The 254,237-nt window shown below is 48.1% G+C and overlaps 5 protein-coding genes, 2 long non-coding RNA genes and 2 other non-coding genes across 24 annotated transcripts; 4 read left to right on the top strand and 5 right to left on the bottom strand.

Annotated features, from left to right (window-relative positions):
* Positions 1-7,186: 7,186 nt before the first annotated feature.
* Positions 7,187-16,903, top strand: LOC112583813. The gene is made up of 3 exons (XR_003108056.3): positions 7,187-8,061; positions 12,948-13,051; positions 16,762-16,903. It is a non-coding gene; the product is annotated as an uncharacterized LOC112583813 (long non-coding RNA).
* A 47,282-nt stretch (positions 16,904-64,185) lies between these two features.
* Positions 64,186-64,760, top strand: LOC102406350 (oligosaccharyltransferase complex subunit OSTC-like). Its single transcript, XM_044939640.1, has one exon. It carries the CDS (start codon positions 64,295-64,297, stop codon positions 64,523-64,525), a length of 231 nt encoding a protein of 76 aa, XP_044795575.1. The 5' UTR covers positions 64,186-64,294; the 3' UTR covers positions 64,526-64,760.
* Positions 64,761-74,609: 9,849 nt separating this feature from the next.
* On the bottom strand, positions 74,610-79,717 carry MRPS23 (mitochondrial ribosomal protein S23). Of its 2 annotated transcripts, none has more exons than XM_006080982.4 (5): positions 79,553-79,717; positions 78,579-78,749; positions 75,681-75,758; positions 75,354-75,480; positions 74,610-75,002 (listed from the first exon to the last, which is right to left on the bottom strand). In XM_006080982.4, exons 1-5 carry the CDS (start codon positions 79,594-79,596, stop codon positions 74,898-74,900), a joined length of 525 nt encoding a protein of 174 aa, XP_006081044.4. In that variant the 5' UTR covers positions 79,597-79,717; the 3' UTR covers positions 74,610-74,897. The 2 variants fall into 2 exon arrangements, with proteins under 2 accessions (XP_006081044.4, XP_025137041.3); XM_025281256.3 differs by lacking the exon at positions 79,553-79,717 and adding an exon at positions 78,884-78,969.
* Positions 79,718-89,591: 9,874 nt separating this feature from the next.
* Positions 89,592-178,059, bottom strand: CUEDC1 (CUE domain containing 1). Of its 2 annotated transcripts, none has more exons than XM_025281253.3 (11): positions 177,951-178,059; positions 110,485-111,011; positions 106,396-106,523; positions 101,059-101,185; positions 100,171-100,363; positions 99,008-99,091; positions 97,140-97,211; positions 96,293-96,386; positions 95,151-95,209; positions 93,326-93,396; positions 89,592-91,039 (listed from the first exon to the last, which is right to left on the bottom strand). In XM_025281253.3, the coding sequence occupies exons 2-10, from the start codon at positions 110,803-110,805 to the stop codon at positions 93,329-93,331; spliced, it is 1,146 nt and encodes a 381-aa protein (XP_025137038.2). In that variant the 5' UTR covers positions 110,806-111,011; positions 177,951-178,059; the 3' UTR covers positions 89,592-91,039; positions 93,326-93,328. The 2 variants fall into 2 exon arrangements, with proteins under 2 accessions (XP_025137038.2, XP_006076293.3); XM_006076231.4 differs by lacking the exon at positions 177,951-178,059 and adding an exon at positions 141,013-141,056.
* TRNAE-UUC lies at positions 127,416-127,488 on the top strand. The gene has a single exon. It is a non-coding gene; the product is annotated as a tRNA-Glu (tRNA).
* Positions 149,861-149,932, bottom strand: TRNAG-GCC. The gene has a single exon. It is a non-coding gene; the product is annotated as a tRNA-Gly (tRNA).
* A 16,697-nt stretch (positions 178,060-194,756) lies between the features above and the next one.
* VEZF1 (vascular endothelial zinc finger 1) lies at positions 194,757-210,018 on the bottom strand. Of its 13 annotated transcripts, none has more exons than XM_025281249.3 (9): positions 209,754-209,768; positions 207,514-207,608; positions 207,086-207,193; positions 206,312-206,530; positions 203,692-204,386; positions 202,863-202,926; positions 201,649-201,850; positions 200,341-200,490; positions 194,757-197,100 (listed from the first exon to the last, which is right to left on the bottom strand). In XM_025281249.3, exons 4-9 carry the CDS (start codon positions 206,315-206,317, stop codon positions 196,673-196,675), a joined length of 1,545 nt encoding a protein of 514 aa, XP_025137034.1. In that variant the 5' UTR covers positions 206,318-206,530; positions 207,086-207,193; positions 207,514-207,608; positions 209,754-209,768; the 3' UTR covers positions 194,757-196,672. The 13 variants fall into 13 exon arrangements, with proteins under 13 accessions (XP_025137034.1, XP_025137033.1, XP_044795573.1 ...); XM_025281248.3 differs by lacking the exon at positions 209,754-209,768 and adding an exon at positions 209,116-209,309; XM_044939638.2 differs by lacking the exon at positions 209,754-209,768 and adding an exon at positions 208,713-209,009.
* A 14,793-nt stretch (positions 210,019-224,811) lies between these two features.
* Positions 224,812-228,816, bottom strand: SRSF1 (serine and arginine rich splicing factor 1). 2 transcript variants are annotated; one of them, XR_003108053.2, is made up of 5 exons: positions 228,269-228,816; positions 227,671-227,855; positions 227,135-227,307; positions 226,253-226,932; positions 224,812-225,336 (listed from the first exon to the last, which is right to left on the bottom strand). XR_003108053.2 is itself a non-coding variant. In XM_006076237.3 (4 exons), the coding sequence occupies exons 1-4, from the start codon at positions 228,460-228,462 to the stop codon at positions 226,738-226,740; spliced, it is 747 nt and encodes a 248-aa protein (XP_006076299.1). In that variant the 5' UTR covers positions 228,463-228,816; the 3' UTR covers positions 224,812-226,737. The 2 variants fall into 2 exon arrangements, 1 of the variants encoding a protein (XP_006076299.1); XM_006076237.3 differs by having other exon boundaries at positions 224,812-226,932.
* Positions 228,817-241,169: 12,353 nt separating this feature from the next.
* On the top strand, positions 241,170-244,214 carry LOC123332394. Its single transcript, XR_006549186.2, has 2 exons — positions 241,170-242,431; positions 243,645-244,214. It is a non-coding gene; the product is annotated as an uncharacterized LOC123332394 (long non-coding RNA).
* Positions 244,215-254,237: the final 10,023 nt, after the last annotated feature.

The raw sequence follows: 254,237 nt of genomic DNA, 5'->3' as shown, positions 1-254,237 counted from the left end.
CTGCCTGGGGTGGGGCTGTGGCCAGTCTTTCTTCTCACCCCCACCCCCTACCCCCAGTAGGTGCAGTTCTGCTCCCCTGCTAGGCTGCTGGAAGCCAGGAGAGGTGGGCTTTCATGCTGTGTCCTTGGCTTCCTGTCCTTACAAAGGCTCTTCCCTAACATGCTATTTAGGTTTAGGGCCAAGAAGAAAGAAGAGGAATAACTCAGGCCTAAAATAAGTATATTAGCCATGAGGGGAGAAACTCCCGGCTGGGAGAAGCAAATGAAGAATCTGTAAGCTTTTAGCCTACTGAAATTGTGGCGCTTTCCCTGCATGCTTAATGCAAGCTGACAGCCCACATTGTTCCGGCCAAGACAAGGTAGCGGAGCCCAGGGACTCAGGCACTGGGGCTGAGGAGGGGGTGGAGGCAGGGGGTGAAAAATAAAGAGAGGGAGCCAGCGGGGGGTGACTCTTAATCGGTGGCGGTGGGTGGGGGGGTCCTGGCAGGAGAGCCTGGGAACCGAGGCCCACTGACAGTGGAGACCAGGAGCTCCAGATGGCTTTTTGTCTAGATGCAATAAAAAATGTAATCTGACAGGCCCTGGGATGGGACTCAGGAAACAAAAGTCTGCAGGGCGGGGAAGCGGGAGCAGGAGTGGGCCGGGTTAAAAGGATCAGAGTCTGAGAAAGACAAAAAGAAGCGACTGTCTCTTCAAGCAATTATGGCCTTTGCAAATGACATTTAATTCTAGGGGTGCGCGGCAGGGACAAAGCCAGTTGTTTTCTGGCCTTGGCAAGGGGAGAGGAGGGGAAATGCACTGGACTTTTGGCCTCTGGAGAAAGGTGATCACTTTGCCAATTAACCACGATGTGAGCTCTTTGTATCCACCCCCTCCCCCCAAGTCATTAGGGGGTGATATAAAGATACAGGGCGTCCTGGTGCAGTTTAATTGCTCATAGACGGAGAAGTGATGAGCCCATTGGAGACATCCTGTGCCAGCTGCCGTATTAATGGGGCTTCTCAGAGGGGGACACACCCCCACCTGCTTCACTGGGAACATAGACGCCCAGGGAAACAGTGGCACCTCTGTGGCCTCGGATGGGGCTGTCGCTTTTTATTAAGTAATCTCTGCCTTTCAAATCACTGCATGTTTTCTTCCCGAAGGTCTGGGCTGCTGTGTGGGCCCAGCACACAGCGGGCTGCCAATAAATATTAAACAGTGGCTGCTGGCGACCTTGCCAGATGTCATCTTGGGGGAAAACTTGTCACCCAGACCCCACTCTAGGACTATGGCGTGGTCACCACGATTGGAAAACAGGAAATTTAAGGTCTGAAGTTTTTAGGGGTCTGTGGCAGGAAAATGAGGCAGGAGGGATAATAAATATTATCAAGAACCTATTAGAGGGATGAAAATGCTAATGTTGGAAGGTGTACAGTTCTTATGAAGATATGAGTAAATGGACATTCTCATGAGGAGGCAGGGGGAATAAAGGCTTCTTCAAAAACAATGTATCACTACTGATCAAAATGCTAGCACTCACACCCAGCAATGATGCCTGGAATCCCCCTACAGCAACACGACAGATGTATGCGAGGTGGTAGGCACAGGGTTTTTATGGCAACACTGTTCAAAATAAAGCCTTACTTATCCTTCATTAGAGAAATCATTGATACATCCACACCATGGAACACTGCAGTTGTTTCAAAGTAATGAAGGGACTCTATACCTACCAATGTGGAAAGACCTTTATGACATTATTTGTTGGGAACTACCAAGCGTCCAATGTTCAGGACTCCTTGCTTCCACTGCGGGGGGGCACAGGTTTGATCCCTGTTTGGGGAACTAAGATCCTGCATTCCACAAAGCATGGCCAAAAAAAAAAAAAAGACATTGTTAAGAAAAAAAGAAAAGCTGGTCAGGAATAGTACATAAACATGGTAGCATATATGCTTAAAAAATAAAACAAAACCCTAAGTTTTATTTCCCCCTTGGAAAGTTGGTAAATTCAACGCTCAAGTAAATTAACCCTTCTCAATCAACTAATCATTGGCTGCTCTGGTGGCTCAGAGGGTAAAGCGTCTGCCTGCAAGGCGGGAGATTTCAGTTCGATCCCTGGGTCAGGAAGATCCCCTGGAGAAGGAAATGGCAACCCACTCCAGTACTCTTGCCTGGAGAATCCCGTGGACGGAGTAGCCTGGTGGGCTACAGCCCACGGGGTCGCAAAGAGTCAGACATGACTGAGTGATTTCACTTCACTTCACAATCAACTAATAAACATTTTTGTACTTTCTCAACCATAAGAAACAACACTCTAAATACCGAAATATGGGTGCATGAGCAAATACTCATGGAGAAGGAAATGGCAACCCACTCCAGTGTTCTTGCCTGGAGAATCCCAGGGACGGAGGAGCCTGGTGGGCTGCCGTCTCTGGGGTCGCACAGAGTCGGACACGACTGAAGCGACTTAGCAGCAGCAGCAGAGCAAATACTATGTGTGCAAACCCAGGAGGCAGTTACCTTGGGAGGTTTCAAGCAAAAGGAATGGTGGGGGAAGGATTGCAAAGGAGATCTTCAGCATTCTATTTTTTAATTTTTATAATGCAAATATCTACATTACTTACATAGTTCAAAAATTAAAATATAGATTTGACAAGCATCAATGTTTTTAAAGCATATTTAGAGTCCCACAAGGCCTCTCTCTCAGTTTTTTAACTTCAGGCAAAGTGCCCCACTTCTCCCCTGGGGACTGGGGCTAGTAACAGCACCCATCCCTCAGGGCTGTTGACAGATTAAGTGAGATATACACAGAGACCTCTGCTCCTGACGCATGCTCAGTTCTCCACAGAGAGCGGCAGTTAGTGCCCTTGGCCAGGGGTTTCTCAGGAGTGCTGACAGGAGAGAGTGACAGAGGAGCCCCAATTGCTTCTCAAGCAAAGTCTCAAAAGTCTCCGGGAGCTGGGGACGTTGTCAAGCTGAGCAAAAAGACTTCACTGACTTCCTCTTTGTCTCCTGGCCGAACAGGTCTGGGTCATTCTCTTCAGCACTCCCTTCCCCAACATCTTCCAAACTCAAGGGGCGGAGCAGGAATGAAAGGCTGGGCCCCAGGCCAGTGTTAGTGAGGGGTCCCGTTGGCCTTTGGCAGTGATGAAGCAGGTGACAGCCAGGGCGCCTCCCTTTCCAAGGCCTCTTAGGGCAACATAGGTCCACAGCCCTCCAGGGCTTTCCTGTACCCAAGAGAGTATTATCTTGGAAAAGCCACCACCAGAGCCATCTGCTGAGCAGACAGAAGGAGTCGATGCTCTTAGTTCGTGCTTATTAAAAGTATGTTGAAGGACTGAGCAGAAAATAGAAAGAGCTAAGATTCACTCCAAAGAGAGCAGGTTCTCTGCACAGCAGGCCCCTCAGAACGGCCGGGGAAGAAAGGGGCAGAACATCTGCTGGGATTGCCGCTGTGTTCAGAGACGTTCATCCAGAAAAGGCAGTGGTTCTTCTAGAGAACTCGTGACTCTGAGTCTCTAGACCAGCACTGTTCAAGAGAAGTGCTGTGAAAGCCGTACATGTGATTTAAACATCATTCAGTGGTGATAAAAGAAACTTTCCCATACTGAGACACAGGGAAGTCATTCTGGCTTGTATGTGGGTTAACATGAATTTTATGGTAACTGAAATAGCTTGCTTGTGGGCTATCAAACATACTTTGTACATCTGCTTTAATTCCTAAAGAAAAGGGCACACTGACCAGAAGTAACGAATGACCATGTTAAAAATACAGGTTAAATGCCCCTCTTCCTGGGACGCCCATGTTTGGCCCCCTTTGATGGTAAGATTCTCTTCTCAGGCGCCAAGACCATACTGACTCACTGCGTACGTGCTGGTCTGCTTTTTTGAAACCTTGAAGAAATAAATGTTCCCTTGACTCATTTAATGTTCTTTGTTCTGACGAGATAGAAAACTGTGCTGAAAACCATGCTTCTCTGGAACAGTTTCTCAGACTAATCTGGGAAGTTGCCTTCAGGGCTGTGGTTCTCAGTTTGGCTCAGATAAAAGTCTTTTCTAGTCCTATCACTGATTATTAATTTATTATTTTCATCGATGGTTCAGTTCAGTTCAGTCGCTCAGTCGTATCCGACTCTTTGCAACCCCATGGACTGCAGCACGCCAGGCCTCCCTGTCCATCACCAACTCCCAGAGTTCACTCAAACTCAGGTCCATCGAGTTGGTGATGCCATCCAGCCATCTCATCCTCTGTCGTCCCCTTCTCCTCCTGCCTCCAATCCCTCCCAGCATCAGGGTCTTTTCCAATAAGTCAACTCTTCGTATGAGGTGGCCAAAGTACTGGAGTTTCAGCTTTAGCATCATTCCTTCTAATGAATACCCAGGACTGATCTCCTTTAGGATGGACTGGTTGGATCTCCTTGCTGTCCAGGGGACTCTCAAGAGTCTTCTCCAACACCACAGTTCAAATGCATCAATTCTTCAGCACTCAGCTTTCTTCACAGTCCAACTCTCACATCCATACATGACAACTGGAAAAACCATAGCCTTGACTAGACGGACCTTTGTTGGCAAAGTAATGTCTCTGCTTTTGAATATGCTATCTAGGTTGGTCATAACTTTCCTTCCAAGGAATAAGTCTTTTAATTTCATGGCTGCAATCACCATCTGCAGTGATTTTGGAGCCCCCAAAATAAAGTCTGACACTGTTTCCCCATCTATTTGCCATGAAGTGATGGGACCGGATGCCATGATCTTCGTTTTCTGAATGGTGAGCTTTAAGCCAACTTTTTCACTCTCCACTTTCACTTTCATCAAGAGGCTTTTGAGTTCTTCTTCACTTTCTGCCATAAGGGTGGTGTCATCTGCATATCTGAGGTTATTGATATTTCTCCCGGCAATCTTGATTCCAGCTTGTGCTTCCTCCAGCCCAGCATTTCTCATGATGTACTCTGCATAGAAGTTAAATAAGCAGGGTGACAATATACAGCCTTGATGTACTCCTTTTCCTACTTGGAACCAGTCTGTTGTTCCATGTCCAGTTCTAACTGTTGCTTCCTGACCTGCATATAGGTTTCTCAAGAGGCAGGTCAGGTGGTCTGGTATTCCCAGCTCTTTTCAGAATTTCCCACAGTTTATTGTGATCCACACAGTCAAAGGCTTTGGCATAGTCAATAAAGCAGAAATAGATGTTTTTCTGGAACTCTCTTGCTTTTTCCATGATCCAGCAGATGTTGGCAATTTGATCTCTGGTTCCTATGCCTTTTCTAAAACCAGCTTGAACATCTGGAAGTTCACGGTTCACGTATTGCTGAAGCCTGGCTTGGAGAATTTTGAGCATTAGTTTACTAGCATGTGAGATGAGGGCAATTGTGCAGTAGTTTGAGCATTCTTTGGCATTGCCTTTCTTTGGGATTGGAATGAAACCGGACCTTTTCCAGTCCTGTGGCCACTGCTGAGTTTTCCAAATTTGCTGGCATATTGAGTGCAGCACTTTCACAGCATCATCTTTCAGGATTTGAAATAGCTCTACTGGAATTCCATCACCTCCACTAGCTTTGTTCGTAGTGATGCTTTCTAAAGCCCACTTGACTTCACATTCCAGGATGTCTGGCTCTAGGTCAGTGATCACATCATCGTGATTATCTGGGTCGTGAAGCTCTTTTTTGTACAGTTCTGTGTATTCTTGCCACCTCTTCTTAATAGCTTCTGCTTCTGTTAGGTCCATTCCATTTCTGTCCTTTATTGAGCCCATCTTTGCATGAAATGTTCCCTTGGTATCTCTTGGTATCTCTAATTTTCATCGATGGTAACCATATTAAAAACAGAAGAGGCAGGTGAAATTAATTTTACTAATATATCTTATTTAGCCCAACATGCACTATTTCATCGGAGAAGGCAATGGCACCCCACTCCAGCACTCTTGCCTGGAGAATCCCAGGGACGGGGGAGCCTCGTGAGCTGCCGTCTATGGGGTCGCACAGAGTTGGACACGACTGAAGCGACTTAGCAGCAGCAGCAGCAGCAGCACTGTTTCATTAGGACTTCCCAGGTGGCGCTAGTGGTAAAGAATCTGCCTGCCAAGGCAGGAGACATAAGAGATTCCGGTTCGATCTCTGGGTCGGGAAGATCCCCTGGAGGAGGGCATGGCAGCCCACTCCAGTATTCTTGCCTGGAGAATCCCATGGACAGGGGAGCCTAGTGGGCTACAGACCCTTTGTAGAGTCGCAAAGATCAGGCATGACTAGCACAGCACTATCTCCTCGTATAATCTATAGACAGTGACTACCGTTAACAATACTTCCCTGGTAGCTCAGATGGCAAAGCAGCATCTCCCTACAATGTGGGAGACCCGGGTTCGATCCCTGGGTCAGGAAGATCCCCTGGAGAAGGAAACAGACCCACTCCAGTGTTCATGCCTGGAAAATCCCATGGACCGAGGAGCCTGGTAGGCTATAATCCATGGAGTCGCAAAGAGCTGGACAAGACAGAGCGACTTCTGTGTGTGTGTGTGTGTGTGTGTTAACAATACTGTATTGCATATTTGAAAGTTCCTGACAGAGTAGATCTTAAAAGTTCTCATCACATGAAAAAAAATGTATCACTATGTGTGGTGAGGGATGTTAGCTAGAATTATTGCAGTGATCATTTCCCAATATATGCGTCTATCAAATCATTATGCTGTATACCTGAGACTAATACAAAGTATTTTTTTTTTACTTTTATAAATATTTTTCTTAAAGGTTTTTGATGTGGGCTATTTTTAAAGTCTTTATTGAATTTGTTAAAATACAGCATTTGTTTTATGTTTTGGTTTTCTGGCTGTGAGACATATGGGATCTTAGTTCCCTGACCAGGGATTGAGTCCACACGCCCCACCTGCTCTGGAAGGCACAGTCTTAACCACTAGACTACCAGGCAAGTCCCTACAATGCTAATGTCAGTTATAACTGGAGGAGGACAATTTTTTAGTTTAAAAAAGATTGGGGTATTTTATATTCTTCTTTTTCATACTACGTCTTCAAATGTCTGCTGTGTAATTCCTTCTTAGAGCACATCTCAGCTAGGACTAGGCACCTTTCAAGCTCTGGGTAACTAACGGTTGTGGCTGCCACACTGGACCGCAGAGACCCCAGGCCCATTCAGCTCCACACAAGGGTCTGGCTGCACTCCCAGCATGCGTGCGTGTTGAGGCGGTGGTGAGGGTGTGGGCCAGTAAGCTCCAAAAAGAAATCCGCGTGATTTGGTGGGTGAAAAGGCACTGGCATAAGGGCAGCCAGCCACAGAAGGCTAGCCCAGGGTTGGGTGTGGCCACAGCTTTAGAAGCTGATGCAAATGAGTCACCACGGGCTGCAGCCACACCAGGGGACAGAGAGAGCTGGAAAGGCAGAGAAAAGCAACCCCAGGGGCTTGAGGCTGTGTCAGCCCTAAATAAGGCTTGGCCAGCTCACTGGGCAAGACCAACTTCCAAATGCCAACCAGGGGCTCCTCCTTGAGTCAGAGGACTCAGCCCTGCAAGTCCTTGAGCTTTGCGAGGGAAGGACACTCCTGGGTTTGTGGTTTTTCCTGCATCTAGACCACCAGCTAGAGCATGAGCCTTCATTTGTTCATTCTGAGCCCAAGCAAACACTGCAAGCTTGAGACAGCAATGTAAAGGGAAGCAGCATTGAAGAGAGGCCACCTCAGGAAGCCTAGTACAAATCCCTGCCCTGCCGCTTCCTAGCATCTGACTCAAGGAAAGTTACTCTTGGAGCCCCCAGTTATAAGGGGGAGGCTAGTGGTGCCAAGTCTATTGCCAACCTCAAAGGGAAGTCGTTGCATTGCAGTAAATGGTGTGTGTCAAGCCCTCCACAAAGTGCCTGGCACATAGGAAGTCCTCCCCCAGTGGCTGCTGCATGCAGGCCATCTGAAATTGCCAGCATTATCCACTTGACCTTGAAGCTGTAGGCGGTCAACTGGCCGAGAAACAGGAAGACGAGAGGCCTACGGATGTGCCCACGTTCCCACAGCTGACACCTGGCTTCCCCTCTCCCGCCCAGCACACCTTCCATGACTAGTTACAGGACATCTCTGCGGAGTGTATAAGGTGGGATTCTTCTTGCTTTCTTTTTAGTTTTTCAGTCTTGGTTGTTGCTGTTTGATTTGGCTTCTAACCAAGAGTTAAGGCAGGGCTTTCAGAAGCTGATATCTTCCCATCTCTTCTGTTGCTCAAGGTCACTCTCAGAGGGACCCAGACTGCACAGGAGGGCCTGAAGGGACCCAGGGTGCTGGCGGAGAAGCTCAGAAGCCAAGACTGTACAGAGTGCAGACTCCACAGGGGTGTGGACGGAGGCCTCAGTCAACAGAAAGGCGGGAAGCGGTGCCACAGTGGGGGGTCTACAGGATGCTGGGCTGGGCCGGGCTCCTCAGCACCTTGGTCCAGGAGGCCTTGTGGGCCACGGCTTGTTTTGGGGATCCTGTGAGATTACAGAAGCCCTGCTCTTCCTAACACCCTGTCCAGAGCAGGGCAGGGGCCTCACTTGCAGGAACGGGAAGCAGGCAGGCCACAGGCAGTAAGGCCACTACAGCAGAGCCTGAGGGGCCTGGATGAATGTATCTTCCCCATGAATCTATGTCTGGGAAGCAGCCCAGAAGTCATCTGGTCCAGACACATTGCTTTGTAGGAGATAAAAGCAGGGCAGAAAAAGGATGAGAAATATGCTCAAAGTCACACCGCCAGAGAGCAGCTATTAAAGAAGTTGGTGGGCGGAGGTGCAGAAGGAAGGGGCCAGTCTCGAGGGCCGGGCTTGGGGGTGGGGGGTGGGAGCTGGGGCCTGCTCATGCCACCCGCCCAGGGCAGCAGCCCAAGCCTTTGTCCGGCTCATTCAGGACAGCGGGATTGTCATCAGGATGGACGTCTGACTGGAGATGATTCTAGGGTATCTTACAAGGACCGGAAGGCTAGATCCCACCAGGCAGATTCCAGAGGTCCATCTTCGGTAAAGATAATTCAGTGATTACTTTAGTTACATCACAGTTAACTTTGAAGAAACAATAGTCTCAAGTGTTCACACAACCCCCTTCCTTTGAGAAGGACTCACATCAGCTGGGGAGGATGGGTTCAGACACATCAGACTGCAGCTGGAGGGACTTGCCTGATGGCTCAGCTGTGAAGAATCTGCCTGCCATGCAGGAGACCCAGCTTTGATCCCTGGGTCAGGGAGCTCCCCTGGAGAAGGGAATGGCTCCCCACTCCAATATTCTTGCCTAAAGAATTCCGTGGACAGAGGAGCCTGGTGGGCTACAGTCCGTGGGTTGTGCAAAGAGTCAGACACGACTGAGCAACTAACTGGAGGGACTTGCCTAGAACAGGAGACAGTCTCAGATGTCACAGCTGAGGTGCCCAGGGGCCCAAAGAATCAATAGTGTGTTCCTCCAGGGCTTCAAGAGAAGGAAATGGCAACCCACTCCAGTATTCTTTGCCTAGAGAATCCTGTGGACAGAGGAGCCTGGTGGGCTGCTGTCCATGAGGTCACGTAGAGTCGGACACAACTGAAGCGACTTAGCATGCACGCATGCATTGGAGAAGGAAATTGCAACCCATTCCGCTATTCTTGCCTGGAGAATCCCAGGGACGGAGGAGCCTGGTGGGCTGCCATCTATGGAGTCACACAGAATCAGACACGACTGAAGAGACTTAGCAGCAGCAGCAGCCAGGGCTTCAAGGACAGGACAGGCAGCGGTCTTCAGAGAGAGTCTGAAGGCTGCAGACCTTGGGGTGGGTGCATCTACGGCCTCTTAGGGTTTCTCCTTCCTGCAGAATGTTTGTTGAATGGCTGACTGATACAGTTACTAGAAGACTACTAACCCATTCTTCTCATCCAAGACTCACAGAACCAAGGCCAGGGGCTGCCACCGGGCCGGCAGGTGCTTTCCAGCTTGGAACTTGCCTGGCACTGGGAGCAGGGAAGTGAGGGGGGCAGTGGGACTCCACAGCCTCCCGCCTGGGTCTGTCCTCTCCACCTGAAGGGAGCAGCGGTGGGGAGGGGGATGACTCTGAGCACCCCTCACAGCCGCGCGGTGAGAGGGCTAATTAATGCAGCTCACATGCTCAGAGATCCCTAGATGAGGGCGCTAGCCCAGGGCCACCATTATTAGAGTGATGAGGGCTATCAGTATTTACACTATTGTTATTACGTTTGCTCTCTCAACCCTTAAATCACACTCCATCTCGCGATCGCTTGCATTTTATGTAATTATAGTTTATATAGGTAACAAATGGATATTTCTGCTAGCCTGGGAGAGAGCCTTCTGCATACATTAATTTGCTTGATTAGTTCCCTATTTGGTAGGCTTTGTTTCCTCCAACCCACCCCCACCGCCACCTTTCCTGCTTCAGGAAAAATTAATGAGTTTTAACGCCTGGCAAAAGTGGGCTGCGCCATGGGAATAGTTCCAGTGTACTCTGGGTTTTAAATCCACACATTCAGAGGCTTCCTAAAGGTTAGGCAAAGGTTAACAAACAATTAATATGTTGAATCAGTGTGCTAAATCTGTTTACCCAATCTTTGCAATCTAAAGGCCATTAACCATCAGCCTCAACTTTTAGATTGATCTCTCTCTTTCCTAACCTACCCCCATCCTGTCCCTTGGATGATCTGGCTGCAAAGAAGAAGAAGAAGAAAAAATCTGAATTGAGGGCACTAAATATCTCCGCAAAGTTAGAGGTGTGTTGCTACCTAAGGTTCAAAGCTTTGGGTGTCCTGATAGAAGTGATTCAATGAGCCGACATTTTTGAGAAGAACAATGCAAGTAGGAGGCACTTCTGCCTTTTTAACAAAGAGCAGAATGTGAGTTAGTCTTATAAACAGGCCATGTTGAGTTCACGTGTGGATCTCCTCCCTTGTTTACAGAAAGAAGGAGAAGGGGGACAGCACCCACGTTGGGAGACTAAGGAAAGTGTCCTTCTGTTTTATGCTTTTTGGCCACAAGGCATGTGGGATCTTAGTTGCCAAAGAGGGACTGAATCTGCATCTCCTGCACTGGAAGACAAAGTCTTAACCACTGGACCACCAGGGAAGTCTCTAGGATTCTGTTGTTGATGATAATGATATCCATGACGTCAATGAAGATAATGACCTTATTCAACAAGATTTATCACTAGAATCCAGGGTCCATGAGGAAAGCCACGTATTGTCTATCCCAGCCTGGCCCCTTGAAAACAAGTTGCTCTGCCCACACAGAGCAACTACCTCCAGCCTCGGCTCAACAGAAACACTCTCATGTTGACCCCCTCACTTTTGCCTGTTCCCAGCTTCTCCGCTTGCCAATCACCTTGTCCTGCTATCCAAGTCCCCCTTTTTTAGATGATCACCCCTCACACAGACTACCTGGGGTGCTTTCTTAGACGTGACTTGACATTTGCTCTGGGAATCTAGTCTCCGGGGAGCTGGTGTTGCCAAAGAGCCCCAAAGAGAAACATCCAGAGGACACCGAGTACAGCTCTCCCTGTCAACCACGACCTAGCTGGTCCCTTGATCCCCGCCCCCACCCTTCTTCCACATTAGGGAGGCAGAGGCGGCCCACCAAGCCAGGGAGCAGAAGAGCAGAGAGAACAGAGAAGGAGCTGGTCCCACTCTGCACCCTCCACCCGAGTTTAGGAAGGGGAGAAGTCACCAAACGGACGAGAGTTTGCTATGAGCCTGGACTTGATATTTGACTACATGAAGAAGTGAGACTCTTTGCTCATGCGTAGGAGTAGCCAAAAAGCAAGAGAAAGGGGAAGGGAATTCACAAAGTCGGGGCAGGGGCAGTGGGGGGAGAAGCAAGTTGCTCCCTGCTTGCACCCCACCACACCCACCCAGCTCGTTCCATCACCTGGTAACTATATTTTTTTCCATTTTTTATATTGAACTAGCCTGACTTATATAGCGAGTGAAAAATAAACTCTATGCTTTAAAAAGAAAAGGGCTGTGCCCTCTAAATTTCAAAGTGTTAAGATTGATGAGAATGTGTCCAAGAGGAGCCTGGATGAACCGGGAGAGGAAGGAGATGAGGTATGCTCTTGGGACTGTGGAATTAAGTTTCCCCAAGGTCTTGTGTCTTGATAAGGCAACAGAATTCAGCAAAAACAAGGCAACTGGCAAGCTCTGGGCGTATGCTAGCCACCCTGAACCATAGGATCCAGGTGTGTGTGATCGGAATAGCCAGTATTTTAGAATATTAAAATATTCTTCCAGCATAAACACAGGCTTTCTGGCAAATTCCTTAGAAATGCACACTCAGCCTGCTCCCAGCTTCCTTGGGAGAGAGCTCTCAAGGAGAGAACTCCTAGCAAGACTTCTTCATGGATCCCAAAACACCAGGGTCTTCTGACTGTGAGTCAAAGTCTCCAAGGCCACGTTTCATGTCCAAAGAAAGAAAACAGTTTCATTGTTTAAAGAAATGCCAGGCTGATGATAAGGAGGGAAAGGAAAAAAAAAAAAAAGATGAGCTATTCCATGCCCTTTATGTCATTCAAGTGTTTTATGCATCGATTTTATCCTTAAAAATAGAGGAGGGAATTAGGTTATGTTTGGGGGAAACCACTGAAATCGTCAGATCTGGCTTGACCAGCGGCCGGCCCCCGATGAAGTCTGTGTATTGATCGACGAGGCGGCAGATGGAGGAAAAAGTACTGTGAGCACTGATCAAGGCCACCGGGTCTGCAGAGGTGGCCCATGGCTCTCAGCACACATGTACCCCAGGACCGTTCAAGCAGCCATGGTCCTTGGGAAGAGCAGGCTGGCTCCGAGCCACCAGGGCCTGGTGGATGGAACCCACTCAGCCCCACTCCTGCCCATGAAACAGACATCTCCATGTGCTTGATTGTAGAAGCAGGGTGGGAGTGTGCGCAGTGGACCTCTGCTCCACTTCTCAGCCTGAAAGTTCAATTCAGGAGACAGTCCTCCCTGTTAGATGTGGCTGGTTCAACTTGACCCCCTTCCATCCTAGATTTTCCTCTCTGCCTGGGAGGAGAAGAGGGAGAGTTTCTGCAAAGATGAGGCTTCCCATTCATAAGCAGAAACAAGCATTTCAGCCTCCTGCAGCCCCAGCTGGTAAGTGGACGAGGGTGGGGAGATCACCCACCAAGAGATGGGGAAAGTGCCACCACCCCTAAGCCAAGAACCACTGGTCTGCCGCCAGACCCTGCCTGTCCTGAGAGAGGCAGAGGCTCAGCTTGCCCTCTGTGGCTTCCCCGGCAGAAGGGAGGTGTCCAGGCCCCAGTCGGATGGGGCTGCACTCACCGCTGTCCACCAGCATCCAGCTACTCTTCAGGGGCACGCTCCCAAGCCTGAACCGGGGGGTGCTGGTGTGCCTTTACACTCTCCTTCCCTCTCCCTGGGGCTGGCACCAGGGCAGCCAGCCTCAAGCCTGTAGCCGGCACCGAGGCCTGATGGCAGGAACCCGGGTCCCTCTGACTGTGTAGGAGGCTCCCCTCCAACCGTGGCATCACAGGAAACTCCTATCTTACACGAGCACTCAGTTACCACTGGGTCTACTGGTCAGAGCAGCCAAGCCTCGCTTCTCACCAATACACCCAAGGCGACCACCACCCAAGCCTGCTGCAGGTCTCACCACCTACATCAATCCTGGGAGGACAGGCAAGAGAGAAGTCTCCAGGAGTCAAAAAGCACAGCACAGGGGAGCGTTCTCTCTGAGATGCAACCTAAGCGAGACCAGGGGCAAAGGCTCAAACTCTAAACCCCTCTTCTTTCCGCTCGGTTCTTAATTACAACCCCATTTGCGAGCCGAGCCCTGTCATTCCATCTCCCTTAATGGCTGGTGTCTATTCTGGGCCTCCCTCCACCCTGCTATCTCTTGCAATATTCAGGAGCTCGGGCGATGAAGGGGCCCGGCTGCTCCCTCACTGCCCGCCTTCTCCATCTTTTTAAATATTTCAGTTGCTCCCCATCCTTATTTTTGCACTTCGATTTCCTGCGGTACAGGACATTTATCTTGGTCGCTCAATCAAGTTTTGCCCGACTTCCCTCCCTTATCTTTCCTGCTCCAGGCTGACTGAAAATACCTACATTATCTTTGTAGCCGAGATGCCAACTGGAGGGAAATCTGCAGATGGTCTTGATAGAGATGTCTGGGGAACCCGTTAGAGGACAAGGACACAGTGACCTCTGCAGGGACTTGGTCTCAAGGTCAACCGCCCAGCTCAGGCCTCTCACAGAGGCGTTGGTGAGGACCAGCCCCTCCTCTGTGGTCTGCGTCAGACCAGCCTCCCGCTGGGGCTTTGTCCTCCCTGGAGTGGATTCACAGATGCCCTCAGCCCCCTCCCCTGGTCCCTGATGGCCTTGACCACTGAGTTCCTGAGCCCCAGACACCCCACAGATGACACCAAGCCACCAGTTTTCATATTAATGGGATACGAGCAGATCTCTCCCGATGGGATCCTAAAACCACGATTTGAGAGAGCAGCTCTGCTGTCTGGAATCCTGAGGTTTTTGAACTGAAGAATCTCTGCTATGATGAGGCCAGTGCCCCCCAAGGAGACCAGAGCATGGAGATAATGGCAGATGAAGATCTGTTCTTTTAAAGGTCCCACACCACACCTCTGCGAGGCAGGCCATACTGAACCACCCTAAGACCCCGCAGGTTTGGTGACAGATGGGTTTCGAGTGTTGCTTGCATGATGGGAAAGTGCAAGCATGGGCCTCAGGTGGGCCTCAGGCCGAATCAGCTCAGACTTAACTTCCACCAAATGGTACCCTTTCCTTTGCATGCTGGACGGTGGGAGGGACAGAGGGTGTGGGTCATTGTCAAGCGGTCTTACTGATGGTTGACTGACCCACGTGAATCCAGGACACATAAACAATGGCCCTTTGTTTCAGATTCCTGGGGTACCATCTAACATGTTAGGATCCACAGATAATTTGGTGTCCAGCTCCTCAAAGGACGCAAGGCCTCCAGCCTCAGCTCTTGGCTTTGTGGGGACACCCCTTTCAGAGCTGGTAAGGAAAGCCCTTTCATCCCCCTTGAGGCTCTTCTCCCTTTAGTCCGTTCCCCTCCCCCTCCCTCTGGGTTCCACTTGTGTTCAACCCCTGGCACGTGTTTCAGACCCTGGGGCCCCTGCATTTGATGACGCTGGGACTGGGAGACAGGGTACAAGACACGAGCTTGGATCCTGGCAGACACTCTGCTTAGCAAACCTCTTGTGTGTTACAAGAGCAGCTCTGGTTTCTTCTCTGAGGCTTTAACACCTAGGAACTGCATTTATCTTCCTGTAAGACCTGATCAATGTGGCCTAAACAAGATAGAGATTTATATTTCTCTCATGTCATAAAAAAGAAAATTAAAAAACGAGGCAGGCCAGAGCTGATCTGGTAGATTCCAGGCCCCTTCTAGGCTTCTGTTCCACCACCCTCAGCACCTGGCTTCCCAAGGCAGCTTCACTGCAGCTGCTGCAGGTCCAGGTATCCTGTTGGCATTCTGGGCAGCAGGAAAGAGAGATCTCCAGTTAGATCTCATTGACGACACGAAGCTGTGAGGGAGACTAGAAACTCGTTCGTCAGCTGGACACGTTGTCCAGGACCCTGACACTAAGGAAGAGCGGAATGCAGAGAGAGGAGAGGGTCTCCCACAGCAGTGACCAGAGCTGCGGTCAACAGAGGAGAGGCTGGAATCAGATGCCACAGGCTCAGATGCTTTGCTCCAACTGAAACAGCCTCAGCAAGTTACCTCACCTCTCTTGTCTTTCTCTGTCCTCATGTATGGGGCTTCCCAGGTAGTTCAGAGGTACAGAATCCATCTGCCAATGCAGGAGATGCAGGAGACACAGGTTCAATCCCTGGGTTGGGAAGATCCCTTGGAAAAGCAAACGGCAACTCTCTCTGGTATTCTTGCCTGGAATATCCCATGGACAGAGGAGCCTGGGGGGCTACAGTCTCTGGGGTCCTCATGTACATAATACTATGGGAGTTTCATATACATGCATACATAATATATTATATACATACTATTATATACATATATGTACATATGTATATACATTTATATACATATATATTATATACATACTAATATACATAATATTATATACACATATATACATTATATACATATATTATATACATACTAATATACATAATATTATATACATACATACATAATACATACATACTATGGGAGTAACCATAGTATGTTAGCAATGCTATTATTGTTTCTTCCTGGGAATCCACAGTGCTCTGGTGCATGGGAAGTGCTGGTCATTATTATTCCTCGGCCTGTAGTTATCTTACTGACTCCGGCTGTTACCTTGCCTGGTATGAACCTTGCCTGTCCGACCGCAGAAAAGGATCTGTGCTTGGGGTCTGCTGAGAGTGAGGGGGTAGAGGGAGTAGGGCATCTCTTCATCTTCTCACTCCCAGGGCAGAAGGAACTCAAGGCACCTTGGGACGTCCCTTCACCTGCCTCTCCCTCTTCCCACCAGCAGAGCAGGGAACACAAGGAAGTCACACAGAAGGATTTCTCCTGTTCTATCCACCTCAAGCCTCCCACACAGTCTGAGTCAAGCCTCCAGTCGTGCACAAGCCCATTCTGGGGGCTTGGGGCATCCCCCTGACTCTCGCTCCAGGGAACTTACAGTCTAGAACAGGGCTCAGCAAACTAGAGCCTGTGAGCCAAATCTAGTCTGAAAGCTGTGGCTTTGTTTTTTTTTAATTTTTAACATTTTTTTTTAATGTGGACCATTTTAAAAGTCTTTATTGAATTTGCTCCAACACTGCTTCTGCTGTTTATGTTTGTTCTGATTTTTCAGCCATGAGGCACGTGGGATCTGAGCTCCCAACCAGGAATCAAACCTGTACCCTGCCCTGGAAGGTGAAGTCTTCACCACTGGACCACGTGGAGGTCCCCTGACAGCTGTTTTGATAAATAAAGCTTTATTGGCACACAGCCAACATTGCACCTCATCTTTCATATCATCTGTGGCTGCTTCTGCATTACAACAGAAGAGCTGAGTAGCTGCGGCAGACACACACAGCCCGTAAATCTAAAGTTCTTACTATCTGACCCCTTTCGGAAAAACCTTTCCAATATCTCTCCTACAAGGAGGAAAAGAAACATATTTGTAAAGATACCATCAGGTGTACGTAATCAAATATACATTGAATCCAACGTTTGTAAAGATACAGAAATGGGCCTGGAAAACTCAAAGCCGACAGCTAGAACTCAGCATCGACATGCAGATGAGGGTAAGAGCAGACTGCAGATACGGTCCAAGACAAAGTTGGTCTGATCTGTAACATTTTGTTTTAGGAGGAGAATAGATTTCAGCAGTTAAAAAAGAATACATTGATTGCTGGAAAGGGTGCACCATGTTTAACCCTCAGAGACTCCTAATAAAGTATAAATTAATATAACATTTTTGGAAAGCAATTTGGCAAAATATATCAAGAGCCTTAAACATGCTTGTACTCTTGGCCTCATAATTTCACTTTTGGGAATCCATCCTAAGGCTGTAAATTAAAATGTCAAAACTCTTTATGCACAAATATGTCCATTGTGAGATGACTTACAGTAGCAAAGGCTAGAACCAGTTAGATAGTCCATCATATCACAGTTAAATAAATTATGATGCAGTCATTTGATAGAATATTGTATAGTAACTAAAATGATGTTCACAAAGAGTTTATAAGTAACTTGGAGAAATGTGAAGGGAATGAATAGGACACAAACTTAAGTATAGTTTCATCACAGCTATATTTTTAAAAATTACCATTACCACCTGGGCAGCCCCAAATGTCAGAGATGTTATCTTTGGAGGGGTGGATAACTCATGTCTCTTGTCTTTATGCTCACAAATGTATCTTTTTTCTTACACCATGTTGGATTTTAATAACAGGGAACATGTACACCACCTTAAAGTCCTGGGGCTTTTGAAAGGATCCTTGTGAGCCAGGCAGATCAGAGAGAGGTTCCAGGGGAACGAGAGGAAGAGGTGGGAGTTAACCACCTCATGTCTGTGGAGTCAGAGAGCAGAGGAAAGGAAGAGATTTACACTCTGCTCTGCAAACGGACAGGTCAGAAGTGTGGTCTGTGGACACAGCTCAACCCAATGCCACCTTCCCCTCTGCTGAGGACCAGGGCAGGGGGTGGAAGGGTTGAAGGGTTGGCCTCTTCCCGCTCCAGGAACTCAGTCAAGCTCATCACAAGGCCTCCCTGGGTACCAGCAGAGAGGGAGGCAGAGGATGGATAGGAAGCCTGGGGTGGGGGTGGGGAAGGTCCATTCATTTTCCCTTGAGGGGCATCTGAGGCACAGAGATCCCTGCCTTCTGGATGTTTTTCTCTGACTCAGACCTTCTATCCAGTTTTGAGACCTACCCCTCCAGCAAGGCACCCTCCTCCTGGAGCTGTTTTCTCCTAATGTAACTAAATATGTTCAGGCCTCTCTGTCCTCACTCTAAAAAAAAGACAGGAAGATAATACCAAAGCTGAGTCCTCAGTCCATGCAGGCTTTCAGGAGGGCTCCAAAGGACCAGGCCTTCTTGAAGGCAGGAAATTAGGCACCCATACAGGAAACCCCCCAGAAAACATCTAAACCCGGGTCCCTCCAGCAAATTACAGTCCTCCCACCTTGTAGTCAGACGGAACAGGCCTCCAATCTTGGCTTTCCCTAATTCAGCTTCATGACTTTGGGCTACCCTCTCTGGGCCCCTATTGCTTTGCCTGTAGATTAGGGAGGGACAGAGGTTCCAACAACACAAATAATTTTTTAAGGTGCGCCAGGCAATGGTTGGCATATCGTGTGTGCTCATAAAAGATCATTCTTTAAAAAAAAATTTTAATGTATGTATGTGTTTTTGGCTGTGCTGGATCTCCATCGCTGTGCGGGCTTTTCTCTAGTTGGAGCAAGTGGGGTCTACTCTACAGTCGCTGTTCCAGGGCTCTTGTTGTGGTGACTGCTCTTGTTTCTGAGCACGGGTTCTAGGGCAAGCAGGCTTCAGTAGCAGCGGACTCTGGGCTCCAGAGCACAGGCTCAATTGTTATGGTCACAGGCTTAGTTGCTCCACGGCGTGTGGTATCTTCCCAGATCAGGGATCAAACCCATGTCTCCTGCATTGGCAGAGGGTTCTTTACCATTGAATCCCTGCTGCTGCTGCTAAGTCGCTTCAGTCATGTCTGACTCTGTGCGACCCCAGAGACAGCAGCCCACCAGGCTCCCCCATCCCTGGGATTCTCCAGGCAAGAACACTGGAGCGGGTTGCCATTTCCTTCTCCAATGCATGAAAGTGAAAAGTGAAAGTGAAGTCTCTCAGTCGTGTCCGACTCCTAGCGACCCCATGGACTGCAGCCCACCAGGCTCCTCCGTCCATGGGGTTTTCCAGGCAAAAGTACTGGAGTGGGGTGCCATTGCCTTCTCTGAGTTAAGTTGCTGCTGCTGCTAAGTCGCTTCGGTCGTGTCCAACTCTGTGCGACCCCATAGACGGCAACCCACCAGGCTCCCCCGTCCTTGGGATTCTCCAGGCAAGAACACTGGAGTGGGTTGCCATTTCCTTCTAGGGAAGCCCAAAAGATCATTCTTAATTAGCAAGTTACATTTTCTGGGCACCCTGAAGATATAAGAGGGCAGTGCCGTGAAGTTGGGCACTAACCTATTGTAAAAGGATGGTTAGCCCTGTACTTTTTCCAAAGCAAAAAATAATCATGAATTTGCTTAATTCCCTTGTAGCTCAGATGGTAAAGAATCTGCCTGCAATGCGGGAGACCTCGGTTCAATCCCTGGGTCGGGAAGATCCCCTGGAGGACAGAACTGCAACCGTCTCCAGTATTCTTGCCTAGAGAATTCCACAGACATACCATGGGGTCGCAAAGAGTTGGACACTACTGAGCAACTAACACACACATATCCAATGTACTCAGCTCCAATGTACTTAGCCTTCAAGAAGCAAACTCAAATAATTACAGACATCCACCCCATCTCCCACCTCCTCCCCCAACACGACTCCCCACCCCCACCTCCGCCCCAACACAGCACTTCCTGGGCACAAAGGTCTGAAGCTCCCTCTCTCCCCTGCACCAGGAGAACAATTACCGTCAGAGCCTTTCATCCGGTAATTAATCACGGAGGTACCCGTGACATCTCTGCCACTGTGCTGGATGTGCTGCTCACCGCGTTCCCTGGCCCTGCACCTCCCCTAGGTCATATCTCCTCTCTTTGACTAGACTACAACCCACTCGAGGACAAGGCTGCTTCCTCTACTTTTTCCTCTGTTTCTCTCTTCCGTCGTCAATTGACCCTTACCTGTCGCAAGTTGGATTTTCATGTTTCTCTAGGTCCTGCCCACAGAAAGTGCAGCTCTACTTGGCTGGTGCAGAGTAGAATATTTGTAGCTCAAAACACATCAGGACAGTGCTGTGATGGGCTGCTTCCACAGGGGAAATGCAAGAAATCTGCATTCTCTGATTCTGAGCAGAAGGCGGGGGTGAGGGTGTGGGGGGTACAAAGCCAGTGCTGGTAAATTGAGGGTTCGATGTGTGTCTGGGGTGATGCCAGGACATGGGTTGCTTCTTGCACCCACAGCTGCTTCTGGGGGTCCTATGTCCCACGGAAGCTGGACTTAATCCGTAAGGGTGGGGGCAAAGGGGCCATGCAGTTAAGCCAAATCTGGAATCATTCAGAAAAGGGACCGTCAGGGCTCCTCCTCCCTCTCATCTCTGCTCCCTGGCCTGGGCTTGTGGGTCCCGGAGGGCGCTAAGGAGTGCACCCCCAGCGGGAGCAGCTGTGTCCCCACCTCCCTCCGTGGCTGGGGCACCTCTGGTCAGGGCAGGAGCTGTCAAATACAGCTGACGGCTGCAGGGGCGCCAGGGCTCAGGCGCCCACCACATGGCTTCCTTTCTGATCCAGGCCCTCCCCTGGGCTGGCGTCCCCCCACCACCAGAGCAGCAAATGGTCAGCGGGGTCCTCGGAGAGGCAGCAGAGGGGGACAGGGAAGGGCTAACAGCACCTGCTCCCTGGTCACCTTCCTTCCCTTCTTCAAAGTCACAGGACGGTGCCTCCCTTTCTTTGTTGCTGCTGCTGCTAAGTCACTTCAGTCGTGTCCGACTCTATGTGACCCCAGAGACGGCAGCCCACCAGGCTCCCCCATCCCTGGGATTCTCCAGGCAAGAACACTGGAGTGGGTCGCCATTTCTTTCTCCAATGCATGTAAGTGAAAAGTGAAAGTGAAGTCGCTCAGTCGTGTCTGACTCTTAGCGACCCCATGGACTGCAGCCTACCGGGCTCTTCCGTCCATGGGATTTCCCAGGCAAGAGTACTAGAGTGAGGTGCCACTGCCTTCTCCCCCTTTCTTTGTTGCATTCCTGCAAATAGGGGAGTTCGGACGTCACCCATGCTGGTTGTTGGGAACTTTTAAAGGAACTTGGGAAAGAAAGCGGTTGAGTGCCAGCCAGGCACCACTGAAACCCCACCCCAGGGCGGGCTAGTGTTTAACCCACTAGCTGGATCCCAGGGCAGAGCTGAGGACCTCTGTGTGCTGGTCTCCTCCCCTCCGCCCCCAGTATTTTAACCTTTACACCGCTCAGCCAAGGGCCAGCATCTCCCACCTTTATCCCACCACTGCCCCTTCACCGGGCAGAAGTTTTCCCTCAAATCTCCACAAAGAGGTTCTTCCTGGTCCTGTGACATGGCTAATAGCTGCGGCCGTGAGCTCTGATGGGGGAAGGAGCCGCGGAGGAGGAAAGCCGGGTGGCGAGGGGCGGCGGATGAGGGAGACCTCTTTTCCTCTCCAGCAGCATCTCCAGCTGCCTGGACCAGTGGTCCAGACTCTCGTGACGGGAGAGCGCCCCCTGCTGCCCGAGCCCGGCTGGTGTCGCACAGCCCAGACACCTGCGGCGCATCATCTGGGAGCCGGTCATCCAGGGAGCCGTAGGGCGGGACCTATTGGCAGGAGGCGGACGCCGGCTCACTGTCCCGACGTCCGCCTGGAGTGGCCAAGGACCGGACCAGCCCCATCTAGGCGGCGGTTCTCTAGCATAGCGTGGTTACGTATGGGATCTGGTTCACTGCTTGCCGACCACGGGCACGCGGTTTAACCTCTAAAGTTCCAGTTTCTTCATCAGAAACTGGATGAAGATCCAGTTCTTCTGGATGAAGATCCATATTTCTTCTGAGATCGTTAATAGTAAGTATATCACAGAGATGCTTTAAGGAGAAAATTAATGTAAAACACAGAGTGAGCTTTCAATAACTCTAACTATTATCATCAATTCCGCTGACAACGCTACAACTGTGTGATAGACGAACCGACAAGATCCCATGGACAAAAGCCGGGGGATCTGATTTTTTTCCAAAGCATTTTCATCATTAAATGGATCTGATCTAGCTCCATGGGCATATCTGAGGGAAACAACTTTGCCTAAAGGGGAAATAAATGCCAGAGACATTCACAGAAACATCAACCACAAACAATTACTAAACACATTGATCAATGCTCCAAGCTGTGCAATAAAGAAAAAGGGAAAAAGTCATGTCTGGGGAGACTCTGGCCTGCATTGTCAATTTTTTCCACTTGGCTGGATTATATCCACTAACTACAAATGTGTTGAAACATCTCCCATAGAGGGAGGGAAAAAAAAATCCCTGACTCCACATCCCCCCAGGCTAGCTCCCTCCCCAGCTTTTTCTTTCTTACAGACACATATTTTACTGACTCTGCCTCCTCTCCTTCTGTTAGCTCTTGAACCCACTCAGTCAGGCGTTGTGCCCGCCATTCACTTCGCTTTACCTGCTTGTCCTGGGAGCAGTGACCCTCATACAGCACACCCAGTGGTGGTCCTTCATCAGGCCTCGTCACACTGCCCATTAGCAACATTCCCATGGTGGATGGGCCACCCCTTCCCCCTTGAAACGCTTCCTTCCTCCCACCACCCCCGGTTCTCCTCCTGCCTCCCTGCACAGTTCTCAGTCATCCTTAGCCAGATGCCCATCTTTTCAGCCTCTAAATGTCAGGAGGCCCTGGGCTCAGTGTTTTTATCTACGCTGACTCTCTAGGGGACCACCACCAGCCCCGTGCTTTAACGCCTACCCTCCGGTGATACCCCCATTCATGTTCCCTCTCCCTGAACTCCACACACCAGCAACCTCTTCAGTCTCCACCTGGTGATCCTGTCGTCACCTAATGTGTCACATCCAAATGGAACTTCTGAGCCTCTTTCCTCTCTCTTTCCCTCTCCTCCCTTTTCCATCTGAAGAAATGGCAACTTCACGCTTCTAGATGCTCAAGAGAAACACCGTGACCACGCTTATTGCCTCTGTTTCTTCCATTCCCTACATCAGTCCATCAGCAAATCCAGTCTGTTCTACCTCCAAAATGTATCAAAGTCTGACTGCTTCTTGAATTCTCCGCTGCTACCTCTGGTCCGAGCCATGATGATTTCCTACCTGGCCTCCCAGTTTCCACTCCAAATCTTTCCACATAGCAGCGGACAGAGTCTTTGATAGAAGAAGTGAAGTCATGTCAGTCCTTTGCTGAAAATTCTCCAAAGGTCTCCCTCCTCACCAAGAATAGAATACAGTGGTCTCCAGGGCTGCACACGACCATGCCCCTGGCTTCTCGTCTGAGTCCATCTCCTATCCCTTGTTCACCACACCTGGGCCACACTGGCCTCCTGCTTATTGCTGGAGTGTGATGAGCATGGCTCTGCCTCAGGGCCTTTGCACTTACTGTTCTTGCTCCCTGGTTCTGACCTCAGACCACTTCCCTCGCTCTTTCAATCTCTGCTCACCTTAGCAGAGAGGCCTTCCCCGATGACTCTAAATAAGACAGAAACCCCACCAACTTCTTCCTTCTTACTGTGATGTATTTTCATCGCATTTATAACCACTTGACATATGAATTTGATAGTTATATTTTCTATTTCCTCCAAGCAGATGCTTGCTCCAAGGAGTAAGGACTTCGTTTTGTTCACTGCTGTATCTCCACTTCCTAACACACTGGCCAGCACAGAATCTGCTCAGTAAATACCTGTTGACTGCAGAAATGAGTTCATCCACATGAGGCTCCTCTCCCTGTGATCAAGAAGCAAAAGACCCAAAGTTAACCTCAGCTCTGACTCCAGAGATGGGTTCACAGCCCTGGGTTTTGCCTGTCATCAGTAACCTACTAGACAGGCATTTCTCTTGAACAGGAGCAAAAAGGCCTCAGTCTTCTCAGTCTCAAAAGTATTGATTGGATGAAGCACAAGCTGGAATCAAGATTGCCAGGAGAAACATCAATAACCTCAGATATGCAGATGACACCACTCTTCTGGCAGAAAGCAAAGAAGGTGAAAGTGAAAGAGGAGAGTGAAAAAGTTGGCTTAAAACTCAACATGCATAAAACTAAGACCATGGCATCCGGTCCCATCACTTCATGGCAAATAAATGGGGAAACAATGGAAACAGTGACAGACATTATTTTGGGGGGCTCCAAAATCGCTGCAGATGGTGACTGCAGTCATGGAATTAAAAAACGCTTGCTCCTTGGAAGAAAAGTTATGACCAACCTAGACAGCATATTAAAAAGCAGAGACATTATTTACCAACAAAGGTCCATCTAGTCAAAGCTATGGTTTTTCCAGTAGTCATGTATGGATGTGAGAGTTGGGCTATAAAGAAAGCTGAGCACTGAAGAATTGATGCTTTCGAACTGTGGTGTTGGAGAAGACTCTTGAGAGTCCCTTGGACTACAAGGAGATCCAACCAGTCCATCCTAAAGGAAATCAGTCCTGAATGTTCATTGGAAGGACTGATGCTGAAGCTGAAACTCCAATACTTTGGCCACCTGATGCGAAGAACTGACTCATGGGAAAAGACCCTGATGCTGGGAAAGATTGACGGTGGGAGGAGAAGGGGAATGACAGAGGATGCAATGGTTGGATGTCGTCACCCACTCAATGGACATGAGTTTGAGCAAGGTCCGGGAGTTGATGATGGACAGGGAAGTCGGGCATGCTGCAGTCCATGGGGTTGCAAAGAGTCGGACACAACTGAGCGACTGAACTGAAAATTCTAAGACAATATGTCCTTTTTTCACTTCTGGGTTGACCAGTTAGACTTCTTTTTTTTTCCATTATAAGAACAGAGACAAATTTGTGAGATAATCCACCTCAGATTTTCTTCTGCTATATCACACCTTCAGTCTGTATCATTCACTGTTCCAACAATACAGTCAAAGAAATGAACATTTTGGGTGACACCAACTGGCTTACCTTCTTTGGCTTCAAATGTAAGTTCTTCTTCTTGGCTTTGACCTTATTCTTTCATTCAAGAAATATTTGGCCATATAGACAACTGCATAAAAGATCATTTCCATTAATGGGAAACATTAATATAGGTTTCCCTTCCTTCCTTACAAGGTATAAGGAAGCCCAGAGAAAGATGACTGGAGTGATATATTAATAAAAGGGAGATCAGGGCACTTCCCTGTGGTCCAGTTTCTAACACCCCATGCTTCCAGGGCAGGGGGCCTGGGTCCAATCCCTGGTGGGGAAACCCGCTCTCACATGCTGTGACCAAAGATTCCTCATGCCGCAACTAAGATCCAGCACAGCCAAAGAAATAAATAAAAATAAGAAAAAAATAAACTCATTGAAACACATTTTGAAAGGTAGGTTTGGGTGGAGTGGGGGCTGAAGGCAGCTCATCAATTGGGAAATTAATAGAATAGTCCAGGCAAAACCCAGGCAGAGAGTGGTGGGCAGCGGGCTGCTGCTGGGGGATGGGCTGGACAGAAGAGAGACCCCAGGGGTGATGGGAGGGGAGGGAAAGGCATGGGCCCAGAGAGGCTCTCAGATTTGGGGGTGGGATGACTGCACACCCAGGGAGATCATTTGCCAGCCCTTCCTCCTCTTCCTCCTACACCTTCGAGCTCTATTTAATTGTCTTCAGTGTGCGCACAGACCGAAACGACCAGCCTCATCTCACACCCGTTCTGTGCCTCAGCTTCCTCATCCGTCAGTGAGGGCAACAACAGTCATTTCCACGTAAGATTTTAGTGAAGAATAAACAACTGATTCACATAAAGGACTTTGGACAGGACCTGGGGCTTAATGAGCACTCAGAGAGCGTGAGCATCGCTCACCATCATTCGTTATCATCGCCATCGTCACCGCCAGCAGCAGCAGCATGACCGTCACCATCACTTATTCCCCAGCCTCCTACCCTGAGTCCCTGCGTTCTCGCCTATCCCAAGGAGGCGTCACTGCGTTCTGGGGGCCTTCTCGAGACCAGTGCACAGCCTCACATCTTTTTCCGGCTTCATTTTTCTGGTATTTTCAAGACACCCAAATATCTGCCCTGGAGGAAACTTTTGCGACAAGACGCTCTCTCATTCTCAAAGTGAGCTGATTGAAGATCGAGGCTCGCTCCCTCGGCCCCGAGGCCTTCCCTCCCTCTGCAGCCAGGGCCCCTCTCCTGCTCCCTCGGGCAGAAGCTTCATCCGCCAGGCAGGTGGGCGTGCCAACCGCCTGACGGCTCTGGGGGAAGCCTGCCTGTTCCTCCTTCCGCTCTCTAAACGCTCACAGATGTCCGTCTGCTTTTTTCTGTTGTGTGCCTTCCAAAAGACGGGGGAAGATCAGACACTTGTAAATATTTTAGTCCCGCTTTTTCTCTCTTACTATCAAAAGAAGTAGGAGGTGGTGAGGGGATGTTTTTCTCCTTCCGGGTGGAGTTGAAGTTGGCAAAACCTGAAAACAACTTCATTTCCTCTCCTTGGGGAATAGGATTGGTGAATTAGCTGACCAGGGAATTACAGTGAACTCTTAACCCCTTATTCCTGCTCCATAGACTCTGAGAAGCATTAAAAGAAACTTAAACTAGAGAGTCACCAGCATGGACACAGACTGAAGTAAGGACCGGGCAGGGTCCAGCATGGGCAGTTGGCCTCTGAATTGTTGCAGCAACCTTAGATAAGGGAATCGCCCCCAGGAGGAAAGGACAGAATGACCACTGGCAGCCTAAGATGAGACTGGGAGAAGGCTAAGGACAGGTTACAAGCATGTATGTTAAATACCACAATAGCATTTTCCAGAAAGAACCAGAAGGCTTAAAATAGGCAGAAATATGGTCACAGGTGTCAGAGCCTCCAAAGTTTGTGTCTGAGCAGTAAAATATTTATTCTAGAAGGTGTGGTATGTGGGACAAAGTCACTCCAAATTGAAAGACTCAAATCAGGACTCCTGTGGGAGTGTAAATTCATGCAAAATCTTTGAAAAGCAAATTGGCTAAATGAGTCAAGAGCCATAAAAATACCCATCATCTTTGACTCAGAAATCCCATTTCTGGGGTTGGATCCTAAGGCAATTGCTCCAAAAACAGAAGAAAAAAAAAAAGATGTTTGCTATGGTGTTATTTATAAAAGCAAAAACAAAACAGCAAAAATGGAAGCAGCCCATCTGCCCATTTGTAGGGAAAGAGAAAAATCTTCTGGGGGAACCATCTGGCAGCATGCCTCTTATGACAAGCACATGACCACACGGAGGCATTTTATCACAAGGTTGGAAATGACAGTTACATAGAAAACTGTGTAGACTAGACTTCCAATCACCATCACAAAATGACAGGGACTGTGGACTTAAAAAAAAAAAAAAACCTACTGAAATAAAATAGACAAAAAACATATTTATGCTTGTGACTGGGTGATGGGGCTAGATTTTTTTCCCTCTTTTTTTCCTGTCTTTTTTTTTTCTCCCAAGAGTTTTTAAAGGAGTGTTTCACTTTTAAAATGGAAAATATCATTATTAGCCTTCAAGTTAGAAAACCCATTAAGAGTTGTTGTGTTAATATCTAGATGAAAAGTTTTACAGGGAGGCCATCTTTCCAGAATTCTTTTCATTCTGTTGTTGCTGCTGCTGCTGCTAAGTCGCTTCAGTCGTGTCCAACTCTGCGCGACCCCATAGACGGCAGCCCATCAGGCTCCTCCGTCCCTGGGATTCTCCAGGCAAGAACACTGGAGTGGGTTGCCATTTCCTTCTCCAATGCATGAAAGTGAAAAGTGAAAGTGAAGTCACTCAGTCGTGTCCGACTCTTAGCGACCCCATGGACTGCAGCCTACCAGTCTCCTCCATCCATGGGATTTTCCAGGCAAGAGTACTGGAGTGGGGTGCCATTGCCTTCTCCAATTCCGTTGTTAGTGGTATTAAAATTCTGCTATTCTGAGCATAGTAATGCATCTCTGCTCCCTCAAAATGCCCACATTCCCTTAGCTTCCACCCCAAGCAGAGAAAATATTGGGTGGGACAGAAGCAATTATGGTGTATACAGTGAAATACAGACTTGGTTACACAGGAAGACCCACAGGAAGTTAAGATACAGTCTTCCACTGGGTGATCTGATTTGCCTGAAACATTGCATTCTCCTGGTCAGATCTCCTAGATGATCTGACCTTCCAGCCTTCTGTGTTTGGGGCCAGCATCTTGCAGAATGCAGATAAGGGGGAGGATAGCAGAAATGGAGAAGCAGGAGGGTCTGAGTACAAGAAATCCTTCTCCCCAGGCCTGCAGAAACAGTCTGAGACCTATAGGCTGGGAGTGTCAGGAGCCTGGGCTGGGTCCCCAACACCCAGAAGTCCCCTCCCCGCAGCTGCAGCAGAAAAGAGAAACACAGGCAGGCAGGAAAGTCTGGGACTCACCACCTTGGATCCTAAAGATCCCGAGCTGCTGGCAGGGAATCCCTAGGCAGGTATGAGACAGGGAGCCCCAGCGTACTACATGAGCCCCTGCTCTGAGTTCCTGTTTCAAAGGGCTGAAGCCCTCGGTCAAAGGATCATCAAGTCACCCCGAGTGAGTGAACTCCAGGGACAGGGGATTGCTGCTTAAAGGATACATTTTTTGCCTCCTGCTTGAGATAAACTTCAAGACTTGCCTCTTAATTATGACTGTCCTATTTATGAAAGTGAAAGGGACTTGTTAATAAACGCATAAGGTATCAAACGAAAAGGGTGCCATCCTCAAAAGGCCCTCACTTTGTCAGAATCACCCCTGATCTGCAGCTTCCGCATGACTTGGAGGGTTCTGGGTCTTTGAACTCTCTGACTTTCTCCTCACCCATACCCCTCTCAACCTGAACACCCATCCCACCTCTGTTCACATACCCTTATTTACTTATTTATTATTTTTGTCCGCACTGTGTGCAGGCTTTCTTTAGTTGCGGCAAGCAGGGGGTATTCTCTATTTGCAGTGTACGGGCTTCCCATTGTGGGGGCTGCTTCTGTTGCGGAGCGCTGGTTCTAGGGCGCACAGGCTTCAGGAGTTGCGGCTCGAGGGCTCTAGAGCAAGAGCTCAGTAGTTGTGGCACACAGGCTTGGTTACTCCGCGGCATGTGGAACCTTCCTGGACCAGGAATCAAACCCGTGTCCCTCGCATTGGCAGGTGGATTCTTAACCACTGGGCCACCAGGGAAGTCCCTGGGCATGTACCCTTTGTTCAGCCAAAGAACTGGAATTAAATAAGTAAGTAAAAAGCAAACTTATAAGGAAACATTTCAGAGTATAATCAATCCTATGTACCTTTTCCCCAGATTTAATAATTATCAACTCAGGGCCAAACTTACTTCATCTGCACTCCCAGCATTTCCTCCTTCTCCACCAATCATTTTGAAGCAAATCTCAAATGTGACATTATGTCATCCATGAAGAGTTCATATCTAAAAAATAAAGTCTTCTCAGAACCACGGTCACCACACCACGCTCACCCTAAAAGAGTTAGCAATAATTCTTCAAGATCAAGTACCCAGGCAATGTTTAATTCTTCCTGATTATTTCATACTTTTTTTTCTGTCTTTTTGAGTCAAGATCCAAATATGGTGCCTGCAATTGTGTGATTGATTGTCGTATCTCAAGACAAAAGCTGAATTCCAAATTCTGAAATTACAAAATCCAAATTTAAGACAGGTATCAAAATGAGGGTGTAAACAGGTGCCAGTCATCAAAACCAAGCATTCATCCATGAACTCATTCAACAAATATTCATCAAGGACCTTGGGTGCACCAGGCCTGCGCACTCCGCTAGTACATAACGGTGGATATAACTGCTTCTAAAAACTGCACCACAGAGGAAGTCTGATGAAGAAGGTAGACATTAATCAACTGTTTGTAAATATCACAAGGAAATGTGGTATTTAAAAGGTTGAAAAGTGCTGTGAGGAAAGTTCCTATAGTTACCATAACATGGAGTCTATATAACTCTAAAGGACAGAATTAAGATCAATAGATTAAGTACTGGGAAACCAGATTTGGGCACAGTGGTGGGAAAACATTAAAAATCACTGAGCATGAAAAGAAGCAAGAATATATGACCCATTGGGAAGAGAAAAATCAACTACCAGAAACAGATCCAGAGTGACAAAGATGACAGAATTAATAGAAAGGGTGCCAAAATAGCTAACACCCAATATGTCCAAGAAGGTAGAGGAAAACACGGTCATGGTAAGAATGGACATGGAAAATATTTTTTTTTAAAGGCCCAAATACAATTTTGCCAACATTAAGCAAAAGAAAGCAGGAGTTGCAAAGTATCAAAGTATATTTCATAACAAGAATATTTGCAGGATTAAGAGAAGGGTCATTTTATAATAATAAAGAAGTAAATTCATCAAAAGGACATAATAATCATAAATATTTATACACCGAAAAAGAGAGCTTCAAAATACATGAAGCACAATGTTATTATTCATAGGCAACATAATTGTGTACATGACAATCCAAAAAGATATAGAAAAGAATTAATAAGCAATTTACCAAAGTGACTAGATATAGGATCAATATACAATCTTTTCCATTTTAGCCACTCTGGTGGGTGTATAGTAGTATCACATTGTAGTTTTAATTTGCATTTCCAGGGTGAAATTTTAATATGTTTATTGACTATTTAAGAAATTTCCTGTACAAGTGCTTTGCCCATTTTTCTATTGGGTTGTCTCCTTTTTCTTTATTGATGTATAGGAGTTGTTTATATATTCTGTATATGGGTCCTCTGATAGACATGCACATGGCAAATATTTTCTTCCACTCTCTGTGGCTTGCCTTTGCACTTTTGACCCAGTTGTAAATTTGCTACATTTTTTTGTTTTGCTTTGTGATTCTGGAACTGAACTCTGAAGATGATATTGCTCCTTTGACAGCTGGCTTGATGACATGCTTTGTCAGTGGAAGAGACTGGAGGCTGGTTGCAAGGCTGGAAGAAGAGGAACCTTATGCCCTCTGTAGTTCTGGTTTTGCATGGAGCAGGGAATGGACAGTGTACAGGGGCCCCAGCAGTTAACCACAGCACTGGGCTGCCTTTGTAGTTCAGGGGCAAGTACTCTTCCAGCCCTTTGCTTTTCTGCTGCCAGAGCAGACAGGGTGTTCCATGGCAGTCACGCCCCCTCCTCAGAGGGGAGGAGCTCAGCCCCAGCGGGCTCCCTTTCTAAGTTTTAGCTTGTTTACTTCTCCCTCTGGCTGGGGTAGTAGCTCTTTCCTGTAGTTAACTACTTTTATTATACCTTAGCATTGTCTTTAGCTTTTAAAATAGTGAACCCTCCTTTTCCTTTTCTTTATGTTATATTTTTATATTAAATTTCCCTGTTCATATTGTTCCATAGTTTGTCTCCTGACTGGATTCTGACTTTACTTTCATGATAGCAGCATTGAGTAAATAAAATCTTAACGTGCTTTGACAGCTTTGTCGACAATCAATCGGTCCAACATGTGTTGGTCTAGTTCTGGGCTTTCCCATTATGTTCTATTGATCTATGTAGTTCTGTTTATACCAATACCACCCTCTTGATGATGGAGGCTATATAATAAGTTCTCAAAATCAGATAGTATTAGTTTTCCAGCTTTATTATTTTTCAAGCTTGTTTTGGCTATTTTAGGGTTTTTTTGAATTTTCAGGAAATTTTAGAAACAGCTTGTCAATTTCTATAAAAATGTCTTCTGGGACTTTAATTGGGATCTGTTGAATCTATTGATCACTCTGGGTTGAATTAACATCTTAACAATTTTGAATCTTCTGATCCATGAACTCAGGCTGCCATAACAAAGCACCATCAACTGGGTAGCTTAAACAGCAGAAATTTATAGGGACTTCTCTGGTAGTACAGTGGATTAGAGTCTGCCTGACACCAGAGGACACAGGTTGGATCCCTGGTCCAGAACGATTCCACATGCCGCAGAGCAACGAAGCCCATGCGTCACAACTACTGAGCCTGCACTCTAGAGCCGAGTGTCCTGGAGCTCGTGCTCTGCAACGAGGGAAGTCAGTGCAGCCAGAAGCCCACAGTCCCCAAGTAAGCAGCAGCCCCACTCCCTGCAGTTATCAATACAGGACGCCCGTGCACAGCAACAAAGACCCAGCACGGCCAAATATAAATCAATAAAATAAAAAGAATAAACCCAAAGAGGACTTAATTATTTAAAAAACAGTAACAGAAATTTATTTCTCACTGTTCTAGAGGCTGGGAAGCCCAAGATCAAGGCGGCAGTCAGATAGGCTTCATTCTAGGGCCTTTTCTCTCAGCTTATAGACAGCTGCCATCTGGCTGTGTGCTTACATGACTTCTTTCTGCATGCACCAGAAAAAGAGAAAGAGAGGGCTCTCTGGTGTTGCTTCTCATACGGACACTAATCCTATCAGATCAGGACTGTCTAACCTCACATCTTCATTTAATCTTGACTACTTCCTAGGAGGTTCCATCTGCAAGTACACTCACTTGGTTGGGGAGGAGGTTAGAGCTTCAATATATGGATTTGGGGGAGGGGGGAATAACACTTTGCTGCTGCTGCTGCTGCTAAATCCCTTCAGTTGTTTCCAACTCTGTGCGACCCCATAGACAGCAACCCATCAGGCTCCCCTGTCCCTAGGATTCTCCAGGCAAGAACACTGGAGTGGGTTGCCATTTCCTTCTCCAATGCATGAACGTGAAACGAGAAAGTGAAGTCGCTCAGTCGTGTCCAACTCCTAGTGACCCCATGGACTGCAGCGCACCAGGCTCCTCTGTCCATGGGATTTTCCAGGCAAGAGTACTGGAGTGGGGATACCATTGCCTTCTCCATAGCAAACATCATATTGGAGAAGGAAATGGCAACCCACTCCAGTATTCTTGCCTGCAAAATCCCATGACAAAGGAGCCTAATGGCTGACCTAGACTGGCCTTGGCTTGTTCCAGACTCTTTTTTTTTTTTTTAATTGAAGTATAGGGGACTGGAATGCAAAAGTAGGAAGTCAAGAAACACCTGGAGTAACAGGCAAATTTGGCCTTGGAATATGGAATGAAGCAGAGCAAAGACTAATAGAGTTTTGCCAAGAAAATGCACTGGTCATAACAAACACCCTCTTCCAACAACACAAGAGAAGACTCTATACATGGACATCACCAGATGGTCAACACCGAAATCAGATTGATTCTATTCTTTGCAGCCAAAGATGGAGAAGCTCTTTACAGTCAGCAAAAACAAGACCAGGAGCTGACTGTGGCTCAGACTATGAACTCCTTATTGCCAAATTCAGACTGAAATTGAAGAAAGTAGGGAAAACCACTAGACCATTCAGGTATGACCTAAATCAAATCCCTTATGATTATACAGTGGAAGTGAGAAATAGATTTAAGGGCCTAGATCTGATAGATAGAGTGCCTGATGAACTATGGAATGAGGTTCATGACATTGTACAGGAGACAGGGATCAAGACCATTCCCATAGAAAAGAAATGCAAAAAAGCAAAATGGCTGTCTGGGGAGACCTTACAAATAGCTGTGAAAAGAAGAGAAGCGAAAAGCAAACGAGAAAAGGAAAGATATAAGCATCTGAATGCAGAGTTCCAAAGAATAGCAAGAAGAGATTAAAAAAAGCCTTCTTCAGTGATCAACGCAAAGAAATAGAGGAAAACAACATAATGGGAAAGACTAGGGATCTCTTCAAGAAAATCAGAGATACCAAAGGAACATTTCATGCAAAGATGACCTCGATAAAGGACAGAAATGGTATGGACCTAACAGAAGCAGAAGATATAAGAAGAGATGGCAAGAATACACAGAAGAACTGTACAAAAAAGATCTTCACGACCCAGATAATCACGATGGTGTGATCACTGATCTAGAACCAGACATCCTGGAATGTGAAGTCAAGTGGGCCTTAGAAAGCATCACTACGAACAAAGCTAGTGGAGGTGATGGAATTCCAGTGGAGCTATTCCAAATCCTGAAAGATGATGCTGTGAAAGTGCTGCACTCAATATGCCAGCAAATTTGGAAAACTCAGCAGTGGCCACACGACTGGAAAAGGTCCGGTTTCATTCCAATCCCAAAGAAAGGCAATGCCAAAGAATGCTTAAACCACCGCACAATTGCACTCATCTCACACGCTAGTAAAGTAATGCTCAAAATTCTCCAAGCCAGCCTTCAGCAATATGTGAACCGTGAACTTCCTGATGTTCAAGCTGGTTTTAGAAAAGGCAGAGGAACCAGAGATCAAATTGCCAACATCAGCTGGATCATAGAAAAAGCAAGAGAGTTCCAGAAAAACATCCATTTCTGCTTTATTGACTATGCCAAAGCCTTTGACTGTGTGGATCACAATAAACTGTGGAAAATTCTGAAAGAGATGGGACTACCAGACCACCTGATCTGCCTCTTGAGAAATCTGTATGCAGGCCAGGAAGCAACAGTTAGAACTGGACATGGAACAACAGACTGGTTCCAAATAGGAAAAGGAGTACATCAAGGCTGTATATTGTCACCCTGTTTATTTAACTTCTATGCAGAGTACATCATGAGAAACGCTGGACTGGAAGAAACACAAGCTGGAATCAAGATTGCCAGGAGAAATATCAATAACCTCAGATATGCAGATGACACCACCCTTATGGCAGAAAGTGAAGAGGAACTCAAAAGCCTCTTGATGAAAGTGAAAGTGGAGAGTGAAAAAGTTGGCTTAAAGCTCACCATTCAGAAAACGAAGATCATGGCATCCGGTCCCATCACTTCATGGGAAATAGATGGGGAAACAGTGTCAGACTTTATTTTTCTGGGCTCCAAAATCACTACAGATGGTGACTGCAGCCATGAAATTAAAAGATTCTTACTCCTTGGAAGGAAAGTTATGACCAACCTAGATAGCATATTCAAAAGCAGAGACATTACTTTGCCAACAAAGGTCCGTCTAGTCAAGGCTATGGTTTTTCCTGTGGTCATGTATGGATGTAAGAGTTGGACTGTGAAGAAGGCTGAGCGCCGAAGAATTGATGCTTTTGAACTGTGGTGTTGGAGAAGACTGTTGAGAGTCCCTTGGACTGCAAGGAGATCCAACCAGTCCATTCTGAAGGAGATCAGCCCTGGGATTTCTTTGGAAGGAAGGATGCTAAAGCTGAAACTCCAGTACTTTGGCCACCTCATGCGAAGAGTTGACTCATTGGAAAAGACTCTGATGCTGGGAGGGACTGGGGGCAGGAGGAGAAGGGGACGACAAAGGATGAGATGGCTGGATGGCATCACTGACTCGATGGACGTGAGTCTGAGTGAACTCCGGGAGTTGGTGATGGACAGGGAGGCCTGGCGTGCTGTGATTCATGGGGTCGCAAAGAGTTGGATACGACTGAGCGACTGATCTGATCTGATCTGATCTGATAGTTGATTTCCAATGCTGTGTTTGTTTCAGGTGTACAACAAAGTGATTGACTTCTATCTATATATAAACTGTGTGGGTGTTCTTTTTTCAGATTCATTTCCATTATAGGTTATTATAAAATATTGAATATAGTTCCTTCCGTATGCAGTAGTTCCTTGCTGTTTATTTATTTTATATAGTGAGTGTGTATTTGTTAATCTCAAATCCCTAATTTATTCCTCCCCTCATTTACAGTTTCTTAAGAGTAACTATCATAAATGGGGAAATTTTGTCAAATGCATTTTTCTATTAGAATGATTATATAGTTTTTTCCCCTTTACTCTGTTAATAAGGTTAATTACTTTGTGGTGGTTTAGTTACTAAGTAGTGTCTGACTCTTGTGACCCCATGGACTGTAGCCCACCACGCTCCTCTGTCCGTGGGATTTTCCAGGCAAGAATAGTGAAGTGGTTTGCCATTTCCTTCTTCAGGGTAAATAGCTTGATTGATTTTTAAAATACTAAACCAACCATGAGTCCCTGAGACAAACCCTAAAGGATGATCTGTCCTCTTTTTTATATATTTCTGGATTTGATTTCTTAATGTTTTGTTAAGAATTTTTGCATCAGTATTCATGAGGGATACTGTTCTATGGTTTTCTCTCCTTGTAATGTTTTTTATTTCAGTATCAGGTATATCTTCATGAGTTATGAAGTCTTCTCTATTTTGGGGAAAAATTGTATAAGACTGGTATTATTTCTTCCTTACTGTTTGATATAAATTACCAATTAAGCCATGTGGGCCTTGAATTTTCTTTATAGAAAGGTTCTCAAATTATAACTTTAACTTCTTTAATAGAAATAAGATCACTTGAATTTTCTAGTTCTTTTTTGAGTCAGTTTTGGTCATCTGTACCTTTGAAGAAGTTTGTAAATCTCTCTTTAGTTGTTAAATTTCTTGGTGAAAATCTGTTCATATTATTTCCTTTTATCTTTTATTGTCTCTAGGCTACAGAGTGATGTCGTCTCTTTCCTTCTTGGTATCAGTAATTTGTGTCTTCTTATTTTTCTCTTGATCCTTCTAGCTAGAGGTTTATCACTTTCATTCATTATTTTATGAAATAGCTTTTATTTCCATTTATTTTCTCTATCATTAGATTTTTATTGCACTTATTTCTGCACTCAGCTTTATAATTTCTTCCTTTGACTTACTTGAGTTTATTTTGTTTTTCTTCCTCTTAAAATGTAGACCTGTCATTTATTTTAAACCTTTTTTCTTTGCCAATATAAGCATTTAAAACTCTAAATTTTTCTCTGTTATAGTTGTATTCCAGATAGTCTATGTTGATTTCATTGTCACTCACTTCAAAATATATGTGATTTCTTCTTTGACCTAAAGACTAGCCAATTATTGTTTAATTATCAAATATTGTGGTGATATTTTAGATATCTCTATGTTATTAAGATCTATTTTAATTCCACTGTGGTCAGAGAACATATTCTACATCATGTCAGTCCCTTTAAGGTTACTGATTCTTTTTTATTATCTAGTATATGGTCTATGTTGGTGAAGATCCTTGTGCACTTAAAAGGATGATTTATTCTGCCATTGTTCAGGACAGTGTTCTGCAAGTATCAACTGACAATGGTTGACAGTGTTGTTCAAGTTTCTAGAGCCTTGATGATTTTCTATTCTGTCAACTACTGATCATTGCCAATTATTCGTTCTCACTGTAAGTTTTTGGTTCTTATATTTTGAAACTCTATTAATAGATGACTTCAGATTTTGATTTGTTAATGTCTTCTGTTTATAAACTATGTTTTCCCCACACAATTAGAGCAAAAAACAAAAGACGATAACCAAAAATACTTGCTAACATTTTTTTCATAAATTCTAGTTTTTAAATAAATAGCCATAGAATTGAGTTAAAACAGGGAAGAATAAAAACTCAAACATAACTTCATCTCTAGAGAAGACAAAGCAACATAGCCATTTTTTAACATCTTTCAATACATTTTACAGGAATATGGTAATATCCTCTTACAACCAAATAAACGTGAGTATTTTTTGTATCATTACTATTCAACATTATTTTTAGCGGCCATATAATATTCCATATGGGTGACCTATAATGAAATTAACTTCACATTTACACTAATCTCTTTCATCATATAGCTACCCACTCATTGGAATCTTCTTTCCAACTTTTTTTCCCCTTTATTCTATTGCCTTTCCTCTCAGTTTAGGGTAATATGCAGATTTACCTGAATGAGCTCTCCACCTGCCTCTAAGGTGTGGATATAAATGTTTCACAGCACAGGCCCCAGGTGGAGCCCTGTGGTCTGCCCCTAGAGCTGGTCCTCCAGCTAACAGCCCTTCTTTCCGTACTTTTCTGAAATGTTTGTTGAACCAACTCTGCATCCATCCAAGTGTATTACCATCTTACTCCTGCAACACCATCTAAATACCTTGTTGTAGGAAGCCAATTCACGTCACTGATTGTTTTTGTTAAGGTTGAGCCCTTAAATAACCATTTGTGCAGCATAGTAGGCATCCGTAATGGGCTCCACTGAAACCCTTCCTCTTTCCTTTCAGATTCCTTTCACCCGCTCCACATGCCTGGCTCCCCTCCCCCTGGGTACTTTGCTATTTGCTAACAGCTTGCACTGATGATTTTCAGAGCGTTGACCTTGGGCACTGAAGCTGCTTCACTCTGGGAATTTTACACTTTCCCCTGGGCGGACTCTAGCCATGACTAACTGGCTTGAGAACATAAAAGCCCAGTTTTTTTGATTCAAGGTGGTAAATTCTGAGTTTTCCACGGGATCAGGCTGAGTCTGGGACCTGAAAGCCAACCTTCATTTGGTTTCTTCCCCTTCCTTATCCTGCTTCTTCTGTTCTCTACGGATTTCTTCTGAGAGCAGCCCCTTAAAAAAATCCTTGTGCCCAAATCTGTGGCTCAGGGTTTTCTTTTAGCAGACCCCAAACTAAGACAGCATCCAAATGCCACCCAAAGTACTACTCAAAGTAGGTCCCCCAGAACTCTCACCCACTCTACTAACCTCTCCCTTACAACCCCTAAAAACTGGTGTGCCAAATTTTAAGACAACTTGATTTGTGAATATCTATGCTTGTACTTAAAGAATCACAGGAGGTTTTATTCCCCTGTAGAAGAATTCACAACGGAGTTCTAAATATAGGGAATTCCACTTGTGTGTTTAAAATAAAACTACAAAATTTTACACACCCATCCCCAAAATTGACCTAGAGCAACTTTTCCAGAAATAATGTATCCTATATAAAGCAGTGCCTCATATAGCAACCCAGTAGCTGAGACTTTGAAATCCCTCTCTGTGAAAGTGGCTTTCTCCTGGGGCCCCCTGGTAAGTTTCTGATTCTTTCCCTCAATCCTCTCCCTGTACCCTGAAGGGAGTTGCCATGGTGACCGTGGGCCGGTGACCTCTGGAGTAGCTCCGACTCAGAAGAAAAGGGCTTCTGCTCGCTCACTTGGCTAAGAAGCAGGGAGCTGAGATGCAAATGGCATTCTCCTCGGTCAGTGGGACAGATACTTAACTAGTTTAGCCTCGGAGGCAGGAGGAAAGTGTTCAAACAACTTCAGACGCACCTGATCTGACACTGGGCTCTCCCTGCTGCCCAAGAGTGGAAGCATTAACCGTGTACCTCAGAGCCGAGTTCAGACAGAGGCGTGCACTCCAAGGAGGCCTATCCTTAGGGAGGCGGGTTGGGACTGAATAGCTCTAATTAATTTATCATTGGAGTTCACTAGTACAAAGAGAGGGTCACTACATATGTAAATGATGCTGTTTTTATCCCGGGATCTAAACGCACTTAACCAAAGAAATGAAAGCTATCTCACATTTGTTTAATTAGCTCATTTGAATAGAAGAGAAGCCTAGGAGAGACAAATAGGCCTGAACTCAGAAATCAGCTCGCCTGAATCATGCCTCACCCCATTAAAAGAGATCCTGCTGAACTGTTTCTTTGGTACTTTTTTGAAAAATGTTATTAGTATTTGCAATTACAAAAAGAGTATGTGCTCAATTGTAAGAGGCCTTTCATACCTTTGGTGATGATGATTTTAACAAACACAGTCATTCCCCATTGTCTCCCCCACAGGCTAGGACACTGCTTCTGCTGCTTAGCCTCATGTCATGGGAATTCCTCCAGGTCCACATATATAGAACTGATCTTTCTTCAATGCCCCCATAATAGTCTGAAAGTGAAAGTGAAAGTCACTCAGTCGTGGCAGACTCTTTGCGACCCCATGGACTATACAGTCCATGGAATTCTCCAGGTCAGAATACTGGAGTGGGTAGCCATCCCCTTCTCCAGGGGATCTTTCCAACCCAGGGATCAAACCCAGGTCTCCCGCATTACAAGCAGATTCTTTACCAGCTGAGCCACCAGGGAAGCCCCCGTAATAGGCTATTTATGTACTATTCTGTTCTACAATTTTCTGTAATACTATAATTTATTCAGAGCTTCCCTGGTGGCTCAGCAGTAAAGAATCCACCTGTCAAGCAGGAGACCTGGATTTAATCCCTGGGTGGGGAAGATGCCCTGGAGAAGGGAATAGCTGCCCACTCCAGTATTCTTCCCTGGGAAATCCCATGGACAGAGGAGCCTGATGGGCTTCAGTCCACGGGTTCCCAAGAACACTTAGCAACTAACCCACCACCACCGTAATTTATTCAACATTTATCTACTGATGGACAGTTCTTATTTTATCAGCTTTTGTTACTATAAATATAGTAACACTCTTGTATATAGAGATATATCTATCTGTAGATATATACACATCTTACTGTATATATACAATATTATATATCTTAATATATATAGATATATATACATGTACTGATGTTTTTGTTTCAACAGGACACATTCTCAAAACTGGAATCAAAGGACGTGTTCATTTTCACTTCCAACAGTTACCTTGAGATTGCTTTAGCAATTCACATACCCATTAGCAATGTATGAGAGTCCCTGTTTACCCACGTACTTGACAACATGGGATGTTATCAATCTTTAATTTTTGCCAATCTGATGGGTGAATATGGCATTAATTGTTGCTTTAGTTTGCATTTCCCCAACTATAAGTGAAGTGTCTTTTCAAATGTTTATCAGGAATTTGAGTTCTCTCGTCTGTAAAATGCTTGCTCCTGTCCTTCATCCATTTTTTTTTAAGCTTTGTGTTTTCCTTATCGGGTTGTGTATCAAGCATATTATGTATTGTCTGTCACAGATATTATTGTGGGCCCTTAGATTTGGTGATATTTGATTACTTTCGTCCTTTCCTTGTCAGTGTCACTTGTGAATGTCAGCTTTCACCATTTTCCCAGGCTAATGGGCAACGTGTGGGAATGGGGAAAAGCACGTTGTGAATATAGACCAGGGAGGAGACTCAAGTGACCAGAGGAGTGAGCCTGTGATGAGAGGCTGGGGAACCAAGCTGGACAGCATTAAGCATCTGTAATATTCATATCTGGTAAAGAGATGAGTAGTTTTTCCAGAATTCAGTCAATTTCTGTTTTGCTTTAAATGTTCTTCCTTCTCTTAGAGTAAGATCCTTCCCAGGTGGTGCTAGTGGTAAAGAACCCATCTGCCAATGCAGGAGACATGAGATGCGGGTTCGATCCCTGGGTCGGGAAGATCCCCTGGAGGAGGGCATGGCAACCCACTCCAGTATTCTTGCCTGGAGAATCCCACGGACAGAGGAGCCTGGTGGGCTACATTCCTTAGGCTTGTAGAGTCGGACATGACTGAAGCAACTTATTATGTACACCCATATTCCTTTATCTGGCTCACTTCTATTCAACCTCCAAAACTCCACCCAACATCACCTCTTCTGAAAAGCCTTCCTTGATTCACCCACAAGCTGATGCAGAATTCCTTCATATGTGTGATTCTCTTCTAGCTCTTGTCGGACCATATCACAACCCATCTCCCTCACCCAGGACTCCTTTTGGAACTCTTGTCCACCCTCAGGGTCTGGTACCATTGTGAGTGCCCCATTTGTTCAAAGAATGGCTTGAACGAATTTAGCAAACTATTCTTCAGTACCCTTGATCCAGGTGCTATGGGAGTGACAGAAGAATTATTACATGATACCTGATCTCAGAGTGATTGAAATCTAACTAGAACTTAGATTTCAAAGAAAATTGAGACAACAGCATGTGAAATTGCCATGTAACTGAGCCTATAAATGTTATGGGAGCTCTGACTTGGGGTGGGGGTGCAGGAAACAGGGAGGACTTGGGGCTTGATTTGGATTTTGATGGGTCAGTGAGATTGTAGGGAGTAAGAAAAAAAACAAGAGCAATCTGATACAGCAATGGGCAAAGGTGTAGTTTGGGGAAGGGGACGTGCACATGGTGATTGGGAAACAGTGGGAACACTAAGTGACCAGGACAGAGAGTTTGTGCTGGGAGGAGGAAGAAGACAAGTAGGAGAGTATCTAGCTTCCCAGAAATGAATTTCTGAAGTACTATGAATTGGCATGCTGCCTCCCCCAGTCTCGATGGATGATTCTGACTCTACCATGTACTCTAAAAATGTGTTCACATGTCTCTCTCACTAAATTGAAAGTTCCTAGTTTGGACTGTGGACACCAAAAGATGTCCATGTCCTAGACTTCAGACCTATGAATAAGGTGCATTACCTGGCAAAGGGGAATTGAGGCGGCAGGTGGAATGAAGGTTAAGGTTGCTAATCAGCTGCTCTTAAAACAGGGAGAATAATGTGAATTATTCAAGTGAGCCCAATGTAATCATATGAGTCCTTAAGGGAGGACTTCCCTGGTGGTCCAGCAGCTAACACTCCACACTCCCAACGCAGGGGGCACCCGGGTTCCATCCCTGGTCAGAAAGATTACACATGCCTCAGAGCACCTAAGCCCATGCACCGCAACTACTGAAGCCCACATGCCCTAGAATGCACGCTCTGCAACAAGAGAAGTCACTGCAATGAGGAGCCTGCACATCGCAACTAGAGAAAGCGCATGCACAGCAACAAAAACCCAGACAGCCAAAATAATTTATTTTAAAGTGTTACAGAGAGGCAGAAGAGAAGAGTCAGAAGAGCTGGAACTATGGAAGATGGTCAGCATGATATGAGAAGTATTTGGCTCACTGTTGCTGACTTTGAAGACGGGGGAAGGAGGCAACAAGCCAAGGAGTATGGACAAGCTCTCTGAAACTAGAAAAGGAAACGAAACCAACTCTCTCTAGTGCTTCTGGAAAGAAACACAATCCTGCTGACCTTGATTTTACCCAATGAGGCCCATTCCAGTCTTCCAGCTCTAGAACTGTAAGATGATAAATGTGTATTGTTTAAGCCACTAAGTTGGAGAGGACTTGTTGCAGCAGCAATTGGAAACTAACCCAAGAGGGACCATGTCTTATCCGTATTTTCACGTACACAGAACCTGGCTCTTGTTTCCTGTGATGCCCCAAAATGCTTAATTAATGCACCTGCAGAAAGAATTCCTCCTGACTCAGCATCCCTCCCAAAAAACACAAAGCGAACTGGATCAACACCCCTGGGCTCAAAACCACGTGCTCTGAGTCTGTTTGCGGCTCAGCATGGATTTTGTTTTTGCTATTATAACTAATACCAGAGCAAACATCTTCCTTCCGTGTTGAAACCATTTGCTTATCCTAAGCAAAATTCCTGGGTCAGATGATGGACCTTTTTTTAAAATATTTGTTATTTTAGCTGCAGCATGTGGGGTCTAGCTCTCTGACCAGGGATTGAACCCAGGCCCCTCGCATTGGGAGCTCAGAGTCTTAGACACTGGACTACCAAGGAAGTCCCTAATGGATGTTTTTTATGGCTCTTGACCCATTTAGTCATCTTATGTTCCAGAGAGTTTGAGCTAATTTATATGTCCACTTGTAACTGAGCACCACCCTCTGCCGCAACTGGACCCAGCAGGGCCCTCATGCACAGCCTCCTCTCTGCATATAAACTTGACCCTGATCTGATACCAACTGTTTAAGTCCTGGCCCCTGAGACTCAAGGGGCCTCCCACACTGGGCAGAGATCCTGGCCATTTTGCTATGGCAGCAAGAGAGACTTCTCTGTGCAGCCATGAGAGGCATTCCTTAGGGATGATGCTGGCCCAGGGGGGAGGAACTTGACACATCTCCCTAGCTTATTTTTAGTCAGCAATTAAAACAAGAGGTTTTTTTCTCAAGGGTTACAAGAAATGATCTGCCTGTGTTCGGGAAGCTGGTAATTTTCCAACATCCCCAAGTAGGTGGCCTGGGAATCGTAGTTGACTGATCCAGAGGCGGAAGCTGGGGGAATTCAAGGTCTGGTTCTTTTTTTCCCCTTTGCAACCTACTGGGTGCTGTGTTTGGGGTCTGGTTTTGTTGTTGATTGTGCTACTAGGAGTATCGAGAAAACAGAATTAGTCGTTTTTCCACCTGCTTCCAGCCAACAGGACAGAGACGGGTCTGCAGGCTGAATCTGCCCTTAGGAGTGACTACCTCTTGGCTTTAGGGAAGACAAAATCCTGTGAGCCAAACTTTTAAAAAATTTTTATCTATTTACTTTTGGCAGCACTGGGTCTTCGTTGCTGCACACAGGTTATTCTCTAGTCGCGGTGCATGGGCTTCTCATTGAGGGGGCTTTTCTTGTTGCAGAGCACGGGCCTCAGGGCGTGCAGGCTCAAGAGTTGTGGCTCTCGGGCTTAGTTGCTCCAAGGCACGTGGAGTCTTCCAGGACCAGGGGTCCAACCTGTGTCCCCTGCGTTGGCAGGCGGATTCTTAACCACTGAACCACCAGGGAGGTCCAAACCAAACTTGGCTTGCCTCTGCTTCCTCACTCTAAAGTCTTCATGGGCTTGGGTGTGGGGATGGTGTTTAAGCCTCGAGAGGCTACCAGGAAGGGGTGGGGCTGCCAAGGCCTCCCATGAAGTCTGCAATCAGGGGCTTCTGGGAAGCGCCGCTCTGTCTCGGGCTCTGATGTGGGCAGGCCGCCCGGCAGCTCTCTCCTCCCTTCGCTGTTTGCTCTTTGCCCCCAGTCTGGCCTCTCTGTGTGAAATAGAGCCTATGACAAAGCCTAACTTAGGACAGCAGAGGACTGTCCAAAGTTACCGTGGTTTGACCTGAATGTGCCTGGTGCAAAGAACAGACCTTTCCAGACCTCTGGAGTCTGGATATGTCCATTTTAGTCTTGGCCTCTGGTCAGACTTCCCACATGACTTGGGGCTTCAGGTTGCCTCTCTGTGAAATGGCCAAACAGTACTCCTTCCTGGGGAGCAAGCACATGCCCGGGGAGAAAACATCAACAAATGTTTATAACTCCATCACTGATGTGGCAGCTGAAACAGCTAACAGAGCGAAGCCCGAAGGGGTCCCAGATCCCCCCCTGGGGCCTCTTCCTCCGCTGCCTGCCGCCTATTCTGCACCCCAACTGAGCGGGCCGACCTCCAGCCTCAGGGCAGGCCCCAGGCCTCTTCCCAAGCGGTGAATTTCCTCTGGCACTTTGAGGCTCCCCCAGGAGGATGCATGAGACCGCAGCAGGAAATGAGGAACATATTTTTAAATCAGAAGGGGAAGCGATGTCTTTGTGTCAGATAAGTGGCCTGGATCCAGGGCTGAGAGATGGTGGCCCCTTTCCCCTCGCAGACAGCAGGTGCTCTTCTCGATGTGGTTATGGCAACAAAATAAATGACGGATAATTGCTTTTGTGACAACTTGCCAATTAAATTAGACTCAGCAGAATAACATAATGACAATTTGTTATGCTCCGGTGGGCACTAACATACCAATCATAATTAAATGCTATGACTGAAATAGAATACCGCTCGACACAGGAATATATAACCCCAATTCCCTCTCTGCGAAACATTATACATTGAGGCTTGATTTTAATTTCGGGAAGATAATGGCATGAGTGCATATCCAAGTGGGTTTGTGGAGAGGCTTGCGGTGAGGGGAGATGGGCCTGGCTGGAAAGACTGGACCTGTGAGGAGATGCCCTGGGGGCTGCACTCCAAGGTCAAGAGGGTTGTGCAAACAGTGCTTTGTGGTCTGGAGCCACACCTGGTCGCATCAGCCCAGCTGGGGAGGCCCCAGTGATGATTCTGCAGCGACAGGAACTATGCTGCAGCATCTCCAAACCCTACTCGAGAATGTTCCAGGGGCAGATCCTTGAATGAGAAGCCGAAGCTCACGTTTCGTGATAAAGGAGCATTGAAGGTGTGTCTGGCCTGGATCCAGTACTCTTCACCCATAAAGCATTTTCTCCTGCACAATCCTTAACTAACATGAGGAACCAGCCTCAGACAAGAGGGACTACTGACAATCATAGTTTGTCCTTCCAAACCCAGACTGTCTGCCTTCAAAGCCTCCTCCCCTGTGCTTCCACCATGCTGTCCTCTCCACGCACTTGCGGGCTGCACAAGGAAAGTTAGGTCAACAGCCTGAGGGAAGGAAACTCAGGGGAGAAGGGTCAAAGCTGACCAAGTGGAGGTGGACTATCTGCCCCGCCCACCCAGTCTGTCATATACAGCCCCACCCTCCTTGTCACAGCTGATTGGGCCAGGAGTCGACAGCTGATTCAGCCAATCACCTTCTCCCTCGGGGAACTTCAAAACGGAGCTACTTCAGTTCCACCAAGCGGTCATAAAGGCACACATCAACCTCATTCACTCTGAGCACTGTAACAAAATAGAAACCCGTAGTTTATGAACAACAAAAACTTATTTCTCACAGTTCTGGAGGGAAGTCCAAGATCAAGGTGCCAGTAGATTTGGAGTCTGGTGAGACCCACTTCCTGCTTCATTGCCATCTTCTGCCTCATGGGCCAGAAGGGGCAAAGGCCCTCTCTGGGGTCTCTTTTATGAGGGCACTAATCCCATCCACGGTGGCCCCACCCTCATGACTTGGTCACCTCCCAAAGTTCCTGACTCCAAATAGCATCACTTTGGGGGTTAGGATTGCAACAGATGACTTTTGGGGGACACAGATTTTCAGTCTATACAACACTGATTTTAATAAGAGCTTATTTATATGATAATATACATACAGTACATGCAGCACTTAAAGGTTACAATCCAACTATCAAATATTTGATCTACACTGGATGTTCTGATAGTAATAAGTATTAATTATGTATTCTAATTTTAATATCCTCATTGCTGTATTAACCCCAAACCATTCTGTAAAAGATTGGAGGTGGCTTTTTAAAACCAAATAACAACGATTTTATTTACTTTTTTAAAGATTGTAAGGGGGTCTTGTAGAGATAAAAAGATGGTTGAGGTTTCTCCCTTACTTTCTCAAAAATCTTTACTGAGCTTTCTTTTACCGCAACCATGTAAAAACAAATTATACAATACTGAAAGGCTAAAAATAAAAAACCACCCCAATTAAGCCACTCTTCAAGGATGACCACTGACATCAAGTTAGTATGCATCCTTTCTCCCTGCCTGCACTGTCCTTTGAACGTGAGCATGGACCTGATGTATACTACTTACGGATACGGTGATAAGATATTTGGGATTTTCTTCAAATAACCCATGGGTTGAGGAGGCAAGTGAATGGAATGGAAAAAGATGGAAAAAGAACAACCAAGAGTTGGAAATTGCTGCAAAAATATTTTGGGACTAGAGGGATTCACTACACTCTTTTTTTGTGTGCTTAAAAATTTCTACAATAATAGCTTAAATTTGAAACTATTCTTTTACTTTTTAACTGTTTAAAAAATAGACTCATACTTTATATAATAATTTTCAATTTGCTTTTTCCTGTAACTAACAACTTGTTGTGGACATTACTCCAAATCTGTACAACATAGATCAGCCCTATTCTTTCTAGTAGTTTTCCAGTGTATGGATATTCCACAATTTATCTAGCTTCTCTTATCGTGAAGGATTATTTGCAGTGTTTTTCTATAACGAAGCTAAGTGAACCTACTTAGGCATATATCTTGTCTCTCTTGAAGGAAGATTTCTGTATGATAAATTTCTAAAAGTATAATTTTTGATTCAAAGGGCAAATGTATTTCAATTTAACTGATACTGACAAATGCTTCTTTAAAAATGTTACATCAGCAAAAATCAACAGGTAAGACTATATCAAATGTAAGAGCATATGTGCATCAAAAGAAATGATCAGCAAAGAAAAAAGGCGACCTACAGAATGGGGGGAATATTTTGCAAGCTAAGTATCAAATAAGGGGCTAATATCCAAAATCTATAAAGAACTCATAAAACTCAGCAAAACAAAATACAAGTCAAAGCTAGACTATCACCTCACACCTGTACGAATGGCAACATCAAGAAGACAAAAATAATAATTGTTGACAAGATGTAGGGAAAAGGGAACCCTCGTACAATGTTGGTAGGAATATGAATTCGTTTAGCCACCATGAAAAACAATATAGAGGTTCCTCAAAAAATCAAAAATAGAACTAACATAAGATCTAGCAATCCCACCTCTGAGTACTTATCCAAAAGAAAATAGGTTATTGAAGAGACATAGCACTTCCACATTTACCATGGGAGGGGCTGAGTTTTAGTAAGTTTCAGTTGCAACTATGCATGTGTTTTTATCTTGTCCTATATTGCTAGCATAGAGTACTAGCAATCTGGTTAACTTGTGCCAATTCTGACAGGGAAAATAGACCTTATTTTGCTTTATGATGCCTTCTTTGTTGCTGAGGTTGTGCATTTCTTATGTGCCACATGCATTCCTTCTTCTGTGAATTGCCAGTTTGCAGAGCTTGCTCATTTGTCCACAATATTTGTTCCTCTTTCTTACTGATTTGTAGCAGCTCTTTGTATATGGTAGATGTTAACCATTTGTCTAGTACATGTTTTTAAAACATTTTTTCCATTCTTTAGCTTTTGTTTGTGGTATTTTTCACCTTACAGAAGTTGTTATTCTTCTGTGTAGTCAGAACTGTTGCTCTTTCCCTTTTGTCTGCTGTATTTCATGTCATGTTCAAAAAGGCCCTATATTTTCTTTTCTTCTAGTACTTTAACAGTTTTAAGTTTTATTTTTAGAGTTTTAATTTATGTGGGACTTATTTGGGTTGTGGTACCAGATAGAGAAATAAATTTAAGTTTTCTCTGAAATTCACAACCTACTCCCAACACTATTTAATAATCCATCCTTCTCTCATTGATGTGCAATGCTATCTTTGTCATTTACTTAATAATGATACAAACGCAAGTGGTTTTCCTGAAATCTGTTGTACTTCCCTGGTCTACTTGAAGAGGAACTAAAAAGCCTCTTGATGAAAGTAAAAGAGGAGAGTGAAAAAGTTGGCTTAAAGCTCAACATTCACAAAACTAAGATCATGGCATCTGGTCCCATCACTTCATGGCAAATAGATGGGGAAACAGTGGAAACAGTGTCAGACTTTATTTTGGGGGGTTCCAAAATCACTGCAGATGGTGATTGCAGCCATGAAATTAAAAGACGCTTACTCCTTGGAAGGAAAGTTATGACCAACCTAGACAGTATATTGAAAAGCAGAGACATTACTTTGCCAACAAAGGTCCATCTAGTCAAGGCTATGGTTTTTCCAGTGGTCATGTATGGATGTGAGAGTTGGACTGTGAAGAAAGCTAAGCGCCAAAGAATTGATGCTTTTGAACTGTGGTGTTGGAGAAGACTCTTGAAAGTCCCTTGGACTGCAAGGAGATCCAACCAGTCCATTCTAAAGGAGATCAGTCCTGGGTGTTCTTTGGAAGGACTGATGCTGAAGCTGAAACTCCAGTACTTTGGCCACCTCATGCGAAGAGTTGACTCATTGGAAAAGACCCTGATGCTGGAAGGGATTGGGAGCAGGAGGAGAAGGGGACAACAGAGGATGAGATGGCTGGACGACATCACCGCCTCGATGGACATGGGTTTGAGTGAACTCTGGGAGTTGGTGATGGACAGGGAGGCCTGGCATGCTGTGATTCATGGGGTGGCAAAGAGTCGGACATGACTGCGTGACTGAACTGAACTGAACTGATACCTGTATCATGCTGTTTTAATTATTGTTGCCTTATAATACATGTGATAGCTAGGAAATATCTCACATTCTGATATTTTAAATTTTATTGACTAGCTTCATGCATTTATTCTTCCCAGTGAACTTTATTTTCAAGTTGTTAAGAATAAAAACGACTATTAGATCTGATTAGTTGCCTCAACTATATCGTTGGAAAGGATGGTCCAAGACACTCTGGGTAAAAGAGAAAAGCAAAAATTATCAGTAGATGGCCACACATTCCCAGGATGCCAGGCCTGAAATCCAGCTCAGTATCAGTACCAAGAATGACCCTGCCCCACACCCATGTCCTTCTCCATTCAACCTGCTCTGTATCCAACTCTTGCTCTTTTCTATTGGGCTTCAACTCTGATTTCTACTTGCATATGAATTATGTGTTTCTCTGGCCTTCCAACCAGCTTTTGTTCTCTTGACATGTTGTGGTCATTCTATAACCTGTTCTCTCTCACAGGTGAGTGGTCCCACCTACTGAAGTTGGCCTGTGGGTCAGGATTGGACAATGTCTTCAATGCCATAATTACAGAAGGAAACAGGAACATTCTATTCTTCCCTGCTTTGACTTCATTTCCATAATGCAGAAATCATAGGATTATGACACTGGGCTTAGACAAAGTCATAGAATAATTGGCACGTTAGAAAGGTGCTTTGAAATTTTTTAGCAGTAATTACAAGTAACATTTTCTCCTTGTGTTCACCCTTCCTGTCCTGTGCTGAGAATTAGAAAGGAAGTATTCTAGAATTGTTGTCCATGTTTCCACCATTTCCAGAAAGAGGCTGACTTCATGGTGCCTGGGAAGTTTATTCTGATCGACCTGAAATCTTCACCACTTACTGATATTAGATTTTCAAGAATGTTGGACAGTCTACGACTAGTGCCAAATCTGCACTTGTATGACCTTGAGAGTAACTCCTTAAATTTGGGTCCTCTGTACCTCACTTTCCTCACCCTGGTTTCAGCCCTGGAAGATCCCTGTAGTGGATACTGTAGCCCAGTGCCCAGACCCCCTCAGCACACATCCCTGTTGGGGGGCTGTCAGCTGATGAGGGCTCAAAGCTGGCTCCCTTGCTGGGAATTTCTCTGGCCACAGGGAACTGCCTTGCTCAAAATTACATCCCTTCCGGGGCCAAGGACGGGCAGAGGCAGGAATGTGGAGCCCCGCCTCCTTGTCCCTGAAGCACAGTCCCAGCACCAGAGCCTCTGCTCCCACCACCAGTCAAGAAGCAGATGTTTGGAAGATTCTGGTGGTACCACAGCCCATGCTTTCATGGAAGTCTGCCAGCTTGGAGTGGGAACCAGGGCAGGAAATGGCTCCAATCGGGTTCAGGCAACTCTGCCTCTTGTTCTTTTATGACCCAGCAGGCTCCCTGGAACTGGAGGACCTGTGGTAGGAAATGATGCCACATGGAGTTTCAGGCAAGCCCCAGGAAGAGAATAATATTATAGACCCCCTTGGTTCTGAAGCAAGACAGGCCACCTGCAAGAAGAACTACAGGCAAATGTAAAAGCAGCTCCCAGATGCTACCGAACCTAGGAGATCAAGTTCTGACCAAGTGACACCAAGTGATCAGACAGGCAACCAGAGCTACCCCCTCAAGAGCTTGGTTTCGTCAGATCTACCCAGTCACAGGGGCAGGCAGGCCCAATAGGGATCCGTCGTAAGATGAAAGCGGTACATTCAGGATCAGCGCAAGTGAGCTGCAGGAATAGGTAACTCAGATCCCACATTATGCACCAGTCTTGCCCCAGCCCCAAACCTACGCCTGCACAGGGGCCTGCATGGCCAGCTGACAAAGGAGGAAAAAAACCGAGCCAAGTTCACACATAGATCAGCCCAGTTTACGTTAGTGTGAACCACAGCTGCTGGTTCTCAGCAAAGGTGGAGAAGAATACACTTGACACCCGATGTTCCACTGGGGCATTGCTTGGTGTTATCATACCCAGGTGTAATAATAAATGGCTAAGTACAGCAGCCAAGGCATGAAAACAGCATGGTAACCAAAACACCTCAGAATCCCCTGGAATGAGAGTCTGGGTCATCACCCCAAACAAGCCACTTAGACCAGCAAAGATGCCAGCCAAGGGTAAGAAGAATGTAGTACAGGTGGTGGAGAGTTGGGTATTTGAGTATCAGAGTCTTGAACTCAAAAGCAGTAGCAGGGGCTGCCCGTCATTCCATTAGCCCTTTTCTTGTCTGTTTCCCTTGGAAACAATCTGCAATCCTAGAGAAACCATCAGAGATGGGTCAGCCTTACTATGAGAGGCAAGTGAGTCTGAGCAGCTCAAAGGTTAATCTGTCATAGATACTGTCCACCAAAATCCCACTCTTCAGGGCCACCCACCCATTCCCAGCTACTGTATGGACTGCTTGTGGCTCAGAGCTTCATCCCTCACTGGAAATTTCTTTACCCAAGGTACATCCTCTCCCTGGGATGGCTCTGGCCAGTGACTGGCTGATGCAGGAGAGCAAAGGCCCAGCCTCCTCGCCCTGGAACAACACTGAAGAGCCATCTCATTCACAGAGCTCCCCAGACAATTAGCTGAGACTCTGAGGCAACCACACTGGCGGGCAGTCCAGCCTCCCTTGCCCCCTTACAGGTATATCTCCTGAAAATGCTCCTAACTAAAATTTTGCTTGCAGCTCTCCATCTCAGAGTCTGCTTCCAGGAGACCCAAGCTAAGACATCCCCCAAGTTCTGGCTGAGATATTGGAAAACTGAAATGATGCTGACTTGGTTCTTTGACATAAGGAACTCCGACAGTTTCACAGCAACCTACTGATCAATAGTTAATCCTTGGATCAATTTTCACATTAGTTGTTTGCATCCTGTTCCCTTTCACTGGGATTTCAGGAAATTATCCAAAAAAGGAGAGTGCAGCCTAAGCCATACTTCATTGGTGACTTCCACTCTTGTGCCTTTCCTCCTGATTTGAAATCATATGATTCAGGAAAAATTTAAATAGTAGTAGTAAAATCTTCATCAAGACAAGGTCAAATCCAGGGACCTCTGTCAAGGAACACAACCAAGCTTGTCCTTCAAAAGGGAAGGGAAGGGAGATTAGCATTTAGGATGTCTGCAGGGGACTCTGCCATACAGGAATATTTTTAGTAAATGACAAAGAAAAAGGTAGAATATGGGCTGATTGACTGACTGACAACTCAATTTTTAATCTAGACATCTTTAATAAATTTCTGCAATGCAGGATTATCAATCTTATCTCACCTGGATTTCTACCCTTCACAAGGAGATGGCCTTGATTTTAGAGGCCAGAATAAGTAGCTTCTTTATCAAAAGGTTCTCTGTAAACAGCCAAGTCTGAGCAGCCCTTAGATGGGCCCCAGGACTTAAATCTCATCAACTTTTCGCGGTAAGAGAGTTTTTCTGACTGTTACACATAGGCAATCCATCTCTTTACGTAAAGCCTTCTTGGATTTAAATGCAAGCAAAATGCAAACGCCAGCTTCACCTGGGTAGGTAATGCTATTCTAGGAAGTTAAAGTCACATTGGCAAGTTTCCTGGGTCAGCAGAGTGCAAAGCTCTTTCCACCCAGGATCTCTTTTGACTCTTCAACCCTTTGAAGCAGATACAGTGCTACTATTATCCCCATTTTGCAGATGAGCAAATTGAGGCTCTGAGAAATAAAGTAACTTGCCCACAATTACAAAATGTTGTGTCAGAGCTGAAACCCCAATGCAGTCTGTCCAAGGTAGAGCCATGTTTTTAACTATGATGCAATACTCTGATATCGTATGGGTTTTTAGCAATGACATATAAATGTCATAGCATCATAGCCACTTACATTTTTTAACACTTACATATCAAATGTAACAGTATATTTTCTATGACAATTTAAAAATGTGAAGCAGTATAACCCTTTTATTTGCAAGACAGGGATGTGGTATATTGTCGGTTATCTATTTTCCAGATTTTTCAGTCAATTTGTCTATAAGTATTTCTTACTTCCAAATTAATGAAAATTCAAATTGTATTTTTTAAGTCACAAATAAGAGACAAAGGAAGTTCTACGTTTGACATTCTTTTTTGAAGACAAACTTACTGAGAATAGAACAATGTCTTTTTTAGGTTTTCTGATACCAAGCTAAGTGAGATTTCCATATTGAATTCTGCTGCCCAGAATTTCTTCTTTATGGGGGGCAACATGGGTTGAGGGTGGAATGGGATAGGAGAACGGTGGATAGACAGCTGGTGTATTTGTCCTATAACAACTTCTCTTTTTTCTGCACAAAGGGTTTTTTAATTATGTGTAATACAGGCAAAATTATTTAAGTCAATAAATTTTTAAGAATTTTACATGTTCTGATTCTTTGAACTGCCAATCACCTTAGTTCCTCCAAAGTCATAATCTTCCAGAAAAGATAGCCCTTTCATTGTCAGGCAGTTCACAGTTCTTTTAGTTGGGCTTCTTTGATTTCCAGTGGGACAGAGCACACTTCAAAATCCCCCACCTGTAATCTTCAGGATCCAATCTCCTCAAGCAGTTTACTTTAGGACCATGTTTAGGGGCAGGAGATAGATCCGCCTGGTTCTGAATTTGACACCCTCTAATAACGCGTGTGTATGCACTCAGTCACCCAGTCGTGTTCAACTCTTTGTGACCCCTGGATCGTAGCCTGCTAGGCTCCTCTGTCCATGGAATTTTTCAAGCAAGAACACTAGAGTGGGTTGCCATTTCCTACTCCGAAGGATCTTCCTGACCCAGGAATCAAGCCCACGTCTCTTGCGTCTCCTGCTTTGACAGGCAGATTCTTTACCACTACGCCATTTGGGAAGCCCCTAAAAATGTATTAAGTTCAAATCATATTCACTCCTAAGCCGTCACGCCCTAGAACAGTACCGATCATTGGGTTATGCCAATACCTAAGATAAAGAAAGATTCACTGTTAGGTTTTCATAGTTTACTTGGCAGCTCTGTCTTCTCGTTCTTTCCCATGGATCTAACAGGTAGTTCTATGATGAGTAAAGGAGCTCACACAGTTACTCTATGAGGTGTTTCCAATGATGTAGGTTTATAGAACAACTTCTCTTTTATTGTTGTCTGTTCTCTGAAGGTATCTTAAAGCTTATCTTTTATTTACTTAAATGTAATAAGGAAGAAAATTCATTTATTTTCAGTAGTCTGATGGTTTCAAGATCCAAAATCTTTATAGATCTGTTTCTGCTGGCTGTTTTTGCTGGTTCTCACTCATGGAGTTGGGTTTCCTTGTGTGCCTGGTTCTCATCAACCACAGTCCAGTATTTTAAAAATGATTTATAGGAATAATACGTGGCCCAGTGTCCAGAGATCTGCTTCTGTAATGTGGAGCCATTCCAGTCTGGACCCACCTTAAAGCACCTTCGAGGCTGCGATTTCCTGGACCTGGACAATCTGGGTAATTGGAACCTGGGTTGTAATTCTGCCTGAAGGCTGCTCCACCCTGAGATCACCTCTCCCGAGCAGGTAGCCCTGGGGTTCCCCAAGTGCTGCAGAGAGGGCTGCCTTCTGGCTTCCATTGCTCTCTCTTCCGGGAGCTACAGGATTGTAAGCATCAGTAACCCTCAGGGCCAAGCTGTCTCTGCTTATTCGCCTCTCTTGTTCCTGGTCTACCATTGACCTCTCTGGTTCCTATTCTTCCGTCTCTGTTGACCTAGTCATTCTTAGTCTCCTGTCAGGAATTTAATTTTATCTAAGAAAATTTCAAACAATGTTTTAGGCAGTTTTTTTGGGGCTGCACTGAATCTTCGTTGCAGTGCAAGGGCTATCTCATTGTGTTGCACAGGCTCCAGAACGCGCAGGCTCAGTAGCCGTGGCACATGGGCTCAGTTGCCCCAGGCACGTGGGATCTTAGTTCCCACACCAGGGATTGAACCCACATCCCCCGCATTGGAAGGCAGATTCTCAACCACTGGACCATGAGGGAAGTCCCTATGCAGCTTTTATGGTTTCTCCAGTGGGAGAATTGGGCTAAACAGTTTCACCCACCATTGCTAGGAAGTCTCTCCAACTACGAGCTTTTCAAGAAAATAACAAACTTGAACCAAATTTAAGACCTTACTAACACCAGACATTTGATTTATGTGTCTTAAAATAAAACTTACTTTTTCAACAAACACATCTTGAATTGCACTCACTGAGGTCTGCTGTCCACAGAGCGCTGGTGTAGGGTCCTCAAAGGAAGGGGGTTGGTCGGTCTGGAGGTGGGAGGGGAGATGGTAGAGTCGCCTGCAACGTCAGGCCCTGCCCGTGAGCAGCTGTGCAACCTTGGCTGGTTTCCTCATCTGGAAAATGAGAAGAAGAAGAATGCCTGTCTCACAATGTTGTCGTAGGGATTAAATGAGATTAAATAATACATGCAAAGCCTTTGGCACAATGCTAAGTGTCCGATAAACATGATTATTATTATTATCCCTGAGATGCTAATGTCCTCAGACACATGCACACACATGCTCGCCAGACTGCCCGCTTTTCTCCACACATGCCCACAGATTGAGTCGAGAACCACTGCCTTGGTTAACGATGATTTGAATAAATCAGTCAATTCCAATGGTCTGGTTGCTAAGGACATCATTCTGAAGGCCTTAAAGGCAGGCTGCTTGGATTTTATCTCCCCTTAACTCATTCTGCGGCCCACGAATCAAAAGTATGGCCATAACTCAGATGGGGAAAGGACCTGGGGATCTCCCCCCAAGAAAAAGTGCCCCCCTGTAGCCATGTGGCAAGTTGTGCTGTTGTGATAAAGCTGTTTGGAAATAATCAAAAATTCTCTCAGGAAGCCCAATTATACTTTTACATCAAGAATCAAAATGCTGGTGCTGCAGACTTCAGCCCATCATTCACAAACCTTTTATCCTGTAATTAAGCCAGACCTGCTGCTGGGCTAATTCTTCCCTGAATGCCACCACCCTTTGAGCCAGCCCGTATGTCGGCAGAAGACTTCACTCTGATGATCTATTATACCAATACATCACCGCGGCGAGCTGCCTCCTTAATGACTTATCCATAACACATCATCGGAGTGAGACACACTCGTAATATACTGCTCAATACGTCTGCATTGACCAAGGTGGGGAGCCGCCAACCGCGGCCGAGTTCATGCCCTTACAGGGTCGGTGTCAGCACACGGGGCCCACGCTGGGCTCTCCCTTCCTAAACAAATGTGTATACAGGTGAGAGGGCTTCCACGCCAATAGGCTTGTAGAACCTGAAGCACTAAGACCCTAAGAAATTCCTATAAATCCAGACCAGAAAAGCCCCTCAGTGGGTCACGTGCCTACCCTCCTAAGCCTATCAGATAGGTCGGAAGCATTTTCCTTAAGCTCTTACTTAGTAGAAGGCCAGGGCTATGGCACTGGACACCTCCAGGGGGCGCTGTTCACACGGCAGTCTGTGCAAATGGTGCCTGAGTCACCCCAGGTGGGCAGCCCCCTCAGTAGCCTTGATTAAGAGCAGAGACTCCGGCATCACTGCCTCCTTCGAATCAAGGTTCTTTGATTCTAATGGTCCTATGTCATGGGGTTGCTGTAAGACTGAACAAGATAATGTAGCCAGGGCACCTATGACATAGTGAGCACTCAGTGTTCATATCAGCTGTAACTGATAGCAACCTTTCCAAACGCCGAGAGCCAGGATGCCTCCAGGTCCAGGATCGGGGTAGCTGGCAGCCCTGCATTGTGACCTCCATTCTGTGAGGCCCTAATTCTTATGCATTTAGATCCTGCTTCATTCAAAAGAAAAAAGGAGGGTGAAGGGACAAAAGAACGCTTATAGAAATGGGCATGAGGATAAAAATGAGTAGATGGGGACATTTGGACAAGGGGAAAGGAAGATCAAGCAAAGTGTAAGCGAAGGTAGTACACAAAACACCGTTAGGAGAGGCCCAGGGTGAGAGCGATGGGCACACTCAGCCGCTCAGCACAACTGTTCTAAGAGAACGATGTGGCATCACCCAGAGAGTGAAAGACAAGCACGCCCTACAGCCCAGCAATCCCACTCCTGGGTGTGTACTCAGCTCAGAGGAACTCTTTCTTGCACAAAGAAACATTTACATACTGTTCCCTATGTCCATCGACAGATGAGTGCATAAAGAAGATGTGGTACATATATACACAATGGAATATTACTCAGCCATTAAACGAAGTTGGGTCATTTGTAGAGATGTGGATGGACCTGAGACTGGAGAAAAACAAATATTATATATTAAAGCACATATGTGGAATTTAGAAAAACGTTCCTGATGAATCTATTTCAGGACAAGAGCATGCGGACATGGAGAGGGGGCACGCAAGGGTGGGGGTGAATTGGGAGATTGGGACAGACCTATGTACACTACCTACCAGGCTCCTCCGTCCATGGGATTCTCCAGGCAAGAGTACTGGAGTGCATTGCCATTTCCTTCTCCAGGGGATCGTCCCAACTCAGGGATCAAACCCAGGTATCCCGCATTGCAGGCAGACACTTCACCATCTGAGCCACCTTAGATTCCATATATACACGACCATGTGTAAAATAGGTATTAGTAGTTAGTGGGAAGCTGCTATATGGCACAGGAAGCTCAGCTCGGTGCTCTGTGGTGACTGAGATGGGTGGCATGGGGTAGGGGGTGGGTAGGGGATGGGAAGTAGGTCCAAGCGGGAGAGAATTTACTGTACATATGGCTGATTCACTTCATTGTACAGAGGAAGCTAACGCAATATTGTAAAGCAACTACATCCCAGTTAAAAAAATAACATTCCCTGCCACATCCTGGAGACAAAACAAAAAACTAGAAACAGCTTAAAAGCCCACCAGCAGGTAAATAAATGTATAACTGCCAGCTCTTAAAGAGCACACCCCATGAACCCGGCATATTTTAGATGCTTCACATCTACAACCTTATTTCAAATCTTTTCATCAGCTCTATGAAGTACACGCTATCCTTGGCCTCATTTTATAGCTAAAGAAACTGAGGCACAGAAAATTTAATTTGCTCAAGGTCACAGATCTAGAAAGTGACAGAGCTGGGATTTGAACCCTGGCATTCTGGCTCCAGAGCCATGCTCTTAAACACTACAGCATAATTTCTCTAGTCTTAGAATAGAATGCTGATTTGAGTCGTAGCTGACTGACCTAGTGGTTTTCCCTGCTTTCTTTAAGTTAAACTTGAATTTTGCTATGAGGAGCAGAGAGATGAAACCAGTCAATCTCAAAGGAAATCTACCCTGAATAACTCATTGGAAGGACTGATGCTGAAGCTGAAGCTGAAGCTGAAGCTGAAGCTCCGGTACTTTAGCCACCTGATACAGAGAACTGACTCATTGGAAAAGACCTTGATGCTGGGAAAAATTGAAGGCGGGAAGAGAAGGGGATGACAGAGATGGTTGAATGGCATCACCAATTCAATGGACATGATTTTGGGCAAACTCCAGGAGATGGTGAGGGACAGGGAAGTCTGGGGTCCTGCAGTCCATGGGCTCACAAAGAGTCAGACATGACTTGGCAACTGAACAACCATAATAGAATATTATACAGCAGTGAAAATGGAATTAATTTCATGTGTCAACACTAGTATCAAAATAAGATTTTTGAGTAAAAAGAACAAATTATAGAACAGTATGGGCTTCCCAGGCGGTACTAGTGGTAAAGAACTAACTCGCCTGCCAATGCAGGAGATGTAAGTGACTCGGGTTCAATCCCTGGGTCGGGAAGATCCCCTGGAGGAGGGCGTGGCAACCCACTCCAGTATTCTTGCTTGGAGAATCCCATGGACAGAGGAACTTGGCCGGTTGCAGTCCATACAGTCGAAAAGAGTCAGACACAACTAAAGCGACTTAGCATGCACACACGCACATATATGGTCTATACGGAGTATGAAACCACTAATATGTTTTAAAACATACAAAATAATATTGTGCATTTGTTACAGATGCATACATTGGGAAAGATTTTTTTATTTATTATTTTTTAAGTGGGAAGCATAAATACCTAGTCCAGGAAGCTATTTATCACGGGGTAAGGAATCAGGTCTGAGTACCCAGGGGGCTTCATTTGTGTGCTCATTTTGCTTCTGAAACTGGGGGGTGGGTATGTGAATATTTGTTGTATAGTCTCTGTAATTTTAGCATGCATGAAATATTCCCTAACTATCAAGCAAGTTCCATTGTAAGCCCCTACATCAGAGCTGCACATGACTGATACTTTAACTCTGAATTTCCTCACAGCCAGAGCCAAGGGGAACTAAGATACTAGATTTTCCAAGACCACAAAAGTAAGCCATCCCAGTTGTCCAGAAAAGGCACAGATTTTCTTTGAATCAAGATATGAAAGAAACTTCTCTCGTGGATTTCCAGAGTGGAAAAGATGGTGAATAACATTCCTACAGAATAAAAGGGGAGCATCACTCAATCATCTTCTAGCATCTCCCAAAGCACACTGGTGCTTCATGTCAAAACCAGACTCAGAGGAAGCTGCTCTGTGAGGACCCATCTCCACAGCCTGCATCCGGAACCTTTCCAGAAGAGCAGGTCTCTGAGAAGCAAGAGGGAAGCAGGCAGATTCTGGGGGCTGGTGCCTAGAAGCACGTGAGATAACCTCAACTCTGGGCAGGGCTCTCCTTCAACTCCAGCTCCACCACTAGGACCCCCTACAGCCTTCAAGCTGGAGCAGCTATGACCCTAGCTCGGAAGAATGCGCCCTTTGCCCGGGGCAGCTCATGATCCCTCTGACTTCTCAGACCCTGGGTCCATTCAGCTGCCTGTTGAAACCTTTGGTTCTTTTTCTTATCTTACGAAATATACAGTCAAGGTAGCTGATGCAACAAGAAATAGAGCTGTATGCATCTTATGTAATTGTGATATCGTGATTTGTAATTAGATAAATACATCGGTCTCTGTCCCCAGCTCCTGACACAGCGCTCCCAAAACCTTTGTAATTTCCAGTGGACTAGGAGTGTCTTTTGTTCTAAAGCAGTGGGCTCTTGGATGGTTCCTGGTTGAGGTGCTGGTCACCGGAAAGACAAAGCCACAATCAGAAGCTTGGAATTTTTAGCCCCAACCCCCCATTCTCTTCAGGAGGGAGAAGGGCTGAAAATGGAGTTAATGATTGATCGTACCTACGTGATGAAGCTTCCATAAAATCTCAAAAGTGTGGGGTCCAAAATGCATCCAGGTTTGTAAACACGTAGCAGTACTGGGAGGGAGACATCCTGCAGAGGGCTTGTCCTGTGCATCTCTTCCATCCGGCCGTTAATCTGTGTCCTTTATCACATGTAAACTGGTAAATGTAAGTAAGTGTTCCTCTCAGTTCTGTGAGTTGCTGTAGCAAATTAATCATACCCAAGGAGCTGGTGGTTGGAAGCTCTGATCTACAGCTGGTTGGTGTGAAGTACAGATGATAACCTGGATTTGTGACTGGCATCTGAGGTATGTGCAGGGGAGATGGGGTGGGCAGTCTTAAAAGACTGGGCTCTCAACCTGGGGACCTAATGCTATCTCTCGGCAGACAGGGTCAGAACTGAATTAAACGGTAGGATACTCAGCTGATGTCTCAGAGAATCGTTTGTTGTAGGGGGAAACGGCCACACACTTGCTGTCCAGACGTGTTATCTGTGAGCAGTAAAGGCAACTCACAGGAAGAAATACCCAGGAGGGAAGAACTGGGTTTCTCCTTACATCGTTGCTGTTGTTTAGTCATAAGTTGTGTCCAACTCTTTTGTGACCCCATGGACTGCAGCCTGCCAGGCTCCTCTGTTCATGGGATTCTCCAGGCAAGAATACTGGAGTGGGTTGCCGTGCCCTCCTCCAGGGGATCTTCCTGACCCAGGGATCAAACTTGCGTCTCTTGTGTCTCCTGCATTGGCAGGTGGGTTCTTTACCACTAGCGCCACCTGGGAAGGCCCTGTACTGGTTTCCTGGGGCTGCCATAACAAACCACCACAAATGGAATAGCCTGAAACAAGAAGAATGTATTCTTTCACAATTCTGGGGGCCTGCGGGGCCACGCTCTCCCTGAGGGGCCTAAGGGAGGACCCCTCCTTGCCTCTCCCAGCTTCCGCTGGTTGCAGGCAACCCTCAGCACTCTGGTTTTTGCTCACATCTCTCCAGTTTCTGCCTCTGTCTTCACGCAGCTGTCTTCCCTCTTTGTGTGGGTCTGTTTCCAAATACCTCTCTCCTAAGGATGCCAGCCATTAGATTTGGGGCTCGCTCTAATGCAATATGACCATGCATTCGTTTGTTTACATCTGCAAAGACCTGATTGTCAAATAAGGTGACATTCACAGGCACCGGAAATGAGGACTTCAGCATATCTTTGGGGGACGACACAATTCATCCCAAAGTAGACCCTCAGTCAGTGTTACCGTTAGGGGAACCACTGACTGGAACTGCCTGCCCTGGCCAGGCAAGATAGTAGCCACCTGCCTCTGTTATCTTACAACAGGAGGTCCTGGTAAGGAGCGCAGAACTAACAAGTTATCACCAACCTGAAGAATTCAGGAAAGGCCAAACGGAAAGAGGAGACGCCAGTCCATATGTCCTACCAACCTCCCAGAGTCCTTCTCACTGGAATCCATCTTCACTGAGCGATGTGTGTGCCACAGGAAAGACCCCAAGTCAGAGCGATGGGCCAAAGAAAACCCAGAAACCAATCTCATTGCCATAAACCCTGAGACTGCCAGCCATGTGGCAGAGCGGGCCTCCTGGGTTCCCCCACCCTGCTGCTCTCCGCCAGGGCTCCATAAAGCTTCTTGCTTTGTCAGCATGTGTCTCCTTGGACAATTCATTTCCAAGCGTTAGACAAAGGCCCACTCTCAGGCCCTGGAAGGGGCCCCCTTCCTGCAACATTACTATTCAGAGGAACTAGGTGGAAATACACCACAGGGGAAGCAAGTTAGCTGAACCCTCATCCATTGTAACAGGAAGCTCAGACACTGTGACCGAAGGTGGTAAACAAGAATTGGTGGTATAAACTATGATTTCTGGAAAGGGAATCACCAGGGGCACTAAAACTAGGTGTAGTTAACAGTGGTTGACCCCAGGGATTGACATGGGGTAGGAGGAGGCTAGGAGCCTGTCCAGAGAACTATGGGGAAATGCAAATATGGACTGGGGATTGCATGCGTGCAAGGCAATGTGGGATCTTAGTTCCCTGATCAGGGGTCAAACCCACGCCCTCTCCAAGTCATAACCATTGGACTGCCAAAGAAGTCCCTAAATTACTTTTAATTACCATCTTCTCAGGCCTAACGATGGTATTATTAAAGTCTTGTTTTTCAAAGAAGCAGACTGTCAGTTCAGTTCAGTTCAGTCGCTCAGTCATGTCCAACTCTTTGACCTCATGGATGATGCTGTCCAACTATCTCATCCTTTGTCATCCCCTTCTCTTCCTGCCTTCAATCTTTCCCAGAAACAGGGTTTTTTCCAATGAGTCAGTTCTTTGTATCACGTGGCCAAAGAATTGGAGTTTCAGCTTCAGCATCAGTCCTTCCAATGAATATTCAGGACTGATTTCCTTTAGGATTGACTGGTTGAATCTCCCTGTTGTCCAAGGAGCTCTCAAGAGTCTTCTCCAACACCACAGTTCAAAGGCATCAGTTCTTCGGTGCTCAGCCTTCTTTATGGTCCAACTCTCACATCCATACATGACTACTGGAAAAACCATAGCTTAGACTATATGACCTTTGTTGGCAAAGTAATGTCTCTGCTTTTTAATATGCTGTCTAGGTTGGTCATAACTTTTCTTCCAAAGAGCAAGTGTCTTTTAATTTCATGGCTGCAGTCACTACCCACAGTGATTTTGGAGCCCAAAAAATAAAGTCTGTCACTGTTTCCATTGTATCCCCATCTATTTGTCATGAAATGATGGGACCAGATGCCATGATCTTAGTTTGCTGAATGTTGAGCTTTAAGCCAACTCTTTCACTCTCCTCTTTCACTTTCATCAAGAGGCTCTTTAGTTCTTCACTTTCTGCCATAAGAGTGGTGTCATCTGCATATCTGAGGTTATTGATATTTCTTATGGCAATCTTGATTCCAGCTTGTGCTTTATCCAGTCCAGCATTTCTCATCATGTACTCTGCATATAAGTTAAACAGGAAGGGTGACAATATACAACCTTGATGTACTCCTTTCCCGATTTGGAACCAGTCTGTTGTTCCATGTCTGGTTCTAACTATTGCTTCTTGACCTGCATGCAGATTTCTCAGGAGGCAGGTCAGGTGGTCTGGTGTTCCCATCTCTTGAAGAATTTTCCACTGTTTGTTGTGATCCACACAGTCAAAGGCTTTGGCATAGTCAATAAAGCAGAAGTAAATGTTTTTCTGGAAGTCTCTTGCTCTGCCCTTGGACGTGGGGAATCTCCTCACAGTCACTCCAGCACCGTGCAGAAGCAGACTGTAGCCTTGGGTAAAAGTGGAAGTTGTTCAGCCCTGTCTGACTCTTTGTGACCCCATAGACTATAACCCGCCAGGCTCCTCTGTCCATGGGATTCTCCAGGCAAGAATATTGGAGTGGGCTGCCATTTCCTTCTCCAAGGGATCTTCCTGACCCAGAGAGTGAATCCAGGTCTCCTGCTTTACAGGCAGACTCTTAACCAGCTGAGCCACGAGGAAAGACTCTAGCCTTGGGTGACAGAGGCCATGTCTGGACTTACTTTAAAAATATGTCAGCTGTTTCTGGGTGGCACGTGAAGTTGGAGGCTGAGAGCTTCCCCCACCACCACCAACATGGAGAGTTTGGACCGAGTCCTGTTCTTAGCGCTCGAATGCCTGAACCTGAAGCTGAAGAAGCTGCCCTGGGTGCACACGCCGTCAGCCACGATGGTGTGCACTCTGGTGGTGGTGTCTTACTTCCTCATTACTGGAGGGATGCTTTGTGATGTTATTGTTGAACCTCCAAGTGTTGGTTCAGTGACTGATGAACACGGGCATCAGAGACCAGTCGCTTTCTTGGCCTAAATGAACAGTATGTTATGGAAGGACTTGCATCCAGCTTCCTGTTTGAGTTTTTTCATGGCTAGAGTCTTCATGAGAATGAAGCTGCTGGGGTATCTAATGGTTTAGAGTGTCTTTTGAGAAGAAATCAGCAGGTACTGAATTTTCTCCTGTTAATGAAATTTTAAAGGCTGTACCAGTCCTCGGATATGAAATACGGAAAAGGATAAAAAGTAGCAGAAAAGAAACATCTAGTGAAAAAATAGGAACCATATTAAAGCTTGGACTAGAATGCCTTTTTGGTGTCAGAAACAAGCTTATCAGTATTTTTTTCCTGCTGGCCTTTACTGACGTACCAATGATGTTAAGTGGCATTTTCTTTGTGGGTTTTTTTTTTTTTTCTTAAAGAAAATGTACTTCATTTCTACAGCTATAATACTGAATAAAGTGATTGTTTTTTACAAAGCCCTTGACATTTTTTGGAGGTGACTTTTCTGACCTTCAGAAATTAATGTAAAACCCGGAAGTGAGATCCCATAAGCTGAGGACTCTGGACAGGTGATCAGCTTTATCAATCATGCTTTGCCTTTAAACAGAGTGTGTGACAGTACATCGTTTCAGATATGTACGGAAGACTGTTTCTGGAACAATAAGATACATGAAAAGAGCAGAAATAAATAATTTTTCTATTTAAAAAAATTTTCAAAAAAAATACAGACGAGCAGATATGGCAAAATATTAATGAGTAAAGTCTACATGATGAATATGTGGGGGATCATTGCACTGTTTTCTCTACCTTTGTGAGTGTTTCCATAATCAACATTTAAAAACTGAAAAGATCTTGAGTATGTATTTAGTAAGTCTTGGAGCATGCTTTCTCGCCCCAGCTTTACGGTTCTTCTCAGACCCACAGACCCAAAGACTCTGTCTTTTGAGGTCTTGCAGCTCAACCCTTTATTTTACAAATGGCTGAAAAGGTTAACGACGTCCCAAAGTCACAGCCAATTAGGGGATGAGCTGAGTCTGGGCTAATGCTAAGTCATTTCAGTCGTGTCCGACTCTGTGCGACCCCATAGACGGCAGCCCACCAGGCTCCCCCGTCCCTGGGATTCTCCAGGCAAGAACACTGGAGTGGGTTGCCGTCTCCTTCTCCAATGCATGAAAGTGAAAAGTGAACGCTGGGGTCTCCCAGTTAGGGGATGAGCTGAGTCTGGGCGGGGGTCTCCCAGTTAGGGGATGAGCTGAGTCTGGGCGGGGGTCTCCCAGTTAGGGGATGAGCTGAGTCTGGGCGGGGGTCTCCCAGTTAGGGGATGAGCTGAGTCTGGGCGGGGGTCTCCAGGAGCCGGAGCCTGTGCTGCACCTACCGTCTCCCGTCATCTCCCGCCTCGGTCTGGGGCTTAAAGGAGCTATTTCTAAATGTCGGTAAGCAATGGCGGAACACTCAGTTCTTTTGTGTCGTGATGTGTTGTTAAGGCAGACGTTGCCTGTGGGTCACTGAGTTCTCATACATACGAAATTTTGATTACACCCTGAAAGTTCTATTCTCTTCAACGTGACAGTAAAGTACATTCAAGTCCTTTAGATCTTAAAGTAACCCCCGTGGGCTTTGGCAGCGCGTCTGTCAGTTGAGCAATAAGCATCTGTCATCTGTCTTTCATTAATATTAATTATAAGTGGCCTACAGCTCAGGGGAACAAAGTCCTGTAGATGAGACTTTCCTAAATTCAACCTTCTTGACTTCATAGGTATTCAAAGTGGTGCTTTTCAGAGGTTGGTCTGAATTTGATTTTGATTACTTCAGTAATCAAAAGGGAAGGAATAAACAGGTCCAGTCCTGAGGACATGCTGGATTGGCACTTAAGTTGCCCAGGCCAGGAGACACCGCTGGAAAGCCGTAGGACTGTGGGAAATTCTGGTGCATTTTATCTGCCTGGAACTCAGGTTACCAGATGTTCCTACTCAGCTGGGCTGTCTCCCACAGCCCCTTCCTGCTCTCTCACATCCAAAAGTGGGAAAGTGAGAGAGGGGCCGAGGTTGCCTTCTTAGGATTTAATTTGCTGTTTTTCTGAGGTTAAGCCTCTTATTCTAACTTCAGGGACCCCCACGAGTGGCAGGAGCCGGGTGCGGTGAGATCAGCCAGGCACTGGGCCTGGACCCTCCCTCTGCCCGGTCTGAACTGGAGACCCTGCCTTGCCATGAGAGGTGACAGTCAGCCCAAGGCTGAGGCAGCAGTGACAACACCAGCCCATGGTCCGTTGAATTTTACCCTGGGCGGGGCGGGGGCGGGGGGGGGGGTTGGCTGGAAGCCTCCAGGGGCTGTGCCAGGGCAGGGGGATGGAGCCTGGCAGGAAGCCGGCCCCAGAAGGGGATGAGCTGCAGGAGAGTGCAGAGGCAGGGAGCTGGAGCAGGGTCGTCTCGCCCGCCAGTACTTGGCAGAAGCCAGGGAAACTGGTGAGAGAGCTCAGGACCCCCTCTCCCCACGTTTAATGTGCAAGTAGGTGATCCTGAGCGTGTCTGCAGGGGATTGTGCAAGAGCGGGCCTCCTCAGCAGGACTCCTCAGCAGGAGAGACCACCGGCCTCCTTGCTGCTCTGGACCCTCCAAAGTCCCCGCTTCTGCTCTCCTGGGGGAAGCCTGGCTCTGTGGCCAGGGCCATTTCCATCTCCCCACACCGCTATTTCCTGTCACTGTAGGAGGCTCGAGCGTTTACACCATTCTGTCACATCTGCATCTTGTATGGGTTCTGCCCCCAAAGCATACATGGTGCTGGTACGAGTCTCCCCACGGTATGGATGGGGAAACGTTTATTTGTCCATTCGTTCACTCAACAAACACACTTTCAAGGACCTAGTAGGCTCTCCGGTTTGATTCCTGGGTCAGGAAGATCCCCTGGAGAAGGGAGAGGCTACCCACTCCAGAATTCTTGGGCTCCCCTTGTGGCTCAGCTGGTAAAGAATCCACCTGTAATGCAGGAGACCTGGGTTCGATCCCTGGGTTGGGAAGATCCCCTGGAGAAGGGAAAGGCTACCCACTCTTCTGGCCTGGAGAATTCCATGGACAGTTCAGTCCATGGGGTCACAAAGAGCTGGACATGACTGAGCGCTTTCACTTCTTCACTTCACTAGAACTGAATATTTAGAAGGATTAAGTGACCTGCCCAAAGCCACAGTCACACAGGGAAGCAAGCGCCAGGACTCAAGCACAATTCTTTTGACTGAGACCTCCGGAGGAAAGAGGCCAGAGCTCTTCCTCCAGGCCTCTAGGTCATGACCCCCTGGCTTCCCCCTACAGTCTGGGGTGCAGAGGAGAGAAAGAAAGGAGAAAAGATTACCACAAGGAAGGCAGGGGAGCAACAATGACAAAGGGAAAAAGGGACAGAAGGAATGCCAGTAAGACACCAGTTTCTACACACACACACACACACACAATCTGCTTAAGAAATAACTAAAGAAAAGCAAGTTTTTCAGTGAAACCTACCAGCATTGGGTAAGTTCCAATAATGGACAAGTTCCCAGGATGGTCTTTGGTTTCCTCCTTTGTGTGTTTTGGTTGATTGATTGGCTACTAGGAGGCTGGAAGAAGATAAAGGAGATGGTAACTACTGGGGGAGAGGGTTGAGAAAAGACAAATGATTAAACAAGCATCTGGTGAAAAGGTATGTGACGCCAACGTTTTGTTTCTTCTGCATTTTGGTCTAAAGCACGTTCATTTCCATCCAGTGGGAATCAACAGTTGCTGAAGCTTTCCAAGCAGGGAGAGTGAAGACAGATCCGGTTTGTTGACGCTTGTTTGCTGCATATCACAACTCCAAGAGGTAGCTGTGGGTTTTCCTGTCCTGCAGATAAGGAAACCGAGGCACAAGCTATTTACTCGCTCACTCCCCTCATGTCACAAGACAAAGCAACTGATCAGGGTTTCAATCTCAGGTCTTTCTGGCCACAGGCCTGGGTGTTTTCTGTGGCTCCGCACTGCCCCCTCTGCCTGCACCGTTCTCCCCCTCCATCCTCTGAAGCAAATTCGCAGACTGAGTGGAGAAGGTCAGAGAACCCTGCTGCGGGCAGAGACTCCAGGGGCTCAGCACTGGTTAGGTCCTTCCCCTTCTGCTCCTGTTAGGGTGCAGACTGCGCTGGGTCCACCCACCCCCACTCTGCAGGTCTTAGCATGTGTCCTGTGGCCCTTCCACTCCCATCTCTACTGTACCCCCAGGCACCCCCAGGACCTCAGCTTCCTAAATCTCAGCCAGAACATCATTTTCCAAGGACACTCGCCAACCTTGAAAGGCAAGGTATCCCGAGGCAAGAAAATGAACCGATCGTGGCCCGTCAGCGTGAGAGGGCAGCGCCATCTAGAGGTGCTGGGGCCAACGTCCCAGGCGGTGACATTTTCAAACAATCAATATCTCATTATTAACCATAATCACAACCTGATGTTTGCTTTTGGAGAAATGTTCAGCAGCAAGGGATGCACATGCACTTTTCCGCATGTTTCAAGAGGTCTGAGATCCTAAATGCCACAGTGACTATTAAACAGTGTCCTGCCTGTGAGCAAATAGGAGGGAGTGGAGATTGATTGTGTATCTTTTTCATCTAAGCTGCTCACCCAAAACAAAGCATCCGTTGAAGCCACTGACCTTTCACTAACTGCTGGAAGGAAAATGCTTGATAAATAATAAATGGACCACCACTAGATTTTGCTTAGAACCATCTTTTAATTAAAAGAACTGAGTGACTAGAAGGTCAGGTGACTGACATTTCAGTTCCAGTTCAGGAAAAGCATCAGTCGAGGGTAAAACTATACCCCAAATGTAATTTCATTGTCAGCTAGCATTCAAGGAAAATCCCTTCTCTGTAATCTGCACCGATGGGCTGGGGGTGGACCACGGCAGCGGCATTTGTAGGGGACTCGGCACTTAACTTCCTGCCTCCCTTGCCTTCCCCTAGCAACCTTTTAATTTTCGTGTTGCAGCAATAAACACTTGTCTGGTTCAACCTCTCCACAGAAACTGCTCCAGTGCTGGGCTCATCCAATCAGAGACCCGCTTGCCACACTGAGCGCTACCCTGGGAGTGACAGGAAAGCCATTTCCTGTCTTTGCCACAGGAGGGCAAGTGCCCTTCCTCCATCAGCCAAGGTGACCTCAACCAAGTTGTTCACTGAACCTGCTCAGGCATCTGTCTCGTCGAGCCCCATCAAAAGCTCAGAATGCATGATTAACCCAGCCAGTCAGTCTCCCACCTTTTGGCAGCTCTGGGATGGAGCTCAGGAACAACGCCCAACCTCACAGACACAGAACACACGCACACACACTCGACTCGTATTTCCTCGTTCCCAGCTCCACAGTGCCAGCTTGCTTTCACTCTCAGAGCCACCCTGTCACATAGTGCAGCTCCCAGGTAGTCAGGGAAACGGACGGCCCGGTTCTGAGCCGGGCTTGGTCGGAGCCTAGAAGGACGAACGAGGCTGCACAACGCGAGTGAGCCTCGTCTGGGTGCCCGAGAACAGAGGCGGGCATCAGGGCTGGCCTCAGAGAAAGCCTTATCATCCCACTTGAATCAGATGATAAGATTCTCATCCCACTTTGTTTGAAAAGAAAGAAGCCGGTGAGTGTCTTCTAGTGGCAAGTCGTCATTTATTTTTGTCTATTTGACTGTGTCGGTCTTAGTGGCACGTGGGATCTTCAGTCTTCGCTGCCGTGATCTTCGTTGCAGCATTGGAGGTCTTTACTTGCTGGCATGCAAGATCTTTAGTTGCAGGATGTGAGATCCAGTTCCCTGACCAGGGATCGAACCCAGACCCCCTGCACTGGGAGCATGGAGTCTTAGCCACCGGACCACCAGGGAAGTCCCCAGCCATTATTCATTTGGGGAAAGGGTATCATTCTAAGAAAACCAAGAATTCTTCGGAGGCACAGTTTTTCCTGTAATACCAGTTTCACTATCAGAGAACAGAATGTTGAGTGTTAAACAAATGGTCCCCAATCTTACAATGGTTTGCTTACAATTTTTTAACTTTACAATGGTGTGAAAAATCTGCATGCCGTGGAAACTGTACTTTGATTTTGGAATCTTGATCTTCTCCTAACCTAGTGACAGGTACGTGATACCGTCTCGTGATGCCGTCAGCCGTGCCAGCGCAAGGGTGCACAGCCGATACTCTCACAACCATCCTCTTTTTCACTTTCAGTACAGTATTCAACAAACTGCACGAGATATTCAGCACTTCATTATAAAATAAGCTTTGTCTTAGAGGATTTTGCCCAACTGTAGGTTAATGGAAGTGTTCTGAGCGTGTTTAAGGTAGGCTGGCCTAAATTCTGATGTAGAGGGGTGGTAGGTGTATTAAATGCATTTTAAACTTACGATATTTTCAACTTATGATGTGTTTGTGGGGACTTAACCCCATCATAAGTCAAGGAAGACTACATAAAATTACAAAAAGAGTTGCGCTCGCCTTTTAAGGATACACAGTCAAGATCAGTTCTACCCATAGGACTTCTCTCGTGGTCCAGTTGTTAAGACTTCCCCTTCCAGTGCGGGGGGTGTGGGTTTAATCCCTGGTCAGGGAGCTAAGGTACTAAGATCCCACATGCCTCAAAAATAAATAAAATAAAATAAAATAAAAACAATATTGTTACAAGTTCAATGAAGGCTTTAAAAATGGTCCACCTTAAAAAAATCTTTAAAAGAAAAGTATCAGGTCTACCCAACAAAAGCAAACGAAGAACTGTATAAAACCTGGTGAATGCAGGACCACTGCAACAAGCCTCACTATTTAGACGCAGGAATATGCTGGACCTGTTTCCTTTGCTAACATTCTTACTCCCCAGTCCTAAGCACTCACCTGGTTCAGCTCCCACATCCTGCATCTCCTTCCTCTTCCCTTGAGAGCTCATTCGTTCTCCTGGCTCTAGCCCTTCCCTGTGCTCAGGTTTCCTCCCCATCTCCCAGACCTCCAACCCATATCTCTGTCTGCCACTTGAATGCTGTCCTCTAACTCAGTATGTTGAGAAATGCAGCTCTCTTCCCCACCTTGACCTCTGTTAGTGACGTCACTGTTCTTCCGGTACTCAGGTTGGCAAGCTTAGAGTCTCTGCCTCCAAGTGGGATGACTGCAGAGACGGAAGTCTTTCTGACATGTCTCTTCCTCCCTCCCTCACTGCCCACCCCCCATCCCTTTCTGTATGTCATGTCTGGCCGAATCTTCCTTTGACCTGACGCTGTCTTCACTATGTTACTTCTCTGCTCCAACCTTCTTACACCCACTCAACTCCTCTGTGTAGTTACGGAGGCCACCGTGATCCGATCCCATCCTATCTGTTCAAACCTGTTTTCCACTGCTCCTCAAGAGCGTAATAAAGGTACCCATCACACATATTATAAGTGAGTTTTGTGTTCATTGTCTCAAGTAATTCTCATAGTATTAACACTAACTGGAAGCCAAAGAGGCAAATACCATCCCTATTTCGTAGTCAGAGAGACCATAATGGGCACAAGGTCACACCAGTAAAAACTGCAACAACCGGAACTAGAACCCAGACCTACAGACTCATCTTGTGCAGATTTCACTGTAACCTGGACATACGCCTTCCTTGGCTTCAGCTCAGCAAACCCCCATGGAGGGCCCACTCCTGATTTAATGCTTAAGTGCATACACATAAGGATTTCTGCCCTTGTTCCCGCTCTGAATGGGAAGAGGAGAGCTACCCTGGCATGGAAGACCGGGGTCAACCAAACAGTGGACCTGGGACTGCAGCGAGCACAGCCTGGAAGGGGCTCAACAGGGACTTGAGACCTGATGTGAATTTTAGTAAAGCTTTTGAGCACAGATACCATGTGAAAAGGCCAATGAATGGTTTTTAAAGACCATGGTGGCAGGCAGGTGTTCCTGGCCTAAGAAACAGCAGGCACACTTTCACATCCCTCCCACCCCCGCTTCAAGGCTCCCCAGGCAGTGGTCCTAGACTAGTCCAGGGCTGACCCTCTTCCTGTCTCTCTACACTACACTGTTCATCTTGCTTTGAAAGTCACCTTATCTTCCCAAAAGGATAAGTTTCTTTAAGAAAGAGGTCATAGGCCTTCCCTCCTAGGCCACTGGTTGAGAATCCACCTTGCAATGCAGGGGACATGGTCAGGGAACTAAGATATCACATGCTGCAGACCAACTGAGCCTGCAGGCTGCAGCTAGGGTCAGGGCACCACAATGAAAGATGCTGCGTGACGCAACAAAGATTCCCCACCCCCCCACCCCCAGCCGCGACTTAGACCTGACGCAGCCAAATAAACTCGTCAATTTTTAAAAAGAATGAGATCACACTTCCACTCTCCAAACACTGTAGGGACCTGGTGATGACTTTTGTTCACAATGACCGTGGGAAGAGTTCTGAACACCCCAAGGAAGCCTCACACCTTTGACCTTGTTTTTTTCATTTATTGGCATGCCACGTGGCTTGTGGGATTCCCCAACCAGAGATTGAATCCAGGCCCTTGGCAGTGACAGCCGAGTCCTAATTACTGAATCACCAGGGAATTTTCTTGCTTTTTCTTTTAAAAGATTTTCCACCCTGGCTTCCTCGGACGCCTAAATTTTGGTCACCCACCCCCTCATCCAGGGACTGCCAGTGGGAAGGGAGCAGATGTTCAAGGATCCTTTTGGGGGTTCCGTTCAGGGCAGTGGAACTCCTAGGTTCTCTCTCCAGCTCCAGGTGGGTGGGTGGGGGTGCTGAGCACACTTCCAACTTAGCCCAGCAGCTCATGGACCTCCCCTCAAATCGTGGGACCCAACCTGGCTCTGCGTGAACTGGGGCTTGGCACCACCACCCAGCTGCTCACAATGGCATCCCCTTTGACTGTCTTGATCACTGAGATCCAACCTAAAGGCTTGCTATGCATCCAAAGGATCTGAGACTTTAGTGGAAAACAAGGTACAGAACACTATGCAGAATGTCCCCTTGTACACCTTCAAAATTATTTCTGGAAACAGTTGATGGTGGTGGCCTTACGGAAGGAAAAAGGGGAGGGCCGGGGGATACACTGGGGAGGATACTGGCTTTTCACCACGGGCATTTTGGACCATGGGCATAGTTTTTAACTATGCAACCAATACATTTTAAAAACATTTTCACCATTAGGACAAAGAAACCGCCTTTTAAATCCTAGAAAGGTTTAGAAAGGTAACAAGTCAGCCCCGACTGTTCCTCTGAGAACACAACAGTCTCTTCCCCCTGTTGAAATCCTTCTCGCAAGGCCTGGTATTTGGCACTGTGTTGAGAGGCCATAATTTACTTCCCCAGCTAAATGCAAAGCATTCCCTAAACAAGAGGAATTGTAGAACGAAGACAAAGGTTGGGGGGTGGGTAGGGGAAGTAATATGGCTGAGAGTGGCTCTTGCCTCGTATATGCCTTGACCTTCCATGACCTGACTACAGCGTGCAAGGCGTCTGGGTGGTGGGATGTGGGCCCTGCCCCTAACCTACCAGGAGACAGAAGACACTGCACAAAGAATGGGGGGAAAAGCTACATGGGTTTGAAAGGAAGAAGTTTCTGAAGAAGCTCATTAATTATAGCTGAGGAGTATTTATTCAGTAAAAGATAAGAAAATGAATAAAGCAGGAGAGCTGGCAAAAACTCGTAAGCACAGCTTGACACCAGGGAGGCAGGTGGATGGGGGTGGGGGGTGTCATCCCTCTTGGCAGCTCAGTTACCTACAGAGACATGGTCTGAATTCATTTTTCAGCTACATGTGATCAGTCATTCATTCAGGAAATCTTCCTGAGCAGCCTACTATGTGCAGGTCTATGCTGTCTCCAGCACTCAATTCATGAGATTGCAGTTTTGACCTTACTTCATCATCAGTGACAGGTCCTTGCTCTTACTGCAAAGCACATGTCAGCCTGGCCTCTCAAGCAAAGAGTACAAAGATTATTCACAGACAGAAACAGCTGGCCAGGGAACCACATGTGATATGCAAGTCAAAGTCGGATGGATCCGAGAAAAGAAATGTACCAGAGAATCAAATGTGAACACAAGACTCCAAGCAAACCAACTCAGAGTGAATCCCATTCAAACAATACTTATAAAGGTTTTCTCATGCTATTTACAATTTTAAAGTAAATTTACTTTATAAGCACCGAGGAATTCTTTATTTAATACCACCATAACATAAAAGTTCACACAACTGCTTCTTCAAACCATAATACAGAGCTTTATGACAACCTACAAGTGGGAACCCAAAGAAGGCAAACACCATGCCTCAGAGATCAGGAAACATTTACAAAGTTCAACTGTTAAAAACAGTTCAACATTCCAGTAGTGAATCCAGCTTGGATGGCAGTGTACACAGCATACACGTTCTTCAGGGAGGTGAGAGGCCTTTGGACTCTTCCCCAGGTGACTCCAGACGCTAGGCCTGCGGAACTTCTTTCAGAGGCGGGTTCTCCTCCAACGCAGTTTGGGATTCGATACCCATGGATTCAGATTTCCGGGACACTTGACTACCTTCCTGTTGCTTAAAACACCAGATACAAGTACATCACTCAAACGTTATCACTTTCATTCAACTGGCTGAAAGTATTAATATATGACTAGGCACATTCTATCACTGAGTCAAAAATTCAGCATTACTATCTCAGGTCAAACTCAATTACACACAATAAACACAAAAACTCTCTACAGAACCACAATTTTAAAAGCCCTCATGACAATTCACTTGTTGCATGCAGCAATCCTTACCACAAAATTCTAGTTTACTCAGTCTACCAGGATTTGATCTGGAACCATGGGTGGAGAAAGAAAACCAAGCCTTCTTTTAACCTCCAACAATCAATCCTAGTAAGAGCTGTGATAATAAAATACTCACAGTCCTTGCTTTTTCTACTCGTCTTAAAATGACACCTTCTGCCAACAAAGCTTTCCCTGCTTCCACAAATAACTTCTCTTCATCTGTTTCTCCAAGATTCTGTAGCTCAGTGTACTTCTCCACGAACCTAGAATTCCAAGCAGTCACATCTTTGCTCTGTATACTGAGAGTTGTCAAATCCTGCTGTTACACAGTACCAAGTATTCCCTTAAGAGATCTTCCCATAGGAACATCTTTTTCCTCAAGTGGAATTCAACAAGACTCCTCAACCTGACAACTAAGCTCTAAAACAAGGAAAGGTAACCCAAGACTTGTGGACTGACTTACCGTTGACAGGTAGACTTGAAGTTTGGGTTGAACAGATCAAAAGCTTTTGGACCAGATCCATAGGCTGCATAAAATTTCCTTGAAAATACAAAACAACACAATATAAATCTCCAGTTATAGATCATGGCCAAGAATGGAGTAAAGAATAATTGCTAGACCCTGAGAAATTGAGTATAACATGACTTACAGACCCTGAGCCAAACAGTTTTTGTCTTCAATAAGCAATGTGTGCATATGAATACATGAAATGTTACAGAAAGGTATCCAGAGAAAAGTAGCACTCCCCCTCACCCCTGTACCCCAATCTCCCAGTTCCCCTCCCTGTAAGCAACACTAACCAGTTCCCTGTGTATCCACCCAGGAATGTTCTATCACTATGAGCATATACGTATCTATCATTCCCTGTGCTCAGCCGCATTGTTTAACCCCCAGGACAGTAAACACATCTTGCCTTTTTACTTAATATTTCTCAGAGATCATTTCAATTCACTGCATGTAGATTGCTTTTAGTCCTTTGCTATTTTAGTGTTGCAATGATTACCTTTATCCACATTTCTTGGTGTACTATGGAATAATTTCATAAAAATGGATTATTGGGGCTTTCCTGGTGGCTCAGTGGTAAAGAACCCGCCTGCCAATGCAAGAGACACGGGTTTGGTCCCCAGTCAGGGAAAATCCCACGTGCCATGGAGCAACTAAGTCCATGCACAACTACTGAGCCTGTGCTCTAGAACTTAGGAGCCGCAACTACTGAGCCCATTCGCCACATCTACTGAAGCCTGCACATCTTAGAGCCCATGCTTCCCAACAAGAGAAGCCACTGCATTGAGAAGCCCGTGCACCACAGAGTGTAGCCCCCATTCTCCGCAACCAGAGAAAAGCCTTTGGAGCAATAAAGACCCAGCACAGCCAAAAATAAATAAATTTAAAAATTATTTTTTAAAAATAGTACTGTTGGGTCAAGATACCTTAATTTGTAATCTGACCTTCCAAACTGCCAAAATGCTTTCCAAAGGGGGGGCTGTATCCATTTATACCCAGACAAGGGTATCAATAGGCAGATAGGAGACTGCCTACTCCCCAAACCCTGACCATATTATATTTCCCAACTTTCTGATCTTTATCAGTCTGACCGGTCACATATTGTACTTCACTGTAGTTTTGCTTTTCTTATTAAACAGACTCAGTATCTTTTCATGTTTAAAAGCAAAAGAATTCCCTTTTCTGTGACCTATCCATGTTCTTTGCCCATTTTTTCCTTTTAGTCTTTTTATAGCAACGTAAACAGGAAACTAGCCCTTTGTCATACATGTTGCCAAAGTTCTTCCCAGTATGTCAGCTGATTTTTTATTTTGTTTATGGTAGTTTTTATGTGCAGAAAACTTTAATGCTTTCATTTATGGCTTCTAGATTTGGTGTGTGTTTTTTTTCAACTTAAATAAGTTTATTTAAATATTTACTTATTTGGCTATGCCAGCAATCAGTTATGGCACAAGGGATCTTTATTTACAGCATGTGAACTCTAAGTTGCGACATGTCCCCTGCATCGAGAGCAAGGAGTCTTAGCCACTGGACCATCAGGAAAGCCCTGGCTTCTGGGTTTTTATGTCATGCTTAGGTAGGCTTTTATTAATATCATTGAGATTATTTTTCAATTATCCCATGTTTTCTTCTATTACTTTCATGATTTCGCTTTTTCCATTAAGATTTTGGCTTCCTAGATGTCTCAGTGGTAAAGAATCCACCTGCCAATGCAGGAGACACAGGAGACTCAGGTTCTATCCCTGGGTCAGGAAAATCCCCTGGAGGAAGACATGGCAACCCACTTCAGTATTCCTGCCTGGAGAATCCCATGGACAGAGGAGCCTGGTGGGCTACTGTCCGTGGGGTCGCAAAGAGTCAGATGCAACTGAGCAAGCACACATTGACTACATTTATTTTGTTGTTGTAAGTCCTTAAAATATCAAAAACACCAAAACAAACAAAAAAGCCAAAAAAAAGATAAAGGTTCAAAAAACTACTTAAGTTCACAGTGTTATAATTTGGGCATTACAAGTAACAAGAGGATGCAGTAAAATATTCCATTCTCCAATGACCACCACCCAGTTCCGCTGCTGTGTACACAGAAGAAGCACAAATGATTTTAACATATAAACAACCCTGAAAGCATCCTGACCAAGTGAACGGAATGGACCTGAGCAGAAAAGTACTGGAAAAATATTTAATGCCCTAAAGATCTCTGAAAATTTCCAAACAGAGCCAGAACACACTTGTTCTCCTACCTCAAAGGTGTGTTGGGCAAGGGGGGCAGCGTGGTGTTCCTCAAGTGAAAGGTGGGCACCTGAACCTCAATAAAGAATATGATGACTTTCTAAGTTTTTTTCTTATTCAGGAATAGGGGCAAGAATAAGGGATATGTATTCATTTCAATTAGACACAGTCTCTGATCCTAACATTCCAGATGTTAAAAACTGACATCAGTATTTAAGGGAAAGAGATTTGTCCTGTGAATTCCCAGTCAAGTCGACCTCCTTGAGCCTCATAGTTCTCATGACTAAAACGGAGAGGAGGATACCTATCTTGCAGGGTTAGAGTAAAACCTAAATGAAGTAATGTTTGTTAGGGGCTTAACACAGTGCCAGACACCAAACAGATGCCCAGAAACAGGCAGCTATAACTGCAAAGGCTGGTCAGCTGCTGGGCACCAGGTTCTAATCCGAACTTCTGCTTCTCTGTCCTAGGGGAGGGGCACTGATTCCCTAATCTGGCGAGATGGACAAGACCACCTACACAGGGCAAGCCCTTACTCAATTCCTATGTAAGTGGCTAGAATGCTGGCTAAACCTTTCGTTCTGAAGTTGTGCTGCCTCTGGTCCACCGTATGGGCGCCACACTCACGCTCTAATCTGATCCTCGTGGTAAAAGATGTCCTGGGTGGGAGATTTAGCTTTGCCATATCGCAAGCGAGGCCTTCGGAAGACCGGCTCCCGCAGCGGAGGGAAGGCGTTATATATGTCAAACCAAAGGGGTTTCTCCTTCAACACTCCAGCCCGAATCAGGTCTCGCGTCCTGAAGGAAGAGTAAAGAACAAAGGTCAGTAAGTGACAACAGCCTGTCTGAGCCCCTGATGCAGCCTGAGACACTGGCAGGGTCGTGGAGTCCAGAAGACAACCGGAAGGCGGGCAGAGCAGGGGGTCCCCTACCTGCTAGATGGTAAAATCTTTCCAAACTCCAAACCAACCAAACAGTGCTCAGGGTTAATCCACCTTCTCATGTGCGTTCCACTCCCGTCGCCTCATCCACGTCCAATCAAGGAAAATGCAAAGACTGTTCTGACCAGGCCCAACAGCCCCATCCTCCCTTATTTTTCCCAGAGACCTCCACTTGGAGCTCGGCTGGTAAAGAATCCGCCTGCAATGCAGGAGACCCCGGTTCGAATCCTGGGTCGGGAACATCCCCTGGAGAAGGGATAGGCTACTCATTCCAGTATTCTTGGGCTTCCCTGGTGGTTCCGATGGTAAAGAATCCGCCTGCAATGCGGGAGACCCAGGTTTGATCCCTGGGTTAGGAAGATTCCCTGCAGAAGGGAAAGGCTACGCAACGCACTCCAGTATTCTGGCCTGGAGAATTCCATGGACTGTGTAGCCCAAGGGGTCGCAGACTTTCACTGCACTTTCCACTTGGAGAGCGGAAAGGTGCGATCTTGAACGTGCGAGCTAAGAAATTCGAGGGGTGACGCAGCCAAGCACAATTTTTCCGAAGCAGGACAAAGCACGAGAAAGGCCTGGCCAGGATCAGACCCACCCAAGAAAGGGCGTAAAAGGGGGAGACGCGCTCGCGCCCTCGGCACACCCCCGGCTCCGAGCACGCACCGCGTGAAAATGCTCCCCACGGTTTCCAGCCGGCTCCCCGCCATGCTCGGGGCCTTAGATCCCGCGCTGTGCCTGTACCGGAACCGGAAGCGCCCGCGGCAGGCAAAGTGGGCGAAAGTCGCGGGTCGAGCCACCGATCGCAGTGCCCGGGTTGCGGCTCGAACGGGAGGGCGGGGCCAGGCGGAAGCAAAGGATGGCCGAATCGCCGCACCCTCGGCTACTCGCCAGGCTCAGACGGGAGCACTCGATAGCCGAGCCGCCAGGGCGGGAGAGAGCCAAAGCCGGGCAAAAGCAATACATGACCGATCCAGGAGAGGGCTTATTTGTCGCTTTACCCTTTCTTGCCACCTCTGCTCTTGAAGGAGCCAGGGAAGATGATGGGGAGGGAGTAGGGAAACGCAGCCTAGGTCCTGGGGGAGCCAACAAGGCCAGGAATTCATAAGGCAGAGATCAGAGATCACCAGCTCTAGGCTCAGTCTGCGTCTCATTTTGGTTGGAGTCACATGTGGTGATCCAAGGACGGAAGAGCAGATAACTAAGGAGGGTCTTGGAACGCAGGAACGGAAAAACCAGACCCTTATCGTCCTTCCCTCCCCCATGGTGTAACTATTAATGGAACAGTATAACCTGTCTCCCCTCCTACCCCGTAGGGAGGAGGCATTTGCCCTACTCTTTCCCCCACCCAGTATAGGAGCCTCATCCAATCAGCAAATGACCCCCAAGACCCCAGGCGCACTCCTTGTACCCTGGCTATAAAAGTGGACTAAGGACCCCCCCATTCAAGGTCGGTTCTCCCTTGAATTGGCCCGCTGTTCTAACAGCATCTCCCACTCTAATACGCTTTATTCTTTTTTCATTCTGTCTCATGTCTGGAAATTCTTTTCCAACCCGCGCCGGGACCACGATATCACAGTCTACGCAGAGGGAAACCGAGCCCCGAGGAGGGACGTCACCTGACCAGGGTCACTCTGGAGCCCAATCCTCCTTCCTGCGTCTCCTGCCCTTAAGCGCTCCCCACTAAACCCTTTGGCCCTGAAGCGCCACCTGCATCTGCTGGCTGCAGACAGCTGGTGTTTTCTCCCCGGGAGGCGTCGCTAGCTAGCTGCTCCTTGGAGCTTGAAAAGTGAAAGTGTACGGAACAAACAAATTCCGAGTAGGAAGCTCAAAAATCTGGGGGAAATACACTCTCAGGATAACCTTTTAGCCCAATTATCATACTTTGCGTAAAGGATCCTGTAGAAATTAAAGCACAATTTCACAAGGATAGTTGTGCAAGGGCTGTCGCTGCAGCCGGAGAAGGCAATGGCACCCCACTCCAGTACTCTTGCCTGGAAAATCCCATGGACGGAGGAGCCTGGTAGGCTGCAGTCCATGGGGTCGCGAAGAGTCGGACATGACTGAGCGACTTCACTTTCAGTTTTCACTTCCATGCTTTGGAGAAGGAAATGGCAACCCACTCCAGTGTTCTTGCTTGGAGAATCCCAGGGACGGAGGAGCCTGGTGGGCTGCCGTCTACGGGGTCGCACAGAGTCGGACACGACTGAAGCGACTTAGCAGCAGCAGCAGTCGCTGCAGCATTGTTTGTAATGCACCCTCCCATCCATCGAATGGGAAATGACTGGAAAACTATGCTTCATATAATCTATGGAGTCTTATGCAGCTATTAAAACCAATGAGCTAGATCCACATGTATTGCCCTAGATGATGCCCATGACCTACTGTAAAATGAAAAAGGAACTTGCAGAGAAGCATCTTTAACCTGTTAAAAGGAGAACGTTTTCCAGTGTTTGTGTTTGTATGCAGATAGAAACTATGTGGAAAGGCACCCATGGGCTGTGAAAGTTGATGATCTCCAGTGAGATTGCAGGAGGAGAAGGGAGATTTTTTTTCTTTATGTATCCTTCAGAGTTTGACCTGTAAGAGTCTATATTCATGGGTTTTTTTTTTGTTTGTTTTTTTTTAAGACAGAGGTCTTCTGGGGAGGTGGGGGGCGGCTGTGCTGGGTCTTCACTGGTGTGTGGGCTTTTCTCTGGGTGCAGCTGAGTAGGGGCTACTCAGTGGGCTTCTCATTCTGCGGCATCTCTTGTTGTGGAACACAGGCTCTAGGGCGTTCAGGCTTCAGTCGTTGCAGCTCCTGGGCTCCAGAGCACAGGCTCGGCAGTTGTGGCACACAGGCTTAGTTGCTCCCACGCATGTGGCATCTTCCCAGGCCAGGGATCAAACCCGTTGCTCCTGCATTGGCAGTGGATTCTTTACCACTGAGCCACCAGGGAAGCCCCTGTATTCATTTCTGAACTTTTGAATCTAAGGGAAAATCTCTTGGGGAAGACTCTGATGTGGGGAAAGATTGAAGGCAAAAGGAGAAGAGGGCGGCAGAGGATGAGATGGTTGGATAGCATCACCTATTCAGTAAACATGAACTTAGGCGAACTCCGGGAGATAGTGAGGGACAGGGAGGACTGGCGTGCTGCAGTCCATGGGGTCGCAAAGAGTCAGACATGACTTAGTCAACTGAACAACAACAAATCCAAGGAAATGTTTTGAATCACGTACATACAAGCTGTCTCTCAGGAGTCCATTATCTTTGTCAGCAAGAAAGAGAGTCAAGCTGTCCCAGAATCCTCTTCTGGGAGGCTGGTGAGGTGGAGGAGGGGATTGTCTCATAAGCTGTTACTGTGTCTTTGGTTTATCTCACTGAATCCACACACCTATCCACAAGCGGCTGTTGTTATCCTCATTATAGATGAGAATGTGAGGCCACAGGGGGTTAAGTAACTTGTCTGATAAGTAACAGTCAGAGCTAGGCATCCAGCCCCGCCTGGGCACTTTTTGGGACTCCACAGTGCCCCTTACTAGTGCCTCTGGCTGGAGACTGGTGGGCTGAGAAAGACAGGCAAAACAGGCCCCAGGGGCTGGGGACAGGCTGATCTGAGGCCAGGGGCTGACCCGGCTGCCTCGGGATCCTCTGGAACAGGGAAGAGAGAGCGTAGGTCTGGCCGCTGGGTCGAGCGTGAAGTCCTAGGCAGGTCTGTAAGACCTTGCTCCAGGAAGCGCAAACACGCTCCCAGCTAAATATAGTCTTTCCAGGCTTCAAAACAAGCTTCTAATTCTGGCCAAGTCAGAGCCAGCTGCCAACCCCAACCACAGACACACTTCCCTTCTCCCACTCAGGCCTGCCCCGCGGGCCACCGCCATTACCCAGTTACTGCTGCTCAAGAATGAGAAGGGCTCATTCCAAGTTTAGGGAGGGGAGCCAAAGACCCAAACCGTCTGTGGGGGAGGGATTGCAAGGGGGCAGTTTTCTCTTGAGATCTTCTTAGGGAAGTGCCTTCCTCTTCTGAGCCTTCCAAGTTTCCCCTCCAGCATCCTATTTCATGTTTCTGTGACTGAGAACAGAATATTAATGGGTAGAGTAAGGGTGGGCTTCCCAGGTGGTGCTACTAGGAAAGCCGCTCGCCAATGCAGGAGACATAAGAGATTCAGGTTCAAGCTGATCTCTGGGTCAGGAAGATCCCCTGGAGGAGAAAATGGCAACTCACTCCAGTGTTCTTGCCTGGAGAATCCCATGGACAGAGGAGCCTGGCGGGTCACGGTCCATGGCGTCACAAAGTCAGACACGACTGAAGTGACTTAGCACGCACGCACACAGAGTAGGGAACCATGGAGACATGGCAGCAAGATGGATTGGGAAGCCTCTGAGGCTGCAAGGGGAAGTGTGTACTCCAGTGAGCATTCGCTCTTCACGCAGGAAGAAAGAAGCTAGGGGCGAGCAGAATGGATAGTCAGGGTTTTCTGTCTCCTTACCCAGGCCTCTCAAGGCTGCAAAAAGCTGATGGACCCGTGCCAGACACCACTCCAGAGACCTGGACTATCTCCTCCCATTGTTCAACTCCCTGAGGCCATAGGTCATGTCCTGACAGTCGCACAGATAAGAGAATAGAGCTTGTAAACTCTCCAAAAGGCCATGCTTGCAAGTGTGCTCAGTCACTTCAGTTGTGTCCGACTCTTTGCGCCCCCATGGACCGTAACCCGCCCGGCTCCTCTGCCCACGGGATTCTCCAGTCAAGAGTAGTGGAGTGGGTCGCCATGCCCTCCTCCAGCCAAAAGACCATATTCCTTCCATGATACCACTCAGCCCCATTTTGTCCCACTGTATCACACCATAGATGTGCCCACTAATCCTGGCATCTTGGGGACTTAGGTAACTTTTCAAGACTCTGTTTCCCCAGCTGACATCTGTCAGCTATCTAAGTGGCCTGTTGCCAGATTAAAAGTGATCATTCATGTGAAGCATGAATCACAGTGCCTGGCACACAGCGGGGGCTGGCGAGTCACAAACAAGTCTAGTGGCTGTTACGGCATCACTCTTGCTGTCGTGTCCTGTAATCCACTGATTGCCACCTGAGACTTCGGCCTTTTGATGCTATTTCATAGATCACCTTAATGTTTTTTTCTCTTCTTAAATAATCCATTTGTCCCAGAAACATTTCAGCACCTACCTGACCCAGTGCTGAGTCGTAGAGAAACTGGCTACCCGGAGAGGAAGACAGAAAGGCAAATCCATAATTGATGTCATACGCTGAATAATTTATTGACACTTTGACTGGCTCGGACAAACGGTTTGAACAACAGAAATCTTTTGTCTCACAGTTCTGGAGGCTGGAAGTCAGAGATCAAGGTGTTGGCAGGGTGAGTTTCTGCGGAGGTCTCTCTCCCGGGTTTGGAGACAGCCGTCATCTCCCGTGCTTCACACGCTCTTCCCTTTGTGTGAGTCTGTGTCCTCTGCTATGACCCCATCACACTGGATTCCGGCCCAAACTAATGACTTCATTTTAACTTAAATGCCTCTTTTAAGAGGCTATCTCCAAACACAGTCACATCCTGAGGTACTGGGACCTCCGCATATGAATTTTGGAGGAACCCCATTCAGCCCACACCCCTGAGCGGTAAGTACTTGTACTGATTATTTCCATTTTCCCACCCAGGGCCACACCCTCTCTGTATCCTTCTCACCCTGCTCTGTAGGCCCAGAGGCTGGCTTCTAGGACTGCCTCCTCCAGCCCCTTGCCCTCTGTTCCCAGTTGGGTTCCAGTTGGTATCACCAATGGGTGGCATTCGCGTGGGACAGAGAAGAAGAAGGAGATAGAAGTTGCCCCCCACCCCAGCCGTCGCCCCCTCCCTGTACGGTCCAGGACCATAAAGTCCATAGGGCAGCCTCTTCATGCCCAGCTCTCCCCAGCTTCATCTTTGTCTCCTCCCTTCCCTTTAGACCTCGACACGGCCAACTGTGCCCATCTGTACCAGCTGTAGGGGCCAGGCCACCCTGGTGACTTCCTTACACTCTGCCCACATCTTTGTAATTAGTGCCCAGGAGTTTGTCTGTCTGAAAGTAAGAGCATCTCCAATGGCAGAACAGCTTTGGCAAGTCGATGAAATCCTGAATACTGCTGCTCACCTTTTGTGGGGGTCCAGGGTCAGGGAGCAGTTAGCTGTTGCTTTGAGAGAGGAGGCAAGCAAGAACATACATTCAATCCACAGGACAAGGCCCAGGAAGGTGAAGCACATGGAGGCGGGGGTCCTCAAGGAAGCGACAGGAGGGCCCCCTCTCACCTCCTGGCCCAGACCTTCCCTGATTCGAGGCCCACGCTTCCACTTCCTTTCACAGTCGGCCAGGAAGGTATGTCAGCCCAGCATACACTCCACCGGACTGGACAGATGTGTCCCCGGGGCCTTTGCACTCCCTCAGCTTATCGCTCCCATATGGCCGGCTTGGTGTTGTAACAGTGTCTGCTTCTCTGAGTCTGGGCCTCATTGAAGCAGCAACCAGGACTCTTATCTCTGCCTCCTGACACCCAGCCTGGTGCTGAGCCTAGAGCTGACTCTTCAAAAGAATTTTCTTGTTGAACAGCACCGAGAAATAAAACCAAGATAGGGCAAATGAGGATGCAGTGATCTCAGCACTCCTCGCTGGAGGCCTTCCCTGGGCACACCCATGGGGAGAAAGCTGTAAGCAGTCCTCCACCCCATCACGCCCCGGCTCACTTCCAGTCCTGGCTGTCCTCTGTGCCTCACTGACAGATCCCTTTTACAAACCTCTGGGCCTCAGCTTTGTCATCTGTGAAATGGGCAATATCATAACACCCACCACATAGCCTTGTTGTAAGGAGTCAGAGGGTTAATTCCTGCAAAGTGCTTAAAACCGTGCCTGGTATATAGTAATTGCTCAACAAATAGGAGTAATGATGATAATGACTTCTGACCATTCCATGCCTAAGAGCAATAAATCACAACTTATTCAATCGTGTGTGTGTTAGTTGCTAAGTTGCATCTGACTCTGCAACTGCATGGACTGTAGTCCACCAGGTTCCTCTGTCCATGGGATTCTCCAGGCAAGAATACTAGAGTGGGTTGCCATGCCCTCCTCCAGGGGATCTCCCCAACCCTGGGTCTCCCGCAATGCTGGCAGATTCTTTACCATCTGAGCCACCACGGAGCACACCTAACAATTTCCAAGGCATTTTCACATGGCTGCCCATTCAATGCTTCAGCAAACAGCAGCCTTATCCCCAAGAAGAATCCAGTTAAGGCAAAGGAAAGAGAAGCACTTTATGCCTACCTGCCCTGGGAGGTCTCATGATATCTCCTGTGGTAGCCAAGGAAATAGGAGCCAGTTAGTCCTGACCTCTGGTTATCAAAATTAAAGGGCAGTTGGAATCACGCTATGGGGTTTTCTCAGCAGAAGATGAGACCCTTGAAAGCACACATTTCGGGGCTGGCGTGGGCCCTTCTTATCTTGGGGAAAGCAGAGCCCTCTATCTTTAATGTGCCCCTGAAGCTCCTAGAATTCTTGGAAAATGCAGATTCTGACTCAGTAGGTCTGTAATGACGCCTGAAACTTTGCATTTCTAACAGACTTCCAAGCTGACCCCAAGGCTGCTGGTCTGCAGATAGAATCATAAACTTGTCCAGGTTTGCCCCAGACTTTCCTGGTTTAGCACTGAAAGTTTTATATCGGAGGAAACCACTCAGTCCTGGAAAACTGGAACAGTTGGTCACGGTATCCACAGACCACACTTTGAATGGCAAGGTCAGAGCAAGGCAGGCTCGTGCTGAGCTTGTATTGAGCTCCACCAGTCCTTCCTGCAGAGTCCCTGGAATAATCCTCCTGGACTGATTTTTTTTAAAAATTGTGACTCTATAGAAATGACAGGCAGGGTAGATGCTGGTTTTGTGGGGTCTGAAGCTTATATAACCTTAGTGGCCCTTTTAAGAAAAAAAAAAGTACAAAAATATCTTTGTAAATTTTACCAAACGTAAGACCATGTGAACAGAGTAAACGTCCTCTGTCTGTTTGGCTTGAGGAAAAAACAGGTGCTGAGGTCTCCCTTCTGGGAACGCGGTGGTCTGGCCTTGCAGCGGCCAGCAACCGCCACTTCCAAGAGACAGCCACCAGGTGGCAGTAGAACCCCACAGCCCCCTCAATACCCCAACTCCCCACCACCAGCTCCAGAAACTTCCACACCTTCCTCCAGCTGGCCCAGCGAGCCAGGTCAACAAATATCAGTGTAAGGCTGTGATACTGGGCAAAAGGGGTGCAATGCTTCTCCCTCAGCAGCACATCTGCCGTTTGATGGAAATGCTAAGAGACTGTTGCTGTTACTAAAACCAGACAAAGAATGCTAATAGCTGACTTTCGGGCATGCTGTTGGAAAGGCTTTGAAGCAGGTGGACCTTTCTGCGCTCTCCAAACTGCATTTATGCAAGGGTTCTAAGTCTTACCACCTGTTCCCCCACCCAAGTGTTATCGCTTAGTGTTCAGGCACCAGCTCGGAATTCCGCTGAAAGTGAAAGTGAAATTCACTCAGTTGTGTCTGACTCCTTGCGACCCCATAGAATACAGTCCATGGAATTCTCCAGGCCAGAATACTGGAATGGGTAGCTGTTCCCTTCGCCAGGGGATCTTCCCAAACCATGGATCGAACCCAGGTTGCGGGCAGATTCTTTACCAGCTGGGCCACCAGGGAAGCTGCCTGGGTTCAAATTCAGGTAGTACCACTTACTGAATAAGGACCTGATTATCTCTGTGCTCCCGTTTTCCTGATCTGTGAAATGGAAGTATTAATACTGACTTCATAGCATAGTTGTGTGATAAAATAATGTGAACAAAGCACCCCAGAAAAGTGACCGACATACAGTAAGCACTGATAAGCAGCTCTCAGTATCATCATTTCACATCGTGCCTGTCTTCTTCAAGCCAAGTTCTCCTGTGTTTCCTGCAACCTCAACCCTCCAGCAGGTGCCTCAGTACACTAGAGAGGGGCTTCCCTGGCAGCTCCGTGGTAAAGAATCCGCCTGCAAATGCAGGAGACATGCATTCAATCCCTGGTCTGAGAAGATCCCATGTGCCTTGGAGCAACTAAGTTCGGGTGCCACTCTACTGAGCCTGCGCTCTAGAGCCTGGGAGCCACAACTCCTGAGCCCAGCGTGCCACAACTGCTGAGGCCCGTGCACCCTAGAGCTCATGTTCTGCAATGTGAAGCCCATGCACCGCGACTAGAGAGTAGCTCCCGCTCACGGAAACTAGAGAAAACCCTGCATAACAGTGAAGACCCAGCACAGCCAGAAGTAAACACGTGAGCCTAGAGGGAGGCTGACCCCGCTATGGTCATCAACAGCCTAGTTCTTCTGGGCACAGCACTCCCTAGTCCCGTGAGCTCCTCTCAAGCTGGGACTGAGCCCCGAGGACAGCAAAGCATAAAAAGTGGGAGGGACTCTGGTTGGACCAAAGTCCAGATACTCGGGCTCATTTTTGCAGAAGATAAATCTGCAGGTACCACCTTGCGGACACCAAGAGCCCAGAACCCACAGATGAGCAGAATGGAAAGATAGATGGCTAGGGCAGTCACCTGGCCCAGCCTGACTCTTTTCCTGGGCGCTCTATATACTGTTCAGCCAGGAGGAACTCCTCATGGAGCAGGGCCTGGTAAGCTTTCTTTGCCTTTGTCAGCAAAGTGATGTCTCTGCTTTTTAATATCCTGTCTAGATTTGTCACAACTTTCCTTCCACAGAGCAAGTGTCTTTTAGTTTCCTCTTGGTTTGCTGAGGTCCAGGTTCAACTTCCCAAGTGGCACAGAGGTCAAGAACCCCTCTGCCAATGCAGGAGATGCAAGAGACGAGGGTTTGACCCCTGGGTCAAGAAGATCCCCTGGAGTAGGAAATGGCAACCCGCTCCAGTACTCTTGCCTGGAAAATTCCATGGACAGAGGAGCCTGGCCGGCTACAGTCCACAGAATTACAGAGTAGGACACAGCTGAGCACAGAAACTCCAGGTCTGTCTGGGGCATCAGTGGGTATGTCCATCTAGGAGACCACCTTCATCTACCTGGGCTGTGGGTAGGGCAGGGGTCTGAGCAGACTCTTTTCTTAGGTGAGGCAGGAGGGAGCTGCATTGTTTATCCAGAAGAAAGGCCACTGAACTCCAACACAGCATACGGGGAGACTTGGCCTGGGTGACTCGGAGCCCAGAATCGAGATATGTGTGGTTGAAGCCACAAGGAGGCCCACCGCTCAATACCAGGAAGAACTTTTTAACCTTGAGAACCGCTCTGTCTGAAAAGGGCACCAGCTCCCTCCTTGGGCAATTAGCGCGCCTTGGCCCGGAAGGCAGTAGGGAGAAAGCCAGAGAGATTTGAATTAGAAGATCTCTTCGGGCGCTTTGAAGTCTGAGATTGCACATTCCCGCAGCCCCAGGCGGCCTATACTCTGGCAGCTTTCTGTTTGTTTAGGGAGGTGATCGGCCGGTCGGAGCTTCTGCAACAGACTGTCGGCAAGCGGCTTACCTTCCCAGGCAGACAGGAAAGCAGGCAGCCCAGCAGGCAGGCGAGGCTGTGGTGCGACATGGGTGTCACCGGGCCCCTGGGAGGCCGCGCCCCGGGCCTGCGTGAGCTGCGGGTGCACCAGGCCGGCGGCCCCAGTGCACGGGGTGCCCGAGGGTGCTGGGGGTGCGGGGGAGAAGAGGGTCAGCCCAGGCGCCGTCAAGTCAGAGCACCAAGAGAACACCAAGTCTTTATTACACCAATTCCTACAAAACAGCTCCAGGAAAAAACCCACACGGAAGAGGAGAGACAGAACTAACAAACTCACACACATGGAGTGGGGTTCCCCCTCTATTGTGTGGGGGCTGTGGGGGATTGGTGGGGAGCCGAAGGGCAACCGCACTTCCGCGGGACGGGGAGGCGGCCAGGGTCTCCCCAGGGCACTGCGTGGGGCGCGCCAGGCCTTCTTTATCTCAGGGTGACTTGTGGTCACCCAGCCCCAGCGGGCCTGGCGTCTCCTCTCAACGCCCCAATGCTGTGCAGCTGGGCGGGCTCCCTGTTCCAGCCGGAGCTTCTTACCCGCCCAGGCTTCCCCCAAGTCAGCACACCCCCATCTCCCGGCGGGGGGAGGGGGGGCCTCAGAGGCGGGGCTGGCCGCGCCCCCAGCCCTCCCGCTGGCAGTGGCTGGTGCTGGATCAGGTCCGTAGGTCCCTTGTTCACCTGGCCATTCACCTTGTCACTCTTGGCAAGGGGCACCCAGCACGCCCTTGTGGCCCGGGGCTGCAGGCCGGCTGGCAGCCTCTTCTTCATGCCCCCCAGTCCCACACCTTCCCAAGATTACCAAGGAACTGATCGCTGCCCACTCGGAGGCAGCAGAACTTCTAGTCTGGATGGGGGCTCAGCACCGCTGGACAGGGGCTGCAGGATCCCATCCAGAAAAGGCTTTTTGTCTTCTGCCAGACTGAAGACCCCCCCCGCCCCACCGCTAGAACCCTCCAGCTCCAGGGTGGCCTGTCTCCGGATCCCTCTGAGGACCCTTGCCAGCCCCCAACGGAGGCAGCAAGGAGCCCATGCAGAGCAGGCGGCACACACGGCTCTGCAGGGCCCGTCACCCCTCAGCCAGGGCTCCAGAGACGGCCCAGGGCTCTGTGCAGCGGAGGGGCACGGGCCAGGGCCCCTGGGGGAAGGCTGAAAGGCAGGAGGCCATGGGGATGAAGGGCCCCAGGTGCCCAGAGGGAGCTGGGATGAGGGCGGGGGGTCAGGCCGTGCCTGTGGTCTCTCCTGCAGGACAGGAGGGAGGCAGGGGCTCCACCCTCAGGCCAAGAAGGATCATCCTCCCCTTTTGGGTATTCCCACCTTGCCTGCTTTGTTTTGTTGCGTTTTCTTTTTCTTTTTTTAACAGAAGAGGGGTTAGCTCCTGCATTTCCATCCATTCCCCTTAGAACAGGCCGGTTACAGAGGCGCTGTGGTTGGCTGCTGCCTCCACCCTCCTCCCTTCCTGCAATCACAGCGGGCAACTCGGAAGTTCTGAGTCCCTTGGAAAGTGGCAGTGGCTGGGCTGGACTGTGGCCAGAGAATCACCGGGCCTCAGAACTCAAGCACCATCTGTCCGTCGGCAGCTGGGATGCCTCCGCCGGTCGGATCGTCCCCGGCAAGGAGGAACCGCCGGTATCTGGAGGAGAGAGGGATGGGAGAGGTCTTTTTCAACGGAGCCCCGTGGTCTTCTGTCATCTCTAGTTCCTGGAGAGAGTGTCTGGGGCAGAAGGTTCTAAAGACAGGGGCCCTCTCCTTCCCCCAGGGACTCTGTGTCAGCCTCGGAACTTGGGCTGGGGTCACATGCGCCAATCCAAGGTCCTAGAAACATCCCAACGTGCAAACTAGGGGGGCCTCCGGCCGCTTGAGGTGGAGTGGGGGTCTGGAACGCCTGGTGGATGTGAAGCTTCTGTCTGTAGAGGGCTGAGAACCATGCTAGCTGCCTGACCTCTTCTGTGACCAGACGCAGCAGGAACTCAGCAGAAATACATGGAACTACACCCAGGGCACTTGTAGGGGCAGAAAAGCAAAACGGGGCCGGAACTGGTGGGACCCCACACCAAGCCAAGGAGCCTTTATGCAGAAGACCCATTCAGAGAGCGAGGGAGAGACGGGACTCAAGAGGCATCCTGGTGATGGCTGAGAGGGCAGGGGCAGGGAAGAGCCCACAGCAGTGAGCCAGGTGATAAGAGTCTGCAGGGTGGTGATGAGAGGGATAAAGAAGAGAAGTGGAGGGGGAACGTCAGGAGGAGGGGATCGTCTGGCTTCAGTGAGTGGACAGCCGGGGCCAGGAAGACCATGGTGGGCACAGCGGGGGCTGTGGGACAGATCAGGAGAACCAACACGGAGAGTTAGGCTTTGGAGCCAACCGCACACGAGTGTTGCCATCAGAGGCTGGTGGCACGGCTGGGAGAGTAGGGCATAGGGAGACTTTGAGGGGGGTCAAGGGCAGAGCTGCCAGGAGCACTGGGGGCCCAAAGGCACACAGAGAAGCAACAGCAGAGAGAAAGGGGGCCCAGGATTGCTGGGGCCACAGAAGGCTGCAGGGAGACAATGGGCACAGCGGGCAGAAGACAGCACCAGCAGCGGATTGGTCAAAGGCCCCCAAGCAGGCAGGTGACTGTGAGTCAATCTGGGGGATAGGGGGCAGCCAACCCAGCGGGGCGAAGGAGGGCGCGGCTTCTCTGCAGGTCGGGTGGCTGGAAGCATATTGAGGACTCCTGGCTTTTAAGATGGGAAGCAGGGGGATGTAGGCTTGAGGACGGAGCTAGAAAGGGAAAAGGTGGACCGTTCAGGAGAGAAATAAGTGATGAGCAAGCTCCTGACAGGGAGTGGCTCTGGGCCAGCGGGAAGGATGTGGCAGTAACATTGTGTGGGAGGGGGTCCTTCCCCCTGGTTGGGTTTGTTTGGTTTTTTTTCCCAGCATTCCAGATGACAGAGACGCGTGGCTGCAGTCACACGGGTGAGGAAAGCCTCAGAGCACAGTCGGGGGTGAAGGTGCCTGATGGAGGGTGTAGTGGCAAGTCAACTGGACGTGAAGGCCAGAGGCCCAGGATGAGGACAGAGGGCCCCGTACTCTCCCTGGCTGCGTCCCCCACACTCTGGGACCAGCACAGCATCCGGGGCAGGGTGGGCAGGCAGCCTCGTGACAGGGGGAGGGGTTGGAGGAGGGACCGGGTCCTGAGCTCTGGGGGAGGCGTCGGCAACCTGTCCCTCCCCAGGGATGGTCCTGGGGGCGGCCGGGGCATCCCCTGTTCTCCCCCAGGGGTGGTCCTGGGGGAGGTGTCAGCATCCCCTGTCCCTCCCTGGGGATGGTCCTGGGGGAGGTGTTGGCATCCCCTGGTCCTCCCCTGGGGATGGTCCTGGTGGAGGTGCTGGCATCCCCTGTCCCTCCCCGGGGACAGTCCTGGGGGCGGCGGCATCCCCTGTCCTCCCCGGGGGTGGTCCTGGGGGTGGTGTCGGCATCCCCTGGTGCTGGGACGCACAGGAAAAGAAGAGGAAAACCAGTCTGCAGGCCCAGGGCTCCCACCAGAGAGAGAGCTGCCTTGAGAGGGGCCATCTCCTCATCGCCTCCACCACTGAAGCCCAAGCCGGCATGCGGAGAGGCGGTGTGGCTCCGGCCAGGGTGAAGCCAGAATCTCGGCTTTTCTCACGCTGTTCTTAGAATGCTCTGTGTGTCCTGGACTTTATTCTCAACTGTGCTGTCAACTACTCAAGGTCAAAGCTGGCACAGGCAGGTGTGATTATCTTTTGTCAAATGAATAAATAATGGAGAAAATGCAAACCACGAGCTCCCCTGTCACAACACCCAGGGGAAGAAGCCGGGCCCTGCAGCATCTAGGTGCCTGAGCCTGCCGCCCCCACCCTGCGGAGACAGCCAGGGTGTGTAGCTGGCAGTCCTGGGGAGAGTGGCCCCGGGCCTTACCTCCTACTGCCCTTCCTTGAGCGCCTCCTCCACCTTGGGCACCTCCTGTCGCCTCCCCCGGAAGTCTTCATCTGAAAAGCAGAGGAAAGGACCTCAGCCTCCCCTCTGCACAGCCTTGCTCAGGCACGTCCCCCAGGCTGGAGAGGATGGCTGCTGACCCTGCTCTCTGCACTGCGGTGGCTGAAGCACACGCTGACCCTTGGGGACCTGGGAAGAGGCTACAGACGAGGGGTCAGGACCCCTGCCCGCTGCTCTGTCTCCATCTCTGAGCTCGGAGAACTCAAGTTCTTCCCTCAGTTTCCTCATCTATAAAATGAGATGGGGGACGCAGGACTGTCCTGATGACCTCCAAGGCCCTTCTAGCCCTTGTTTAGGATGTCTCCTGACCACCAAAGGGCCCTCCTTCTCTGGGGCACCAGAACCAGGGCTCAGCTGTGGGCCCAAGGAGGTCTGAGGCAGTGTCTTCTGGCCCACATGCCACTGGGAGGGCCTGAATGGAGGCAGAAAGGCCTCTGGGCCCCAACACCAAGACTGCCCAGAGCATGGTTCTCAAGGCGAGATCCTTCCCCGCAGTTGAGCTTGTCTGTCCCCTCACACCCAAGAGAATATTCCCCAGAAGCATCACCCGGCTCTTTGTGCTCCAGGTAAAGATCTAGGTGGAGATGTGGCTGGGCCCCCTTTCAGAAGTGAAAGGAAAGGAGAGGCAACGTGGGCCACGTTCAGTTCAGTCGCTCAGTCGTGTCCGACTCTGCAACCCCATGGACTGCAGCACGCCAGGCCTCCCTGTCCATCACCAACTCCCGGAGTTCCCCCAAACTCATGTCCATCGAGTAGGTGATGCCATCCAACCATCTCATCCTCTGTCATTCTCTTCCTCGCCTGCCTTCAATCTTTCCCAGCATCAGGGTCTTTTCCAATGAGTCTTCTCCAACACCACAGTTCAAAAGTATCAATTCTTCTGTGCTCAACTTTCTTTATAGTCCAATTCTCACATCCACAGCTTTGACTAGATGGACCTTTGTTGGCAAAGTAATGTCTCTGCTTTTTAATATACTGTCAAGGTTGGTCATAGTTTTTCTTCCAAGGAGCAAGTGTCTTTTAATTTCATGGCTGCAGTCACCATCTGCAGTGATTTTGGAGCCCAAAAAAATAGTCTGTCACTGTTTCCACTGTTTCCCCGTCTATTTGCCATGAAGTAACAGGACCGGATGCCATGATCTTCGTTTTCTGAATGTTGAGTTTTAAGCCAGATTTTTCACTCTTCTCTTTCACTTTCTTCAGGAGGCTTTTTAGTTCTTCTTCGCTTTCTGCCATAAGGGTGGCGTCATCTGCATATCTGAGGTTATTGATATTTCTCCCGGCAATCTTGATCCCAGTTTGTGCTTCCTCTAGCCCAGCGTTTCTCATGATGTACTCTGCATATAAGTTAAATAAGCAGGGTGACAATATACAGCCTTGACGTACTCCTTTCCCAATTTGGAACCAGTCTGTTTTTCCATGTCCAGTTCTAACTGTTGCTTCTTGACCTGCAAAGAGGTTTCTCAGGAGGCAGGTCAGGTGGTCTGGTACTCCCATCTCTTGAAGAATTTTCCAGTTTGTTGTGATCCACACAGTCAAAGGCTTTGGTGTAGTCGATAAAGTGGGACCAAGTTGCGGGGACCGATTTCTTTGGGTCAGCTACCCACCAACCCTGATACGTGTCCCGTAGTTAGGAGTCCCTGCCCTAACAGGTTGGGTTCACCTTTGAAACACCCAGGCCCTACTCTTGGAGGACTACCCATCATGGCAACTCAAAGCTGCAGCCTCCCTGCCCTCCCCACCTTACCGCAAGCATGGCCCTCCACGTCATCCAGGAGGTTGGCTGTTGACGCCGCAGCCCCCAGCCTGCCGGGCCGTTCAGGAAAACTGTCCCAGGGGTCGGTGGGCACTGCTTCGGGGCTCCCAGGCCTTCCCACTCCCTGGCCCTGGCCTTGGCCTTCTACCTCCCAGCCAGAGCTCAGGAGGCCTCCCTCACACCAGCCGTATCCCCTGACAATGCCCCAGTACCTCCCACAGGCTCCTTTTCTGGGGGTCAACTGAGTAGACAGGCCCTGACTCTCTCACCCGGCTCTCATCTCTGGGGACAACTTTCTTTCTGTTCTGCTTTGCTGCTGCGGTGGCTCAGAGGGTAAGGAGTCTGCCTGCAAATGCGGGAGACGCAGGTTCGACCCCTGGGTTGGGAAGATACCCTGGAAAAGGAAATGGCAACCCGCTCCAGTATTCTTGGGCTTCCCTGTTGGCTCAGCTGGTAAAGCATCCGCCTGCAATGCAGGAGACCTGGGTTCGATCCCTGGGTTGGGAAGATCCCCGGAGAAGGGAAAGGCTACCCACCCCAGTATTCTTGCCTGGGAAATCCCATGGACGGAGGAGCCTGGCGGGCTACAGTCCATGGGGTCGCAGAGAGTCACTCACGAATGAGCGACTTCACTTCTTCACTTCACTTGGCTGCTCAGCATCTAATATCCTGGGCCCTGTCTAATGAGCATGGGTGGGAATCTGGGTAAAATTGTGGAAGGCTGTATTTTTACTGGAGGAACTAAGAATGAGAAGGCAGGACCAACATCTGTGAAATGAGAAGGTGGGAAGGTCTGTGGAGCAATTCAACTTAAGAAATCAGGGAAAGGTTTGCTGATTTAGATGGAAGAACCAAGTTTTCTCCCAAGATGACCCCAGAGAAGAAGTTAAAAAGTCGTAGGACAACTTCTGAGCCCACAGCGGGTTGACACTGGCCTGCTCCCCATGCCAGGGGTGGGGGTGGGGGTGTCAGGAAATGGCACCCAGAGATAAGGCTCCCCATGGAGACGGCAGGGGCGCGGGAGGGCCCGTCCCAGTCTTGGAGAGGGCGTGGCCCGAGGGAGCACAGCGCGGGGTTCAGTGCCCTTGGCATCCACCGGCGCCACCGCCCAGTGCCAGGCTGGACAAGGATACGACTGATGCTTCAGCAAGTGTTTCCTCTTTGACTTCCTCATCTTGGTCTTCTCTGAGAAGGCCCTGGCCAGCTCAAACAGCTTCCTCCGGGTGGCTGGGGACAAAGAGACCTGTGAGCCGGCAGTCCCCAGGACCAGGGCAGGCTGGTGGGGGAGTTACTGCAGGGGTAGCTCAGGCCACCGAGAGCGTGAGCAGGGCCTGCTGCCTGCAGCGGAGATCCGGGTGCTCCTCCTGGCCCCGCTGGGACAGACAGCCATGCATCTGGGCTTTCTCTCCGGCCACCTCCCCGTCCCCCTCCATCCACCTCCAGAGCTGGCTCTGGGATGTCCATGACGAATCCGAGACTTTCTCTGAAATGGGACCTGAGAGCATGGCAGCCTCATTCACACGTGGCTATGTGTCTGTGGGGATGGAAGGGGATGTGAAGGCGTGCCCAGGCTGGCGGGACTCCACGGGAAGAGGCCACTGACCCGGCGGGCCTCCCACCCACAGAAAGTGGACCGAGCTTGGCTTCCCTACTCGGTTGGCCCCGGCCAAGCAGTAGCCTCAAAGCACAGAGAATGTGAACTCTAAAGTGGGGTGGGGTGGGGTGGGGAGGTGGTCCCAGTAACAATATTATTTTTCTGCAGACAGCTGGGTCAAGAGGATTTAAAACTTAATTTGTATCCAGACTCAGCTGCACAGGGAAGTGAGGCAGGGAAGCGGAGGGAGCCAGTCAGTGATTAAAATGTCACTTTGGTTCACCAAGAATCAGCGGGCATTAACAATGCCAGGTGGCTCCCTCCCCTCCCAGGAAGCCACAGGCCTGTTTGGGAACAGCTGGGGAGGGGGCGTGGGCCGGACTCACACTTTCCCATGTGTTTCAACTTGTCCCTGAATAAGGCATCTTCAGACACAGCGGGGTTGGCATCGCTGTTTCCTGGAAGGGGGAAGACATCGCTGAGGGCCAGCTGGAGAGGGACAGTGCCCTGGTTGAGGCCCGAGGCGGTGGGTCAGGACTGTCTCCCCAGCACAGGGCCTCGGCCCCACCCTTCCAGGTGAGGAAGGGAGCACAGGCTTCCTCCCTAACCCGGAGGGAGCTTCAGGCAGGGAGTCACTCTAGGCTTCAATGAGCATTTGCTTCCTTCCTCATCCAAGTCTCACTTTCCCCTTTTCTGTAAAAACTATGGGTGGAGGGCCGGCTCCCAACTGTCTGCTCCTCTGACCACTTCGTGTCCCGTGAAGGCTCTTTGGGAGCTTGAAATCAGCTGTGACTGGAGTGTTCACACCATGGAAGCTACCAGATGCTAGGCACCGGGGCCTCCCCAGCACCCCTACAGGCTGTTGAAAGTTCACCTGCACGTGGCCGGCTGGCCTGCATCCTGACGCAGTGTGAGAATTAACACGGCAGTGGAAGGAGGCTCAGGGTACACAGCAGGCCCCCGCCGTGGAGATGCCCTTCTCCCCCGGCCAGGGTCCACCTCTCCATGACTCCCCCAGACACGGAGCTTCTGACTCATTAGACCATCAGCAGGAACGAGAATGGGGCCAGTCCCTAAGTCAGAACCCAGCCGGCCGGCCGGATCTCCCGGATCACTCAGCACCCACCTGGGTCCCTCACGGCCCTCCTAAGGTCCCCACGCTAATCCCGAGTCACCTTGTCCACTAAGTCCCTGTGAGTCATTCTGATCCATCTCAGCCGTCCCGGTGTCTATGGTTAATTCGGGATCAAGGACATGCGGCTGCCGTTAAACCCCCCACTGCACATCTGGTGGGGCCTAAGCTCCCAGCCTGTTGCTTATGAATCAGTTCCACAGGATTTTCTCTCTCCAGGCTGGGATCAACTGAGTCCCCCCTCCTTCTGCCCCCCTCCCCGACTCCACCACTCAATGCAAGATCTGTTTGGGGCAAAAGCTGCACATTCTTCCTCTGAGGCGGGAGGCCCGTGTGCGCATGGCGGGTACCAGCTGACCAGGGCCACTGTACGTACACACACAGAATCCAGATATCAAGAGTGGAACCGGGGCTCTCGAGGGGTCCCCAGCTCCAGCTCCACCCCTATACATGCAGCCCAGTAGCCTGCTGTCCACCCTGGGCCCTCCTTCAGCCGCTTGGGCAATTCCTGCTTCTTACCGTCTTGTATATGAAACTTACAAAATTCTCTTCCTCCAATACTAAGGCAGGGCCTGGCCTGGGGGGAGATATTCCCCAGCTACCGAATGAATGAATGAACCTTCCCCAGATGGACCCTCCCTGTCCCCCAGCCTGTGCTTGCTATAATTAACAAGCATGTCCTCCGCTTTGCTGGTTTGGGCTCCCTGTTTCTTGGAGGCATCTCCTGCACTCCCCACAAGACCATAAGCTCCCCCGGGGCAGTGCCTGGGTCTCTGAGTCCCTTGCCACCCCCGGCACCCGATGGGACATTATGTGGTGTGCTATGTCCTCTTCTTGCCCAGGCTCCAAGCGCCTCTAAGGAGTAGAGCCAGTCTGCAGGCAGGCCCCAAGTGAGGGCCCCAGCAGCCGCCGGGTTGGCAGGAACCAGGGCTGCTGAGCGGAGGGCCCGTCTCACCCCTCAGGGCGTATGCTGATAGGGCAGAACCATCCTCTGCAGCCTGTTCCCCACCCTCTCTCCAAACTCCAAATATGCAGACACCGCTGGGCTATGAGCCCCCTCCACCCTCCCGGCCCCCCCCCCCCCCCCCCCCCCCCTCTCTCGGGAAGGCAAGGGAAGGTTACCTGGGACGGGAGAGGGAAAGTCAAAGTCATTTCCTACGGCCACGCTGCTGGATGTAGATTTCTGGGACTCGTATTTCAGTCGATCTGGAAAAGGCCCACAGTCTGGTCAGGGGAGCTAGCTCCCACCCGGGGCCACCTGAGCTGAGAGGTGGTTGGAGGCCAAACCCTGAGAATCACCCCCCCACCCCCCCCACACACACACATGTGCACACGCAACACCTATGGGTTCTCAAAGAACCAGAACTCTCAAAGACACAGAAAGCACTGCCCTGACAACTGCCTGGAATGTCAGAGTGTCAAAATCAAGAGGCCCCTGAGAAACTGGATCATCCAGCCCTTCATCTAAAAGGAAAGGCCTGGAGACTCCCACCAGCATCTTGACTGCAGAGCTGGGACCAGCCTTCGGCTCCTGTCTCAGGCCAGACTTTCCCCTGCACACCATGCTTCTGACCAAAACACACTGCTAGTCCCACACACCTGTACGCACAACACCCCTCTCCCACAGGCCCGTCGCTGTACACTCCCACAGGCCCGTCGCTGTACACCACCCCCTTCCCACTCTAAAAGGGGAAGGCAGCCAGGCTCGGGGGAGTAGGATCCTTGGCCCAGAGACAACCCCAACACCAGCAAACCCTCCAGAGGCCCTGCTCTAATGTCCTCTGCTCAGAGAGGAATGCACCCTGGCACCCACCTACACAGTCCCTCTACTGCTGGAGCTCCAGTCACACAGGGCAGACACCAGCACCTGGCACAGAGCAGAAATGCGGCGGGGCAAGGAGGGGCAGAGCCCAGAGGGCGCCCCGCTCTCCTGCTAAGTCCTGGTGACTCAGGTCCCTGTGAGCAGAACTCTGCTTCCTATGCGGCACTAATGGTCAAGAACCTGCCTGCCAGTGCAGGAGACATGCGAGACGCGGGTTCCATCCCTGGGTCGGGAAGATCTCCTGGAGGAGGGCATGGCAACTCACTCCAGTATGAATCCCATGGACAGAGGAGCCTGGTGGGCTACAGTCCATGTGGTTGCAAAGAGCACGACCTGACTGAGAGACTAACACTTTCACACTTTCACCTGGACAACTCAGACCTCCAGCTCAGAGCCCCAGGCTAAAGCTGACATGGCCCCGCCTTAGCCCCGAGCTCCTCTGCAGCACCCCCCAGGGCACCACCTCTCTCCAGGGCGAGCAGGAAGTCGCGGTTGCGCTGCAGCTCCTTCATGAACTCCTCGTTCTGCAAGAAGAGCGCAATCCTCTCGTCCTCCAGGTACTGCTTCCAGAGGCTCTCCTGGTCCCGGGGCTCAGGCCCTGCTGCGGGGGGCAGGCTTCCCTCCGTGCTCGCGAGCTTGGAGCCCCTGGAGGTGGCCTGAGGAGGGGAGCAAGCATGTGGACCGCCTACTCACAAGGGCGCGCACTGTGCCAATACCGATGCGCACTGAGGGTACAGGTGTCCTTCCCAGGATGCTGCAGCCACGCCCTGTGGCCAGGACCTCCTCTACCCAGATCGAGTTGTTAGCCAAGACTCAACAGACCAGAACCCTCTGTGCTGAGGAAGCATCAGGGGCTTAAGAACTACCCCCCACCTCCCCAGCTTGGCACCTTGGACCTTCCCACCAGCGTTCCCTTTGTCAAAACCTGAATAGTCCTGAAGAGTGATCTTCAAATAGCTCAGGGTCCCCATACTCATACTTTGCTTGTCCTGGCCATCTCAGAGGAGACTGCTTGCAAGGGCCAGTGTCTGGGGAGAAGCACCCTGGCCCTTTCCCCGGGGAAGGAAGGAAGGAAGGTGCTCTGCCTTTCTGCCACTGAATGATCCCCCACCCCTGCCCCTGCCTACCTCCTGCCAGCCTAGGGTGATGCCGGTCGCCAAAGAGCATCCTCAGGGCGGTCCCCTTCCTGAGTGGAAGGGGAAAACTTACAGGCCTCGATGGGGAAGGAGGCTTTTGGTTCAGCCTTCTTTCCCTACCACCCCAGGGCTTAAACGTCAGGGAGGGTCAGTGACTGGCGTGAACACAGAGACGCAGCACAGGCTAGGAGCGGGGGGACCCCCTCCCTCGTTACCTGTATGCTGTCCAGCTGCTGGGGCAGGATGCGGAGAAAGTCTTCGGGGAGGTTTCCCAACAGTGGGGGGTTCCAGTTCCGGTAACGCCTCTGGCTGGAAGGGGGCACGGAGCCCAGCACGTCGATGCTGGAGGGCGACAAGTGAGGATGAGGAGGGAACAGTCAGGCCCACACATAGGTGTCCCGGCCCATCACCCCGGGATCCTGCTCAGAATGGCACCTGTGCACCCAAGCTTCCAGCTGCCTCCAGCACAGAGGCCCAGACCTCTAGCTCCCCTCTCAGCCAGGCCTTGGCTGACCCCTCGCCTCTGGGCCTGGACGCCTACTGCCCCAGACACTCACTGCTTCCAGCCACCCAGTGTCTGCAAGGTCTCTGGGCCTAGGGGCTTCCCCAGCAGTCCAGGGCTACGACTTCACCTTCCAATGCAAGGGTGCAGGTTCGATCCCTAGTCAGGGAGGTAAGATGCCACATGTATCTTGGCCAAACAAACAAACAAAAGGTCTTTGGGCCTAGAGAGGTCTGCGTTTGTGGAGCTCATGTTGGGTGTTGTGGATCTGGACACGGACGCAGGGGTCACAGCCCTTCAGCCTTCTGTCTCTAGCATCCAGGATAATACGAGCTCCTGGGTGCTGAGTGACAGGTGTGTTCCCAGGGAACAGACACCCAGGGCGGCTGACAGCCCAGCCCTCCCCAATGTCGGTTTGCTGGGATCGGGAGACACGGGGACACCAGGGTCCCTAGAGGGCAAGCAGACCCAGGCTCCAGACCTGGTGGGTGGTCCCGGGGGAGACCGTATCCCCTGTGGGGCTTTCCCCTCATCTGCAAACCGCTGCCGCCCTGCCCAGGTGCATGGGAGCCCCTCACGAGGCTGCCTTGAACAGCAAGCTGGAAAGGCAGGTGGAGGGTGGGACTGGCAGGGGCTGCTCTCCTGGCCGCAGGCAGAGGCCACAGCGGGAGGGGGGATAGGAAGGGGGCCGTGGGCACGTGCCCGCCCTGACCCCCGGCCTCCCGCCCCGCCGTCCCGGCCCGAGGGCGGCCTGGGGCTGGGCCAGGAGCTCCCCACAGCTCCCCGGCGGCCTGCAGCGTGGCAACCGCAGAACACGTGTTCTGCTGAATCAGGGAAATGACACACAGCGACGGCAGGCCAGGGCCGGGGGCGGTGGGGGCCGCTCTCGCGGGGCCGGCTTTGATTTGGTCTCCAGCTCCAGGAATCCCGCCCGCCCACTCACTGGAGGGGAGCTTTTCCGGGCTGCCACTGAGGATGGAAATAACTTCCTTTCCTTTTCTATTTTGGGCGGGTGGCCTGGCGGCCCAGGGGGAAGGGCGGGGGTGGCAGCAGACAGGATAACAAGCTGCTAAGTGCGTGGTGGGAGCGCAGCTCCAGACGGCAGCCAGGGAACCCCGGGCCCCTCTCACAGTTCCAGGGGGCGGGGGGGCCTGCATCACAGCCCGGGACTCCGAATCCCGGGCACATTTTCTGCTCCATCACTCCTCTGCCTCCCGACAGAGTTGGCAACTTCATTTTGCTCCAAGGGCCAGACCATCCCCCACCCCCGACTCCAGCACCCTGGAGCAATCGCCTCCAGTCTCACCACCCTTCCTGTGGCTTCAGGGTCCTCACTGGGCCATGGGTGCCCACCCCAACTCAACCACACCCAGAGTTACCCAGGAAAGCCCTGGAGAGCGCCCCAGAGTTGCAGCTGGCCCCCTGTAAACGTTTGTTACTGAGTACCCAAGTGGGGAGGGGGACAAGGAGCTGGAGGCTGAGGGTCCCTGGATGCTGGGCCCACGGTCCTGGAGGAGGGGGTGGGCCGAGTCCCCTGCCCTGGCTCGGGCTGAAATGAGGTCAGCCCACAGCTGTAAGAACCAGGGGGGGCCCTGAGCACAGGCGGCCCAGGCAACTCCATTGTGGTCAGAAAGGAATGTCAGAAATGAGCTGAGAGGCAAATGAAAACTTTCAAGGCTGTAATTTCAACAGAAGAACAGCAGGTGGCCTGTAAGGAGGGTGCTGGGGCTTCAGAGCTAGTCTCATTCAGGAGAAAGAGGCAAGGACAGGCTGCGGGAAGGAAAGGAGAGGGAAGGCTGGGAAGGCTCTTCTGGCCCAGAGTTTCTGCCTCTGCACCCAGAACTAGAACTCCAAGTGCCAACAGACTCAGACCCCCAGGCTTACCCAAAGAATATGAGAGCCCAGAAGGATTTCAGCAACAAGCCTTCCAAGCAAGATTTCTGGTAAAGGCAAGGAGGCCCAGATGGGGTCAGGCCTGTCACCAGGCACACAGATCATCCTGGTGAAAACTGGGCCTTCCAGCATTCCAGGCAGGCTCCCTGCCTCTCTGCACCCCCAGCAGCTCCCAAACTCTGCTCCACCTTTGGTCTCAAAGGCAGTCCAGTGCCTGGAGGTGGCAGAAAGGATCCAGGCCATTGCTGACCTCCCACCCTCCCCCAACTCAACTCTGATTGCCCCCAGCAGCCAGAAAGAGATGCTTAAAACACTAATACGATCCCGCCACCCTCGTGCTTGAACCCCTGGGTGTAGGATAAGGTCAGAGCTCCTTGGAGGACCCACGAGGGCTTCCTCTGTCTGCCGGCCTCGAAGACTCACCAGGCCTTTTCACACTTCCTGGAGTTCTCTCGGATGGGCCCCCATCTCCTGCCTCCAGGCCTTGCTTTGCGTGTGCTCTTGCCTTTGCCTGGAATGCCCTCCTGTCCTCCGCTTCGGCAGATTACAGCTTGGACCTCAGCTCCTCTAGGCTGCCTTCCCTGCACCCTGCCGTGTCTATACCTGCCCCCAGACTCTGATCTCCTTGGGAGGTCAGGGTAGCAGGGTCCTTGTCTCTGTATCACACACAGTTCAGCACCTGTCTGCTTCAGGTGGCTCCTAAATGCTAGAAATGCACGTCCCGGATGGAGAAACTGCATGAGGCCCTGGGGGTGGGGGGTGGGAATCTGGGCCATCTGGGCCTAGCAGGGCCAGCCCAGAGCAAAGCGGCAGGTGTTCAGAGGTGGGGCCTGCCTCTTCTGAACACCAGCCTCTGGGAGCAGCCTTAACCCTGGTCTCAGTGTTCACCGTTAGAGCTGACTTCAGAGGCCCGCTGTGCAGCTGGGGTGGGACGTCTGCTGACAAGTCTGGTTCATACCTGGGCCTGCGCTAAGTGCCCCCAACACAGCATCTCATTCAACCCTCACCAGAGTGCTGAGATGGGGATGAGTGTTCCCATTTCACAGATGAGGCAAATGGAGCCCAGAGAGGGTAAGCAGTGAGCCAAAGGCACCTCAAGAATCAGAAGTTAGATGGCTGAGGGAGGGGGAGGTGGGGGAACACGGCCTCTGTCTGACTCCACAACTCACAGGCTCTCTTTCCTGGATCCACCCCCAGCCCAGCAAAAGCCTTCCTTTCCAGATCAGGCCCCTGAACCTCAGGCAAGGGCAGTAGCTTGTCCACAGTCACGGGGTGTGAGTGAGGCTTCCGGAGCCTTGGTCTAGTATGGAAGTCTCTTCGTCCCCACCGGGGCTCCTATCATGAGGCTGCATGGCCTCTGCCCTCCTCCATCCACAATACCGGGGGAGGGGGAGAAGGATGCAGCTGGGATATCCATGCCCAGTTTACAGTGGGATACTGTCCCTGATGGGCTAAGTTTTCCCTTCTGAAAAATAGGTAGAACTATTCTGCCTAATAGAAACTGAACTTTTTTTTTTTTTTGCAAAACCATCTTGGAATATTAAGAAAATGTCAAAGGAAAATCATTTAGCCCTGGGCATTGTGACCCAACCTGGGCTGCAAGTCCTACGAAGATTTCACCCAGACTATCCACTTATGCCTCCCTCATTACAGCCTCAGCTCTGCTTCTGTCCCTGACTTCAAACAATACTCCCCACCCCAACAACTTCACAGGCCACTATTCGCTCCCTGAGCTACAATCACAGAGGTTTTTCTCATTAGGGGATGACAGGACACAGCCGGGGATGGCGTTTATTGGCTCTGGAGTCAGAAAGACCTGGGTTCAGGTTCGAGCTCTGTGGTCTTAGGGAAGTTACGAAACCTCTCTGGGGCTCAGTTTCCTCATCTATAAAATGGGGACGACACCAGTGCCTACCTCACAGTTGTTAGATGGTTGGAATGCCATCGTATAGGTAAAGAACCTTGCCATTTCCTGGCATTTGAAGGGTGCTTAATAATGGTAGTTGTTATTGTTAGCTATGCCTGGATGATCACAAAGTTTCCCACCACTACTGCCTAGGACTCCCAAGATCCCCAGAAGGCAAGATCAGTCCCCCCACCCCTCCCCACCCCAGGCCTCAGTCATTCTCAGGACGAGCAGCTCCAGGACAAAGAGAAGCCTGGGCTCCAACAGCCACCTCAAACGCTTGTTGTTGCTATTTAGTCGCTAAGTCATATCCAACTCTGCAACCCCATGGGCTGTAGCCCGCCAGGCTCCTCTGTCCATGGGGTTTTCCAGGCAAGAATACTGCAGTGCGTTGCCATTTCCTTCTCCAGGGGATCTTCCCGACCCAGGGATCGAACCCGAGTCTTCTGCATTGGCAGGCGGATTCTTTACCACCTGAGCCACCAGGGAAAGTGTGTTAGTCGGTCAGTTGTGTCTGACTCTTTGTGACCCCGTGGACTGTAGGCTGCCAGGCTCCTCTGTCCATGGGATTTCCCAGGCAAGGATACCGGAAGCCCCACCTCAAATGCAGAGCCCAGAAAAACAAGCACTTCAGAGACCAGCTTCATGTTAAACTTCTAAATTACAGAGTCCTTGACCTGGAAAAAGTCTCCAGGCAACTAGCAGTCTACTGTTCTGCTTCTGATGATCAAATTACCCTAGAAAAAGAGACTTACTTGCTCATCCCCACAATCTCCCTAGAACCCCAAATCATTGATTATTGATGACTGTCTGGGAGTGAGCGCTGTGTTGCAGAGGATTCTGAGGTTCCGGCTTACCTGAGCTGGCAAGAGCATGGTGATCAGTTAGTGATGTTCGCCATGGGCACAGGAAGCGTCAGTACACCTCCAGCTGTCTGTCATCCCCACTCTGCACCTCCCTCGACTACAGACTCCCAGAAAGTGAAGGCTGAGCCTTGTTTAACTCCGTGTCCTGCCGGATGTTCAGCACAGCCCCAGCCCAGAGTAGGAATGCAGTGGCTGTCTGTTCTTAGAATCCTTAGAGCTTGAAAATTCTCCTTGGGTTCTAGCTAAAGTGTGTTTTGCTGCAGTAGAAGCCTGTTCTGGGTGGAATACGGAGGGAACCAGCCAAGGTGCCCTCTGGGCTTGTTGTACTCAATCCCAACCCTGATCTTCCTCCCCCTTGCCCTGCACTCTGGGGGGAGATTCTTACCGGGGAGGTGGAGTGGGGGGAGCCAGGGGGTAAGGCCTGTCCAACACATGCATGTGGTAGGCAGGTGGGGAGTACACAGGCGGGGGCTCCTCGTCAGAGCTATCGGGTTCCAAGGTCCTTTCCAAAATCTGCATCAGAGACAACAAAGAAAGAAATATTAACAACCCTTCCTTGAACTGAAATAACATGTAGACAAAAAATCAAGCGTGGGCGAGGATGTGTAGTCAGGGAACTTCACTACTGCTGGTGGGAGGGGAAAGTGATACAACCACTGCTCTGCAAAACTGCCTGGCTTCCTGCACCGGCGCTCAGCACACGCGCTACCTCGGAGCCCACGATTCCAACACGCACAGCAGACGCGAATGCACACGTCCCTGGAGGAACGCTCGGAGCCATCCAAGTAAGGCTCAAAACCAGGCAAAACAACCTCACAGGGATCGCAGGTGCAGCAGTGTGACCTCTGGGGATGGGGAAGCTGAGAGGGGGCATAAGGGGGATTCCAGGCTCTGCTGATGCTTCTCGACTCGGGTGCTGATGAACCTTCACTGAGCTGCCCACTTGTGCCTTGTGAAAATGCTTCTGTTCATGTGTTACTCCTAGTAAATAGCTTTAACATCATTCCTATCTTCTCTCAAAGAATTTCCACATCAATTAACTCACCTTAAGCTCAAACAACTTGGCAAAGTAGGTTATGGATCACCCCCATTTTACAGATGAGGAAACTGAGGCACAGGCTGACTGATGAACATGGCAAAAGCTACACACTGTTTCTAGAACTGAATCTCTAACTTGGATGTGGTGTCTATAGCAGGAGTCTCTCCTTCAGACACAATGCCGGCATGCCCAGGTTGGATTCTCAGGGCAGAGAACAGCAAAGTGAGGGCCTAGGCCCTTCCTCATGGACTCCTCTCCTCATCCAGGAGCCAGAGAAAGGGGGCAAGCGAGGCCAAAGGCTGGGCAAAGGCCAGGCTTCCTGCTGCATGGGCTGATCTGAATCCTTCCCCAGCGCAGTCTGGAGCAGCAGGAAGCCACCAACCTAGAAAGCCCAGGTCACACAGTCCCCACCCGAGCCCTTCTCCAGCTCTGTGCCCATCTCACCTCCGAGACCAAAGGACACACGAAGGGCTCGGAGGCTGTCAACTGGCCCGAAATCTGAATCCCAAGTGAGTCTGCAGAAGTCACCACTAAGATGCCTCTGCACGTCCCTGCCCATGCCCAGCCACTCTCGGGCACCCAGTCTCAACAGGGACACCACGGCGGGTGGGAGGGTGGGTGAGCAAGCATGCATGCACACATACACACACTGCCTCATGTTTCAGAAGGCATCTGTGCTCACCACTGTACCACCATCGCACACACACTGTCACACTTTGTACACACCCAGCCAGCCTGACCCAAGGAGGCCTCCTGCTCTGGAATGCACTAATGTTCTTTCCTTTGAGGCGGAAAGTATTTAAACAGATGCTTTTGCAGGAGAAAAAAAAAAGACGGTAGCTGCCTTTCGGGCCACTGCTCTCCTTACCCCGAATTTCCACAAGAAAAGGAGAGCAAGCAAGAGCGAGCACCCTAAGATCCAGTCATGGTCCCTGGCACACCCCGACTCTAAGGGACGGAGCTCCAACCTGGGCCCGCAGGCCAAGCCCACGGCCGCCCCTCGGCGGCCAGCCTGGCCCCACTGAAGCTGCTCTGAGTCAGACAGGTGAGGAGGGGCGCATTCCGAAGGAGCTGTTCCCAGAGGGAGGCTGCTGGGGGTCCCTCTGACTGAGGCCCGCAGCAGTTGCCCCTCAGGCCTCTGCAGCCCGCCGCACAGGAGGGGGCGGTGAGGTCTTTCTCCTCAGCTGCTCCTGCCCCTTAGTGCGGCCTTCAGGGGCTCCAAGAACCAGACGCCCATCAGAGGCTCCTGGAGCAGGATGAAGCGAGAAGGCAGACAGCAGGCCAGGCACACTCCGGAAAGGCTGGGCCCCAGTCTTCGGGGAAAAGTAACCCCAGTCGTGCTTCTGGCCTCCCCCTTCCCCCACAGCCCCACAAGAGCCACAGTGAGGCTGTCCTTCTGGCTCTAAAGGTGCTGAAGTTTCTGGTTCTACGGCCTCCCAGCTTAGCCCCGTGTGGGTGATGGATGCCTGCCAGGTGCTCTGGGGGCCAAGGTCCAGGCCATTTATCTGACGGGAGACATTTCTCTGTGGTGAGGATACCCCCAGGCCAGCCCACCATTCATCAGCCCCCAGAGAGGGGGCTTTTTCCAGTCAGCAGTTATTGTCAGCCCAGCTGCCGCTCATAAATTTTCCGCAGCACTTTCCGCTGGCTCAGGAACTGCCTGCCGACGGGCCCACGCAGAGCTCCAAAGATGAGGGCTGGGGAAACAGCCAAGGGGGCTGCTGAGAAGGGGCTCCATCTGGAAAGCCAGATACTTAGAAAAACAGAAGCACCCACAGTGCAGGCCATCGAGGGCATCAGGGGAGTTTTACAGAGGGTCACGGGGCTGTGGGTGCTGTGAACAAGGGGGGAAACACGATCCTACCTGCCAGACCGTCAGGACAAATGAGACTGTGGAAGGGGTCAGTGTTTGCGGAGAACTTTCCTTCCAGCTCATAACGCAGTATCTGCAGATGCACACACACACACCTCCTCTTGGCTAAGAGCATCCACTGGCTGATCCAAGCAGAGCCAAGGTGTGCTCTCCCAGGAAAAGAGACTACAGAAAGCTGTGCCAAGACAGCAGCGACATCGAGTCATTCAACAAACACTCCTCAAGCGCCTGCTCTGTACGATGACTGTCCTGGGTGCTGTGGGTGACAGAGGGATGAGCCAGATGTCACTGCCCAGAGCTTCTCCTCCGCCCAGGCAGCACCACGATAGGAGGAAGAGCGAGGCGGCGTTGCCCGGCAGGATGACTTTGATTAATGGAGAATGGCCACATGTAGGGCTGTGTTCAGAAGGCCCCTGGGCCACACCAGGGTCTAGGTTTCCCAGTGTAAGCGGGGCAATAACCATGCAACCTCATGAGTATGTGCAGACTTAAAGCAATGATACATCTAAAGCATACAGGATGCTGCCTGGCCCAGGCTGGGACTCAGCGAAGAGCAGAGCTGAATCCAATCAGCTGGGTTGTTCCATCTTGGAACGGACCGTTCTTGGAACCATGGCTATACGTGCCATGTGCCTTTGCAGGCAGTGACCCTCTGCTGAAAGGCTCTGGGTGCCCCTTCTGGGCCCAGGACTGCAGGTCCTACCAAGGGTGGGAGGCCAGATGTGAACTCTTGGAGGGGTCACGGAGGCCTGGCCACACCCAGCAGGTGGGCCAAGGCGGTGGGTGGGTCCCTTCTCCCCCAGCCACCTCCCTGGAGAAAGGAAACAACTGCCTAAGCATCCCTCATGCCTCCGTCAAAGGAACTGAACTCGCAAGTCTGACGGGTCACCTGTCTCCCGTGGTTCCCGCTGCTCTAGAACATTCTCCCTTCTTTCTCAGCCGCAAGGCCTCCTGCTCTCTGCTCACTCAAGGAACCCGACACAAGGCCTGCTGCCAGCTGCTAAGGACTCCTGCTCTATCCCGCCTCTGCACAAGCTGTTCCTTCTGCACACCTTTCCCTCTTCTTTACCCTTCCTCTGGTCAGCCATTTCTTCCTCTCTGCTGCTTCCGTTCTCCCCATCTGAGCTCTCACTCCTGTGGCCTGCCACTGCCGGACACCAGCCTCTAGTTCCCCGGGGACTGTGAACTCTGATGAGGGCAGAAACTCTGCACCGGCCTAAGTGGATGCCCCAAGACTCCAAACTTACAGACCAGACAGCGCCAGCCTGGAGAGGGATTCGGTCTTTTGGGGTGGGACCCACGTGTCTACATTTTGAACAAGCTCCTTGACTCTGATGACCCCTGATCCAGGGGCTAGCAAGTGCCTGGCACAGCCCTAAGAAGGTGCTCAGTGTTTGCTGAACGACTACCTGGTTTTTGCTCAGAAACCAAGGCCACTGGGCTGACTTGGGTACCAGTTTCCCCAGGTGGAACCCAGACAGGAGTATAACTCAAGTCCTCTAAGAGGTTCAGACTAGTTGCTGCAGCTCCTGCTGAAGGATCGATGGGGGCCGCGCCCCTACCTCTGGGGGTATGCTGTCCTCCGAGTCGGAGCTGTCCTCGTAGACGCCGCCCCCGCCCGCCTCCAGGTTCATCTGCAGCAGCTGGTCGATGGTGGCGTCCACGGCGCCGCTGTTGGCGCGCAGCACGCACTCGATGATGTCGTAGTCCATGTTGGGGAACATGGTCGTGAAGTCGTCCATGGCCTGGTTGAACTCGAGGCGGCGCACCTGGCGGGCCGGCCGGCTGTTGTTGAGCTCCTGCGAGGCGGCCGCGCCAGCCCCGGCCCCGCGAGCGCCGGCAGCGCCCCCGCCGCCACTGCTCCGGCGGAACAGGCTGGTCATCTTGCCGAGTCGCTGGGGGAGAATGTTTCCCGCCGGTGCCGAGCCCCTTCCCCCAGGTCCCTGCGCCGTGGCTGCTCGTAAGCTCAGACCCGCGCCGGGCGGGGTCCCCGGGTCAGAAGACTGGGGCGCGGCATCCGTAGGGGGCTGGCGGCTCGGTCATCCACAGCCGGGGAGCATCCTGGGACCGGCTCCACGGACCATCCCACCTGAAACGGAGGGACACAGAGTCAGCTGGAACGCAACCCACTCCAGCTCGGGGTGGTAAACAAGGCGGTTAGGGCCATTCCCCACCCCAGGGCCACGCCCTCGGGAGAACTGCTTCTTTCTGCTTTCTCTCCACCTATGGTAGCTACACAGCTATAGCTCTTTCCTAATTAACAAGGGCTTACATCCTACAGATTTCCCTGCTGGTTAACTCATGACACCACTATGAGGTGGGTGCTTGCTGCTGCTGCTGCTGCTAAGTCACTTCAGTCGTGTCCGATTCTGTGCGACCCCGTAGACGGCAGCCCACAAAGCTCCCTCATCCCTGGGATTCTCCAGGCAGGAACACTGGAGTGGGTTGCCATTTCCTTCTCCAATGCATGAAAGGGAAAAGTGAAAGTGAAGTCGCTCAGTTGTGTCGGACTCTCAGCCAACCCCATGGACTGCAGCCTACCAGGCTCCTCCGTCCATGGGATTTTCCAGGCAAGAGTACTGGAGTGGGGTGCCATTGCCTTCTGTGGAGGTGGGTGCTTGGATCCCCCTTATGCAGATGGGAAAACTGAGGCACAGACCTGAGACAGTGGAGGAGGTGGGGATTTGAAGCCAGGACTGTAGCCCTGAGGGGCTTCCCTGGTGGCTCAGATGGTAAAGAATCTGCCTGCAATGCCAGAGATGGGGGTTCAATCCCCGGATTGGGAAGATCCCCTAGAGAAGGGAATGGCAACCCACTCCAGTATCCTTGCCTGGAGAATCCCATGGACAGAGGACCCTGGTGGATTACAGTCCACGGGGTCGCAAAGAGTCAGACACGACTGAGCGACTCACACATTCACTTTTACTTCTTTCTGTGGCCCCTCTGCCGCTGGTCTCAACCATTACACACACTGCCCAGCACTCGCGGGGACGTGACTGGGGCCCGTGGCTTCTGCACACCCGCTGTGGTCTCCAGCCCTGCTTGCCCTCCAGTCTCTGCTTGCCTCACCTCCCACCCTCAGCGCCCCACCATCCTGCCTCCCATTTTGCGCAGACCTCCACGAAACCTGCGGCAGAACACTCTGCAGCCCATTCAGAACCAGGGTATCAATCACTACCGAGGTCACATTTCTGTTAGTGCCGTCAACTGAGTGTTCAACGTGTCTAAAACCATCAAGTTCTGACTTTTCTCAGGCTTATCCCAGGATGTACAGTAATTTTGCTAATTGTAGGAAAGTGCCAGCTTTATTTTAAGGGACTGTTGCATCAAAGGATATTCCTAAGACTTCTCTAATGTTAGGTCACGATCCTAACAGCTGATGGATAAACGCCAGTGTGAGCAAAACAGTGCAAGGTTCTTCCTTGCCATGATCTCGACAGTTAACTTATGATGGAAAGAAAACTAGACCAGAGGGTGTGGAAGGGGCAGTGGAAGTACCCTCCCTCACCCCAAGGTCAGAAGACCCATCCCTGCCACTGGCTCCTTCCGTCCCTTTAGGTCAGTCCTCTCAGAGGTAAAATGGAACTTCATACTGCCCCCCTAGGCCTTCCAGTGCCACTGTGCTGAGATTTTTATGTCCTTCAGAGCTCAACCTCCTCCAAGGGACGTGGAAATTGTCTGGGTCTCCTGTTCTGGGACTTGCTGGGTGGGTGTCTGCCTAGTCCCAGGGAGGCGGGCTGTATTCAAATCTAGAAGCACATGGGCCCCAGGCAGCCTCCGGACACTGTGTTACAGAACTATCATCGCCTACCCACAGAGAAAACCAGTTAACACTCTATATCTGGGCTTCCCCGGTGGCTCAGTGGTAAAGAATGTGGGTTCGATCCCTGGGTTGGGAAGATCCCCTGGAGGAGGGCATGGCAACCCACTCCAGTGTTTTTGCCTGGAAAATTCCATGGACAGAGGAGCCAGGTGGGTTACAGCCCATGGACTGCAAAGAGTTGGACACAACTGAAGCCACTGAGAACAGCACATACCTACATCTAGATACTTTTCTTCTATGCATATACTACCATATGCATGAATTCATTTTACTCAAATGTGATCAAACCATAAATTCTACTATGCAACTTGTTTTTTTCCACTTAATAATTGATTGTAGCCATCTTCTTATGTCAGAACACAGAGATCTACTTCATGATTTTTAATGCCTGAGTAGGAGTCTGATGACTGGGCTAAGTATGATTTATTATCCAGCCTCCTCCACCCCATCTCTTGCCTAGATGAGCGAGTCACAGCTCAGAGAGGCCAAAGCCATGTCACAAGGAAGTGCAGAGGAGTGACCTCAAATGGCCAGTCCAAGAAATCTGTTATGAGAATGAACACAGGAAGGAAGGCCTCCCACGGCCAGCTCCAGACACCCCAGTGCCTGCAGCCACGCCTCCCATCACCCCTGACACACCAGAAGGTCAGGGGACGCTGCCAAAATATCCTCCAAAGTGGGGCTCCACCCTGGTGGCTGTCTTTGTCCTGGGTTCTGGAAACTGCCCTGAGGCCTCCAACTAGGACGTGAGGGCCAGGAAGCCCCAGAAGCCAGTGCCCTGGGGGCCTGGGTGGCAGACCAGGACTGCCAGTCTGCTGTCATCCCACATGGGGTCAGTGCCTGGTGCTAAGGCCTCTGGAGGAAAGCCACCTTCAGCCTCTCCCTCGAGTACTCTGCAAGAGAGATTGAGGGACCAGTTCTCACATTGCCAAATGGCAGTACCTTGGAGAAAGAGGCCAGGACCTGGAGAAAGAGGCTGGCACCTAGCCCTCTTGACAGATCCCTTGGCCTCTGGGCCTCAGTGTCGGGAAGCCCCCACGAGGCATTCTCGCCCTCCTACCATTTACGCAAGTGCCTCGATTCAGCCAAAGGCTGCACGCCTCCTCTCTGCCACTCCAGCCGCAGGACCTCGTCCACGCGCCCTCTCCTCTCTGTGTCCAGGACCTCGCCTATACGAGTGGGGCTTCCATGAGAATGAAGAGGATAATCCTGAGCACGCTGCCTGGGACGTGGCTAGCTGCGTCACTGTCGTTGCTTCTGCCCCAGAAGGCTGGCGCAGAGCCAGGGGCGGTTGGCATCCTAGCCAAGTGATCCCAGAGCTGATGGGGTAGGGGCTTCTAGGGGAGCCTTCTCCTGCATCTGGGTATCAACCCCCAGAATCCTGTCAGCCCTCAGGAAGGCAATCCCGATCCTCACAGCCCTGGGGGAGGCTTGCTTCCCTGGGCAGCTGGAGACCCCACAGCCCCAGCGCCCACTTCCATTTACCCCCGGTGCAAAGCCTTGAAAAAGAGCATTTCTGCGTGTCTGCCCTGACATGTAAACAAGCTAACAACTCTAAGCCAGCCCCATAGGCTGCTCCACATTACAGATGAAGAGATGAGACCTAAGATCAGAGGAGGTGCCCAAGGCACAGTGAGAGGGGTGGCAAAGCCTCAACTTTTCCATCAAAGGGTGTTTCCATGGATGAGGAGAGGGTGGCTCCAAATCAGTAATGGAAAACACAGGGAAACAGGATGCGATGTGCAGAAATGCCATTTTCACAGGACTCTGCAAGGACCCACGGACTCCCCAGACCAGGATGCCTTTAATTAACAGGCGAGGATGTGAGAGCTCCCGCTTCTCAGGGCACCACCACCGGCCCCTCACCCCTTACTGGGCTCAAATGCAGAAGATGAGGTCAGGACTGAGGCTTGGCCAGTGTGGCTGGCAGCAAGGAGAAGGACTGTCCTCGGGTCAGGGTCATCCATGCTAGGCTGCCGTCTGCAACCAGCACAGCTGAAATGAAAAGCCACTTAAAACACATGGGAAAAATTACGGCAGGAGACAGGGTCACGCGCTCATGCGAGTGCTTTCACATGTAATCTTTCTTTTACAACTTCAGAGACAGATGTTATCATCCCCATCTCATAGCTATGGAAACCAATTCAGAGAAGTCAGGTAACTTGCACAAAGTCACACAGCCAGCATGTAAACAGGCCAAAATTAGGCACCCACTTCCGAAGAGCCCAAAACGCCAAGTCAGGCTTGCAAGTCTAGGAGCCCCGGAGCCTCAGAAAGGCTCAGGAGACTGGGCCCAGCCAGGCTGCCGTTCCACAGAGGAAAGGGGATCCAGACAGCTCTGGAGTGGGTGGTAGGTGGGCAGGGAGGGGGTCTGTTGGCTCCACCCCAGAACCAGCTCTGTGACCTTAAGGAAATCACTCCTCCACCTCTCTGAATCCTGGCTACGGGGCACTGGCAGGGAAACAGAGGGAAATAACCTCTGCTGAAAAAGGAAGTGAGTCAAACCTGCCGAGCCCGTTAGACACCTTGGAGGCCAGCTCAAAAGCTCGCCTGAACTCACAGCTTGTGAGCAACCTGGGGACTAGGAGGCAGAACCCCACACCTGTCCTCCCCCAGGCCCTGGGGAGCCAGGCCGTCCAGCCTCCCCAGAGAGGAACCCAGGCCTGGCAGGGACGGCAGGCAGCCAAGCTTCCCTCCAAGCGTGTGCAGACAGCCAAGGCCTGAGTCACTCCAGGCCTGGCCCAGGGAGGTGGGCCAGCTGCCCGAGAGTCATTCTCCTGACTTCGCCCAAGGTCATCCCAGCGAGTCTCCTGCAGGGCCAGGTAGGGCCCACGTCAGGGAGGGGAGAGTCCAGGAGCCAGAATCCTGGTCCCAGTTCTGCCTGGTCCTGGAAAGGCTGTGTGACTTCGAGAAATCACTTCACTTCTCTAAACCTCAGCTTCCTTGTGTGTCAAAGTTGAGATCACACACATCTACGTGGAAGGGGTGTTGTGATAGAACTTACATGGGTAACTGAACACAGGGAGCACCTGATGAGACAGGATGCTGTGACCTCCAGCCCTGGTCGTGGCCCTTTTCCAGAGCTGCACTTACACCTTGAGTGATCTTATCTAGTCCCACATCATTAAATACTATCTACATGCCAAACTGGAAAAGTCCCTGATGCTGGGAAAGACTGAGGGCAGAAGGAGAAGAGGGCATCAGAGGATGAGAGGGCCGGATGGCATCACCAATGCAATGGACATGAACTTGGGCAAACTCGGAGAGATGATGGGAGACAGGGAGGCCTGGCCTGCTGCAGTGCCCGGGGTCGCAGAGAGTTGGACATGACTGAGCAACTGAATAACAACATGCTGAATATTGCCTCCCAAATTTCTCTTGCCGTGGAGTCTCCCAGGAACACACCCTTCAACCTCACACCTGCATGGCCGACCTGCTGCCTCCACACGGATGTCCAACAGCATCTCCAATATAACTTATCAGGTGGACAGTAAAGAAGGGAAGGAAAGAAGTTGGGAGCGCAGCAACTGTGGGTTCTCATCCCATCTTCCTCCCCCAGCTTATCACAATGGTGGGGATGGGGTGCTTTCTTCATTTCCAAAGCCCGTTCTCTTCCACGTGTGCAGTATTGCCCCACCTCACGGACGAAGCGACCGAGGCCAGGGCAGCCCCGAGACGTAGTTCAGGTACCTGCGCCCCTACCACTTGGCCTGAGGGCCTCCTCCCTGGCACACCAGGCAGATGGCAGGCTGGTCTTCTTTCCAAGCCAACGATGGCTCCGGAGGGCAGGAGATCGACTCCCCTCCAAGACCTGAATTGAAATTCTACTGCCTCCTGGGAGGGCCAGGACTCAACCCCAAAAGGCAGTGGTTGGCACAGGAGGTGCGGGGCTGGGACGCCAGAGGCCCCTGTGGCGAGCACTGTTCTGCATCACCCCCCACCCCCCACCCCCCCACCGAGGGGTCATTCTGTCATTCTGGAGCGACTACCCGAGGCCGGCCGTGCCCCTGCACGCCCCCAGCTCTCTTCTCTGAAAACCCCCAGGGCCGAGGGACAGGCCAGATCTTGTGATCTGTCTGAGCTGCTGTGATTGCAGCCGTCAGAGGGACGCACTGTCCCTTCTTGCCTAATAAGATCTGGGCCCAGCCCAACGGCCCCGCAGTGCCAGGCCACTAGGTGGTGTCCGAGGGCTCAGGCCACAGCTGCTCCCAGGAAAGGAGACACAGAGCGGCTTCTCCCCAGGGACCAGAGGATCGGCTCCACCCCTACTCCCTCATGATTAAAGGGGGCGGGGGGAGCGCCCCGCTGCCCCAGAGGTCTCAGAATACAAGGAGGGTTTCAGGCCAATTTATTATCGAGGTGGGAAACATAAGGCACACATGCCATTCACTTCTACCTGGCATCCGAGGCAGACATCACTAATCCATCGAGGCACTGCCCTCTGCAACCCGCTCGGCCTCAGAAGCCTGTTCATCCCGGCGCTCTGGACAAGCCCCCACCGAGTGATGAGAACTGGCACGCAAGGTACACACTGCTTGCCAGCCGTTCCATTTCCCGTATGAGAAGACCAGGCCCAGGCCTAGTTTGTCTCATTAGGAATCCAGGCTGCAAAGGCCAGCAGGGCCGGAATGAGGTCATATGATCCCTGGGATGCTTGTGTAACCATGGCTAAGTCCTGGGGAAACCTCAAGTGGGTGACGGCTGCGTTCATGAGAGACCGCTGGGCCCAGGGCATCTGTGTCCCCGTGCAATTTTCACCTCGGACGTGGCGGGGGCAGGGTGCAGGGAAGTCTGCCCGAGCTTCTTGGCTTCTGAGCTGGAGAGGCCCCAAAGCGGGAGAAAGGAAAGGGGGGACAAGAGACAGAGAGAGGCTGTCAGGGGCTGTGTGTGTGTGTCTGAATGTGTATGTGTGTATGAGTGCCGGGCACGGGGGGTGGGGGGGGAGGCGGTGCAGGGAGGGGTGGCAGCCCCAACAGAGGCTCCTTGTCCCCCGGCCCCGTACAGGCTTGTTTTCTTCCCAAGCTATTAATGTCATCGCAGCTTCAAAAGCCGGGTGACCTTTAAATGCCGAGCCTCCTGCTCCCGCCCAAGGCGCGGAAACAGCTTAATGGAAACTCAAACGGCCCCAGCTGCTGGGCCCGCAACAAAGCCAGCCTCTTTCCCGAAGCGCGGAGCTGCCGGGGAGCCACACCTGTGCCCACTCCCGGGGGAGGGGGCGTCAGGAAAGGGCAAGGGGGACCCTCGGGCACAGTCATCGGGAAATGGAGGCCCGGCTGGACCTGAGCGGACGAGGTGGGGGAAGGAGGGGAGAGACAGACTCAGTTCTGCCATGCCTGGCTGTGTGACCTCGGGTTAGCCACTTACCTCTCTGGGCCATCCCCCACCATTCAGTCTAATCTAAGCCTGGGGTAGAAAAAAAAAATCTGCCCCCCCAAAAATATCTTTTAAAAATCTATAGGAGGGGCTTCCCTGGTGGTCCAGTGGTTAAGAGTCTGCCTTGAAATGCAGGGGACACTGGTTCCATCTCTGGTCTGGGAAGATCCTACATCGCACCTAAAGCCTGTGCTCCGAAACCAAGGAAGTCATAAGAAGCCCGAGTACCACCGTGAGGAGCGGCCAGACGGCTGCAACTAGAGAAAGCCCGTGCGCAGCAGCGAAGACCCAGAACAGCCAAAAATAACTAACCAAATAAATAAAACTTTAAAGAAATCTCTGCAAGAAAAAAAAATGAGGGTGAGACATTTCAAAGGACTTTAATAAAATCCCTCCCATATGAAAGGATTGGCCCCAGAGCCTCAGTTCTAAGGACACCGTTGTTCATGTTTGTTTCAGAGGCCCAAAGACTGGGCTTGGCCACTGTCAAAGGGCCAAGAAGTCAACTCTGCCTTCCAGTTGAAAAGATTCAAGACGAAGCCCCCTGGGCACGAGTGACATGTCATTTGCTTGGGTCATCTTGGTAGAATGATGGTAGTAATAGCAATGATAACATAGCACTTACCACTTGCTTCTTTATTCACCAACCACTATTCCAAGGGCCTTATGCAAGCCAATGACTTTTCAACCCCTCTACAGCCCTGAAAGGTACATGTTACCAATGCTATTTCTACTTTATAGAGAGAAAAGTGAGGCACAGAGGAGTCGAGGAACTTGCTTAAGGTCACACAGCCGAGTGGCCAAAATGATGTGTGAACCCAGGAGATCTGACTCCAGATCTGACAGTCTCACACCATCAGGCCTGACCGCCCTCTGCATTCCCAAAGCTGTGCACAGGGCCAGGCCACCCCCCCACCCCCCCACCCCCTCTGCCGGCAAAAACTCAGCAAGTGTGAACTGAGTGGAGTCCTCAAGGGGCAGAGTTGCCCCTGGTGCTCCTGTCCAGGGGAGAAGGGAGGAGGAAGGAGTCTGCAGGCAAAGCTTACCAGAGGAGAGAGAACCACGGCAATTTCCTTACATAAACCTTTTTCCCACTCCGCCAAGGTTGTCCGTTGCCTGGGCAACCAAATGCTTTCCATCTCCACCTGAACTGGCCAGGACTATTTCCATAACAGTCCCTCTCTCCATCAACAAACGCCATCAGCTCAGCCAAGACACTAGAGGAGATCCGCCCTCAGTGGACAGAGGGGAGGCTGCTCCCCAGGGCTCCGCCCCGGGGTTGCAGTCTCGGGGAGCCCCTCTGGGCTGGCAGGAATGTGTCTGTGCCTGGGACCAACTGCAGCGGCCCAAGCTGGGAGAAAGGGGCACTGGCAGCCAGCTCAGGTGCAAGGCGGTGAGGCTGGGCTGGCTCCAGGTATGAGCTCACGCTGGCCCGGGGCCAGCTCCTCGGGAAAGAGCTCCCCTTCAGGCAGGAGGAGGCCCCTCCATAGGCTGGGCCTGAGCCCCGAGGCCTGGGCGGGAATGAGAGATGCCTCTGGGCCCCTGGGATCACTGGCCCCTGGGTCAGTGATGCCACACAATTGAGGATCTACACATGCCAAGGAGCCAAGATCGGGGAGGGGCGCTCAGAGCAGCAGAGGGCCCTCTTCCCCACACTAACACACACTTCGCATCCCTCCCCCACTGATCCATGAATTCCATTTCTATGGGATTCGCATAACATATTTAATGGAACACCATAAGGCTTCCCTCATAGCTCAGTCGGTAAAGAATCTGCCTGCAGTGCAGGAGACCCGGGTTTGATTCCTGGGTCAGGAAGATCCCCTGGAGAAGGAAATGGCAACCCACTCCAGAATTCTTGCCTGGAGAATTCCCCTGGACAGAGGAGCCCAGCAGGCTACAGCCCATGGAACTGTGAGAGTCGGATACAGCTTATCGATTAAACCACCACCACCACCATACAATGGTAAACAAAAATGAGGTATCTCTGTGCCCAAGACCTACTGCTTAGGGGAACGAGGCGAGGCACAGATCAGAAAGTGTATTTCTCTGTCCTCTACTGCCTTATGGTGTGTGTGTGTCTGTACATGGGCCTCCCAGGGGCACTAGTGGTAAAGAAAGCGTTACCTGCTTAGTCGTGTCTGACTCTTTGTGACCCCAAGGACTGTAGCCCACCAGGCTCCTTTGTCCATGGGCTTCTCCAGGCAAGCATACTGCAGTGGGGTCCCATTTCCTTCTCCAGGGGATCTTCCTAACTTAGGAATAGAACTCAGGTCTCCTGCATTGCAGGCAGACTCTTTACCATCTGAGCCAGCCCGCCTGCAATGCAGGAGACCCAGGTTTGATCCCGAGTATTCTTGCCTGGAGAATCCCATGGACAGAGGAGCCTAGCGGGCTTCAGTGTCGCAAAGAGTCTGACACGACTGAAGTGACTTAGCACGCACGCATGTCTGTCATATGGAGAGGGTGAGGGAGTGGGCTCCAAAAGAAATCGATAATGTGGGTTTTCACTGGGGAGAATTAGGTCACGAGAGACAGGTCAAGGAAACTTTTCTCTATAAATCCTTTTGCATCTTTCAAATTTTTATTCATGCTCATTGATTTAAAAATAAAATAGGCAGAGGGCTTCCCTGGTGCCTCTGTGTTGAAGAGTCCGCCTGCCGATGCGGGGGCCACAAGTTTGATCCCTGGTCTGTCCAGGAGGATCCCACATCCATGGGACAACTAGGCGCATGCTTCGTAACTACTAAGCCAGTGCTCTCAAGCCCCAGGCTGCAACTACCGAGCCCATGCCCCGCAATCACTAAAGCCTGTTTGCCTAGACCCCGCGCTCCGCAACGAGAGAAACCACTGCAAGGAGAAGCCAACGCGTTGCAACCAGAGAGTCGCCCCCACTCGCCGCAACTAGAGAAAGCCTGCACGCAGAAATGAAGACCCAGCACAGCCATAAATAATAGATAAGTAAAATAAGAAATAACATCAAAGTGATGGCACTGTGGTGATATTGTCTGTTCCTTTTTCATATACGTATTGTCTACAATGGACATGACTTTTTAATAATAGCTATAGTAAATATCTGTGAATACTTACTACTGCCACTTTCTAAGCACGTGGCATGCATGATCTTATCAAAGCCTCACAGTAAAGCAATTATTATACTCATTGTACAGATAAGCTGAGACTGTGTGTGCTGTGCTAAGTCGTTTCAGTCATGTCTGACTCTGCAACCCCATGAACTGCAGCCCACGAGGCTCCTCTGTCCATGGGATTCTCCAGGCAAGAGTAATGGAGGGGGTGGCCATGCCCTCCTCCAGGGGATCTTCCCGACCCAGGGATCAAATTGCCATCTTTTACATCTCCTGTACTGGCAGGCAGGGTCTTTACCACTAATGCTACCTGGGAAGCCCAAATGAAGACCAGGAGAGTTTAAATAACTTATGTGGCGTCAGAGTCAGTGACAGAGCCAAAATGTGAATCCAAACAATCTGTCCCCAGAGTCCATGCTCTTCGGAACCCCCGCCTTACACTGTTCTCTGATTCTAAAAAACTAAACCAAACAAACACTGAATGATGATAGGGAAAACATCTTAAGAAAAAAGCAAACCACAGAGCCTCCAGGGTTTTAAAACTTTTGTAATCCTCCACATCCCAACCCAGTCCTTCCTGCCTGGACTCTCTGGGCAAGCCCCGCCAAGTCCTGCCTTGGTGGGAACCAGGCTGCTCCCACTCGCTCCCCTGAGCCCCGCTTCCAGGTACAGGCACTGCCCACCTCCTGGTGGAGCTGCGGGAAGCAAAGCGTTTCCCTCCCGGGGCAAGGTGATGGCTGATACTGCAGTCACTTCAGAGGTCAGACTGCAGTGTGGGCCCCTTCCCAGGGGCAGCGCAGGGTCGGGTCTAGCCAGGAAGCTCCTCGTGGAGGGAAAACCACACGCTGGGTTTTACTGACGCTGAGTCTGGGTAAGAGCACAGCGGTTCAGGGTAAGCTTCACTCGGGGCCAAGCCCGGCTTCCACCCTGGTCCCCGCTGCCTGGGTGAGCGGCACTGCTCTGAGCCTGTGTCTTCGCGTGTGGACTGGGGACACCTGTACCCCCTGATCCTGTAGGACATCACGCGCCCTCAGTCTCGGGGTACATAAGAGGGTCTGTTTCCAGAGCCTGGCCTAGGAGTCAGACCCGGGGTTGCGATCCTGAATCCAGTCCTGATTGTGGGGACGAGGGGAGCATGCAGCAGAAGGCGGTACTCAGGGTTGGGGTGCTCCGGGAGCCCTGTGTGGAGCCTCTAGCTGCTGCTGGGGGCAGGGTGGGTCTGACGGGGCCTGCCCCCCGGAGAGGGCCTGGGCCGGGCATTGGGGGCCCTTCTCAGAAGTGCGCCTCCGGCAGCCAAGGAATGCAGACCCAGGGCAGGGGAGCAGAGGCCTGGGGAGGGCCCGGCTTCAAAAGAGCAGGCGGCAGCTGCAGGGGGAGGGCCATGGCCCCCTCTGTGGGCGGTGGACACCATCAGAAATTCCAGCGGCTGGGCGGCAGATGGGATTGTTTAGAGCCATTACCAGGCCAGCTCCTCTCCCAGCCGCGGGCGGCCCCCTCCCCTCGCTCCCACCCCCCTCAGCGGGGCGCCCAGAGGCCAGCTGCCGGCTGTCCCTGACCCACGCTGCTCCATGCCACGTACCCGCGGGCCCGCACATGCCCTGCAGAGATGCCAGGATTAGGAAGGCAGGAAGAAAGGCCGTGTTCTCCCTGCCAGACGGGGGGGTGTGTGTGTGTATGTGTGTGTGTGTGTGTGTGTATTGCCCAAGGTCCGAGCTCAGGGGCCACAGAGCTGGGATCTGTGTGTGTGTTGACGGGGGGGGGGTGTATGAGTGTGTTGATGGTGTGTGTGTGTGTGTCTCTGTCTGTCTGTGTGTGTCCATGTTCTCCCTGCCAGACGGGGTGTGTGTGTGTGTGTGTCTGTGTCTGTGTGTGTTGCCCAGGTCCGAGCTCAGCGGCCACAGAGCTGGGATCTGTGTGTGTGTGTCGACAGTGTGTGTGTGTGTGTGTGTGTGTGTGTGTGTTGCCCAAGGTCTGAGCTCAGTGGCCACAGAGCTGTGATCTGAACCCAGATCGTGGCCTCCTGGGTCAGCACTCTCTCCCTGTGTGTGTGTGTGCACCCAGCACACCAACACACAGCTCACATGCCTGAGTGTGCCGCACACACCAGCTCCAGCAAAGCATTCACTGCTGAGAGGGTGCCACAACCGTGGGGCCACACTCCTTTAGATTTCCCCGAACTCCCCCTGCAGCCCAGGCACGCCATCCACTCCCCTCTTCGCCCAACTCGGAAGCTGTGTTTTTCCAGCCACGCTGTCCTACACACACGCTAACAGGCCCTGAGCACACGCACCCTCAGCCTTCCCACGGCCCCACGCTGCAGACCCCTCCCTTCCCCAGGCGGACAGCGGGGCCGGATGAGGCCCTCGTCTCTTCCCCAAGCATGCCCAGCACGGTTTGCACAGCATCAGGTGCACCGATGGTTAGGGGAGAGGTCGGGCTGACCTGCTCTGCAGCCAATCTGGCCAGAATAGGACAGGGAAGTGGCACGCCCTGACGGAGGCAGCGGCTTCCTGGTTCCCTGAAGGACCTGCTCCTGGAAGGGAGTCCAGGCACGGACCTCAGCCTGCTGGGGCTGGGAGTTCTGGTCCTCGCACAGGCAGGGGCAGGGGTCACAGAACCAGCCTTCTTTGCCTCAGAGGGCCTCAGTCTCCAGCTCCAGAAAATGGAGAGAAGCAGTCCCTATTCAGTCTGACCTCACCCATCACTGAAACGTCCCAGAGATGCAAGGACGTGAGTGGGAGTGGGGGGCGGGAGAGGGGTGCCAGAGAAAGGCATCCCTATGCTAGGTACCACTACGATGGCTGCTCTGCAGAAGTGGGTGGCTGCATCCTGGGGACCCTGGGGCTGGAAGGACCTGTCCCCTTTCTGAAGCTGCAGAATTAGAATGCCTGTCCTCAGAGGAAATCCCCAGCAGAAGCCCATTCTATGAAGACATTAGGCAGAGGCCTGCCCTGCCTCCCTCCCCCAGCAATTAGTAATGAGGGAACCTGCCATTTACCGAGTGCTGGGCTGGGTTTCCGTGCCTCATGCTAATCCTCACAGTAATCTAGTCCTGCAGATCATTATCTTCTACCACGATCAGAGCCAGTTTGCAGACAGGGACAAGGAGGAGCGTGTGACCTAAAGGCTGTCCAGGGTCGTACCACATCCAGATGGCATGGCCTTCCAGGAGAGAGACCGTGAGCCTGTCACATCTTCTGACACACCAGTGACTTGCTACCAGCTTTCAAGCCTGGGTTTACCCAGAGCTGTGTGCATCTCCACCTGCTCCCTGCACTGCTGCTGATCTGCTCACACGGCTCTGGGAAGCGCAAAGGTACTTCTCTACCAGTCTAAGAAGCAAATGCTCTTTGCTTTAGAGCAACGTAGCTCAGAGGATGGCGGAGACCACCTTCACCAGAGTCTTCTGAGCGGTTTACGAAAACACATATTCTCCACCTCACTGTTAAATCAGAATTTCTGGGGAGACAGCCTGGGAATCTGAATATTCACAGGATCCCCAGATCATTCTAATGACCAGGAAAGTGTGAAGACCACTCCCTTACAGTTTGGAGCCCTGGATTCTGATCTCAGCTCCATCACGAACCAGCCAAGTGACCTTGCTTTCAGATTCCCGTCTGAAAAATGGGCATGGATCTCCAAGATCCCTTTCATTCTTGGCATCCTCCGTGTCTGCCCTGAGTCTCCAGATGGCCCACAGCTGTTTGAGCTGAGTTTCATGGACTGTTCAGTCCCTGGAGCCACCAAGGCACACTGCGGGGACACATTAAAAAGAACTCCTGTCTGGCTGATTTAGGGAGATCTGCAAAAATACCTTACTTATCTCTGGCTCCAAGCCCTCAACAAATGGCTTTTGGATTATCCAGTGCCACCTCCCTACTCCCCTGAATATCCATTTTCTTCATTCCAGCCTGAGTCAACCAGGATTCTGTAAACATTAGGTCCGCACACCTGGGCTCGATCAACAGTCGTCAAACAAAGGCTCTGCCAAATCACCCCACAAGCCCAAACTTGCAGCCGCTCTGTCCCTCCTGAGGCGCTGAGAGCCGGGGACGCGTGGACCCTTTCTCCCAGCAGAGGATGGGTGTGAGGGCTGGGTGGGAGAGAGGGCGTAGCCAGAATGGCCCCAGCCTACAGGTGGGTTGCGTGTCAGCCAGACTTTGAAGGGTGCGAGGCGACAGTGGGGCAAGTCCAGCAATCGCTGGGACCTTTCAAAAGCAGCTGGACATCCCCTAGTCCCATGGCTCCTCGATGCGCGCTGTGGAAACACCACGAGGTGTTCAGCCAGTGCTCAGGCACTGCTGGCTGGTGGCAGGCACGACTGCGTCAGCCTTCGAGATTTATGAATCCTTGACCAAGGAGCCATGGGGCTTATCAGACCTGCAGCCCACAGACACGGGATGATTTCAGACTCAAGCGACCTCTGTGTAGGGGAACCTGTGTGCATGTGCAACCAGAGAGAAAAGATTGACAGGAAAGGCAAGAGTGAAAAGCCAGCTTCCCCAGTGGGAAACATCTGTGAATTGTAGCCCACGACTGCTGATCCCAGCCCTTAAAAATAGATCATTCTCTCACTCTGAATATGCTGACTGCCCCCACACGACGGTGCTTTCCATGTGCGTGGCACTTGGTGGTCTCCAGGGCTGGGGGAGCCCTCTCCATTCGGCCAGGCTCTAGGCTGGGCCTGTGCCCGAGAGCGGAGGCTCACCTGGCACGGTGCTGGGCACTCCACCTCCACCACATCCTCACCACAACCCTACCAGGTAGGAGGCATTATCCTACAGACAACCTGCCCGAGCCCCACAGCCAGGAAGTGGCGGGGTCAGGATGCTACCCCACAGCCCAGGTTCCCAAGTGCTCACCACACGGTCACCCCACTTGTAATGGGGAGCCTTGCACGGGGCAAAGGGGGAAACGGGCCCCAGAAGGGCTAGGAACGTGGCGTCACCCTGGAGCAAGAGAGAAGCGCTATGTGCACTGGCCGGGAGCGGGGAGACAGAAAACAAGCGGGGGCCCCGCAGCTCCGAGCTGAGCGGGCATGGCCTGCCTGCCACAGGTGCCCCCGCCCGCAGGCATCGAGGGCCGGCGGGGACCCTGCTCTGCTCCGGCTCCCACACCCAGCAGGGCCCCCCTGTCTGGCTCTGGGCTCTTCAAGTTGGGTTTCCATCCCAACCACCCTGGGCAGCGTGAGTGAGTCAGGCCCCGGAGGAGGAAGTGGCCACGCTCAAAACCATTAACATGCAGGGCTGAGCTCTGGGCCTTTGTTCTTGAGCAAGGACTGTAGCATTTCACTTTCAGGAAGGAGCGGGGAGGGTGGGGCAGGCTCAGAATTGCACAACCAGAAGCACAGGCTCAGACACACAGAGGTCCCACGTGGAAAGTCTGCTGAGACGGCCCCGGACCCTGTGGAAAAATACAAGCCGACCCACGGCCCTCAGACACGGCAGGTCCACACAGAGAGCACAGGCTCACTCATTCCTCGGCTTTTTCAATCAGAGAGGCCTTCCAGCAGGGGTGAAAGTGTTAGTCGCTCAGTCGTGTCTGACTCTCTGTGGCCCCATGGACTGCAGCCCGCCAGGCTCCTCCATCCATGGGATCCTCCAGGCAAGAATACTGGAGTGGGTTGCTATGCCCTCCTCCAGGGGATCTTCCCGACCCAGGGATTGAATCCTGGTCTCCTGCATTGCAGGCAGGTTCTTTACCATCTGAGCCACCAGAGAAGCCCTCCATCCAGCAGGGGTACATCGGGGCTTCTAAGGCCGGGAGGACGCAGACAGGCATCAGAGGGGGAGGTGGGGATCTCGGGCCTCTGATCCCAGCACAGCAGGAACCCCAGGTCGGAGGGGGACAATGCCTCCCACATCCAGCTTGGAGGGGCAGCCCCAGCTCGGGGAGACCACCTCCCTATACGCCCCTCTTCCAAAACACACCATCCCTCCTCCAACCACGCGAGTATCTCCCAGAATCCAGGAAAGCACAGCAAACAGCCCTGCAGGGCGCCCCCCACCGTGAATATCCAGGTAAATGTTTCGAGGCGGCAGTTCTTCCCTGCAAGGCACATCTCCGCCACCAGCAGAGTGGGAAAGGCGGCAAAGCGAATCAGTTAACTCTGGGACAGGGAGGACGAAGGCTGGGGAGGAGAGAGGAAGAGAGGAAAGTTAATCAACAGGGAGAAATCTGACTTTAAAAAGGTTAACACGACACAAGGAACTCCCCAGTGGTCCAGTGGTTAGGATGCTGTGCTTTCACTGCTGAGGGCGTGGGTTCAATCCCTAGCTGGGGAACCAAGGTCCCTCAAGCTGAGTGGCCCCCCCAAAAAAATGTAATACAAATAAGAATAAAATGGCTTTCACTGAGCCTCTGCGTCCCTGGAAAAGTACCATTCATCCCTAGATCCTGAGGAACAGACCCCTGCTCCCCTCCCCACCTTGCAGGGGTCAGTCAGAGGCTAAGGGTTTACCCTGCACCCCTCCCGCACCTCATTAGAACTTAACCTCCAGGCCCTCAAGGAAATTGGTAGAAATGAGACCCTTGTCCTTTGTCAATTAGAAAGAAAACAGCCCTCTGGGGAGATGGCCCTCCTCTGGGGGGGGCCCTCTCATGCTCTTAGACAACCCCTGTTCCCTTGGGGGTGGCAGTGAGAAGTGGAAAGGAGCCAGCTTGTTTAGGGAAGCCGCCTGCTCCCTGACGTCTGGCAGGGGCAGGCCACCCACCAGGTCCGGCTCACCCCCCTTAAAGCCCAGTCTGTTTGGAAAGGGCTTTCGGGGACAGGAAGCAATAAACAGAGTCAAGCGGCCAAGATGCAGGGGCTGATTATGCAGTTTATGGATTTTCCAGGCCTCTTTGTACTCTCCCACCAGCTGCCTGGGGCTCTGCAGAAAAAGGTGCCGGCAAAAGGCAGGCTGGCCTCGGCTGGGTCTTGCCAAGTGTGTGAGGGGACTGCATGCCTTGAGGCCCTGCAGGCTGCCCCTCGGAGCCCCAAAGAGAAACCCCGCCCACCCCATGTTACCAGAGCCTGGACACACATACGCAACTCACTTCCACGCAGCTCACTTCTCTGCCCAGTTCTAAGGTACTTCCTCACTTCAGAGGAGGCTGACTCCTGGAATTCCCAGAGGGGAGGATGTGCCTGGCCAGGCTGCAGCTTGAGCAGGGCAGGTGGGTGGCCCTCCTTCACCAAGCAGCTTGCAGCTCAGCTGTTTTAGCTTCCTCGAGTGTAGAGCAACTGAGGAAAAGCCAAGACCGATGGGGAAGGTGATTTGGGGTTGCACAGCCTTCCCAGTGCCAAGGTCAGCTTGCATCTCCCATCTGGTGAGATGGTTGCCTGTGTGTGCAAAGCTGTGAGTGCAGAGGGCTTGTGGGAATTGTCTCTTGATACCCAGGAACTGAACACGACACAAGGTGCCTCGGAAGAATGGAGAGGCAGGCAGCACAGACCTCCAGGGCCAGATGACATGAAAAAACCAAGCAGCAGCGCCAGGTGTCCCCTGCAGTATTTTTGTCGAAGTGTCAGAGTGCATGCTTGTATATTTGAAATGCACAGGGAGGCCACCAAGTGAATACACACCCAGCACTAAGAAGCAGTTGTCTAAGAAGTAGGGTTGCATGAGGGGTTTGCTGACTACTTCATGCATCTCTGCATCCTTTGAAGTTGCTTTTTTTTTTTTTTAACAAACATGCATTGTTTTTATAGTTAAAAATTAAGAATTTTTTTTTGTTTCATTTTTTAAAAAACCACTCATTTATTTCCTTTCAGCGGTGCTGGGTCTTCACTGCTGCACTCTGGCCTTCTCCAGCTGCAGCAAGCAGGGGTTACTCTCGAGATGCAGTGCCTGGGTTTCTCACAGCGGTGGCGTCTCGTACCGCAGAGAATGGGCTCTAGGGCCATGGCCTCAGTAGCTGTGGCTCATGGGCATGTGGGATCTTCCTGGGCCAGGGGTCGAACCCATGTCCCCTGCACTGGCAGGTAGACTCTCAAGCACTGGACCGCCAGGGAAGTCCCCCAAATTAAGAATTTTTTTTTAAAAGATATGTTGCAACATGGAATGTGCAGCTGCTGCAGAAAACGGTTTGGTAGCTCCTCGAAAAGTTAAACCCAGAATTATCATGTGATCCAGCTGTTCTGCTCCCAGGTATTCTCCCCGAAGAACCAAAAGCAGAGATTCAGGAATCTGAATGCCAGTGTTAATAGCAACAGCATTTACAACAGCCCAAAGGCAGAAGCAGCCCCGGTGTCCGTCACCAGATGAATGGATGAACGAAATAGAGACTGTACATACGGAACCATGGAACTCAGCCACAAAAAAGGCATGAAATTCTGATACATGCTATAACATGGATGGACCCTGAAAACGTGATAACATAAGCCAGACACAAAAGGACAAACGCTATATGATTCCACTTTATGAGGTACCTAGAACAGGCAGATTCCTGGAGACAGAAACCAGAAGAGTTCCCCAGGAGCTGAGGAAACAGGAGAATGGAGAGATACTGTTTAATGGGCACAGAGTTTCTGTTTGGGATGATGATCAAGTTCTAGAAATGGACAATGGTGAGGACTACACAATACTGTCCGAATACTGAATGCCACTGAACTGCCACTTAAAGATAGTTAAAATGGTAAATTTTATGTTATGTGCATTTTACTGCAATGACAATAAATAAAGATGCAAATCAGGCAGGACAAGGCACCGGGTTGCAGAAGAGACTGCGAGTCACCAGGCAGAAGGGGGCACTCCTCGGGCTGTGCAGAGAGAGGGCTACCAGCCCAGGAAATCCTGCCTACACAGAGGGGCTCTGTCCCCATCTGCACGGCGTGGGCCAGGGGACAATGACAGCCCTGTTGATGGGAACTGTTCACATGGTCTCCAGAGTCACACATGCCACAGGGCTGGGGGTGGTGCAGAGGTGGCCATGCAGGGATGTTCCGTGGCACATTTGGAATAGTCAAGTTATGATACACTGCTGCTGCTGCTGCTAAGTCGCTTCAGTCATGTCCGACTCTGTGCGACCCCGTAGACAGCAGCCCACCAGGCTCCCCCGTTCCTGGGATTCTTCAGGCAAGAACACTGGAGTGGGTTGCCATTTCCTTCTCCAATGCATGAAAGTGAAAAGTGAAAGTGAAGTCACTCAGTCATGTCCGACTCTTAGTGCACGCTAGGCGGTGGGAAACTGGGGACAAAGTGGGGATAAGGGGACCAGATCAGCTGGTTAAGACCTTGATGCAGCTTCACTCCTCACTCAAAAAATATACCCATATATAAAACTCCAGAGAGATGGTGAAAGACAGCGAAGCCTGGCACACTGCAGTCCATGGGGTCGCAGAGTTGGACACAACTTAGCAACCAAACAGCAACTAAACAAGAAATTAAAAGCTGTTCCTCATCCCCACCTTCTGAAGAAAGACAAAGATCCCTCTTACTTGAGCTGTTCAGAACAGGAAATAAGATCAAAACTGCCCGCGTGGGCTGCCACCTCCACCCTGCCCCCTGCCACCGGTGGCTCACAGGAGCGCTTCTCTACCAGCTGCCGGGCGTCCACTCACACCGAGTTCTTTCTTCCCAAAAGGGAGGGGCAGCGGGGAGCACGGGCAGCCACAGTGGGAGACCAGGGTCTGTGGCCTCTGACCACTGAATCCAGACTCAGGTGCCTGGTTCCTGAGGTCTCACCCCCGCTTACTTCCAGGTGTACAAGGACATGCAGAAGTCACATGTGGGGCACATTTATGGTCAATGGCAGCTCTGCCTCACTTGAGATAAGACTATTTAACCAGCAGACTTTGCCAGAAAAAGATACCGCCTCCAGGCCCTTTCTGAAATGTGTCCTGTGTGCATACGTGTACAGAGACGAAACGGGAGCCAGAGGTTCTGAAACACCTTGGCCTGGCCTCTTAGAGCCTTCTCAGACACCCTCTCCTTCCAGAACTGTACTGCCCAAGAAGGTAGCCACTAGTCACCGTGTGGCAAGATAAATGTACATTATTTAAAATTAAGTAAGGGACTTCCCTGGTGGTCCAGTGGCTAAGACTCCACGTTTCCAATGCAGGGGGCCCAGCTTTGATCCCTGATCAGGGAACTGCAGCCCACAATGCTGCAGCTAAGATTCGTGCGATGCAAGTAAGTCAGGATTTGCATGGCACAAGTGAAAAGATCCCACATGCCACAATTAAGACCCAATGCGGCCACATAAATAAGTAAATTAATTAATTAGAAATTCAGTTCCTCAATCACACTACCACATTTCAAGTGCTGAACGGCCATCACAAGGCACAGCACACACATTAGAACATTTCTAACATCACAGAAGTTCTATCAGACAGTGCTGTTCCAGAACCTAAGAGAAGCAGGAAGCCCTGGTGTCCTGTAACTGGGGGGGCATTGTTACAATTATCTGGGGAGACCAAAGACGGTGAACAATTGATTCCCCGATGGAAAAGCCCTTCCACATCCTCCTGGGAAGGGCAGGTAAGTGCAAAGACCCCTTCTCCTGGGCAGGCAGGGCTAGGGCTAGGCACTAGTCCCTCTCCCTGCTGGTGGCTGCGGCCTCATCCAAGATCAAAACTTTGGCCCGGTTCCCATGGTGAGATCTGACGCCCAGGCAGGGAGAAGCAGGAGTCCGGCAAGGAGCCCAAGTCTGGAATCAGCACCTGCAGGACCCTGGGCTCTCCAGGGCGAAGGGGGCACTTGGCATTAGCCGGGCTCATCCACTGGCCCTTCTCCTGGGTGTGCCATATTGGTGGACCTGGCTCTGCCTCTTTGGGCTTCTTCAGAGCAATGAGAAGGAATCAGAGGTAGAGGGTAGCTGAGGCAGGGGGTATGGATGTGAGAGTTGGACTGTAAAGAAAGCTGAGCACAGAAAAATTGATGTTTTTGAACTGTGATGTTGGAGAAAACTCTTGAGAGTCCCTTGGACTGCAAGGAGATCCAACCAGTCCATCCTAAAGGAGATCAGTCCTGGGTGTTCTTTGGAAGGACTGAAGTTGAAGCTAAAACTCCAATACTTTGGCCACCTAATGCGAAGAGTTGACTCATTGGAAAAGACCCTGATGCTGGGAAAGATTGAAGGCAGGGAGGAGAAGGGGATGATAGAGGATGAGATGGTTGGATGACATCACCGACTCAATGGACATGGGATTGAGCAAGCTCCGGGAGTTGGTGATGGACGGGGAGGCCTGGTGTGCTGCAGTCCATGGGGTCGCATAGAGTCAGACACGACTGAGCGAATGAACTGAATTGAGGCAGGGGGTATGTGTGTGGTAAGGGGAGAGGGAGGGATGGTGCTCATTAAAAGGAAAAAACATCCTTTCCAGGAACCCAAAGGGCGAGGCCAAGGAAATGAACAGAAAGGGATTCTGAAAACACAGAACCTGGGCACTAGAGCCTGTCTCTCTGCACTAACCAGAGAGAGAGAGAAAGAGGTCCAGGCACCTCCCATCCTTGCACATGGCGATGGAAAATGGCTGAGATATCTTCACTTCTGACTAACCAATCTCCTCGAAAATGTCCCCATTTGAGTCAAAGGGGCATCACCGTTCTTTCCCAAGGCTATTTCAGCTTTGGCCCCGAAAGTCAAACAAAATGAGCTGTTGATCTGCAGGTTTTCCTGCAAACTGCAGACTGGGGGCTGGGGCTGGGAGAGGGGTAAGAAGGCAACCCCCGCAGGGTGGGAACAGGTGGACATGAGGCCCAAGGGAGGACCTGTGAACAGGGCTTCTGGAACGAGCTCTGCTGCACGGATTCCTGAACAAGTTCCTTTTTCCTTCCAACCTTTAAAAAAATATAAAACAGAGGACTTTCCTGGTGGTCTGGTGGTTAGGAGTCTGTCCGCCCATGCGGGGGACACTGGCTCAACCCCTGGTCAGGCGGGATCCTACATGCTGCAGGGCAGCTTAAGCCCTGCACCACGGCTACTGAAGCCTGCGTGGCCTCTAGCCCCTGCTGCGCGATGAGCCAAGCCACCATGACGAGAAGTCGCACACCGTGGCCAAGAGCAGCCCCTGCTCACCGCAGCTAGAGAAAGCCCGTGCCGCGCTGGAGACCCAGCACAGCCGAAAATAAACAATCAAGCAGATACAGAGAACTGCACAGAATGCATGTAAGTCTGACGAAGTATCACAAGGCAAACACCTTGCAACTATTCATGTCAAGAAACGAAACTCTGCCAGCCGCTCCAACGCCCGCTCTGCGGACTACAAGCGGCTAGTGCGGTAATCACCTTCTTGCATTTCTTGACCCTCAAAAGTACATGCCTGGACACTATACTTAAGTCCTGCAAGTTGTCTTTAATGTCTATTTTAATCTACAGGTTTCCCCTTCATCCCTTCTTTCTCTGTAATTTATGAGTTGACAAACCCAGGCTGCGTAACTGCAGACTTCCCCACTATCTGAAGTTCATGGAGCAAGCTTCCTTTTCTCCCTGAGCTGGAGTCACTGCTTCCTTACCAGCACCGCCCTGCTCATCTTCTGGCCCTCCTCTCACAATAAAGAGAGACAGCCTCAGAGAATGTCAGGAAATGCTGATGATATTTTGTTAAACAAAGGATGCAGGAGGCAAACTGATACATAGGGTATGCTTTCAGCTACGTAAAGGCAAGATGTGTAGTAAAAAGGAGCAGAAGGAAATATGCCCATGAATCAATAGTCGTCCTGGGTGGTAGTGGAATTCTGTGCCTGCCGTTTCTTTCTTCACTTCAGTTTAGTTCAGTTGCTCAGTCGTGTCCAACTCGTTGTGACCCCATGGACCGCAGCACACCTGGCCTCCCTGTCCATCACCAACTCTCGGAGTTTACCCAAACTCATGACTATTGAGTCGGTGATGCCATCCAGCTATCTCATCCTCTGTCATCCCCTTCTCCTCCCACCTTCAATCTTTCCCAGCATCAGGGTCTTTTCCAATGAGTCACCTCTTCGCATCAGGTGGCCAAAGTATTGGAGTTTCAGCTTCAACATCAGTCCTTCCAATGAACACTCAGGACTGATTTCCTTTAGGATGGACTGGTTGGATCTCCTTGCAGTCCAAGGGACTCTCAAGAGTCTTTTCCAGCATCACAATTCAAAAGCATCAATTCTTCAGTGCTCACCCTTCTTTATGGTCCAACTCTCACATCCATACATGACTACTGGAGAAACCATAGCTTTGACTAGATGGACCTTTGTTGGCAAAGTAATGTCTCTGTTTCTTTCTTACATTTCCATAATTAGCATATAACAACAAGATAGGAGACAGATCACTTTGAAACATTTTAAAGAGTGCTCTGAAAGTGTGGCATGAGATCAAATGTGTCACTCTCCCTTCACAGGACCACCTGACTCTGCTCTCTGCTCCCACAGCCACCATCAATCCAGCTGGGACCCTGAGCATCCCAAGCCTGCCTCCCTTGATGCCTCCTGGCTTCTCTGCCCATGTCCTTCCTGTCTTCTCTCTGTGCCGCCTACAGAAGAACTCATCTAAAACACACCAGGTCGCTTCCCAGCTCCTCGGTCCCTCTTTTTTTCCTGCATCAGCTGTGACCACAGTCGGTGAGCATCGGGGTCACCTGCAGGGCTTCTCAGCGCACACTGGGTTCCACCTCCCATGCGGCTGCCTCAGGGACCACAGGGCAGCCGTCTGCACCTCTCCTCTGTCCTCACAAACAAGGCCTGTCCAGCTTTCAAGACCCGGCTCAGGGTCCTCTTTGCCAGGAGGTGGTCTCTGAAAACTTCAGCCAATATTGATCCCTCTCTGCTCTTCCAGGTCAGCCCTAGCGCTCAGAGCCATCTGGAAGAGGAGAGAGCGCACTGAGTGGCTGTAATGACGGGCAAGGTGGCACTTCATCACTTGCTGTCTCCCTCCATCAGACCAGCTCCTTCGGGCAGACCCAGGGAGGGACATCCCAGGGTCCTGTGCCGCCCAGGGGGCGTTCTGCATGCGCCAGGGGAACTGGGTCTGTTTCATTCATAGGCACCCCAGTGACCTTCACGCACAGGCTGCTAATTATTCCCTCATTCATTCACTGTCAGGCAAAACACACTGAGTGAGGACCTACTGTACACCAGGATACACAAGATTTTTAAAAAAAAATCGCTTTTCTTCACAAAGGCCAAGAATTACAACAGTGTGAGTTAGAACAGAAAGGGCTCTGTGAGGAGCCCTTCCAACTGCAGCCCAGAGACGGCTGCGCAGACCACCTCGGCCGGAGAGGCAGGTGTCGGTGCTGCCAGGAAACACACAGTTGCGGATGCGCCCTTGCACAGCCATGGGGAAGGCTTGGCTGCCCATCACAGGCTCCGTTGTCCCTCAGCTAAGCCGCCCTGGAGTTAGGGCGAGGATTTATGGCAGATATTGTTAGGAGAACAGATGTCCAGGCAGGCGGGCAGAGCAACTGGGAACAATGGTCGTGACTGTGCCAGCCTGAGCCCCTCTGGAGGGAGGCAAGAAGACCCTGCAGCGTCTGAGGCATTAAGTGCCTGAGGAGCAGGCCCCCAGCCGGTTTCTGCAAACACCTGGGGCGCTGGGCCCTTAGGCCCTCTGCCCAGGGGGACACGCACAGGCTAAAGACACTGTGGACTGCAGGGCAGGTTCCAGCTTCTCCATAACCTTGGACGACGTTTCCTTCTTTGTGCCCCAGTTTCACTATCTAATAACACCTTTTTTAACAGTGGTAAAGCTAAGACTCCAGGCTCCCAATGCAGAGGGACTGGGTTTGATCCCTGGTCAAGGAACTAGGTCTTACATGCTGCAACTAAAGACCCCACATGCCACAACTAAGACCGAGCACAGCCAAGTAACTAAGTAAATATTTTAATTAAGTAAATTAATTAAATAACCTTAAGAAAAAAAAATTTTTTTGAGTCTTCCCTGTAGCTCCAGTACTCTTGCCTGGGAGATCCCATGGACGGAGGAGCCTGGTGGGCTGCAGTCCATGGGGTCTCAAAGAGTTGGACACGACTGAGTGACTTCACTTGAACTTTTCACTTTCATGCATTGGAGAGGGCAATGGCAACCCACTCCAGTGTTCTTGCCTGGAGAATCCCAGGGACGGGGGAGCCTGGCGGGCTGCCGTCTATGGGGTTGCACAGAGTTGGACAAGACTGAAGTGACTTAGCAGCAGCAGCGGCTGTAGCTCATACGGGAAAGAATCTGCCTGCTACACAGGAGACCCAGGTTTGATCCCTAGGTTGGGAAGAACCTCTGGAGAAGGGAATGGCAACCCGCTCCAGTCTTCTTGCCTGGAGAATCCCCATGGACAGAGGAGCCTGACAGGCTACAGTCCGTGGGATCACAAAGAGTCGGACACGACTGAGCGACTAACACTATTGCTACTAAGACAATTTTTTTAAAGTAGCAAAGCCAAAAAACAAGATGGTAGAGATCCCTGTTGGAAAAATAAAAGGAGAGATGAAACAATGCCACTCTGTAAAAGCAGGAGGACGTGCAAGGAGGTCGGGCAGGGAGGACCCGTCATGGGTGCCTCGGGGCGGGGAGCCCCGGATGCGCTCAGGGTCCGCGGCGCTGGATTCTCAGTTTGGGGGGGTGGTGTGCAGCAGAATCTCGGGGAGCTTCTGAAAGGCAGAGGTCCCGGGCCCTCCACTGACTAGCTGCACACAATCCTCGTCCACCAAACCCCCAGCAAGTCAGAGAGGCTTGAGGTATTCTGAACCACTCACAGTTAGGAGACACGAGCCCAGAGGTGGGGATAAATCATTCTCTAGAAGAAGAGGAGGGGAGGGGCCTCGGCCCCAGAACAAACCCCAAGGGAGCCTGGAGCCCAGCGGGCACCAAGAAGGACCGTCACAAGTGAAGCACCCTTCCTAGAGGTCTGCTTCTGGAGAGCAGACAACCCCCCCTCCTTCTGCAGGCTGCTCGGACCTTGGACCTTCGGCACCTGCTGTTTCAGCCACACGGGGCCGAGTGCTGGGCCGCCCCTTCGTCCGGCCACCACACTGTCCCAGCACACTTCCCTAGTCCTGCGCACTTAACGCATCGGCCCTAACAGACGCAGCCTGCTCAACTGCAATTTTAGGATTCAGAACACAGGCCTCCTTCTCCAGGAAGCCTTCCCAGATGCGCTCCTTGGCTCACTCCCACATGGCCTGCACCCGGTAGGTGCTCACTGCACCACTGCGATGGCAGCATACTTACATGGTATCACAGTTACCTATGTGCCCACTAGAGCCTTGGTGGCTCAGATGGTAAAGAATCTGCCTGCAGTGCAGGAGACCCGGGTTTGATCCCTGGATCAGAAAGATGCCCTGGAGAAAGGAATGGCAAGCCACTCCAGTATTCTTGCCTGGAGAATTCCATGGACAGAGGAGCCTGGCGGGGTACAGTACATGGGGCCGCAAAGAGTCAGACACGACTGAGTGACTAACCTTTCACTTTCACTTTCAACGTGCCCATTGGTGGCCGTAACAGAGCAGGCTTCTCTTGGTCTTATTCAGCTCTCTGCCCCCAATACCTACTTCAGTGCCCAGCATAAAACAGGCAGCAATATGCACAGGCAAACCTCATTTCCAATGGCACCCCACTCCAGTACTCTTGCCTGGCAAATCCCATGGACGGAGGAGCCTGGTGGGCTGCAGTCCATGGGGTCGCCAGGAGTCGGACACGACTGAGCGACTTCCCTTTCACTTTTCACTCTCATGCACTGGAGAAGGAAATGGCAACCCACTCCAGTGTTCTTGTCTGGAGAATCCCAGGGACAGGGGAGCCTGGTGAGCTGCCGTCTCTGGGGTCGCACAGAGTTGGACAAGACGAAGCGACTTAGCAGCAGCAACAGCACTTTATTTCACTTCACAGATACTGAGGTGTTTCTTCTTTTTACAAATTAAAGGTTGTGGCAACCCTACAACGAGCAAGTCTATTGGCACCATTTCTCCACCAGCATCTACTCATTTTGTGTCTCTGTGTCACATTTTGGTAATTCTCACCATATTTCAAGCTTTTCTGTTATTATTATATTTGTAATGGTGATCAGTGATCTTTGATGTTAATACTTTGGCTGAATGCTCAGATGACGGTTACCATTTTTTTCTGCACTAAAATACTTTTTAATTAAGGCATGTGCATTGTTTTTTTTAAAGACATAATGCTATTATGCACTTAATAGACCACAGTATAATGTAAACATAATTTTTATATGTACTGGGAAACCAAAACACGTGTGTGACTCCCTTTGCCGCAATATTCATTTTACCGTGGCGGTCTGGAAGTGAACCTACAACATCTCTGAGGTCTGCCTGTATATTTATGCAGATCGGGAGAAAGGGAGGGGAGGAAATTTAAAGTCAAACAATGGAAAATTTTTCAAAGCGCTCGGGAAATTAGAGCAAATATTTTCTTAAGCACTGCCTATGTGCCATGGAGAAACCTAAGACACAGGGAGGAAGGGTGCCCACAGTGGCAGAGTTGGGTCAGAACCCAGGCAGTATGGCTCCTCCTCTCAACCCTCTGCCACGATACCGATGGTTCAAAGGAAAGATAGGGTAAAATCTGGGAAAAAAAAAAAAAAAAAGAGCTCCCCTGCAGTCCTTGCTCCTGGGCTAGGGGTTCACAACAACTCCACACGTCACCCTTTGGACAAAGCACAGTTCGAAGCTACCGTCCACAGAAGCAGGGGCAGTTTATGCTGAAGGTCTCCCAGTGAAGTGCCAGGGACCCTTCTGCAGCCTCTGGGAGAGTCTGGGAGTCAGCGGTTCCAGCTGGGAGCTCTAGGAGGCCTAGAACCAGGAACAGGGCCAGTGCCACCCAGGGCCTCTGTGTACCTGCCCCACCTGACCCCTCGGGGCCCAGAGACAGGCTAGTCGGGAAGATGGCTCAGCAGCCCAGGGGGCTTCACTCAGGAGAAGCTGTGGAGAAAAGCAAGAACTCCAGGTGGCTTTAAAGTGGGCAGGAAAGGACTTCCCTGGAGGTCCAGTAGTTAAGACTCTGCTTCAACTGCCAGGGGCTCAGGTTCAATCCCTGGTCAAGAAACTAAGATCCACCCACATGCTTTGGGCACAGCCCCACTTGCCTCAAAAAAAAAGGTAGGCAGGAAAGAAAATATATTAGAATCAACCCGAGTGACTGAAAACGAACCATACGCCAGGCACTTGCAGGGGTGTGTCCCCAAAGGATTTAATTTTCACACCCACCCAGGGAGGCGGCTGTCATTCTCCTTGTCTTACCAACAGGACACTCGGGCCCTGTTCTGCTGGAACACGTGAGAGTGAGGAGGCAACCCTGCCAGATCGGGGCGTTTGACCGAGGCTGAGTGAGAACGTAAGGGTCTCTGGGTAAAGCTGCAAGGATACTTGGTCTTTGTTCTCTTTCTTCAAGACAGAACAAAGAAAATGAGACTTAGACTCCAGAAGAAACTTTCTTGACTGTAAAGAGGGGTCAGACAGAACACTTCCTGGGAGGGACCCCTGAATGGTGCTTCGCTCCAGCAAGCGCCTTTCTGCAGGCAGGAGACTGGACCACCTGGCCTCGGTACCACGAGGCCACTGACATGCTCGGAGGTCTCCTCAGACAACTTGGCTCTAGCTCCAGTCTCATGGGAGGCTCTTGGACAACGTAAATCTGAGGTTAAACTCATCCTTTGCAGGACTTCCCTGGTGGCCCAGTGGTGGAGACTCTGAGCTCCCAATGCAAGGCGCCCAGGGTTCAATCCCTGGTCAGAGAACTAGACCCCACGTGCCACAATGAAGAGCTCGAATGCCACAACTAAGACTCGGCACAGCCAAATAAATAAATACTTATTTCAAAAAACGCTTTGCCAAATTTGACAAACAGATGGGGTAGAAAGTTCTGATACTGAAATGAAGTGTGGAGTTGGCGGTTTTAGTCAGTGAGTATAAAGTTGGCGCGAGTGTGGTACTGATGGATAGAAGCCTCCTGTTTCGCCTGTTGAATAACATAGTTCGTCAAGCCAGCAGTGATCGAGATGACCATGGGAGTGTGGTAGGCAACCCGCTCAGGAAGCCCCATCCTGTGTGGGCACGCCCACTGGGAGGTCTCCGAGGACACAGAGCCCATCTGTTGTTGTTCCCTGGTTGCTCAGGCCAACGCTTTTGCCTTGGCCTGGAACAGAAGTCTCCCCTAGTAGGTCACGATCAGTCCTGGAACGCAGGACACCCTGGGGGCGGGGGGCCGGGGGGCCTGAATCACACACGGGATGTTCAGTCTAGTCTAGAGAGGGGTTCCTGATTCTGAAGTTTCATGTCAAACTACACAACTTACTGGTTCGAATCAAACACAGAATTTACTATTCACCATCGAACAATCATATGACAGTGATTTTGCAGTTTACCTAGATGTGGGGCTTCCTTAAGGGGTCCCAGGACCAAAGGGGTTCAAAACCTCTCCACTCTCTCGCGAGAAACCAAGGCCTGGAAAGATTAAAGCCTTCACCCAAAGTACCTGCCAGCAGGAGCAGCCTTCCCGCCAGCCTCCTGTTCCCAGTGGCCAGTAGCCACCCCCGAGTCGAGGGGGCCCGGGGTGGGGTGCTGGGTGTCCATAAACCACAGCATACATGCTCCACCCAGGACCTCATGACACTCACGGCAACCCCACACAGGTCAGGCCAGACAGGGGTCCCCGACTGGAGGACTGACCCCATGGTCCCTGGGGGAGGAGTCCCCCATTCCAGGAGCTCCAAGCCGCTGCAGGTCCTCCTGCCTGGCCCCCGCCTTTCCCTTTGATCCCAAAGAAGGTGGAGAGCAAAGAAAAATCCCCAGTTGGCATCGATTTGCCCAAAGCAAAAGGAACACAAAGGCTGCGCCTGTTTCCATGGAGACGCGATCAGTGAAGCAAAGGAACAAAACAGAGCAAGAAACACAAACCGTCACCACCTTCCGGGCTTGCGTGATCGATGTCGGTGGGCCAGAGCCCTGACAGGAAGACACTGGAAGAAAGAAGGGTAATCAGAAGATCAGCAGCCAAACCGAGAGTGCTTTCAGCTGCTGCGAGGGACGCGGTGGCCTGCCCCCACCCCACCCCGCCTGCCCCCAAGCCTACAAATTAGCCTGGCCCCCACTCTTGAGAAAGACCCTGAACAACAACAACAAAAAATCCCAACCGAAGTCCAAAGTGAGTCATTATTCACTTTACAAAAGGATTCTTTGCTTGACAAAGAGATTCCTTGAAAGGGCCAGATCCCAAGGTGCACAGGACCATTGCTTTGTTTCTTTATTTACTCCTCTGGGGTGGAGGAGAAGAGACTAAGCTCCAGCTGAAAGTAGGTTTAGACAAGATGACAAAATTCCTGCGGGGAAGGCACAGGGGGTGGAGTCGACTCTGCTTCTAAAACATTTGCCGGGAGAGGCCCTCGGGAAATCCAACCAAGGCAGCTTTCAGACAGAAGGCTTGAGAGCCTGTGGCCCGTCCCCCAGAAAGCGCCCAGCCAGCCGGGGAGACCAGGCAGCAAGGCTTCCAACAGGTCCCCACAGGGTGGACCCCAGAGCCCTCAGGCTGCAGGGAAAGCGGGGAGTAATCAGGGGCGGCCTTTCCCTCTGGGGGAGCAAGAAGGCAGGAAGCCAGCAGGGAGCTCAGCAGGTGGCAGGGCCCCCGCTCTGCCCTTTATCAGGTGACACCCGCGAAGCGCCTCCATGCGTGTGGTGCCATCCCAGGGAGGGGCGCCCTGCCCTTGGAGAGTCTCAACCTGGCCTTCACGCCACCCCATCTTTTGCTTAATTCCTTCGAGGAACAAGTGTAACCACGGCAAGACTATTTCCTGAGCGTGCCCACTGGCCATCGTCTCCTGTACCCCCTCAACCAGCCCATGAGAGAGACGCTGTCGTTGCCCATTTACCCATGTGCAGACAGGCTCAGAGAGGCATGTAACTTGGTCACACGGCTAGTAAGTGACAAAGCCAGGATTCAAAACCAAAGGTCTGCCCAACTTCAAGGTCTCTGAAGGCTAAATGCCTGCCGCATCAGCCCGTTTCACAGACAAAGATGCCAAGGAGAAGAGAATGTAGGTGAGTTGCCCTGAGGCAGGGGACAAGCTCAGAGGACCACTTCTCCTGACAAACCCAAGGCGGGTTTGCTTTGTGATCGCTCCCCTGGGATGGCACCCAGCTTTTCTGGTGGGGTATGTGGACTGCTCTGGGGCCATGAAACCGCTCAGCAGGCCCAGGCTTCAGAGTACCTCTCTGCCACTCAAGACTGTAGCGTCCATGCCCCTGCTAGCTAACTGCGAGGACCTGGGAAGAAACATGCGCCAAGGGCCAGGGTTGTCACCAGGGAGACCCTGGGAGGTTCGGGCTCAGTCCCTGCTCCACCAAAGATTCCCAAAGAGCCACAGGCTTTGAAGTGAGCAATGTAATGTTCACAGAGCCACAACCCAGGGCAGCCTCTCCAGGAGGCATCTGGTCAATGGTCTGCCCACCAAGGTACATCTGGGAAATTTAACTCCCTGACATGGCAGGCCTTCAGGGAATCAATTTCCAGAACCTCCACGCCCCCATGGTATCCTTCCGTATCGATGTGCTGGGAACCATCTGAGCCCACCAGTTCTCTTTTGAGGTAGCCCTCCTCAAGACTACCCAAAAGGCCGGCCCATCCCCACAGCCATGCCAGCTTTACCCTGGCACTTTGACCTGACAGAAGCCATGAAACAAAGGGACAACTCAAGAATGCAGCGCTCCTGGAAGGAGTCTCCTGAGGATGGACACTGAGAAGGGAGCTGGCCTTATCTTACCAAGACCGACTACCATGCATAACCATCTGGTTATTCCAAGATTAGAATTAGGAAGCAAGGAAGCCGACACAGGGATGCCAGCTTAACTCATTTATTTGAATCAATCATGGAGTCAGACTTTTTCTAACACAAAGCATGATTTGGCTCATCGTCTAACAGCAAGATCTGGCCTTGCGAATTAAGAGCTACAGCAGACATTTTCCACAACCGTTGTGAACTGATTTGCCATTCTAGGTTTTCATGAACATATATTTGAAGAATATGACATACAATAAGCCTGGAAATACTCTCTACTTAAAGTTATGAGAAAAAAATGCTTATGTGAATTTTTAAGTGTATAGGGCTTCCCAGGGGGTACAGCGGTAAAAGAATCCACATGCCAGTGCAGGAAACGTAAGAGACTCTGGTTCGATCCCTGGGTTGGGAAGATCCCCTAAAGTAGGAAATGACAACCCACTCCAGGACTCTTACCTGGAGAATTCCATGGACAGAGGGGCGTGGCGGGCTACAGTCCAAGGAGTCACAAAGAGTAGGACATGACTGAACAACTGAACACACACACACATAAGGGATATAGTTTTTTTTTGTTTTATAAATTTTAAATTATAAATTTAAATTATAAATTTTATTTTATATATTTATTTTATATTTTTTTATTTTATAGTATTTTTTTTGTATTCTTTTGACAGCTGTGAGAGCAAAAACAGTTTTAAGCCTGTGTCTTTCCTTCCCTGGAGCCATACTCAGAGGCTATACATTCCACACCACCCACTGGACCATGAGTGTAATCGATTCTCAAGAGAAGGCGGCTGCAAGGGACATGACAAGCATTAGACCTAAAACCTGGGTGTAAGTTTATTTCTGCTACTCCTTAGCTGTGTGGATCTGGTAAAGTTACACACACTCCCTGACATAAAGTTACTCATAAGCTCATGGGAATAATACCATAAGAGACATATTAAAAATCCTGATATGGTGATAATGATAATATTAAATGAATAACAGAGAAATGCACTACACAAATAGCCCCAAATAGTAGCCAACCAGCAAGTGTTTTCTGTTTGGCTTGGACAATGCTATGGTCTTTGTCTCCAGATGATGCTAATAACTGATATTTACTGCGCATCCACTGTGTGCCAGGCACTGGACTAGGTGTTTCACAGGTCCTAGTTCATTTCGTTTTCACATCAGTCTTATGGGTAGCACGTCCTTCTCATCCCCCCAGTTTACAAGCACAGAAAGCTTACATACTTGCCAAGCTCAGCGGGCATTTAGGGTCCAATGTGTGTGCGTGCTACGTCGCTTCAGTTGTGTCTGACTCCTTGTGAAGCTATGGACTGTAGCCTGCCAGGCTCCTCTGTCCATGGGATTCTTCAGGCAAGAATACTGGAGGGGGTTGCCACGTCTCTTTCCTGTGACTCCTGCATTGCAAGTGGATTCTTTACCGCTGAGCCACCAGGAAAGCCCTTAAGGGCCAATGAAAGTGAAAGAAGTGAAAGTGTTAGTCACACAGTTGTGTCTGACCCTTTGCGACTCCATGGACTACAGCCTGCCAGGCTTCTCTGTCCAGAGAATTCTTTAGGCAATACTGGAGTGGGTAGACATTCCCTTCTCCAGGGGATATTCCCAACCCAGGGATCAAACCTGAGTCTCCTGCATTGCAGGCAGACTCTATCATCTGAGCCACCAGGGAAGCCCACAAGGATCAGTGGGTCTGTTCAATTCTAGAGCATGTACTGTCAACTCACCCTATCAAAGGGTGGTCTCCAACTGCCAGTGTCTGCACCAAGACCCTCTAAGAAATGCAGGATCCCAGCCCCTACTCCATAACCTACTGAATCAGAATCTGCGTTCTAGCAAAATCGATGCATGATTCCTACCCCATGCACATCCAAGCTAGAGACACACTGCTCTAAACCATCAGCCCAGCTGATCTACATCCTGGTTTTATCTTGCTGAAGGTAACGTTAGAATATTTGCTTTCTCCACATGCACACACACACAGCTGGCAATTAAAGCAAGCAAGATAGTTAGAGATTACAATAATCTATCAGTAACACGTGCTGAAGAATTGATGCCTTTGAACTGAGCTGTTGGAGAAGACTCTTGAGAGTCCCTTGGACAGCAAGGAGATTCAACCAGTCCATCATAAAGGAAATCAGTCCTGAATATTCATAGGAAGGAGTGATGCTGCGGCTGAAACTCCAATACTGTGGCCACCTGATGCGAAGAGCTGACTCACTGGAAAAGACCGATGCTGGGAAAGATTGAAGGCGGGAGGAGAAGGGGATGAAAGAGGATGAGATGGTTGGATGGCATCACAGACTCAATGGACATGAGTTTGAACAAACTCTGGGAGTTGGTGATGGACAGGGAGGCCTGGCGTGCTGCAGTCCATGGGGTCGCAAAGAGTCGGACAGGACTGAGCGACTGAACTGAACTGAACATATGCAAAATCCATGTTTTAAAAAGGGCTAGGAGGACTCATATCAAAGTGTCATCAGCAGTTACCTCTGAAGAGTGGTGTGAGATGGGGAGAAGAGGTGGTCAAAGGGGGACCATTTGAATTGTTTGAAATTTTTAATGAAAGCAATGGAGTTGTATATCGGTTACATAATTTTCTTAAAAGCATGTTTTAAAACACACTCTGGGGGACTTCCCTGGCAGCCCAGGGGTTAAGCCTTCACCTTCCAATAGGTTCTAACTCTGGTTGGGGAACTGGGATCCCACATGCCTCGTAGCCAAAAAAATAAAGAACTATAACAAAAAACACACACCAGATCACTGGAAATTGATGGTATTTCATGAGCTATGTCTACAGGAGGCAACTGATGGTCCCCTGGAAGGCCAGGAAGGGGGACCCTAGGGAAGTACAATGGAGGAAAAGGAGTGCTAGGCTTGGAATCAAAAGATCCAGATTCAAGGCCAGGCTGTGCCTTGAATTTGCCTCAGGACCTCAGGGCCCCCACTTGGCATCTCTGGGCCCGTGATTTCCCTGCATAAATGGGGGTCCCCCCCACACCCTTCTAGGCTCACAGAGTGACTGCAGGGACCAATCATGCATCAACATGCACCAGAGGCCCATGTGAAGGGCAGGGTGCTGTGTTTCTTGAAAGGAAAAGCCAGGAAAGAAAGCACTGAAACCTTCCCCCTCACTCATTCCATTGCCCAAACACAGACAGTCCATGACTTTATAAGGAAGACACACACAGTAACCTGGATTTAGCGTCCGTGGGAGCCCCAGGCTGATTTTCAAAACCTTATTCGAACTTAAAAGTTAGGTTTGGATGAGGTTCAAAACACAAAAAGAAAGGGCTGTTTCTCATTCTCTCTGCTCCTCGCCAGGTCTCTCTGCAGGCTCAGGGCCGGGGAGGCCGTGTCAGGGTTCCTGCTGGGTCGTGGATGCTCCGCTCTGCCGGGCTCTCCATGCCTTCCCAGCACAGCTCCAGCACCGGCCCCCAGCTGCTCAAGGGCCCAGAGTTTGGCTCTCTCTGGCCGATGCCTTAGTTTCCCCACTTTTATCTTAGAGCTCAGCTTTGCAGAACTGGAAAGAGCAGCGAGTCCCCCCTGGGGGAGGAGGGGTGGAGTTTGGGTCCACAGGGATAAAGGGACTTGTTCCGACCTGCACAGCTAGCTTAAAATAAATAAGGGGGGTCAGGTTCTCTATGACCTTTGGCAACATGCCCTTTTCCTTAAGATTTTCCCATCGTTCTTTTGCAACATGTCTGTCACTGACCTCACCTCCAACCCCTTTCTCTAGGAGACTCACAAATCTGAAGACTAAAAGCTGGTGTGCTTTCCTCAAACTGAACAATCCTGAAACCACACAGTCTGAAGGTCTCACTGAGACTGAGAAGAGAATCCCTGGCCAGATTTTCCAAGAACCAGGCCCTTCAAAACCATTATGAGCTTCAGTTACAGTGAAGTCACTGCAAAAGAAGCCTCCAGGCAGACAGTTCCAGCCACAATACTTACATGACCTAAGGCTCCTAACTTTACCTCTCTGACCCTCAGTTTTCTCAAAGCCTCAGGTTTGGGAAGAAGATTCCAGATAAGAATAAAGCCTTTCATGTGGAGTAGGAGCTCAGTATATAGCAACTCTTAGTGTTACTATCATGATCGTCTCATTCAGGACCATCCATCCCAAAGACAAGGATCTGTCTACATCAGTTCTCCACTCCAACTGCACATCAGAATCACCTAGGAAGTTTTGGGGTTTGTTGTTTTTTTTTTTTTTTTTTTTCCTTTTTTAAAAATGCCAATGCCTAGATCTTATCCTCAGTGATTCTGACTCAGTGGTCTGGACTGGGACCTAGGGAATCAGTTCCTTTTTCACAGCTCTCCAGGTGATTCCAGTGTACACCTGTGGTTGAAAACTGTGCTCTAATCTGTGTTTCTCAACCTTTAACATGCACACGAATCTCCTAAGGGTCTTGCTAAAATGCAAGTTCTAACTCATTAGAGCTTCGATCTGAGGCCTGAAGAGTCTGCGTTGCCATCTAGCCCCCTGGCGACGCCATTGCTACTGGTTCATGGCCTCAGGAGGAACGGCACTCAAAACTCAAGGTCTTGCGCAGATGGCTGGAAAGTTTATAAGATTCTTCTCTGGAAGTCTCAAAGGCAAGCTCTGTCTAGCCAGGCTAGAGCTCACGGCCTCCTGAAAGCAGACAGCCAACTAAATGGCCTCAGACTGGGGCACAAGGACTCAGAACCAGAGCCTGTCCCCAAACGACTCTCTCTTTGGCTTCATGCTGTTGTTTTTTTTGGCGGTGGGAGGTGGGGCAGGGACGGGGGATGCAGACAAGTGTGGCTGCAAAGACACTCAGTTGTGACACCACACCCTGCGTTCACTTGGAGTTGCCTTCTCAACACCGTCTGAGGGGAAAGGCACAAGGACAGGGTCCTAGCTGCCTCCACTCAGATTAGCGGGGTGAAGGGGAGCAGGGCCTGGCTTGGCAGGACGTCCTATCCGGAAGCAGCTGAAAACAATCACAGCTCTGCTGGGCCAGCCTCCTCTGATCAGCCAAGCAGGAAAGCTTCCTGCCTGGAGCTGGCGAGGTAAGTGCACGGTTGAAGGGACTCCAGGGAAACTTGAGCAGGGTAGGGACTGGGCAGACAAGTCCCTCTGGCTTTGAGGTTGGCATATTTTGTGACCCTGAACAACATCGTCAAAATGACACTGACTGGTTGCCAACGACATGCCAGAGAATAATACAGAAATACTATTTGATCCTCCCATCAACTCGGCAAGTCAGGCATCATTACCGTCATTGTACAGATGAGGAAACTGAGGCTCGGTGGATATGTGACAATGGAATTTACAGAGGACAGAGCCAGGACTGGAAGCCAAGATCAGAACTCTTAAATCTCTCGATGCCTCAACTTAACCCCTTCACGAGAAACGGAAAGGGTATAAATCAACAGAACTGAAAGGATGATGCTTATTAGCAGTATAATTATTATCTGTCATTATCCTCATCAGAAGTGTAGTTAAGAGATACTGGGAGAAAAGGCTGGTGTCTGTCCTGCCATTCAGGTGGCTGAGCCCAGGCCCCTGCAGTCTCCAGGCCCTCTGGGGCAGGGTGCATGGCCCCTGATGACACCAGGGTGAGCACAGACCTTCAGAAGAAGGCCCTGGCTATGGGATAGAGCAAGCGTCCAAAAATCCAACAGCTCAAGGAAGGAGACTGAGCTGGGTCACAGCTACCTGCTCCTGGCACCTGGGCCACCAGGCCAGGCCCAAGGCTGGAAATGAAACCCAACTGATAGGCCTTGAGAGCCAGCCTGAACCTGTACCCCAGCCTCACCTCTGTATAAACCACAGAAGGTTCCTGAGCCAGACAGCCTGTTCGAACGAGTGCCCCACTTCAAGGGCTCTGGCACCGAGGGCCGAAGGGGCCATGCTGGGAGCCTCCATCCCACGGGGCCCCAGGCCCCTCCTCCCAGGACCCAGGCAACTCTGGATTCATATTACCCCCATACAACTCCAACAATGGTTCCTGATCGTCATGCTCCACAAAGTCCTGAGGCTTCAGAGGAGCTGGGAGTGGGGGTGGTCAACAGTAGGGAGTACACAAGGAAGCAATGGTATAGTCACTGAAAATATTTTAAAACCACACCATGTCGTTAAAAATGCTCATTCTACAGTGTTACATTAAAAAGCTACATACAAAGCTTTTTAAGTATGTGATCAGTAAGATTACAATTAATTTTAAGAAGCTATACAAATTTAAAAAATAAAAAGAACAGAGGGAAATATAATCAAATGTTATCGGTGTGTGCGTGCCAAGTTGCTTCAGTCGTGTCTGACTCTTTGCGACCCCAGGGACTGTGGCCCGCCAGGCTCCTCTGTCCATGGGGATTCTCTAGGCAAAAATCCTGGAGTAGGTTGCCCTGACCTCCTCCAGGGGCTCTTCCCCACCCAAGGATTGAACACGCATCTCTTATGTCTCCTGCATTGGCAGGCACGTTCTCTGCCACTGGCACCACTGGGAAGCCCAAATCGGTGGCAATATTTACAATATTTAAATTACCAGACCGATCTCTGTTGGAAATTAAGCATTCCCCCCCCTCTTCTTTTTTTTAAATGAGAATACAAACTACACAGGATAAGCAGAGCACTTTTTTTTTTAAAGTTGAAGTACAGCTGATTTACGAGAGGAGCACATTCTGACTGAAGTCCATGTGTCTGAGGGGTCAAGATGAAGCCTTTCTGGGATGGCGCAGCCCTAGCGCGGGCAGCCCACAGCAATGAGACCACACGGGTGTGGCTGCAGTCCAAGGTCCTGGGGCATCGGTGCTCACACGTAGGCCAGCAGGCCAGTGGGGGACCCTTCCCAGGGGGCTTACTTCTCCAGTGTGCATATATGTGTGTTAGTCACTCAGTTGTGCCTGACTGCTCACGACCCCATGGACTATAGCCCACCAGGCTCCTCTGTCCATAGGATTTTCCAGGCGTAAATCCTGGAGTGGGTTGCCATTTCCTTCTCCAGGGGATCTTCCCCATCCAGGGATTGAACCTGGGTCTCCTGCATGGCAGGCAGATTCTTTACCATCTGAGCCATTGGGGAAGCTGGGGAACATAACAAAAAGCCCATTAGCCCTCAAAGTGCTCTAAAGGATTCTGGTGAAAGATGCCTACTGAAACAATCCAGACAGGTGTCCTGCCCCAGGCGAGGGGGCAGAAGGCAGTTGCCACCGAGGGCTCCAGGGTCCCTGGGAGACCCCTGGCCGACGAGGATTCCTGCCTGTGCCACAAAGCCCGCCAGCATGAGGGTGTAAGAGGGACATGCTTTACCATATGGGGCTCAGGAGCCTCCTAGGAAGACTGGCGGGAGGCAGAATGGCAGGTCCCCGAGCCCCACGAAAATGTGAAAGAGGAAAGGCCTTTAAAGTGAAGGGAGGCACCAGCTGTCGTCAAAACAACACCAATTACAGGGGCTGCGAGCAAGGCTCCTCCCCAGGCGGCCAGGTGGTCGGTCACCCAGCCTCCCGGGCTCCAGGCCCGGCCTGAGGCTGCGGCTGCAGGCCGGTCACCAGCTGGGCAGGGCAGCCCCAGTCCAGAAAGCAGCCCATACAGGTCCTGCTGACCGAGAAGTCTCCAGGGTCACAGGGTCGGGTGCTTGTGCTGGTGCCAGGACTAGGGAAGCACCTTCTCTGGAGATTCTAAAGGACGAAGCACCTGGGATAATTGCAACAGTAAAATAGGAGAAAAGTGATGTCCTTGTCCCTTGAAGCTGGGGAGGAGACAGAGTAAGAAGAGAGATCAGAAATGCTGCTTCTCTGGGGCCCCTTACTCACAGCTCACGGCAAGGAGCTCGAGTTCACCATCACTGACGGGGCCCCCTGGATGTCCTCTGCTGCCGGCAACTGAGCCCAGAGACCCTGGGGTGGAGTGAAAAAGGCCCACCCTCAGGAAGCCAAGGAGGCAGGAAGGGCCTGAGTGTCAGACCAGGGTTTTGTCCCTGTTCTGTGACTTCCTAGCCGTGGGGCTGGTGACAAGCCCCTTCCTTTCCCTAAATTAGGTGTAAGAGGTACCCAGCCTTGTTGCTGCATCAAAATGTGTGTGGATTCATGAAAAACATTTCTGTGATGATACTCCTAAAACTATCATATTCTAAACCAATGGAAGATATCTAATGACTAGTGGAGCATCATTATAAAGTGGGGGCATTATGGGGACTTTCCTGGTGGTCCAGTGGCCAAGACTCTGTGCTCCCAATGCAGGGGGCGTGAATTCGACCCCTGATCAGGGAACTGGATCCCATATACCACAACTATAAGATCCTGTGTGCTGCAACTAAGACCCAGCACAGCTTAATAAATAAATAAAATATTATAAAAAATAAATAATAAAGTGGGGGCATTTTGCTCCCCTCTCATGACAACATGCAAATAAGAAGCAAAAACGGACACATCAATCTTTTTTTTCAAACCCTTCACCCACATAGTCTAAAATCAGGACTGGATAGGAACACAGGATGGGGCTCAAACCAGAGGGGAGAGAAAGGGATACACAAAACCAGAGAGACCAGGGAAGAAGCAAGAAGGTTAGAAAGCACATGCCGGTCTCCCGGGAATGAGCCCCGCACCCCTGGGAAAGAGGCCGAGATGAAAGGGAGGAGCAGCTGAGGGAAAACAGGCCGTGAGAACAGGACTTGATTGTTCTCGGGGACAGGCAGGGCGGCCACCCTGCTTTGTGCGTTAATGCAATTAAGGCCCTGTGGGCGGGGGCCCGTGGTTTGGAATCCCTTAGCTCCAGCCCGTCTCGGGGCAGCTGAGCCTGAGTATGGAGCTGGAGCTGGAGGCTGCTTGGCTCAAAGGGCGCAGCGGCCCAGACAGCCAGGGGTGAAGCCCTCATTCCAGGAGACGGGCACTTCTCTCCTCCCCCGGCACCGTCCAGGGAGTTCCCTGAAGCCCAGCCTCGGCCCTGACCCCAGTTAACACTCCCACTAATTGCTGGGGCTGCAGACAGCCTGAAAGCCCAGGGAGCAAAAGAGTCAGAGTTAATTAAGGAGGGAGAAAAAGTCTGCATCTTCATTCTTCCTTCCCTCCTCCCTGCTCCTCTGGGTCTAGTTTCAAGGAAGCTCCTGAGGCAGGGCTCTTGAGCCCGGAGCCAAAACCAACAACGGCACATGGAAATTATTGAACAGGAGCAGCTGGGCCAACAGGGCTTCTAGGAGCCTCCCTCCAAAGCTGTCCAGCTCTCCAAATTTCCCAGAGGTGTGTCGAGAAGCCACTCCCCACCCATCCCAAGGAAAACCTCATGGTCTCTCTGTTTGCTCTCAAACGAGGATGGCACAAGTTCTTGCCACCAAGGGGGGATTCCTCCAGGGGGCAGTGGGCCATTCTGTAGGCCAAACACTAATTACGCAACACAGACATCTGCCAAGTACTACCTCATCTAGTTTCACAACTACCCAGTGAGGTAAGTACTGTTCTTGTCCTGACTTCACAGATGGGGAAACTGAGGTTTAGAGGAGATAATGAACTCACCCAAGCTCAACAAGGCAGCAAGCAGCAGAGGAATGATTCAGACTCCTGCACTCTGACTCCAAAACCTGCCACTTGGATATTCTAGTTCATGAGAAATGAGCCTTGTGGAGCTGCTTAGCCAAGGATCCTTGAGGTTTCCATGAGGTCCATGAACCTCCCCCCCAACCACAGAACATAAAATGCACAACTTAATGTCTTTGGGTGTGAATGCACTTTTCAGGGTAAAGGTGGGTGTCAAAGTTCTCTTTAGATTATAAAAGGGGTCTGGAACCCAAAAAGAGGTTAACAAATGTGGGCCAATGAGGTGATACCTCAAGCAGTGATTTGCTAAGTTGACTCCAGGACACAGATCTTTTAACTTGAGTCCTCTACTTTTTCACTTCACTTCCTTACATGCTAATGAAACAGCCAAGAGAGAAGCTAAATTTCTCCAGAAATAGACGATGTGCTGGCAGTTTAGCTTTAGGCAACTCAGCACTGAAAATCCCCTTGGCCTGCTTGGAAGAGAGTATCCAAGAGACACATTGTGGGGGAGGAGAATGACAGGTGAGCAGACCGGCCCTGCGGATGAAAGGGATTTCCTACCTAGCATTTTTTTACTTCTTTCAGTCGCTGAAAAACAAGTTCCAGCATTGTCCCAAGTCTTGCTTGAGTTCACATAGCGGAAAACACATTACCAGCAGTCTATCAGAAATTCACAGGGGGAAGAAAGTTTCTGTTCCAAACGAATTTGCTACACATGTAAAGACCACTGTCTATCTATTCATAAAAACAATGGTATCCAAGGACTTTCCTGGTAGTCCAGTGGCTAAGACTCCACACTTCTGATGCAGGGGGCCCAGGTTCCATCCTTGGGCTGGGAACTAGATCCCACATGCCGCAGCTAAAAAGATCCTGCATACCACAAATAATGGCCCAGCACAGCCAAATAAAATAAATAAATATTTTTAAAACCAATGGTACCCCTTAACTGGGGCCACTGTCCTCATTTTCAGATGCTCCAAGATAGCAACCAATAACAATGGTGCTGTTGCCCACATTTGACAGCCAATATTATCAAGCATGAGCTCCCCTGGTAGCTCAGCTCGTAAAGAAACCGCCTGCAATGCAGAGACCCTGGTTCAATTCCTGGGTCGGAAAGATCCCCTGGAGAAAGGATAGGCTACCCACTCCAGTATTCTTGGGCTTCCCTGGTGGCTCAGATGGTAAAGAATCTGCCTGCAATGCGGGAGACCTGGGTTCAATCTCTGGTTTGGGAACATTCCCTTGAGGAAGAGATGGCAACCCACTCCAGTATTCTTTGGCTTCACTAGTGGCTCAGACGGTAAAGATTCCACCTGCAGGGCAGAAGACCTGGGTTTGATCCCTGGGTTGAGAAGATTTCCTGGAGGAGGGCATGGCAACTGCAACTCACTCCAGTATTCTTGCCTGGAGAATCCCCAGGAACAGAGGAGCCTGGCGGGCTACAGTCCATGGGGTCACAAAGGTCAGACACGACTGAGCGACTAAGCACAGGACAGCACGTTATCAAGTATGCATTCCATGCTTCACCCACGCTTTCTCATTTAATCCTAACTCCAACCCTATGAGGCATGGGGATTATTATCTCTGACTTACAGACGACAAAATTAAGACTCAGAGAGGTTAAACAGCTGCCCAAAAACACACAGCGAGGAAGTAACAGAACCAGGATTCAAGTCTGTCTGACCCTGAAGATGGGACCTGAGACCAAGATCACTTAAAGCAGATCTGCAACCCAAACTGTTAGTTGTAGGTCTTTGGGGAGATAAGTACAGGAAGAGAGACTAAAGAAGGCTTTAGAGAAGTTCCAGAAGTTTGATAGTTACACACTCAAGCATGTGACGGCAGACTTGAATCTCTGAATAGAGAAAGCGTACAGACCAGCCCCGACATGTCAGACTTGTGATGGTCGTGCTCATTGGGGCACATATCCGTCCCCAGATGAACGAAATAAGCCACCGGTCCTTCACCTCAGTTTGAGAAATACTGTCCTAAAGCCCTCTACAAACACAGCACCTATGCTGCCCAAAAGAGGACACTCTCCCAGGTGCCTCCTCGCAGAACAGTCTTCTAGCAGGCACTCCTCAGGCTCTTACATGCCCACACATCACCTGGGCATCTTGTTAAAATGCAGGCTGATGTGGGCAGTTCAAGTGGGGCCCAAGACTCTCCATTTCTAACCAGGAGGCATGGGTATTGCTGGTCTGGGGACCTGACATCAAGGAGCAAGGTTCTAATTGTACATCACTCAGGAACAGATAAGGTGGAACTGGGAGCTCCACCGGACAAAGCCTGCCAGAACCCAGCAATGGGCCCAAGAACAGGCACACCCTCTGGGGCAGGCTGTGAGAGGGCGGGACGCCCTGCATGGGGCCAGGCTCCTATCATAGGCAACCTCGGAAACACACCTTCCCCACCCTAGCCTGAGCCTGGGACATCAGGGGCCCTTTTCTCCTGAGTTGCAGAAACAAGGCCTCAAAGGCAGAGAAAAGCAGCTCTGAAGCATTTGCTACCTATAACCAGACCAGAGAAGAGGAGGTATTCTGATTAAACTGTGCTTCCTGGGGCTTCCCTGGTGGCTCGGTGGTAAAGAATCCTCATGCTGATGTAGGAGACACGCATTCAATCCCTGGACCAGGAAGATCCCACATTCCGAGGAGCAACTAAGCCCACGGGCCACAACTACTGAGCCTGTGCTCTGGGGCCTGGAAATGGTAACTCCTGAGCCTGAGTGCTGCAATTACTGAAGCCCGCATGCCGCAGAGCCAGGGCTCCACCACAAGCGAAGCCACCACGGTGAGAAGCCTTTGTACGGCAACCAGAGCAAAGCCCACACAGCAACTAAGACCTAGCTCAGCCCATAAATAAACACATAAACTCACAGATGCTGAAAAAGAACATTTCAGGCTTTTTCAGAGAAGTCTATTTCTCTTTGAGGTGTTCTTCCTGTCTTTAAAAAGAAAAGAAATTATGGATTCCCAATTCAATGGAAGACGACTAGTCAGCAGTAAAAGAGAACACACTCACACACTTTATACATACAGCAACATGGATGAATTTCAAGAAGATCACATTAAGCAAAAGAAGCTCACACACACACACGCATACACAGAGACAACTGTGCTTCCTGCCTTGGCTCTGCTCGTCCCACCCTGTGGGTGGATCTTGGACAGTGGCACCCTGGGAGGATCACCACACATGCACTTTTGGGTCACCTCAGAGGGCAGAAATGGCTCCTCAGTGGCCACTCCAGAGGGAAATGGGAAGTTCCCACTTGCTTCAGGTTCCCTGTCCAATTCCCTGGACTGTCCTCCTTATTACCACTCTGCATCTCCTATCTCAACTTATGGCCCAAGGCATACTTATTAACCGGGCAAATCACAATAAAAGGTTCAGATCTCCCACTCATTAGGGATACACTCGTTCATTCAAAAATGTATTTGGACCAACTGCCACGAGCCTGGCCCACGATGGGCTCACCCTTTTCTAAGAGGTAGGGAATAAATGACCAATGGGGCCATGACGCCATTAACTCAGGCAAAGAGCCTGTTCCTGGAGCCAGAGGAAGGCGAGCTTCTGCGCAGCAGCTTTCCCTCACGCATGGACTCAGGGAAAGGCAGTCCCCAGGGTGGGGCTGGGCCCTTGAGGCTGATGGTACCTGACACCAGCTCCTTCACCTCCCTCACAACAGGGCCTGAGGGTTACTGACACGCACAGCAAACACAGCCAGAGGGGCTTGATGTCTGAAGCAAAAGTGCCTGGACAAGACACAACCCACACTGGGGAGAATCAGGCTGAAAAACCAACTCCGGATCTCAGCGGACTCTCTGAAACCACGAACCGCTTTCTTCTTTGCAAACCCAAACCACATTCTCCTACCTCCAAACCCTGCTGTGTGCTACTTCCCTACAAGATGCTCTCACTCCCGTCAGTGCTTGTGACAGCCAAAAACATCTCCAGACACTGCCAATGTCTTCCAGGGGGACAAAACCATCCCCGTTTGTGAACACTGCACTGGGGGATGGCCTGAAACCCTGGCTGTGTGTAAGAAACACCTGGGGAGCTTCTGACTCACCTGTGCCTGGGCCCACCTCACACACATTCTAATTCTGGTCTAAGATTCTACAAGTAAACAAGAATGTCTATCACTTTATAGGCCCTTTATGTTCCTTTAACGTGCTGGTTGGTTCATCCACTAGACGGAATTTCTCCAGAAGCATGAACTACATTTTTTTTTTCCCCTCTCTTCGGAAATTTCTAGACAATGCTCCATGCAGCACCTATTTCATGCTAATCAGAAGAGTTTGGAAAGTTCTTGAGCCTTCTCCATCCCCACTAGATGAAGTAGCACCATCTCTCCCAGATTCAACTGTATATGACAAGAATAATCTACTAACACAATCTTCCAAGCTTCACGAGTGGGAGGGGACAGAGGCGGGGGTCAATGAGAGTCCGGTCTGACTGACTTTGGTCTCAGTCCCCAACCTCTGAAGGAGCCCCCCCTCCATGCTTTTGCTTGGGTGTGAGGACCCTTTGCTAAATGGCCAGGATGCCCGCCTATGTGTACTCAAGTTTATTGACCCTCTCCACCTTTCTTGGCCAGAATGGAAGGCAGGAGGCCAAGGCACAGCCGCAACAGTAGAAAATCCAGTCTACCTGACAGTGCTGCTTCCCTCGGGCTGATCATGACTTGGAATTAAACTCAGGCCTAGCCTTTTTCTGAGACCCAAAGGCAAGAATCTTTCCCCACACCTTGCTTCAAGGGTTCCCCAGGAGGATCTGGAGAACTGATTGACAGTGGTGTGGCCAGTGTTGACGGGATGCAGTCAAGTTCATGTCCTGCCTTCCAAACTCCCCACACCTGAGGCTACCCCTGCAGGACACCTCTTCAGAGAAAGCCAAAGAGCGATAAGGTGTCAAGGAAGAAGATCTGGCTCTTAACCCCTAGCAGCCCGAAGTGGAAATGCATTCGTCACTCACAAGCTGCTTAGAGAGCAGACATGCCATCCTTCCCAATTTTTATACTTGGGCTTCCCTGGTAGGTCAGTCAGTAAAGTATCTGCCGGCAATGCAGGAGACAAGGATTCGATCCCTGGGTGGGGAAGATCCCCTGGAGAAGGGAATGGCAAGCCATTCAGTATTCTTGCCTGAGTAATTCCATGGACAGAAGACCCTGGCGGACTACAGTCCAGGGGGGTCACAAAGAGTCCCATACAGCTAAAGGACTAACACTTTCACTTTCAACACTAAAGACTAAACAAAGGGTGGGAAATCCCAGGGGCCACGCTTCCCCTCAAAACAGCAAAGGCTATTCGAGCTCTCAACATCAGATTTCTCACTAAAATTCACTTGCTAATACATAAGGATGTAAATTGCCATGTGGTTAGATCAGATCAGTCGCTCAGTCGTGTCCGACTCTTTGCGACCCCATGAATCACAGCACGCCAGGCCTCCCTGTCCATCACCAACTCCTGGAGTTCACTCAGACTCACATCCATCGAGTCAGTGATGCCATCCAGCCATCTCATCCTCTGTCGTCCCCTTCTCCTCCTGCCCCCAATCCCTCCCAGCATCAGAGTCTTTTCCAATGAGTCAACTCTTCACATGAGGTGGCCAAAGTACTGGAGTTTCAGCTTTAGCATCATTCCTTCCAAAGAAATCCCAGGGCTGATCTCCTTCAGAATGGACTGGTTGGATCTCCTTGCAGTCCAAGGGACTCTCAAGAGTCTTCTCCAACACCACAGTTCAAAAGCATCAATTCTTCGGCACTCAGGCTTCTTCACAGTCCAACTCTCACATCCATACATGACCACAGGAAAAACCACAGCCTTGACTAGCCAGACCTTTGTTGGCAAAGTAATGTCTCTGCTTTTGAATATGCTATCTAGGTTGGTCATAACTTTCCTTGCAAGGAGTAAGCGTCTTTTAATTTCATGGCTGCGGTCACCATCTGTAGTGATTTTGGAGCCCAGAAAAATAAAGTCTGACACTGTTTCCACGGTTTCCCCATCTATTTCCCATGAAGTGATGGGACCAGATGCCATGATCTTCATTTTCTGAATGTTGAGCTTTAAGCCTACTTTTTCACTCTCCACTTTCACTTTCATCAAGAGACTTTTGAGTTCCTCTTCACTTTCTGCCATAAGGGTGCTGTCATCTGCATATGTGAGGTTATTGATATTTCTCCCGGCAATCTTGATTCCAGCTTGTGTTTCTTCCAGTCCAGCGTTTCTCATGATGTACTCTGCATATAAGTTAAATAAACAGGGTGACAATATACAGCCTTGACGAACTCCTTTTCCTATTTGGAACCAGTCTGTTGTTCCATGTCCAGTTCTAACTGTTGCTTCCTGACCTGCATACAAATTTCTCAAGAGGCAGATCAGGTGGTCTGGTATTCCCATCTCTTTCAGAATTTCCCACAGTTTATTGTGATCCACACAGTCAAAGGCTTTGGCATAGTCAATAAAGCAGAAATAGATGTTTTTCTGGAACTCTCTTGCTTTTTCCATGATCCAGCGGATGTTGGCAATTTGATCTCTGGTTCCTCTGCCTTTTCTAAAACCAGCTTGAACATCAGGTTCACGGTTCACATATTGCTGAAGCCTGGCTTGGAGAATTTTGAGAATTACTTTACTAGCGTGTGAGATGAGTGCAATTGTGTGGTAGTTTGAGCATTCTTTGGCATTGCCTTTCTTTGGGAATTGGAATGAAAACTGACCTTTTCCAGTCCTGTGGCCACTGCTGAGTTTTCCAAATTTGCTGGCATGTTGAGTGCAGCACTTTCACAGCATCGTCTTTCAGGATTTGAAAGAGCTCAACTGGAATTCCATCACCTCCACTAGCTTTGTTCGTAGTGATGCTTTCTAAGGCCCACTTGACTTCACATTCCAGGATGTCTGGCTCTAGGTCAGTGATCACACCATCATGATTATCTGGGTCGTGAAGATCTTTTTTGTACAGTTCTTCTGTGTATTCTTGCCATCTTTTCTTAATATCTTCTGCTTCTGTTAGGTCCATACCATTTTTTTTTTTTTTTTTAGGTCCATACCATTTCTGTCCTTTATCGAGCTCATCTTTGCATGAAATATTCCTTTGGTATCTCTGATTTTCTTGGAGAGATCCCTAGTCTTTCCCATTCTGTTGTTTTCCTCTATTTGCATTGATCGCTGAAGAAGGCTTTCTTATCTCTTCTTGCTATTCTTTGGAACGCTGCATTCAGATGCTTATATCTTTCCTTTTCTCCTTTGCTTTTCACTTCTCTTCTTTTCACAGCTATTTGTAAGGCCTCCCCAGACAGCCATTTTGCTTTTTTGCATTTCTTTTCTATGGGGATGGTCTTGATCCCTGTCTCCTGTACAATGTCACGAACCTCATTCCATAGTTCATCAGGCACTCTATGTATCAGATCTAGGCCCTTAAATCTATTTCTCACTTCCACTGTATAATCATAAGGGATTTGATTTAGGTCATACCTGAATGGTCTAGTGGTTTTCCCTACTTTCTTCAACTTAAGTCTGAATTTGGCAATAAGGAGTTCATGATCTGAGCCACAGTCAGCTCCTGGTCTTGTTTTTGCTGACTGTATAGAGCTTCTCCATCTTTGGCTGCAAAGAATATAACCAATCTGATTTCGGTGTTGACCATCTGGTGATGTCCATGTATAGAGTCTTCTCTTGTGTTGTTGGAAGAGGGTGTTTGTTATGACCAGTGCATTTTCTTGGCAAAACTCTATTAGCCTTTGCCCTGCTTCATTCCGTATTCCAAGGCCAAATTTGCCTGTTACTCCAGGTGTTTCTTGACTTCCTACTTTTGCATTGCAGTCCCCTATAATGAAAAGGACATCTTTTTTGGGTGTTAGTTCTAAAAGGTCTTGTAGGTCTTCATAGAACCGTTCAATTTCAGCTTCTTCAGCGTTACTGGTTGGGGCATAGACTTGGATTACTGTGATATTGAATGGTTTGCCTTGGAAACGAACAGAGATCATTCTGTTGTTTTTGAGATTGCATCCAAGTACTGCATTTCGGACTCTTTTGTTGACCATGATGGCCACTCCATTTCTTCTGAGGGATTCCTGCCCGCAGTAGTAGATATAATGGTCATCTGAGTTAAATTCACCCATTCCAGTCCATTTCAGTTCGTTGAGTGCTAGAATGTCGACATTCACTCTTGCCATCTCCTGTTTGACCACTTTCAATTTGCCTTGATTCATGGACCTGACATTCCAGGTTCCTATGCAATATTGCTCTAAACATCGGACCTTGCTTCTATCACCAGTCACATCCACAGCTGGGTATTGTTTTTACTTTGGCTCCATCCCTTCATTCTGGAGTTATTTCTCCACTGATCTCCAGTAGCATCTACTGGAGTGACTTGGAGAAGGCAATGGCCCCCACTCCAGTACTCTTGCCTGGAAAATCCCATGGACGGAGGACCGTGGTTGGCCGCAGCCCATGGGGTCGCTAGGAGTCGGACATGACTGAGCGACTTCACTTTCACTTTTCACTTTTATGCATTGGAGAAGGAAATGGCAACCCACTCCAGTGTTCTTGCCTGGAGAATCCCAGGGACAGAGGAGCCTGGTGGGCTGCCGTCTATGGGGTCGCACAGAGTCGGACACGACTGAAGCGACTTAGCAGCAGCAGCAGCAGCAATGCGTGACTTAGTATTTTCTCTGATATTCTCTCCTTTGATATTCATTGCCAAAAGGATGAGTGAGTCTTAAAGAGCTGCTTCAGGTGGCACTGGCTAGCTAAAATCTGTCTAGGGCACCAGACTCTTCATTCTAGGAGGCCAGCAAGATAGTGATCCCCGCCACAAGCTTTCTTACCTCCTCTCAGTTACACACAGAAACACACACACACTGTCGCCTGAACACATCCTCCTGCTGAGGTTTCTCTTCATTCACCAGAAGGAGCTGTGGAAACCCGGGCCTTCAGGAGACGAGCCGGGGAGGGAGGGGGCCGCGGGGCGGCACTTCCTCCGCCGCAGGCCGCCCCTCCGCGCGGCCCCTCCCTGCCCGGGCCTGGAGGGCCCCCAGCCGGGAACAAGGCCGCCTTTGAAAGCCCGCGCGGCCGCGGCTGGCCGGGTTGCCATGGCCACGGCGCTCCGGCGGGGAGGCGGCGCGGCGCCCGGACACCCGGCCCGACCCTCCTCGCTGGGCCCCGCCCGTCCCCTGCGCCCCTCAGCCGCCGGGAGCGCGACGCTCCTCCGGTCAGAAGACGCCGTCCTGAGGGGGCGAAAGTGGCGACGGCCCGCCCTGCCTCCCTCCGGCCCTGCCTCCTCGCCCTGGCTCGGGCCGCGGGCCGCGCTGCGTGGCCCTCACAGTCGCTGCGCCGGGACCCGCGGCCTGGGGCTGCCGCGCGGGCGGCGCAGGGACGCAGCCTGAGGGCGCGCGCCGGCCCTCGTTCCCCCGGCCCCCGCGTCCCGAGGAGCCAGCCGGGCGTCTGAATAATTCAGCCCTCAAACTGTCCTGTGGTCTGGGGGTTTCTTCATTTATTTTTTGAAGAGCTCTTCAAATTTTTTTGAAGAGGTGAAACTCCCGTTTCACCACGGGAAGCAGTTTAATCTTAAACCTGGCTCTAGTTTGAGACCCAGGATCCCCCAAGACTGCAGGGAAGGGGCCGCTGAACTTCCTGAACCCAGCCGACCGCCAGCCCAGAAGCGGCTCCGAGGGCCGCGGGCGGGGCGGCGCAGTCTCCAGGGAGGAGCTGAATTGTTGGAAAGCCGCGAGCGTCAGCCCGTAGACTGCCTCTAGTGGTGGGTCCCCAGGCCCCTCCAGCGTCCCACCCGCCCCTTAGGCCTCGTGTTCACTCTGCCTCAAGAGTACCCAGCACACAGTTTTGCCTCGGGTCCCTGGCATCCGGCAGCTTTGGCTTCCCTTAACCATACTAGCTGATATTTTACCGAGCTTTCATCTCATGTAACTGGCACAATAACCTCATAAGGTAGGTACTATAATTATCCACCTGTTACAAGTGAGGACACAAACTGGAGGAGGTTAGGAAATGGCCCCAGGTCACACAGCTAGCAAGGGAATGGTAAGGATGCAGACCCAACCGTCTCATTCCAGACTTCGTTCCTTAATCCCCACCTTACATGGACATCTTCAAAGAGTGGAACTAACTCAGCCCAGGGAAAGTGACATGACTTGCTCATAGTCAGCCCACTGGGACCGTGTCAGGCAAGGACTGCTGCTGCTGCTAAGTTGCTTCAGTCGTGTCCGACTCTGTGCGACCCCATGGACTGCAGCCTACCAGGCTTCTCCGTCCATGGGATTCTCCAGGCAAGAACACTGGAGTGGGAGAGCCATAATGGGGACTAACATCATTTCCACAATCGCAGTTTCAACTACAGAGGTGAAAACACACGCAGAGTACTCCTTCTTTTACAATGTTATGGTCTAACGGCTTACAAACGCAGCTTGACCCAGGCAATGGACCATGCTAGTCCTGTCCACTTCCTTCAGTCTCTGCTCCATGACTTTCCAACAAACAGCTCCCCTGCCTCCAACAAAACTGAAATTCCCTCTCACGGCAATATAATCTCTCCCACCCCTCTTCAGGGCAGTGCACTCTCCAAGACTCCTAACACACCACCCTGCCAGCTCATATTTATGCAGCACTTTATATTAATAGTTCTCAAAGCTCTCTTACAGACATCCAGTCAGCTCAACAACCCTTGAACCAGGTAAGCATCAGCACCTTTTTTGAGGGCTGCCCCATCCACCTTCACAGGGGAAAGGGCCCAAGCCAGGTGGTACTATGTGACCATGTGCTCCTGGCCATCACTGATTGGACCATCAGGAGACAACTGACAGTAAGGGACCAATCAGATTCTTCTCTCAGGAATCTGAATCAAAGGTCTGAAATACAATCCAGTCTGATGTTTCTAGAAGGAAAATGGGTATATCTGGGGGCTGAGGACCCATGACATCTAGCATACATCCACAGAAGCAGTGGCATCCTGCAGTTCCAGGCTAGGGAGGCCAGCGGTATTTCCTGCCCTTGATTCTTACATTCTCCTTGGCTTCAAATAGCTCAAGTTGGTTTCTGTTACTTGCAATCAGTAGAGTCTGAACTAACAGATGGGTTGGATAATTATCCTCCTTTTGCAGATGAAGAAAGAGGCTCACAAAGGTGGAGTGACTAAATGATTATCACAAGATTAAATGTAATAAAGGAGAGGTTAAAATTCCTGCCATGTGACTCCCCTTCGGCCATCTGTTGCCTTCTTCCCTGGATTAAAGAAAGTGGCAGGTATTCCCTGCTTGTTAGTGTTTTTAAAAAAAATATGACTACTGACGATAATTGATGAGGCTGTAGGCACTCTAATAGATTAAAACCAGAGATAAGAAATACAGGCAGCACGCGACTTCTGTGATGGCCCACACTCTGTCTGTGGAGTGTGCTTCTCTCTGAATCTGAATAAATTCCCTTCTTACCTATCAAAAAACAACAACAACAAAAAAACAAAATCCTCTCCTTTGAAACCATGAAGACAACCCTTTACCCTTCTACACTTCCCAGCCTCCTTTACAGTTAGGTTGGAGCCATGTGAGTTCTGACCAATTAAATGTGCATAGAGGTAATAGGTGTCAGTTCCTTGGTAAGGCAGTTAAAAGCCAGGGGCTGGGGAACTGTGATGACCCCATATGTCCAGATGATGACTACAGATGGGAGGAGGAGTGTCTAACCCACGTCAGGCTTCCTATGAGCACAAATGAAACGTAGTTGTGTCAAGCCGCCGCAATGTCAGAGTTTGCTTATTACTGCAGCATAGTGCAGCTACTCTCCCAACTGAAACACATAAAACATTCAACCGGGGCTCTTCAGCACATAACTCTGGTCTGCAGCACGCTTGAATTGTCTAACATTCATTTGTTTAACAAATATTCCTAGAGCCCCAAGACTAGACACTGTAACGGGTACACCCAAGAGCACAGTTCAGTTCAGTTCAGTCGCTCAGTCGTGTCCGACTCTGCGACCCCATGAATCGCAGCACGCCAGGCCTCCCTGTCCATCACCAACTCCCAGAGTTCACCCAGACTTCATGTCCATCGAGTCAGTGATGCCATCCAGCCATTTCATCCTCTGTCATCCCCTTCTCCTCCTGCCCCCAATCCCTCCCAGCATCAGTCTTTTCCAATGAGTCAACTCTTCACAAGAGCACAGTAGTTAAAAAAAAAAAAAAAAAGACCCAATTTCTCTCTTCAAGATGGCCCCTATCTGGTGACCAGGCTTTGGCCCATAGACCAGACTTTGGGACTAAAAGGAGCAGTTCTGCAGGCATGACGGCAGGACCTCCCCCTGGGCCACTGGCTAAACTGCGCCCCAAGAAAAGGTAAGCTGCCAGAAGGCAAAAACAGCTTATCCCAGCAACTCCAGGAGGGTGGCAGCCAAGACTGAGTCCACACCAGGTTTTCACACCCTGGGCTCTACCAACTGCCCCCCTGCCAGCCACGTGGACACATACAGGTGCCTCCCTTGCCCTGGGCACAGAACAGAAGGGAGAAGGCATTGGGGAGGAGCCATCAACAGAGCAGGTGGCTGGTAGAAAAACCGGAGCAATAAAAGACACAGCTCATTTGCCCTCACCTTCCTCTGCAGCCTGAGTATCTCCTCTGGAATTACTCCCCTGCTTAATTTATTCTAGCCCCAGAAGTCCCCAACACCTGAGCTTTCTTCCCCCATCCCTTGTAATTGAGGGCCAACCAGAGAAATCACTCTGACTCTCTGTGTCAAAAGCTAGATGAGAAGAGAAGTGAGGCAGGCAGAGCCATCGCATACAGTTATGTGGGCTGTTCACTACACAGAGGGCCCACCCGCAGGGGCAGTTGGGGTGAATCCAGCCTATGCTCAGCTTACTAGGTTGTGAGCCCTGGAGAAAGGGTCCTTTCTTCTAATCCCCTCAAAGGTATCTGCTGTACGCTGCAGCCCCAGAAGCACCAGAGTGGGGGCTTCTCCACAAGGAGTGAAGAAGTTTGGTAATGGGTCCATGGGAATGTATTGTACTGGCTTCTCTAAGTTTGAGTATATTTGAAACTTTTTATCATAAACTATAAAACAAAGAAAAAAAACACATCCCATACAATAAGTGGCTATTACTTGGACAAGTTACTTAGCCCTCAGCCTCAGTTCCCCCATCTAAAAAGACAATAATCCCTGGCGTATAGGTTTGGTACAGGACTAAATTAAATAACTGAAGTGAAATGCTTGACACGAGTAAATCCTCTTACACATAGGAGCAGCATTAGAACAGTAGGTACTGGGACTTCTGCCTTGCAATGCAGGGGTCGTGGGTTTGATCCCTGGTCTGGGAAGATTCCACATGTCTCGGAGGAACTGAGCCCATGCCCCATAACTAGAGAATCAGTGCACTGCAAGGAAAGACCCCGCAGGCCACAACCAAGACCCAACACAGCCAAATGCCTATTTTCTTTTTTAAAAAGTATCTGCTGCTGATGGCTGGGGAAGGAAGGAAAATGAGGCAAAAGAGGGGCAGTGGGGCCTTGTGGAGAAACACAACCACTCTGCGTAAACTGTGCTATGAGGTCAAAGGAAGTCTGAAAACACAACCATCCTGTCACTATCCCTAAACTGGGTGGCTGGTCTGAGGGAGTCTTCCTGCAATCCCTCCCTCCCAAGTGGACTTCGCCTTCCTCTGGGGACCCCAGACTCAGCTCATGAGCCAAAGGAGAGTCCGCAGAAAGGTCACAGAGAGTAGGTGAGAGAAGGATGTGCCCCCCAGCTTCCTCACAAACTCAGAGACAAAGAGGGTGACTCCAGGACCTGGAAGCTTCCTTTCCTAGTTCTAGAAGAAAACAAGAGGTCCCCCAAAATGTACCAGGGGAACCAGGTACTAACACAGGGAGGACCTCGCCCCACCCCCTTCAAGGGGTGGAGTCAGAGTAGCCATTCACATCCCTAAAGATCAAAAATTCTTTTTGCGTTGTCCAGTTGTATGGGATGAATTTTTATGTTAGTATCCTCAAAATTATCACTGCTATGTATGAGTTTCACAAGTGGTTTGCCATCTAAAAATGTGTGAGTGTACACTCAGTCACGTCTGACTCTTTGCGACCTCATGGACCATAGCCCCCCAGGCTCCTCTGTCCACGGAATTCCCCAGGCAAGAATACTGGAGTGGGTAGCCATCTCCTCCTCCGGGGATCTTCCCGACCCAGGGATCAAACCCAGGTCTCCCACACTGGCAGGTGGATTCTTTATTATTCAGCCACCTGGGAAGCCCCATTGAAAACTGATGCACACCCAACCCCCAATCCATTTCTCTCATAAGGCCTATTCCTTCCCCAGAGCCTCTCAGGGCTGGAGAGGGCTGGAAGTGGCAGTGCCACAAAGCCAGCAGCCCTTCCCAAAACCCCCGGGGGCCCCCACCCTTGGCTCGAGCCACCAAGACCTTTGTGTCGGCCCAGCTCTGCCCTGGGAGACCCACACAGAAGGCCACTGGTTTCCGTCAAATACCATCACACCCACTCGCACCCGCTCTCTTTTCCAAGATGAAAGCTAATAGGATGATCCATTCTCTTATTAAGACAACTCATGAGAAGAAAGTCACCAAGTTCTCAATTCTGTCTCCTTTGAGCACAAGCCACTCCATGGGTCACCACCATAGAGGTTCACAGAAATACAAAAACAAAGAACTTCCACTAACAAGCCCCTCCTTCACCTTGCCTTTCATGTCTCAAGAATTTGCTATCCGTATCTATGGCAGTTTTCTCAGTGTCTGAAGCTGTCACGGCTGAGGGCTGGAATGGAAAGACAGGCTTCCAAATAAAATGTGATAGGAGAGCAAAGAGACATGGGGCCCTTAAATCCACAGTGCAGCCCCTCACACCAGAGAGCAAAAAGCCACCGAGAAAATGTCCTTCTGTCTCTGCCGGTGCTCTTCGGCTCTGTCCCAAACTTAGAAACAGCTGTTTCCCTATAACTCCAAAAAAAGCTCTCATATGCTCCATCTCCTCATTCTTTCCAACACTGTGATCTGTACACTTAATCTACCTCCAGGCTCAGCTTATCCCTCCTTCGGCTCATCAAACCACAAGAGGAACAGTGGAAAAGTAAGAAGTACTACACGACAACAAAGCCATCTTAGAAACACCGTCTACAGAATCAGCAGCCTGGCTTTCAGGGTTTAGACCCCAGTTCCTCAATTACCTGACTGTGTGCCCTTGGGCACGTTGACTTACCCTCTGAGTCTCCATCCCCTCATCTGGAAAGTGGTAAATACTGCTGTACACATATGGGCTGAGTAAATAAATGTATCCTCTTAAAATGCAGAGAGAGGTGACTGGCATGCGATAAGTAGGTAACCAAAGTGTAATTATTGTTAGACTATCACAGCCAACTAATCGGAGAAGGCAATGGCACCCCACTCCAGTACTCTTGCCTGGAAAATCCCATGGACCGAGGAGCCTGGTAGGCTGCAGTCCATTGGGTCGCTAAGAGTCGGACATGACTGAGCGACTTCACTTTCACTTTTCACTTTCATGCATTGGAGAAGGAAATGGCAACCCACTCCAGTGTTCTTGCCTGGAGAATCCCAGGGACAGCAGAGCCTGGTGGGCTGCCGTCTATGGGGTTGCACAGAGTTGGACACGACTGAAGCGACTTAGCAGCAGCAGCCAACTAATGCAATGCATGTGTGCATGCTAAGTTGCTTCAGTCGTTCCAACTCTATGCGACCCTATGGACTGTAGCCCACCAGGCTCCTCTGTTCATGGGGATTCGCCAGGCAAGAATACTGGAGTGGGTTGCCATGCCCTTCTCCAGGGGATCTTCCCAACCCAGGGATGGAACCTGTGTCTCTTACATCTCCTGTATTGGCAAGCAGGTTCTTTACCACAAGCGCCACCTGGGAAGCCCCATCTAGTGCAATCTAGTGCAATAGGGACTATTATTACCAGCTCTGGTTAACAGATGTGTTCAAAACCCATTTGTTGTTGTGGGTACAATAACAGATTAAACTCAAGAAAAGTACAAACTAAGAAATTAAGTGATCTGCTCAGAATGACAGTCCATACACAGCAGAGCTCAGACTGGATCTCTCATCTTGGACTCTGAATCACATACTCACAAATTTCACACTCTAACAAGCTCTCTCCCTCAGGCACGGAAATTTAAGAAGTCCCGTGGATCAGCATCAAAAACAGATTTCAATTCTGTAAGCCCCAGAGAGTGGCAATATCTCAAGGGAATGTTGCAGGATTTGCCAAACAAAATTAATTTCCATTTGTTTTCATATTCCAAGAAAATATACCAAAGCGGCCTTATGCCACCGCATCAAAAGTGTCAAAAGACCCCTCAAGGCCAAGGATGACACCCTCCTCAACAATATTTCAGCCTCCCTTGGGAGGCTCCCAGGCTGTCAGCAATTTGCAAAAAAGGTCAGTGCAAATCATTTGGGAAGGCATTTGTGCTGGCCTGGCCTAAGACATGTGGACTTCTGCCAAGCCCACAGTTTTTAAAAACATGCACTGTCTTCACCCTTGATAAACAGCAGCCAGGCTACAGAAATATTTCCATTACACCCAAAAGCCTGCTTGCCATCACAACTCATTGAAATGGATGTTTCCAATTTGAGGAGAGTTCAACAAAAACATTGAAGAACACCCCAACCTTCCAGCAGAGGTAACCATTCTGGGATTTAGGAAACCTCTAAACACTATAAAGGGTGTTTGTGGACACAGATTATTTGTTAAACACATGCCCTCATGCCCACAGTCTAACTATATCTAATACATGGATTGAGCCCATTTCTTCCAGCTCTTTTATGAATGTTTATGCATTAGATTTCTACACAAGTACTTTCACCAATGCTCTTTGTGTGTTTCAAGACTGTGATGAAATCATTGCATGGCTATGCTGGAGAAAACTAGTATTATAAAGAGTTTAGCACTCTAGCCCTGGCTCTAACAGCAACTAGCCACTGATGATGATATGATTTCATGAAATAAGGATAATAACAAATGTTAGTAGTAGCTAACATTTATTGAGAACTTAACGATTTGCCAAGCACTGTGCTAAGGCTTAACGAGTATTTGATCCTCACTAGCAACAATTAGCCGGAGAAGGCAATGGCACCCCACTCCAGTACTCTTGCCTGTAAAGTCCCATGGATGGAGGAGCCTGGTGGGCTGCAGTCATGGGGTCGCTAAGAGTCAGACACGACTGAGAGACTTCACTTTCACTTTCCACTTTCATGCACTGGAGAAGGAAATGGCAACCCACTCCAGTGTTCTTGCCTGGAGAATCCCAGGGACGGGGGAGCCTGGTGGCTGCTGTCTATGGGGTCGCACAGAGTCCGACACAACTGAAGTGACTTAGCAGCAGCAGCAACAATTAGCAGAGAAGGCAATGGCACCTCACTCCAGTACTCTTGCCTGGAAAATCCCATGGATGGAGGAGCCTGGTAGGCTGCAGTCCATGGGGTCGCTAAGAGTCGGACATGACTGAGTGACTTCACTTTCACTTTTCACTTTCATGCACTGGAGAAGGAAATGGCAACCCACTCCAGTGTTCTTGCCTAGAGAATCCCAGGGATGGGGGAGCCTGGTGGGCTGCCGTCTATGCGGTCGCACAGAGTCGGACACGACTGAAGTGACTTAGCAGCAGCAGCAACCATTAGGGGATATTATCACTCCCATTGTATGGTTCAGGAAACTAAGACTCAGAAATTGAGTTAACTTGCCCCAAGAACACAGCAGCAACTAGCAAAGGTGGATTCAAACACAGGCAGTCTGACTCAGAGTTTTTAACTACATACTATAGTTCTTTTTCAAGGTGCTTAATGGCCCAGGAGCACAAATTCCTCTAGGAGCATTCTGGATGATCTTCAAAATCCTTCCTGGCTTTAAAATTCAATGCTTCTCTCTTTTAGCAATAAAATGAATTTATGACTTGGAGGAATAAAATGCAATGGTGCTGTAACACTGCTCGGGTGGGATGAAACATCTGTGTCTGCCGCACCCAGAGCCAGTCAGGGGAGGGAAGGCACTGATTTTCTGAGATAATGATGCCCTGTGAAACCGCCAGACTGGCCGCAAACAGTCTCAACGAGAAACGACAGCTTGAAGGCAGCATCTTAAAGGATGCACCAACTCGCAAAAGTCTGCAGGTTCTCAACTATCAGCTCTCAAACCTTCATTTGTCTTTATTTTTTTAAAAAGGGAAACTCAAATGCAAGAGGACACAAGTTGTAAGGATACGGGTATAAGATGGGGGGCAGGGGTGGTTTGTGGGACACTGACGCCTGGCTTTCCTCCGAGCTCGGCACCTGCTCATGCAAAACCCACTCCATCCAGGTAGTCTGTGTTTTACAGCTTCCCTACGACCTCGCAGCCCTGGCTCAGAAGTCCTGTAACTGTGCAGGCTTTTGCCCTACACACACCTGCTGATACCGTCATAGGCTGCTGCCCGGTCCATAGACACAGAGATGCTCAATGGCTGCCTCCCCTGACTGTATCTCTGATTCATCTTTCTCCTCTCCCTGCTCAGCGCAGGAGTTCCCTGCCCGCCCACCTTGCCACTCGTGGCAGCCAATGGCGAGGCTCTCCCAGCAGCCTCCTCCTCCTCTTGCTGGCTCTAGCTCAGGCTCTCTCTCTCTCAGCTCCTGGTACAGCCTGAAACCGAAACTAATCTCAGACCTGAACAAAGTGAAATCATTTCCTAAGCCTGATCACCCTACATGACCGCAGAGGATCTTCTCATCAGAGCTCCACATTCACAGCGCTGGTTGCGGGGGTGGGACGGGGGAGGGGGGGGGTGAGGGGGTAGGGGATGGTGGGGGGGCAGGGATAAAGAGTTGTGCAGCTGCCTTCTAGAACTCAATGCTTCCTTAATGAATAGGTAAGAAGAAGCAAGAGACCCGCCATAGGGTTTTCTGCTGCTGCTTTTCTTTAATTTGCACAAGTCCATTGAAATTCACCCCAGGAAGTAAACTTCACCACTCAGTATTCTAAATTCATTGTCCAGCACTGGGTCCTGTTTGGCTCCTCCTTAATAGGATTCTCTTCTGAGAGCAAGCCTTGTTCATTTGGTGATCTCTGTAGCCATCTTGCTGAATGCAGCCTAGATAACTAGACCACATGCTTTTCCTAAATTTGAAAAATGCAGCCTTTTTACTTTCAGGCTGGGAACAACAAACTACAACAAACAAAAAAAGGCAAGTCATCATCAATGAACATAATGTCCGCCCTTGATACGGTTTCAAAAGAATTATACACATTGAGAAAAATCCCGAACTGTTTTGTTCGTCATGCTTGCCCCCAGCACACCTTCGGGTGCCTCTCTCTGTCGCTGGGGGCATGGTGTAATGACTCAGTTGCTGGCTTAAGCAACACAGAATTGAAAAGGTAAACGCACTAGCCAAGAAGTGTTTGGTAAAAGAGGAATAACTTTCGGATTGTCTGCTATTTACTCTTCATTCAACCAAGTTTACTGAAGACCCTAGAGGTATGCCCAAGCCTCTTCTAGGTGCTGGGCCAGGAGGGTGAACAGTCACTTAGTCATGTCTGACTCTGCGAGTCCACAGTCTGTAGCCCACCAGGCTCCTCTGTCCATGGAATTCTCCAGGCAGGAATGCTGGAGTGAATAAGATGACCACCAGCTCCCACTGGGCCATTTTCAGAACATTTTTTGAGTAGGAGCTGAAGCTTTTCTCTAGAGCCAACAGCCAGTCAACTGCTTGCGGGTTCCTGCAGCCCTCTTCACAAGGCATGGACTCCATCCGGTAGGGCTGCAGGGTGCCCCCAGAGTGCACCCCCTCTGACAGGGATCAACGCAGGGCAGCACCCAGCTATGGGCAGATGTGGTTTGTGTCTTGGCACATTAATGAATGACCCACTTAAGGAGACAGACATTCTTCAGTCACTTTAATAGGAAAATGAGGGGTTAGGCCAGATCTGAGCGACATTCTAGCTCAAAAATTCCAGCTCGTTTTCCCCTCCCTGTGCTGAGCTGACACAGATCTCAAGGGGCCTCTACTTCATCTTCCTGTCTCCAGATGAAACCTCTTAAACCACAAAGACAAATGGAACTTGCTCCCATTTCTAAAGACCTTCGGGGATGGCCATTCCCCTCTGCTCCTGTGAGTCACTTGTCCTCACATCCTATTTGGAATGTTGTCCTCAGATCTTACTTAAGTCCTTCCTCTGCAGTTTACATTCATTCGCCGCTGGTCCTGCTTCTAAGTATGGAGAGACAAGAGTGAATCACTGTGTTCTGAGCGATAACGCTGACAAGATTTTTATTTTTTCTTCAGCATGTTCACTCAGGCAATAGAGGAGGTGACTATTAAAAACCACAAAGGTACCAAGGGAGCCAACTAAGGCAAGGGTGCTGCAGGATCCATCCAGAAAATTCGATTCTACTGAAGAGTTCACAGAGTGGGAGAGCGATATATACTCTGACCAGATCAAAAGGCTGGGGGCAACAGCCCCTTTAACCTTCACTCAGCTCAAGTGCCCCCTCCCGCAGGAAGCCCTCCCTGTCCAGCTCCTCCTCTGGCTGCCAAAGCATCTGTCTCTTCAGCATTCATTTCAGTGCAGCGTTCGCCATGGCAACTGAAGTTCTAGGCTGACATATTTGTTCCCCCCACCTAGACTACAGGCATCTCTAAGGCAGGGTCATGTCTTAGGGACCTTTGTACCCAGGCTCAGGCTCCAGGAGGGTGTCTGGCACTCAGCCAGTGGTTCTCAGTAAACGGTGCTAGGCTGAACCCTCAGCACATCCCAACGATGCTTGAATGTTGCACTGTCAGCCCTTCACTCGGAGCACGTCACCCCTCCAATCCCACCACCCCACCATCCCCACCTCTCAGCCCTCAGCTCAGTAGGGGTCTCTCTCAGACTTTCTGTAAAGATGTAAGCTCTGTAACCAAGCCTCTTGGGTTCAAATCCTGGCTCTGCCACTCTCCAACCATGCAATCTTGGACGTGGTATTTAACCTCCTTATGTCTCCGTTTCTTCACTGAAATATAGATTTAACCTTTCATAGGATCTTGTGAGGATTAAATGAACTGATACATGAGAAGCACTTGGGAAAGGGTCTGACCCATAGTGAGTGTTCAGTGAGGCTGGAATTATTGTGTCCCAAGCCTACAGCTTCATAGAAACCCCGACCTGCTTCTACTCTGGACTGTCACTGAGCCTACCCACCCCCACACTAGACCCCCTTCCTCCAGAATCAATGTTAACAGTAATCTAAAAAGTCAGCCAACCCTCTCTGCTGATTATGATCCTCCCCGCCGCACCACCCCACCTTCACCAGTTTAGAAGGGAAATTTTCCAAAGAAAAGGGAGGAGAGTTAGTTCCACAGCAGGGTTACAAATGCTGAGTCATTCTGCCCCCAATGATACTTCTCTGTCATCACCCTTGACACTTCAGGCTCATCTCCCCATTGTGTGTTCCCCTCTGCTCAGAACTTAAGCCTCACCCCACTCCATCCCACATCTCCAAAAGCCAGCCTCAGCCTCTACAGTTTTTACCAAAGATCTTCCTTAATAATAAGATGCCTTGGAACGTTAGCACCCAAGTGCAGAAATAAGAAGAATGATAATAATAGTTTCCACTCTAAAAGAAGACTTGCTCTTTGTCTGGCATATTATCTCCTTTCATTTTTTTCTAAAGCTGAGAAACTGAAGCACCTACAGTCATAGAGTAAGATGGAGAGCTCGGAGTGCAACGGGGAAAATGTATGTAACTTTAGATCCTACACGGTAAACCACAAAGCCATTCTAGAAATGGACACGAAGTGGCCAGATTGTCTCCTGGGGGTGGAAGTTAGAGAGATTTGGAGCCTTTTTATCCCACCAGTCATTCCTCAGTGCATTTCACAATTTAAGAAAAGGGAGTTTTTGTGGACAGGCATTGTTACTGTATCTGTCATTTATGACCTGTTTTAAAGATAAGAGCAATAGGGGGATTATTCAGAATCTATTACACTGTTCAGACACATCAGAGGCCCACTGGGAGGCTGAAAGCAGAGGCCATCAGAGAACTGAGTGAGCCCAGCACAATCAGCATCCTCGCCAACCTATGGCGGCCGCGGTGGCGGTAGGCAGACAAGTCCTGGAGCCTCTCGTCACCACCACAGGACCCTTACAGCCCACCCCTACAGAATAACTGTCAAGCCCCAAGTTAGGGACGGCCCGCTGGACCAGAGCACCCCCAGGTCCTTTACAGTTCTCACTTCCTGAAAGTGTAAAAGCCAAAAAAAAAAAAAAAAAAAAACAGAGGCTTCACCTCCTTCCAGGGCACCTTGCATAGTCAAAGCAGATTCTTGCTCCCAAGGCTCTAGAACACTCCGGCCTATCCTGCTCATTGCCAGGATCAGGGGAAATCTATCAAGGCAAAGTACAGATAGGAAACCCTGAAGGAAGAAACAAGTCTAAGTGCTACTATCTGCTCAACACTGTGTCTGTTAGTCAAAGAAAAGTCTCCATGAACTACCATTGTCTGGGTCCACTGGGACCTAAGAGGGCTTCTCAATACCAAGCAAAGAAGCCACAGATGGCAGACCCTGCTAAAGGCTCTTCCAGACCCCCAACAAGGGTGATGCCACCAAGCCTTGGGCAGCAGCCCAGGGCCCAGTGAGCTTTGGTTAAGAAAGAAAAGGCAGGCCTGGTCTCCTTGTGGACACACTGGGGATGGTGACAGCCATTCCTTTTGGCTTGCCCCCTCTTCCCTCGTCCATAAGGATCTAAGGAACCCGACATGAGTTTGAGCAAACTCTGGGAGATAGCGAAGGACAGGGAAGCCTGGCGTACTGCAGTCCATGGGGTCTCAGAGTTGGACCTGACTTAGCGACTGAACAACAAGGAACCTATAATACCTTGATCCTGGCTTTGAACAACTCTGCACAAAGGCCTCCTCAAAAGGAGGAGTGTCCTGGGACTTCCCTGGCGGTCTTGTGGTTAAGACACCATGGAGCGTGGGGTGGATCCCTAGGGATCTAGGATCCCACGTGCTGAGCGGCTCAACCAAAAAGTGAAAGAAAAAAAAAAGAGAAGCATCTTTCACACTTACACTCTCCACTGAAGCATGTTCCACCACCTCAACCCCGCTGCCCCAAGAATGAGCTGGGACTCTTACAGCGCCTGACTCCTATTTTGTTGTGACAGCATCCCTCACCCTAACCCCTTTGTGCTGTGCTTAGTCGCTCAGTCGTGTCTGACTCTTCGTGATCCCATGGACTGTAGCCTACCAGGCTTCTCCATCCAAGGGATTCTCCAGGCAAGTGGGTTGCCATTTCCTGGAGTGGGTTGCCATTTCCTTCTCCAGGGGAGCTTCCCAACCCAGGGATCAAACCCAGATCTCCTGCATTGCAGGCAGACTCTTTACCATCTGAGCCACCAGGGAGGTCAAAGTGAAAATCGCTCAGTTGTGTCCGACCCTTTGCAACCCCATGGACTGTATAGTCCATGGAATTCTCCAGGCCAGAATCCCGGAGGGGGTTACTGATCCCTTCTCCAGGGGATCTTCCCAACCCAGGGATCGAACACAGGTCTCCCATATTGCAGGCAGATTCTTTACCAGTTGAGCCACCAGGGAAGCCCCTAATCCCTATATTTACCTCTAATTCAACAGCTCTGTGGCGTTGGCCTAGTTAGTGCCCAGGAGTGCCCTTCTCACAACAAAGGCAACAAAATCAGCCCCTGGAGAACGGCCACCCCATTGGCCCCCATTCTCTGGCTCGCTGTCAGGAGCTGGGATCCAGTTCAGAGTTTCCAGGTCTCCATGGCCACAAGCCCAAAGTTGCATCGGAAGGTCATGAGAAAAGCCCTCTTGAGAGATCTGCTCTTCACACCCTGGAACTATTCACTGACTCAACACAAAAGAGGAAACTGTTCCAAACCACCTAGGCTGAACCACAGATTCGAGATCTTAACAGGGGTCCCAATTCCAAGGGGCACAGTGACCCTCTGATACTGCATACAAAATGTGTCCCTGCCCACCTGCCTGTGCCAGAGGGAGGAAGAGGGGAGTTAGAGCTTTCACCAGATCCTCAAAGGGGCCCATGATCCCTACCTCTGGCCCCAATCCACACCCCCCCCCACCCCATATTATCATCCCTGGGTCATGCTAGTTGCTCAAGGTCTTTCTCCTATCTAAGGATGTGTCCAGGCCTGAGGCCCCACTCCTGGTCCCTTGCCTCCTGCCCCTTCTAGCTGCAGTAGGTGGACTGGGGAAGGAGTGGGGGTGAGTTCAAAGTCAACTCTCCACACACACCATCCAGCTTCCCGGTGACCTGAGCCAGGTTTCTCTCTCCATCCCAGAGATGCCATCCTCCATGCAAACAGAGGTCCCAAAGACCTCATCGGCCAACAGCAGAGAGGGCCCCATTTCACACTTGATTCCTTGCCGCCAAATCTCATGGTGAGATGACTCCCTCTCTGAGAACTCCTGGCGTCCCTCACCTCCTTCAGGCACACCTGGCCAGCCCCACCCAGGCTGGCAAGACGAGCATGCGTGGCAAGGAAAAGGAACGAGAAGCTCAGGCACCTCCCTGAGTCCTTTCTCCTGGACCGGGTAGCTCAGGGTTCTCAGGACGCCCAGCCAACAGGAGGGCTTACTCCCGGTGCTCAGCAAGCTCCTGCCTGAGCGGTAGGAGGGGAGGGAGGTGGTCCTGTCTCCTAGGTCACCCCTAGGACAGCTGAAAAATTCCCAGTCGTTCCCCCTCACCCTCCACTCTCACCGAAAGGAAGAAAATCTAAAAGCTTCCTCCGCTGACATCAGATTCCTCTCCAGGAATTTCCTTTCAGTGTAAATTTCTTGGAACGAAAACTTCTTTCAAAGGGAAAAGAAACGGACAAGCCCGTGCTAGGTGTAAAACGAACAATGCAAGCCGCAAACGGAGAGGAAAGGATGAATTAGCGCCAACACCACCCCCCTGGAGCTTAGAGCCCGGGGCACCGGGAGCCGGAGGGGCGGGGGCCGAGGGGCGGGGACGGCGCCCGGTGAACTTTCCCTGGCCGAGCCGCGGGAGATGCAGCTCCCGGGGGACCGGGTGGGACCAGAGAAAGCGAAGCCGACCTCGGCAGGGGCAGGAAGCGCACGTCCCCTTTTCCTAAAAGGAGCTCAGGCCCCGGCAGGCGCCCCCCGCCACCACCCCCCAGCCCTCTGCCAGCCGTCGCCAAGCAGCCGGCTCCCCCCGGCCCGGGCCAAGCGGGGAGGGGCGCCCACACAAAAGGGGCAGCGACCGGGGAAGGGGCTCCGGGCGGCGCCGGCTCGCCGAGGCCTGGCCCGCCTTGCCCGCGCCGCCTGCCCGCCCGCCGGCGACCACCCGCCTCCTCGCGCGCTCCCCTCCCGGCCCCCCGGGTCCCCGCGCGCCCCGCGCGCCCGCGGCCCGGGAGACGGCAGCGGCGGCCCAGGAAGGACGCGCAGCCGGACCCGCCGCGCGAGGCTGGGGCGGCGCGGGCTCCCGGCGGCCGCCCCGGGAATCAAACTCGCGCCCGCCCGACCCTCGCGGCGGCGCCTCGGCGAGCGGGCCTGGAAGGTGGGGCCGAGGCGCGCGCGGGCCGGGCGGCGCCGGCGGGAGTGAAGGAGGTCTTACCGAGCAGCCGCGCGCGTCCGCTCCCCGCGGGCCGGAGGGGCCGGAGGGGCCGGGGGCTGGGGGCGGGGCGCGGCCCCGCGGCGGCGGCGGCGGGCCCGGCGCGGCGGCGCGGCCGGGGCGCGGGAGGCGGGGAAAGCGAGGCGCGGCCGGCTTCCTAGCGGCGGGCGGCGCGAAATGCAGCTGTCCCTGCGCGGCCGCCGCGGGGCCACAAGTGGGGCCGCGCGGGGAGGAGCGGGCCTGCGGGCGGGGCGCGGGCCGGGCCGCGGTCCCCAGACCCTCTCCGCGGCCGGCCCCTCGGAGAGGCGAGGGAAGCGGGGTCGGGGGCCGCCAGCGACGCCAATCGCAGAGGCTGAGGGTGGGGGGTTGGAGGGTGGGGGCCGGGCAAAGACGAGGCGGATCCCCGGGGGACCGACCCCCGCGGCAGCCACGGGGACTCCCGGCTGGAGGGCCGGAGGACGCGATCGGGGAGCGTCGGTACCCCAGGCCGCGCGGGGCGTCTTGCGCCTCCCTGCTCCAGGAGCGGCACCAGGAGGGCGCACCCGGGAGAAGGTGGGGCGGGAGACCCGAGACCTCAGCTGGGGGTGGGGGGACCTAAAAGCAGGGCTGCCCAGAGGGTGTGGCCGCGCCTCTGGGGCCTGGGACAGCTGAAGTGGAGAGGAGGGGGCCCCCGGAGTATTAGGGTTCAGGAGAGGAAACAAAAGGTTGAGATCAGAGGAGATCAAGAAATCAAAGTTATTACCCATTCACACCATTGGATACCACTAGCCATCTCCCCACCTCCTCCCCAGCATACCAGGTCACCTCAGGGGTGTCTGAACTTTGAAAAGATCTCCCAGGGAAGAACTTGTTTCATAAACGGGAAATCAGCTTTGGCTCTTATTTTTCCACGTGTTTTAGTTTCACATCCTAATTGGGGGATGGGAGTAGGGCTGGTCAGGTGCCAAGCATCCTGCTGCAAAGAGGCGCTACCTAAGGAAGGGACCTGAAACCCATGAAGGGCAGTTCCAGTTCTGCCCCCGGGGCAGCTTGCCAAGGACCCACAACCTCCTCCTGGACAACCTGCCTTAGAGACCCACTTGCAGATCTTAGAGAACAGCACCCCCACTCCCACCAACCAGGGCTTGCACTCCCCCAGCCTGCTGAGACAGGGCTAGAAGACTCTGTGCTAGCCACAGAGACATCCGAAGGTAAAAACCACAAACCAGAGTGCACCAGACACCCATGTGTCTCCATCATTTGCTTGTCGAGGGTGTTTCTTCAGCAGGTTGGGAACCTGGGAGGGGGAGCAACCTCAGAACCGCACCTTCTGGGGAGGCCTGGTGTTGACTAGCCTGTCGAGTTGAGCTCCAGGGCCAGGTTCCCAGACTCCTCCGAGGACCTCCTCTCTCCCACCCACCTCTCCCCAGGCCCCTTCACGCCGTGGTATATTCGGTTTGGGGGGCCCTTCAAACTCCTAGAGGTGGCCCCTAGACCCCAGGTTAAAGATCCTTAATCTAGATGGCCTGACCCATGCCTCCGTGATGACTCCTGTCTCCTTTCCCAAATGCTCTCCACTAGATTATGTTACACTTGCCCGGAGTGCAGCTCATCTGCCACTTTTCTGCTTACTTGTGAGATCCTGCTGCAGTTCCTCTCCCTGTCGCCTTGGCATTTTGGAGCTGGGAAAATGCATCTGCAAATTTGAAGTTTTGGCTGTTAGGCAAGTGCTGACGGAATCGTTTCATATATTCTTCATATAGTCATCAGATGAAACTGATCACTGTGATGGTCGCTCCTCCTTGAAGAATGCTTCTTAGGCATTGGTAACATACGCTTCCTATCAGGGCTCTCTTTCAGGAGGCTTTTTCTCAGACTGCTTCCCTGCCTCTCACCCGCACTGGGTAACCTCCCTTGCTCCCACCACTGCCTGTGAGCTGAATGTTTCCCAGGATCCCAGGCCAAACCACCCTCCTGGGCTCTAGCCCCACACACCCAACTGCCTATGGAGGCTCCTCACCTGTGGGATCCTCGGACACCCCAAATGCAAGGAGGCAAAAGGCCCAGAGCATTTCCTTCCCATCCCCATTCCATCTGGCATCACAGCGGGAAACCTCAGTGCCCGGTGTCCCTTGCCCTGTGATCTACTGGTTATCAAGTCCTGTTCCTTTCTCCTCACTCTCCTGTGCTGTGCTGTGTGCTCAGTCGCTTCAGTTGTGCCCGACTGTTTGCGATGCTATGGACTGTAGTCCACCAGACTCTGTCCATGGCATTCTCCAGGCAAGAATACCAGGGAGGGTTGCCATGCCCTCCTCCAGGGCATCTTCCCGACCCAGGGATTGAACCTGGGTCTCCTGTGTGGCAGGCGGAGTCTTTAACTCTGAGCCCCCAGGGAAGCCGCCTCCCTCTCCTACACCCTTAGTTTCCCTGCTCAGCCCTGGTTCAGGCCCCTGCATCTCTGCGCATCACAGCACAGGAGAGATCCCTTGGCTTTCAAGCCCTTGCCCTGCTGCCTGCCTCAGGAAACCTACTGGTCCTTTCTCTCTCTCTCTTTCTTTGCTTCATACCTACAAATGCTGCAGAATGTGCCCTGATAAGAAACCCTCACCCCAACCTGCCCTCAGGCCATTGCCCTATTTCTCTCTTGCCCGTTTATCAGTAAACTTCCTCTGAGAGAAACCAACCTTGCATCCCCTCTCTGCTTCCTCAGTCCCTTTACAACCCTCAGAATCCAGCTTCGTTCCCCATCATTCCAGAGTCACCTTTTTCCAGGAGGCACCAGCCAGCTTACACTCATTTCAACCCATGGGCCTCCTCCCCACCCATCTCTTGCTACTGAGGTGCTCTGACCACCTTCTTGAGGTGACTCTTACCCCAAGGCCTCCTTGGTTTTTCTACCAATTCATTCCGTCATTTCTTCAGCTCTGCCTGCCCCAGGGACATTTCTAGGGCACGGTCCTCTCCACTTTTCCATAAATCCCGCCATGTCCAGGGTGCTCTCACGGACACCAAGCCCTGATCACCCCACCTGTTGCTGCGTGACTCTGGGTTGCTTATCTCCCTCTGTGCCTCAGTCTCCTGATGGGTATTTGGAGCTCACAACAGTGCCTACCTCAAAAGACTGAGGGGAGGATCATACAAATTCACACACGTGACGTGCCCAGAACAGTGCCTGGCACCTTAAATGTTCAACGAGTGCTGGTGTCGGTACCCATAAGGAGTGTGTTGGACTTCACGGGCAGTCCAGTGGTTAAGACTCTGAGCTTCCACTGCAAGGGGGGCAGATTCCATCCCTGATCAGGGAACTAAGATCCCACCTGCCCTGTGGCATGGCCCAAAAAATAAATCTAAAATTTTTTTAATTAAAATATAATGTTAGGAAAAAAAGAGTGTGTTGAATGTCCGTTCCTGGGTCTGCCGCCTCTCATGAATTCCTGGTTGGACAGGCTGCCCCACGGCCGCCTCCTCTTCAGCATGGCGGCTCTGGGATCCTTCATCCCTGCCTCTCCTGTGGCAGAGTCTCTGCCCGGAAGAGCGCACCTCCCATTCATCCCAGTTACCACTTCACCTACCGCCTTCCTGCTCCCCCACCTTCACACCCCAGGTGCCTCTGGCACTTCCCTTGAACCCTCTTGCCCTGCATAACAGGTTGCCCCCACGGACTCCTTCTGTCCAGCCTGCCGGCCTCTATAGAGCGCATGGTATTGTGGCTGAGCTCAATGAATGAGCTCCTGGGAGGTCAGTCGTGTCTTCTGTCTCAGGGCCCACATCTTCCAGCCCAAGGCCTGGCTGGTCCCATGAGTGTGTAAATATTTGCCAAAGGACTGACTTGGGACAGGTCGTGAGACCTGCCTGGTGTGCCCTTAATAAAACCAGGTCTTCCCTTCGCTGGTAACTGTTTGTAAGGTCCCAGGGGCCCTGCCTTCCTGTACGGAGACTGTCAGCTTCTCCTCTATAAGGTGATGGGGTGGAGATTGTTCTTGTTTAGTCCCTCAGTGATGTCCAACTCTTTTGTGACCCCATAGACTTCAGCCCGCCAGGCTCCTCTGTCCATGGGATTCTCCAGGCAAGGATACTGGAGTGGGTTGCCATGTCCTTCTCCAGGGGATCTTCCTGACCCAGGGATCAAACCCCCATGTCCTGCATTAGCGGGCAGGTTGTTTACTCAGCCACCAGGGAAGCCCCAGGGGTGGAGATTGGGTGTAGATAAATGGAATTCTGTGCAACCATTAAAATGATTTTTAGTCATTACACTATTAGATGTGGGGTTTGGAGGTGGGAGGGAGGTTCAAGAGGCAGGGACACATGCACACCTAGGCTGCTTCATGTTGATGTATGGCAGAAGCCAACACAATATTGTAAAGCGATTAACTTCTGATTAAAATTTTTTTTAAAGGAGAAAAAAAGAAGATTACATGTCTATGAAACTACTCAAAATATTATATGGGAAAGGTAGGCTACAAAACAGTATATTCAGAATCTGTGGCAGTTCAGTGGTTAAGACAACATGCTTCCACTGCAGGGGGTGCAGGTTCAATCCCTGGTCGGGGAAGTTCCACATGCCTTGTGGTACAGCCAAAAAAGAAAAGAAAAGAAAAAAACAGTATATGCAATATGAGGCTATTTTTTTTTTGCTTTTTGTTTTTCTTTTAGTTAGTTATAGGTCTAACTATATGACAACATGTTAATAATTATTGGATGAGGGTTTATAGATAACTTTTACTGCATTATGAATATTTTCCCAGATTTTCTAAACTTCCTACATTGAACATACATTCCTTTATAATCATATATATATGTAGCCTTCCAGATCATTATGTGTGGGGATTTCCCTGGTGATCCAGTGGTTAAGACTCTGTGCTTCCATTCCTGGGGACATGGGTTTGATCCCTGGTGGACTCTAGCCAGGGAACTTAAATCCCACATGCCAAGAGGTGCAGACCCTCCCCTGCAAATCATTAGGTATGATTGAAAAGAGGAAAGTGAATATAAGTAGCTTTCCTTCATACTTTTGTCTAACTTAGGCTATTTCAATCCAGTTCCATGAGCATTTTTGTTAACTTCCCATATGCCCATACTGAGATCCTAAAGATGAACAATATGTAGCCCCTCTTCACTCCCTCAAATCAAAGGGCAAGGTGGATTTGAAGCAGCTAGCAAAATAATACAAGGCAGAGTGTGACACTAAAATTAAGGTGTAAGTTGAGGACTCTGAGGCTACCCAGGAAGCAAATGGTTAATTCTCATGGAGGACCCGTCAGAGAAGGCCGCTTTGAAGAGCTGGCTTTCGTGCTGTGCCTTGGAGATGAAAAAGGTTTTAACTGAGGATAAGAGTATTCCCCATCCGAGTGGCAGAGCATAAGAAGAGGCACAGAGGTGAGGACATTGAAGCATATTTGAATGTGGGTGAATGTCCATGATGGCCAGAGTGTGGGGTAGGTGATGGATAATGTAGCCAGATGAAGCTGGAAAGGTGAGGAGAGTGTGCAGTGGAAGGCCTGGCACACCACACCAAGGAATCTACAGAGAAGGCACAAGCTTGAATCTAAAAATAGAATATTAACATTCATTTTTATTTTCTTGACAATTCCAAGAGTTGGGATGGTGAGGTCCACCCGTCCTGCACCAGACCAGCTGCTGGGAAAAGCCAGCTTGGAGTTAAGCATTTGCTACAAAACATTCACAGAGGTTAGAGGTTCAATCCCAGCTTGAAGTAGCAGATTCCTTCTTCCTCCTGATCTCCCTCTAAACCCTTAAGTACAGTGTAGCAGCTAAGTGCCCAGACCTTCGTGCCAGTCAGACCAGGGTACTAATAAATTCCTGCTGTATCTGTTTACAAGCTGGGTGACCTTGGGCGAATTACTTAACCTCTCTGAGTCCCTCATCTCTAAAATATCACCTTCCTCCTCACTAGATAAAAAATAATAATAATAAATTTTCTTGAACATTTACAATGTCTGGTCCTGTTTTAAGTACTTTTGCACACTTTAGTTCATTTAGTCTTCAGAAAAACCCCAAGGGGCGGGTGTTATTACCATATCTATTTTACAGATGTGGAAACTGAGACACAGGGAGCTCAGAAGTGTTCCCAGGATCCAACAATAAGTAGACCAACAATCAGCCAAGACATGGCCCCAGCCTGTGTCTCTGGAGCCCATGTACTTCACTGTACTCCTGGAGATAATTACAAAAACTAGGGACTTTCCTGGTGGTCCAGTGGTTAGGAATCTGCCTTCCAGCACTTGAGACCCTGTTTATACTCTAGGAAACTGAGACGCAAAGAGATTAAGTAACTTGCCCAAGTTTCTTCACAGAGCCAGGAGAGGAGCTCAGGTGGTCTGGCTGCAAAGTCTGTTCCTTGTCACTCAGATACACTTCATGAATGATGACAATTTAACTTATTGTCATGCATTTCATTCCAAGGGGGCTTCCCTGGTAGCTCAGCTGGTAAAGAATCTGCCTGCACTGCAGAAGACCTGGGTTCGATTCCTGGGTGGGACGATCCCCTGGAGAAGGTAAAGGCTACCCACTCCAGTTTTCTGGCCTGGAGGATTAGTGAGCTGTGTAGTCCATGGGGTCGCAAAGAGTTGGACACAACTGGGCGACTTTCACTTTCATTCCAAGGAGGCCTGCCTGTGATCAATTTCATCCTGATGTTCAGATCTGATTCTCTCCAGGGATGGAGATCCATGGAGGATGTTGGGGATGGGGCAGGATGCATATGCCTGGGGGCCTTGGGCAGCAGGGCAACAGGCGGAAGAGCCTTTGGGCCTTGCTGTCCTGGGGAGGGCTCCTTTGTGCTTTGGGGAAGGGACCCTTTGGAGCACCAGTAAATGGCCAGGAAAAGGAAGGAGAGGAAGCAGACACTACCTCTAGCCCCTGCGCCAGGCTCTGGGCACTAGGGGAAATGGCAAAAATGTCTTATTCTTCACTGGAAGAGACTCCCTGGATACAGCTGTACATACCACAGCTAGTTCCAGGGTGGTGGGTGGAGGACCCTAAGGGGCTGAGTGATTTGAGATTTCACTCATCAGGTGTCTCTTTAAAAAGGAAGACAGAAACCCCTCCCTGAAGCAGGGCTGAGCCCCTTGGGGCACGAGGACCTATGGCAAGATGGGGTCCTAGGGTCCAGACCTTCAGCTCAGGTCCCAAACTTGAAGCTGTAAGGCCGGCTCCCCTTGGGGCTCAGTTCAGCTCCATTCCCCAGGGAACTGTCACATGGCGGTGGCTGGTCCGAGGACCAGCACAGCTGGCGAGAGGGGCAGAGTGCCACTGCAGGACTGCTTCACCAGAAAGCGGAACTGAGAGTTCAAGGAGCAGCAGGATGCACCATTTTGTTTACTTATGCAGTCATGGATCCTTCCTTTTTTCAAGAGCCTACAGATATGTATATATATATGGGCTTCCTGTGGGGCGCTGGTGGTGAAGAATCCACCTGCCAACGCAGGAGACATAAGAGATGCGGGTTCAGTCCCTGGTTTGGGAAAATCCCCTGGAGGAGGGCATGGCAACCCACTCCAGTATTCTTGCCTAGAGAAGCCCCATGGACAGAGGAGCCTGGTGGGCTACAGTCCACAGGGTCATAAAGAATCGGACACAACTGAAGTGACTTAGCACGCAGGCACAGGTACAAAAAATATACATATATTTACACATTATATGTATATGTATTTTGGGCCCCACTGCATGGCTTGTGGGATCTTAGTTTCTTGACCAGGGATTGAACCCCAGCCACAGCAGTAAACGTGCTGAGTCCTAACCACTGGACTGCCAGGGAATTCCCAACAGCTTATAATTTATTATTATTGTTACTAATATTTATTTTGATGCATAGATTGCTCTGAATTTGGCCATTTGCTGACTCCTGTGTTCTTTTTAAAAAAATATTTGAAAATGGAAGTCGCTCAGTCACGTCTGACTCTTTGTGACCCCATGGACTATAGTCCATGAAATTCTCCAGGCCAGAATCAGTTCAGTTCAGTTCAGTCGCTCAGTTGTGTCCAACTCTTCGTGACCCCATGAATCAAAGCACTCCAGGCCTCCCTGTCCATCACCAACTCCCAGAGTTCACCCAAACTCATGTCCATCGAGTTGGTGATGCCATCCAGCCATCTCATCCTCTGTCGTCCCCTTCTCCTCCTGCCCCCAATCCCTCCCAGCATCAGGGTCTTTTCCAATGAGTCAACTCTCCGCATGAGGTGGCCAAAGTATTGGAGTTTCAGCTTTAGCATCAGTCCTTCCAATGAACACCCAGGACTGATCTACTTTAGAATGGACTGGTTGGATCTCCTTGCTGTCCAGAATAGTGGGTAGCCTATCCCTTCTCCAGGGGATCTTCCCAACCCAGAATGCAGGGTCTGCATTGCAGGGAGATTCTTTACCAACTGAGCTTTGAGGGTACCCCCCAAAAAAAATATCTATTAACTTATATATTTGAATATACTAGGTTTTAGTTATGGCAGGTGGGATCTTCAATCTTAGTTTTGACATGTGGGATCTAGTTCCCTAACCAGGGGTCTAACCTGGGCCCCCTGCGTTGGGAACATGGAGTCTTAGCCACTGGACCACCAGGCAAGTCCTTCCTGTGTTCTTCTGATACATCCCATCTTCTTTGATACATTCCCATCCTGACTTTCTTGCACAGAGATGTTTTCACCATCACTGTAAAGACTGCATCAGACCATCCATCAGTGCTAAATCTAGGGGGACGTGTTGATGATGATGAGGATATTCGAATGGTCTTAAAGTGTTTCTCCACAGACTTCTTATTAGTTGTGAGGGGGAAAACAATAATTATACAATGGAGAAACTAGGCAATGCCTTGACTGAGTGGTCGTCATCTTGGAAGGACAGAGGCTGTCATGTGCCTGCAGATATGATATCCCAAGGAGACGTTGCCTCGGCAGGATTCCAGCTGAGAATGCATAATATCAATGTAATCATGGGGAACATCAGACAAACACAAAATGAAGAATGTCCTATTTTTTTTTTTAAAGCAGGGATCTGTAATTAAAAAAAAAAAAAAGCCATCTATAAAAATGGCCTAGGTTTAAGGAGATTAAAAAGACAGAGCAACTAAATGTAACACCTGACCCTAAACTAGACCTTGTCCTAGGAGTGAGGATGCTGTCAAGGACATAATCAGATCATGACTGAAATATGGATTATAGATTAAATAAATGTATTATATAAGTGTAAATGTATAAAATTTCACAGAAGTACTTGGGGGTAAGGTTCATGATGTATAAAACCATGGAATGGTTCAGAAAAAAAAATTTATAGAGATAGAGCACACACGTGAATAAGCAAGGGATAAAGTGTTAGCAATAGGTGAATCTGGTTAAAGAGTATACAGGTGTCTCTTGTACTATTTTCACCTTTGCAACTTTTGTAAGTTTGGAATTATTTCCAAATAAAAGTTTTTCAAAACTGTTTCAGGTTTACTTTGTGGCTTTTGCTGCCCAAGCCCTGCAATCAACTTTTTCTCCAGTAGAGCCTGGGGATCAAGAATATTTAAGCACATTTTAAAAAAAAGTAACCCATATATTGGGAGAAAATATTTGCAAATAATATGACTGATAAGGGATTAAGCCTCAAAATTTACAGTTTATGACACTTAACAGCATCAAAACAAACAGCCCACTCAAAAAATGGGCAGAAGACCTGAATAGACATTTCTCCAAATGGCCGCACATGAAAAGATGTTCAACATCGCTAATTATTAGAGAAATGCAAATGAAAACTACAGTGAGATATCATCTCACACTGGTCAGAATGGCCATCATCAAAAAGTTCACAAACATCAAGTTCTGGCGAGGATGTGGAGAGAAGGGAACCTTCTTGCACTGTTGGTGGGAATGTAAATTGGTCCAGCTACTATGGAGGTTCCTTAGAAAACTAAACATAGAGCTGTCATATGACTCTGCAGTCCCACTCCTGGGCATATATCTGGAGGAAAAACAGAAAGGATGCAAGCACTCCAGTGTTCATTGCAGTACTGTTTGCAACAGCCAAAACATGAAAGCTACCTAATGTCCATCAACAGAGGGATGAATAAAGAAGATGTGGTACATACATACAATGGAATATTACTCAGCCATTAAAAGAATGAAATAATACCATTTGCAGCAACACGGTTGGACTTAGAGACTGTCATACTGAGTGAAGTAAGTCAGAGGAGAAATATTGTATGACATCCTTTATATGTGGAATCTAAAAAGAAATTATGCAAATGAACTTACAAAACAGAGAACAGGACACAGACTTAGAAAAGCAATTTATGGTTGGGGGAGGGGAGGAATAGTTAGGGAGTTTGGGAAGGTCATGTACACTTTTGTATTCAAAATGGATAACCAATAAGGACCTATTGTATAGCACATGGAACTCTACTCAATGTTTTTTGTCAGTCTGGGTGGGAGGGATGTTTGGGGAATATGTATGGCTGAGTCCCTTCGCTTTTCACCGGAAACCATCAAGCCATTGTGACAGGGCTATGTGTGCCTGCGAGCTGCATCGTTTCAGTCGTGCCCTACTGCGTCTTGAAGTCGTGCTGCGACTCTTAAGGACTGTAGTCCACCAGTCTCCTCAGACCATGGGATTCTTCAGGCAAGAATACTGGAGTGGGTTGCCATGCCCTCCTCCAAGGGATCTTCCCGACCTAGGGATCCAACCCGCATCTCCTGGGTCATCCTGCCTTGCAGGCTGTTTCTTCACCGCTGAACCACCGGGAAAGCCCGTTAATAGGCTATACTCAAATACAAAATAAGAAGTTGAAAAAAACCAACAACAGCAACAAAAAGAAATGAGAAGGAAAAGCACCCCTACCATGTGAACAGCACGACAGAAGGCAGGGAATTGTGAAGTGTAAGTGTAGATGATAGAAAGGGGAAATGCGTCTTCTGAAAAGCTAACCCAACAAACGGCCCCCAGGTAAGCCATAGCCTCCCCCTGGGTGAGACAAACCGCAGCCCCCAGCATCTTCCCGCAAGCCTCTCCCCACTCACCCTCATGTGTGTGATTTAGAAATAGGATACAGCAAGCTGACAGATTCGGCCATCCTTCAAGGGGCCAGCGTTATATTGGGAGGCACATTATAGAACTTGATTTTATCTGTTTACATACAAGGGGGTACAACTTTTGTGCAGAGTGCAGAAAGCGAAGCAGCGTTGGTAACTTCCAGCCCGAGTGGAGCAGCGAGGGGCTCCCTGTGAATGAGCACCCTCCCCCGACCAACCAGAATACAGGGGACATCAGCCAATCCCGACTCGGCAGTGCCCTGGTCGGGGCGGGGCTGACACGCCCAGAGTTGTTTGTTTGCCTCGGCTCCCCACCCGTCCGGCTCTAACCCTAGTCTACCCCAGGGAGGAAATCGCGGAGACGAGGCCGGCAAAGTAGATTTGGCCAAACTGTGGAGGGCATCGGACTTTGTGCACTTTGGGCACTGCAGTAGGTGGACAGACCCAGCCCTGCAAAAGCCACATTTTCCGCGCGCTCTGCAGGACGCCTCTCAGAGCGCTGAGTCCAGGATGCCTTCAGAAGAGCAGGTGGAGTCGATGAGGGCAGGTTCGGGGGCGAGCGAGCAGGTCTGCGAAGGATGTCAGGTTTCTCCCCCACATCCTGCCTGGGTAGGTGGTGGCCCTCCCTTTCCTCTTGGGAAGGAAGGAGGTCAGGCCCGTGCCAGGCTCGCAGCAAGCTATAAGAAGAACAAACTCTTTGTTACGATGGTTCGGTTGCCTAGGGAAACTGTACAGCCAGTTTCTTTGGATATGGTGAGTGCTGGTAAATGCAGTGAGAAGGAACGACTTCTCTGAAGCACGATGCATCATCCCAGAGAGGCACACATCCTGACATTTTTCCAGGTCTCCCAGCCTGGTTATTTCCTCGGTGTAACTGGAGCCCTCCCTGCCACATATTCGGCAGGCTTCAGTTAGCAACAGTTTAGATGTGTCTCCCATCTAACTTTCTCATTCCCTGAGATGAGACTCCAGTTCCCACGCTGGATGCCAACCCTCAAAATCTCAGCGTCTGAGATGGGGAAGTCATGCAGGAAGGCATTCCTGCAGTCGGCTCCTTTGCTCTTTGGGTGAACGCAGTTGGTGCCTCTGAGTGAACTGATGGTGCTGTTACTACATAGGATATAGGACGCCCAGGTGCAGGTGGGGGATATTGAATTTGAGGCTCTTTCCTCTCTATCAGGAGAAGGCGATGGCAACCCACTCCAGTACTCTTGCCTGGAAAATCCCATGGATGGAGGAGCCTGGTAGGCTGCAGTCCATGGGGTCACCAAGAGTCGGACACGACTGAGTGACTTCCCTTTCACTTTTCACTTTCATGCATTGGAGAAGGAAATGGCAACCCACTCCAGTGTTCTTGCCTGGAGAATCCCAGGGATGGGGGAGCCTGGTGGGCTGCCGTCTATGCGGTTGCACAGAGTCGGACACGACTGAAGCGACTTAGCAGCAGCAGCAGCAGCCTCTCTATCAGGCTTTGTACAAAGCACTTTACACGAATTAGATCTTCAAAATCTTTACCATATTGCAACTGTTATCCTCTTTCCTTCACAGCTGAGGAAACTGGGGCCACAGAGGTTACATCTCTTGCCCAAGGTCACATTTCCAACTGGCATAGCCCAGATTTACACCCCAGGCCTGCCAGATTCCAAGCCCCTGCTCTCAACTGCAACCCTGAATTACAGCACCTCCCAAGCTGTCACTTATGACAGGCCTCGCCCTGCTCTGAATCTTCAGGGGGCACTCTTACCTGTGGCTGCTGTTTCCAGGCTTGGTGTTCGGCGCCTTGTGTTTCAGGCTTCCTGAACACTGGGACCCATTGATACACAAGGGCAAGTCGGCAGCAGGGTGCCATGGTCCCACAGATTTGGAACCAGAGGTTTAGGGGGTATGGCAAAATTTCTGGAATATATAGTCCGACTTTAGAACTAGCCTCCCTTCTGTGGAGCTCTGGACTACCTCCACTTTATTTGGATATCTCCCAACTCCTCCTGTTATACCAAGGAGGAATGAACCAAGTGTCTAAATAAAAGTTACAGGGAAGGTTTCGCGGGGAGAAACATTAGATTTGCAGAATATCCAGGGGTTCACGACAGAGCACATGCGTTGGCGGGCTGCTTGTGGGAGGACATTCTAGGCCTAAGGGACAGAATATACAAAGATTCTCCTCCTTCCTCTTTCCACAGCGCCACCCTCTCCCCGGTTTTCTTCCTCAGACCTCCTTGACAGCCACAAAGTTTCTGGTGTTGACACAGTGGCAGGACTTCCCTTGCATGGGGCAGGCCACCCTGGAGTCAAGGCCTGCGCTTCTGAGATGAAGCTCTGGGATTCCAGGAAGGGGGCTCCCTACCTCCTCAGCTGGAAGTGGCTCCCGAGTGCCCACCAAAGGAGGAATTCCCTACAAATCATCTGAATCTTGCCTCTCTCTTCAGCTACGGATTTTGTCCTTTTTTTGACCAAGAAGAGCATGTCTTCTTTTCTGCCCCTTGACTGGAGCTGAGATCGGCACAGCTGGCTTAGCCTCACAGCCTGTCTCAGGCCCTCTAAGGAATCACGTCTGGCCCAAGGCAGATGCATGGAGAGGGAAGGGGCGGGGTGGGGGTGGGAGGGTACACCACAGGAAGCACAGGACATTTTCTCCAAAATCTCTCTCTCTCCCTTCCCTGGGCCTCATTCTAACCTCCAAGTTCCCAGTTTCCCTTCTCTCCCTCACCTCATAAGCAAAGCTGATTTCCCTCTGGCTCTGTTCCCACCACTAACAAAGCTAGGAATTCTTGGCTCGTGAGCAAAGGCCTTGAGGATCCAGGCTCGTTGGAGCGTGATCTCTAGTGGATCTAGGCTGACTCTGTAAGAACTGTGGTGGCTTTGGTGGCCCACAAGGTTGACCAACACTTAGCTTCCCGTTCGTCTCCGAGGCTGGCTCCCCTCTGCACAAGCAGTCTCTGGAACTGGCACGTCTGCTCCCAGCCTGGGACCCGGGCAATGACTGCCAGAGCCGCTGCACAGTCACCAGGAGGGCATGTTCTTTCCCTTCCCCTTGGTCTTCTCATCCTCTCCAGCGGCTGTGCCAAGTCGCTCCCTGGCAGAAGAGAATGGTGTCCTCAAATGTCTAAGTAGCCTACTAATTCTTACCCAGGCTCTTTACAGATGTACTGAGGGGAAAAATGACATTCAGGTGGAAGGGCTGACACAGCCAAATGCAGGTGGACCTCACTTTGAGAAAATTCCATAAACAATGTAAACTTAGAGACACTCCACACAATTCTTCCTGCACGGTGGGCAGAAAGGATTCACTCCAGTAAGTGACTTCAAGTTCTTCTTTGTACTCTTCAAAGAGGTGTTTAAGGGTTGGGAAGGAGGTGGGATATCAAGTTAAAGGTCATCGGGGATGAAGAAAATTCCTGAAGTTATGATGCAAGTCAGAGGTGATACAGAATCTGAAGTGTGAAAATCCATTCCCTTAGCGTGACAGGCAAGGTTTTATAAAGGAAGAGTACTTGACCCTCAGGGTCCAGGGCCAAGATATGGGTCAACTGCCTGTCTTGGGAAGGCGAAAACTGACTAGCCACCCCTTGGGTGAGGTGGTCCCAGCAGACTGCCAACCACACACAGACCCGAAGCAGAGCCCTAACCCTCCCTCCATTTCTTTCTTGGGAACTACGTGGACCTTCGACTGCCTGAAAGTGAGCAGCCAAGAGAAGCTGTAGTCCAGATCAGTGCACAAACTCAGTCAGTATTCAGCCCTGAACCATAACACACTGAGGTCTGGCTCCCCTTTTTTACAGGACGGGAGGGTAGGGGGGGAAGGAGATTATCCAGTAATCTGCCAGGGTCAGATCAGCTGTGGGGGAGATTTATAGGCCCAGATGGGGACAAATCGCCTTCTTTCAGGCTACAGGACTCTTTAAGGAGGAAATGGAAAGAGTGCAGGGCTGAAGGCCAGATTTTATTAGGGTTGGGAGGGGAAAGTTCAATGGTAATTCATGAACACATTGGACTGTCCTTTAGTCCAATGTTACTTGAGGATACTACAGGGAAAACCTCCTGAATCCAAGTCTCTTCAGAGAGGACCAAACTGCAGGACTCCCTGAGAAGAGCAGAAACACCTGGACAGTAAGCACTGTTAACTAGCAACTCAGTGAAATGACACTTCCCATTCCAAACAAAAGCCAACGTAAGCTCCAGCTGTTTTCACTGGGTCAATAAAGAGACTAAAATCGATGATCAGAAGAAGGTTGGAAAGCCTCAATCATATACAAAACAGATGTAGGTATCCAAAGCTTTTTATGAAATGGTGTCAGATGCATCTTGATCTGCTGTCTGGAGATACTGCCACTTGGGAACGTGGCGTTCTCTCTCTTAACAGCCTTCTTGGAGGCAGCCACCAGTTTTTCATCTTTGTATTATGCCCTTTACTGCCCAACAGTGCCTGGCACATTGTTTGTACTCAGTAGACATCTGATGAACCTCGTGGAACACAAGTGATTAGGCAACCCAACCTAAAACCCCTTTCAGATAAAGCAGCTGGGTTTAGAGCATAAGAAAAAAAAAGGTTTTAAAACCATCTTCTCTGGGTTTACTTTACTTCAGCTGACTGGTGGGGAGTAGTTTTCCCGCAGCCAGCCTGGTGCAGCCCCACCCTCTCGGCCCAGGAGTCACTAGTCCTTCCCTCTCTCTGCTGCCCAGTATCAAGATGTGTACACCTGGAGAAGAAGTGCTTCAAAAATTTCTCTATCATCATGGTGAACTGGTGAAGCTTCTGAGGTATTAAGCAATCCATCATAACATTTGTGACTGGTTAACTTTAATTTGTCAAAATAAATCTGCAGTTTTTGCATGTTAGTAATACAGTGCTGGTATTGACAGGAAAAATCATCCAACTGCTTACATAGAAACCTTTGTTTAGGAGCACACCTTAGGAGGGAAATGGATACAATAAAAGGCAAAATGCAGGCCAAGAAGCGAGCCCTAGAGCGTAACAGGCTGGATGTCAGATTTGAGGATTATCTAATACAACTCTTTAGCTGCCAATCTGATAAAGGGGAGGCTCTTAACCAGGTTACAACCAGAAGAGAAAAACAAACTCTCCTTTTTTGTGAGCGATGGCCGTCGTGCCTTCACCACTTGGTTGAATCAGTTCATCAGCATCAAAACTCAACTCAGTTCCAAGACAGGAGAATTTCACAACCGACTTTGGCGCCCCCCACCCCCGCCCCCGCCATCTCAGCCGCCCACTGCCACCTCCATCCTGCCAACTCTCCCTCCCAAAAGAAGACACGACGTGGCTTTACTATTGCAGACAAGCTTGAGTGAATAAAGGATGCATACAAAATAGCATTTTAACTGAAGTCATACAATGAAGTCTCACTCCTGTTTATTATACAATGAATTGATAAAGCAATCATTTCTAGTATATATCTTTTTTTTTTTTTTAAAGAACTAATACTTTCAGGGTTCTGACGACCACACTCTAGCCTGGGGGTAGGGTCCACACCTGCCCCCACTGAGGACTGCTCCTTGGGCCATTGTGGAGGAAGCCGGGCTGTGTCCATCCTGGAGGACTGGATTGCCTGCTCAGTCAGAGAGAGACGACACTGCCCATTAAGCAGAGCCAGAACCCCATCCTGGGGCTGCGTGCCAGGAAACATGGGCTTCCTCCAAATGTGGCCACTATCTGCCCAATCCAGGCCTCAGCAGGGCCGTGCGTGGGCCTTCCCTACACGAGTCCTTCCAGTAGTCCACACATAATGCTCTACATATTAAAAACAAACCACCTTGGTACTGTGGATAGGAACAGTTGTAACAAAGTCATAGCTACATATTTTTCTCTACATTTTGTTTATTGAGACAAACTAATTAAAAGGCACAAACAGAGGGCATGTTTACATGGACATTATAACAAACATATACATTAAAAGTGTAGGAATGTGTTGCCTTCCTGCTAAACAGAAAGTTCCTAAGCTTTTATATATACAAAAGTTGTACAATTTAATGTCCTAAAGTACAAAAGATCATTTATAAAATTATTTTACACTAAGTACTATTTATTTTATTTTTTCACTACGTAGTTCAACCCCCTCGAACTGCTTTGTATAACGACACAGATACCTGTCCCTGATGTAGGAAGTCTGCCTCAGACGCAAGGTATTTTGATGCTTGAACTGACACAGTGGGGCATAAATGGAAGTCATCCAGTTTGATAGTCAGTCCTGCAAACAGTTTGCAAGATTAACACAACTAATGTCCATTTCTCTTAACTGCAAGATTAAAAAAGGGAAAAAACCAAAAACATATTGCAACTTAAAAAAAAAAATCACAGCGTCTTGGTTTTAGTAACTTTTTTTAAAAACACAATGCTTTAAAAACATTAATGTCTGGCATGATGGTGGAGAGTATCTGTTTCCCTAGCTTTTGGTTTCTACTTTATGTACAGAGATAAAAACATCCTGCTAAGAAATAAAAAGCACATGTCTTAACGTGCACAATCATTGCTGGGTTTCTGCAGGGAGTGCAGACAGCTGTCTCCCTGAAAACCCCACAAAGCTGATACAAGTGTTTTCTCAAAGGAAAAAAAAAAGTGATGTCCGTATTTACAAAGTTGAACAAATCTGCACAATACTTGATTAAGAAACGGAAGGTGAAATTAAAAAAAAAAAAAAGATAGACTCTGCTTGTTCTGAAGGGGCATACTACCTAGTTAGTGGTTAGAATAAAAACTGTATACAATTTAATATAAGACATAAACTCTAGTGAGCAACTAACACATCTTTCCCTGTTGAAACATCAACAGGCTCTGATTGGGAGAGAGAGGGGCATATCACATCCCAGTGCCTCCAGCGTCTTCCAATTTAAAGCAAATACACTTTAACTGTTTCGAAGTACTCCGTGACCCCTGAACAGGAGTCCCGCTGGCATCCGTTTGTTAGGAGTCTGCCTGTCCGCACACCTGACTTCTCCTCTGCCAGTTGCGGCCTTTTCTTACCAAAACACAATGTGTATATTTTGTTTTTGTTTTTTTAATTTTTTAAAAAAGTCAACTACAATGCTGTATTTCATCAGGATTAGTATGCTGAGCAATATTTACATCTCCAAATATCAGGTCACAATCCCTATTATATGTTGAAGTTAGAATGATAAATTATCATATGCTTTGCATATCAGAGCTGGTATCACCTTTCCCATAGGGAATGCTGCCTGAAATTAACATATTCCCAAAGGTAAAATGCATATTCTCTGAAATGCATTTTATTATGACAATGCATGTATTTACTCATAAAAACAAACACAGACAATTCTACACTAGCTCTCAATCCATGGATTTAGAACTTCAGGTTAAAATCAGCCATCCACCTTGTTTATATCGGGAGAAGAGCTCTGCTAGTGTTTAGAATAAAATGATTTCTTGGGATTAGAAACAGTAATGCTGTTTTATTTTGAAATGGATTTTGCTTTTTTATGATTGGTTTTAATTCTGACGTTTCATCTTGCCAACTACTATCCTGTTTAAGCAATGCTGTCAGCTAAAAGGAATTTCTGATTAAACTAAAGTGGTCCAATGATAAGTGACATACATACCCTACTTTGAACAATCCCAGCCAAATTGGAGAAAAATGCTACTACACTATTATTAACTAATAAAATCTCCCAATTTCATGGTTTACTTTTTGCTTTAATAAACTAAAAGTAAGTTGCTGGTAAATATTTACTTTATCCCATATTCTGATTTTATAACACTGTTTACCAAGGTGGTGATGTAGGCAAAGCTTGGGGTAAGAAAGGCATGCTCTCTACAGGTCTCATTGCTATATTGAGAGGGGCAGCTAACGTCATAGGCGTGGGCAGGTTCATTGGAGACGTGATGGTGACAGGGTGTGCTATGTTCACCGGGGCGGTGACGGGGGTGGGCAGGTTGACGGGGGTAGTGAGTGTTAAAGGAGAGGTCATGGATAATGGACTGGTTATAGTCACGGGATGCCCGATGTTCATTGGGCTGGTTATGTTAACAGCGCTCGAAACATTGACCGGGCTTCTCATGCTCATCGCAGCTGCCACCGTGACTGGGTTTGACATAGTCCCAGACGACACAGAGGACGTTATACTGAACGGAGCAGTGAGCGTCACCGGTGTGGTAGCAGCCGTGGAGGTTTGGCACAGGCTAGCAGCTTCTGAAATAAGAAGACAAAAGGGCCTTTAGACTCTCAACACAGTGAACACAATTCCGTTTCTAAATCAACTTCTTTTCATTAACAAGGACAAACATTTAATAAGTTAAATTACAGTTTTCTACCCCATGGTCAACTGGAAGGGAGGCTCCTTCTGAGCACAAAATTGGGGGCCAGGAATCCCAGCGTGAGGGCAGTTCTCTTTTCCGACACTGGGCCTTCCACAAGGACTGAGGAAACTGGCTTAGCCTTGGTGCTTTTGGTTCCAAGTTTAGATTTACTTACCTACCTCACAATGATGCTGGAAGATCAGGTAATTTCTGCAAGGCACTCTGCGAGGCAGAGGTATCGAGTAGGGCTAGGTATTATCACTATGCTTCATGCGGCTCCTCTGAGTTCTACAGACTTTCCAGGGAAGAGCCCAGCACCCGCAGGCCAGGCTAGAAGAGCCTGCCTACACAGAGCTGGGCTGCTGGTTACACAACGGATAATCGGGAACACCTTCTTATAAGGCACACTGTAACTAGCAGAGAGAGGTATGTTCTCGATGCTATGTACTCTAAAGCTTTCTCAGAGGTGAAGCCACATTCTGTTAAGGTTTTAAAAATCCATTAGATAGGGATGGAAAAACAAGCTATTTTAATAATCATCTGTTTATTTCAGTCTTAGACAAATCATTTTAAATAACCCTGTTGTTTCTGCTTGCATTTATCAATGATTTTAAGAAAGAACAAGCATCCCTCAGTAGGCTTATGTTCTCCTCCCCTCTCATTTTTCTCTTTCTGAAACTGACACAATCACCTACTTCACCCCTTGTGTCATTTAACTGTACATAAGACAAACCACCGACCATACCGAATGGGACTAGCGAGGCTAGCAGACCCTGCAGTGAGCTGCGGGATCGTGGTCCTTGTCCTCAGCAAAGCCTGAGCACTTCTTAAGGAAAACTTTCCTCTGGGGTGACACCCGCCTACTCCACCCCTCAACCAAAATTCAGCATCATCTGCTGGCATGTCAGCAAAGAGCAGTAAGATGATGGATGGGGGTGCTGTGACTTGGTTGTCGAAATGCATTTGAGACTAAAGATGGAGGTCTGCCCTCATGCCACATGTGCTCAAATCGTCTCAGGTGGACCCTTGAGTGAATGAGCAGCACTTCCTTGATGAGCATGATGTAACCTTGGCGCTGCTCCACACTCCTTATCAAGGATTCTCAAACTTGGCTAATGATCAAAATCATTTACCTAGGGAGCACTTAAAAAAAAAAAAAAAATGCTCCCCAGGAAGTTCAATCTTGACATTTAGACAGAACCTGGGAAATCTATACATCTAAGAAGCTCCTGAAATGATGATCTGATTGTCATCCACGTTTGGAAATTTATTTAAACCCAATATTTAAAAGTGACGTGCTGATTCAAGTTCAGGTTTTCAGGTCAGGAGTCTCTTCTCCCCAAAATGTGACATTTACTAACATGAACACAGAAGATTCTAACACCTGTGGCCATTTCCAAAGAGATTCACGTTACAAATGGGACTATAATAGCATTTTGCTTCATGGAGATCAGAAGATGAGCTAAACAACTGAGTCTTATCATGCAAGCACATTGAAATACAATACCAAACAGAAGAAGAAGAGTGCGGGAAGAAAGAAAGAATGAGGCAGAAGCAGCTCGTCCCTGAGGTGGTGGCAGCACCGCTGAAAGCGCTCTCCTCCCGCTGGAGCCTGGGCTTCCACCCCTCCACCAGCTCCCTGCCTCCCCACCATGCTTCTTTTCAATCTAGCCCTGTCCTTCTCTGTAGCTTAACCACTTTTACTTCTTCTCTGAGTAAAATATCCTTCATAATATGTTTTCAACCCACTATGCAATTACCATGGCATATACACATATATACATTTTTCTCCCCATCCGCCATTCTCCGCTCCTTCTATCACAACACATTTTATCAAAATGACAATATTCATTTGGAAGACAGGAGTAAGCAGCACCAAGTGGAAAGCTTATCTGAACTGCTCCCTTCTTTTCCTCCAATGCCAATGCGTGCTAAGTCACTTCAGTCGTGTCCGACTCTTTACGACCCTATGGACTGTAGCCCGCTAGGCTACTCTCTGTCCACGGGACTCTCCAGGCAAAAAATGTCCTCCTCCAGGGGATGTTCCTGACCCAGGGATTGAACCCGTGTCTCCTGTGTCTCCTACATTACAGGCAGATGCTTCACCTCTGAGCCACCAGGGAAGCCCGCCAATGCCAGCTGATGCATGAAAAAGAATGCTATTCCTTTTATCTTTATCCAAGCACAGGCTGCTCAGAAGGGATCCGAGAGGAAGGGAACAGCTGCAGTACATGAAAGCAGAGGACGGAAGACGCTACACAGCAGAGGGGCTCCACGGAGCCCACGTGCAGGGGCTCCTCAGGAATTTAAAATAAGACACGACAAGGGAGCGGGAGGAGAAAGGAACTGAGGACTCTGTCCTGTGGCCGATGATACTCTGACCAAATGATTTAACTGAAATGGTTGCACAACCAAAGCTACAGCTACTAAGTTAAAAAGCTGTGTTGAAAACTGATACTCCAACTGCTTCTTTATAAGATATATATGAGAGAAAAGCAAACCATTCTCAAAATTTCAGTAACAATTACAGTCAAGTCACTACCAACTGAAGTACATACATGTTAAGCTAACGCCAGCCCCAGTGACAGACTGAAAGAAATTAAGGGTGAGACTGGGAGAAAAGACACTGGCGTTAGAGTCTTAAACACGTACAAAATAATACAATTCAGAAACAACTCTGAAAAGCAGAAAATAGCACAGTTGTAAGAAAACAAACTTATGTACACAGAAGGATAGTTCATCTACCTCTAAGAGGGAGAATATTTTAGAAAGAAAAAAAAAGGAGCCTTTAATGCATGGAGGCTGACATAAAAAGAACATAAAAAGGAACTCTGAGCATACACAGCAAAGTACCAAATGTGGCTCCAAATTTGTAAGGAAAAGTAAATCAAAAGAAAGAACATAAGAAGTACTGAGAATTTTTATTTCCTAGGAAAAAGAAAACTTTATCCAGAAGCTTAGAAGCTTTGCTGCTAGTAACTCAACCAGATACTTCCCAGCATAGAGTATCTCCATAAAGTGTTTCCATAAAGCAGGACTCTCTGAGCTGTGGCTATTTTCCTTTGCTACTTGGCATACACTAGATGCAAACACTTTTCTAGCCACGCTGTGGGCACTGGACATCTCATCTTACCTTTCTTTCTCGCTTTGACAGCTTCTTCCCACAGTCTCAATGTCTCTACCTGCTTCCCTGGCCAGCTTGTCACATGTTGTTGCTGCTGCTGCTGCTGCTGCTGTTGCTGCTGCTGCTTCTGGTTGCTGGTCTCTTCACTCATGCAAGCTACTCCAAAGACAAACCAGAAACACCATATTTTACCCTGAAAAAGTATGGGCTACTTTTCCAAAATCCAAAACTTAGATACCTTGAGTCCTCACGCCTCTATGATCTTTATCATCTGACCCAATCACTTTTTAACTCTAGTACACCTTTTGTGCGGCTATGTCTCTATTGGTCAAAATAGATAAATTAATAAAAAAAAAAAATCCAGAAAGCTAGGGAAAATCAATATAAAAGAATTCTTTGCTACATTAAAAAGCAAGTATCTTTCAAAACTGAACTTGGGTAATATTAGCATGGAATAATTAACGCTCATCAAAATATCTAATATACTTAAGCTATTTACCACAATAATGTACATTAACAAAGTTTGACATGCTAGATAATAAACCCAACATACTTACAAAGACGCAAAAACAAATGACATTAAAACACATTAACGTTCTTTCCTATTCACTTTTGGCCAGCTATTTTGAGACTCTGATGTTTCTGCCACATAAAGCACATATATAACAGAATACAGATTTAGGAAAACACTTTCTTCTGGTGGTTAGGGAGATCTTAAAAGAAAAAGCCTCGGTAAATGCAAGTACTGAATTTCATCCACAGGTCCGTGGAATATTCTATCTTTGGCTCTGAATTTAAGGTAAGCAGAGCATTTAAACATTCCAAGGGATATGATATCCCTTTTCTGTATAGATTTGGGTTTGGAAAGTAAAATTATTAAACACCGCTTTTATCTTTAGGTTGTTGAGGACATGCTATTAATGCAATCAGGAGTTGGGAGGCACTTCTGCAACAATTCTCACACACTACAGCTTTCTATTCAAACTCCGAAAGAGGGGACACACTGAAAAACAGCCGCAGGGAACCTGTGCTCCTCGCACACGGCATTATAGTAGACGCTGCGGGAGCAAAGGCGAAGTCAGTGGAGAGTTTATCAGTGTTGTCTGTACACATGCATGTTAAGCGTATTTCCAACACTAACGTACACTCTCCGCTGATGCGTACTTGTGTACTTTAGTAACAGGAGGAAACAAGATGAATATTAATACAGTCCTGAGAACCCAAGTGAAAATATCTTCAATATATTATGGAAAAAAAACCCCTATACTCCCATTGATCTGCAACAGAACAAGAAATGCGGGCCGAGGCGCTGCCTACTTTTACTGATGCCCTGTTTGCACGTGTTACAGTTGATGCTTTGGCTCTGCCCGTGCGTCTTCAGGTGGCTGGTGATGTACGCTGCGCTCAGGAGCTTCCCACAGATGTTACAGGACACCTTGCCTTCGTGGCGCACCATGTGCGTCCTCAGCCTGTCTTTGGTGGCAAAGGCAGCAGTGCATGTCTGCATGAGGGAGGAAAACTTTTTTTAAATATAGACTATCCTGTTCTTCTCATTTTAAAGTACGTTATATTCTAAGGTATTACCCTACCCAGGTAAGCAAGCGGACTGAATCAGTTGGATTTTAATTGCATGTCTGACGTAAAACTGTACTCATAACAAAACACCTGGTCAATTTTGGACTCGTACATTTTGAGGGAAAGAAAAAATATCAAACGAGTAGTGAAAAGATGTGAGCTGTAAAGCAAGTCAATCTTGGATTTAAATCCAGCTTCCTATCTCACTAAACAGTGTAATACTCAGCAAGCTAGCTAACCTATAATTTACTTCATCTGTAAAACGAAGGTAATACCTACCTCACAAAATTACTGGTGGATTAAGAGCCTGGCCCATGGCCTCATAGCAGGTATTCACTCAATGACACTAGTCTCCTTCCTCCAAATGGATTTTTCTTAGAATTCATATCATTTACTTAATAAAATCAGTTATTAACAAATTTAACTAAAAGGATCACAAAAGGACTTTCTGCGTAAAAACAGAATTACTGACGCCTAACATAGTCATTTCATTAAGATTTTTAAACTTTTCATTACCACAATTTATGTCATTAAAAATGCTCCAATGTGGCAATAGCAGACAAAAATCCAGTAAGTGGTTACATTTGGGAAAACATTCCCATTTTCTTCTATTATAGTTAAAACCACCTCAACCATCAGCCCAGAAATTAATTCATTTCAAATACACAGTGACCTTTGCAAGACAATACATTTTTTTCTTACAACTAAACATTGCTGCCCAAGAAAAAGGAAATGTAGCTTAACAAAAACAACATTTATTTACATTTTTAAATGATCTTGCCTCCCAGAAATAGAAGCTGTCATTTATGTTTTATAAAACTAGAATTCAAAAGGACCACATTTACTCAAGTTAGTGATTTTAAGACTATTCAAGAATGGTGAGATTTGATTGGCTCAGACCTTCTGGATAATGTGCATTAAGTGCTACACTAAGGATAAGTCATTTTAACTCTTACTTGGCATTTGAAGGGTCTTTCTGTTGAATGGACATGTTTTACGTGACAGCTTAAGTGGTCAGGCCTGTGAAAGAGAGAGTTTCAACAGAAGATGTAATGGAACACACATAGAGAAATGCTACTTACTGTGATGTTTACATGCTTGACAGATACGGGTGGGGGGCATTTTAAAGAAAGCTAGCAGAATTACCAACTCCCCCATCCCCCAGTGCAAGCCTCCTTACCTCTCTTACCATAAACAAAAGTCTTAGTCCTTTACTTGTTAATTTTCTCTTCTAGTCAACATCAAATCATTCTAGGTCTTGACTCTTTACAGTTACAGAATACCCAAAATTTACTAACACTTGCCAGGGACAACGGCTATTAATATTAACTTTAAAAAGCCTTTACAAATGAAAATTAGTGAAATGTTAGTAACCACAGAGAAATGGAAAAACACGCTCTCTTAAAAGTTTTAAGAGTATCCAAGGTCATCCCAACTTCCAGGATATGTTTCCTTGATGTGCAGTGAGCCTCATGACCAGTCACCCAACTGAACTGAAAAGCACTGGTTTCGCAGTGATAAGAAGTATTGATGTGCCGAATAAAGGCCTGAGTCCACCAAGGCACTTCTTAAATGAAATAATTAGTTAATCCCTATGTCACACTTGTCAACCACACCTAACTGGAATTAGCCCTGGAGGTATAATACTTTATCTATCACCAATCTCCTCTAATAAGGCAGGCCTGCACATATCTAACCTCACATAAACATTCTAGATCTAGAGATTGTACTGATACCATAATAGGAAAAAAAAAACAACCAAAGAAACAAAGCAAAGCGCACTACCTGGAGAAGCCTTTCCCACACACACTGCAGGTATAGGGCTTGGTGATGCCGCCTTCGTGAGACCTCACGTGGTATGTCATGCGGTCCTTTCTCTTGAAGCGCTGATTGCAAATAGGACACTCGAAGGGCTTTTCGTCCGAATGGGAGAGCTTGTGCCGGTTGAGGTGGTACACGTCTCGGAAGGCCTTCCCACACATCTCACACGCGTGGTTCTTTTTGACAGGCTTACTGGGTTTCTTGACAGACTGGGTCGCGGGCATAGCTGTGCTGCTGGCGCTGCTGCTGGGGTTGGTGCCCGAGGAAGATGTAGTGACTGTGGACAAGATGCCCGCGATGGTTGAGACCAGCGAAGTTCGGCTGCTGTCCCCAGCGATGGTGGAGATGAGGGGAACCACCGTGGTGGGGGTTTTCTTTGGCCGGGACACCAGCTTGATGCCTGTGTGGCAGGACTCGTGGCGCCTCAGGTGATAGCTGTCCCTGAAAGCTTTACTGCAGTAAGTGCACACAAAGGAAGTTTTGGGCTTTTCTTTCTTAATCCCAATGGCATCCTTTAATGTTTCTGGAGCAGCCTGAGGTTTCTGAGTTATCGGTATTGGAAGCAATGGTTTCTGATCAGGGGGCTCCACAGCAGAGCTCAGAAGGGGCAGCAAACTGTTCTGTGCTGCCTGCTGCTGGTGATGGGAGGCTTCATGGGCCTAAAATCAAACATTCACACTTCAGAAACTCGGCCTCTCGCATCGACCCTCAAAATACAACATGCTTCAGACAACAGAGACCAGAAGAAACAATGACCCTGTAAGCTACTCTCTGCGGCAGAGATCCAGCAACTACCTAGCTACTCTCAGAGCTCCCATTACAAAGCATTTAAAATCACTGCACAGACACAAAACTTTTGCAAATAAGTTGCTGACAGTGATCTTGCTTTCAAACAGCTGACTAGACTACACACCACCCTGGTTCATAAGGGACATACCAGCTGACGAAATCAGTTTGCGTCAGTCTGTCAGTACTGAAACCAAGTTTAAATAACTTGTCAAAAAAATTACACTTCAGACTTAGGTCTTTAACAGCACCTTACTGCAGTGATGCACAAGCCACACACTCACACACATACACATACAGACATACTATCATCTACTTGTTTTTTACCTAGGAAAAGACAGGCACTAGTTCTCTGAATATACATGCTAGCTGTTAAGTTTACTTTTGAGGTTTTCACTTAGTTCTACTAAAAGATTTGGCTGAAATGAAACCTGGAAGGTATCTGTGAAGGCAGCCCCCAGCAGACACCTGCCAGTTGTTTTTCAGTTCATTTCACCTCATCCTTCAGCAACACTAGTTCAAACCCTAAACTCAAACTAGTAAGAGAAAACAAGATATAAGTAATTTAAATTCCTTTCATTTTCATCTACTTTTAGTGGTTCTGCTGCTGCTAAGTAGCTTCAGTCGTGTCCGACTCTGTGCGACCCCACAGACGGCAGCCCACCAGGTTCCACCATCCCTGGGATTCTCCAGGCAAGAACACTGGAGTGGGTTGCCATTTCCTTCTCCTCTAGTGGTTTTAAGTCCTGTTAAAGTATCGGATATTTGCTGTTATAAAGTGCTTTCCACTCCTCCAAAACTGGGGGCTGGACACTGTTTGGAAATTTCCTTTAGCTGCACTGAAACCAACATTTCATTGTGGATCAGGTTCTTGGTATTTATGAGTAATTACTCTCTTGGATTTGATTGCTCCAAAATTGTCCATACCTCCATACTGATAGACATTTAGGAAATGATGGGAAAAAAAATCCCTGAAATAGTTCTTCCTAATATGTTGTACTTGATCAACATGAATTTTGAAACTCTTGACAGTAACCCTGAGCCCCTATGCTTGAGTTTTGTAATCCTGAAAGGATATATGCACTCAGAGGTAAGAGTTCCAAATATTTTAAGCATACAACATCTTTGGAAGGGTCCATCCCATCATCTTAGAGACTCCAGACACTTATTTACCCTTCGTACTCTATAATTCCAAGTCCTACAGTTCACTCCATTAAGGAGAAAAAACCATGGAGACAGACAAGACACACTCACTCACACGCACACACACACACACACAGCTCTTCTGATGAATAAGAACATCTACCCCACAGCCCCATATTTACTTGATAGCAGCACAATAGCTAACTAAGCCTAGAACCAGACTCCCCTAAATCATCAGGAGGTATTACTGAGTTACCATTTTCAATTTAATAATTTTGACTGAATCTTCCTTGTGTGCTTACTTATGAGTTCTCTTTCTGGACTTAGTGCTCATACTGAATTACAGTCCACTTTTAATTTAATTTAGGGAGCTCCTATAATTTTCAGGATCTACTCAAGTGACCTCAGTAGACACTTTTACAGATTTTGGACTCTAATCTTACCCCATCTCCAACCTGGCTGTAGGACACCCAAGCTTCCATATAGTATATAAAAGGTTAATAGCTGAAGATAGCTCAAGATATACAATTTCAAAGGCTATCAGATCAGATACTAGGAAACGCAAATCTTCTGGACAAAGCTCAGACTTATAGTGTTCAGAGGCATTTCTCAATCTAAACAGCCGTGAGTTCGAGGGAGTACTAAAAGCACTTACTGCCATTTTACCAATTCAGATGTCTGTGGCAACATAAAGTATTTTTACAGCATTGCTGATGCTCACTCTCACACGAGGCTCTCACCAGGTCCCTGCTTCTCGGGTGAAACTGTAGAATGCCTCGACCACTACGGGAATCACTCTCTGAGGATTCCTAGGGTCCCCACACTTCTATATGAGGCCTTCTAAGAGGGGAACTGGGTTTCCCCAACTTGTTCTCTGGGGAAGAGACAGAGTAAAATAACAACCATGGCCTGCCTTCAGTTAGGTGATTTTTAAAAATATATAACTTCTGCGTAGACTTTTATTTGACTAGCATCATCAAACCAAAATTTATCTCCCATCTCTTTCAATAGCAAAGCTTTTTTTTTTTTTTCAAAACCCTGCCCAAGCTTTCTTATGGGGCTGACAAAAACAAAACAGAAATGTTACTTCATCACCCAGGGTGGTAGGATATGGCACCATGAAATCTCCAGTGCCAGAGGGTAAAAGATTTTGTACTGAAAGAAATTAGCATCAGTGAGTCATATCTTGAATGTCCTGTTAGGAGAATCATCCATCAAACATTTTAACAGCTATGGCTTTCACTTTCCACCAGGTTATCTGGAAAGCAAGCAAGTATTAAAATTGTTTTAAAATATAAATTCAATAGGATGCTCCAGGAAACAACAAGAGAGTCCAACTCTCCATTTCCCCAGTGAAAATTACTTAAAACTGGAACTGAGTAAGTCTATTCATACCTTTCCAGAGAAAAGACTGAAATATTCTCTTTACCCATTCAACTGTCCTCGGCTCTAAATTATCACTGCACACATTGCCAAGCCCAGGATCAAATATTAGCTTTCACACTTCTCCATCAGGTGGAAAAAAAGATTTTAATAGCTGAAAAAAATTAAATAATATAAAATCTAATTAAAAAGTTGATCAATAAATGCTTGGCATTTGCTTTCCCCAGGAAAAGAATAATAAAAGTATTCCAAAAGATTTTTCAACAGTTTTCCAAAAAATCAGTTAGGGGGTTTTCTTTTACATAAAGAACTCTCAATTTTTTCCAATCTCCATTAAGAGAGAGCACGTTTAACACGGTAAATCTAAATCATTCCTCATGTGAAAAATCACTTCAGTGGCCCATTAATCCCATATTTTAAAATGACCATTTGAAAGCTTTTTCTCAAGAGGGCATTTGCCACCTTCACACCAACCTGGATGCAAGCTGGTTATATATCATTTCTTTTCCAATGCATTTTTAAGTTGACTTATCTCATTATCAAGCTCATCAAAGCACGTTAAAACAATACTAGATCAGAATGAGAAAAAGGCCAAGTTAGTGAATTCCATAATTTTGAGTATGCTAAATTTTAAGAAGCCTGAATATAATACAACAATTATTTAAAAAGCAAATTACATTCGAAAGAATACGTCTTCAAACAATAAACCATCTCTACACAATAGGAAACGTTTGAATTATCCAGTTCCCTATATTAACTCCACTGGGATGGGTCCAGGGGCTGGGAGGATTAATTTTGAAAATTCTGCATCCGTTCTTGGTTAGTCACAAAAGGTTTCAAGCACCCAAGATACGCGTTTGGGATTTCGCGAAGTTATTCAAAGAAGGAAAATAACTCAAAGAGGCGGGAAGAACGCACTTTAAAGTGACGAGCTTCCTAGCCTCCGGTTCCGAAGTTTCCCCGTGAGCTCATTACGACTGCCCACCAAGTGCTTCGTTTGCAAACAGAAACGGAGCAGCGAAAAAAAGAAAAAGTTCTCGGTCTTCTAAATAAGGGTCCCCACCTCAAGTGGGCCGACAAGAGGACTGCCAGCATATCGGCCACAGTCACCTTCAAGTTTCTTGCAAAAAATGAAGACCAACACCCCACGAATGACTCATCTGGGGGCTTTGTAAGCGGACTTTGTTTGCTCTCTCCACTTGCCGTCTCCCCCACTTGGCTGGAGGAGACGCTCGAGGTGGGACGAGAGAGAAGCGTGCCCCGGGAGAAGGTGGGGCCTCCCCGCGTCCTGGCCCCCCCGCAACACCCCCCCCCCCACCCTCCCCGGCCGGGGGATTCCCCGGGCTGAATGGGACGGCGGGAGAGCTGGACAGAGGGAGCGGGTGTCAGCTGCCAAGGCTCGGCAGAGGCTTGCGAGAGAAAACACGTAAAGCCAGTGAAAAAGTTTGGGGAGGGGACACACAGTCACAACACCCCCAACTGGGTAAACACGAGGGGGGCGGCGGGAAGGGGGAGTGGCGGGGAGACCAGGGATACCCGCTATTCGCAGGGACGGGGAGGGGGGGTGTCAGAAAGTCAACACACGCACAAAAAGAGAGAGGCGGAAAGAACGGAGAACGAGCGAAAGACAGACCAAGTAGGGGGGACTGAGTGGGACCCGGGGACCCCCTCACCCCACGGCGTGGGCCCCGGCCCGGCGCGCCGCGGCGAAGCGGACCGCGCTCTCCAGCGGCCCGGCGCCCTCCTTTCTCCGGGCCGCGGGCGGTGACAGCGGCCGGCCTCCTCCCTTCCCCTCCGGGGCGGGAGCGAAGGGTGTGTGCGTGTGCGTGTGTGTGCTGGGGGGGCCCGGGGGTCACCCCGAGGCCTGCTTTCTCCCCCGCGCCCCGCGAGGCCGCCTCCTTTCCCCTCAGCAGCCCCGCTCCGCCGGGGCGGGCGGGCGGAAAAACAAAGGGGGATTAAGGCCGGGCCGGAGAGCGGGGCCGGGAGGGAGGGAGGAGGAGCGCCCGCCCGCCCGCCCGCCAGCCCCGGGCCCGGCCCCCCTGTCCCCCCTGTGCCCCCCCGGGGGGGCCCCAGTACCTGGAACAGGAACGCGGTCCAGTTGGCCTCCATGGCTGCGGCGGCCGACCCCCCTCCTCCCCACTCCCCCCGCTCGGGGCGCCTCCTCAGCCGGAGGAGGCGACAACAAAGCGGCGGCGGCGGCGGCGGCGGCAGCGGCAGCGGCGGCTCCTCAACATGGCAGCGCCGAGCGCGGCCACTTCCGGTAACCTCCGGGACGCACCACCGCCGCGGCGAGCGCGGGCGGGGGGGGAGCCCCGAGCCGGCCGCCGCCGCCCCCGGCGGCCCCGACCCCTCCCGCGCGGCCCCGCGGCCGGCTCTCGGCCTCGGAGCTCAGCCAGTGCCCGCCGGCGGTGGGGTCGGGGCCCCCGCGGCGGGGCCGGGGTGGGGCCGGGGGCGGGGATGGGGCGCGGCGTCCCCCCCCGCGGGGGTGTGTGGTGCTGCGGTCCGCGGCCCAGGCAGCCGGAGCAGGGGGAGCCCGGGAGAGAACATGGAGGACGCCAGGGTCTGGCGCGGCCTCGCTGGGCACGGCCGCGCCGGCGGCGGCGACGCGGGCCCGGCGCCCGGCAGCATCGCGTCCCCGGCAGGCCCTCGGCGGAAGACGCGGGCTGCAGCGGTACCGGGGCTCTCCGGTCCCCTTTGCGCAGCACGGCCCCTACCTCCAAGCTGGAGGAAGCCCCTTCGACTTGGAGTGTCTCTCCCGGCTGGTATTTCATCCCAGCGAAACCTCCGCACTCTTGGCGCGACACGCATCTCTGAGTGGCCTTCCAGCTCAAGCAGGGAATCCCACTGGGGTGCAGCCTCAGATCCTCCCTGTGCAGAAGGAAACACTTCCCACGCGCAGAGGTGTCATTACTGGGTTATTCTTGGGTGAAGGGCTGAGCTTCCCCATCCTCCTCCTAACTTCAGATACGACGTGAAATTCTACTTAACACCCCCCTCTCCCGCCCCCAAAATTTTTTTTTAAAGAGAAACTATAGACAAGAAATTGTTTTAGTTCTTTAGTACAGTCTGCTTCTTCCCCCAACCCCCCGCCCCAAACAAAAATCGAACTTCTGGTTGGACAGCGTCAGATGTCACTGAGGTGACCCCAGCCTCTGTTTGCAGTTCCAAGTCTTCCGTGTAGGCGTCACTGCTACTGGAGCTTTGCATGATGATGCCCTGAACGTATTCTATCCATTCCTCACATAGAGGTAGCTATTGGGAATAGCAGAGACAGGCTATTATTAAACAATTGCCTCCAGTCTTGTTAAGTCTCCTGTGGCGGGAAATGAGGGGGCAGGCTCTGTCAGTTTTTGTTTTTTTTTTTTTTATAAATTCTGGTTTAAAAAAAAAAATCCTCAGTCACATTATTTCAAGACTTCAACATCTTTCACAAATGACTCTCTCTTATCTTATCCCCTCCATTTATTCCTCTTAAGTCACATTCTAATCAAGGTCACCATCTCCAGTTTCCCCCATACATACACAATAAAAATAATATGGTTGTGGAATATGATTGGTAAAAGAAACTGAAGAGGCATAGTAATCTGACAGTCTGTGTTTCTTTTCCATCCACTACACATGTATACCCGCTGCCCACTCTCCTCAGTCACCAGAATGCAGGGGCTGGCAAACGTTGGTCTGGTTTCTTTTAGAGCTGATTCCCTACTGGATGTCTTGGGGACGAATGAGAAGTTCTGCAGTTTCAATCAGTGGCAGAGGCAGGTAACACATCAGGGAACCAGTCAGCCTAGGACAAGGAGGGGACAGAAAATGATGAATAGTTTCTGATTACACTCCAGCTAAACTGCTACAGTGGCCCTTTATGTCTGCTAAAAAATGTCCATTAGTCTCTTTTGCAAAGAGAAATAAAATGGTTCAGGAAGCCTAAGCTTATATATACATATAAGATAAGGAAAGAACCAAGATGTAAACCTAAGAAATTAACTAGGTAAACTAAAACCTTTTGGCTCTGACCTGAGACACTGCACATTCTTTTGTTTTCATTCAGTGAATGCAGGTCTCTGCTTCTTTCCTATCTTAACACACTGACTTCAAGGTCTCTGTAATACATCTCTCGTCAGTGTTTCTCCTCCCCTGTACAGCCTCTCCTACTTTGCTGCCTTTCAAACTGCTGAAAATGAAGCTTCAGGATTCTAAGACTAGCACTGGATGAAGACCATTTTTCTAATGACAGTGTTGCTGGACTCTCTTGAACTTCTTTCCCCAGAATCTAGAAAACCCTTTTTAGCAATCCTTCTCAAAAACCTCTGGAGAGGGGGTTCCCCACTGCCACAAAGTAGACGTCAAGTGAAAACCGTCTAGTTCTCATTACGGAAGAGCGGGATTCATAAGTTTCACTTTTCTTGAGGTAAATGGCTCATTTTTCTACCCATGAGATGAAACCAGAATTCCCAATTGCTCCAATTTTTCTTTCCCCTTAAAAAGAAAAATGAACAATCTTTTAAATTCAGATGAAATGTTAAATCTTAGGCTATTTTCCAAAGAAACTATCCAAAAGTTTGGAACGAGTACTCAAAAACAATCAGCTTCAACTGTTTTGAGGAATATAATGAAATTAGGAAGATCAGATTCCATCCTTAGGACAGACAGAATCTTTAACTACAAACAAAATGAACCCCTCTCCTCAAGCCTGCTTCCACAGACCATACTGGGGCCCAATCAAAACATAGCAATGTCTAAAGATAATAAATTCATCTTGATTACTGTAAACAACTTTCAGTGAGTGCATCAGTGGTGTTACCTCCAGATATGATGATTAACTGAAATGCCTGGTGTCTAAGACAAAAGAAAAAAGAAAAGTACATGTGCCTACATCCACCCAAATAAAATTCAGATTCCCTTCCCACCCTGTTCAGGTTCTTTCCCACCTTCTCTGCCCCAGTGTGTATAACGTGTAACTTAATCTTTCAGGGCCTCAATTTCCTCATCTGGAAAATGAGAACGAAGTAAATACCTACCTCACAGATAGGATTGTGGATAAAGGAGAAATGTAGACTAAAGGAGAAATGTGTATAAAAAGCTTAGAACATTCCCTGGAATATAACAGGTGCTAAGAAGGTATTTTTATTGGTGCTACTGAATGGTTCTAGATGAAGTCTGGGGCTGGGAATTCTGCATAAGAGCCCTGAGCCAGTTCTTACTTTCTCTCAGAGTAACAAGTTTTCCCTGGTGCCCCACCCACCCCTCTCTCAAAGAGCCCTAAGGTAAACAGCCAAAAGGCTAATGACACATGACAAAGGAAGAGACCTATTAAGATTAGCATTTCCAAAGACAACTTTTAGCAAACATTAGAAAGTAACACCGAATCAAATCCAAAACTTCATAGAGACCATCTACTTAGGAGCAGCTGCAAATTGGCAGTTAAGAACTAATGCTTCATGCAAGAAAGCTGGAACTAACAGATCTACTAGTAAAAATCAAGACTGCAGTATTTACCAAAAATATCAGCTAGAGAAATGATACCTTTAACAGCCTCAATGCAACTGAAGAGAAAGGACACATACTCTACCAGACCAAACCAAAGGTAACAACCACCCCACCAACACCTCCCGTCTCCACCCCGCACCCCCCCCCTCCCCACACACACACACAGACACAAAAACAAAAACAACCAAGCTTCTCTGAGAAGAAAGCAGAAGTTAATCTGCCCTTCCCACCTCCCCACACTAAGGGCTTTAAGCCAACTGCCTGTGGCCCATGTGGTCAGAGTTGGGTTTGTGTTTCAATTCCACCACCTAAAGTGTCATCACTAGTTATTTCTGTCTTAACTGGTAAGGTGAGGAAGGGGAAACAACAAAGACTTTTCTTCCCCCTAAATACCTATTTAAATCGCTTAACAGCTGGAACATAGTCACGGAGAACAAAGGGACAGGGAACAAATCTACCCATTTCCCTAGTAAGACCTACTGGTAGTTGAGGGTCCTAAAATACTCATTTGTTTCTAAGAGCCATATGCCCCAGATATCCAAAACCTATCCAAAGCCATGGTAACACATTTATCACCTTCACTCTTTCTGAAAGAAGCTGCTACAAACCATGCTTAACCCGTCGTTCCACCCATAAAACATCTGAGTAGAAATACCTTCCATTTTACAACTCCTGAATGGCTGACAGAGGACATACAACAAATAGCAAGCAAAACAGCATAGACACAAGAAGGAAAGAAACTAAGACAGGTCAAAAATACACCATGTAAGAAATTTAATACAACTGGAAAACATACTCTCAGGCACCAGCATTTCTCCTTTGGACACCTGTTCCTCCCTGCCCTCAGATGCCCCAAGCCCAGGGTGATGGCTGAGCTTGAAAAAAGTTGACAGATCATGCAAACTTTGTGGGCCTCAACCAAACTAGAAAGCTTAGTTCAGTGACATCATGCTAATAGTCAAAAACATAAATCCTTACATAAGCAGGCATGCTGGTACAAAGGAAAAGCTCTTTCCAGTGGTATAGCCTCCACCCCAAATATATTCCACTGGTTAAAACAAGGATATAATGACACTACACACATTGAGTTAGCAGTCATCTATCTCCATTACTGAAAAAATGATCCATTTGCAAAAAAAAAAAAATTAAAAAAATGGTGCTTGTCAATGCCTGTCCAGATGCTCTTGTGAACACTGGGGCAGAGCAAGAACATACATACTGAGTAAACGCTCTTTACCCAAATTCCAATAGAAACATCTCAATTTCGTCTTCATCTCAGACTCCATAGTTCAGAATTCAAATAGGATTCTGTTTCTCTTAGTCTTCAAAGAGTTACCATGTTAATACATTGCAGATCTTATATTATGACTCCCTCTTTCTGAATTGGTGCTCCTTCCTCTTCCTTTCATTGGCCTAGATTAAAAAAAAGCCTCATTGGGTCAATTTGATCTTCAGCTGAGGATCCCTCTGTTCTTCACAGTGAAAGAAACAGGAAATAATGACGCAGGTTTTGAGGAACCTATTCAGTATGTTCCCTCAGTGAGGGACATGAGCAGTGGTGACCTAAGACACTGAGGTGGCATCACAAAACCTAGACTAAGCTCTAGGTAGGTTGCTCCACTCTAGACAGCAATACCGAGACGGCAACACAAGGCCAGAACAGCGTTAAGATCTGGCACAAGCTCCAGATGTTTCTTGACTCTGAGAAGTCTCTGAACTATTACAGAAGCTGCCTAAAGTTCTACAGTCAGTCATCTGGCCCAGTATATAAGCAGGTGCAGGGAACCTGGCAAGCTGGTCTTTAAACTATGGCATCACTGACTCGATGGACGTGAGTCTGAGTGCTCCAGGAGTTGGACATGGACAGGGAGGCCTGGCGTGCTGTGATTCATGGGGTCGCAAAGAGTCGGACACGACTGAGTGACTGAACTGAACTGAAACAACAGTTGTAGTCAGCATTTAATCCTTAAGTTGTGTACTAAAACATAAAGCTTGCCTGCTATCCACTAATACTATGTGAAGCATTTCACCCTTGATTTCCTGAACTGTGGCAGCAAGCTCTTTGCTAGACCTGAAGAGGACAATTCCTAGAGAGCAGGATAGATTCTGACTTGGTGAACAATTTACTATGATACACAGGGAAAATGGATCAGATTCAGAGAATCTAGATGTTTCCTCTGAAGTAATTTTAGTCTCCAAAACAAAGCACACAAGGCTCTACTCAACTAGTTGACAGAAGTTAATTAGCCTTTTACCCCTAGGCCTGACCCTGTCCTCTGCAAACTGTTTTACTGACCTCACATTAAGTCCCTCCCCAACTTCCTAGCTCCCAGCTGTTTCCTCTTATTTTTCCAGCTTCCTCGATCCTCACCCACCCCACAACCTCTCATTTCACTTTCTCTCCCCTTTTATTCAGCAGTGAATGCTGACAGCAGATGGCAAGTACTCAATTCAAGCCAGTGAAAATGCGTCCAAAGCATCAGGTAAAAGGCAGTCCCAGAAATAAGAATCCTGGGGGTTGCAATACACACACTCTCTACCTGTCACTGATTTATTCTTTAGATGGGAAAGGAATATGTTTATTCTTCACATATGAAAGAATTATCCTCAGACGAATTAAAACTAAATTAGATAACTAGTTTTGCTTAGTTATGCTTCTCAGGGACAAGAGGATTTTTTTGTTTGCATTAGAATTGATAAATTTTATTCCTAACTTGTCCAGGACCTACACAGTACATTTAGCAAAACTCATGAAGCCTTAGGAAGTCCTCATGTATGTCCTATATGCAAATTCATTTAGCTAAAGATCAGTTACTCTGATCACTTAAGCAAAAGCATATGGAAGGTCCAAGTTCATACAATCTGTGATTAGCTTTCTCCCCACAGAAGAGCTGAAAAAATTGAAAGGAAACCTCGACTACTAGAGGGAGGTTTGGGATTTGTTCCACAGTGATCTTAAAACCACAGGAATTTGGGGATGGAAATGTACCTGAGAAAACAGGAAAGGGAGAGGGAAAAGGCACCCCAAGGCCACAGCTTCAATCAGAAAAGTTTAAGTCTCCCCCATGGTTCTAAGAAGCCTGGTAAACGCCTAGTCCTAGAGATACTGCATGGATGCTATCTAAAGATAATCAGCTCAGCTTCAGCCCAAAATTCAGGCTCTGCTATCTCCAAGCTAGAATGATATATTCTAGGTTTTGAAAGGCTAGACAAGACACCCTAGGTACTAACTTTTCAGTTCATAATGTATTGGACAAAACAAAGACCTCCTAATGTGGATTCTCTCCTCAGAAAAATGGCTCATGTGTAGAACTATGCCATAACGATCATGCTTTTTCAGTAAGCAAATATTTATGAAGCATCTATTTAAGGCCAGGAACTGTACTAGTCAGTCACTGGAATATGTTTAAGAATCTCCTCCAATAGAGAAATCAAAACTTGAAATAATTATAGACTAGTTAAATGTTTATACAAAATGACTCTAAGAGCACTGGGAAGAAAACAAAATATTAAAGGGGCTACTTGTCCTGCTAAAATAGACTTCACTTCATTGGTTCTCACATAACTGACAGCTTTGACACTGGGCTGTCATCTAGGGTTGAATATCACAACTAATGCCTAATAGGCTGTACAGTCAGGACCAAGTATAATGCAGACTGTTACTGCAAACTGAAAGTCATCACACGTTGCTTTTAAAGCTGATAAAGCAATTCAATCTGGTTTTGTGTGTCACATCTGTTTTGCTAATATGAATTTAAGTGTATACTTAGCTAACAAAACAAGTGCATGTTTACATTTACCCATTCTCAGGATCTTTTTCGTGCTACTATCCTCTGAGACTGTAGCTTGGTAAAAGTAGCTAGCCAGGCTCTGGTTGCTGTCTGATCTGCTTTCTGTGGGCCAGTATGACCAGAAGGGGTCAAAAGAGGGCAAGGGCTTCTCTGATGTTGCTGTGCACTGCGCACTGGAAAGCCAGGGAGCTAAGTGCCCCGCTTTGTACTGTTGGGCTCTGGGCGATGGCCACTGTGACAAGATGAACACTTTGAAAACAGCCCCATCAACCTGGCTAAGAACATGGATCAAAGACAGCACCATGGGGCACCCTGGTGGCATCAGGTAGGTATTACAGATAGTGATCTCTTGGGTCAAAGACTTCTCTTTCCCTGCAACCTCTCCACTGGAAAAAGGCCATTTTTAAAAAGCAATATAGTAATAAAATAAACAAGAACTTGTCACTAGAAGACATGGACTCAAGTTCTGTCACTTTAACATCTTCGAGTTCATTTCCTCCAACTCCAAAATAAGGCTAGAAACATTGGAGAATTAAAAGGAGTCAAGGCACTCCAAAAAAACCAGCTACTACTTCCAAGTATTTGTCCTATGTCCTTGCATTTTCCCCTCTAACTTTTCCATTAAGAAGGTAGAAAATGGCACAAACTCTTGAAAAGTCACTACTTTGGAAGTAAGCCCAATCTGACTGGAGGACCACACTACATATAAGATCTAAGCTATGCAGTTCACCTGCTGAGGATTTCATGACCGTATTTATACATCAACAGTAAGGTGAATGTTGTGCACCAAGCACCTTAGAAAAAGTGTCAGAAAGTTATTAATACAGATTTTGGTCTCTAGGAGTTTACCATGTAGCTGGAGGAAATAAAAACATACTTGAAATCAGACAACAGTTTAAGGGCAACATGCAGGTGTACACATTACGTGACACTATGTATGCTGAAGAAAAGCAAAACAGAAATACAATGCAACTAGTGCAAGAATGCTTTAGTCTTTAGCAGATCATGAAGGGAAGAATTTTCAAAGGCAAAGTAATGTGAGTGCTTTTAAGATTTGTGAGTTTGCAGAGTTCGTGGTTTTGAGAACTGCTTATGCTAGGTTGATCCTCTATCAGCCTAAGGATCAGGGTCAGGGTCCTGCAGTAATGTTAAGATTCCCAAACCTGTAATATACTACCCAGTTTCTTCATTCTATATATAAATCTCTTTATGTGTAACTACTAAAAAAGAACCAAAATAATTCAGTCCTAATGAGAAAACTGTAAAACTCAGAGACAGGATTACTAAACTCATAACTAATTTAAGGCTTCTTCTGTAAGAATTATACTTAATGGAAAATCCAGGAGAAAGCAGGGAGACCTGGGTTTGGAAGATCCCTTGGAGAAGGGAAAGGTTACCCACTCCAGTATTCTGGCCTGGAGAATTCCATGGACTGTATAGTCCATGGGGTCACGAAGAGTCAGACACAACTGACTTTCACTTTGGGAGAAAGCAAGAGAGGGAACCCCTCTGCTCCTTTAGGAGACACCACCATCAATTCTAGAGGATCTGTACTGAAGTGTGGCACATCTTGCAAAACAACTTTTTACTTTGCAAGACTGATTTTGGGGACAGCACTTGTTTTTACAATTATACATGGCTTAAACTAGCATTTAAATTAATTGACCCTGGACTATGCAGGTCCACTTGTATGTTTGGTTGCATCTGCAGATGCATTAACTGCAGATACAGAAGACTGACTGTAGTTAGTTTTACACTGTGTGGCAGGTCAGCACCTCGAACATGAATGGTCAACAGTAATTTGCCATTTCCTATTTTCACAGCTGAGAAATTATTTGATGCAATGTTAGGATTACCACTTTCTCCAATAATCTACCCAGTTAACCAATAGTTTGTGGACTAGGTTTCTATACCACTTTGCTTTTAAGGAGTACTAAAGTTCTCTTTGTCAATCAACATTTATTAAACTGTGCCAACTGGAGGTGGGAAACAGATCCAAATAGCGTTTTGAAGAACTCCATCTAGCAAGTAAACATTTGGCTCACTGGGAAATGCCAATACAAAAAATTCTACTGGGTAGAAAAAATTAACATACAAATTTCAACAGTAATAAAACTGTGAGACTAAATGCATCACAGGGAAGAGAGCTATTTTATGGGTTTTGAAGCCTGCTTTTTATAATTTCAGAAATTAAATCTAACTTGGCAGTGATAAGGACTTGAAGCAGCAGGGTGACTGCTAATTAGGGCAGAAGTTTGAAAACATATATATATATATATATGTAAAAACAATCATCATCAGTAAAAAATATTTACCAGATCAACCAGAGCAGGGAAAATGTGATTGAAAATGGTGATAAATTGTAGAGTACATTCCACTGTTTCATACTAGATGAGCAACAGTTTTAGTAAGATGAGACTTGATGGCCAGGATGGAGGTGGCCAGTTAACTGGTTTTTCATTTCTTTAGTAATGATTTTGGGTGTACGGACAAAGATGTCAGCATGGCAAATGAAGTTGGGAGACAAATTCAAATAGCATTTTGAAGTACTCTATCTGGGAAGTAAACAAAACCTTATTCTTGTTCCAGTGACAGACACAAATGCACCGTGGCTAAAAACTGGTTATATTAAGACATAGAACTTGACTTTCACCATGCTACATGTTTACTATGTAGTGTCAGAGAACAAAGGAATCACTTTTAGTAGTGAGCTTGTTAACCAACAAGCACAACTTACTGTCGTGTACACTTGTAGTGTACTGTTAACCAACATTTCACATCTTAAGTTGTGCATGTGCGTGCTCAGTTGCTTCAGTCATGTCCAACCCTTTGTGACCCCATGGACTGCAGCCCGCCAGGCTCCTCAGTCCATGGGATTCTCCAGGAAAGAATACTGGAGTGGGTTGCCATGCCCGCCTGCAGAGGATCTTCCTGACTCAGATTGAACCCACACCTCCTGCATTACAGGTGGATTCTTTACTGCTGAGCCACAGGGGAAGCCCCTTAACACTGTGGATGTCACTTATTTTTTAATTCAATTTAAGAAACAAAATTCTCCAAAAATTGTTAGAAATATCCAGAGATAAAAAGATGGAAAATGTCTTAATGTTACTTAGCTGCTTCTGTAAGTATCAACTGGAGGACTGATTTTCACTTGCAAATAGAAGAACCTGAGTCTATTTACTGGTTACTTACTCAAGATACCCAGAAAGGGAAGTAAAATAATTCAAATTTCTGTTTCTCTAAGCAACTGAATTGAGTAATTATCTTTCGAGTGTCTACGCAGTGCACAGCATTGTGCTATGTACCTGGGAAGAAAGGGGAAACCAGGTTATGACCTGTTAGAAAAGAGACAATAAACCACTCACTGACTAAAGGCACACTGGCTAGTTTTAAGATACGGTAGAAAAGTGCTATGCAGAACAATGAGGAAGGATGAGTAGTGCTTTTTCAGTGACTATCAGGTGACGGACTGTCTTGGTTCTTTAGAAAATAAACTCAGGAATCCGGATGAGGCAGATAAATGGATAGAACATGACATATGCCATACACAAAGTCTGTGCCAACATAGTATGGTGGGTGTTAAGTTTTCAGAGAGATGACTTTTGATACTTGGACAAGGTTATCAACAGCTTTAGATTCAGCCCAAGATTCCAAGTCCTAGTTAAAGGCTGTAGGTTGTTTTGTCAACTGATGTAGTAGTCCATTCATAAGGATTAAACCTTAATAAACGTAACTTGAAAGCTTATCTCCAACTTAAAAAGGCTCTCCTAATACCCTGCACTTCAGGGTACAATTCTGCCATGCCATCTGGCACTTAAAACCACCTTCAAGTTTAGCCTTTTTCTTTCACAAAGGGAATTCCCGATTTTCAGTTGAGCAATTTAGGATTTAGTCTCTTCCCAAGTTAAATGGAGATATCAGAGCTAACATTTCTTGAAATGAGGGATAATTGAGCACACTTTCAATACTCAATCCAATTTGCAGCAAGGCTATCTCACTAGTTAGCAACTACCTTTGGTAGCCTAACTTGCTACATAAAATTTGAGCTTGGTAGGCAAGGTAATCTCTGTGTAAATGTGATTCTCTTCTAGAATACCTTTATTTATCCTCTTTTAGTGTCCTATTCTTCAAAGCAGTTTCTAACATTTGTGTCTGAAGCCAAGTGCTCCCATATTCACTAAGTGGTATCACAAGTGGGCCTAAAAACTTATTTTTAGTGACAAAAAAGCTTGTGTTCTTTACATTTTTGTAATGTAAAGTTGAAGGGAGATGGGAATGACAAATGCTGAAGTGTTAGTTCCTAAAAGAGAAGTCTGTACTGACATTTTGATCACAGGATACTCTGCCTGTTCTGTAGAACAGAAAAATTTAAGTAGCCAACCTGATGAACAGACAGGGTTTTAAGACACTAACAATCACTCAGTCTCAGTTATGTCAAGAAATAAGACTTATCACTCCAGAAAGTGTTTCACACCATATAAACAAAGGTTTCTCAAAGGATACTCATTTTGTATATCACATGACCAATTTCTTGGCTAGAGGGGGGAGAAGGGGGAATGGGTGGCACTCCTGTACCTGATTCCTACACTTCTGGCCTTACTATTACATACTTGGAGATGTACAAGGCAGGCAGAAAAACAAGCAGCTTCACATCTTCAGCATTTTGTCCTAAGTCCCAGAAGCTAGACAGTTTTGTGATTTATACAAGCTTGAAAGTGAAGTCGCTCAGTCGTGTCTGGCTCTTTGTGACCTGGTGGATGGGATTCTCCAGGTAAGAATACTGGAGTGGGTTGCCATTTCCTTCTTCCAGGGGATCTTCCCTACCCAGGGATTGAACCCAGGTCTCCCACATTGCAGGCAGATGCTTTAACCTCTGAGCCACCAAGGAAGCCCTTATACAAGCTTGGTACTCATTATTATTCAAAACCTGAAGGAAAAGGCAAAGGATTTTGACCAACAGATGGAGAGGCAAAGGTAGAGTTACAGGAAAAAAAAACTTAAGACCAAAAAAATTCTAACTTTGGAGCTGAGAGAGGATTAAGTTTCCATCTTGCTGTTACCATTCTTTGCCCTAGGGTATTTCCTGGTTAATTTTGCATCATAGCACCCTCTAGTGGCTATGTGATTTTTTCCTAACATTTACTCAAATATGGGGAGTGGAATAGACCCTGGTAAACAAAATAACATCCCTCCAGACAACTCATTAAACATCTGGCATACCTTTAAAATTGTCTGCTCCAAGTATATTCGGTGAGGATGAGTAAAGCATTCTATAGCTCTTAATAACTACTATCTTTACACTGATAATTCTATCAGCAATTATAAAAAGTTAAAACACTTTAAACTTTTTAAGAAATGAAGATCAAACACCCAGGATCTACTCAACTGTCTCTTCTGTTTTGCGTACCTACATAAATGGCAATCGCCTTATGTTTTCTCTCTTGCCAGTGAGTCACCTATTTCAAAATGTTTGATATTTTTTTCTGCCTAAGAAGCACCAAGAACTTTTGTATAAGAAGAAGATCTTTCTCTCCTTTCATCCCTACAAATCACATTAAAATGCTGTCAGGTATAGCCTTCAAAGCCAGAAGCACCCCCTACCCCAATCTCAAGTATAATCACATGGATAAGCTCTGTTTTAAGTATGCTGTAAGTTCTCGAATCTACATTTTAAGCAAAAGTTTTTGCCAGGATTACTATTTATTCAACAATCAGGAGACAAAATGAACACCTTTCCTTATAATCTCCCTTTACTTCATGCCAATCCCACCCTTTCCTACAGGATCAGATTCTTATTAAAAAAAAAATAGGTACTGGGAAAAATTACCCCCAAATAGAGTATTCCACTGTATACAATGGAATGGCAGAGTATTTATTTCCTTCAATGGAGAAAATTACAAGTCCACTAGAGCAACAGAATATAAAAAAATGTGTCATACCTTTTCTGGTGGCTGCTTCAGCCTAAAGAGATGTGGAACTAACAGCTTAATAAAGAAATCAGAATAACTGGGTTTGTTTTCACTCACACGCCCAAACTACACAGAAGCCTTCGCTCCGTGTTTTCTGTAACAGTTCTACAACCCTTTATCCAAACTCTCTGGGGCAGATGTATTTGAAATTCAGAGCATTTTGCATTTTATAAAGGTTTCATATATAGACCCTTTACCACATTAACACTCAGTACAACCTGTGGCAACTGACGTTAGTATTTCTTGGTCACACCAAGTACAAAACAAACGCACTGATTCTGGTCATACTTTACATTCGATTTGCTAAACATCAAAAGATTTTGGAGTTCTGGGATAAAAGATTGTGAACCTGTTTTCTGTCTTTGCATTCTTCATACTGTGATAGAAATAGGTTAAACCAAAGAATGGTTATAACAGAACTTCAGTCTAATCGAGTTTCTTTCTTTTTAATACTATTTTTATGGTAAATACAGACATGTAACTTGTGATTTCATTACAACGTCATGTACAAAGTAAGCAAAAAAGCACACAAATAATTCTTCACAGAAACTTGGAAAAAAAAAAAAAAGGCCCTTAACAAGCAAGATATATTTCAAAGACAAAACTGAGAAAGTTAAAATCTAGAATTATATTCAAGTTAAAGCACTACAGTGAGTAGATACATTAACATTCCAAACTATAAAATTTATGGGGAAAAAAACATTTTAAATGAAGGAAATCTGTTCACATTCCAAACAGCATTTTAAAAAAATTACTAAACTTAAATTTTAAAAATAAAATTCAGATCCCAAACAATTAGGAATCAGAAAATGGGTTTCTTACCTTCTGTTTCCAGGATGTAGGCTGAACAGCAAGGTGGGTTACTCAATCTGATGTTATGAGAAATAATTCTTAGACACTTAAACTTCTCCTTGATTAGAAAATAAATTATAAGCTCCCTACAACATCTAAGGGGACATAAATACGGAGAAAAGCGCAAAATCCAAGACTGCATTTTTAATCCCAGAAGTATGACTTTCTTCTAAGAGTTGCTAATATAAGTAGAGATTTAAAGTCCATTTCCTAAGACTCTTACATTTAGCTGTCTAGTCTACTCTTACTGAACTGGAAAACCCGGCCCCTTTCATACACAGGTTAAATCCTCTCTAATCTTATACAGCCTACATACCAGGCAAGTAGTATTTTCCATCTCACTTCAATCTGGTTGGGACTACTAAAACTCCTAAAGTAGAGCTCATCTTTCAACTTAGCTTAAATGCACTCAACTTTTGAGTGAGGGCAATTTTCATCTTGGTCCTGTTTCCAAAATAATGAAAACAAATGAATTCAGGGCCCGCTAAAGTCTAGCTCTTTACAAAATCATTTACTCTTGTAATGTCTTACAAAAAAACTTGAACTTTTTGGCCAACTCAGATGAAACAACCTAGTTTTACATATTGTCTACTCTTGAACACTGTATTTTGAATTCCTACATTAAAACTAGTTACTCCCTTAATGGATCTATACAAAGTGCTCTAAAAAATGGAATCCTAATCTTGACTTTAATATCCCTTCTCTTCCTCCAGACATTCCACAAGGTTCATTTAAATCTATTAGCTGGGTGACCTTATGCAAATCTTTAGGTTGTCTCCACTACCAAGATTTCTAGTGTCTCCTAGGTTTGAAATCACATCACCTGAATAGCAGTCTTAAATTCTGCTTCCAATTATAATTAACACTCCAGGGAAATCTTATGATTTAGCTATCTTCTAGGTGCACAAAAAGTGGCCTAATGATTGTGACTAGCTATCAGGAAATCAGAAGAAAAAAGATCAGGAATACTAAGTAAAAACCCCCTTCTTCTCCCAACTCTAAGTGAAAATTTAGCACCAAAGGGCTCCCAAGTAAAGATACAAAAACTAGTGGGTGACAAGATGTCATCACTGCTTTGGTATGTTTTGGATAGTAACTTTATGGTTAAGAAGAGTTCCAAGGCAAAATTCTAAAGAATGCCCAGCTTTTTATTAGCAATGATTCACTCAAATAAAGTTAAATCTTCCAGTGTGCTATTCACATTTCAAACAGTAAATGTAATTTATGTTAAGAATTATAATCTGTGCTGAATTTTAATACTTACCGATTTTTGAGATGAATTATTTTCATTGAGAAACTCAAAGGCTAATAATACCAACATTCGCTAGTCATTACCTGATTTTACACAAAACTCTATGCTAATTACCAAAAATAAGCAGTATCCATAGTCATTTTTAACCAAAGCTTTGCAGCTTATCCTCCAGAAACTAAATCACCCTTAATTTACCACATTACATACACAACTATCTTATTCTCACTTATCTTCCCCTGAAGACTTTTACAATGAACAGTAAGAGATAACTAATACCATTTATTAGCAAATTCCTTTCAAGAACCTTTAATTTACTAACACAAACACAAAAATCAGAATCTTATCAATTTTAAGTATTAACTGAGACTATAGTCACCCAGTAAAAAAATCTTACAAGAGGAAAAAGGACAACCATGCATAGTTTTTTAAAAAATGTTTATTTTTTTCAAAGAAAAACGGCAACAGCCAATTGGAAACCTACTTATTCTTCAACTCCAATTTTGTTTTCTTTAAATTTAGAAGTGACTTACTGATTTACTATTTTAAACAAACCCCCCCTTTCCCCTTTAAATGTTTACCATCTACTCGTGCTGAATCCTTCCAAGGAGATTGCTCCAGCGTATATCTCCAGGTCCTCGCTTTGCTCCTTTTACCAAAAATGCAAAACACAATTCCATCGTGCATCTTAAGGGCTCCAATCGTCAAAAATAGGAAAAAAAAAATCTTTGGAATAGCCAATTAAGTTGAATAAAAAAAAAAAAAAAAAAAAAATCCACACGTATGCGGTTTGGTTGGGGCAGGAATCCACTCCTATGTTCCTGGTAATCTGATCCCGCTCCATGAATCCTTGTAATTCATCCTCCCTATCCTATCCACATTATGATTTGAATCCAATGATCCAGCTCCAAGGATTGGGATCCAGTGAGCCCTCTCCAATCCAAACCTTTATAACCAGCAAAACCAAAAAAGAGGAGGCAAAATGTTAGATACTGTAATCAAAAAAGGTTTCTGGGGAATGATGAGTTATGTCTGTCATCAGTTTAACAGATGTACATCAATAACTATCAAATTCCCCAAAACAAGTTTCTGAATGGTGTTCTGATAAATTTTAGAAACTTAATCATCATAGAGACTAATTGGAAGAAGCATTTTATATTTACAGTTCAACTGATAATGCCAACACTTGTTACTGTACAGCGTATTACAGGTTTTGTGGTTGCAAAAAGTTAAGTAGTTGAAAAGTTTACTGGTACTGCTACCCCCCTAAGTCTAAACTAAATCTAACGCTCCCATTTGTAATTTAATTTGTAAATTAAAAGTATTTTAAACATGAGTCAATTACGAATACTAGTTTAAAGGGGAAGGTGAGACTTAAAATTATTCCCAACTAGATTATCTACACCAGTATGTTGGAACTCTATATTTTGCTTTCATTTTGTCTTTAAAAAATGAAGTAGCAACGCTATATCAGTCACACAGAGGACATGCAGATTTAGCAGTATTGATATTATACTCTATCTGGTTGGAATTAAAGACACCCTGTACCCACATGTACACCAACAGCAGGTCACACATTAACAGTTGTAACTAAGCATTATGACAAATTAGCCAGTTCTTCCCACATTAGTCCCTATTAAAACAAAAAAGGGAAGGGAGCAAAATAGTTACAAAATGGGCAATGTAATTTTGCCACAATTGCCAAGGTTTAAAGAGCAAAGCAATTGTAGCTAAAGGTAACTGCATAAGATGCTTACAAGTGTTTTATGGTAGATGTATACATAATCAATTTAAACCCTTGCCTTTTAGTATAAGGTCAATACTGCCAATTTCATCTGTGACAATAGCACTTGGAGTCATACCATTGCCTCCATTATTGATCTGATCCTCCTCAATCCTCCTTTTGACAATCCTAAAATGATTGAAATGTGCTCCACAATCCTTAATCCAAAGCATTCTTAATCCATCTCTTCAGATATGTCTACAGAAAGACACATGAAAAGCAAGATAAACATAAGAACTTCCCCAGGTAAGATAACCACAAACACCCCCAACATCCCAGTTCACACAAACCAGAGCAGAATAGACATTTACACAATATCACAGTCTGAAGAGCATGGAGAGTTAACTAAATTTAAACAATCCTGGCTATGACATCACTTAAAATACAATTTATCGACATGAGGGGAATGTAGATGTTAGGAGCAAGGGGTATTACACAAGAATGCAATTCAACACTTTAGCCCATTCTGAACAAAACAGTTTGAATTAAAAAATGAAAAGATTGTACTGAATAAAGGAAAACTGTATACAACATGGGTTCTACAAAAAAGTGTCACCAATCATCTTATGTACGAGAGCGAGATCTGCTATGACGGGGAGAATAGCGTGGTGATCCTCTGCTTCTCCTTGGGGAATAACTTCGACTCCTGCTGTTGCTTCTGCTACGGCTTCTGCTACGACTACGGCTTCGAGATCGAGATCTTCCATAACTTGGACTTCTGGGCCCATCAACTTTAACCCGGATGTAGGCAGTTTCTCCCTATTGAATAGACAGAACTTTCGATTGAAAGATCTAAGCTTTCACCTGTCTTCAGGCATGCTGAATGAATACAACGTATTTAAACCAGAGGCACTTTACTGGGTTTACTTGGACACCCTTGCCTGAATCTTACCTTCAAATTCCACAGTTAAGACCACTGTATCCAATTCTGGCCAATAAAAAGAATAAGTGTATAACCTACCTCATGAGATCTAAACTTAGTGTTATCCAGTTTTCGAACTGCATAGGTCATATCTTCTTTCCGTACAAACTCCACGACACCAGTGCCATCTCGGTAAACATCAGCATAACATACATCACCTGCTTCACGCATGTGATCCTTTAAATCCTGCCAGCTTCCACTTGGAGGCAGTCCTGAAAAAGATTTTTTTCAACAATTATTCTAGTATTTCACATTAAAGTTAAGATTTACATTAGAACCAAAACTACTTTAAAATTAATGATTAGTTTTAACATCCTAGGTTAAAGATTCAAAATTCTAGAATTAAAAGCCGAAAATTATTTGTAAAGTAACGATCTTCATATTCTAGGCATTGCAATCTAATTCGCCAAATCTCAAATACAGTTATTCCTGGTTACTGAATTCATCCATGCGACTAAAATAATTTAAGACCTAGCATGAAAACTAGCATTTGTCAAACTGGTCATGCAAGGAAAAGTTTAAAGTGTGGTATCTGTCCAAAAGTGACACCAACCCGCACGGAACGGTCAACTCACCAGAGACAACCACTCTGTTTTCAGAACGCCTGGATGGGGGGCCATAGCGGCCCCGGGGAGCCCCGCCACCTCCACCCCCGCCGCCGCCTCGGCCTGTACCACGGCCGCTTCGAGGAAACTCCACCCGCAGACGATATCCATCGTAATCATAGCCGTCGCGACCGTACACCGCGTCTTCCGCATCCCTGCGTGATTACAGAAAGCCGAAGGGTAAGAAAAAGGACCGGGAGGGGTGGCTAACTCCGTCGGGGAGCTCACAGAAGCCCGCACATGCGCACCGGGGGTGGAAGAGCCCACATGCGCTGCATAATAGGAACGGCCCCTCCCCCACCCAGAAGCACGCCAGGCTCCCGACCACTACAGCAGCCCTCAGCGCCTCAGTTTCCCGCTCCGAGCCCGCGAGCCGGCTCTGGAGACGCCCGGGGGACCCAGCCACCAGAGAAGCCTCACCGCCTCGGCTCCTCGCTTCACTCGTGCACGGGCGATTCGTCTTGCTCCCAACCTCAGAGCCCACGTCCCCATTCTCTCTAAGGCCTTGGAGCATTCCCCAACTACTCCAACCTATATCCTCAACGCCGCAAGTCCCTGGCCGCCTCACCGCGGGTCCTCGAACTCAACGAAGGCGAAGGGCGGTCCTCCGCGGCGATTCTTCAGGTCGATGTCGCGGATAGCACCGTATTTGTAGAACACGTCCTCAATGTCCTTGGTTCGGATGTCTGGAGGTAAGTTCCCTACGTAGATGCGGCAGTCGTTGTTCCCTGCCGGGCCACGAATCACACCACCTCCCGACATGGCGGCGACGAAAAGCGCGGACTCGAGAACAGGCCTTCCCACCAAGCCTAGCGAACGGCAGAGCGAGCCCGCCGCGACACCACGTCTCCCGCGGCCCCTCCAAAATGGCGCCTTTATCAGCTCGGCGCACGGATATGGGGGGGAGGGAGGAAGAGAAGCGGGAGGAAGCAGCTATTCGAGCTCACTGCGCACGCGCAAGAGCGTAACGGGTGTGCTGCGAAAGGGACGCTGGCACACGCGCGACGTCACCCTCCGCGCGAAGGGAAAAAAGTTCCCGCGTTCCCGTTGTGTCGAGAGCTTTGCAAAGGGACTGACCAGCCGTGTGGTAAAGATTTAGGGCAGGGCACTTGTAAAAGAGGGTTAGTAATCTTGTCGAGTCCTAAAGAATAATCAATTTCCCCAGGAATAAGTCTCTTAAAGCAAAGGCGCTTTGGAAGGATTTTATGAAACCTAGCCTATAGCTTTATCCCACCATGCTCTGCGGTGTTAACGGCCTTGGGCGGGAAAGACGCCCCCGGGGGCGGAGTCAAAGGGGGAGGGACCGGGCGGTTGCTCCGGAAACGGGGGCGTCTTAGGAGACTGCGCCCAGTTCGGGACTCGGCGTTGTCTGTGATTCTGTGCTGAGGCAAGCCGTCACTTTGTGTTTCCGCCCCGTCTCCTGTGAACCTGTGCGCTGCCTCGAGGAGTGTGTAATATAGGGGAACCGAGCTTAGATTCCTCAGGTTCTACATCAAGTACCCTTCTACCTTCGGTTCAGCACCGAGCTTTGTATATATTTAATAACCACATTCAACACTGCTTGTGTTAGTGGCGGCGATTCCTGCTCTGACTAATCGGTGGTGGTACCAACTGGGACCCAGATCTCTGTTTCTTTTTTTCACCGCCTATTACTAGGCCCAACGCATCGGAAAGGTGCATTGAAGGTTGCAGAATGAATTGTGCCTGTTACTTCTCCATCCCTTTTCAAAGAACGAGAAAAAACACGCGCGCCTGCCTGTGTGTATGCAGAATCCTGAAGTTCCTTCCTTTTTTGAACTCATTAGCAGGCCTCTCAAGTAATATGAATGAGCCCAATGAACTTGTGAGAACTACTCGGGCCGCTGAAGACCACAGTTGCTGCTCTGGACTGATCTGCTAGTGTACTGGTCCAGGGAGATTAGAACTTCCTACATTTTTTCCTATAAAGACATCTATCTGAAATCTGGATTTGTATATGAAATGCTGGGACCTAAAATTATTAGTGATGAATTCAAATCTGCAAATCAAATCTGCAGTCATAATATGCTAAAACAGATCTGCATCCTAAGTGTAAGGATGATTTTCTTCCGTTTATGTATTTATTTGTAACAGTCCCTCTCCTCAGGGATGTAAGGCAGTTTATAAAGATACTATAAAACATTATTAAAACTAGGTGGAGAAATCTAGGTGCCTTTGAAATTTTTAAAAAAAGATTGTTTAGAAGACATGTTTTTAGTTCTATAAGTTGATTGAATATATTTTAGTAAATGTTTCTCAGTAATTCCAAAATACAAATTTAATTTGCTCTTCAACAGATCCATGGAGGATCTTTGGTAGTCCTTAAAAATCTCTGTGATAGTTTACAAAATTTTGTGTATGTGTGTGTGTACTTTTTTGTCCTTTAAATCATCCTTCATTAACATATTTTATCTATTGCCTTATTTTTTAAATACTTATCTGTTTTTAGTTGGTTGATGATTGGTTTATAATATTGGTTTGATTTCAGTCATACATAAACATGAATTAACCATAGGTGTATATTTGTCTCCTCCCTCTTGAATCTCCCTCCTACCCAGTCCCACCCCTCTAGGTTATTACAGAGTCCTGGTTTGAGTTCCCTGGGTCTTATAGCAAATTCCCATTGGCTCTCAATTTACATATGTTAGTATATATTCATCCACGCTACTCTCTCCATTTATTTCACCCTCTCCCTCATCTCCTCACCCTTGTCCATAAGTTTGTTCTCTATGTCTGCGTCTCCATAGCTGCTCTGCAAACAGATTTATCAGTACCGTCCTTCTAGATTCCATGTATATGTGTTAATATACAATATTTGTTTTTCTCTTTCTTAGTTACTTAACTCTGTATAATAGGTTCTAGGTTCATCCACCTCATTAAAACTGACTCAAATGCCTTCACTGACATATTTTTAAACTGGGCTTGTAATTTAGAAAGAGAAGACCCTGGGAATTCCCTGGTAGTCCAGTGGTTAGGACTCTAGCTTCCACTGCAGGGGCCACTGGATTCATCCCTGATTGGGAAATTAAGATCCCAGATGCCAAGGCGTGACCAAAAAAGAGAGCGAGAAAACCCTGATAATTTTTAAAATGAGAAGCTGACCAAAAGGGACACTGTTTCAACAGATGTACTCAATAGTTATTTACTGAACACAGTTTCTTTCTAACTTTATCCATCCATTTATGATTATACAGGTTGATTTTCTGTTGATTAATGTTAAATCAGTAATAACTGCAGTGATTTAAACATAGGTGCTTTTAATTTCAGGTATTTTAATTCCAGAAAATAAGAAAGACACAAATTTAATTTGATTTGTTCTCTTCCAGTTTGGTGGCTCAGATGGTAAAGCATCTGCCCGCAACGCAGGAGACCCGGGTTGGATCCCTGGATTGGGAAGATCCCTTGGAGAAGGAAATGGCAACCCACTCCAGTAGTCTTGCCTGGAAAATCCCATGGACAGAGGACCCTGGTAGGCTACAGTCCATGGGGTCACAAAGAGTCAGACACGACTGAGTGACTTTCCTTTCTTTTCTTTCTGTTCAATTTAATGCAGTCATTTCTGATTTTGTTCAGTTTAGAGAAATACAAAGTAGAATTTAATAGAGTGAATAGAACATTCTTGTTTCTTTATTGGCCTGTTGTATTTGAGTGTAACCAAATTATAGGTTCTGGGGTCTATGACCAAGGTCATGGATGGCTGTTTATCAAGGTCTCCCAGGATGATACTAGCTTGGAGATTATTACATTAAGAGTGTGATCTTATACTATCAGTGTCCCAGAGTTTTCTGGCATGCTTTAGTCCAGAAGAGTAAAAAACAAGAAAGCAAGTAAAAGTAAACCAAACCATTTGTTCATTTGTTGGTGACAGAGGGTGAAGCAGATTGATTTTTGATAATGGGGATGATCAGATTGTACATGCCAAGAAAACACTTCATCAGGTCTAGAAGGCAAGTCAGGAAGTTTCATAAGTAAGTGAGGAATCAAAACAAAATGAGGTGGATCATTTTGAGAGTTCATTCAGATCCTGGTGAAACCTGATAAATGACTCCTGTCCCACAACCAAGTGTGCCTATTCAAATACAGGAAAAATCATACCCTCTAGATCTCTGTTGCCGGAATAGTGCTGGGTAAAGACTGGCAATTCTCTTTCTATAGGCAAACTTTCTTTAAACAGTGTACTAGACAATTGATTCGAGTAGTTTTACTGACCAAATTAGAGCCACTTCATTTTGCCTCCTGAGATTACATCCTCATCTTAATTAGGGGTTTAGAGTGTTTCTAAACTTCTCAGTTACACATTCACAGACAGTTTTATGGATTGCTCCCATAACCAGCTAATTTACTAAGTATGGATTTTACCATTTTAATTCTCAGAAGCTGCCTTATTTTCAACACAGTTGGTGTATATGTAAAGTTACTTCCTCACAAAGAAACTCTAAATGCCTTCGGTTCAGTCCAGTAAGTATAAAGTGGTGTCAGCACTGTACTGCACCCTGGAGATAATTACTTGGGGGAAAAAAGGAAAAGAAATTCAAAGAGTGAGTCACTGCAAGGGTTGAGATCACAAAACCTAATTTTTCAGTGATTTTCCTAATTCATAAAACTATACCTATGATGATAGTTATGTAACTCTGAACATATACCCCAAATCATTGAATTATAGAAGTAAAGCAAGTGAATTTTATGATGTGTGTGTGTGTGTAAGTTGCTCAGTCGTGTCAGACTCTTTGCAGCCCCATGGATTGCAGCCTTTCAGGCTATTCTGTCCATGGAATTCTCCAGGCAAGAATACTGGAGTGGGTTGCCATTTCCTTCTCCAGGGGATCTTTCCAACCCAGGGATCAAACTCAGGTCTCCTGCATTGCAGGCAGATTCTTTACCATCTGAACCACCAGGGAATTTTATGGTATGTAAATTATAACTCGATAAAAATTTTTTAAATGACTGGGAAAAAAAATATCTTCACAATCAGCAAGATCTCTAGTACCAATGCTCTTCAGTTCAGTTCAGTCGCTCAGTCGTGTCCGACTCTTTGCGACCCCATGAATCGCAGCACGCCAGGCCTCCCTGTCCATCACCAACTCCCGGAGTTCACTGAGACTCACGTCCATCGAGTCAGTGATGCCATCCAGCCATCTCATCCTCTGTCGTCCCCTTCTCCTCCTGCCCCCAATCCCTCCCAGCATCAGATTCTTTTCCAATGAGTCAACTCTTCGCATGAGGTGGCCAAAGTACTGTAGTTTCAGCTTTAGCATCATTCCTTCCAAAGAAATCCCAGGGCTGATGTCCTTCAGAATGGACTGGTTGGATCTCCTTGCAATCCAAGGGACTCTCAAGAGTCTTCTCCAACACCACAGTTCAAAAGCATCAATTCTTCGGCGCTCAGCTTTCTTCACAGTCCAACTCTCACATCCATACATGACCACAGGAAAAACCATAGCCTTGACTAGATGGGTCTTTGTTGGCAAAGTAATGTCTCTGCTTTTCAATATGCTATCTAGGTTGGTCACAACTTTCCTTCCAAGGAGTAAGCGTCTTTTAATTTCATGGCTTGGAGGAGTTCTGAAGTAATTTGTGTTGAAATATGTCTTCTCTAATCTGGAAGTTCTGTTGTCAGTATTTGTATGTCAATCCCTACTGTCGTTTCTGGAGATATATGTTCATTTTACTAGGTAAGAAGAGACAAAGTTTAGGAATACTTGATTCCATGAATAGCAGTTGCCTCCAGAAACCGCTCACCTGAATCATTCTCTGTTCCCTTGCTCTCCTTGTTTTAGTGACTAATATTCTCTGAAAAAAGAAAAAACAATAATATCTCTTTTTATTTCATTTACATTTGTCTCATCTTCTCTAGTAAACTATGTTGAGGACAGATTTCTGTTATAATTCACTTCATTACCAGTAAATTTGCTGTTAAAATGAATATTATTGACTTTTTACTGACTGTTCTTTGAACAAACTGGGACTTTAGATGAGCAGTATGTTGTTTCTATGGAAACTGTATCGTGTTTCTGTCAGTGGATAGACACATGGGTACAGCAATTGTTTTTCATTTCACAGTGTAGTAATGATGGCCACTTTTCAAGCCCAAATAAACCATCTTAATAATACAGTCCTGGTAATCTTATTTTAGGACTGACCGCTCTCATTCTTTGATTCTTCTTGTTTTGTTTTTGGCTAATTCTGCCCATCTTCATTGTCGCATTATGGATAACAATAGTATATGTTTGTGCTGGAAAACAGCTCTTAGAATGATCTGTTACAAAGAGATGTATTTTCACCATGTCTCCCTTTTCCAATTAATACTATTGTTATTCCCTCTCCCTTGCTTCCTGCTTAGTTCTTTCTCTTAAAACATTAAAACTCCAGTTCGTCATATTGTATATATCTTAATTGGAATAAATAGTTGTTTAAAGAATTGTAATGAAAATATAGCAGATGTGCTTTATTTGCTAAAAATGCTACCTTTTGCCAGTTTTATATTAATAGTGTGAGTCCTATATAAGTGTTAGCCGTTAGTAGTAGGAGTAATGATGGTGTCATATGTTAATACTGTTGTCAAGTATGTTAGAATAATTTCAATAAAAATTGAAATTGAAGCTTTCAGAATGTGACTTTTTTTCCCCCTTTATTGGTTTAAAAGATTATCTGAAAACTCTCAGAATTACTTTGCTAAATTTGCTTGCAGAGTTCAATAGTTGCAGCATAAAATACATGGCCCACAAGCCTAAAATACCTGGCTCTTTACAGGAAAAGTTCCTTCCAGCTTCTGGCCAAGAGAGAAAAACCTGCTTTTGTAATTCTTGCTTAAACCTAATTTAAAAATTCAGTTTTGTCATGTTTTCTCTCTCTTGTAGGTGTTTTTGATGGGTAATATCTTGAGTTGTAAGCATAAGAAATACACTTTTTCAAGTGATATGTTGCTTACACACACATGCTTCAGCAACTGTTAGTACAGTTTAATGCAAAGGTGCCCTGTCAGCTTGCCCAACTGAGAAGAGGAGGCCCTACTCTGCTTGAACTGCATTTTTTTGTTGTCTCATTGACTCAAAATTGCTTGTTGTAAGAGTTCAGGTCATTGTTCTTGCATTGAAACAATGTTGCATGCAAAGAGCCCATAACAGGTTTTGTTCTAAGTAAGTATTACTGTCTACTCAGTGTTTCATTTGTAGATGAAATTTCCAAAATCTGTGGATTGTATTCCCCAGTTCTGGGAACCCAGCAGCTCTCAGGCTGGTGCTGCTACCACCAGTGTGGCCCCAGAGGACTGCTCGCTGTGGATACCTGTGTAGTCCTTCCTTGTCTGGTTCCAGCCTGCATCCATGTGGTCGGGAGCTCACCAACTGCAATTCCTTCCAAGTCAGTTTCTACTCTTTGTAGAATCCAGGTTCCGGGGAGGAAAATTTCTTTCCCTTGATTCAGAATCTCCATTTCCTATCTTGGGATTTATCTTTTATATAAGATGATTGAGAATGAGAATGTTTTCTTTTAAAGGAATTTCCTCTCTTTTCTGCAGGAATATACTTCTCCCTCTGCCTCCAATGTTTATGGGCAAACATTGATGTATTTTCCAAAGTCTGGATTGTTCACAGTTAATAACACATGGAGCATGTTCTCACTGCATAGTCAAGGTTCTCACCTCATCAGCCAAACATGGTCCAGTACATTTTTCTTTTTCTAGTTTCTAGTTCTTCTAGTAAGTGATGAAAAACAAGCGTGAATACCTTTATGTGGTCTCGTAGATCTCAGTTTCTGATACAGTGCAAGCCACAGCTTAAACAAGCATATACACATCCCTGCAAAAACATCTACATCCATATAGAGATAAGTATTTTTATCTATATGTTCCTAATTCCCCATAGTAAGTTTGCGGTGGTAAAGCATATCTTTGCTAAAAACAATGATTTATATGCCCAACTAATAATATTCAGCTTCTCAGTCTAAAATATCTGCAGTCAGGAAGGAGCTTTCTTTATAATTTTTCCCAGGTAAGTGGGTGTTATTTTAAATTTGTGCAACTGGAGAGCCCTATTAAGTAGGCTTCCTAACACAAAAGAGAAGAAATAGTCTAAAGGATTATTCATATTTTCCACCTTTGTAGATATACTAACTGCTTATCACCTTAAAATATGTTTTCCTAGTTCAACTAAATCCAGATTTTTAAAAAAAAATTATAGGCATTTCTGTTAATGTTTTATCAAGTCACATTTCTTGAACTTTTCTTATAAATTCGTGGTTTGTGAGACTTCGGTGGTGGTCCAGTGGTTAAGAATCTGCCTTGCTGTGCTGGAGATGTGGGTTCAATCCCTGGTCAAGGAACTAAGATTCCACATGACTTGGGGCAATTAAGCCAATGTGCCACCAACTAGTGAAACCTGAGTGCCCTACAGCTCATACTCTGCAACGAGAGAAGCCACCACGACTAGAGAGAAGCTCCTCCTCGCCGCAACTTGAGAAAGCTGAGTGCAGCAACAAAGACCCAATGCAGCCAAAAATGAATGACTGCATGAGTAAATAAAGGCTTCCTTTAGAAAAAAAATATTGCTTTGCAAGTCCACCTGTGAATATTTGAGGCTCCAGTTACAGTTCCCATCTGACAGTGTACTCTTAAGATTCTCTAATTGCCCTTAAGAGAATATAATTGTCTCTCCCCAGTCAAGGAGACTGTCTCTCAACCTCTCTGACTTTGAAATTCCACACAGTTAGCCCCCTTTTGATATGAGCTATAAACAGGGCTAGACCAAGCTAGTTAGTACCCCCTAAATAGCAGAGACATTACTTTGCCAACAAAGGTCTGTCTAGTCAAGGCTATGGTTTTTCCAGTAGTCATGTATGGATGTGAGAGTTGGACTGTGAAGAAAGCTGAGCACCGAAGAATTGATGCTTTTGAACTGTGGTGTTGGAGAAGACTCTTGAGAGTCCCTTGGACTGCAAGGAGATCCAACCAGTCCATTCTGAAGGAGATCAGCCCTGGGATTTCTTTGGAAGGGATGATGCTAAAGCTGAAACTCCACTACTTTGGCCACCTCATGTGAAGAGTTGACTCATTGGAAAAGACTGATGCTGGGAGGGATTGGGGGCAGGAGAAGAAGGGGACGACAGAGGATGAGATGGCTGGATGGCATCACTGACTTGATGGATGTGAGTCTGAGTGAACTCTGGGAGTTGGTGATGGACAGGGAGGCCTGGTGTGCTGCGATTCATGGGGTGGCAATGAGTCGGACACGACTGAGTGAACTGAACTGAAATAGCTTATAATTTGGTGTCCCTTCAAACTAATGTTCTTAGGTGTTTTTGCACCAATTTGTATGCAACAGTTAGAATACCAAAGCCATGCATGCCCTGGCAGACTCATGGTCTTCCCTGCAGAGCTTCAAGCACTTTTGAGGTCTTAAATAAAAGAAAGTACTTGTTTGGGGATGGCATAAAGTAATAGAGGCTCTCACTAAGCATGATTTGCACTGTACCATGTTATTAAAGTGGTTTTTAAAGCTTACACCACTATATTTAAAAATACCTGTACCAATCAACCTCTGTTAAGTAATGCTCCAATAATAAAATAACCCCCCAGATCTCAGTGGCTTAACAAAATAGCCAAGGATTACTTCCTGCTTATGTTACTTGTTGGCAACCAGGGGTCGGCAGAGGCACTTCCCTGCATATTTTATCCTGGAATCCAGCAATCCAGTGCATTGGAAAGATAAGCTTTGAATAAGATGGATTTTTGTTCAAATCTCCTATACCATTTACTACCTGTGTGGTCTTGCATAACTCTCTTAACCTACTTAAGCCTCTGTTTCTTCATACATAAAATAGGGGGATAATATTTGGGGGATTGTGAAGATTAAATGAAACAATGTGGGAATCAACTAGTAGTAGAGTGCTCTGCCCACAGAGGTGTTCAATAATTAACAACTTATTCAGGCTCTAAACGCCTATGAGCTTGGATTTTCTGGTTCAGGTGTTTGTCCACTTCGCTCCTCTTTGAGAGAAGGAAGAAATGAAACTCAGGTAAGTCTGTTTTGTGACTAACTTGATATTTTGGATGGATAGCTTAGTAGAAAAGAAGATTGGAAGTCTTGCCTAAATTAGATTTTTGCTTTTGAGAGAGAAGATCTGGTCTATGCAGCAAAGAAGTTGAGAAATCCTCCCCATGGATCATGTAGGGAAACAGAAGTGCCTCCTGGGCATGCAGGATGCAGCCTCTGTTGTTGCTGTTTAGTCACAAAGTCGTCTGACTCTGCAACCCCATGGACTCTTGCACACCAGGCTCCTCTGTCCTTCACTGTCTCCCGGAGTTTGCTCAAACTCATGTTCACTGAGTCAGTGATGCCGTCCAACTATCTCTTCCTCTGTTGCCGCCTTCTCCTCCTGCCCTCAGTCTTTCCCAGCATGAGGGTCTTTTCCAGTGAGTCAGTTCCTCACATCAGGTGGCCAAAGTATTGGCGCTTCAGCTTCAGCACCAGTCCTTCCAATGAATATTCAAGACTGATTTCCTTTAGGATGGACTGGTTGGATCTCCTTGCAGTCCAAGGGACTCTCAAGAGTCTTCTCCAGCACCACAGTTCAAAAGCATCAATTTTTCAGCATCAGCCTTCTTTATGGCCCAACTCTCACATCCATACATAGCTACTGGGAAAACCATAGCTTTGACTAGACAGACCTTTGTTGTCAAAGTGATGTCTTAAAAAATATGCTGTCTAGGTTGGTCATAGCTTTTCTTTCAAGGAATAAGCGTTTTAATTTGTGGCTGCAGTCACCATCCACAGTGATTTTGGAGCCCAAGAAAATAAAATCTGTCACTGTTACTGCTTTTTCTCCATCTATTTCCCATGAAGTGATGGGACCAGATGCCATGATCTTTGTTTTTTGAATGTTGTGTTTTAAGCCAGCCTTTCCACTCTCTTCAAGAGGCTCTTTAGTTCTTCTTTGCTTTCTGCCATTAGTGTGGTGTCATTTGTATATCTGAGGTTACTGTTATTTCTCTCAGCAGTCTTGGTTCCAGCTTGTGATTCATCCAGCCCAGCACTTCACATGATGTCCTCTGCATATTAGTTATATAAGCAGGGTGACAGTATACAACCTTGACATACCCCTTTCCCAATTTTAAACCAGTCAATTGTTCCATGTCTAGTTCTAACTGTCAATTCTTGACTTGCATACAGGTTTCTCAGGAGACACGTCAGGTGGTCTGGTATTCCCATCACTTAAGAATTTTTCAGTTTGTTGTGATCCACGCAGTCAAAGACTTGAGCATAGTCAATGGAGCATCAGTTCAGTTCAGTTTAGTCGCTCAGTCGTGTCTGACTCTTTGCCACCCCATGAATCGCAGCACGCCAGGCCTCCCTGTCCATCACCAACTCCCGGAGTTCACTCAGACTCACATCCATCGGGTCAGTGATGCCATCCAGCCATCTCATCCTCTGTCGTCCCCTTCTTCTCCTGCCCCCAATCCCTCCCAGCATCAGATTCTTTTCCAATGAGTCAACTCTTCACATGAGGTGGTCAAAGTAGTGGAGTTTCAGCTTTAGCATCATTCCTTCCAAAGAAATCCCAGGGCTGATCTCCTTCAGAATGGACTGGTTGGATCTCCTTGCAGTCCAAGGGACTCTCAAGAGTCTTCTCCAACACCACACTTCAAAACCATCAATTCTTCGGCACTCAGCCTTCTTCACAGTCCGACTCTCACATCCATACATGACCACTGGAAAAACCATAGCCTTGACTAGATGGACCTTTGTTGGCAAAGTAATGTCTCTGCTTTTGAATATGCTATGTAGGTTGGTCATAACTTTCCTTCCAAGGAGTAAGTGTCTTTTAATTTCATGGCTGCAGTCACCATCTGCAGTGATTTTGGAGCCCCCAAAAATAAAGTCTGACACTGTTTCCATTGTTTCCCCATCTATTTCCCATGAAGTGATGGGACTGGATGCCATGATCTTAGTTTTCTGAGCTTTAAGCCAACTTTTTCACTCTCCACTTTCACTTTCATCAAGAGGGTTTTTAGGAAAAAAAAAAAAAGAGGCTTTTTAGTTTCTCTTCACTTTCTGCCATAAGGGTGGTGTCATCTGCATATCTGAGGTTATTGATATTTCTCCCAGCAATCTTGATTCCAGCTTGTGTTTCTTCCAGTCCAGCATTTCTCATGATGTACTCTGCATATAAGTTAAATAAACAGGGTGACAATATACAGCCTTGACGAACTCCTTTTCCTATTTGGAACCAGTCGTTGTTCCATGTCCAATTCTAGCTGTTGCTTCCTGACCTGCATACAGATTTCTCAAGAAGCAGGTCAGGTAGTCTGGTATTCCCATCTCTTTCAGAATTTCCCACAGTTTATTGTGATCCACACAGTCAAAGGCTTTGGCATAGTCAATAAAGCAGAAATAGATGTTTTTCTGGACCTCTCTTGCTTTTTCCATGATCCAGCGGATGTTGGCAATTTGATCTCTGGTTCCTCTGCCTTTTCTAAAACCAGCTTGAACATCAGGAAGTTCACGGTTCACATATTGCTGAAGGCTGGCTTGGAGAATTTTGAGCATTACTTTACTAGCGTGTGAGATGAGTGCAATTGTGCGGTAGTTTGAGCATGCTTTGGCATTGCCTTTCTTAGGGATTGGAATGAAAACGGACCTTTTGCAGTCCTGTGGCCACTGCTGAGTTTTCCAAATTGGCTGGCATATTGAGTGCAGCACTTCCACAGCATCATCTTTCAGGATTTGAAATGGAGCATAGGTAGATGCTATGCTTGAAACCTAGCTTGGAGGATTTTGAGCGCTACCTTGCTAGCGTGTGAGGTGAGTGCAACTGTACAGTACAGTAGTTTGAGCTTTTTTGGCAAATGTAGCTAGAGGAATGGAGAAGGCAATTGCACCCCACTCCAGTACTCTTGCCTGGAAAATCCCATGGACGGAGGAACCTGGTAGGCTGCAGTCCATGGGGTCGATAAGACTCGGACACGACTGAGCGACTTCACTTTCACTTTTCACTTTTCACTTTCATGCATTGGAGAAGGAAATGGCAACCCACTCCAGTGTTCTTGCCTGGAGAATGCCAGGGACGGAGGAGCCTGATGGGCTGCTGTCTATGGGGTCGCACAGAGTCGGACACAACTGAAGCGACTTAGCAGCAGCAGCAGCAGCTAGAGGAAATGTGTAGTTCTTTTGTCTTTCTATGTTTCTGAAGAATGTCTCCCTTGTGGAAAAGCTGACTGGATGATTAAAAACCTCCTGATGAATGGACTGCAAGGAGATCCAACCAGTCCCTTCTAAAGGAGATTAGCCCTGGGTGTTCTTTGGAAGGAATGACGCTAAAGCTGAAACTCCAGTACTTTGGCCACCTCATGTGAAGAGCTGACTCATTGGAAAAGACTCTGATGCTGGGAGGGATTGGGGGCAGGAGAAGGGGACGACAGAGGATGCGATGGCTGGATGGCATCACCGTCTTGATGGACGTGAGTTTGAGTGAACTCCGGGAGTTGGTGATGGACAGGGAGGCCTGGCGTGCTGCGATTCATGGGGCCGCAAAGAGTCGGACACGACTGAGCGATTGAACTGAACTGATCAATGTAATGCTTTTCTTTGTTGCTTGGGGCTTATCTATGTGTGTTTGGTTTTGTTTTTTAACCTAGTTAGAGAAACATCTCAGGTTCTCCCTTGCTAATCTGGTGTGCTGAGCAGGAGCCTGTTCTTGGAAAAGTACAGACTTTGGGTTTAAACAGATCTGAATTTGAATCCTGACACCTCCACTTTCTACCTGTATTACCCGGGACATCTAAGTTAATCCTTTATTCATTGATTCATGTATTTGTGTATTCATTCTGATTCAGAACATTTCTGGAATACCCTCACAATGATGGGGTTACAAACATAAATGAATGTGACACCTGCCCAGGATAACTTGCCCTTGGTCTACCACAGTAGCCTACAAACTTTGCTGACCACTTATACCATCAGTAAAACATTCTTGAGCAGAAAACTTTCATATGTGTACATTTTAATATATTGTGTATGTGACTTCATTGTTATGCACATAAAAAAGATATTTGATTTTTAAATGTATTATATCACATACCACCTGGGTACATATACCCATTTTAGGAGCTGCTGGCCTAGTGGTAAACTTATCTAAACTTTGCTTTTCTCATCATTAAAATTGTGATGATGAACTCTGTTTCATGGTGTTGTTGCTCATTCATTCACTTACTTAATTTCTCTGAACATTCTCCAGTGCTAGATTCTGTCTGAGGGGTCGGAGCTTTAAGTGTCAGCTGTGTTTTTTTACTGTCTAAGGAGAAACTTCCATTGGGTGGGGGATACTATTATACTTACTTATGTTTTAATTGATATTCAATATAGTTGGCCTTCTGTATCTGCAGGTTCCGTATCTGTGTGTTCAATCAACAGCAGATTGAAGATATTAAAAAAAAAAATTCACAGAAAGTTTCAAAAAGCAAAACTTGAATTTTCTATGTGTTAGCAACTATTTACATAGCATTTACATTGTAATAAGTATTATAAACATGGGGTAAAATTATTTTAAGGCCAGATAAGAAAAACTAAATATATAATTCTCTCTCTGCCAGTTTGATCCATTGCCTTGCTCCCCTTTAGCATGCATTGTGAGTCTTCGTTATACATTGACTAGATCCTGTTAGAAGACATGGGAATGCCTACTCAGCCAAAAAAAGCAATTTCCTCTTGGCACCAGCAAGGTAACTCCTTAGGAGATAACTCCTTTCTCAATTATTAATTGTTAATTATTATAATAATTATCAATTATTAATCTAATCTTATGTGTATAAGGGTAAGATCCATTATTTTTACTTATTCTATGATTAATATTCAATTAATACCTATGTTTAAAGATTAAATCCTGAAACATTTAGCATATAAGTAGTTTATCAAATTTTATTAAACATTTGAAATACACTTAAAAATTTTTTTAATAATGGTATATATTTAATGGTGTTTATGATTATTATAATGTTTTTAATTAATTTATTTATTTTAATTGGAGGCTGTTTACTTTACAATATTGTAGTGGTTTTTGCCATACGTTGACATGAATGAGCCGTGGATGTACATGTGTTCCCCCATCCTGAATCCCCCTCCCACCTGTCTCCCCATGAAGTACACTTTTAATAGGGCCACATAGGTCATGACTGTAGTGACTTAGTGCACACATACACACATTTAATATATCTGATTCTCTCCAGCTTTTCAAATTCTTAACGTCATGATACATTAGTCAGAGTTCAATGCAGGAAACACTCTAGGTGTTTTAAGCAGAAAGGGATTAAATACAGGAGACTGGGTACTTAACAAAATTGTTGGAAGAAATGAAGGAGTGGGTTCAAGGTGTACCTCTAGGTGTGACACCCAGAACATTGCACACTGATGTCCCAAGAATGTCGCTTCCTCAGCCACAATCAGGAAAGTGGAGCTCTGGGGGCCAGAACCCAAGCTAGTCAGCCAAAAAGAAAATCTCAGACACTGCCTAAAACACAGTTCAGAGATCACAGAAGCGCAGTAGCCATCGCCACGATTGCCTGGCCACTGAGCTCTGCTCTCTGGCTGCCGCTGCTGCAGTTGCTCCTCAACACCCAAGAAGCTGGGGACTGGACCCTGGCGACTCCAAATTTGACCGGCACTACACACTGCACAGGATTAGGAAGATGGACCTTGCCACGCTATCTTCTGACTTATTTGACCGTTGTTGCTCATGTGCGTAATGCGTGAGTGAATTGAAGCTTTGGTGAGGAAAGCTGCCATGATTTCTTTTTATTTTTCAGCCTGTAGCACAGTCACACAGAATTTGTTCAGTAAATACACACTGATGCTTGACTGTTCAGTAAATTGGTGTTTCACGCTGTCATTTTGATGCCTTGGTTTTGATTGATTATTCTACTCTCCCATCTCCTTCAGCTCAACTTCCAGGGTGCCACCCATAAGCAACTGAGCATGCATGGTAGGTAAATACTGTTGAAGAACTGGATCGCTTCCACTGGCAATTGGTCAGAGACATCCATTGTAGGCACTTCTTACATTGTTATAAACATTTGCTGATAATAGATGTTTAGTAGTGTCTGTCCACAAAGGAAGGTTTTATAGTTCGTTATATTAGAGTCAATACGTCTAACTTCGTTTATATCCAAAGCCCTAACTGCACAAATGTGTTGGCAATGGAACCCATAAATAACACTCATGGCCATCTTGAAAATCTATATAAAGAAAAATTTCCTGATGGAACACTCCTCTCCAATCCAATAATTAAAAAAATTTTATTTAGAAAATTAACCAAATTCTCTTCCATTTGCAGATTAAAATCACGAGTAAGAATCAAAACTTTCCAAACAAATTATGATCCTAGGAGACTTCTGATTTTAAGATGGCAGAGTATAGAGACTGCTGTCCCATTGTCATCTGAAAAAATACAAGAAATGCAAACTCAGTCTTTGATGCAACTAGAGGACATCTGAGGCCTTAAATCATACAGGAAAGTAGAAAGTCAAAGTAGAAAGTGATGACTTGGCAGACTGGCATAGTTAGAGAAGGGCAAAAACTGAGCCCCCTAAACAATAAGCTGAATTCTATCACAAAACCCATGAATGACTCAGAAACAGGGGTTCCAGGTACCTGGGTGGGTGAGGCAAACACAGGAGATAGAATCTCTGGAAATGTTCAATTTGACCAGTAGCAAAGGAGTTGTACCAGCTCTCCCAACAGTGAAGTCCTACCTGTAAATGGTGCTTTCAACTAACTTTTTGGTGCCTTACTCATATGCATGAATGGCCAGCCAACGGCTGCCAGATATGTTTTCTTTTAAATTTATTTATTTTTAATTGAAGGATACTTACAATATTGTGTTAGTTTCTGCCATACAGCAACGTGGATAAGCCGTAGGTATACATATATCCCCTACCTCTGGAGCCTGTTTCACTGCCCAACATTTAAGGAAAACGTCTAACAGGAGAGAGAGAGACTGAGCAAATAAATAGGAAAAAAGGAGATTGGGCATGTGCATGTGGTGTATCTATAATATAATCATGGGAAAAGAGGCGCACTCTTGGAAATTCAAAATATGACAGTAAAAATTAAAGAAAAAACTAAACATAAGTGTTAAAAGATAAAATCAAGGAGACCTCACAGAAATTAGAATGGAAAAGCGAATAGATAACAACAAGGAGATAAAGGATAAGAAAATTAGAGGATTGATTCAAGAAATTTAAAAAGTGACAATGAGCATTCTAAAAAAGCAAAATGGTAAGGAGAAGATTATCAGAGTTCTATTTCCCAGAACTAAAGGATATGAATCTTCAAAGTGATAGAGACCACAAACGCCCAGCAGTATGAAAAAAAGAAGACTCTTACCAAATTACATCATTGTAAAAATTTAGAATTTGTTGTAAGAGCTTCTAAAGAAAACAAATAGATTACATCCAAAACTCTTCCCTCTCCCCTCCCTGTCTTCTTCACCCTTGCCACAGCATCAGAGTATCTTAAAATGTCTTAGTAACTACACTGGAGCTAAAACAGCAACGATAACAGTAATGGGGGAACTCCCTTGACATTTTCTGAGTGAAAATTTATATTAAGTGTTCAGTTCTATACTGAGCCAAACTGTGAATCATGAAAGAAGCCAAAATTTTTAGTGAAATTTGGGAAGCTGCTGGGGGACTAGAAGAAAGAAGTAAACCAAAAACCACAGGAAGACACTGGCTGCAGAGGAATAAGTTTATATAGAGATAAAGGAAGTTCCCAGCATGATGTCAAAGAATAGACCCAAGAGGATAATCCTTCAGGTTCTTTAGAAGACAACTAGTCTAGATCGGAGCTGGACAGTGAGAAAGTGTAGGTATGGTGCCTCTAGCAGGGAAAAAAGTAACAAATACATCATTGAAAAAATTGACCATGTAGAGCTTGTACTGAAACATTCCCAGGGATTCTCTGGTGGTCCAATGGTTAGGACTCCACGCTTTCATGGTGAAGGCCCTGATTCCTTCCCTGGTCAAGGAACAAAGATCCCACAAGAAAAAAAAACACAAAAACATTTCTATGTTGGGGAGTATCAAGACTTAACTCTTAAGTTCAAAGAAATTTAAAGAGTGTGAAAAATACTCAACAATGAAAAGAAATGAGCCAAAAAAGACATGGATGGATTTAAAAAATGTTTTTTTATTTTATATTGAAATGGCAACCCACTCCGGTACTCTTGCATGGAAAATTCCATGGATGGAGGAGCCTGGTGGCCTTCAGGCCATGGGGTCGCAAAGAGTCTTACATGATTAAGCAGCTTCACTTTCTTTCTTTCTAAGGGGAGAGTGAAAACGCTGGCATAACACTCATAGCTGATTAAGAATGTTGTGATAATTTCAGGTGAACAGCGAAGGGACTCATCCATACGTATACATGTATGCATTCTTCCCCAAACTCCCCTGTCACATAACATTGAGCAGAGTTCCGTATGCTATACAGTAGGTCCTTGTTGATTTTCCATTTTATTTATTTATTTATTTGGCTATCCATTTTAAATAGTGTGAACATATCGATCCCAAACTCCCTAACTATCCCTTCTCCCCTTCCTTCCCCTCAGCAACCACAAGTTTATTCTCTAAGTCTGTGATTCTCTTTCTGTTTTGTAAGTTCAGTTGTATCATTTCTTTATAGATTCCACATAGAAGGGATGTCATATTACATTTCTCCTTCTCGGTCTGACTTACTTCACTCAGTGTGACTCTCTAGGTCCATCCATGTTCCTGCAAATGGTGTTATTTCATTCTTTTTAATGGTTGAGTAATATTCCATTGTGTATATGTATCACATCTTTATCCATTACAGAGATGAATCTTAATATTTTATCTCTGTCTTTAATTTTTATCCGTTTGATTACTATGTATCTTGGTGTGTTCCTCCTTGGGTTTATCCTGCCTGGGACTCTCTGTGCTTCCTGGACATGGTTGACTATTTCCTTTCACATGTTTGGGAATTTTTCAGCTATTATCTCTTCAAATATTTTCTCAGGTCCTTTCTCTCTCTCTTTCCTTTGGGGGACCCTATAATGCGAATGTTTGTGCATTTAATGTTGTCCCAGAGGTTTCTTAGGCTGTCTTCATTTCTTTTCATTCTTTTTTTCTATATTCTGTTCTGCAGCAGTGATTTCCACCATTCTGTCTTCCAGGTCATTTATCCTTTCTTCTGACTCAGTTGTTCTGCTATGGATTCCTTCTAGTGTATTATTCATCTCTGTTTGTTTGTTCTTTAGTTATTCTATGTCTTTGGTAAAGATTTCTTGCATCTTCTCAATCTTTGCCTCCATTCTTTTTCCTAGATCCTGAATCATCTTCACTATCATTATCCTGAATTCTTTTTCTGGAAGCTTGCCTGTCTCCACTTCTTTTAGTTGTTTTTCTGGGTTTTATTTTGTCCCTTCATCTGGGACGTAACTTTCTGCTTTTTCATGCTTATTAACTTTCTGTGATGTGGTTTTTGTTTTAGTCACTGTGGGACTGTGATTCTTTTTGCTTCTTCTGTCTGCCCTCTAATGGAGGAGGCCAAGAGGCTTTTGTAAACTTCCTGATGGGAGAGACTGGTGGTGGGAAAAACTAGGCCTTGCTCTGGTGGGCAGGGCTTTGCCCAGGAAAGCTTTAACCCAGTTTTCTGCTGATGGGTGGGCTTGCACTCCCTCCCTGGTGGCTTTTTGGCCTGAGGCAGTCCAGCCCTGGGCTCTATGGTCGGGTTAATGACAAACTCCAAGAGGGTTTATTGCAAGGGGGCCCTTCGCAGACTGCTGCTGCCAGTGCCCCCGTCCCTGTGGTGGCCGCTGCCGGCCCAGGCTCCTACAGGAAGCCGTCCAACCCTAGCAGGCAGTTTTGGCTCAGCCTCCTGTGCAGTCACTGCTCCTTTCCTCTGAGTCTTGGTGTGTGCAGTGTTTTGTTTGTGCCCTCCAAGTCTGGAGTCCCTGGTTCCCCCTGTCCTGTGAAAGTCTTGTAACCAAATCCCACTGGCTTTCGAGGTCATGTTCCCTGGGGATTCCCAGACCTTTTGTTGGTTCCCCAGGCTCCAAAGCCCGAAGTGTGACTCAGAACCTTCACAACAGTGGGAGAACTTCTTTGATATTATTGTTCTCCAGTTCGTGGGTCACCTACCAGCTGGTATCTGATTTGATTTGATTGTGATTACACCCCTCCTATCGTCTTGCTGCAGCTTCTTTGTGGGGTATCTTTTTTTGGTAGGTTCCAGCATCCTCCTGTCAATGGCTGTTCAACAGCTAGTTGGGATTTTGGCGCTCTCACAGGAGGAGATGAACGCCTGTCCTTCTACTCTGCTATCTGAAACCAGAAGACATGGATGAATCTTAAATGCATGTAGCTAGGTGAAAGAAGCCAGTCTGAAAAAACTACATACTGTACGTATTCCAATTATATGACATTCTGGTGGCTCAGAGGGTAAAGCGTCTGCCTGCAATGCAGGAGACCTGGGTTTGATCCCTGGGTTGGGAATATCCCCTGAAGAAGGAAATGACAACCCACTCCAGTACTCTTCCCTGGAGAACCCCACAGATGGAGGAGCCTGATGGGCTACAGTCCATGGGGTTGCAAAGAGTTGGATGCGACTGAGCGACTTTACTTTTCTCTTTCTAGAACAGACAAAGTTGTATAGATGGTTAACAGATTAGTGGTTGTCAGGGGCTCAGGAGGAGGGGAGTAGAACAGCTGAATTATGTGGGACTTTTTTTAGAGTGGTGAAACTTCTGTTTATGTACTATGAGACCTGAAACCCATAAAACCACCAAGAGTGTAAAGTTTAATGCATACTAGTTTATTCAAAATTTTATTGAAGTAGAATTCATTTATAATATTGTGTTAATTTCTACTATACAGCAAAGTGATTCATTTACACATTTTGTATTGGGGTGTATGTATATATATATATATATTCTTTTTTCATATTCATTCCACTATGGTTTATCAAAGGATATTGAATATAGTTCCCTATGTTCCAGTAGAACCTTATTGTTTATCCTATATATAATAGTTTTCATCTGTTAATCCCAAACTCCCAATCCTTCCATTCCCAATTCTACTCCCCTTAGCAACCTCAAATCTATTGTTTGTATCTGTGAATCTGTTTCTGTATTGTGCATGCATGCTAAGTCGCTTCAGTTGTGTCTGCCTCTTTGCAACCCTATGGACTGCAGGCTGCCGGGCTCCTCTGTCCATGGGGTTTTCCAGGCAAGACTACTGGAGTGAGTTGTCATGCCCTTCTCCAGGGAATCTTCCTGACCCGGGGATCAAACCTGCATCTCCTGTGTCTCCTACATTGGCAGGCGGGGTCTTTACCACTAGCGCCACCTGGGAAGCCCTTTTTCTGTTTTGTAGATATGTTCATTTGTGTCTTATTTTAGATTCCACATATAAATGATATCATATGGTATTTGTCTTTTTCTGACTTACTTTGCTTGGTATGATCTCTATATCATTTCATGTTGCTATAAATGGCATTATTTCCTTCTTTTATGGCAAAGTAATATTCCATCATATCAACCGGTCAGTCAGTTCAGTCACTCAGTCCTCTCTGACTCTTTGTGACCCCATGGATAGCAGCACACCAGGCTTCCCTGTCCTTGACCAACTCCCAAAGCTTGCTCAGACGCATGTCCATCTAGTTTGTGATGCCATCCAACCATCTCATCCTCTGTCGTCCCCTTCTCCTCCTGCCCTCGATCTTTCCCAGCATCAGGGTCTTTTCAAATGAGTCAGTTCTTCGCATCAGGTGGTCAAAGTATGGAGCTTCAGCTTCAGCATCAGTCCTTTCAATGAATATTCAGGGTTGATGTCCTTTAGGATGGACTGGTTTGATCTCCTTGCAGTCCAAGGGACTATCAAGAGTCTTCTCCAACACCACATTTCAAAAGAATCAATTCTTCGGTGCTCAGCTTTCTTTATAGTCCAACTCTCACATCCATACATGACTACTGGAAAAACCACAGCTTTGACTAGACTGACCTTTGTCAGCAAAGTGATATCTCTGCTTTTTAATATGCTGTCTAGGTTGGTCATAGTTTTTTTTCCAAGAGAGAGCATCCTTTAATTTCATGGCTGCAGTCACCATCTGCAGTGATTTTGGAGCCCCCCAAAATAAAATCTGTCACTGTTTCCACTGTTTGCCCATCTATTTGCCATGAAGTAATGGGACCAGATGCCATGATCTTAGTTTTCTGAATGTTGAGTTTTAAGCCAATTGTTTCACTCTCCTCTTTCACTTTCATCAAGAAGCTCTTTAGTTCTTCTTCACTTTCTGCCATAAGAGTGGTGTCATCTGCATATCTGAGGTTATTGATATTTCTCCTGGCAATCTTGATCCTAGCTTGTGCTTCATCCAGCCTGGCATTTCATATGATGTACTCTGCATAAAAGTTAAATAAACAAGGTGACAATATACAGCCTTGATATACTCCTTTCCCAATTTAGAACCAGTCTGTTGTTCCACCTCTGGTTCTAATTGTTGCTTCTTGACCTGCATACAGATTTCTCAATCAGTAGGTAAGGTGAAGAAAGCTGAGTGATGAAGAATTGATGCTTTTGAACTTTGGTGTTGGAGTAGACTCTTGATAGTCCCTTGGACTGCAAGGAGATCAAACCAGTCCTGGGAGTTCCTTGGAAGAACTGATGCTAAAGCTGAAACTCCAATACTTTGGCCACCTCATGCGAAGAGTTGACTCATTGGAAAAGACCCTGATGCTGGGAGGGATTGGGGGCAGAAGTAGAAGGGGACGACAGAGGATGAGATGGCTGGATGGCATCACCGACTCGATGGACATGAGTTTGAGTAAACTCCGGGAGTTGGTGATGGACAGGGAGGCCTGGCGTGCTGCGATTCATGGGGTCGCAAAGAGTTGGACACGACTGAGTGACTGAACTGAACTGAACTGAGGTAAGGTGGTCTGGTATTCCCATCTCTTTCAGAATTTTCCATAGCTTGTTGTGATCCACACAGTCAAAGGCTTTGGCTTAGTCAATAAAGCAGAAGTAAATGTTTTTCTGGAACTCTCTTGCTTTTTCTATTATCCAACGGATGTTGGAAATTTGAGCTCCAAATTTGATTTCCATATGTGTGTGTATATACATATATATATATATATATGTATATACACACACACCACATCTTCTTTATCCATCCATCTGTTCATGGACATTCAGGTTTTTTCCATGTCTTGACTATTGTAAATAGTGCTAATTCATACAAGTTTTAATTATCATTCAGGAGATTTGGGGAACCCAGCATGAAATACAAAGCGTGATTAAAATAATCTAAATATGCTACAAATATATAAAGCAACCTCTCTGAAGCAGGTAGGGGAATAAAGGAAATGAGTGGAGTTTATGAAACTAAAGATAAAAACAACCGTATATAATCCCTGTACACTAGTTGATAAAAAATAAGTTGCTTCTCATTTTAACAATTCTAAAATCACTACATGCATACACTGGAATTGAACAATTGAGTAAATGGGTGGCTGATGATGGGAGCTAAATTCTTATTGTTGGAATCATTTTATGCAATAAAGATATAATCATTTATTAATTAAATGTCTTTATAGCTCATCCAAAATTGCCACATACCAGCAGAATACCCAGAGAAGCAAATCATTATCCTTATGCCCTTGGATTAGACAATGGTTTCTTAGATGATGACACTAAGAGCACAAGTGATGGGGAAAAAATAAATAGTAAATTAGTTTCACTTCATCAAAAGTAAAAATATCTTGTGCTTCCAAGGAAAACATAAGAAGGTTAAAAAAAAAATATGGGATGAAATGTTTTTAAATCTCTGATAAAAGACCTCATCTCTACAATATGTAAAAAGCTCTTATAAATCAATAATAAAATGACAATCTAATTTAAAAAATGGACGAAGGATCTGAATAGACATTTCTCCAAAGAAGATATACAAATTGCAATAAGCACCTGAAAAGATGCTCAACATTATTAGCATCAAGGAAATGCAAATGAAAACTGTGAGGCACTACTTCACATCTACTATGTTGTTCAGTTGGCAAGTCTTGTCCAACTCTTTGTGACCCCATGAACTACAGCACGCCATGCTTCCCTGTCCTTCACCGTCTCCTAGAGTTTGCTCAAGCTCATGTCTGTTGAGTCGGTGATGCCATCCAACCATCTCATCCTCTGTCTCCCCCTTCTCCTCTTGCCTTCTGTCTTTCCCAGCATCAGGGTCTTTTTCAGTGAGTCAGCTCTTCACATCAGGTGGGCAAAGCATTGGAGCTTCAGTTTTAGCACCAGTCCTTCCAATGAATATTCAGGGTTGATGTACTTTAGGATTGACTGGTTTGAACTCCTTGCTGTCCATGGGACTCGATGGAGTCTTCTCCAACACCACAGTTTGAAAGCAGCCATTCTTCGGCACTCAACCTTCTTTATGGTCCAACTCTCACATCCATACATGACTACTGGAAAAACAATAGCTTTCACTATATGGACCTTCATTGGCAAAGTAATGTCTCTGCTTTTGAATATGTTATCTAGGTTGGTCATAACTTTCCTTCCAAGGAGCAAGCGTCTTTTAATTTCATGGCTGCAGTCACCATCTGCAGTGATTTTGGAGCTCAAAAAAATAAAGTCCACCACTGTTTCCCTATCTATTTGCCATCAAGTAATGGGACCAGATGCCATGATCTTAGTTTTCTGAATGTTGAGCTTTAAGCCAACTTTTTCACTCTCCTCTTTCACTTTCATCAAGAGGCTCTTTAGTTCTTCTTCACTTTCTGCCATAAGGGTGGTGTCATCTGCATATCTGAGGTGATTGATATTTCTCCCGGCAATCTTGATTCTTGTTTGTGCTTCATCCGGCCCAGTGTTTCTCATGATGTACTCTGCATATAAGTTAAATAAGTATGGTGACCATATACATCCATGAAGTACTCCTTTGCCAATTTTGAACCAGTCTGTTGTTCCATGTCCAGTTGTAACTGTTGATTCTTGACCTGCATACACGTTTCCCAAGAGACAGGTAAGGTGGTCTGGCATTCCCATCTCTTTAAGGCTATTCCACGGTTTGTTGTGATCCACACAGTCAATGGCTTTAGCATAGTCAATGAAGCAGAAGTAGATGCTTTTTTGAATTCCCTTGCTTTTTCTACGATCCAATGTATGTTGGGAATTTGATATCCAGTTCCTCTGCCTTTTCTAAACCCAGCTCGTACCTCTAGAAGTTCTCGGTTCACGTACTGGTGAAGCCTAGCTTGGAGGGTTTTGAGCATAATCTTGCTGGCATGTGAAATGAGTGCAATTGTATGGTAATTTGAATATTCTTTGGCCTAGCCTTTCTTTGGGATTGGAATGAAAACTGACCTTTTCCAGTCCTGAGGCCACTGCTGAATTTTCCAAATTTGCTTCATAAACAGTGCATCACTTTAACAGCATTACCTACTAGGGTGGCTATAATCAAAAAGTCAGCTAATAACAAGTATTGGCAAGGGTGTAGAGAAACTAGCATCCTCATATACTGCTGGTAGGAGTGTAAAATGGTGCAACCGCTTTGGAAAACAGTCTGACAGTTCACCATATAGTTAAATATAGGTTACCATATGACTCAACACTTTGGGTCCCAAGTATATATTCTGCTGCTGCTGCTCCTGCTGCTAAGTTGCATCAGTCGTGTCCGACTGTGTGCGACCCCATAGACGGCAGCCCAGCAGGCTCCCCCGTCCCTGGGATTCTCCAGGCAAGAACACTGGAGTGGGTTGCCATTTTCTTCTCCAATGCATGGAAGTGAAAAGTGAAAGTGAAGTCGCTCAGTCGTGTCTGCCTCTTAGCGACCCCATGGACTGTAGTCCACCAGGCTCCTCCGTCCATGGGATTCTCCAGGCAAGAGTACTGGAGTGGGTTGCCATTGCCTTCTCCGAGTATATATTCTAGGACATAGGGAAATATATGTCCACACAAAAACTTGTATATGAATGTTTATAGCACTATTACCCATAATATCCAAAAGGTAGAGCAAACCAAATGTCCATCAACTGATGAATAAATAAGCAAAATGTGTATCCATACAATGGAGTATTATCCAGCAATAAAGAGAAATGAAGTATTGAAACACTGCAACATGGATGAACCTTGGCAATATTAAGAAGTGAAATCGTTAGTCACTCAGTCACGTCCGACTCTTTGTGACCCCATGGACTAAGCCCCACCAGTCTCTTCTGTCCATGGAATTCTCTAGGCAAGAATACTGGAATAGGTAGCCATGCCCTTCTTGAGGGGATCTTCCTGACCCAGGTATCAAACCTGGGTCTCCCAAATTGCAGGTAGATTCATCACTGTCTGAGCCACTAGGGAAACATTCAGTTCAGTTCATTTGCTGAATCGTGTCTGACTCTTTGTGACCCCATGGACTGTAGCATGCCAGGTTTCCCTGTCCATCACGAACTCCCAGAGCTTGTTCAAACTCATGTCCATTGAGTTGGTGATGCCATCCAACCATCTCATCCTTTGTTGTCTC

The sequence above is a fragment of the Bubalus bubalis genome, chromosome 3 (assembly GCF_019923935.1).
Source record: "Bubalus bubalis isolate 160015118507 breed Murrah chromosome 3, NDDB_SH_1, whole genome shotgun sequence".
NCBI lineage: Eukaryota > Metazoa > Chordata > Mammalia > Artiodactyla > Bovidae > Bubalus > Bubalus bubalis.
This window is presented reverse-complemented; position numbering and strand designations above follow the sequence as displayed.

What these genes read in the sequence shown, in the direction of transcription:
- VEZF1 (XM_025281244.3), bottom strand. Translation starts at nt 209,810, where the DNA reads ATGAAATACCAGCCGGGAGAGACACTCCAAGTCGAAGGGGCTTCCTCC. An exon ending in CAAACAGGGCATCAGTAAAA is followed by an intron (nt 200,491 to 201,648) that starts GTAGGCAGCGCC and finishes TTGTCTTTGGAG; the next exon opens with TAGCTTGCATGAGTGAAGAG. An exon ending in TGTCAAAGCGAGAAAGAAAG is followed by an intron (nt 197,101 to 200,340) that starts GTAAGATGAGAT and finishes TTCTTATTTCAG; the next exon opens with AAGCTGCTAGCCTGTGCCAA.
- SRSF1 (XM_006076237.3), bottom strand. Translation starts at nt 228,462, where the DNA reads ATGTCGGGAGGTGGTGTGATTCGTGGCCCGGCAGGGAACAACGACTGC. An exon ending in GTTGAGTTCGAGGACCCGCG is followed by an intron (nt 227,856 to 228,268) that starts GTGAGGCGGCCA and finishes GTAATCACGCAG; the next exon opens with GGATGCGGAAGACGCGGTGT. An exon ending in CTAAGTTTAGATCTCATGAG is followed by an intron (nt 226,933 to 227,134) that starts GTAGGTTATACA and finishes TCTATTCAATAG; the next exon opens with GGAGAAACTGCCTACATCCG.
- LOC102406350 (XM_044939640.1), top strand. Translation starts at nt 64,295, where the DNA reads ATGGAGAGTTTGGACCGAGTCCTGTTCTTAGCGCTCGAATGCCTGAAC.
- MRPS23 (XM_025281256.3), bottom strand. Translation starts at nt 78,954, where the DNA reads ATGAGAAGGTGGATTAACCCTGAGCACTGTTTGGTTGGTTTGGAGTTT. An exon ending in TTCAAGTCTACCTGTCAACG is followed by an intron (nt 75,481 to 75,680) that starts GTAAGTCAGTCC and finishes TTGGAATTCTAG; the next exon opens with GTTCGTGGAGAAGTACACTG. An exon ending in GAGTAGAAAAAGCAAGGACT is followed by an intron (nt 75,003 to 75,353) that starts GTGAGTATTTTA and finishes TGGTGTTTTAAG; the next exon opens with CAACAGGAAGGTAGTCAAGT.
- CUEDC1 (XM_025281253.3), bottom strand. Translation starts at nt 110,805, where the DNA reads ATGACCAGCCTGTTCCGCCGGAGCAGTGGCGGCGGGGGCGCTGCCGGC. An exon ending in CTTTCCCTCTCCCGTCCCAG is followed by an intron (nt 97,212 to 99,007) that starts GTAACCTTCCCT and finishes TCCCCCTTCCAG; the next exon opens with GAAACAGCGATGCCAACCCC. An exon ending in CACTTGCTGAAGCATCAGTC is followed by an intron (nt 95,210 to 96,292) that starts GTATCCTTGTCC and finishes ACGGCCCGGCAG; the next exon opens with GCTGGGGGCTGCGGCGTCAA.